Below are 288,358 nucleotides of genomic sequence, written 5' to 3'. Positions count from 1 at the left end.
GCCATTCTGGACTTGGACCTTTCCGCTCCTGCTTTTGTCCTCCTGGGTTATTCTCAGGCCCCAGGAGTTTCTGTGAGGGAGTCTCAGCACAGTTGGAAAGTGGTTTGGCGAATAGTTAGGAACTCACCACAGCCTGACTGTGCTCCCCTGGCTACGAGCTGGACCACCATTATGAATGCCCACTTGCCTCAGCTAAGATCTAGACTCCAGCACTGGACAACTGAAAGAAAAGAACTCTCTGGAAGAACTCTGGAATTGATTGACAGGACTGGTAACAAACAGTACTCTCCCCCCACCCCCCACCACCACTTCATCAAGCCCATCATTTAGCCCCTTTGCTTCATTTGTTTGGAGATGGCAGGCCGGGGGGGTGGGGGGGGAAGTCATGGCCCTCACGATGGAACTTACCCCAGTGTCCACCTGACCCTGCAGAGTTAAAATAAATTTGCTATAGGCTGAGGTGGCAGTCTTGTCGTGTGTGTCTCCCTAAGTGGAGGCAGTCTGCCAGACCCCCCGAAACACACAATGCTTTGGCTCCCACTCAAAAACACCAACACTCATTGCCGACAATGTCCCCACCTACCACCCGTCCCTACCCACCCCTTCCTGGAAAATGTGATGGAGGAGGGGTAGTGGGCCAACTCCAACACCACCTGGCCCTCAGCGGCAGACCTGGACGCTGGCCCGGAAGCAGCCCTGGCCCCGTGCACAGACAACTCCTTGGGGATGTGCATGGGGTGCCACATCCTTATTCTCACAGCTTTAGTTTCCTGTGAGGCTGTGGAATCACCTCTGTTGGTTTGGATCTCTCTGACCTTGGATGATATGGGAAACAGAGGCCAGTGGGTGAAATTGGGAGGTGAGCTGTGATATGTCACTATCCGGCTTAGGGTGGGACACTTTGTCCCCAAAGAGGGAGGGTGACTTCCCACCACACCCAGTCACAGTGCAGCCTGCAAGAGCCCGCCCCTTCTCCTCGTCTAACTCTAAAAATATATGCCACGTCCGATGGCCCAGTTGCCTTCAGAGGTAATCCAAACCTGGTCAAGGAGCTAACACTCAATTCTTTGTCTACTGCTTCAGGAAGTCTTAACTCCCTTTAGGATAGCTGGGTTTGGGAGACTTTTTTTGGCGGAGGGTGGGGGGTGAGTGGAAAGTATAAAAGCATACTTTCAGAGGTTTGCTCCCTAAACAGTGTTGTGCTGAAAACTCACAATGATTCCAGCAGCCGCTGACTGAAATCGTACACTCGCATTGATTTTCACTAATCCAGAAATCTTGTAAATACGATATGTTTCTCTCAAACATTTCAAACTGGAAGTGACTCTATCACATTTGCCTCGTCAGACAAAACACCCGGCAGCCTCAGCCAGATCCCAAAGGGAGAAGACTGTAAAATGAAATTTGGCTCACTCAACATGGTCCTTGAAGAGGCTAAACAAAACAATCACTAAAATAGTAGGAGAACCTGATCATAGGACAGATCTTCCTTCTTTCCTAGACTCAGCAGAGTAGCTGGATTTCCCACTCACACACAACCTGTCGGGGCCATTCAGAGTATTGAAGTGAATGAAACAAGAGAGATTCTATTTCCTCTCAAGTTTTCTCTAGGCGCCCTTTGTGGAGGGTCTTTTATGGGTCACTTGTCAAATTTCTCCTCAGCCCGGGGCTCCCTATTTGTCATTCCGTACCTGGGAATACTCCAGGCTTGAAAATTCTTGAGGCCTCAGTTTTTTTTTTTAAGTTCAGTTCCTCAGAGACATTTTTCCTGACTACCTTAGCTTAGCTTCTGTTGTTAACAATTTCCTCCTGTTCTTGTCACCATTAGAGCATTTACCACAAATGGCATTTTCATGTTTAATTATCTGATGATACATTTACTTCCTAAGCTATAAGCTTCATAAAAGTGGTGTCATAGGTTCAATTGTGTCCCCTCAAAAAAGACATCTTGAAGTTCTAACTCCCAGTACCCCAGAATGTGACCTTATTTGGAAATAGGGTTGTTGTTGATGTGATTAGTTATTAACTTATTGGGGTTCCTCCCTATGACTGGTGTCCTTTTATATAAAAAGAACAGACACAGAAACAGAGACACACAGGGAGAATGCTCTGTGAGGATGGAGACAGAGACTGGAGTCATCCGGTTGCAGGCCAAGGAATGCCCATGTGCTGGCAAACCACCGGAAGTTAGGAAAAGGCGAGGAAGGAGTCTCCCCTGTGGGTTTCTGAGCGAGGATGGCCCTGCCGACACCTTGGTTTCAGACTTACCAACTCCACAACCGTGAGAGAAAACGATTTTTGTTTTAAGCCACACAGTCCGTGTACTTTCTTACTGCAGCCCTAGGAAGCAAATATAAGGAGGGATGTTATCCATTTTGCTTCCTCTCTCTCCTCAGCACCTAGCCCAGTTTGAGCAAAGAGTAGATGCTCAATAAATGTTTGTTGAATCAACAAAGAGCAGCCTTGAAGTTTCACCTTTTTTAAAGAAAGAATTTCGGTCTGCTTGCTGACTGTGCTTGTGGTTAACCAGCAGGATCTTGTTTTACACTCTTTGGTAGGATGGTGTCAGGTGTTTTTGTTTTTTGTTGTTGTTGTTGTTGTTATTTAAGATTTATTATTTATTTGAGGGAGAGAGAGAGAGCGTTAGTGGGGAGAGGAGAGAGGAAGAGGGAGAAAGAAACACAAGCAGACTCCCCACTTGAGCGCAGAGCCCCATGCAGAGCTGGACCTCATGACCCTGAGATCCTGACCTGAGCCAAAATCAGGAGTTGGACGCTTAACCGACTGAGGCACACAGGTGCCCCAGGGTGGTATCTTTTTAAATAGAACAGCATCATAACTAGCAAAAGAAAGAACCGGCAAAATAAGGCTGTGCTACCTTTCCTCTGATAGCTCTCCAGGGCAGAGCACTGAAGTTCTGGAAGGAATCTGGCTAGATCTTAGAACTTTACCTGGAGGTTACCGTGTGTTAAACCTGTGCTTCATGAGGAAGTGGGCAGTGGGTGAATCTATTAGCAACACTTACTAGGGAAGCTGGAGGACTAGTCCCAGCTAGGTGTCCACGGTGGGAATATCACACGCGTCCTCGAGGACTCACCCTGCTCAGTGGTGTGAAGGTTGACAGGATTCACACAGAAATGACTCCCATACTGTGCAGAATCTATTCATTCTTCACAAATGGTCCCTGCCCTTGTTTGGCATAATTTAATATAAAATTAGTGGCATGGAACCATGGATGTTAGAACAACTACCCCTTCCTGATGGAGTCAGCCAGGAGCAATTTTGGTAGAGTGATAAGGGTAGAAACAAAATTTTAGTACGTTAAGAAAGTCCTTAGTAGGGTTAAATTATACTTTCAAGCAGTTTGGGTTAAAGGAAGAAGAAAGAGAGAGATGGTCTTTCTTCTGTCTTCCCATCTCAATTATCAGCATCTATCCTGTTGTTCAGACCAAAACCCTATGGGTTAGTTGGGATGTGTCTGCTGTCCTAATACATGACTCCGTTATCTCAGGGGCCTAACAGAACAAACATTTATTTCTTATTCATGTAAGAGTCCAGTGTACGTTGGCTGGTGAGGAAGTGTTGGGGGAGGGACTGCCCGTGTTCCACACAGCCATCTGGGACCCAGGCGCCATCCACCTGGCTCTGCCATCTTGCACCATGATACTCAAGATGTGGTCCCCAGGCTAGTGCTGGTTCATGAACTCTTCCCTACCATTTTGTGCCAAGATAATTATAGAACTGAGAGTGTTTAGAAATTACAGCAATTTGACAGAATAATTTCAGGTCCGTTGACTCTAATAATAAAAAAATAGAATTGGGCTTATATTTTGCTTTTTTAAAAATTTTCCAGTAATTATTTTTACTGTATTTTATAAAAGTAGCAGGCCACGGTAGATTAGAACTTAAAAGTAAAGATCCTCACCACAGATAGTTTGGGAGCCTCTCTTCTAGGGCCTCAGCCTCAGAGTCCTGGATCTCTGCGTAGGATTGGCAGAGAAAGGAGAAGGCTTGGGGAGGATTGTGTGGGAGGTCTGAGGCCTGGGAGGGGCAGATGCTATCTCTGACTAAATCCCATCAGCCTAGACTCAGTCCCACTGGGGCCCCACTTAACTGCAAGGGAGTCTGGGAAATGTAGTCTTGCTGTGTGCTCAGGAAGAAGAGGGAAGAGAGTTTGGTGAACTCATAGTACTTGCCATTCCCTAGGAGTCACCCTTGACTCGTTTCTTTCCCTTCTGACCTACATACAAATCCACTGGCTGTGACTGTCAGCTCTGCCTCCACGATACGGGCCCAATTTGTCCACATCTCTTTTTTTCCCCACTTCCGCTGGCCTACTCCCAGTCATTCAACTGGTCTACCTCCACTCTGCCCTCTACTTTTGCATTCCCACTACCTCTTCCTACAACCTTTCTCTGCACAATATCAGGGGTAAAATTTCCACTTATGAGCAAAATGATGATGTCTGGGATTTGCTTCAAATAATCCAGTGGGATAGGGAGGTTGCTGGGAACATAGATGCTATGTATGGATAATTGTGGGATCTGGGTGATGGGTACATGGAAATGCGTTATATTTTCTACTTTTGTATTTGCTTGAGATTTCTATAATAAGGTGTTTCTAAAAACAAACTTTTCACACATAAATGAGGTTATATCCAGGATGATTGCTTATTGTTGTGTAGTCGTATTTTGCCCCAGCATACTGGGCTACGGGACAGGCTGAAACTTGTAGGACATCATCTCTCAGGGACACCAGCATCCTCACAAAGGAGTCTCTGTAGCAAGTGGGGACCATGATCATGCCTTTCCTCTGTTTAACACCTACGGATGACATTCCAGTGTCATTGGTATATGGTAATTTTGTTTAAATGCCCCAACTTGACAAAATGGTCAGCAATCGGACGTCTGTAATCCTGTTGTTATTATCGTTATTATAGGCTGAATAATGGTCCCCAAATATGTTCCATCCGTATTTTTGCAACCTGTGAATGCTCCTTTACATGGCCAGGGGGACCCTGCTGGAGTGATTGAGTGAAGGATCTTGAGATGGGAGAGATTCTCCTGGATTGTCTGGTTTGGCCCAAAGTCACAAAGCTTCTTATAAGTGAGAGAGGCGAGGCCGACTCTGCAGGAGAGGCAGTCGGAGGAGATGAGATGCTGGTAGTAGAGAGTGGAGGGCCGTGACTGCTGGATTGGAAGATGGAGGAAGGGGCCATAAGCCCCTTAATGCCAGCAGCTTCCAGAAGCTGGAAAAGGCAAAGCAACAGGTTCTCTAGAGCCTGCAGGAGGAATGTAGCCCTGTGACACCTCGATTTTAGCCCAGTGAGATTTCATGTCACACTTCTGACCTACAGAACAGTAAGATAATATATTTGTGTTATTTTACACCACCAAATGTGTGGTAATCTGTTCTAGCAACAGCAAGAGGGGTTTCGTACAGTGATATTACTTAATATTCTCATGCTGTCAAATCCAGAAGTCAACCTGAGGCGGTGACACATTCCTTGCTATGGTCTGCAGACCAGGCCCCATCAGTCCTGCCCGTCTCTGCCCAGGCTCAGCACCCACCTTTTCCCTTTCACTCGCTTTGCTTCAGTCCCTTAAGCCTTCTTTCTCCCTTAAACTCCTTCGGGCCCTTGATTTGCCATTCCTTCCGCCCGAAATACCCTTCCCCCAACTCATCAGGGTCCACTTACCTAAACATTTGGGTTTTGGCATCAGTGTCACCTCAGAGATTTTCTCTGACTATCCCATCTATAGTAGCCCTTCCCACCCTTCTCCTTACCTCATAGCCCTTACTATTTTTTTTAAATAAGCTGCATTTTAAAGAACAATTTTAGATTTACAGTAAAACCCCAAAGGTCATACAGGAAGTTCCCATATGCTCCCACCTCTGCACCCAATATCCCCTATTACTAACATCTCACATTAGTGTGGAACATTTGTCATGAGCCAATATTTGTAATGAGCCAATATTGACACATTATGTGAACTAAACCATACTTTATTCAGATTTCTTTAGTTTTAGCCCAAAGTCTCAACCAGGATCCACAGTACCCACAGTACCCACAGTACCCACCCAGGGTACCACAGTATATACATTCAGTTTTCTCAGCTCTGATGATGTTCTTTTTTTCCTTGAAGATTTTATTTATTTATTTTTAGATAGAGAGTATGGGGAGGAGCAGAGGGAGAAGGAGAGAGAAAATACGGGGCTCGATCTCACAACCCCGAGATCATGACCTGAGCCAAGATCAGGAGTCGGACTGAGCCACCCAGGTGCCCCTGTGATAATGTTCTTGATGACCTTGACAGTTTTGAGGAGTACAGGTCAGGTATTTTATAGAATGTTTCTCAACTGTAATTTATCTGATGTTTTTCTCATGATTATACTGGGTTATGGGTTTGGGGGGGGAAGACTATAGAGGTAAATTACCATTTCCATCACATTATATCAGCAGTTTTTATTTATGATCTGGTTTGATTTGTGACTATTGGTGTTGACCTTGATCATCTGGTTGAGGGAGTATTAGTCAAGTTTTCCACTATAAAATTACTTTTTCCCCTCCATTTGATACTGTACTCTTTAGAAGGAAGTCGGTATGCACAACCCATATTTGAGGAGTGGGGCATTATACCCTTGCTACTTTTTGAGTTTGTTGCATTTATTGGTTTGATTATGTGTTTTGAACACTGTGTCTGGGCTAATCCACGGCCATTCTCAGCCTTCTTCTTATCTGCTGTTTGCAAGCAGATGCAAAGATGCCATATGCCTATTTTCCCAGTCACCATCCTGACAATGAAACAGAAGGAAGTCTGTCTTCTCATATATTTAGGAAGAGGCTTTTGCTTTCTTCGCCAAAGAGATAGACACTACTGTTCTATTGTTTCCTCCTTCTTTCTGTGCTGAAAGTGGAATTCTGGCACTGCTGTGGCCATCTTGTGACTACAAGTGACCTAATGCCAAAAAGTCAACATACTAAAGATACCAGAGCAGAAATACAGAAAAACTCTGGGTCCTCGATGGCAACTGATGCCAGCAATCACCTTCCTTTAGACTTTGTGTCATCAAGAAGAGTTGAAGCCATTGCGAGTGAAGTGTCCATCCTTGTAGTCGAAAACATTCTCACCTGGTAAGTTTTCTTGTCTTCTCCAAAAAATGAAGTTCTAGAAGGACAGAAACTTTGTCTTGTTCATCTCTGTTTCCAGTGGTTGACATAGAGAAGATACTCAGCAAGTTCTTGTTGTATGAATGAAGAGATGAATGACAATTTAAGGGAGAGGTGGGGTCTCAGGGAAGATTTTTTTAAGAGTTAAGGAGATTAGGGTATATCCGTAGGATAGTGAGAAGACACCAGAATAGAGAAAGAGATTGAAAGCATAAAGAAAAGAGGTAGGAGAGGAGGGAAGAGAAAAGATAATTCATGAAAGGTGTTCTCAGGGGATGGGATCCCATGGCCTGGTGGGGGTGTGTATTTGGATTTTAAAGGGGGAAACAATCAAATAGAGGCTCTTAATCTCCTCAGTCAGGATGATCTCAAGGATCAGCCAGGAAGCTATGGAGCTTCTCTCAGAAGAAAGCATGTAGTTACATATAACCATATTTTTACATGTAATCTCATGAGATTTGCAGACAATGCTCCCCTAATCATCCATGGCTCCTTAACTTTTAAATGTTAGGACTAATGCAATTAAAAACAAAATGGGAGAATTGATATCAGGTTACCAACTTTTAAATGTTCTAACTAAGGCCATTAAAAAAACAAAACAGTTATGGGCGCCTGGGTGGCTCAGTTGGTTAAGCAACTGCCTTCGGCTCAGGTCATGATCCTAGAGTACCAGGATTGAGTCCTGCATTGGGCTCCCAGCTCCATGGGGAGTCTGCTTCTCCCTCTGACCTTCTCTTCTCTCATGCTCTCTCTCACTGTCTCTCAATAAATAAATAAAATCTTTAAAGTTAAAAAAAATAAAATAAAACAGTTACTGTTTACAATCTCATCTTTTCATCACAGAATGTTTATGTTCATCTCAAAAAAGCAGGAAGGATCTAATCTCTTAAAAAGTACTATTATTTATATTGGATAAATTTAGTATCACAGATAACTCACTACATTGTCCTTCATAAAAGCACAGTGTAGATTTTAAAGTCAAACAATTTGAGTTCAGCTCTGTTCCTGACTTGCTGGGTAAGTAAGGAACTTGGGGGAAACTTCTAGACCTCACTAAGCCTTGGTTTCCATCACAGTGAAAAAGGAGAAAATAGAACCTAACTCATAAGATTGTTGTAAAGATTAAATAAAATAATGCCAGTTAACCAAATCCTAGCACCCACAGATAGCCAGTTAACTTATGAACATAAAAATGAATATGAACTTAAAGATGATCATAGATACATAGATATAGATACACAGCTAGAAACACACACAGTGCCATAAGCACACATACAAATAAGATGCTTCTGTATTTGTACTCTGCTTTCTCTCCCTGTTAACAATATATCCTTCTGGTCACTATGTATCCTTTTACAACATTATTTTGAGTGGTTACACTCTATAAAAATGGCACCTGGTTAGTGCAGTCTGTCCAGTGTCTGACTCTTTTTTTTTTTTCTTTTTAAAGATTTTATTTTGATTTATTTATTTGAGAGAGAAAGACAGTGACAAAGATAGCGAGAGAGAACACAGGTGGGGAGGAGTGGGAGAAGGAGGATCCTGATCTTGCTGAGCAGAGAGCCTGATGCGTTTCCATCCCAGGACCCTGGGGTCATGACCTAAGCCAAAGGCAGCCTATTAACTGACTGTCACAACCTGACACCCCCAGCGTCTGACTCCTGATATTGGTTCGGGTCATGATCTCAGGGCCCTGAGATAGAGCCCTACATGGGGTTCCAGGCTCAGCAGGATTTCTACTTGGGATTCTCTCTCCACTTCTGCCCATCCCCCTACTCATGTGAGCACGTGCACTCTCTCTTTCTAAATAAGGAAATAAAGCTTTTTTAAAAGTAGCATAGCGTCATTTATTTGCCTGATCTTCTCTTGTTTTTTGTTGAATTTATTTCCAGTTGTTTGTAATGATAAATCTGCACTGACCCTCTTTCTAACTAAAGTTTTCTTGTATCTATGATTATTTCATAGAAAAAAATTCTTAGATGAAGAAATGATGGGTCAAAAATAGATACAGTTTAAAAAACTAGACTCTTAACTATAGAGAACAAACTGATGGTTACCAGAGGGAAGGTGGGGGATGGGTGAAATAGGTGATGGGGATTAAGAGTACACTTACCATGAGCACTGAGTAATATGTAGAATTGTTGAATCACTATATTGTATACCTGAAACTAATATAACACTGTATGTTAACTATACTAGAATTCTAAAAAAAATCTAAAGAAAAAATGATACAGTTTATTTGCCTTTTATAAGGATTTATAAGGCACTTGACTTCTAGAAATATCATGCTAATTTTTATTTCTCCCAGCATGTATGAAACTGCCCATTTCTGAATTTCCTTATGTTACTATTTTGCTCTTCTAAATTTTTCCTTTTGTTTGGAGAAAAATGATATTTTTATTTATATTAATGTGATTACTAGTAAGATTAAGTTTTTTGAATGTATATTGGCTAATTATACTAATTACCTTGTGAATTTGCCACTTATATCTTCTATATGTTTTTAGAATATTTGCATTTTCTTATTGATTAGTAGGAGTTCTTTATATAATAAGGCTAATCATCTTTTGTCATTCAATTGTGTTGCCAAAGACTGCATCATTTGTATTTCTGAAACCTAAACAGAAGAAAGTATGATGAATGACTTTGACAGTTACCCAGGACTTTCAACTGGGAAGGGTAGCGTGGTGAAAAGTCAAGGGGTCGTGACATTTTGAAGTGGTGGTCATCAAGACCTTGAAATCCATGCTGGAGATGCAAATGAACCTGTTCAGAGGTGATGGCTGGGTGAGTTAGGAGGGATTACTCAAAGACCTACAGATGACCTTGGATGCTAACAACAATACCACAACAGCCAATACCTTGGGGTCGGATTATTTAAATAACTTTAGATCCACATATAGCTGTATGAGTTACACCCCTTCACCTTGAAAACAAGAGTAACTTTGCCATCTCCAGCTTTGCCATTGATTAATAAGAGCACAGGACTTTAGCCTTATTCTTAGTTTCTTAGTTCTCCAATCAGCAGTGTCTTCCTTTGGTAACAGTTCACATGGTATAGCATTCCTTATGATACCGTAAGCATATTGTATACAAAAAAAAAAAAAAGAGCACATTCTGTAATCATCATGACATTTTGCAGAACCAGATATGCTAAAAGCAGCCAAGTGCATACACTAGACCCTTAATAAGTATTTGTCAAATGGAATGAAATGAAACTTCTCAGAATATCACAGAGCTACAAAGTCTAATATAAAATAGCAAGACTTACTTTTAAAAACTTGTTTCGGGATGTACGTGAATGGAGTCAGTAATTGACTCTCCTTTTAGAATATGGCCAAAGAAATTATGGCATGCCTCACTTTTTTTTTTCTCCTTTCTTTCTTTTTTTAATCTTAGATTGGTAGACCAGACTCAGCTAGTTCTGAGCCATGCTCTTGGCTGGAGAGACTCCATTTTCTGCCCCGGTGGCAGGCTATGGTACTGAAAGTCTCTATGTTTCTTCAGTTCTATGAAGAAAAGCTCTTAAAGTTACCTGGGTATTTGCATAACACACATCGTCCTGGGTTTTGTTTGAGGGATTCTAAAGTAAATACATTTTTGGCTTTGAAACTTACATGGCACTAAACAATGGAATTTAGGGTTGGCTCAGGAGGCAGATTAGATGAGCTATTACAAATTCCTAAGTGTGCCCCAGGATTAGGGTCTAGCTCTTAGAGGCTCCAAGACTTTCCAATTAAAGCTAGGAATATTATCTTGAGTTTATGTTGTTTTCCATAGCTGCTGCTGCTCTCTGCCAAGCCTGAGTTCATGACAGATTTTTGCCTGTTCTCTAGCAAATAAGAGTAGACAACACTTATGTAGCCCCTTTCTCATATATTAAGGACCAGACACCATTTTTCACATTAACTCATTCCGTCCTGATAACAAACCTATGAAGTAGGTTGTATGAGGACAATGATAATTGCTATAAGAAATAAACCATAAAATGTTGTTGACTTAATCCAATAAATAATGATTTCTCATTGCATATAACTCATTTGCAGGTGTTTGGCAGAAAGTTTACGGATCCAGATTCCTTTCATTTTGTAGCTTTCCTATACCTTCAAGCCCCAAAGTCCTTCTCTTCTAACCAGCAAATGGAGAACAAAAAAGAGGATTTTCTTTTGGAGGTTTTTAATGGGTGAGGCAGTGCATGTCTGATCATGCCATTTGCCAGAACCCAGACACATGGCCTCATCTAACTGCAAATTACAAAGACGGTAATTTGTTAAAAATTACCGTCTATGGGGCACCTGGCTGGCTCAGTGGGGGGAGCATGCAAGTCTTGATCTCGGGGTTGTGAATTCGAGCCCCATCTTGGGTGTGGAGATTACTTAAAAATCTTTAAAAAATACATTCTAGATATATTTTCCAGATAAAAGAGAAGACGGTTTTAGTGAACACATAGGGTCTGCTATAGTACACCCTTTGGTTACCAAATAACCTTACTCAACTAACCCTTCTTCACATACAAACAACACACTCATTCCCTTCCCCAAAGAGACAACCCAGTGCCCCTTACAGTTACTGCATTTAGCTAACAATCCTGTATTTCTGAGTGATGTCTTGCCTTTTCCATCAGGATGGGGTGTTTTCCTCACTGTCCATTGACCTCTGAACTATCATTCATATCCAACATAAAATGGTGGGCAAGGGTGGGATAAAGTAACAGCTATGCCCATTTGGAAAGGGAAGGTGGAGACACACAGCAATGCTGATGCCTGACAATGGTGACGTCCCAGTGGGAAGGCATTGTGCTGTGACCCTGTCTTGGGATTTAGAAGTAAGTTCTTTGATTCATCCCTTCTTAATACAACCTGGATTTCCTCTCTGGGAGGAACGCCCTGTCTTTTGCTTTCTGTGGTCCTCTCTCCTCTCTAGAAGTTTCTTCCTTAACTGTTATCCTCCATGGCCACCTAGGAACCCAAGGGGTGGGTGTTGGTGAGCTGCAGAGGGCTTTTTTGAGGGCTGCAGAGCCTCTAAAGCCCATTTCCTGTTTGTGCAAATTTGGATACTCAAAGTTTAGTTCAAGATTCTAATAATCAGAGGCCTTTTAATCTAGGTGCATTTTTTTCCTTTGGGAGTAAAATTCCCTGAAAACTTAGAATGTGCTTGTCTTTGCTTCCCAGCAATCTCATGAGCAAAAACTCATATCCAGAGATTTTTCCTATACATACTTCTCAAGCTTCATTTGCTTATTTGCTTCCTCACTCGTGCTTCTCTCTCGAGTTGAGAGTGGCTGTCTTGAGACTGTCTGTAATAATAGTCATGGATGGGAATGTCACATCCTTCATCAAATCTTTGTTAGTAAGTCTGAATCAGAAGGGGCTTTTGTTGCTCAGGTATATTGTTTACTATTTGGGATGCAAAATGAATAGGCTTTTCTAACCCTTGAGAGCTAGTGTTTCTAGACCCTGTGGCCTCTTTTATGTCTGTTTGCAAACCAGCCAAGCTTTCCTGAACGCATCTCTTTCTTGTCATTCTTGCTAAGAGGAGAGTTGTGCAAGTGATTACTTCCTCAATTCTGTGCCCTAGGTGTCTCACTCACCTCACCCTAGTCCTTGACCTAGGAAAAGTCAACACATCCTATTACTCTGACTCTCTCCAACCACTTCCCCTGGGACTACAGGCTTAGTAGGCATAATGTCTGCCATTGAAGGCAACAGTTGTACCAGATGTTTGCCACTTCATGCAATAGGTTTCCTTCTTTCCAGCTTCTTAGATCCCTTTCTTCACTAATTACCACTCAACAGCTAAGCCAATGCTGTGTCATTTCAGGTTTTGGTTATAGCAGCAGTCTGGTTCTGGGTACCAGTTTTTGTATTGCTTGGCGTAACTCTAGATGCTCTACCAAACCCTGGAATCCCAGATTAAGGCAACAGTAGTTATTTCTTCTCACAGCCAAGCCAATGTAGGTACCTTCTATGTGGTGGATTTAGGGCTTACGGTACTCCACCACCTTGACTTCCGCCATACTCTGGGGCCATGGAGTCCTTCGTTTCCAGACAGTAAATCCGTGAAGACACAGAGGATCATCTATGGGAGGGTATTAATGGCCAGGCCTGGAGGTGGTACACATCAGTTCTGTCACATTCCATTGAGCAGAACTCAGTCATGTCTGTATCTAGTGCAAAGGAGCCTGAGGTTTATAACCTCGTCATGTGCTCAGGGACAATAGGGACCAGGCTTTGGTGAACACATGAGAGTCTCATTGATAAATATTTACACACACACCCCCAAAACCCTGAGCCGTAAACCAACAACTTCACTGTGTTTTCATAACATGTTGGTCTCAATAAGGTCAGAAAGTGTCCTTATGGAGGTCTAAGTGCTTGAGTACATCTGAGAGTGAGAGTAAGGACTTTGGGTTGTTTTTTGTTTTGTTTTGTTTTTAAGATTTTATTTATTTACTTGACAGGCAGACAGCGAGAGAGGGAACATAAGCAGTGGAGGAGGGAGAGGGAGAAGCAGGTTTCTCACTGAGCAGGGAGCCCAATGCAGGGCTTGATCCCAGGACCCTGGGATCATGACCTGAGCCAAACACAGACATCTAATGGCTGAGCCACCCAGGCGCCCCAGGACTTTGTTTTTAAATGTTGGGTTATGGCAACCATTTCCAACCATTTCCTAGGCACATTTTCTATATAGATAGAGTCAAACTTAGAATAAATTTGACATGTACTTCCTCCCTCCGATTTTTGTCTCTGTAGGTAACCCATGGATTATCTGGTGTCAGAGAGCTTGTGCTAGTGGGCCATAGGGAAATAGTGTCAGCATGGGGAGCATTTAGGGCTTTGTCAGAGTAAAGGGCTGGGCTCCCCTTTCTTCAAGAATGTTGACTGATGATGTTTTTCCCGAGAGCAGGGCTTAAGTGCATGTAGTTTTGGAGCGTGATCCCAACAAGTGCAATGAAAGAGGTGGGGGATGTAAGTCAGGGAAGAGAGAAAACCCAAGAAATAGGCTATTGTCAGGGGCAACGGGGACTCAGTCCCAGCGGAGATCTCCCGATAAACTATGTAGGACATGCTTCAGAATCGCCCCTCTGGAAGTCAAGGAGGCTGGGGCATTTTTCCGACAACGCCCATCCATGTTGGTTGAGGGTTGGCCCGGGAGCATGAATTACGGTCTCCCCTAGCTATGGGTGATATTTACAAGCAGCCTACCAAGCGCCTGTGACAGGCGGAGAGGAAGACCTCTGCAGACACATGGGAGGGGAAGCTATGAGCCTGGCCCAGGAGCTGTCCATTGCTCAGGAGCACCCGGGTGGACCTGAGAACACGGAGCACCTGCTGGGATGGGAGGAGGCCCAGGAAGCGAGAAACAAGGACTCACACGTAACACAGGCTCTCAAAATCCACCTAGCCGACCTCACAGGTTGTGCCTGTCCTCTGGGTGGAACTGAACTGTGCCTCCTCTGTGTATTAACTAGTATTCGCAGCCAGCACTGAGGCAGCATGCCCTGTGCCAGGAGCTGTACTAAGGGCTTGACAGAAATGATCTCACTGCGTATTCATTGACCATCTACATGTACCAGGGGAGAAGCAAGAGATGAATAAAACTTACTCTCTGTACTTAATTTAAACTCTGGCAAGAGGGATAAAGTGAACACAAAGACTTTATACAGTAGAGGATGTATTGGGGTCCAGAACAGTTACAAATAATTATGAGGTCTCTGGGGCATGAAGCTGATCTCTGGATGGTAGATCAGTTGCCCTTAAAAGAAGAAGGAATTTGAATCTATCCTTGAAGGGTGGGTAGGAGTTTAAAGCGTATTAGGGGAAGTGCATTTGTGGACAAAGTGACAGAGTATTTGGGAAGGTGGAGGGGAGGGGAACAAGACGGGCATTGCCAGGAGGTGGTCACAATATGATTGAACCTAGGAATGAGACAAATCTGTAAGCCAGATGTGATACCAAGGTTGGAGAAAGCCAGATCAAGCATTAAACTGGGGATAGAGAGTGTATCCAGTGGAAAGCAACAAGCATGTGGAAGAGAAGTTTTGGGGAGGAACGAGATATAGGGAGATGGAGGCAAATGATCCAGGAATAATACCTTGATTGCTAGGTGTCTGTAGCGATCCATTCAATCACTCAATATATACCCCTCATTCATTACTTTCATCCATTCAACAAATATTTATGGAACACTCACTATGTTCTAGCCACCCATTTATATAATGAAGACTCAGTAGAGTAGAAATCTATGACCTCACAGGTCAGACACAGACAGTACCATATTTTAAAAATAAAAAATAGTATGTCAGATAAGTGGCAGGGAGAAAACCAAGCAGGGAGGGGTGACAGGGAATACTACCTGGGAAAGAGGGCTGGTATTTTTTTTTTTTAAGACTTTATTTATTTATTTGACAGAGAGAGATCACAAGTAGGCAGAGAGGCAGGCAGAGAGAGAAAGAGAGGGAAGCAGGCTCCTGGCTGAGCAGAGAGCCCAATGCGGGACTTGGTCCCAGGACCCTGAGATCCTGACCTGAGCCGAAGGCAGCGACTTAACCCACCGAGCCACCCAGGTGCCCCAGAGGGCTGGTATTTTAAAGAGGGTAGTCAGGGATGGCCCCACTGAGAACAGGACGTATGAGCAAAAGAGCTGAGGTTGTAGGGGAGTGAGCCATGTGTCTACCTAGTAGAAGAATGCAATTACAAAGACCCCAGGCAGGAACAATGTCTCCCAGTCTGGAAACAGGAGAGAAGCTAGTCATGGCTTGAACAGAGTGAGTGAAGAGCACAATGGTTGGTGTGAGGTTCGAGAGGGGAAGGTAGACCAGATGGTGAAGGTCAGTGGTTTTCACTGGGGTGGCACTGTTCGATAGTATTTCTGAAATTCATGGAGCTGTATTTGTTCTGGTGTAGCTGTGGCTAAATAGTTCCATGTTAAAATACATATTTTATTGTGGATAACCTTCTTTAATTTTTGCTCTGTGTTTTAGATGGAGCATTATAAGATTTTCTTTTTAAAAAATGATGTGTGGAGGGTGGTGACGTTATCCTTAAATTCCATTTCTGGACTGCAAAGGATGTGTTACACAATATTTGCTACTCGAGGAGACTTTGAGTCAGACAGGGTCAAGAGCTTCTGAGGAAAGACCACAAAAGCCATTGTAAGGGCTGTGGACTTGACTCCAGAACAGAATGGTCTGAGGAGAGTTAAACAGAGAATGACCGTGATCAGACCTGAGATTAATCTAACAGCTCTCACTGGTTGCTGTGTGGAGAATAGAATGAAGGGTGTGAGAGGAGAGAACTCTCCTGGAGAGAACCAGGAAGCCAGTTAGAGGTTACCGCAGCGTCTTCGTCTGTCCGGGCTGCTGTAACAAAAATACTACTGACTGGGGGGCTTCTAAGTAACAGACATTGATTTCTTACTGTTCTGGAAGCTGGGAAGCCCATGATCATGGTGCTAGAGGACTTGGTGTCTGGTGAGAGCCCAGATGGCTGTCTTTTGGCTGTCACCTCATTTATAAGGAAGGGGCTCATTTATAAGGACACTAATCCCACTCATAGGGGTGGAGTCATCATAACATAATCACCTCCCAAAGGTCCCACCTCCTGATACCATCACACTGGGGATTAAGTTTCAAAATGAATTTTGGGGAGACACAAACATTCAGAGAATAGCATGAAGTAACAGAGCAGAAGGTGGTGGTGACTTGGATGGAGATGGTAGCATGGAGCGAGCGAGAAGTGGTCTGATTCTGGAATATGTTTTGAAGGCAGGACCTGTAGGCTTTTCTGACAAATTTGACGGTGGAGTACGAGAGAAAGAGAGGAATCAAGAATGACTCCAGGGGCACCTGGGTGGCTCAGTGGATTAAAGCCTCTGCCTTCAGCTCAGGTCATGGTCTCAGGGTCCTGGGATTGAGTCCTGCATCAGGCTCTCTGCTCAGCGGGGAGCCTGCTTCCCTCTCTCTCTCTCTGCCTGCCTCTCTGCCTACTTGTGATCTCTGTCTGTCAAATAAATAAATAAAAATCTTAAAAAAAAAATGACTCCACATTTTCTCCCTGAACAATGAAGGACAGTGGCATCATCAACTGAGATGAGAAGCCCATAGGAAGGTAGGTTTTGGGAGAACACCAGAATTTACAGGACACCAGCTATGTGCCCGGCACTATTTTAGACACCAGGAATTTTCACAGGCATGATGTGCCACATTGCATAAAGAAGTTCTTTGGAACAGAAGCTGAGGCCAGCAAGGACCAGGCTGGTCTGACATGCAGGATTCCAGTTAGACTGTATGTCCCCTGTGGTCAGAAGCATGGGCTGGCATCTCGATCACTTGGCCACCCACTTAATACATGTTTGGCAACTATCTGCTTAGTGAAAGATGATTCGTTGTCTCTAATTCCTGTAGCGATTCAAGTCAAAATGGAATAAAAGTCTACTCAATGTGAAACCGTTAAGTTTTAGACTCACTGTTCTGATTTTAGACAGGGGTTTTTTATAGCCCATTCTAAATCTTCTATGGCTGCAGCCTCTCTAGGTCAGACACACTGTGTTTTATCTCTGTATCCACAGGGCCGACCATCTAGGAGGTTTTTTTGAATGAAAATTTATGGAATGGAACATTTTATGTGTTTTTAAAGAATACATTTCATTAGGCATATTTTTATGATATAATTGCAGTATCCATTTGATATAATTACACTATCCATTTTGTTCAGTTCCCAAAGCTTTACTTTCCATTTTAGAATTATTGTATATATATTCTCTATTAATTATTATTTTTGTGACACTGTAATAGTCTATTGTACCTGGATAAACTATCATTCCGTTATTTATTTCTTCATTATTCAACATTTATGATTCTTTCAATCTGTCAAAATAATAAATAAGACCTCAATGAACATTTTCCTTAATGTAGCTTTTAATGTTCTTTAGGTTATTCCAGTAAGGTGTTAAGATTTCTTGATCGGCGGGCACCTGGGTGACTCAGTGGGTTAAACCTCTGCCTTCAGCTCAGGTCAAGATCTCAGGGTCCTGGGATTGAGCCCCGTATCAGGCTCTCTGCTCAGCAGGGAACCTGCTTCCTCCTCTCTCTCTGCCTGCCTCTCTGCCTACTTGTGATTTCTCTATCAAATAAATAAATAAAATTAAAAAAAAAAAAAGATTTCTTGATCGGGGCACCTGGGTGGCTCAGTGGTTTAAGGCCTCTGTCTTCAGCTCCAGTCATGATCCCAGGGTCCTGGGATCGAGCCCCGCATCGGGCTCTCTGCTCCACAAGGAGCCTGCTTCCTTCCACCCCCACCGCCTGCCTCTCTGCCTACGTGTGATCTCGGTTAAAAAAAAAAAAAAAAAAAATTTCTTGATCAAGGATTGTGGTAGACATCATTAACATTTACCAACATCTGCTGCTGCACTGCTTTTGGGCTTGCAGAAAACTTTCTGTCTTAGCCTTCTTGCCACTGGGTAGAGCCATGTGATGTGACTAGGTCTGGCCAAAGAAATGTGAGGGGAAGGAATAGGCAAACCTCACCTCTCCCAATCTGAGGTAGGTATGTTGAGTGAGCAAGAAGCCGGTATTTGTTATGGTAAATTGCTAGGATTCTAGAGTTAATTTGTCACCACAGCTAATCTCTTCTATCCTGACTAATACACAGACTTTGGATCTTATTATGGGTTAGGGTATAACCAGGAAAATTGCATGATCGTTGATACAGAGTAGATACTCAACAAATATCTCTTTAGTGATTCAGTGAGACTGGTTGCCGATAATACATGAAAATACCAATTTCATTGCTATCAGCAGTCACGGATTTATTATTTTATTGTTCTAGCCAATTTAATAGGCAAAAATCTTGCTGTGACCGACAGAAAATTGGCCAATGTCTTTGCTATTCAGAAGACTGCATATTTTTTCATCTGTTGTTAGTTAGCCATTTCCTTTTTTGTGTATTATTTGTTCAAACTATTTCATTCATCCACTGTAACTATTTATCAAAAGCCTTATTGTTTTCGATATTGGGGATATAGTGGTAAATGACCTCGTTATCATAGAACTTTAGTTCTAGCAGAGAAAAATGACATGTAAACAAATGCTTACATATTCTAGGTAGTGGCAAGAGCTATGAAAATCAAGGTCAGTGGCTTCAAGATAGACTAGGTATGTCTTCACACAGGGGGTCATGCAGCATCTTTCTGAGAACATCACTTTTGAAGAAAAGGAATGAGCTAAGAAGATATTGGGTGGAAAGATGTCTCAGGCTAAAGGAATAGCATGTACAATGGCTGAAGGCAGGGGCATACTTGATATTTTGGGGCCATAGCAAGAAGCCAGTCTGGCTGAAGCAGAATTAGCAGTGGGAGAGTAGTAGGAGATGAAATTGAAGTGGTAACAAGCTAGAATATGGAGGTCTCCTAGGCTACTGTTTCTGTCTTTTGACTTTTCTTTGGAGTGATATGGGAGCTACTGGGGGCTTTTGAGCTGCAGGCGGGGTGGGAGGGCGCGCGCGCGCACGCGCTTGTGTGTGTGTGTGTGTGTGTGTGTGTGTGTGAGATATGGCTTGCCATTTAAAAGGATTACTCTGGCTTCCCTGTAGATGAGATGATGGGGGAGCAAGCAGGGAACAAGTAGGAAGCTCTTGCAGTATTTTGATGGAAGACGAAGACAGCTTAGACCAGGGTGATGTCATGGATAAAGTAAGAAGGGATCAGATTCTTACTGTACTTTGTAGTGGCGCTAATAGTGTTTGATGATAGACTGGACACGGGGCTGACTCAGAGACACGAAGGAGTCAAGAATGATTCCAAGGTTTTTGACTTGACCAACCAGGAGAATATAGTTGCCGTTTATTCTCTTGCTTTATCGAACCATATTTGATATTTTTAGTGACTCCAGAAAGAGCCACGAGACATCAGAGGAGTAATGTGCTGGGGTGGACATAGTGCTGGCTTTCTGGATCCAGGGGTCATCTGATAGACTGGCAGCTTCCTGGTCTGAACGGGGTCCTGGCGGCAGGGCAGCGGGTCCTGCCTTCTTTGGCTCTCTTTGCCATCGCCTTTTCACTGCCAGAAACTTGGCCTCTGGTGTGACTGTCTCTAATGGCATCAAGGGTTTCCTTCTATGCAGGTGCATGAGCCATCAGTGCCAGAGGAGTTGAGGAAGCACAAGAAGGTGGTGCTCTAAGACCTAAGGGAGGACAAGAAGGTCCTCTGGGAAGAGGGCCAGGAGGTCCTGGTAGGTGATGTGGGCCAGGCTGGTGACAACCCCTGTGCCACCTTTGTCAAGACACTGGTGGCCTAGGACTGCCACTACATCCTCTCTGATGTGAACTAGGAGATAGAGGAGAGCAAGAAGGGGACCTTGGGTTTATCCCCGGGACCCCCCGAGTCTGCAGTCCTCAGAGCTGGATCATACATGCCAGCTCCTAGGATACCATCCAGAAGAAGCTGGTGGAGATCAAGCATGAATGACAAGCAAACTGTTGGGAAGGTTGGGGCCGGTACATCCTGGCAGAAAAGCTGGGGGCAGCACCCTTCCTCCCTGGAGGGGCAGCTTTTGTGAGCCCTGTCTAGCCCCCTGCCCGGAGCATCCAGCAGCCCCAGACCAGCCTGTCCAGATGGCACGCTACCCTGCTCTTGCTTGACCAGAGGGGCTGAGGACATTCCAACAGGTGGAGGACAATCTCTTCACTGCCGCTGACACAGCACCCAGCCCCGCCTCAGGAACCTTCTTCTTCCTTCCATCCCTGAAGGCTCTAGCCTCTAGCCTTCCTAAACCACTTTTGATCTGATTTCTCTTGGCTTAAAGCAGACCCAGGCACTGCAGTTTATGCGGGAGGTGAGGGGTGGGGGTGGGTCTGGATTTTTTCAGCAACAGTCCTGCTCCCCACTTGTTCTTCCTCATTCCCATACAGCCCACCTCTAACCACAGTAGTGACTCCGCTGTGTTTAGCTCGGGGTGTGAAGGGAATGTTATGGACAGGACCCCTCGCTGTCAGACTAGTTCCCCTCCCCCTTTCCCATGGTTGCAGCCATTTATGGAAGCAGGACAGTAAGAGAGCCTTTGGTTAAAACACACACACACACACACACACACACACACACACACACCCCAATTTTTTAAAAAAGTCTGCTTATAGCCATGGTCTTTGGTTCAGGGGTGGGCCTATGACCTTAGATGACTCCATCGGAGGCCCAGGACATACATTTAATAATTTAGGACAACTATTCCTTCCACTAGAAACGAACAAGGAAGCATGCTCCCTGAGGCTTCCGGGAGTCCTTGTGCTTTGAGAGGAAGCAGCCCTAGAATAAACCTGACATCCTAGAAAACACAGAAAAGAGATAAAAGAAAGCTGGGTTCTTTTGTGACATGTCTGAGTCACGATATCCAGCCTGACCTGAAATCCATCCAGAGGCCATTCAGTGACATAAGCTAATAAACTCGCTTTTCTTGTGTATGTAAGCTTGGGCTGTGTTTTCTGTTACTCGCCACCAGGCACATCCTAATTGACACAAGCAGCTTTCCCTGTAAATGCTGTCCACAACTCTCCGGCAGAATGTTCTCGCCACCTGGGATCTCAGAACACAGGAAACAGTCACCCCAGAAAATCTGCAAACCATTTGAGGTTTAGGATTGGAGAGTGACATCATGTTCTGGGAGAGGAAAGGCCACCGTCAGAGGGTGCATGGTCCAAACTCCTGGAGGAAGGGATCCCAGGAACTGTCAGAGCAGCAGATATCACCTGGCATCTGCTGGTCTCAGGTTCTCCCCCGGCAGAGAGGGCTGGGAGTTCCTGCTCAGACAGAGGGTCTCTGGCAACCTGCTTCTGAAATGAAATGGAAACTGATCCTGAGTGTGAAGTCTCCATGGATACCAACAGCCTGATTCAACATTTGTTGAATCCTTTACCAATCTGTGCTCCTCGCGAGACAGTTTAGGTTCGTGACGAATAGGGCGAGCTGTGGGGTCAAATGGCCTGGACCTCTAAACCCAGCGCTAGGGGACCCAGAAGGGCTCTCGGGGTGGAGGTCAGCCGGCAGCGACGGACCCCGAGACATCCCACTCTCAGTAAATCCTCTGCACAGGGTAGTCGCTTGAGATCTGAGAGGGCTGCTGTGTGGTAGACGTCCTGGAGCCTCTTCTGCCCTAATTGTCTTGATTGTCATCGAGTCTGAAAGGAATTCTGGTCTAATGACTAAGCGTCAGCGGTCCGCAGCCAGACGGCGAGAGTCTGATTCTCGGATCTGCCATCTGCCGACTGTGCCCGTTACTTAGCCTCTCTGTGCCTCAGTTTCCTCCTCTGGAAAACGGAGGTAATACAAATGTATCTCTTCGAGTTGCTTGGAGGATAAATGGGTTACTGCAGTAACTCTTAGAACAGTGCCCGGCACCGGTGAATATTAGCTATTAGAATGCCTGCAACTTGCTAATCAGTAATGGTACAGAGACACCAAAAGGAGTTGAAAGAGAAGAACGAGAAGAACGAGAAAGGCATACATGAAGCAGAGAGTTCTCTTGAATGTCCGGCCAAAAAGAGAATGGTCGGGGTGCCTTTCCACGAGGCTCCGTCTTTTCTTTCCAGCCAGAGTAGGGTTTCTGGACTGGAACCAATGAGACGGAAGAGGAAGCCCGGCCATCTCCTTCCTGCTGTTGTCAGCCTTCAGGACTCGAGGCCGGTGTGGCTTTTCTTTTTTTCTTTCTTCCTTTCTTTCTTTTTTTTTTTTTTAAAGATTTTATTTATTTATATGACAGAGAGAGAGAGTGAGAGAGGGAACACAGCAGGGGGAGTGGGAGAAGGAGAAGCAGACTTCCCGCTGAGCCGGGAGCCTGATGCGGGGCTCCATTCCAGGACCCTGGGATCGTGACCTGAGCTGAAGGCAGACGCCTAACGACTGAGCCACCCAGGAGCCCCTGGCTTTTCTTTTATGCTGCAGTAATCCTATTCCTAATATAATCACCATCCCTCACTTTCTGATTTTACTTGAAGTTGCCAGATCCCTTTCACAGCTCTCTATGTTCCTCTCCCAGTAGAGTCTATGGAATTCCCATTTCATAGATGAATGAAGAAGAATGAAGTGTGGGCTTGCCGTCCGGGGTCCATAATATTCAGAAACATGCAAACATCATGGATTCTTTGTTTTCCCTTCTTTATGTTTTTTATTTTCAAATGTCCTAGAGTTTAAAAATGTATTGCTGTCAGGGCTGGGGGGGGTGCCTGCTGGCTTAGTCAGTAGAGCATCTGACTCTTGATCTCAACTCAGGTCTTGATCTCAGGGTTGTGAGTTCAAGCCCTGCCCTGGGCTCCACACTGGGCGTGGAGCCTACTATATATATGTATGTGTATATATGGATTGCCTGGGTGGCTCAGTTGGCTAAACATCTGCCATCACCTCAGATCATGATCCCAGAGTCCTGGGATCAAGTCCCACATCGGGTCCCTGCTCAGTGGGGAACCTGCTTCTCCCTCTGCCTGCTGCCTGCCGCTCCCCCTGCTTGCTCAGTCTCTCTCTCTCTCTGACAAATATATAAGTAAAATCTTTTTTAAAAATGTAGTCCTGGGTAGCTGGAGGGCTTGGTCAGTAGAGAATGTGATTCTTGATCTCAGGGTCATGAGTTTGAGCCCTACATTGGCAAGGAGCCTACTTAAAAAATATGAAAAAAAAAAAAAACCTTAAAAAATGTATTGTTAATTTTCTCTTATGTTTTAATAATGGTGGTTAACACATTGAACAGCCTGTGCACCAGGGGCTGTTTTTAAGAACTTCAAATGTATTAAGTCATTTACTTCTCACAACAACCCAATTTGATAGCCACCAGTATTTTTCTCCTCTTACAGATGAAGTCACTGAGGCACTCTGACCTGCCATGATTAGGAAGCAATACTCTTAATTCCTATGCTAGTCTATGTGTTCGTAGTGGAATTTTAGTAACACCAGTAAAGCAAAAAAAAAAAAAAAAAAAAAAAAATTATAATGCCAATACTCAGATTTAACTGCGGTTAAGATTTGGTGTAAATTAATGACTCTAAATCGGGCAGGGGATGGAAGTGGAAGGGAACGGCATACATGGGGATGAACTGGGGAGCTTTTAAAATATGCATGTGCTTAAGGTATTGTACCCAAGAGGGAAGGGCAAGCATGAGGATTTGGGGGGAAAAAAAATTTAGGTATACTGATAAACGGCCTCTCCTTTCCTCTCCCATATTCCAATGGTTCCACTCCCGTCCCAGTTGGAAGCCACTGGTGTATCTTTCCAATCTTTTTTTCTATGCATAGCTTCAGGGGCACACATAAATATACACATAAATGACAAATCAGAAACCAATAAACGGTAGCAAAACAAAACAAAAAACTAAAAAGGCAAGCCGGAGATGCTAGCCTAGAGTATGCTGAAGTCCCTAACTGCCCTGGATTCGTGCTGAACCTCCGAGGTACATTAGTAAGACAAATCCAAGTTTCCAGGTTGGAAGCTGATGGCTCTCTCAGCATCAACAGTCCTTCCTGAGAGTGTGTTGTTCTGTGATTTGGCAGGTGGAAGCGGCCAAGTTATTCTCCGGCCCGGGTTCTCCCTGGGGCCTTGTACCCGGGGCCGAGTTGTGCTTTATAGTCTAGCAGACGAAGCTCCATGCCAGGGTGTTCATTGGACAACTGCCTGTGCTCAGATTACTAACCATTCAGGCCCGCACGAGTGCATGGGACAAATCCAGCAGGATGCGTGGTGTGTTCTGGAAGGAGCGAGGGCCTGAGCCATGGAAGGGAGAGCAAGAATGAGGTTCTTCCTGTCTCTGCTCCCTGTGACAGCCCATCATAGCACCTGCAACCCTACTCCCAGGTGCTGACTTCCTCTCCTGCCCCGGTCAGCGGGCTGTGTGCTACTTATGTGCAGGAAGCAGGTTTGGCGATTTTGTCTTTCTTCCTCTTTGTATCTTGCTTGCTCGGAACGGTGCCTGGAACAGAGGGAGCAGCAGCTTCTTGTCGGGATAAATAATGGGCATAACCGCAGCTAATGTCTAGAGGCTGCTCTGTGCCTCAGAGACAGGCTAAGCAGACAAAAGTTTCCTTTCCCACCTTCACAACAGCCTCTTAAGGGAGAGTCTAGATTCCATTATTCTCCCCATCGGAGAGCTGAGGAAATGGGACAGGGAGAGGGTGAATGACTTGCCCAAGGTCACACGGGAAAGCAGCTGTGGGAAGCTGAGCCCCAGTGTTCAGATTCATGATGCCTCCTCTGTGCTGCTTCTCTCATCCCCTCTCTCCTCCAGTTAAATGGCCACAGCGATCACCGTAAGATTTCACTTCATCGCACGACTCCCTGATTAGAAACCGTCGAGGCTGTCTACTGCTGTCCCAGTCAGCTTCTCGCTGCAGAGCCGTATCTGAGCCCAACCTGATTTACGAGCTGTGTGAGCCTGGCCATGTTGATCTCTCTCCGTTCATGCTCCTCGACCGCAAAGGGAGGACAGTGAGGATACCGACTTTGTACCACACCAAGGATGCTTAATCATCATTGACATGGGAATGGCTTAGAATGTGGATTTGGAGGTTTTTTCAATCAATGGAAAATATTTTCAGCTTCGTGGGTCATGCGGCCTCTCCCAGCCACTCTGCCACCAATGCGTGAACGCAGTCACAGACAACAGGGAATGGAATGAGTGCGTCCGGGGTCCAATACACACTTATTTATGGACACCGAAATGTGAACTTCCAGTAATTTTCATGTGGCATGAAATATTCTTCTTTCTATTTCCCCCCAACCATTTAAAAATGTAGGAACTTTTCTTAGCTCAGGAATGGTACAAATACAGGCACCAGGCTAGTTGTGACCCGAGGCTGTAGTTTGCCGACTCTCAGTTCAGGATATTGTCCAGTGCAGAAGAGCTTAATAAATCCAAGAGAAACGGTGTGAAGTAGGGAGACAAAGGAGGAGTTTGTACAGGGCTGAGGGCTTTGACTTGGTAGGGATGTGTGGATGGAAGGGACAGGCCAAATATAAGAGACTAAGCTGAGGAACAAACATCTCTGAGCATTGACGGTGGCTGGGCACCCCTTCCTGCAGATCCTACCATCCCATCCTCCCACTGACCCTGTACCTTCCTTCCTGTTTACAGAGGTGACTAATGAGCCTCAGAGAGGTTAAGTAACATGCTCAGAGTAGCAGAGCTTGTACATATTAGCATCAGAATCTGAACCTGGTTTTTATAGGATACCAATACTGCTTTTCCTACTGTATTATCATGCACTGAACACATAATGAGAACCTGTGATGTGTACTGTGCTGTGAACTGGGAACACAGCAGGGAACACAGTGGAGTCAAAGATTTAGCTCTGACCAAATGAAGGGTGGTCTAATAGGAGGTCAGTATCCAAATAAGCAATTAATCTCAGGGTGAAAACTCCCAGGCCGAGAACACATGGGAGAGGCTCAGAGTTGGAAGGTTCTAACCCACATTTGAGAAATCAGGGAAGGCGTCCTGCAGGAAGTAATGTCTAAATGAGGCTGCAGGTCAGCAAGGAGAAGACCCAGGAAAGCACCAAATAGAGAATTATAATACTACAGTACAGTGTCTTGCCTGCTTAAGTCTCCCATTGGTGCCCCCTACCCCTGAGAAATCTGGTTCTGAGATTTAGGGCCTTTGAAGGGCCAGTGGTCTTCCCCGGGGGGTCCCTGAGTCTTCTGGCCTTAGGTGTTCTCTGCCCTCATCTCTCCCTTCCTGAAATGCTACCTTCGTTTTGCCCCACAGCTCCCTGGAGATGAGACTCAGTTTTCTGTTTTCTGTTTTTCTCATTACTTCAAGTACTCTGTGAATTTGGTAAACCTGATTCAAGATTTTGGTGGAGGGAGGGGGTGCTACGGGGAGGGGTCACTTCTGGAGCCCAGGGTTTCCGCCCTCTCCTGGCCCCCCACTTCCTTTCTGGAGTTGCAAACAAAATCCTCCCTTTGTCTCGCTGGGAGCGTCCCACCCACCTCCGGCCCTGAGGATCTCGGTTTCTACTTGTAGCACTCCAGCAAAGTATTTTCTCAACAAACACAGCTCTACCTTCCTAACAGGAATTCCGATGAATAAAATGTTCTCCTCTTTACACATAAATTGTCTCATTTGCTCCGCCTAGCAAGCCTCCAGCATACTGCCATTGTCCCCATTGTACAGATGGGAAAACTCAGTAGCTAGCCCAAACGATAGTGTTGAGAGTTAAGGATTTGTCTGACTCCAAAATCTTTCTCAGACACTCGGTTTTGTTTTCTAATACCAGTCTGATTGGATCTGGAGAAGGCAGGGTATATTCATAGCTATATATTCATCAGGCTATATTCATAGCCAGATGCTGGGTCCATAAAGAACATTAATTTTGCCAGCGACACCGATGAAGGGTTATAGTGTTCGGTTTGGGGAGAGAACTGCGGCCCGGCTGCAGGGACCTCAGAACACTGGGGCCTGGGGCTCATTCCCCCCAGCCTGGCCTGAGAACATTCCTGAAAGTAGCAGTGTGGTTCCTTGATAACTAAGCAGACGCTGAGGAGACAGGGAGAAGAGGAAACAGGAAATGAGGAGAGAGGAAAGGAAGCTAAAGAGAGCCGGTTCTGTGTTCAACAAACAATTTTAGAATTAAAGTGAATCCTGCTATTGAAGCCAGAAACTCTAGAGAGGTTCACACGGGCCAAGGTTTTTGGCCAGCCCTTCAGAGAGTTTGGTTCCAAGCTGGGGAAATGAAGTTACTATGAAGCCAGAGTCTCAACATATGAATCAAAGCCTCCTTTTCAACATCCAGAAGAATCTGGGGACGGAGTCCCTAGGAGTTTCAGTGCTGCAGGCTTTGGACCCCGGCCATGTGTGGTTATGTGAGTGCGTGGCCCCGTGTGTGCCCAGAGGAAAGCTTGACGTGCAGCAGAGAACAGGGAGCCCCGCCTTCAGGAAGCCTTGAGCGAGGAGCAGCTAAAATGTGCTTCCTCTTCCCCTCTCTCTCCAGCCCTGAAGGTCACTGTGGGCTGACAAGCCCTTCCCCCACACCCTGTGACTGAGTTCAGCTCCCCTCACCCCACCCCTGCCCTCACAGGGGCCCTGGGCTGAATCTGAGAGGCGGTTCTTCACCCCCATCGCTCTCCTGGCTGGGCTCTCTCACCTTTGCACCTCTGCTCTCAAAGATGAAGGGAAACCAAATGCCATCATCACACTGGCAGACACCAGCTGGCCCCAGAGGTCTGCTTCTGTTTCAGGAGGGTAGGACAGGGGGTAGCTCTGGAAGTAGGAATTCCACCTCAGCATCCAAAGCAAAGATTGGTTAGAACAGTGTCGGGTCCACAGTACGTGCTGTACAGCTATTAGCTTTCGTGTTGTGTCCTCGCCCAGCTTCTGGGGGTGCTAGGGTGAGCAGTGAACGGAAGAAGGTGGGGGCTGACGGGGACTTGAAGGTTAAATATTTGAGAGGCAGATGGGGCCAGTGCATACACAAAGCCCACGAGAGGGAATTAGCAAGGTGTCTTTGTAGACAAGAAAGTGGGCCAGATGGGATGGAGAGATGCATTCCTATAAGTAGTGGAAACCCTTCAACAATCTTGGGGCCACATTATTTAGGGTCTTGACTGCCAGGCAAGGGTGTTTGAACTTAATCCTACAGGTAATGGGGAGCTGGATGATTTGGATTTTAACATCCACATTGTTTTGCTCTCCTAGACTAAGACTTGTTTGTTTTTTTTTTTTTTTAAATATTTTATTTATTTATTTGACAGAGATTACAAGTAGGCAGAGAGGCAGTCTCCCCGCTGAGCAGAGAGCCTGATGTGGGGCTCGATCCCAGGACCCTGGGATCATGACCTGAGCCAAAGGCAGAGGCTTTAACCCACTGAGCCACCCAGGCGCCCCCTAAGACTTGTTTTTTTTTAAAGAGTGAAACAATTTATTCTAAGATGCAGTTCCCTGTAGATCCAATTTTCTAAGACTTGTTTTTAATTGGGTTCCTACAAAGGTCAGAGGTGCAGAGTCGAGTTTGATGTAAAGTTGAACTCCTTCCTACCTTGCTTTTCGGTTCTCTGTCTTTCCTCTCTCCCTCCCCACTCCCTCCTGTCCTCTTCTCTCCTCCCTGCCCTCTTAGTTCCCCTCGGTGCATTCTACCAATTCTAAAACTCCGTGCATTGTATCTTTCTCATAGTTGGTAACTAATCCTGGGAATCTTCACATCAACTGGTGAGAAGTTTGGAAATGTGACAGGTTCTTTTTTTTTTTTTTTTTTCTTTTTAAAGTAGGATTAGGCAGCTAATTATACATTCCGCAGAGAAAGGAAAGTGTCTAATTTCTTGTCTCTGAGGTTGTCAGATCCCATCCTGTTCTACCAGAGACTTAATTTATCCTGTCACGCTTATCATGGGATAGTCCATATGAAGCTCTAACTTGAGTTATCTGTGAGTCTTTTTCTCCCCAATCCTAATAGACCAGTGCTTTTCAACCAGGGAACAGTTTGCTCCATGGGGGACCTTTGGAAATGTCTGGAGACATTTTTGGTTGTCATAACTTGGGTGGGGATGGAGGGTAATATGCTACTGGTATTTAGTGGGAGGAGAAAGATTGCTGCCAAACACCTACAATGCACAGGACCCCTCCCCCCCATACACACAACAAAGAATCATCTAGTTCAAAATGTTAGCAGTGCTGAAGCCTTTGATGGAGACAGGAAAGTGGAGTGAACTGAGTTAGTATCTGTGTAGATAGGAGAGGGTTGGTGCAAGATAACTGATCTGAGGAAAAGTTGCATGGGAAGCAACTATTCTGAGAAGGATTTGGCTTAGAAGACCAGACATTTTTAATATACTACTTATGAGCAAATACAATGTGCCTATTTTTACTAGCTCCCCCACGGAAATATCAAAATTTTAGTATATGGCCTTTCATGATAATTAGTCTACCAGACACTTGTCACTGGAAGTCACCATTTGTCAGGTGACTTGTGAAACGTGATGTCTTCATGGCTTCTGAAATGCTAGCCACGCGAGTAGCTATGGCTATGTTTGGCTTTATTTTGAAGGCCCGCATGGCTTTGACTTTAGAAACATAGGTAATAGTCTTGGAAGGGAACAGGTAGTGGACGGCCATTTTGGTGGCAAATACGTAGTGCTTCAGGCATTTTTATATCCAAGTGGTAAGCCATGAAACTTGACCCTCTTAGGAAGAAAGTGGTTGATCATTCACTGCATTTGAGGTATGGAGACTGATCCCAGTGGTTCGCGGGTCTATGATGTCTCTCACAGATCAGATGGTCTTAGTTCTCTCCACAGTAAGCTCTGCTCACCAGGCTTGGTCCTCAGCCCCGTTCTCTTCCCTGTCAGCACTCATTCGCTGGTGTCCTCATCCAGTCCCAAGGTATGTGTCCTCTTCACATGCCAGTGGCCCTTCATGCTCACAGGCAATCCCACTGCGTTGTCCTGCTTCCCTGATGGACCATTTCTCATCTTCCTTCTCCTCAAACTTCCACCATCCCTTTCCCCATCTCTGCCCAGATGACCTCGTTTCCTATTTCCCCAAGCAAACAGAAGCTCTGGGGAGAGACTTCTGTAGCTTCTGCCACATCCGTCAGCATCTGTGTCCTTTGCTCTTCTTTCCCTCCAGTCACGTGGTCCAACTCTAGGTTCTTCCCCTCTGCGTACTTGGACATCATTTGCCTTCTTTCTCCTGAATTTATACTTCCCCACCCTTGCTCATCTGGATCATTTCTATCCGTTTATGTACAACATATTCCATACTTAAAAAAGAAATCTTCCTTGACCCTGCATTACCCTCTAGTAATTGTCCCAGTTTCAGTTTCATTTAACAGCAAAAAGGTTGCCTCCCTAGCCTCATTCTCTCCAACTTGTCTCTCCTGAACCCTTTTTACTTACACTTTCATCCCATCAAACCAACAAAACCTGTTCTTGTCAGGTTCCCCACAACCTCTCTTTGGCCAAACTCAATGGTTAATTATCAGTCATTGAGACATGCAGTGTGACTCCCAGGACAGCTAGTGTGAGTGTTTCCTTAGCAGTGAAATGTCCTCAATCCAGGGAAGATTAAGAATTAATTACAGAAATGAAGTAAGTCAGATCCATAATATTGTTTTTAATGTTAAATTTGGAAATAATCTGCATGTATTCGATATTTTAACATTTGTAATGTGTAGTACTTGGAAAGTTTAAATGAATTAGGTATGTTGGAAGACAAGATGCTATATTCAGAGACTTTTATAAGAGGCTTATAAAACTAATTTATTATTGATTACAAAATTTTGAACTGGTTACACTACATTTATAAGTTTAATCTTATTGGTTTTACAAGAATGATTGAAATAGGATTTTTTTTTTCTTTTTTCCTTTTTTTTTAGTCAATGAATTCATACTTAGTTAATTAACATAGAGAGTGAAAGCCAAAACCTGGATTCTGGAGCCAAGCTTTATGGGTCACAAAGCAATTCAGCTATTATTAGCCATATGACCTTATGAGAATTACTCTCTGTACCTCAGTTTTCCTGTATTTAAGATAGTGATGAGAATAATATGATTTATCTGCTGGAATTTCTGTGAGAATTACAGGAGTTGATGATGTAAATTGTTTAGAACAGTTTCTGGACATGGTAAGGGCTGTGTTAGCTGTCATTGAAAAACAAATCACATATATTAAATTTATAAATGTATTTAAGAACCTTTAAAGTGTTTAGTGAACTAAATCTAAATGGAACAAACCCTTAATCAAAGCCTCCCATAAAATAAGTTGTTAAGATTTCCTTTGGAAATCACATAGTAAGATTTGTAAAAGTGACTGGAAGGAAGAAGTAAGATTCTAAATTTGTTACTCCAATAAATCAAATATGGCTTACAAAAATAGGTAGCCCCAAAGCATACCTTCCTCGTACAACAAAGTTGTCTTCTGGGGCATTTGAAAACTCACAAAGGCCAAACTAATTGCCTAAGAGCCTTGACATCTTGTGGTTGCTTCTGGGCCTTGGAAGCATCCTTGGAGCAGTCCCAGGGCTGTGAAGAGCCAAGCCTAGGGGAGTCTGCAGCAGCTCAAAGCAAAGCTGCCCAGCTGAGCCTGACCTCAATTAGCCATCTTCAACTGACCCACAGGTAAGTGAGTGAGTGTTTTGTACAATTAATGCATTTAATCCTTACCATAACCGTATAAAGCAGGTATCCATTCTTATTCAGGCAAGGAAACTGAGGCATTAGGAAGTTAAGTAACTTGCCCCAGGCCACATAGCTAATTAGTGGTCACACTGTGAGGGTTCAAATTCAACAAGTATGCCTCCGAGTCTCTGATTAGCTACCCTTTGATATTGTCTATTCTAGCGTAATCTATGACATTAAAAAAAAAAAAAATTGACAGTTGTAGACCACTACATTGATTTCATGACCCTGTGGTTTGAAAAAGCACCTCCAAGGAGTTATGCTGTGAAAGTAAGAACTAAAGGTCAAACTGTCCCTCAAGAATCTTAAAAACAAAATTTGCATAGTTGGGTTCTGTTCCTAGAGCTTGTCATCACTGCCGTCCCCCCTTCCTCCAAGAAAAAGTCCTCTGAACGTGCTCCTTTGTATCTTGGCAATGAGGAGCTCAGCAGATAGAATAACACTGGGCTAGACATTCTCTTCCCCTCACTCACCCACTTCCCCCCAACTCCCAGGTGCTGCAGAGTCAACAGGAATTCACCACTTCCTGATGAAAAAGAGGGACTGTCACCAGCATTCCAGGCAAAGGGAATGGCCGCCTCCTAGCGTGCTCTCGGGAGCTCTTTGAGCTGTGGCCTCGTGAAGAAGAAGAGTGTGGGTCTCAACAGAAGAATAAAGTTTGATCCAAGCACAGCAGGTTCTGAGGGGTCCAGACCACCCACTGGGGCAGGGCAGGGAGAACCTCTGACAGTTTTAGAACTTGACTGGAAATAGAGGCTGTAAACTTAGCATTAACAGTTCGAGACGGAAAGGGAACCAGTGAGGACTCTCATTCCATTGTGTATATAAAAGGCCTGCCATGCCCAACAGAACGGCTCCTTGATTTGTTTCTGACACACTTGAAAAAAGTATTTTTTCCAGTTTTATTGAGAAATAATCGATGTACTCACTGTATACATTTGAGGTGTGCAATGCGATGGCTTGATTTACGTACGTTGTGAAATGAGTACCGCAGTAGGTTTAGTCAGCATTCATCACCTCATGGAGATACAACAAAAATAAAGGAAAGAAACATCTCCCCTTGTGATGAAAACTGGTAGTGTCTAGTTTCTTCACAACATTTCTATACATCAGATGCTGTGGGGACTACAATCATGTTGTAGGCTACCTCCCTAGTCTTTCTTGATTTTGTAGCTGGAAGTTTGTACCTTTTGGCCACTTGCCTCCAATTGCCCCTCGTTCCACCCCTGCCTCTGGTCCCCATGGGTCTGACCTCTTCTTCTGATGAGTTTGGGGTTTTTTGTCTTTTAGATTCCACGTATAAGTGAGGCCATACGGTGTTTGTCTTTCTCTGACTCATTTCACCTAGCATAATGCCTTCACGGCCCATCCACAAGAAAAAAAATACTTACATAATTACAAGTTCCGTGTGAAAAGAAAATAGAAATACAATGTTCAAGTTTACATATATATGAGCCTCAGCTCAAAACTAGTATCAGAGTGTTGATTTAGGGAGAAAAAAGTTAAAAGAGGGTGACTGGAAGTATGTGGAAAAGGTGCTTTACGTAATCTTTCAACATTTCTCTTATACTCTGAACATTTTAAATGAAAGTAGTAAGAAAATAATAACCTCTGCCCCACTGAGTCTTACCTTCCAGGGGTTGTTTGCAGGGATTCTTTAAGGTGGCAGAGGATAATCTTGTTACAGTTGAGAGGTTGACAAAAGTTTCCACACTGTACGTGGTCTCCTTCTTTTTTTTACTTTTAAAAAGAAAAGCCCAGAAATATGTGTTAGATTTGTATAAAGGGGCAATGCCAAAAGAGTGGCCAGTTTGGCTTTATGATCCTGTGGAGGAAAATTCGTGACCCTACATACACACACACGCGTGCACACACACGTACATACATATCCTGAACCAGCAATGGGGCTTTGCTTTTCTTGCAAATAAATATTTTTTCTTTAAAAAATTTTGTTATGCAAAATAACACCTGTTCATTTGGGTGTTAACCATACCCTGAGTCTCTAACAGTATTAGTAACAGTAGGATAGTCTCATGCTGGTTCATGTCCTTTTCATCCCCCTCACAGTAACGTCTGGGCTATGACTTGGTTTTACACCAGGTGCGGTAAACTCCTCTAGAGAAAGAGCTGGTCAGGTGGTGGGGACCTTTCAGTTCCAACCTAGAGTCAGCCACTGACAAATTTTGGCCCTGGACAATCTTTTTTTAATCCCAGGATCTAATGTATAGATTAAAAATTATATTGTAGCTGCTTTTAAAAAAAGTAATAAGACTCCAAAGAGAATGAGTAAAGCACTCTGATTGCCAAGTCATCGATCTGCAATCCATTTTTACCAAGTAATCATACATATTCCACCCACTGAGGAAGACAGCACAGTGGAGATCCCCGAATGGGACTTGGGAGACACGAGATAACCCCCTTTTTTTTGAGTTTTGGAAATTTTTGTTTTGAAATTATTTCAAGCTTAAAGTTGCAGGAGGAATCAAATATCCTGTATGCTCTTCCTCCAGATCCCCCAACAATCACCTAAATGTTTTTGTCATTCCGTTATTGTGTGTGTGTGTGTGTATACACTATTTTTTTCTGAACCATTGGAGAGTAAGTTCAGACATGATGCTCATTTACTCCCAAATACTGTACTGTATATTTCCCAAGAACGAAGATGTTATCTTACAGTACAATTTTCATATTTGGAAGTTGAAACTAATATCATATTATTTTCCAATGCACCATCCTTATTGGAATTTCACCAGTTGTCCCAATAATTTACTTTGTAGCAAAAATAATTTGTTTTTCTCCTTCAGGATCCAGTCCAGGATGGCCAAGCACTTTCAGTTACCATGTTTCTTTAGTGTCCTTTAATCTGTAAGTGTTCCTCAGATTCTGTGTCATGGCCTTGACATTTTTTAAGAGTACTGACCAGTTACTTTGTAGAAGGTTCGTCAGTTCCCATTTGTCTGAGATTCCTCATGACTAGATTCAAGTAATGTATCTTTGGCAGGAATACCACAGAAGTAATACATTTCTTTTCACTGCCCATTAGGAGACAGGTCATGTCAGTTCCATACCCTGTGATATTAACTTTGATGCTGAAGATGGTGTCTGCCAAATTCCTCTATTGTAAAACAACTATTTTTCTTTTTGTAATTAATAAGTAATCTGTGGCAGACATTTCCTTATCAAACTTTTACTGATTGGGGCACCTGGGTGGCTCAGTGGGTTAAAGCCTCTGCCTTTGGCTCAGGTCATGGTTCCAGGGTCCTGGGATCGAGCCCCACATCAGGCTTTCTGCTCAGTGGGGAGCCTGCTTCCCTTTCTCTCTCTCTCTCTCTGCCTGCCTCTCTGCCTACTTGTCTGTTTGTCAAATAAATAAATAAAATCTAAAAAAAAAAAAGAACTTAAAAAAAAAACTTTTACTGATCAATTTTACAATCCAACTGATGATTCTATCTGAATTAATAACTATGACAGTTTCTAAATAATAATGATGGACAATAAAAATTATATATATTTAGAGTATACAACATCATGTGAGTTTTTCATTTAGGTTGGTTTATTTACTTTAGAGACAGAGAGAGAGAGTACGGGGAAGGGCAAAGAGAAAGGGAGACAAGCACACTCCCCCTAAGCAGGAGCCCAAGACGGGGCTTGATCCCAGCACCTGAGATCATTCATGAGTTAGATGTCCAACCAAGCCACCCAGATACCCCAACTTGATGTTTGATATACATAAGCATTATGAAATGATTTTTATAATCAGGCTAATTAACATATCTATCATCTCGTATTGTTACCATTTAGTGTGTGTGTATGTGTGTGAGCATTTGAGATCTACTCTCTTAACAGTTATATAATACATTATTATTAACTGTAGTCACCATGCTGTACACTGGGTCTCCAGAACTTATTCATTCATCATATAACTGAAAATTTGTGCCCTTTGACCAACATCTCCACTCCCCTCAACCCCCCAGCCCCTGGTAACCACTATTCTGTTCTCTGTGACTATGAGTTCAATTTTTTTTCTTTTTTTTTCTTTTTTCTTTCTTTTTCTTTTTTAAGATTGCACATAAAAGTGAAATCATGCAGTATTTATCTTTTGGTGTCTGCTTATTTCACTTAACATTATGTCCTCCAGGGTTATTCATATTGTTGCAAAAGAAAGTATTTCCTTCTTTTTCAAGGCTGAATAATATTCCACTGTATATAGATCTATATGTGTATATATACTCCACATTTTCTTTATCCATTCATCTGTCAATGGACACTTAGGTTGTTTCCATATCTTGACTATTATGAATGATGCTGTGATGAACATGGTAATGCAAATATATCTTCAAGATAGTGATTTTATTTCATTTGGATATATACCTAGAAGTAGATTGCTCGAGCATATGGTATTTCTCTCTAATCACTGACGATCAGATGAAAAGAGAATCCATAGAATGACAGAAAATATTTGCAAATTATATATCTGATATGGGTCAAGTATCTACAACGTATTAAAAAACTCTCAAAACTGAACAACATAAACAACCAATTACAAGATGGATTTGAATCAACCTTTCTCAAAAAGTTATACATGGGACACCTGGGTAGCTCAGTCATTAAGTGTCTGCCTTCGACTCAGGTCATGGTCCCCAGGTCCTGGGATCAAGTCCCACATCAGGCTCCTTGCTCAGCCAGGAGTCTGCTTCTCCCTCTGCCTGCTGTTCTCCCTGCTTGTATTTCTCTCTGACAAATAAATAACTAAAATCTTAAAAAAAAAAAAAAAGTTATACAAATGGCTAAAAGGTACACAACCTTGTTAGCTATCATGGAAACTCAAATTGGAACCTCAATGATTTCACACCACCATTACCACCACCAACAATAATAATAATAACAACAGATAATAAGTGTTGATAAGGATGTGGAGAAATTGAAACCTCCATATATTGGTTGCTGGTGGGACTATAAAATGTAGTCACTTTGGAAAAGAGTCTGGCAGTTCCTCAAAATGTTAAGCCTAGAGTTATCATACAATTCAGAAATTCTAATCCTAGGTGTTCATCTAAGAGAACTGAAGACATATATCCCCACATATACACAAATGTTACCAGCAACATTATTCATAATAACCAAGAAGTAGAAACAAACTACCTATTAATTGATAAATGGATAAAAAGAATGTACATCCATATAATAGAATATTATTCAGCTATAAAAAGGAATAAAGTAAAGACAGATACTACAACACAAATGAAACTTGAAAACATATGCCAGGTAAGAGAAGCCAGACACAGAAGGCCAGATGCTATATAATTCCCTTTCCATGAAATGCCCAGTGTAGGCAAATCTATAAAGATAGAAAGTAGGTTAGTGGTCGTTTAGGGCCGTGAGGCACATAGACAGCAAATGCTAATGGGCGCAATTTCTTTTCAGAGCAATGAATAGGTTTTAAAATTGATTGTGGTGCTGGTTGTACAGCTCTGTGAGTATACGAAAAACCATCCGATTGCACACTTGACATAGGTGAATTGTATCCTATGTGAATTGTATCTCAATAGAACTGTCATATACAAAGAAAGAGAAGAGAGAGAGAGGAGGGAGAGAAGGGAGGCATGAAAGGAGGAAGAAAAGGAAGGAGAGATAGAAGGAGGAAGAGAAGAAGGCAGGCAGGCTAAACCATGGATGGACTGCAGACGGGGCACGTAGGGGATGAGGTCACCGTGGCAGACAGTAGGTAGTAATGGAAGCAGAAGCAGTCATCATATTGTGGAAGGTCCCATAGGCCATAATATAGAGTCCGGCTTTTATTCTCATTGTAACAGGCAGCCATGGGAGGGTTTTAAGCAAAAGGGTAATATGATCTGATTATAAAAAATGACCCTGGCTCTTGTGTAGGGATTATGCATTGGGTTGGGTGGCAAGCCCGGATGTGGGGAACTCAAGTGGGAGGTTCTGTGTTACGGACTGGGTCACAGGAGTGGGGAATTACACACTCTCATGGCTGATTCCTCTGTCTACAACACGTAGACTTCATCCTTCTCTCCGCCTTTGGCCTATCCTCACTTCCTCCTCCACCCTCTCCAGCTTCTTTTCCAAGGAAAGGGAATATGATAAAATTAGCAAAGATCATCTCTGGATCTTCAGCCTATTCATTATGCTTGGTTTAGAAACGAGTTTTCTAGCCCATTCACCAGCTCCTTATGGAGCAAGAGAACAATACAAGGGCATGTAGACAATGGGATCATGGCTTTTCCCAGACAGGCTCAGAAGGGAGTTCATGGTCACTGTGTTCAATGTAATAGTGTGGCCAACTAGGGTTCTGAGGACAGAAATGCCAAAAATGAAAGAAGGTGTTTTCTTGATTTTCAAGTTACAGTTACACAGGAAGTATGAGTGCACATTCATGATGTTTAGAGAACTGCAAAGGATAAAAAAGAAATGCACAGCTCTCTCTCATCATCTCTTGGAGGTTAACCAGTAACACTCCTAATAGCACCCCAACCTGAGCGTCAGCTAGTCTGCAAGGGATGCCTGAGTTCCTGCTTCTGGCGGCTGATGAATGGTGTTGCCCGGAAGGTGGCATGTGACATAGTTCCTCTTCTTCTAAAACACCAATCAAGAAGTTCTCTTCTTACCAAAGTGGTGCAAACTCCGGGAAGGAAAATTCAGGTGTTATGGGTCCTGCAACTTACCAATTTTGGAGACCCTCTTTAAGGAGGAGTACAAGAATTTTAAGTACAAATCTAGGTATGAAATGAGGATTAACAAAATTTAAAATGTTGAACATACCACAAACACCACAAAATCCATTAAAATTGTAAATTTTTTTGTTGTTACTTGACCACCTGGGATACCTTGACAATATTATTTTTCCCCACAGTTTTGATTGAATACTCTTTTACCTCTCTGTATGACAACAGTGTTGTAAAATGGCTATCAATAGAGAAGAGGAAGATAATCCTGTCTTTTCCTTTTGCATGGTTTATTTTTTTTTCTTAATGTTCATGGTTTGAAAAAGTTCCTTCGCATTTCAGAATCTTTGGTTGGCAATGCTTCTCCTGCAATATCCTCTTACTCCTGTTCCAACAGTGTCTTTGAAACCAGCTACCACAGCAGCTGGTCCAACTTGGCCACGCCCTTGCCACTCCCATGCTCCTACCCGTCCCGGGGTAGCCATGAAACCTGGTCACAATAGCTTCTGAGCAGAGAGCAGAGTAGCATCTAGTTCAAACCCTTCTTCTAAGGATCCAAGATAGCATTGGAATGCTCCATGAGGCCCACGGGGGCCAGGTGGGACCTGGGTGCTGGGTGGATGCGAATATGGTTCAAGTGGCCAGCTAACCCTGTCTGAAACCCCAGCAGCACACCAGGATGAGGGGTGACCTCTAATCTGTGATCAGCTCTGTGCCCCCTATGTTGGGGGCTTGCAAGCTTAGAGGACAACCCTTGGAGCCTTAGCAGGGGCCTGACCAAATGAAGGTTCAGCTCCATTCATTTCTCAGTAAATCTGCTTCTCCAAGTCCCAGTTGTCACCAGGAGAAACAGCTGTGGCCACTGGAGAGGAGAATAATTACAACCTTGTCTGCAGCAAATAGAACCCAGATTAAATGGCTCCAGGGAGAGAGACAGAGGTCTGCAACTATGTGTAAACTTACATTGCCATCATTCAAGTCTCCTTTAGAAATCAGTTTACAGAAACAGGAGTGAGACAATAGTTCATAGAGTACCTGGCCCATGTGCTTGAGCAAAGATTGGAATTCATTCTTTCAAGGTAAGAAATAAACATTTTGGATCAGATGTTGTGGATAAGACCATGTGCAAAACGTACAGCTAGGTCAAGAGCAATCTAGAACTGTTCTCTTAGCCACATTTCTTTAGTGTTATCATGGGTCAGTCAGTGAAGAGGAACTAAGCATCATGGCAGTAGTGGAAATGTGTTCAGTGCTTACGTGCCAGTCACGATTCTAAGCACTTAAGCTGCGTGATTGCTTGTGGTCCTCAAGACATCCCAAAGATGTAGAAACAATTATTAACCTTTTTATACAAAAAGGGGTAACCTGGACACTTACAGGTTAAGCCTGATCATTCAGCTGGGCTCACAGAGCATGTATTCTTCACCACCTCACTAGAAGTCTCATTTCCATTCTTATTCTGTCTGTTAGTTCATTATATATAAAACCATAAAGCTCGTGGTATATAGTGCACATTGCAGTGTGGGGTCAGTTGGTTACAATCAGTTCTTTGGGGGTCTTCGTGGAGTTCCTAGTTAACCCATTTCAAGTATTGTGTGTGTGTGTGTGTGTGTTACATACATGTTTGTGTGTACACTGCCTATCTATGTATCCCAAACTGTTTATTTTTCACTGAATGGAAAAATACTTTAACTATTAACGTTAAGTTTCTGGTGCCCAAAGATTCAGGGTTAGGATACCAGTTTGGCTACTCTTACAAAAGTCAAAATAATAGTAGCTTAAACAAAATGTTTAATTTTTCTTGGACAGAAAAAATTCTGTCCTGTAACAGTCAAAGCGTAAATTGTCTAAGGCTAATGTGGTGGCTCCATCATGATGGAAATCTGAGTTTCTTCCATCCTGATTCTCCTTTCTCCTCATTGGAGGACTTCTATCTCATAGTTGAATATGGCTGCTCTGGGTCCTGCCATCACATCTGCATCCCAGCCTATAGAAAGGGCAGAAGGAAGATGTGAGGGTAATGTTATCCTTTCCCTTTAGGTCATGGACCAGAAATGGCACACATCACATCTGCCCAAATCACTTCTGCCCACATTTCATCAGTTGAGAATTATTCTTTACTTTAGGTGCAAGAGCTGCTGGAAAACATAGTCTTTATTGAAATAGTCAAGTGTCTGACTAAAACTCAGGGTCTGTATTATCAAAGGATAAAGGGAGGATTGGTTATTAGGATAGAGCCTGCAATCCTGCCACAGGGAAAAAAAGCCAGATCAACAAGACTTGGTGTAGAATTCTGCCTTGACTTATTTCTCACTGAGCGTATCACGTATCCACATCAGTGATTTTGCTAATTGTCTCTACCTTTTATGAACACAAGGAAGCTACTGGTTACTGGTGCCTCTAATGTGAACATTTGCAGTTTTGTTTTTTAGCAGAGAAGCTAAAAACTCAGTGGATAACGAAGTCAATCTATATTCCTGCTCCCACTTACGGTGTAAGCATAAGAAAGCTAAGTATATGCAGAAGAGAGCCCAAAGACACACGCTAACTGGGTGCTCCCACAGTCCATGACATGAGGCTTTAACGGACTGAATCCTTTTCTATCGGCAAGTTCATAAACTCACTTGAAAATGGAACGGACTCATTTCTGTACAATGCCAGAAACAGCAGGATCACATCTTCATTTCCAGCCCCCCACCTGCCACATTCAAACTCATATGTTTGGCTTCCACATTAACACAGTTGATACGTTCTGGATATAAAGAACACAGCCCTGGAGCAAACTGCAAGCTTGGGGCTACATCCTCCCCTTGTTTACTTGGATCTGAATGGCGGTTTGCATCATGTGGATTGTGAGTATTGGTGAGAATTTTTTTAGAGAGAATTTAGACTGTGAGTGTTGGTATCTGCCCTATAGAAGCCGGTGACTCCCGAGAACTGAGCCCCAAACATTGTGATCAATGCAAAGCCAGCTTGATGATCCGCAAGCATAATATCATTTATGTGTTCATGTCCAAGCTCAATGAGTAAAACACATGTTATGACATTACAGGCTGTGTCAAAATGACTCTAAAACCACCGGTCAATTTGACGATATAATCATTCAAAACCCATTAAATGGGTGGTTTAGGAAACCAGCTTACATGGGCCAAATAACCAAACAACAGAATCTGTCACCCGTCAGTGAATGAGCAGTGCCTAGTGAAGACACAGGCAAAAGGAATGGTGAAACTAGGGGGCTCAGGGAGGTGTCCGTACAGCCCCCCACCTGCGGTCAGGTCAATACTTAACCTATTTTTAGCAAACTTGAGTAATGAGAATTGAACTGTCTTCCTCTGAAGTCTGTTCCAGGGTCCAATTAGGAAATGCTTTAGTATTCACAGCCACCATTGTGCTGCAATCTCAGCCCATTTCCTATAATTTGCTCCTCCATGGAGATGGAAAACAGCTGGCCATTTTTCCCCTTGTGATAATCTTTCTTGTTCAAAACGGTGCACCCTCAGTTCTCTCTTTTCCATGTTAAAAAACCCAGACTCCTTTGCCTGTTTTCAGACCCCTCTTTTTATTTTCCAGCTATTGTTGTGGCTTTTCTATGGATTTCTCCATATCTCTTTTAAAAGGCACAGCCCTACGCTGAGTGGTTTAAAATGGCCTTGCTCTGTCTGAGGAACACGGAAGGATTGTCTCGATCTCAGTATCTTACAGTCCTGACCATAGGCTGTATGTAAATTTTAGTCCTCAAGGACTTTCAGGTCATTTCCGTGACCTGTAAGCCTCACTAATTTTTCCCCAATAAGGATTCTAGAAAACTACCTCTCCTGTTTGTCAAGGTGACTTAGGGCACGATCTCCCACCTCCAAAATGTGAATACAACCACTAAACTTGATGTCCTCTGTGACTAATAAACACACTCTAAATGAATTACTCCAGCTTCAGACAAAGATTGTTAATAGCCCCGAACTAGCACATTTTAGTCACCACTAAATATTTCTCTTCATGGGCTGCTTCAGAGCATGAACAACTCCACAAGGGCGGTTGGGTTCGCTTGGCTTATGGTCTAGATACTGTGGAAAAAGCGAGAAATACCTAGATTTGCGTCAGACTGGGGTTTCTTGATGTTAGCACTATTGATAGTTGGAGGTGGAAAATTCTTTATTCCAAGAGGCTGTCCTGCTCATTGTAGGATACTTAAGCCGCATCCTTGGATTCTACCCAGCAGATGCCAGTAGCGATCCCCTGCTCAATTAGGACAATCAAAAATGTCTCCAGGCATTGCCAAATGTCCCCTGGGGCATGGGGAAGGCAGAATCAACTCCAAGTTGAGAACCACTGTTCCAGATGTTTGACTTCCCTTTCCAGACAGAAAGCAAATTTGTTTGAGAAAATTTGCTCCCAACCAAGCCTCCTTATCTACTGCCCAGCATCCCGGGAACGGCAGGACTGAGCCCTCATCATGATACAGAGGAGTTTTTCTGTACTAGTTTCATCCTCTGGGATCAATATGATCACCCCACTTCTTAGATACAGAGTGGTTGAAGCGTGCACGCAGTAGCACATTGCCACCAAAAGGCTTATTGGAACCCGGATTAGCCAGGTTCCAGAGCCTCTGTTCTTCCCGCTACCTAGTTGAGCAGACAATCTGCAGTTCCCGGAGTCATCCTTTCCCTTTATACAAGACAGAGATTTCATCTTGCAAGAACACCAAAGTCTTCATTAAATAAAATCTACCACTGGTCTGGGGTAGCCAAGAAGGAAATCTGGGTGAAGAATCCCCTACCAGGGCTGACCTTGAAAAGACCTTGGTTTATTTTATTAGTGGAGATGGCAGTTCCCTTAAAAAGCTGGGTCACCTACCCCCACCCCCCTGCCCCGCCCACGCCCTCTTAAGAGTTTCACTTCCACCTGGGATGGCTCTGCTCAGCCCATCATACTCAGAGCCTCGTGGCCCTATCTGGTGGGGTGCCGTGGCTTGCTGGAGACTTCTTCACCAGTTTTCAGCATATTGACTTCCACTCACGTGAGATCTTATTCCCAAAGCACCTGCTCATGCGCGGTCACCATTGATTCCCGCTGCACCTGTAGGGAGCCTAAGCGGTCCAATTATCTGGGGGGGAAGAAAACAGAGGGATGGAGGCACTAGATCACGCAGCTGATATATGGCTGGGGAGGGCCTGTGAGTAGGGTTCAGCCTCCTGGCCTCACCTCCAGAGCTCGGACAAGGGGACACCTGTCTTGGTTAGATGGCCGTGGTGTTCCTTTTATAAAGTCTGTCCTTTCGTACTTGTTCACACTGCTGTTCTGTTTCAACATTTCTCCGAGACGGCTGGTTTCCTGGGCCCTCCCTCCTGCATATCCTAGGCTGAGGATGGGTTTTGCACTGGGTTGTCACACAAACCACTAATAATGGCATCGTTTCCCTCCTTCAATAGCCCTCCGTGGTTTTCCTTGAAGATGAATTTATTTCTTTATGCAGTCACTCCCAGGTCCAGGGAAACCTGTTTCAGCTGCATCCATGCAAATGGTCTCTCCTGCCCACCAGCAAGCCACCCCCTCACCCCGGGGTTCCCCCCCACCTCTGCAGCCACTAGAGATTTCCTTCCCCTTCTTTCTGGTGCATATCCGGCCCCGCCCCCCACTCAGTGCCAGCACCTCCCAGAGCCCCCCAGCCACTCCTCGCCCGCTCAGTCTCACCCATGCCTATCTCACTGCACTGAAGTGAGAATTGGATAAAACACTGCTTGTGGGCTATGTAGCCCTCGACACAAGAAGGGTATTATGACGAATTTAGTATATGATGTGAAAAGGGCATCCTGTTCGCTCAGACCCTTTGTCCCTCAGATTTCGTTCCCATTGGCTTTTTCTTGCCAAAACCCTGAGCTCGAAGAACTGCACCTTCCTGCAGCCTGTTTTCTTTATCTCGCTGATTTCTCTCCTTCCTTCCTTAGAACCCTGAATGTTATCATTCTGTAGTCATTTCCACCGAAGTTCCTGGGCATTCTCTTCCAAGATGGGAGAAATGCGGATAAGTTTAGGGTCTGAGCAAGACTCAAGGGAGAGGGAAAAGTTGAAGATACAGGAGACAGGCTTATTGAAAGAACGAGTCGCAGAGGGGCTAAGAGAAGAAAGATGGGGTCCCAGGAGTAGGAGAATGGACTGAGTTAGGAGGGACAGAAGTAAGACGGGTGGGTGTCTACATAGCCATGAAGGCATGGTAGGGAGAACATTTCAAGGTCTTAATTTTGTGCAGTAGGGGGCTTAGGGAAGTTGGATGTTGGGCAAAGTGCTGGCTGACTTAGCAGTGCTCAGTGTCCCCAGTATAGGGTGGAGAGGGGTTTTGGGTGGGTGAATGTTGGTGGTTTGGAGGGCAGGTGTTGGAAGAAAAAGTTATGAAGGAGCAGAGCACCCGAGGTCAACCTGGTAGCTGGTAGAAGGAATTAAAGCAGGAAGGAATTAAAGCAAAGAGGGTTAGTAGACTTTGAGTTCTCAGCAAGAGAGGTGAAAAGCTAAACATTTGTGGTCTGAAGCCTGGGGGTTAAAGATGGCTGACAGAAACACTTCGAGGTGATGACAAGGCCCAGAGGGTGATACGGAGCAGCGGAAGTGAGGGCCACCCCACACAACCGTGGGGCCATGCTCTGCTCCCATGACCTTGCTGGCATCGCATAAAATGGTGAAAACCTCACGCGTCCTGTCCCAGAAATGAGTTCTGATGACCAGAGCCAGGCCTTGCTTCAACCTGGCTCCACTAATCCTCCCAGCTATCAATTCCACCAGTTTACCTCTGCTTTGGTCTCTCTCCTCAGATGTCTTGCCTGTGTTTTACTCCACTTCCAGAAAAGGCTGTCACCATTCCCAACAACGATCCCACCTTTCCATCCTGATTTTCAGGTCCCCCTGAGGGATACCCCCCTCAAGGATCTTCCTTCTTTGACAGCACCCTGGGGCAGGCTGCTTTCACCCCACTGGCCTTGGCTTCAGGTGGGATAGGCCTCCTTGTTAATGAAATCACTCAGACCATGGCAGCCACCTGGGTGGACAGGAGGATTCTGAGGCAAACTCTCAGTGAATGTGGGGAGCTGATAGCATGTATTTTTTCCCCACCTTGGACTTAAATTCCTACTGGACTCAGGTGGGTAAATAAACAAGTGATGCCATCCAGTGTCCTCTGACAGAAATCAGTGGGGCCCAAGGCCACCTGGTGGACACGTGTTCCATCCATGTGGAGAGGAGGACTCCGCTCCTGAACCATTCCACACAGGAGTGTGGGTCCCGTGTTGCCAGAGCCTTCCATCATTCAAGAGAAGTCACAAACCTAGGTTTGTATGTAAAATCTCCTGGTTTTCAAATAGTGACATCTCATTCAAAAGAAAATTTTAAGTCCCTTTCTGGCCAAACCACCTCTGATGGTTGAACTTAGTTCAAGGCCTGCCAGTTTCCCTGGGTGACGCTGTGGATAGAGTGGAGGAGAACGAGGAGGAAGCTTGTTTCCAGCCTGGAAACCGGGGGGCCAGAGTGGGGCTGGGGTATGCCAAGGAAGGAGTTCCCCATGAAGAAAAGCATATTACCCCTCACTTGGACTCAAGAAACAGACTTGACAACAAATTTCAAGGTTTTGTTTTTCTCTCAGTGTTTTATTTCTTATTTTTAACCCTTCGGAAAAGGCTGTTAACCATGCACACCCCTTGGTTGGTGCCGTCTTGGGCGACTGAGAGGTGGACAAGAAAAGGAAGTGAGACTTCCCCGACTGGGCCCTCCTTTGGGGGTAGGTACACGACAGTAAGGGGACAGGAGGCTGGGAGAACCTGCTGGGCAGTGGCGGGTGAGCGAGCAGAGATGCCAGGCATGGCTGGGAGAGTGAGAAGAAGCAGCTAGAACCGGGACGGACCCCACTGAGAACCTCGGGAACTCCCCAGAGAGGAGGATTATCATCCCTGAAGTCGCTGGGCGCTGACCGATGGGAAGACATTCACCAGGTGCTGTGAGGTGGAAAGCGGATCCTAAGAAAATATTACAGAATGATTCATTTTGTGAGAAACAAATGAATATTTACAGGACTGTGTGTGCATGGAAAGAGGTGGGAAGAATTCATACAAAATAGTAAATGTGGCCGTTACTGGATGGAAGGACAGTGGGTGAGTGGGTAACGTTTGCACAATCCCAGGACTGCTTTCGCAGTGGGGGAGTCGTGGGCTAAGACGCAGCGGCTGCTACGTCTCTTCTAAGAGCCTCACACTTACTGAATCAGCCCTTGCTTCAGCCCTATGCACGTGGTACTATTGTTACCCCCCACTTTACTCTCGATGGGGAAAAGTAGGTGAGAGGGAGTTTAATAACTTGGCCCTAGGTCATGCAGTTAGTAAATGGCACAGCCCTTTCTGGAGTGGTCTTAAAAATGTTCTAATGTTTTTATAAAGAAAGAAATTATCCACACGCTCCAAAACTTATTTGAAAATCTGTGCCTTCACCTTCTTTTTTCCTTCCAGGTGGTAGTTAGGAGGTTCAAAATTTCTTACCTGATCCAAATCTAATACAAACCAAAAGTTTCCTCAGTGGAAGCGTCCAAGACAAGTACATCTGCTTTCTTCTTGGTGACTGATGGTGCAGACCCTGTTCTTAGTCTTCGCTTCTTTCCCATTCGTTTATTGGCTGACATTTTATTATGTGTATAAAATCAGTGTTTACCACTCTCCTCCTTTATTCTTCTGCTATTTGCCTCAATACATACTTAATTATGAAACAGAGTAGGTTAGGATCGAGCACCTTCCAAAACACTTATTTCATTCTCATACCGCCTTATCAGTTAGGTGCTCTGATGAGCCTAAAAGATGAAGATTATGGGGCACAGAGAGGTTAAGTCATTTTGTCAATACCACACAGCAAGTAAATGGTGGAGCCAGGATTCCAACTCCGGTCTGATTCCAAATTTTGTGCTTCTAGAGGTTACACTTGACTGCTACCTCTACTCATGGTTCATGAGTGTAGTAAGGGAATGAACAAGACTCCTTTGTCCTGCACCTCAGAGTATGTGTGGACATCCTTGAAACATAAGGCTGCCTGCTTTCCCTGCCTGGTTCTATTACTTTTGGCTAAAAACCATGGCAACCTGGAATAACCCAGGCCTCTTCAGCCCACATTCTTGGCATGTTTGCCAGGCCACTATGTCTCATTTATGCTGATTACATCATTGCCCTGGTCCTGAGCTGAGAAGTCAGAACCTCCTTCTCTTCACATTTATATATAAAACTTTTCATTCAGTCTGTCAACATGAGTTTTCCTTTTGCTTTCTTTTCCCTTTGCTCCCATTCTGGCTCTGTCCTAACTTCCCATGTCTCTTGTGGAGCTTAGTTTTCCTTGGGGCATGGAAAACCCGGGGCTGACTTTGACTCGAAACCGTCTCCTCACTTGGTCTGTGAAACTGCCCTTGAAGACACTCTTCCCCTTCTCTGGGACACAGAACCCTTCTCTCAGATCCCACTCCTCTAGGGGAATGAGAAACATTCTCCACTAAACCACTTTTACAACGAGGCACGTAGGGTCTGCACACAGCTCGTCCTTTCTGCTCAAAGATGTGAAGTTCCTCCTGGTGTGCTTGTTCTAATAAGACTGGTCTGCGTCATCGAGGCAACTATGGAATGGAAGGCAGATAATATTCTAGAGGAATACATGGAGATAACATGAAGGTGGGGGTTTAATCCATAGCCTTCCAGATCCGTTGAGTGATTGGACTGCCCCTTTTCCCCCCGCCCAAACCCCCTAAGTTTTCTTTTCCTCTTCCCTGGTAGGAAAGATATGCTTTTTAAAAAGGCTCCTTTGAATGGGCCAGGAGCCTTTCTTTCTAGCCACACTCTTTTAGATCCTAAAGACCCCATCCCTAAGCTGAGAACCACTGGCTGCCGTGGGAAGAGTCAGGATCAGGACACCGGAGCTGGACAGCTGGTTTTGCTGGCTGGCTGTGTGTTTGAGCAGTTAAACCCTCTGCGCCTGAATCTCTTTTTATGGGAAATGCTAGTGATAACCCAGACAGTGTTGCAAGGTGAAGTGGTTTAGTCAGCATCGATGGCGACACAGCTGTAAAGTCCTGTTATTCCATCAGGTTTCCGGTCTTGAAGGCCCACGCTGTAAGACCTTCAGACCTAAGGGGCGCCTGGGTGGCTCGGTGGGTTAGGCCTCTGCCTTCGGCTCGGGTCATGATCTCAGGGTCCTGGGATTGAGCCCCACATCAGGCTCTCTGCTCACCGGGGAGCCTGCTTCCCTTCCTCTCTCTGCCTGCCTCTCTGCCTACTTGTGATCTCTGTCTGTCAAATGAATAAATAAAATCTTAAAAAAAATAAAAATAAAAGGAGGAAGAGGAGGAAAGCTACAAGGTACAAGAAACCCTTTTCCTCTCAGGGAGGAAAATCTTTCCAAAAGTCCCCAGTAGAATTTACATTTTTCTCACAGCCCAGATTGGGGTTTCCGTGTTACCTCTAGCCCAGTTATGGATAAAGAAGTAAGGGGCTTCCATTAGGAATCATCCCTAGGACTGGGTGGATTGCAGCCCTCAGTGGCTGTTGGGTAGACAACTAATAGTATTAGCCACAACAAAGTAATCCAAATGTGGGTTTACAGAAAACAAGGACCTTGGGTTAAGTCAAAGCACACATTTTTCAAAGTAGATGTATGTTTTATTCATGAACTAAAAAATAAACAAATGTACAAAAAGATATACCGGGATATGCTAAGCAGAGAGTACATAGATCGTGTTAGCAGAGTGAGTCTGTCTCCTTCGAGCAAGTGAGACTTTTGAGTGGGTAAGACCTACTTAGATGGAGCCCATGGAGACAGGAAATGTGATAATTGGCAAAGAAGTTATTACGGAGATATCTTTAGGGAACAGAATTGCCATATCAACTGACAGGTCTCAAAGAAAAATGATCACTGTGGTCGAAGGCAATGGATGTCTGCCTGGTAACCATTTCTTTGAGGATCCGCCCTTCTCTCTTCCATGTGAGGCTCTGCTGTGCAACCAATCCCAAGACTCCAACATCACAGCCTCTAGGCTGGTCATGTGATCCTACTTGGGCCTCCCAAATTCTTTATCCTACACATGTCAACATAGAGCAGAAACATGGAGAGAAAAATGCAGCTGGAGTTAAGTCACTCATGGCAATACCTACCAAACAAGTACCGTGGTTCCTGATACTGGGCGTTCTATCTCCAGTCATTCCTAGGGCTTAATTTTTCAGCTCTTTCTACTCATTTTTTCACCCCACACATCTTTCTGAGCTCCTAGGTTCTGGAGATAGAGCTACAAATAGCAATAATAATGTCCCTGCCCTCATGGATCAAGCAGTCTAATGAGGAAGACCAACGACAAACAGGTAAACAAGATAACTTCACATTAGACAAGTGCTATTAAAGAAATAGGTAGGGTCGGGGCGCCTGGGTGGCTCAGTGGGTTAAGCCTCTGTCTTAGGCTCAGGTAATGATCTCAGGGTCCTGGGATCGAGTCCCACATCGGGCTCTCTGCTCGGCAGGGAGCCTGCTTCCTCCTCTCTCTGCCTACTTGTGATCTCTCTCTCTCTCTCTGTGTCAAATAAATAAATAAAAATCTTAAAAAAAAAAAAAAAGAAATAGGTAGGGTGATGTGGTGGAGACCAGCTGGGGAGGCTGCTTCAGACTCATGGTCAGGGAAGACGTTTCTGAGCTCGTTGGGATCCTCTCAATTATCCTATATCTTGCCTTATGCCGCCAATGTCAGTTTCTGTTGCTCACAACCGAATGCTCCTAGCAGACACTTGGAACAAAAGGAATTCATCAGATCCTATCATAGCCTGGAAACACCAGACTCTAGACCATGAGCTTTCTTATTCTGAATCCATATGCCCAGGCAATCGTTTGGTAACTAACTTTACTTACCAAGGAAAAAAAAAATCTAGCTAATATAATAAGATGCATGTTCCATTAATTTAGGGAGAAGATGTTCTGAAGAGCAGATGGGAGTTTTTTTTGCAACTGCATATTCATAAAGAAGCTTTCTGGTACAAATCTGAGTTGTCTGAGACTGCAGTATGAGTCAGTTCTCCCAGGGTCTGATCTCATCCCTAAACGGGATGATGGGTTCGGACAGAACTGAGAGGCCAGAGCTAGTACCTGGGCCATGCAGCAAGGTACCGCAGCCCATGAAGTCTGGCTCAGTGGGTCCGCACATCTTCTCCATCATCTTTAATATTGGGAGTAGTACATTTTGAAGTCATCTGGGCCTCATGGCATTATTGAGGGAACCTAGACCTGAAGAAATGAGGGCTGGCCAAAGGTCATCCAGCTAGTTAGTATTAGGGGCCTGGCAATGTCCCAGATGAGCAACTCTGGGCAGTCATGCCTCAGTGTTTACCTGGGTTATGAGCCAATATATTTTCAATTTGGAGCCCTGGCCATGATCCCCAGCTGCTACAATCCTGGGACAAAACATCTAAAGACAAAACATTTTTCATTCAATGCACAGTGACTCAAGACGTAGCATGTGGTGGGAGAGAGGACAATAAAAGTGGTTCTGAGCCAGATGTTGAAGAGCCTTGAATGTTGGGCTGTTGGATATGGACTTGCCCTTAGGAATAGGGCACCGCTGAAGATTTTTGAACAAGGGAAGTGATGTGGGAAGATGTATGTTTTGGAGAGTTGAGTCTGATGGAACGAGAAGGAACTGAATGTCCTGGGGAAGGATCAGGAGGTATGAAAACAGTTCAGGTTGTGAGAAATGATCAGGTCTTGAAGTAGGGCAAGGAGAACAGAGAGGAAGAATCACATTTAAAAAGTGTTGCAGTGATATCAAAAGGCCTTGGGGAGAAGGAGGAGAGGAAGAGATCTGATTTGGGGGTACCCAGGCAAGTGAGAAGGAGGGGCAGACAAGCCCTAGAGGAGGCGAGAAGGAGTTGTGGAGGTGATGATTTCATCCTAGCCTGCTTTATCCCTGGTGGCAATGAAGTGCTTCCCTAGATATCTAACTGGTGAGCTTACTAAACCACAATTTGTACAGTAGCCTCTGGTGCTACACACAGGGAGGAGATGCTGTTTCTCATAATCCCATGAGGACAAGTGCTAGAATGAAAGAAGTGGAACACAAGTGGTTTCAATAAAGCTCCATTGATTTAGAGGGGATAACTGGGGGAGAGCAGAGGAAGGAGGAAGGATTGGAGGAGGGTGCAGGTTCAAGCAAGCCAGAAATAGACACGGGCCCAGAGCAACGACACAGGAAGGAGGGGAGAAGATGTGAATGTGTAGAGGGAGAGCGGAAAGGTGGCAATGAGAGCCTGGAGTGTGGAAGGACTTCTCTGTTGAAGGGCTACGGGACACAACTCCTCTCCGAGTTTCTTTCCCTGGCTTTTCGAACTACTTGCCTTAGTTAGAGCTGTGCTTGAGAGTTTTAGAACAAGGAGGTGCCTGGATGGAAGCTGGGGGGAAGAGGGGGCATCTCAGGGCTCACTCGGTGCTCATTAATAGTCTTTTAAAAGACCACCTCTACCTTAAACAATTTTGTTGGGAAAACGTAGTCTATCCATAAGAGGTGCAGATATCAGACCTCCTCCTGGTCTTTTTCTTTATCGTCTTCCTCCTCACTTTCCTCTTGGTTTCCCAGGTCAGAAGGGCAGAACTTCCTGTCTGAATTTTAAAGCCTCTGTCGCCTTGATTTTGTTCCTGGCTCAGTGGAGATGAATTCCAAGTTGAAGACAAACAATTGTGCCTTGTGAACAGTCACCACGTGTTGAAAAGACCCCAAGTGCTTCTTTGCAAACCTGTCTCAGGGAAAATTCCCAGTGGGGGAGGGCAGGAGGGTCAAATCCATCCTGGAAGAAGGAACTCCAATTGCTCTGAGAATGTAGTTTTCTAAGTAAATTCATAAAAGTAAAAAATGCCTAAGAAGAAAAGGGAAGCAACATTGGTTGCAAAGAGAGAAACATTCCACGAAATAAAAACTCCCCGAGCTGCAATATTTCTTGATATTAGAAAAGTTGCTTACATACATCTGTGATCACTGCTGGCCAGAGTTGTGGTCTCTTCTGAATCATGAGAGGCTCAGCCGGAGGGCTTTCTGGGTAAACTGAGGTCCAGTGTTGTACGCTACTTGCCCATCTTGTGCCTCTGCTTCCAGTCTCCTGGTTCTCAAATTACTGCAGAAAAGCAGAGGTCCTGGATCTTGGGAAGGGAGAAAGAAGTCTCTTGAAATTCTATTCCCAGGACAGAGTCTGCCCCTGCTACTGTAAGGACCGACACTCCGCAAGGAACGTTCATTCAGTGTCGATTATGTTGAGACCAACCTTCTGGGTTCCTCTTGCCAAGTCTCTGCAGAAATTATTTTCCAGAAACGGATCCTCTTTTCTCCTTTGTTCCCGCTCAAAACAGACCCAAAATAACGAATATATCATCAACAATAAATATTTTGTGAGGGCCTATTGGGTGCCATCCAACTGTGCTAGGCACTGATGCAAAATTGTTTTTCAAAAACCAAAAGTGATTTAACATTAATTTTCCTCCAGCTATTTGAAGTCACTTAGAAATGTTGTCAATTCAAGGACAGATGTCACTGTCACAGGGAGGTATGTTCTTTTTGCTTTCTCAAGTAAAACTGTTTAAAGGATTCCTCTCCATGATATTACTTGGGGAGTCCTCTGTTAAAATATTTAGTTCATCCAGCAGATGTTTGAAGGGTACACTTTTATCAGGCACGAATCTAGATGCTGACTAATTCAGGGGTAAGTAAGAATAATTACAGTTAGCATATACTGAGTACTTTCTATGTACTCATTTTTTAAGCATTATGTTAAATTATGTTAAAGGTTTATACATATTCATTAATTTACTCCTAAAACACTATAATATAGATACTATTAATTTACTATAAAATATTCTATATTCTATATTAATATACATTTTCAATGAAGAAATAGTACATACTATATATGAATACACATTTTTTAAATGAGGCACAGAGAGGTTATGGTACTTGCCCCAAGTCACACAGCTGGCTAATGGAAGAGCTGGGATTTGAATCCAGCAATCTAGGTTCAGAGCCCTGGCTTTTAACCACTTAGAGAACACTTGCCCTCATGGGAAATTACATTGCTAGTAATTCAAGCATATGCTGGCATAGATTCCCTTGCAAGAACACAACAGCCTCTGAGGAGTCCACGCTCCAGACTGGGGCAACCAACAGAATAGAAAAAAAGAGCACCAGACTTTGAGTCACTCTGAAGATCTGGGCTTGAACCTTCAACAAATTATTTAACCTTCTGAAACTCAGTTTATATACGAGCTGACGTATGTGAATTTTTTTTGCAGACTCTGAAGCACTGTATATCGATAAGGGATTGAGTCATTAATTGCTTCTGTCTGTGAAGTTACCCCGTTATGCTGTCTATCAGCCTGCATGAGCTGCTGTGGTTTGGAGAATCACTACAAGGGGTTAGAATGGCAACGCCAAGCTGAGCTCCCATAGTTCTCCTTCATCCAAGTTTTAGCTGTGTGACTAGAACACCTTCTGCCCACATGCTAATGCTTTTCAACAGGAAGAGAAGTTAGGCTCAAATAAGCACAAAATTTTAAGATAATTACAGCTGAACTGTCAGGTTCACCCTAGTTGACACCCACCTTAGTAACAATGGTCCACATATCTATCAGTACAAAGGTTAGGACCTTTCTGGACAGTCTCCATGTGGGACTAGAAGCTGATTCTGTCAGTATTAACAGTATGACATTCACCATAGATGGTAGGACTAACCCTTGTCACCTGTCAATAAGGACTTAGAAGATAGAGACCTTTTAAAAAATCCATAAACCTTTATTCACAAACCTTTATAAACTAATCCTTGAACTCCGCTTTCTAGTTGTGTGCTTTGGACAAATTATATTACCTCCCTGAGCCTCAGCTTCCTCATCTGTGAAATGGGGAAATAATATTTTCATTGCAAAAATTGTTAGGAGGGTTTGTGATGACACTCATTGTACTAGCTCAGACTGCTATAACAAAATAGGATAGACTGAGTGGTTTAAGTTTCTCACAGTTCTGGAGGCTGGTAAGTCCAAGGTCAGGGTGCCAGTGGATTCGGTTTTTAGTGAGGATTCTCTTCCTGGCTTGCAAGATGCCTTCTTGCTGTGTCTTCACATGGCTCAGAGAGAGAGGCCAGAGCGGACAAGCTCTCTGGTGTTTCTTCCTATTAGGACATTAGTCTCATCATAAGGGACCACTCTCATGGCCTCATCTCAACCTAATTATCTCTGAGTCCCCATCTCCAAATACCATCATATTAGGGCTTCAGCATATGATTTTGGGGAGACACAACTCAGTCCATAGCATATGTAAAAAAAAAAACACAAAACTCACTATAGTGACTAATAGGATCTCAATAAATAATAAATATTTCCAGCACTGGGGGGGGGGGAGGGGAAACCAAGATTTTCCCCTTTCCCGAGACATCCCTAGTTAAATCTGGGCTGCCTCTGTTGGGTTCTTGCTGCAAGCATTTCATACCATGGTTTGTAGCACACAGCACAAGCATTTCCTGCACTTGCCTAATTCCTGAATATATGTTAGAGAGAAAAACACTTAAAGAGTTGGTTTAAATAATATTTTGACCAAACTAAACATAAAATTATATTTAAACTCCTATGCAACTATAAAACAAACTGAATTTTAAAAAACCAAAACTGCTGCATAAACTGTACTATTCAGAATAATAACATTAGTGTGTGAGATGGTGTTTGCATTAACCTAAACCCCTGACCATGAGGAGACACTGGCTCTGACCCTCTGGTGCCAGTTCTTTTGTGTGTGCCCCACCCCTCTTCTTCTTGTTTTTACGGTATTTCATGATGTCATTCAGCATTTACAGGCATCACTTATGAATCACTTAGGAATTAAGTCCACCCATGTTCCTTTCTCATTAGCCGAAGATAATTACAATGGTACCATTTTGTGCCAATATGACAGTGAATGCAAACACTGACTTGGGCACTGAAATCTCATAACAGTTTCTGCTTATGGGATAGGTGATCCAGGATAGGCTAATATTTACTTGTGAAGGCTATCACTGAAACGAATATACAAAATCACCAAATTTGATAATTATCTTGGCAAACTATTAGATTTATAAGCATCTATAGACCTTGGTTTAGGAACTGTGATCCTTAGGCCTGCAAACTTTGCCTTCAGACAGTCTGGGTTCAAATCCCACACTACCACATAGTACTTGTGAGCTCTTGAAGTTATTCATTTAGTCATTCAACAAACATACAGTCAGCACCTACTACATTCCAGGCATTTTTCCCCCCCTAGGCACTGGGGATATAACTGGATATAAGACAAACATAGTTACTGCCCATATGGAGCTTACATTCCAGATCTAGTGAGACAAAAATCCTTAGCCTCTTCCGTAAGGCTAAACGCTAGTATCTATAAGTAGGTATAACAGGTGGGTTTAACCAGAAGCTCGCTGGAGGACTAGATGAAATGATGCACGTTTAGAAAATGTGCTGGATTGTCTTGTTTGCCCTTCTAGTTTCTCTCTCCATTTTTCTCTCCCTACTCTGGGTTTCTGCTGGGCTTCGCTGTGAGGACTTTTTTTTTTTTTTTTTTTTTTTTGACAGACAGAGATCACAAGTAGGCAGAGAGCAGAGAGACAGGCAAAGAGATGGTGGGGGGAAGCAGGCTCATCGCTGAGCAGAGAGCCCGATGTGGGGCTCGATCCCAGGACTCTGGGATCATGTCCTGAGTCGAAGGCAGAGGCTTCAACCCACTGAGCCGCCCAAGCGCCCCAGTGAGGACGCTTACGGTAGAGGTCGGAGGGTGGGAGAATGGGGTGAGGGTCTTATTTCCCCAGTTCCTTGCTTGCCAGCTTCTGCCGGACAATAGCTGCTCACCTCCACTGATGGCCACGGCTCCTGCCATGTGACCCTCTCCTGGAGCTTCCGCCCTTCCTGAAACTGCTCCCTCCACACACCCCTTAGCTGGGAAGGGACCACTCCAGCTGACACTAGCCCCAGGTTGCCTCTTAGTCTCTGGTTGGTTTCTCTTAACCCTGCCTCATCTTTGTAAATCATCCCATTTCATTCCTCCCTAGTTATCCCAATGGAGGATGCCAGCAGTTTCCTGCTGGAACCCTGCTTCTGAATCATACATAAAGTATGAATCATACATAAAGTATGAATCTTATTTCACAAAGTTAAATGTGCAAGAAGAGCCATTTTGTTGAACGAAATCGACTTAGCATCCCATCTCGGGTTCCGTTGGGTTGGTAGGAAACACCGCGGCAATGCTCAGCTCTAGGGTCTCGCGAGAAGATGGAACTCCTGTCGCTTGGGCCTCCAGCTTCTCAGAGCTGCTGCTGGTTTCGTTCTGGTCCGATCCAGTCTGCTGGTCAGGCAGAGCACCGCACAGCAGTGTCTCCTCTACGGTCGCCGTTCACGTCTGGGACCCCTGTGCAGGTCTATGGCAGAGGGCAGGTGGACGTGCAGATTCCAGCCTCCTGGATGTGTCCTGGAGCAGTAAGGTACCCCCGGCAACGCGCACTCGCGGTAGATCACTCTCAGGCTCTCCCTGGCATGCGGGGCCACATCCTGCCCCACCTCATGCCAGCAGTGGCTTCTTTTCCCCACTCATGGTCCTAGGAGGCTCTTCAAGGACTGTTTGTCCTATGTGTCCCTTCCTCTGAACCTGACCCGCCGTCTTCACCGACCGGTTGCACCCGTCCCGGTGTACAGTGTGGACATGCGCAGAAGAGTCTCGGTGTGTGAATCCGCAGTCAGGGCTACTGCCCAGCACAGGCTCTAGAAAGACTAACCAGGGAGGACTCGTCAGACTGCATAGTACTTTTCTTGGTCTGCTGGGTCAGCCATCACAAAGTACCACAGGCTGGGTGGCTTAAGCAACAGAAATTTATTTTTTCACAGCTCTGGAGGCTGGAAGGCCAGGATCAAGGTCTGGCAGCCTTGGTTTCCTCTGGGGTCTCACTCCTTGGCTTGCAGATGGCCACCCCCTAGCTGCCCCTGCTCATGGTCTTTCTGTGTCTCCGGGTTCCTTTCCTCTTTTTGTGTGTCTGAATTTCCTGTTCTTATAAGGACATCAGTCTGATTGGATGAGGTCCCACTTATGGCCTCATTTTAACTTAATCACCCTTCAAAGGCCCTGTCTCCAAATACAGACATGCTGAGGTACTGAAGGTTAGGGCTTCAGCATGTGAATCGTAGGGGGCACTATTCAGCCCCTATCAGTAACACACTAACTTAGCGATAAATTATTCTGTATGAGGGAGAGAGTGCCTTTTTCTGGTAAGCACAAAGGCACCATAGGGATTAGTTGTGGTCCAGCTGGACATCCCTTAAAGCTCAGTGATTCCAGCGCTTCTGTGTTCTGCTTGTGGCAGAGAAGCTTTTTCAGGGGCTGGGAACCTAGGGCCTGGGTCCAGCCTCCCTAGAGACAGGGATAGCTGCTCCCCTCTGGGAATCTTACCAGTAGCCCAGCTCCAGGGAGTGGGGCTCTGTTTCCACCCCGAAAAAGGACTTTCTGACCTTTATCTTCTTTTCCTTCTGGGGGACTTGCCTCATTCTCCCTCTCTCCCACTTTTTCCTCTCTCCCCTCTTTCCTTCCAGGGGACCTAGCACAATCTCTTCCATAAGCTTAGCTTTCTTGCAAAGGACAAGCAGATATGTTGTCTTTAGTCAACTTTGGCTTTGGCTCTCTGCAACAGGATTCTCTCCTTATACCAGGGCCAATGGCCGTTTTCCTCTTGGATTTTGGGATAGGGAGGGAGGAAAAGCAATGAGAAAAAAAAAAACTACTTCTTCACAGATTAACCTGGCAGACATGGAAAGACTCTAGCACAAGTCCCAAAAGCCCAACAATGTGACCCATCATCATTATTAATGTAATTATTGCTCTCATCACAACCAAATATGAAACAGCAATAAGAGTCTATGGCCTGAGGGAAAAAAAAAAAACCATGACGCTGGTATCTTAAACAGCACTGTCCAATAGAACTTTCCACCACGATGGAAATGTTCTCAGTCTGTCCTATTCAGTAGGGTAGATATTAGCTATATATGGCTGTTGAGCACTTGAAATGTGGGTAACCCAAATTTAAGTTCGAATAGCATTGGAGCTAGCTGCTATCCTACAGGGCAGTGCAGATTTATGAGATTTTTATAGCAGCCAGCAATAGAGAACGTTCGAGTATTTCCATTCCAAATAACATAATGATTCCCACTTCATTTCCTAGCCATGCCCTGAGCTCTGTTGTGCCTCCCTACCCACTACAAAGACCAAGGCTGCACCCCTACAGTTTCTATAAGCAAATCAAAAAGCCAACAACAACATTTGGAAGCCTCAGGGGGATTTTTCCATGTTGAAACCTTGACATTCCCACTTCATTCTGCACAGTAGGAATGGTAGAGTGATGCCATCCTCTCGAGGCTGTGGTTTGCAGCAACCCCTTTCCCGAGTTTTATGTGGCATCTTAAAAAAGGGATATCAAAGTGGATTTCAAGTTAATTTTGATTCAGTGCATTGGGGCAGACTTTTGGGCCCCCTCTTGAGACCCCTCTAAGATGCTGTGAGGCACCACTCTCAGCCGGGCCTGGAAGCCATACATTCCACAGCCGGGGCCAGGCTGCCAAGGTCTGTGAAAGTCCTCTGAGCACAATTAGGATTTTTTACTAGATGCCTTAATGGTGTGCCCACTAGAAATGTGTACCTTGGCACCCTCGGGCCTCCCGGCTCCTGTCACTTTCTTACTGCAACTGGAATTGGCATCACAGCCCCTGGAAAATGGGCACCTCTCATCTTTACATTCTGCATGAATTGCCCCGTTCTGTGGAGGAGCAGGGCTCGCCTCAGACGCCTGCAGACATAACAGACAGGCTGCTTTTCCCGTGTCGGACTTTTCCCAGGGGCTGGAAAGGGGCCGAGAATCTCTCCTTGAGCCCCTGGAATTTTTCCTCTCCTCATTCTCTGCCCTTTCCAAATTATATAATTTCCTTGAAGCCACATGTTTTTAAAGTCTCTCCTTCATACACCTTTGTGAATATTCTCCAATGAAGTGTGCGTCTGTGTGTGTTTCAGAGATACACTTGGCAAATGCGTAGAGTTGAATGAAGTCTGATGGTGTGTCCCTGTGTGAAACATTTTTCTGACTCCCCGTCACTAATAGAATATAGTATGGGCTCATTCATCATAATAAATGAGGCCCTCTGTGATCTGCGTCCTACTTCTGTTGACAGCATGTCTCCCTCTGTTGTTATGTTTGCTCCAGCAAGACCAAGGGGCCTGTGTTCCCCAAATAAACCCTGCTGTTTCGCTCCTGCATTTATCTGCCTGTGCTGTTCCCTGACCCAGGACACCAGGGAATGGTCCTTCCCTGACACTCAGGCCAGGAGCCACCGGCTCCAGAAAGCTTTCTCCTGTCCCTTTCTCAGAGGGTTGCCCTTTCCCCCTTAACTGTTCGGCTGTCCTGTACCTTCCATGTTTCTGGGTTTCACTTGTCTCCTGTATCATATTTTATTTCCTTGCTCATAATTTCTCTGTTATTGAACTGGAGACTGTGGAGGGGCTAGATCTGCATCTTTCTCACATCAGCTTCCAGGACCAAAGATGGTACCCAGCTCATAAACGCCAGCCACGACCCATTGTTGAATTGAAATGAGTAGGAAAAGCATCTGATGTGAAGAGGTGGTATGTTTTTAATGCTCAAGTTTTTTTGTATCGACTTGAATTGACCTGTCTTTGGATTTAGTTATCACCTATGCATTTAAAAAAAAGATGTAAATTACCTAAGAAATACTTTATGCCAAAACTCAGCAAATGAAATGAAGTAGGGTACTTGCAAGGGAGAAAGGGAGGAAAGGAAGAAAAGTAACCCCACGTGGAAACATTTATTCAGGGTCTACTCCATGGGATCCGACTCTGAAAGACACGCCGGATCTAGAATCTCCACCTCATTTTGCTCATCCTGGTCAGGGTCCCCACCTCTCACCCAGACCTCTGAGCAGCTGCCTCTCACCTACACCAGCCCTGTTGTGGGCTTCATGTTTGTCTCCCCTAAAAAACCCACATTGAAGCCCTAACCCCCAGTGTGATGGTGTTTGGACATGGGGCCTTTGAGAGGTAATCAGGGTTAGATGAAGTCATGGGGGTGGATCCCTCGAGGTGGGATTAATGTCCTTATAAGAGGAGGCAGAGAGACCAGAGCTCGTGCTCTGTGTTGTCATGTGACAACATGCGACACATGTCACATGTCATGTGACAACTTGTGACATGACAAGATAGGTCTGCAAGCCAGGAAGGGGCCCACCAAGAACTGAATCTGCTGTCACCTAGATCTTGGACTTCCCAGCCTCCGGAACTGTAAGAATAAATGTCTGTTGTTTAAGACACTCAGTCTGTGGTATTTTGTGATAGCAGTCTGAGCTAAGACTCCCCTTATCCTCCATTTTCCAGCCAACAGCTGGAGTCTGCTTTGACCAACATGACAAATCAAGCCATTCTGCCTTAATCACCCATTCACACTTGAGTATAACCCACACTCCTTTCCCCAACCCATTGCCTTCTTTCAGCCCCTCCCAGGCTATGCCCGTGTGTGCTGCCCTCTAAATTCCTGAAGCCACTGGGATGGCTGGTCCTTCAAAGAAAGGCACGTTGTCACTGAGACCTTTTCTGACCACTGTGCCCTAAAGTCATTCACCGCCACTTTCCATCATGTTACCTGTTTCATTTTCTTTACAGTACTTTTCAAGACCTGATATACCTTCTTGTTCATGTACTTGCTCATTCCCTGTCTTCCCCAGCTACGCTCATGGGGACAGGAGCCTCACCTGTTTTGTTCACTGCTGTATTCCCAGCACCCAGAACAAAGCCCAGCCTGGGTGGTGCTCAGAATTGATTGGGTACTAAAAGACCAGTGTGGGCCTGGCGCAGTGCTAGATACTTCCACACACAGTATTTCGTGTAATCAGATCCAGAAGGGTTTCTTGCAGAAGTTCGCAGGGAATCGTCAATGATTTCCAGTTTTTTGACATACTTGGTGAGTTCATTCATAATTAGTTTCTTTGAAGTAGAAGTGAGTCAGAGAGTGTGACTTCATACCCAAGTCCATCCACATCAAAGTGTTTATGGATGAATGCAAGGGCAGCAAAATCAGTGCGACCCAGCAAGGAAGGCGCGGGCAGCTCCAGCCGAACGTGATGCCTGGGCAGAGGCAGCACCCCGCCAGACTCTGCGCCTGGCTCCCGACCGCTCTGGCTCCAGTCGCCATTAAACGGTGCTGATGTTTATCCACCTGGAAAGCAGGTTTCGTCCCACCTGCCCACCCTTTCAGTGCTGGAAAGAGGAACACAGTTTCTGAAACTGTGGGATTCTCAGAAGCCACGTTTAACATGAAGGTTAGGTGGTGAGAGCATGGTTATAAGGAACCATGGCATTTTCTTCAAGACTTAATATTGAATATCTAGATTTGAACCCAAATTCTAGTGCTTAGGAGCTCTGGGACTTTGGGGACTTAAGCTCATCTATTTTCTCTTCTCCTCTGGAAAAAGTAGTACTCGCTCTATGCACCTTGGAAGTTTGCTGGGAAGGTCAGAACGAGAATGGCTTCCGGTGGGAAAGCGTAGAACTATGAAGTGCCACCCATCGTGGTTTGTTCCTCTAATTGTTATCAAGATGTCCCTGTGGATCAGAGAATGACAGGATATTAGAAATTATTAATTCAAACTCTTTTACATGATATATGTGTGCAGGTGTGTTTATCTGCTTCGTGCATTATAGAAACAACATCGTTCGGGGGAGCCTGGGTGGCTCAGTCAGTTAGGTGTTGGACTCTTGATTTCAGCTCAGGTCATGATCTCAGCGGTTGTGAGCTCAAGCCCTGCACTGCACTGAGTCTCCTTGAGATTCTCTCTCCTTCTCCTCCATCTGCCACGCGCCCCCACCCCATGCACACACACACGCGCTCTCTCTTTCTCAAATAAATAAATATTTAAAAAAAATACAGTATGCTCTTTGTTGTTTCTTATGCCCTTGAGAATATTAATTATATGTTAAGCTCATAAAAGGATGAAGGACCAAATGAGTACTTTGGGAAAAAATGCTGTTGGAGTTTGGGTGGATGGCCTGGAGTTTGGTAATGGCCTCCTAACTGGCTTCCCTGCCCTTTGAGGTTCTGTCCTCCCGAAGATACCCCATGTAGTGTCTCCAACAAAAGGTTGTGTAAGAAAGTGGTTAGGGCATCTGGGTGGCAGTCAGTTAAGCATCTGCCTCTTGGTTTCAGCTCAGGTCGTGATCTCAGGGTCCTGGAATTACATCTTGAATCTGGTTCTGCACTCAGCAGGGAGTCTGCCTGGGATTCTCTCTCTCTCTGCCTCTCCCCCTGCTCACTCTCTCTCTCTGTCTCTAAAATAAATAAATAGGGGCTCCTGGGTGGCTCAGTCATTAAGCATCTGCCTTTGGCTCAGGTCATGATCCCATAGTCGTGGGATTGAGCCCCGCATCAGGCTCCCTGCTCTGCGCAAAGTCTGCTTCTCCCTCTCCCACTCCCTGCTTGAATTCCCTCTCTCGCTGTCTCTCTCTCTGTCAAATAAGAAAATAAAATCTTTTTTAAAAATAATAAAATAAATAAATAGATCTTAAGAAAAAAGAAATAAAGCAAGCAAAAAGAAAGAAAGAAAATGAAAGAAAGAAAGAAAGAAAGACAGACAAGTAGGTTAAAAACCCAGACTTCAGACCTAGACTGCTCAGGCTTATTTCCCAGCTGTGCTGCCCAATGAGCCAGTTATTTCAGCTCCCTATAAAGTTGGGAAAGTATCAATATCTTCCTTTCGAGGTTGTTTTGAAGATGAAACGAGGGAGTATATATAAAAATACTTAGCATCCTGTCTAGCACTTAATAAATATTTACTGGTATCATTAGGTTGCTCTTCTGACCCTATCACTGGCCTAATAAAAATTTTCTCATGGGATCTTTTTTCCTACCAAACAGAGTCCACAGCCCTCAGCAGGGTGTGATCTTACCCCATCTCTGCAGCCTGCAGCCTCTTCCGTTACTCCCCTTCACTCCAGCCAAACAAATGAGTGGCTCCCCGCGAAACTCTTTGGTCTTCACGCTTGACTCTGCTTCCTGGAGTTGGAGGTACCTCCCCTTTTCTCTGAATTCATAGAACCTCATCGCAGTCTCACAGCATCCCGTTCCAGGTTTCAAGCTCTCTTTAGCTTCCTCATAAATTCTGGCGTGGCAGGGATTGTGACTTCTTGACCTGTATTCTTTGCCCTTTGACCATACATTTTGCTAAATGTTTGTTGAATGAATGAACAGCCTGATGTGATCAGAGGTGGCGTCACAGAAGTGAGAATTCCCCTGAAGGGAGAACAGACTTAAATAATTATTATTATTTATTTTCTTTAAAGATTTATTTATTTGAAAGAGAGAGTGGGTGCACACAAGTGCAAGGGGGGACGGACAGAGGGCGAGGGAGGGAGAGAATCTCAAGCAGACTGCCCACTGATCATGGAGCATGACGCGGGGCTCGACCTCATGACCCTGAGATCATGACCTGAATAAAAACCAAGAGCCAGATGCTTGACCAACTTAACCACCTGGGTGTCCCCCCAAATTGTTACAATTTATTTTGATTGTAGGGTAGCGATTAAGAGCACACAACATGTAGCTAAGCCATGTAGGTTCGAATTCCAATTTTGACACTTACTATCTCAGCAGATGCCTTCATTTCTCTGTCCTTCAGTTTTCTTGTCCATTGGGTAAGGGTAGTAAAAATACTCCTTCATGGTGTTTTATCAGGAGGACTATCAGATGAACTTAGTGGCATCCTGCCACATAGTAAGTGCTCAGCAAACGATAGTATTATAACCATCGTCATTAAAAAAGGCTTCTTGTAAGAGGTCCAGGAATACAGTAAAAAGTGAGTTCCTCACTCCACCCCAGCAGTCTTACCCCACAGACTTAGCCACTGCTGTTGGCTTAGTGAATGTCCTTCCAGAGATTTTATGAACATAAAATATGTTTCGCAACAGAAAATCATACCACATGTACTGTTCTTCAAGTTGCTTTGTTTACACACCCACATATGTTTGTCTTTCTATGTCACTACATGTTGTTCCGCCTCTCTCCTTTTAACACCTGCCCAGCATATCTGTTCACGGATCTATGATAATTTTCTAATCAGTGTCACATTGGTGGTCCCTGAGACTTCCCCGGTTTCTCACCATGATAAACTCTGTGCAGCAGATATCTCAGAAGTGCAATTTTGTACACTTGTGATGTTGTAGCTGCAGGTTAAAGTTCTAGGTGTGACACTGTGACCCATAGAGAATATCCATACTGATGTGCCAGGCCCTCAGTTGCACACCGTAATCCTTGGTCCATCTCATGTCGTGGTCATCGGTCCTTGCATGGCCCTCTTGTATTTTGTGTCAATCCATGTTTACTAATAATAATGAAAACAACTGTCACATTCTAAAGATTCACAGTCATTTCTCCGTTGCTATCTGGGAAGAGAGTAGCAGTTACAATCAAAGGATTGGATTTAAGTAGGCAGAGAATAGTAGTCATTGCTGTTCTTTTTAGGCAAACAGTATGAATACTCTGGGTGGTAGGAATAAATAGGGCTCGTTGAGGGTCCAAGGCAAAGAGTGCAGTCTAATTGGAGAAGAAGGCTTCTTTACTAAAGCTGTGGGACAGAAAGTCAAATTAGAGGAGCAGAGCCAAGGAGCTGGGATATTGCACCAGGCCAAAGGATGAATCTTATAACACAAGAGGTATTTTACAAAGATTTACCTGGGGAAGGTAGTCAGGATAGACTTTCACTATTGTTGTTCACTGTTTAGTGTGCAAGGAGATTTTCACGCTAAAGATACCTGTATCAGTCACAAGAGATTAAGTTATGCTGCAGTAACAAATAATCCCCTAAATGGTGGCTTCCAACAACAGAAGTTTATTTCTCACTCATGCTACCTGTCCACTGGCGATTGGTTGGAAGGAGGGTGGTAATGGTGGTTCTGTTCTTCATGTATCAGAGTCATTAAAGGATGCAGGCAGTGAACAGCCACTGTCTCTAGTGTTGTTGGCTTCCAAGCCAGAGGGAAGAGAGGTTGGTAGGTCTTGCGTTGGCTCTTACATGCTTCAGCCTGGAAGTGACCCCCTTCACTGCCTTTCTCAGCTCGCTAACCAGAACTAGCCACTGGACCCCATTCCAATACCCCAGGGGGCCCAGAACTATAATCCCATCATTCATTCAGCAGGAAGACAGCTAAAAATAATTAACAAACATCACTACTAACCATCTCCTTTCCAGAATCTAAAATGTCATGATCACTAAAAGAGAAGGGCCAAGTGATTCTGTTGTATCTAATGTTGCTTCAAAATACTGGGCCAAAAACAAGGTTTGAATATTTTTGAATAGTCTTGTTCTACAGGTCAAATATTATTTTGAGAATGGCTTCAGATGAGGTGGAATAACATGAAAAATTTTTTGGAATATGTGAAACCTGTTCAAGAAAACTTTCATGGCACATCCATTCTCCTTCAGCTGGTATCTTTTCTTCTCAATCTTCTCTTCCTGGGTCCTTAGACCCTATCTGGGGCTTCTATGGGACACATTCATTCTCTAACAGATTCCCTGTTCAAGATGTTTCCAAGGGCAGAGTCAAGTTATAACAATGACCGTCCTCATAATGGCAGTAAACTCTTTAGTAGTACTTTCCACCTGCCGATGTTTTTCCAATGTTGCCTCATTTTTCTTCACACCAACCCTGATAGAATTTTCACTATTTCCTTTTTACAAATGAGGAAACCAGGGCACAAAAGGCTTACATAACTTGCTCCAAGGTCACCAAAGATGATAAGTCAGGCAGTGAACCTCCTAAAATGGGTAAGACAGCCAGGGCAGTTGGTAGGAGAACAACTCTAAAGTACTCCCCACTCCCAACCGCAAACCCCTAGCTACCATCATTTACCACAACAATCTCTGTATTTTAATAAAAACTTTTCATACTCCCCCACCCCTGGGCCATGTCACATTAATTTCCGCTAGTATTCAATCTGGAGAAATGGCACCTTGATGAACACTCATGGAGCCAAGCCAACAGTTCCTTTAATCGACTTGGTCTGAAAATCTTACATGAAAAATCAGTAATGCTGTCACCTCGCTTGAGGACCTGCTTTGTTTTTGCTAACTAATCTGCTTTCATGGTCATTCCTAATAATCCCTTGATGTTTGCTTCTTTCCAGTTTCTTTTTTTTTTAAATTCCGAATGCTTTTATAACTTCACCATGAAAAAGATCACCTTTTGTGGTACATTTCTTGCCCCCCCCCCAGATGGTGGTAGCCTTTGAAACACACACAAACATTCCTATACCTTTAATCTTTAAATCTACTTAATACTCATTTGACTTCAGGCTAATTCTTGTCAGTGTTGGTGCTCAATCTTGTCCTTCTGTAACAACTTTTATCTGAGACTTGTAGAACCCTTTATCAACATTAGGCCTCACAGCACATCTGTGAAGCAGGGAAGGGCAAGGGGGAAAATGCAAAGAGGAAAATATGTACGAGCCAGAAATCAGAAGTGACACTTCCATTCTATGTTTTCCATTGTCATCTTTCAGTGTGGACATGATCCAAGAACTTTTGCATTGAGGACTTACCTGGTGTCCCTGTACGCTTCCTTCTCTAGTTTCAAACCTCAGCTATTGGCACTTGCCCCCCCGGGCCCACTTCATGACCTTTGGTATCTTACATCTAGACTTAAAGGGAAGGATTTCCTTGGAGTCTGGAGCCACCCTACTATGCTTCTTCAAGTGAAGAGGAGAGTGGGGTTGTCCTCAGGATGGTCACACGGGAGGAAAGAGTGATGAGAAGGGATCCAGACCAGCCACTGGCTCAACCTGGTTCTGTTGACCTAATACCTTGACTCATCCCAAGTACAACCTCCACTTTCCAGTACTTACGGTGTGGCCTTGAAGACTCTGTTTTATCTGTAACTCACTCCATCTTAGGGAAGATGGGGCAGAGGTTGAGTATCTTTGTAGTCGGGGAACCTCTAGGTGTGTGTTTGATGAGCCCATGAGAAGGAGGGTGGCTTGTGTGTTGGAATTGACACTCTAGTGTAGCTAGAGAGATGAAAGGCTATGCAGACCCTCCTGGCTTGGGATCATGAGAACCTGGAAAACCAGGCAATTACCCAAGATCAAGATCAAGGCCAAGTTTTGGTCAGAGGCTAGGAATGCAGCACAGGGTAGAATCACCCAAATAGACCATTGGACCAGCTCTGTGGGAATAGTTCAAAGATGTTCAACATGCAAGAGTGATGTGGTTCCCTTGAGAAGGCCAGAGGTAACAAATACTTAGGAGAGCTTGGACAGAGGTGAGGCTTATCAATGATTTTTGAAAATCTTGAACTGGTTCCATTCAGCGTTTAACTGTAGGGCTTTTTCCTCCCACTGCCAAACCTTGCCAGGTGCCCAAGGGCCCCACCATCCTTTTTGGGGGCCTACAAGTGCCCTGAGATATTGTGTTTTGGGTTAGTCACATGGGGTAAGTCCAGCTGTGACATAGCCAAGTTGGGGCCACAGATGGCTGTTATTCTTGCTAAGCAATCAGTGAGCAACCCTCACTGGATGGCAGCAAGTCTAGCCCCTGGGCACTGGTGACGCAGAGGGTCCGTGTCAGTGATTACAGGTGATCTGCGGATGCTGCTTCTGCTCATGACCATGTGGACTCTTCAGATCTGGCCCTCTTGTCCTAGACTTCACCAGTTTTTTCTCTTCCTTCTGGCTCTCTCCAGTTCTTGAAGCTCAGGGAATAGGGCTGGTGAGGCATTTTGTTCTCACTCATGACATTGCTGCCAAATGTTTTGTCCTTTCTGTGGGTCTTTTCCATTTCCCTAATGGCATAGGCTTTTGAAACTCAAAAGTCAGGAAGAGTCTTTTCCCGGCTGTTTTCCATTGTAACATCCTTTCTCTGAGGCAGTCAGCGCAGAATTGCCCAACTGCTTCAAAGGGAGTTAGGGGCATGGGGGAAGCACCAAGGAGAGAAAGGAAATGTTGGGATTGAGGGAAAGCATTGGTTCATACAATACAAGGATGTCAAATATTTTTCTCCCACAAATGTAATCCCTTAGAGACTGATCTAAAGTTGGTTGTCTCACTTGGGTGGAAAAACTCTCTGGGGTCACTCATGGCAGACCTATTGGACTTCTGTATTTGAAACAGCAGTTGGGTACCCCAGGATGAGCACAGGGGGTAAGGATAGCTCTGACCAAACAGCCAAGGAGGTGGAGGGGTAGGCAGGTCTGAGGGCAGCAGCCACTCTGTGGGCCACCTTGGACCCACAGGAGGAGTCTGGAGAGTGCCTCCCTGACTGCCAATACCTCGTGCCGCAGAAGAGCCACAGACAGCCGTCAGCCCGAGCAGTGTTGCAAGAAGCTGGAAGCTCCATAAGACTGTGGGGGCAGAGCCTCTTTGAGCAGAGGCAGGGTCCTCTATTGAGGAAAACCAAGACCTCCGTAGAGCAGAATCAAATAGCTTTTTCTAGGTCTTGTGCTCCTGAGGAGAGTTAAGCCTGGATTGTTCCATGATTCCATCCAGTAACTGTCCAGGCTCTGTGTCTTACCTCCAAAGTGAAGTGCTGACATTGAAAGGGAGGGTCCTGCTGTCTAGGGAGTGCTGTGGTTTACGGGATGCCTATGTTTCATCTTTATCTATAGACACTAACACAACCAAGCCCTTCAAAGTAAAGTCATCTGAACTTGATTTTATATGAAATGAAGCATCTAGATGGACCTTGATTCTTGCCCCCATCGACTGAATCGGCTGAACTCGGTTAAATGGGAAATCCTGGGTCAACCATAGACACACTATGGTTCTTGAGGAACTGACTGACTACTTCTGAGTTCTGCATGGCCCATCTGTAACATATGCTCCCCGGCAGCTGTTAACGCGAGCTGTCCTGATTCACGTGAAACTCTGTGTGAAGACTTCAATTCTCTGAGTGTCTGTGCCAGCGATGCTATAGACACAGACACACACATACACACTCACGCTCGCCAAAGTCAACCAAAGTCCACAGCCCCAAAAGGCACTTTACAAAGGGGTGAATTAGAATATGAAACAAAGCTGAGATTCTCTGAGGCAGTTTATGGCAATCACCAATCCCAAAGCTCCGCATTTAAATTTGACTCATTTCCAATTTTGAAAGATGTCATTTGTGTAAATGCAGGACACATTTGCTTTAGGGTGAGCAGAAACGTCCCCAAGTCCTGGCGGTAGCGGATACATCTGAAAAATGGAATCAAATCAATTTTACTCCCAAGAGGGACAGGTAGAGGACTCCCATTTCCTGCCAAATCAGTTGGAAACAATGAGGAGAGAGAAAAAAAAAAATGGAGCCCTCCCTTCTCTTTCTGGCCTTAGACATGAACTCTTGATAAGATCCTGGAAAACAAGCAGCATTTTTTAACAGCCGTTTGCCCTCTTCAGCTGAGAAAACAGCACGAGCCAAAACTAGGAACTGGGGCCACCTCTATTGTGAATGTGGCCAGGCTGACTTATTGTGGCCAAACAGCAAATCACGAAATGACTGAGATAAGGAATATAATAACATTTTCACATGAACCTTACATTCTTACCTCTTCTATAGGAAAGGATATCCCTGCAGGAAGGAGGAAGGTGGGGCCCTGCCCATGTCCTACAGCGGTGCTGGAACTGCATTGTCCAGGCCTTTTGTAGGGACACAGGAAGAGGGTACGGAAGTTTCTACAGGAAAACAGAGAAAAGTTCAAACATAAACAGCATCCAAAAAAATTTACCAACAGTGAACTAGGTTTCCTCTTTGGGCCTTCCATGCTTCCATGCACCACTGGGCTGGCAGATTTTAATCTTGGGTTCTGTTCACCTTGGTAACCTCCAGCGTGTGTGATCGTGCTGTTTCCCTACTTAATAAGTTAAGAGGATGTGTTTTCTATGGCATTGGAGACAAAAAACAACCTCTTTCCAGAGACTGTATCCTGGCCTGGCTGGAGTCCGTTCTCTCTTTTCCATTTGTCATTTCTGGGGAGGGCACAGCTTCCCTGAAGTCCCGGGTGGGACAGGGCGGCTCCCTTTTAGGAGGCTTTGAACAAAAGCTGAAAGTGGCCAAATCTCTGCTTCCCACAGCAAGGCAAAGGGTTTGGGTTCGGCTCCCCCGGTTTGGCCAGAGATGTGCCTGGAGAAACTCACTCATGAGAAACTGGAGTGAGGGCTGGGATTCTCCCGTCCCCAGGCTTCTGCTCTCTTCTACCCCCCAGGCCTCAGAAGTCAGTAGGAGAATGTCTGCTGCCCACCCTGACTCCACACAGCTCTCTGGTTTTAGGACTGAGTTATGAAAACCACAGTTCTAATAGGGAGAAGTATTTCCACGGTTATATCTGAAAGAAAAAAGCCGAAGTGAAATAAGAGAGTGTCTTTGCAGGAATCTCCTCCCCCCTCTTCCTGGTCCTTATATAGGAACCAAAATGGCTCCCATGGCCTCAAGCTGCTGAGATGGGTGAATGATAGAGAAAAAGTTACCTGATCTCTGAGGAGAGGCTTGATAGAGTCTCTTCTGAAACGCAAGGAGTTGCCTTCCACTTTTCCCACTGATTGAAATGCCTTTAACTCTGGCTAGGAACTGTGGAAACCACTGCTAAACTGGTTTCGCCGGAGGCCTCCAGGCACTGAAAGGAGCATCAGTTAACTTTTCAGACGGGGCCAGGCACACCCTGAGGGAGTGAATGGTTACCGTGAATAGACCGACTTCCTAGACAGGCCATTATGGGAAATTAAAACACTCCTTACCCCTCGAAAAATAGCACTTAAGCCCAAGAATCTTTCACAGTCCAACAGAGGAGAGAGTTCTGAGTGGACTGCTCTAGCTTTTTAGGTGATATCTTTTTCTGAATTGCTTTTTCCAGAACAAATGGCTTCCATTATGTTCAGCCAGGGACCAATTCTTCACTTAAGTATGGAAAGCAAAATACTGCTTGTGCTCTGAATGTGTTCCTCACAATAGCGAGCTTTCTCAACAGTTGCCCCAGACGGGTGATTGAAGCGTGTTATATGAAAGCCCAGTTACAAGTGAGAGGGTGACCTTGACTTTTGAAATGAGCTGGAAACGCTGATTAAGATGTATTCAGGATGTTCTGCTGCATGTAAGGGATACCTGTCTTTTCAGAAAGCAGTGGAGAGAGAACTCATTCATGCAACACAAATTTATGGAACAACTGTTGCCTGCTTTTTTGTTGGTTCGTTCACACATCCCTTCGTTCATGTGTGTAGTCATTCACTTATATAATAAGGTGCCAAGGATTGGGTTGTATTTTAAGGACAATCAGCAGTGGTTTTCAGTACATTGCCCAGCAAGGCGTTGGTTCTTGGAGAACTTGCTGGACATTCTGTGGGAGGTCCTGCATCTCTGTGCCCGGTGTCAACCCTCCAGCTGCCGAGTGTGTTTCAGTGTTTTATTAACCACCACAGGTGTGCATGTCAGCCATAGAACAGGCCTGAATAGGGTGATATACTAAACATAGTTCCTTGTCTCTAGCAACCGACATCGCAAGGCCGGTTGCTCTAAATTGGGATCAGCTCCCAGCGAGACACGTTGCAAGAATCTCTTAGTCTCAAGCTGATCTAAAGGCCTCATAGGCTCCACTGAAGGAGCCTTAGTTCCCACTGAAGGGTAGCAGCAGGAGTGTGGAAAGGCCCTTCTGATCAAAGGCCGGTGTGCCATGGAGCTAGGACAAACGAGAATTGCGTTAAGGATGATGAACCCAGGGAGGGACTGGCCAGCTATCTGTCGGTGCTCTGTTTCCCACCTGGCCCAGTAGGGGTATAACTGCCTGCGGAATCAGGCCCACCAACTCCAAGACCAGCAGATGCCTGAGAAGGGGATGGGGGTTTGGGCGGGAGGGGGTCTCTAAAAAAACCCAGCTTGGCAGGACCACTCAGTTCCAAGTTTCCACCTCAATGCTGAGGACATTGTTCTCATTGGACATTGAGATTCTGTTTTGTTCTATCCCCGTCTACACTCCTGGACCTTGACTCCCTTCTTCTTCCCCACTCTGCCTTCCCAGAAATTGAATTCTGATCCATGATATCTGCCAGCCAAGTCCTGATTAGCAGACACCGCACCTGGGTCTCCCCTGGACTCTAATATTCTGTGCCTGCTTTCTTCTCCTTCCTTCCTTCAGCATTTGTGCATTCGTTGAATAAATAATTATTGAGTGCCAGTCATAGCCATGTACTCTGCAGGTGCTGGAGATATAGCAGTAACCAAGATGGACATGACCCTGCCCTCAGGGGGCTGTTAGTCTGCCCAGATGACAGAAAGGTGTCAAACTGTACTTGATTCACGTGAAAATTTCTTCTTACATAATCCTTTTAAAATGTGCTATATAGAAGCTGGTGTTCTAGATTGGTGAGATGTTAGTCTCCCCCCCCCCATTTTCTTTATTGTCCAAATTATAATGTGTTTCTATGCTTCTGTAATTTACAATAATAAATAAAATAGAGTTTTTATATATAGTTATAGATATAGATATAGTTATATATAACTACAAATCATAGGCCTTGAATAGCAAGCCCATCTGAATGAGACTAAGCCTTCCTGAGGGTATGGGGGATTCAAGGCACGACCTTCAGCTGGAGGAACAGTACCTAAATTAATACCAATGACAGCATTTATGGAGACAGGGCTGGCATGTTTCAGGCACTGCTAAATGCTTTCCATGGATTCTCTCATTTATCATAACAAGAGATAGTGACTAATATTATCCCTATCTTAAAGATAAGAAAACTAAGGCTCAAAGAGGTTAAATAACAGGTTTTAGGAAGACAGACCTTTTAATGGTTGAATCTGCAGCTTATGTGGTTCGGGGTACCTAAGTGCAGAGGTGATAAACAAGATATTTAACAATTGGTATGGAGCGGACGCTAACGGATCAGGACAGATGTCATGGAGCAGGGTCTGAGGGCCAGGGGTCACTGGGGGAGAGGCTGGGGTGGCTGGGCTAGCCCAGTCCTGGAGGGGGTCGGCGAGGAAAGCATCTGTTTGTGGATCGGTATGGTGGTATTTCATTCAGTATGTTGACATATGTTAACAACTCAGCCTACCGTACCTCTAAAGCCCTGCCCAGGTAAAATGGAAAGCTACTCACCAAAGTGCCCCCCTGCCCCGCAGCCCCCCACCATGGATCAGCTGAGTGACTGCTGTGTTCATCAGAAAATTGGAGAGTTACTAAGGGTCAGACTGACTTTTACAGCCTATTTTAAACTCCTGATGTGCTTTGAAGTATGCTGAGATAGTGAGTATAATTTTATACAAAGCTGTCTTAGGCTACTAAAAGCTTTCTTTCCTGTTTCTAGAGCATAATGCCCAAACTGGATATCTATGAGCTGAATTCCTCCTGCAGATGTGTTTTATTTAGCCCACACAATGACTTCTCAGTTTAAAGATCAAAAGCTAACATTTCTGAAGCACTAACTATAGACCAGGAGTTTATATATTTTACATGTATCAACTCACTTTATCTTCACATCAGACCTGCACGTTGGTACTATATGCCTGTCCTCATTTTACAGATGAGGAAACTAAGGCTCAGAGAGGTTGAGTAACTTGCCGCAAGTGGCACAGTTAATCAGTGGCAGAGGTGGAATTTGAACCCAAGCAGTCTGGCTCCACAATACAGGTTCTCGACCAGCTCTGCCTCTCTGGTATGCTTGAGTTATTGGTTGACATTTAAAAATCAAGAGAAGTAAGACAAAAACCCAGGTTTCCAGCTTGTCAGAAGGAAAGCTCAGAAGTTCTAATCACCTTGAGTTCACTCCCCTGGGGTAAAAGTTAGCTTCCCTTGCATGGGGATGTGCCCTTTGACTTCCCCCATCCTCACCTCCCAACACTGGGGCTGCCTGTCATTCGCCTTCTGTCATCGGGCTGGCAGTGTTCTTAGACACCCTCTTCACTCAGTGTACGGACCGGCCTGGCCCCCAGAGACATCTGTGCCCCCTCAAGTGAAGCCAGGTTGCATTTTTGCTGATAATAGGTACCCTAGGAAGTGCAGAAGTACAAGAGAGTCTCACTTCTCTTGTGAATTGTTACTAAGTACCAGAAAATTAAAGACGGACATTGAGAAGAGAAGCAAAGCAATAATGAACAAATTCAAAGGAGCTACTGGGAGAAAGCTTGCTGCAGCTGGGGAGAAACTCCTTGATCACCTGGGGCCCAGATCATGGAAGACCTAAAAAGGTTTACTTAAAAACAAAACCGAACAATCTTATTAAGCTAAATTCCCAACAGCCACAGTTTTCTGTAAGAGTCTGATATTGTACAAAAATATTACTGTAAACCAATCTGATTGTCTTTTAACAGCCACCTCCTGGAATTTTTACATTTAGATGCAAATCATCACATTCTAAGTGGTCCCGTTGGAGGATGGGGACTGTTTCCTGTGATGCCCCTGAAAGACACATTTTGGGACACCGTGTGGGGGCTCATCTTCAAAGCAGTTTATAAGCAGGTATATGGCAAATGTCAAGCTCATTGTTTTATATTCACATCTTGCTTTTTATCCAAACTGTAACACCCACCTTTCCACCATTATTCCAATGATATTCCTGTTACAAATAAAATCCATCAAAGGATGAATATTTGTTCATACTGAAAATAACTAGCAACAATCTTGGAAGACCATTCCATATGCATATTAGCAACAGTAACATCATTGAAATAAGAGTATCATCTCAGGTCACTTCCTTGAATGGGCCACTACTTACTTGAATCTGTTTTGCTGGTTTGCTTAAGGAATCTGGTAAGAGAAAAATAAGTATCTAATCCTGTTTTTATTATATGTGTACAAATAGAAAACACATATACTGAATAATTATTTCTGGGTAGTACAGTTATGCTTGATTTCTTATTTTCTTCACTAATACTCCACACAATTCAGTGCTTACCAACACTGTGTTAAATGCTAGAAACACAGGTAAAGATTGCTTTATAGTTTTTTATTACAAAGAGAATGTATCAACTTTGGTAATTTCCATTCTGAAAATGAACTATCTATATAGGCTGGATGAAGGCAAGGAGAAGGGGAAAGTTCTGTCTCCATAAACCAGTCTAACAAGGCAGCTAGTTCTCTAGGAAGCCACCTAGTTTGGGTTTGGAGATGCAGGCAAACGAAATGCCATGTGAAGGCAGTTGGCTGAATTGGAAAACAGTAAGAACTTGGGGGTAGAAAAATGAGAGGTTCCAGATCCACATGGGTCATGTGTGTGACTTCGAACAGTATGTTTAATCACTCTGACCTTAGGTTTCTTCTCCTAAAATAAAAGAATTGGACTAAATGATCTTGATGGTCCCTGACAATCTTGACATTTTATCATTATTATAAAGGTATAGCAATTGGCTTAAATCATGCAACTGGATCGATGTTACTTGCACACGTATGTATTAGTCACAAAGAGAACAGCACTGAGCAAGAGATTGTAGAGATAGATCTTCAGCAAAGATTCAGAGAAATTACTATAAGAAGATCTTCTTTGGGACACTGGATAGCTCAGTGCTTGAAGCGTCTGCCTTCCACCCAGGTCATGATCCCGGGGTCCTGGGATCCGGTCTCATGTCAGGCTCCCTGCTCATCAGAGAGCCTGCTTCTCCCTCTGCCTGCCGCTCCTGCCCGCTTGTGCTCTCTCTCTCTCTCTCTGACAAGTAAATAAGTAAAAATCTTAAAAAAAAAAAAAAAACTTTTTAAATTTATTTATTTGACAGAGATCCCAAGTAGGCAGAGAGGCAGGCAGAGAGAGAGGAGAAAGCAGGCTCTCCATGAAGCAGAGAGCCCGATGCGGGGCTTGATCCCAGGACCCTGGGATCATGACCTGAGCCAAAGGCAGAGGCTTTAACCCACTGAGCCACCCAGGCGCCCCAAAAAGTTCTTTTTTATTAAAAAAATTTTTTTAGAGATCATTTATTTATTGGACAGAGAGACAGTGAGAGCAGGAACACAAGCAGGGGGTGTGGGAGAGGGAAAGCCAGCCTCCTGCCAAGCAGGGAGCCCCATGCAGGGCCCGATCCCAGGACCCTGGGACCACGACCTGAAGGCAGGCACTTAACGACTGAGCTACCCAGGCACCCCCAAAAAGTTATTTTTTAATGACATTAAGTTGAGGTGCTTTCTGTTTCCTGAAAATCAGGTGGTCCTTGGCCATGAATGGATGGGTTCAGTGAGTGTGGACGCGAGTTAGGAGAAAGAGGCCACTGGTCAGCTGTGAGAGTCAGACTTGGTTTTTAAATCCGCAAAAAAGCAACCCTAACAGGCAAACTTTGTGGGAGAAAGGAAAAGTGTAAGGGGCGTGGCAGCCAGGGGAAGGTGGTCCATTTCCACAGCTTGCTTTCCATAGGGAGAGGCAACCCTGGATCACCGGCTTCATGTGGCACAAACCAAGCTTAATTAACAGGGATCGCGTCAGGGGTCATGGGGCCCCCGGGACTGTAAGGAAAGGGAAGACCCTGCTCTATTAGCAGGAGAGTGGAGGAAGAGAAAGACTCAGGTCCCTACTTCCTAAGCAAACGTCAGTGCAGTGGGGGTGCAGCTGCAGAACCGTCCTGGTGGCTGAGGGGGCGTCAGATCACAGGAGAGTGGGCTCTGCCTTCCGCCTGGGTATTAGAGGAAATTCTCTCTCTGGGCACCCCATAAACCACGGGGCAGCCACAGTGGAGTCGAAATGGTGGTGGGCGTGTTTCCACGGAGTGGGGCCTGAGACGGCTCCCCACTTCCTCTTGGCCTGTGGGTAATGTGTAGGGGAGATGGAAGTTCCTCAAGACATCCTCCCAACGCAGCTGAGAATGCCAGCTTGTGAGCCTGCCCCAGCGAGCCCGAGAGGCGGCCTTGCCATCAAGGGCTGGAGGCTGGAGCTGACCCCCATGTTGCGGACAGGCAGGCAGTGGTGGCCCGACGTGTCCTGATAGTACCCAAGGCCGGCAACCTTCAGTCTTGAATTAATTGACTGTTTGGGGGAAACAGATTGTTTTAACCTGGAAGAGGCTGTTAACTTTTCACTGGCACATTGACGGTCCCCTCCCCCCACCCACCACCATCGCCAGGAGTGGCAGCAAATGAGACCTCTTACAGAAATAAAAGAATTTAGCAAATCACTAAAAAAAAAAAAAAAAAACACACACACACACCCTGAGCCATGGTGTATATGTTTCTGCCCTGGGAGAATATGTCATTATCATTAAGGTGAATCCTTTTTTTTTTTTTTAAAGATTTTATTTTATTTATTTGACAGAGATCACAAGTAGGCAGAGAGGCAGGCAGTGAGAGAGGGGGAAGCAGGCTCCCTGCTGAGCATCAATCCCAGGACCCTGAGATCATGACCTGAGCCGAAGGCAGAGGCTTTAACCACTGAGCCACCCAGGCACCCTCATTAAGGTGAATCCTATGAAGAAAAAGTCCCTAATGCTTTGAATGCATCTAATCGGGGTCTCTACCCCAGACTGGCGGGTGACCCTCAGGAACGGGCTCTAGAAGGAAGTGATATTAGAGCTGGGCCCTGATGGAGAAGTTAGGTCAGCAGGGGAGAGCAGCGGGTCTGCAGGAGGAAGGTGGGCTGGCGCACGGTGGGAGGGTGCATGGCAGCAGGGGAGGAAGTAGGCAGGGCCCACGGCCCCTGGGCACCTTGCTCCTCTCAACGGCTTGGCGAATTCACTTCAACTCAGTTTAAGGAATGTGAGACCCTTCTCTGTTTGCTGGGGGGAAAGAACAATAGTAACCCTTGTGAGCCGTCTGGGCAATAGCGAAGCGCTCACAGAGTCTGAGAGTAAATCAAGGTAGGCACAAGCAGGCCTAGGTCAATGGCGTGGGGGTCTGCGGGTAAGGCGGCAGGTAGGGGCCGAGACCACGGCTGCCGCCCACACCTGCTGGATCCTGCAGTCGTCTCAGCTTTCAGGCATTCCGTGCCCTGCCAGTCTCTCCACACCTCTGAAGGGCTGGCGCCAAAGCAGAGCTTTCCTTCTTGCGGGGCTGAGCCAGAAGGCAAGGGGCCGAGGAGACATTGAGAGACAAGAGGATGTGGGCTGTTGGCCAACTCTGGGTATTTCTCGCCCACAGCACATGGGTTTCTCCTGGGCATGCTGTGCCCTCGCTGAGCCCCCTCCTGGCTGCTTGAGGGTTCCGAATGGTAGTGAGAGCTGACAGAATGGAGCCAGGTGCCTCTGGGAGCCTTTCTCTCCCTTTCCGAAGGCTGCATCTGCTCTCTGCCCCCAGTGAACTTGCCCGGACTGTTGCAGCAATCCTGGAAATGGTCTTTTGGCTCGTCCTCCACCCTCCATGCATTCTTTCTAGAGAGCTGTTGTTACAGAGTAAATCAGATTTGGTCTCTCCTGTGTGTAATAACTCCTTATTTTGCTTTTAATAAAATCAAAAGCCCCTCCCTGCCTGCGGGATTCCACGTGCCTGGCCACTGCCGTCTTGCTGCACCTGTTCATTCTGCCCGATGCGCTCTGCGTTCTTTTCCATTTCTCAGACATGCCCCGTGTTTTCCCCGCATCAGGTTTGTTACCCTTCCTGTTCCCCTCCTAGAATTCTTTCTGGAACTTTGTCCCTGTTCCTTCTATCGGGCCTGCTAAAATGGCACCCAACCCTCTGACCGTCTATCTCATCATCTGTTTTATTCCTTTTGTAGCACCTATCAGTCTGATATTTTCCTGTTTATGTATTTGCGTGTTAATCGTCCATGTCCTTCATTAGAATTTACATTTCTTGAGGGTAGGGTTTTGCCTTGAATCCTGCCTGGCACACAGAAGGACCTCTGTTAGTACTCATTCAATCAGGAATGAATGATCCTTTGACCAAGGATGGACCCAGGTAGTGAAATGACTCTGGACCACAAACATTTTCATTAACTGGTCGTGGAGGGTATTCGTGGATAAAAGGCAACTAAAATGTGTGTGTGGAGGGGGGCTGCCTGCAGAGAGATGGTTTGCCTACAGTCTTATGACTGAGATGGGCCCACTCAGCTAACTCCAGCAGAAATGCTAGAAGACTCACTGTGGTCTCATTCAAAAGCACAGCTTTCAACCGCGGAATTGAAAAAGTTTCCCAGATCCAAACTGAATTCGGTAGCTCAATAAATGATATCTGGGGATTTTCTGCTGTGCAAACCCCAGGACAGTTATTGATGAACAAGACCGGGTCCCTGCCTTTAGGGAGCACAGGGTGTAGCCCAGGCCGACCCAGACAAAGCTGATTATTCTAAAAGACCGTAGGTGGGGGAGGGGGAGGGCGGGGCGGGAAAAGAGAATTGCTGAGGTCAGAGGACAAAGTGACCGGCTCCACCAGAAGGTGCAGCGGAAAAAGACTTTCCAAGACTTTCCGGAGGAGCTGGCTGTTCCCTGTGCCCTGAAGGTGAACAGCGTTGATAGCTGGCTGGAAATGCAAGGGTTGATGGAGGCAGAAAGAAAAACAAGGGGGTGTGAATGGCCATGGCCAGATTCTGGATGTGTGGATCACAACATCCTGCGGGGAGCTGGGAATGTGATGTGACTGGAGATCAGGTTTGGGAACCCGAGGCAGATGCTGAAGCCACACAGCACAGGAGAGCTCCCGGGGAAGCATATGGAACCAGAAGGGAAGAAGGCAAGATCCAAAGCCTGGTGGAACGGGGGGGATGCCTGAAGCAGGACTGGGGAGTTCACCAACGGACAGAGAGGAGAGAAAGAGCTAAGAGGACAAACCCGCAGAGAATGCCAGGGTTTAAAGGGCTTGTGTTAGAAAAGGAACTGGCGAAGGAGTAGTCACAGAAATAAGAACTAGAATCTGGAGAGTTTCGATTTCCAGAAACCAAGGGAAGCAAGACGTACCTTTCAGAGGACTCAGCCTTGGGACCCTGAGATCAGGACCCGAGCCAAAAACAAGAGTCAGATGCTTAACCGAGGGAGCCACCCAGGCACAAACACCCCCCACACCCCCCACCACCTCCCCTCTCCTCCCTTCCCCCACCTGACTATCCCCCCCACCTCCTTCTTTACCACACCCACCCTGCAGGCCACTGCTTAATTCAGTGCCTATCCAATCTCCCCAGACAAGGAGGTCCCAGAGGGCAAGAGGTGTTTTTGACTTGTTTACTGCAATTATGTTCTACACCTAGACCTGGTGTCCTCACCCAACAGAATGAACATGTGGATAAATGACTGAATACGTATTTTCAGGTGAAAGGCTGTAAATAAGACCTTGGATTTGGCAATTGGACACAAAGGTGACATTTAAGAGAGCAGTTTTATGAATGGGGTAGCAGTAATACCTGTGTCACGTGATGGTTATGAGAATTGATGAGCTCCTACGTGTCAGTGCTGAGCCAGTGCCTGGATGTAGTTAAAGCTCAATAAATATTGAATGATGGTGATCATTCCCTCAGCCTTCATTTTCAGAAGCTGTTCTGGGGAACCAAGTCTTGATAGTCCCATTGTGTCTAACAGACTGGTTTTCTACCTTTCCAAGATATTCTAGAGACATACTGCTTTAAAAACTGTAACTACAAAGTGCTATTTCATTAAATGACTGTAACAGAGCCCAACGAAATGAGAGCTTTTGCTGTCAAATCTACCTGTGGCTTGGGGGCCCGACAGGCTCCCAAAGGACCAGAAGATGGACTGGGATCTCCTTTTCTCTTAAGGAGATGCACGGCATGAATGCAGCTGTAGCCTTGGAAAAGGACTGTTTCTGCATCTGCCACGGGACTGGTCTGCAAATCTGAAGCAGGAAGGCTGAGAAGTGGGGTGCTTCTGAAGACTGGCCCTGTTAGCAAGTGTGGATAAAGAAGATTAGGCTGCAGATGGAAGAGGTTATTTTTTTAATTAACATATAATGTATTATTTGTTTCAGGGGTTCAGGTCTGTGATTCATCAGTCTTACACAGTTCACAGCATTCACCATAGCACATACCCTCCCCAGGGTCGATCACCCCGCCACCCCATCCCTCCGACCGTCCTTCCCTCCAACAAGCCTCAGTTTGTTTCGTGAGACCAAGAGTCTCTTAAGATTTGTATCCCTCTCTGGTTTTGTCTTGTTTCATTTTTCCTCCCTTCCCCTATGATCTGTCTTATTTCTAAAATTCCTCAAATCAGTGAGATCATATGATAATTGTCCCTCTCTGATTGACTTATTTCACTTAGCTTAATACCCTCCAGTTCTATCCTACTTGTTGTAAATGGCAGGAGTTTGTTTTTTCCTGTTGGCTGTATAGAATTCCATTGTATATATATACCACCTCTTCTTTATCCATTCATCTGTTGATGGACATCTAGGCTCTGTCCATAGTTTGGCTATTGTGGACATTGCTGCTATAAACATTCGGGTGCATGTGCCCCTTCAGATCACTACATTTGTATCTTTGGGGTAAATACACAGTAGTGTGATTGCTGGGTCATAGGGTAGCTCTGTTTTCAACTTTTTGAGGGACCTCCAAACTGTTTTCCAGAGTGGCTGCACCAGCTTGCATTCCCGCCAACAGTGTAGGAGGGTTCCCCTTTCTCCCCATCCTCGCCAACACCTGTTGTTTCCTAACTTGTTAATTTTAGCCATTCTGACTGGTGTGTGGTGGTATCTCACTATGGTTTTGACTTGCATTTCTCTGATGCCGAGTGATATGGAGCACTTTTTCATGTGTCTGTTGGCCATTTGGATGTCTTCTTTGAAGAAATGTCTGTTCAAGTCTTCTGCCCATTTCTTTTTTTTTTTTTTAAGATTTTATTTATTTATTTGACAGAGAGAAAGAGATCACAAGTAGGCAGAGAGGCAGGAGATCACAAGTAGGCAGAGAGGCAGGCAGAGAGAGAAGAGAGGAAGCAGGCTCCCTGCTGAGCAGAGAGCCCGATGTGGGGCTCGATCCCAGGATGCCAGATTCATGACCTGAGCCGAAAGCAGCATTCTGCCCATTTCTTGATTGGATTATTTGTTCTTTGGGTGCTGAATTTAATAAGTTCTTTATAGATTTTGGATACTAGCCCTTTATCTGATATGTCATTTGCAAATATCTTCTCCCATTCTGTCAGTTGTCTTGGTTTTGTTGACTGTTTCCTTTGTTGTGCAAAAGCTTTTTGATCTTGATGCAGTTCATTTTTGCCCTTGCTTCCCTTGCCTTTGGCTGTGTTTCTAGGAAGAAGTTGCTGCGGCTGAGGGGGAAGAGGTTGCTGCCTGTGTTCTCATCAAGGATTTTGATGCATTCCTGTTTCACATTTAGGTCTTTCAGCCATTTTGAGTCTATTTTTGTGCATGGTGTTAGGAAATGGTCCAGTTTCATTCTTCTGCATGGGGCTGTCCAACTTGCCCAGCAGCATTTGTTGAAGAGACTGTCTTTTTTCCACTGGACATTTTTTCCTGCTCTGTCGATTAGTTGACCATCGAATCCATTTCTGTGCCATTGATCTGTGTCTGTTTTTGTGCCAGTACCACACTGTCTTGTTGATGACAACTTTGTACTAGAGCTTGAAGCCTGAAACTGTGATGCTACCAGCTTTGCTTTTCTTTCTCGACAGTCCTCTGGCAATTCGGGGTCTTCTCTGATTCCATATAAATTTTAGGATTATTTGTTCCATTTCTTTGAAAAAAAATTGATGGTATTTTGCTACGGATTGTGTTAATGTGTAGATTGCTCTAGGTAGCATAGACATTTTCACAATATTTGTTCTTCCAATGGAAGAGGTACTTGGAGGCATGGAACACTGGACAGAGACGCAGGTCCCCATCCCGCATGTGACACTAACTCTCTGAACTTGACCAAGTCACTGCACCTGTGTGTGTGTGATGAGAGCCCCATGTGAGCCGCGAGGCTTCTGCAGTACATTGTTGGCAGACACGGCCACAGTTTCTTCCACCCCTACGTGTTTGTCCCCCTTGCGATGTAAGTTCGCTCCTCCTATCAGGAGGTAGCTCTGTCTCCTCTCCTCCCCTTGATGCTGGACTCATGCTGTGACTTGCTCTGAATAACAGAAGGGAGCACAAGGGACACTGTGGTTGGGTGGTTGGGTTAGAGCCTTGAGAGGCCGGCACAAGCAGCGGGCATGGAGTTAGGCTGTCCAACCCCAGTTAAGTCGCCGGATGAACACGGTCCCGAGAGCAATCATCCCAGGCAAGAGCACAGGGGAACTGCTCGGCTAAGTCCCACCCAAACCGCCGACCCACACAACTGTGAGCAAGTAAAATGCTGTTGCTTTCATCAACTAAGTGGTGCTTTGTTACATAAGACCAGAGAGCTGATACAGCTGCTTTTAGAGCTGACATTCTAGAAACTAACTTGATGGCTCTGAAAAAGCAATCGGGCTGTATGACCTTTTAGCTGTATGTTAGGTTGTGCTGTTCAGAACTCAAAGAAAGGTTAAGTGACTCTTGTTTCCTCCCCGGCTCCCCATACCCTTGACCCTGAGGGCCTTCTCTGTGTGGCACCGTTGCATATAGACCTACGGGAGCTTAAACTCTTTGCCACCTTCCCACCCTATTAGGACTTGGCTTGGAAGACACTGAGCAAGACAGGAAGTGGCTTGGTGACTCAGTGGTCCTTCCTTCTGAGTCACCGAGTCATCAGTTCCCCCTCTCTGTGGTTCCATTCATTCACTCAGTCAGTGCCTTGTGAGTGGCTGCCTTGTGCCGGGCCCTGTCTGGGAAGGAGGCCCCGAGGGAAGGGCTGGCGGCCGAGTGGACCTGAGTGGGTGCGCATCAGGAGGCATCCACTCGTCACTCCCTCCTCAGCTGCTTCTCTGTGGCATCTCGTGCAAGTACTTGTCTGGGCTTCCACGCGAGTGCCCCTGTCCTAAAGGCACAAGGTCGGGGAATTTTTAAGTCCAATTAATTCTGAACTTTTCTTTATTATACGTATGAAGAAACTAAGGCATAAGGAGTTAAGGATTGGGGTAGCTTGTGGTAAAATTAGGTAGTATTCCAACCTCTTAGCTTAAAATCCAACGGTCTTTTTATTGCATGGAAAGGCCCCCTACAGGCCCACACTCTCCTTCCTAACGATTCCTGAGTTCCCCAGCTTTGTGTTTCAGGCATAAAACTAGTTTCCTCCTCCCGCTCAAGATTCAGACATTATCTGAGGGATGTTTTCTCAGATAAAATGTAGCCATCAATGATAATGGTAATAATGACAACAACATCATAAATTCAAAAAGTGCTTATTGAGTACCTATTATGTGCCAGGCATTGCCTCTGTTTGGGGGATACAGTGAATAAAACAAGGACTCTGCCTCTGGGGAATTTATGTTCTTGAGGGAGGCTGGGCAGATAAATACTTCAGGAAGCAAATAAGGGAATTTAGGGCTGGTTTTACGAAAACAAGAGGGGAAATGTGATAGAGGTGACTGGACTTAGGGGTGTAGGGCCACAAAAGGGCTCCTTGACCTGATGACCTTTGAGCTGAAATCTGATTGATGAGGAACCAATAATTCTTCAGGAAATGAAAAGAACAAAGGCCCTGAGGTAAACTTAACTTATCTGAGAGCAAAGAGGAGGCATATGGTCTCTTGGAGGGAGTGATGAGGGACAGAGGGAGACAAAGGCCAGATCAGGTGGGGCCTGTAGGCCACCATATGCAGAGCTGGGAACCCACACGCCTGGGTGGGCACATGGGAGTGTTCTAAGTGATATGATACAGTTTATATTTTCAAGATCAATCAAAAAATCAGTCTGGCTGCCTGGATGCAGAATGGATATTGAGAGTCAAGAGTGAGATTAGGAGAGGTGGTTCATCGAATGCTCAGTATGTGTGGGGTACATAGTATATTTTAGCTCTAATCCTCCCAGTGCTTCAAAGTAGGTCTTATTACACCCATTCTATAAAAGAAGAAACAGAGACTGAAAGGAATAAAGGAACTTGCCCAGGACGTGGAACCAAATTTGAACCCAGGACCATTTGACTCCATGGTGGGCGCCCTCCCCATGTAATATGTGGCCTCACGAAGCTGGTCAGCGTACGTCTGCGCTAATAAATTTCTCTGATTATCATTGTCTTTTGTAAGTGTGAAATTTTAGAGCTGGGAGCTATATATGAGAAGTCCCTTGGAGGCAGGAATCCTGTTTTCCTCATTTTGCCATTTAGTGGAGGCACAGCCCCTGGCATATAAGAGACACTAATCCTATCTGATGAATGAATGAATGAGTTCTAGCCATGAGAAGTTTGTTGAACCACTCCCACCTCAGGCCCACTATTTTCAAGACAGGATGCTAAGTGTCTTCCCCAAAATCACAAGACAGGGCTGGAAGGAAAGCCTAGGCTGTTGAATCCTTGAATCCTCAGCTCTCTCCACCAAACCACGCTGCCTCCAGTTTATCTGTTTAGGACAAATTTCTTGGTTGAATCTACCATTTTAGCTTGGTAAATCTTCAAGGTCAGGCACGGTGTCTGTTTTGCACCATGTCACATTGGGAGCGTGTGGCGCCTCCAGGGAGGTTTGACCTGCGGCTTGGAAGTGAGATTTCTCTTGGGAAATTAAACTAAATAAATTAACTCTACATGGGAAGAAAATGGACATCTTCAAGGTCTAGAACAGCTGCTTGACTAGAGTTTAATGTCTGAAGAAAGAATGTTCAGTCCAAACAGTGTGGTCAAGAACGGAGCAAAAAGAGAAAGGCCATCTTTGGCCTGACTGTCCACGAGAATGTAGAGTTGGAAGAATGTATTTGGGAAATGGGTGTTTTCTGGTTACCAGAGAGCACCCTCTATGAGAAGATATTCACTTCATGTTGCCTTTATTGTGGATCACCAAGCAACAAATTCTCAAGTGTTAATTTGGCTTTCTGGTTACCGAGGGGGTCCCCTGGGAGGAGAGACAAGCATTTCAGTCGCTCTGAGAAAGGAATGTTGTCTATTATAAGTGCATTCACTTGCAGATATACCAAGAAAATTGTGTCACCAAAAATCTGGTTTCCCTATGGGTGGAGCCTCTCAATGTTGAGAAAGGCAAAGACCATGAATATTTTTTGAGGTTCTGGGTATATTACAAATTGAACAAATGCTAAAAGATAGTTATAAAACTTATGGTGTATTTTAATTCTTTCCCTTCAACCAGTTGTTGGCTTTTTCAAAGAAAACACAATGCAGTAATATTGTGCTAGCAAGATATAAATTAGGGATCCACAAAAATATTAGTGCACTTTAAGCAGTGTAGTTGGAGAATAGGATGGAAATTTAAGGATGTGTGATGAATGCCTTCTATCGATTTTGTCGGGCTGTCTCTGTAACTGCATAAATAAGACAATTTGGTGAATATATCAGAGGCCCAAGACCAAAGGGCCATGCTCAGAAGTATAGGCCTACTTTCTCCACTTACCAGCTCAGCTCAGGCTCAGACTATCACCAAGGAGATGCCCTCCATGACCACTAGCAAAATCAGCCTTTAACCTGGTGAACCCCTGGCCATGTCATGCACCACCCCCTTAAAATATTACATGTCCCCCCATGACGAGGATAGTACTGTGCAACGTACACAAGTAGGTGCTCCTCGAGCAACTTGCTGACTGACCAGCTCATAAGCAGTGATAAACCAAGCTAGGGCGTTCAAAAATACCCTTTAAGTATTGCATTTGGGAAAGATACCTTCATGACAGGAGTGGGAAGGTGCTTGGGGAGACAGAAGACAATGTGAAAGCACAAGGAGACATTAGAAGAATGTTGCCAGAGATTCACGCTCACCCAGCCACATAGTTTCCCTTGGCCTGATAGCCAGTTCTCCTAGTTGCCCTCTCTGGCCTCTGTGAGCCTGCCTTCCCATGCTCTGTCCCACCAGCACTTCTCAATTTTCAGCTTTCCGATCTGTGTGTCTCATACCACTCATGTGTCATAAAATCAAATTGGTGGGCGACAACCAACATTTGCTAAACAAAGAGGATAGAAAATAACAGAAGATATAATACAGGAAATGTTTTTTTAAAAGCTGAAAAAAATTGTTTTCTGAAACCTGTTTTAAGTCCATGTATGTGTGCTTTGGGTTCAGATGTAAACTTAATTTCCTACTATAGGTTGGAGTGAACATTTTCGATCCGTGGCTCTAAATGGCAGGTGAAAATCCAACCGCCTTTCCCCGACTGGATTCTGTGCATGGGCTTCCGAAGCAGAATTGCTTTGAATTACTGAGATGGGAGGTGAGCTAAGGCTAAGAACCATGCAGGACCTTCACTGCATGTCGGGGTCTTAACCACTTTCTGTTCCAGTGCGCTCGGTTCACTGTTTACCAGGGGAAGGGGCTGAATCTAGGGAAGGTGGGAAGACAAGTTAGTGGGAGAACCTGCACTTCCAGTGGTTTCTCTGCCTCTCCTTCCTGGGCTCCTTTTCTTTAGGTGCTGTGGTCCTCTGTGGTAACACAGTGAAGGTTAGTGGAAAGGATTTAGATTTTTGCCAGAAAATCTGGATTTTAATTACAGTCCATCGTTTACCCTGTGACCTTGAACTAGATCATTGACTATCTCTACTCCTCAGGTGGTATCAACTATAACACAGGATTCATGCTATTAGGGGTCAGTTGAATTCATCGATTCAGTGGTACTTTCTGGACTGAAGCATTGTATACATTTTATAATAATAATTTTTCCTCCTGGAGTATCCATGGCATTTAGTCAACAAACGTGTTGCTCTGGGGCCGGCTGAAGGGGGATGGATGTAATACTATCAAGTCTCACCCCTTGTGAATAGTATTTACTGACATTTTCCAGGGAGAAGGTGCGATTCCCCTTCATTTCACTCTAGCATCGGTCCTCAGAACCCTCACAGGGCCCTACAGAGGTTGGTTAATTTAAAGTCAGTTCAGTAGCATGACATCACCCAGCTTCCTTTACCTTCAGACCACGGTGCCTGCTTCTGGACAGCAGCCTGCAGAATGGCGTTTTTCTTCTCCATCTTTGGGTTACATTCATAGCTTTGTCAACTTTTGGGGACACATGAGGCCCCGTGACCAAAGGTGCCTCATTTATGACCTGGTTTAACTTCTGCCTGCTCCGGTGGGAATCACCCTTGCAAACACAGTATTCTCCATTTACCGCTCAGACTTCCAAGAGTGGTGTCGTGTATGAGCTGGCTGGGTGAACCCCCAGCCCCATAAATAACACCTCTGTTCCCTGTCCCATTTCAGAACCAACTCAGAGAGACCCTGGAGCCAGGTGGATGGAGATCCAAATGACAGCCTTGCCACTGACAAAAGCTAACCTGGAGGATGGACCTTCCATGAACAGGCACAAGCTGGCTAGATGTTGCTCATTCCCAGATTAAACTTACCTCCCTGGACCAAGCTGGAAAAGCCTGGACTAAGCTGCAGGCCTTCCCCGGCGTGAAGAACAGAGACTCTATGTTCTTGGGACAAGCGGGATCCAAAGAGGAGGAAGGAAGGAGCTGGGCCAAGTGTTCCCGTGTTTCTCCTACACTTGCCAATCAGACACCGTCCCTCTGTCTTTCCTACTGGAGATCCTTCCAGACAGAAACATGAGGGAATCAGGGTGTCCCCTGAGTCTTAGGAGCATGTTTTCTCATGTTCTTTATTCTCTGGCTTCCTTGTTCAGGGTCTTCCTCATGACGGCACGGAGTACCAGGTTCAATGCCAATGTGGGGAAGGAGCCTTCTCATCTCTCTGCTGGACCCCAATGGGTGGAAGTACTTGGTTTCAGAATATCCTGAAGTTTCACGTGAAACGATTTCATTCATTCTGATTTGGCATCCGAAGTCTCGCTGGGCTCCAGCCTTGCTAGACCAAGCCTATCCACCCATGCACATAGGCCCTCGAGAAGGGATTGGATCATTGTACTTGGCCCAGGAGCTTCTACATGCTCTGAAGACTCCTACTCTATTATTGTCTCTGGCAAGCCTACTTGTGGCCCCCAGCCTTCCTTGACTGCTCTCAAATTACTATTCTCTTTTCAGTTTCAGGAATTTTTAAAAGGTGATAATGAACCTCTTAGCTTTTTCTACCATTAAAGAGTTAGTTTTGAAACCCCCTGAATAGCTGCTTACCTATCTTGGCCATTACTGCCCAGCATGATGTCCTACCCCCCTACCCGCTCCCCCCCCCCCGGGGTTACAGGGAGGGGCTCCTGGGCCTCCTCTGACTGTCTGATGCTGCCTAAGAAGGCCTGCAGCTTCCTACCAAGTCTTGTGCAACACATCAGATCAAAACAAGAGATAAAATACCCTATTTTCTCCATCAACACATTTAAAATCCAAAGCAGTTGTTTACTCAGGAACTCTGGGCATCACTGAAAAAGAAAAGGCCCAAGATCATTTGTATCTTTCCGGACATCACATCTCTATTACGCAGGAAGTGATGTTGACCAGCAGCTGGTCAGGACAGTGTCTTGCTGTATTCATCCTGGAAATTATGGCAGTGACTCACAGTTCATGGAGTTGTGACATCCTAATGCCATGTTTTATTCTCCCCTCCCCTCTACGGGTACAATGGAAATTTGGGGTGAGTATGGAAGGTACAGGGTTAATGAATTTCAATTAGTTGTGGTTTTTTTTTTCCCCCCTAAGGATTTTATTTACGTATTTGACAGAGATCACAAGTAGGCAGAGAGGCAGGGAGAGAGAGAGGAGGAGGAAGCAGGCTCCCCGCTGAGCAGGGAGCCCGATGCCGGGCTCGATCCCAGGACCCTGGAATCATGACCCGAGCCGAATGCAGAGGCTTTAACCCACCGAGCCACCCAGGCACCCCTCGATCAAATTTAAGATTTAAATTTAATTTAAAATTTAAAAAATCTGAAGCTTAGAATCTGTTCTAATGCCCTCCCAAAGTCACCGATTGTTTTCCCTCCTGGTGATGGTTCACATCTCAGTGAGTACTATCCAACATCACAAAATTTTATGGTATATCATTCCTTTTATTATCAGTAAATTGGGTGATCCAACCAAAAAATTATTGATGAATTGATTGATTCAACAACAACAACAATTTAGCATGTTTTGACAGCATTGGTGATCTAGAGGTGGAATGTGGGGGAACAGTCATATAAATAATGCTAAGCCATAAAGGTCAAACACTGTGCTCTGGGGGTTTAGGAGAAATGGCCCGTGTACATAATCTGGTGGGTTTTGGAAGACTTCTCAGAGGAGGTAGGGTTTGAGCTGACTGCAAAGGATGAGGAAGACATTTACAGGAGTTTCATGGGGAGAGAGGTGGCCTGGGTGGAGAAACATGGATCCTAGGCTCAACCTCAGAGTCTCAGGAGAGCAGGGAGCCTGATGTGGGGCTCGATCCCAGGACCTTGGGATCATGACCTGAGCCGAAGGCAGACACTTAACCAACTGGGCCACCCCCCCATGTTTTTGACAGCTTAAAAATGTAAATTCTTATGATTCATGATAGCCAAGAGGCAGAAGTGACCCTAATGTCCATCAACAGATAATGGTTTTCTAAAAAGTGGTATCTACATACAATGGAATATTATTCAGCCTTGAAAAGGAAGGGAATCCTGTCACGTGATACAAATGGCTGAACCTTGAAGACATTATGCTGAGGGAAATAACCCAGTCACAAAAATAAATACCATATGACTCCATTTACTTAAGTATCTAAAGTAGTCAAATGCATAGAAATAGAATGTAGAATGATGGTTGCCAGGGTCTAGGACAAGAGTGAGTAAGAGGCTGTGTTTAATGGATCTACAGTTTCAGTTTTGCAAGATGAAAAAGTTTTAGAGACTGGTTACCTAACAATGAGAACACACTGAACACTATCACATTGTGTACTTGGAAATGATTAAGATGGCACAGGAAGACCAAGGAGGAGGCTATTGCAATGATCCATGACAGAGACAAGGGTGACTTGGATTTCCATGTTAACAGCGCAACTGGTAAGAAGTGATCAAATTTTTTAAAAATATGTTGAAGATAGAGCTAGCAGAATTTGTGGATGGGTCACACAGACATTCTGAAGGAAAGAAAGAGGAGAATCAAGGAGAGTTACAAGGGTTTTGGCTGGGACACATGGGTAAATAGAATTGCGACTTACTAAGATAAGAAAGTCTACAAGAAGAGCAGATTTGGGGGAGGTTTGAGATGATTTTAGGACATGTTACTTTAGAAATGCTTATCAGAAAAGCAATTAGTGACATAAAATAGGCAGTGGATTTATAGGGATGAAGTTAATGAGAGGGGTCCAAGCTTAAGTTATATATTTGAGAGACAGCAACAAGAAGAATGTGCTTAAAATCATAAGACTGGATAAACTTACCAAAGAAGAGCATATAGACCAAGAAAAGGCAACTCATTGCTGCTTCCTAAAGTCCTCCCCCAAGGGGGAGTCAGGGAAATGGGGAAGGAGGACACAAAAACACCAGGAAGCAGTGGTCAGAGAGAGAGCATGGAAACCAGGTAGGTATGTGTGCTGTTCTAATGGCAAGTCGATAAAGTATTTCCAGGCTGCTGTCGGCTTAAGGAAGATGAGGACTGAGAACCAGCTATTGGCTTAACAACACAGGTCACTGAGATGTGGATAGGGTAGTGGGTTCAGGAGAGAATTAGAAGGGAGCACATATGGCAGCATGCTTAAACCTCCCTTTCAGAGAGGAGAAATCAAAATAGAGAAGTATCCTGAGGGGGAATGAGATCAAGGTATTTTGTTTTGTTTTTTTCACATTGGAAAAAAACATGTTGGCATGCTGATGGGAACAATCCAGTACGGGATAGAAACCAACAATGTGGAAGTGGGAAAAGAGTACTGGGGCGATGACTTGGAGTAGATGGAGGCCATACAATGTGGTAGACAAGTGAAGGGGTCCGCTCTAGGTAGAAGTCTGGGAAGTTAATCCAAGGGAAGGGAGCATACATGACTACAAATGCAGGTAGGCAGGTAGGTGGGATCACTTGGGACTTTTCTTCTGATTGTTTTGGGTTTTTTTCAGTGAAATGGGATGCAAGGTCATCAGCAGGTGTAGGATGGGATTAGAAGTATTGGTTGAAGGAGCAGAGAAAGCATTAAATACTTGGGAGAGTGGAAGAGTGACTGAATAAAAACTTGTAGCGTTGAATAGTTACTGGGTAGGTTACACTAATGTATAAACATTCATGATCCTTTCCTCCTAGCTCCTCCTTACCATGCATTACAGTTCCCATCCCGTTGATGTTACCCTTGGCCCAATGACTTTCTTTGACCAATGAAACAGATGAGTGGAAGTGGCAGGTACCACTTCAGAAGGGAAAGAAAGAAAGAGTAAGATGGTAAATGTTATGTTGTTGTTGCTGTTTTAACCACAATTAAAAACTTTTAAAAGAAGTCAATTCTTCTTCACTTGAAAGTCATACAGAAACAGGCAGCAGACCCCATGGACTATAATTTGCCAAGCTCTTGCCAGTGGGTGGCCAGTCTGAGTGCAAAAAAGATGGTCCAAATCAGTGCTTCTCAAATGTCTCCGCTGAAAGACCTCTAACAACAGAAAAGGAGGAATGTAGACTCCCACATGGGTCTGCCTACAGGTCTATAAAATTTTTTTAAGTACTCTTTCAGATGAAGTTCATGAACGTCTTTGAATCTTAGTCTATAACACATGTTGTTTTAATGTAACATTGGCATTCACTGCAAAAATCTGTGAAAACTGATGCTCATGCAAGCTCAAAGAAGGTGAGTGACCTAGTCAAGTCATAAAGCTAGAACGATTCAGGTATGGGACTGGATCCCAAAATTCCTGATTGGAAATGTATGCTTTACACCTGAACAAGCTGTCTTCCCATCAGGCTTTGGCTCTCCATTCCCAACTCCTAGCCATATTTCTCCATAATTGATGCAGTCTTCAAAGTAGTGATGGCAAAGCACTTTTGGGTTTCTTCCAAAATTTATCAATTCATGTTTAATACCATCAGGTCAGAAGTCTTATATATGTTTGTTCTGCTATATTCTAGACTATTTTAATTGATATTTTCTAAAACTCGTTTTCATCTCTTGCCCTAATTATGCTTCCTCATCCATTTTTTTTTAACTTTTCATAGCATCCCATTCTGTTATACATTGTGAAATGTTAAATTATGAAGGACCTGACAGATTTGCTATTTTTGTATATCCAGCATCCATTTTTTCTTGTGGTAGATTGTATTATTTGTTCAGAATTCTCCTTTCCCTCCCTGTCCTTCCCCCCCAGTCCTTCCCCCAAAGTCTGACTTCAGACTTGGTCATATGACTTGCTTTCCCCAATGGACTGTGAGTCAAAATAAGGGTGTGAGAATCCTAAGCAGAGGTTTTAAGAGGCCTCATGTGTCTCTACTCACCTCTCTCCAGCTCCTGCCTTCCTAGAGAACCACAGGTCTCAAGTCAAATCTATTCCTTCAGTCCAGGTCCCAGAATGAAAAGATTTGTGAAACAGACCAGAACCCAGACAACCCAGATCCGTTTGTTGTAAGTCACTGAGTCTTGGAGCTGTTTGTTACATTGCATTATCCCAGCAAAAGCTGACTAATACATCCCTTCTCCTGGAGCTAGGGCTTCTATTTTCTTCTAGAGACCCAGCCCTTCTCCGCTTTTTATCATAGGGTTTGGTTGGGCTGGCCTTCCTCCACTGGGCCCCAGCACCCTCTCACACACCATGCTGCTAACTCCCATCTCTGTTGAGATATCAGCTCTTCTTATCAAAGCTAAGAGAGCCTAACACTCTCTTGGCCAGTGGAAATGAATGAGCCTGGGCCTTGTTACCTGCTCAAAAGGGCTCCTAAAGAAATATTACAACCCGTGCAGTCTTAATTCCTGTTTTACAACAAAAACATAGAAGACTATGGATAGGGGCACCTGGGTGGCTCAGTGGGTTAAAGCCTCTGCCTTTGGCTCAGGTCGTGATCCCGGGGTCCTGGGATCGAGCCCCACATCGGGCTCTCTGCTCGGCGGGGAGCCTGCTTCTTCCTCTCTCTCTGCCTGCCTCTCTGCCTACTTGTGATCTCTGTCTGTCAAATAAATAAATAAAATCTTTTAAAAAAAAAAAGAAAGAAAGAAGACTGTGGATCATACAATACTAAATGCCACACCTCTTGGCTACTTTTTGATCATGGGCAGGAAGGCATGGGGAAAAAGATAGCAGTTGTTATGGACTTAAAGTCTGTGGGTCCCAAACATGAACGCTGAAGTCCTAACCCCCATTGTGACAGTATTCGGGGGTGGGGCTTTGGGAGTTCATCAGGTTTAGATGAAGTTATGAGGGTGACGCTCCTATGTGGGATTAGTGTCCCTATCAGAGGGTTTGCTTCCTCCCTCTCTACCCACACGTGTGTACTGAGAAAAGGCCATATGGGAACACAGCAAGAGGGGGCCATGCTAGGAAGAGGGCTCTCACCAAGCACCAAATCTGCAGGCACCTTGATCTTGGACTTCCCCTCATGCTATGGGAAATAAAGGTGTGTTATTCAAGCCATCCAATTTATGACATTTGTTCTAGCGTTCCCAGCGAAGATAGTGGTTTTCCCTTAGAATGCAAAGGACAGATGCTGGAGACACCTAAAAGTAAAAGTTACTCCCTGTGCCAGGAGGAAGAGCAGAGTCAGCTCTGAATTACTCACTCACATGGAGAACTAGGAGCAGTGGTGTGGACAGTCTCAAACACCAGGAAAACTTAAGAAGCTTTCATTTGACCAGAGAAACCCGAGGGCTGCCCATAATGTTTCAGGAGTGTTTTGAACAGGGGCGTGTTTCCTCAAAACAATCAAACTGCCTGATGAAAACACTTACACCTTTTCTCTCATATATACTTTTCAAAATAAAGAAACATGGTATTCTGAATTGTATATGTGAATTTTTTTTTTTTCCTCCCTGAGAAGGCTAATAAAACAAGTTTATATTCTTCTGGTCCACAGATCACTGGATCACATGGGGACACAAAGTCAGCTCTCCTGAGTTACAAGGGAAGCCAGTGAGGGATTACAAGGATAATCCCTAAAGTGTAAAATTAGCTGTAGAAAATCAGGGGTTGATAAACAGCTCTCTTCCCCATACTTTCTGCTCTTTTTCTTGCCCCCACCTCTCATACCTCATGGCTTCCCACCCTTCTCAGACATTTGGCAGGCCTCGTCCTACCTTTTAGTGAACTATCCATACCAGCCAGGAAGCAAATGCTCCGAAATGGACTGTCCTATGACTCAGGTGCTCTGACGGCACTTATGGGTGGAGACCTGATACAAACTTGAGTAAAATACAATGCATGCCCTTTAGAAACGCACAGTTTAGTAGACGTGAGAAATTCGTGAACAAATAATCTTTAGAGAAGATTGTAAAAATAAAAAACAAAGTTGGGGGTGGGGTTGCCTGGGTGGCTTGGTCCGTTAAGCCTTCTGCTCAGGTCATGATCCCAGGCTCCTGGGATGAAGCCCCAGGTCTGGGCTCTCTTCTGGGGGCGAGAAGGGGGGAAAGGAGAGTCTGCTTCTCCCTTTCCCTCTCCCTCTGCCTGCCGCTCTCCCTGCTGTGCTCTCTCACTGTGTCAAATAAATTAATAAAAAAAAATCTTAAAAAAAGAAAAAAGGGTGGAATCTGACTTGATTGGTTTGGGTTGTGTATAGAGACCCCAGGTGATTCTAAACAGTAAACCCGGCCTGAGAACTGCCCCAGATCTACGTCATCACATGTTCTGGCAGGCGAGGCCCAGGCAACCAGTATTTTAACAAGCTTCCCACGTGATGCTGGCGCACACGCAAGTTTGAGAACCACGGTGGGCACGCTAGGGAGTGGAGGCACAGAAATGGAGGGTTTCGGAAGGTGAGCTGTTGGGATTGGAGCGCAGGGGTGGGGGTGAGGGGCCCTTCCAAAGTCCCCCCTCCGCCTCAGGGCAATGGACAAGCTCTCCAGCGAGAGGCTGGCCTGAGCCATCTCCGAGGGATGTTGGGCTGTGTAGACCTGCCTTGCGACCACAGAGCCTCCTTCTGAAGCCTCAGTCGCTCAGACTGGTGGTGGCTGCTCATATTCCTCTGGAGCTCTTAGGCAGGAAAGGTTGGGCCTGTGGTAGGCCATAGTGAATGGCTAGAAAGGTCTCTTCCTGGCGAATCCCGGCTTCCAGTTTATGGCTCCTCATACTTTTCCCCAAAGTGGGCCCCCTACTCTGAGCTCTGGCCTTTTTTTTTTTTTTTTAAAATCCCAGACAGGAACTGTGTCCATCCCCAGGCAGAAACCGTGCCTCCTTTCCAACATCTCCTAAGCAGTCACGTCCCCACCCACGACAAAAGCAGCCCTGTGCCTAGAGCCACCGAACGCTGCACCCCACTCCCCACTCCCCGCGCCCCACTGTCCCACAACTCAGCCATTCCAGCTAACAGAAAACAGCCAGGCCAGCGGCCTCCCCGCTTGGGGCCTTTCCGCCCAGGCCAACTGGGCAAGTCACGACCCCACTGTGGTGCCGGGCGCAGGGACCCCAAGGGCAGAGGAGGGCTCCCTCGGTTCTCCGCAGCCCGGGGTCGCCAGCCGCGCCCCGGGTCGGGGCGGGAGGGGGGGTGGGCACTTCTCTGGGTTTCTGGCCGAGCAGTACCCCCCGCCTTGGGGAGGGGCTGCGGCCGCCCGGAGTCGCAGAGGGTCCCGAGGCTCCTCCCCTGGGGTGGCCGAGCAGGAAGCGGGGCGCGCGGCGGGCGGGGGCGCGGCGCTGTGCGGGGCGAGCGCGCGGGGCGCAGGCGGCGGAGTATGCGCGGGCCTCGGCGGCCAGCCCCGGCGTACAGCCGCGGCCGGGGCGCGCGGCGCGGGGCGGAAAAGCCTGTTTACACAGACTGCACACCGCCTGGGGAATAATGCAGTAAAGGAAGTGAGCCGGCTCGGCCTGACTGCTCCAACTTCCTGCTCTCACACACACACCAGAGGGGAAAAAAAAAAAAAAAAAAGAGGAGCGAGAGAAAGAAAAAAAAAAGGGGGAAAAATCAGGATCTCATTACAAGAGCAACAGACCGTCTGCAGACGCCTGTCAGCATGGAAAGTCGGGGGCTTTCGCCCGGTTCCTCCTAGAAATTCCCCCGAAGAAGGATCTTGAAAGCTCCCCCACATCTGGGTAGGTAGCAAGCAGGGTTTCTGCCTGTTGCTCGGACAGTTGCAAAGTTTCGTCGGGGTGCTTTTTCTTTCTTTTCTTTGGTTTGGTGGGGGTGGGGCTGGTGGGCGCCGCGGGGTGGGCTGCGGCCCTGGGGAGGGGGCGCCGCCGGGATGCTTCCGCGCCGCCCGCCCTGCCGGAGCTCCGCGCCGCGTCCGACCCTGCGCCGGCGGCACCCTGCCCTGGGGCTGCGCTGCACCTCGGAGGAGGGGGCGCGGGGGGGGGGGTTGGTAGGGACGGTGGGACTTCGGGTCCCCGGGAGGGACGGCGACGGGGCAGACTGCGTGCCTGGAGGCTGGACGGCCGCCGACCTTCCAGCAGGGGCTGGGACTCCCCAGGGGTGGCAGTGGGCACCGATGCTCGGATTCGGGGAGAGGACGAGGGTGGAGGGGGAAGCAGAGGGCGTGGGGAGCGAAGACGCGGGGCTGGGGGCCACGTCCCTTCTGGTTCGGCAGGTGACCCCCCCCCCCAACAACCGGCCCGGGTCATCGCCCCCAGGCGCAAGCCCAGGTGGATCTTTAAAAGCCAGCGGAGTCCTTACTGGACACGGTTTTGGCGAAGGACCGGGCAGCAGACGGTCTTGGAGCCCCCCGCTCTAGGAGGGGGCGCTTCAGCTGGCAACTGAACGTTGGCCTGTAACGCTACTGTAACTTTTGGGAGGAGGAATTAAAATTTTGGAGAGGTAAACGAGACAAGTAAGAGGTCTCGGTTTTTTATTTTTTTCTGAACCGAATCATCCTGAGGACAAGCTGCGTTTAGGTGGTGGGTGGGGGTGGGAGTAAGAAATGTTATTTCAGAAACTGCAAAAGGGGCTTTTTAGAAAAAAAAAAAAAAAACGAGTGTCGGGAGAGTTTCTGGCTTGTCTGGAAACGGCAAGACTAATTGCCATGCGCTTCCGCTTTGAAACTGGCAGCAGACAGCATCTTGAAAATGACTCACTAGAGGAGCTCACAAAGAAACTGGTTTGCTCCTCAGGTTTATGTATTTGTGCCTTTTACAGTTTCCTTTGTAGTGTTCGAGGGGTCCCCCGCCCCTTCCCCGCCGCCCCCTCCTACCCTCCGGCTTTTGGAAGCCCCTGGCCAGTCTTTAACTACCCCCAGCACCCCAGCCGGAGGGGGGCTGGGGGAGGCTGAGTTGTTGTTGGAGTTGGCTGGGGAGAGGGTTACAGGGATTCTGCTGCTGCAGGGGGAAAAAGTTCCCTGAATTTTCCACTGGCTGCTGCAGGAAGAGAGAGCCCCTTTAGTCACTGCTAAGTAATGTCTGCATACACACCAACTAATCTCATTAGGAGTTTCCGCTGCTCCGTACAGGAGGGGTTTTGTGCAGCCACTGTCAGCTGGGGGAGTACTGTGCTGCAGAAGGGGACAAATTAGGGCTTTATTTACTTAGAGGTGCAGCTGCCTGACAACCTTTTTCAGGGCAGTATCTTGAAAACTTTGAAGTCGCTTGGGCCCTTTTGGATTTTGGACTTTCAGGTTTTTCTTTCCAAGTTGTCTGTAGGGTGTCTGTGTAGGGGGTGCGCGCGTGCGCGCGCGTGTGTGTGTGTGTGTGTGTGTGTGTGTGAAGTTTCTAAGGCCCCAGCAGCTCAAACACCCCCATCTTCTCTCATCTGAGCTTGTGTCTTTGTTGGAAGAGGTCTAGGGAGCTGGGGGAGCCACAGGAGGTGAGAACCTCAAGTGTGTTCCAGGCATCTATTAATGAGCTCAAATCGATTTCTGAGCCTTACTGCTTTATTGCCAAACAAAATGCCCTCTGATCTCTTTCCGTTTTTCTCTGTCTGTGGCACACATTTATTTGGGATAGGTCAGTTATGAGTTTCAATTTATGGGGATTATAAAATTACAAATTGTGTTAGGAGGTCATGTGGGTCAGACAGTGAAGAAGACTGTCCATAAGTGTTTTTAGAGTTTCCAGTAATGATCCTGCCTGCAAAAACCCCTGATGGTCTTTCTATGCCAAATATAGCAAAGGCATTATGGCCTTAAGGCCTTGTGCGTCCCCCCTCCTTTTAAACTTTTAAATGTTGGAAATGTGTAGAGTTGCTTAAAAGGGTAAAGAATTTTAAGGAACCTGCCTGGAACTGGGGGGTTCCCTTTACTGACAAGGACATGCTGCTTGAGGACGGTACTCTTGAAGGGTTTTGAGGTATTGGTATTTCTCTTCTCGTGGCAAAGCATGTCCTAAAAACAGCCCAAGGAGGGTGTGAGTCAGTGGATGTGAGTACAGGATGTCCCTAACACAGTGCCGGGCACAGCAGTAGATGCTCAATAAATTGTTGCGTTGAAAGCTGTGAGTAGGACCACAACACTTAAAACAAATAGATGAGAAAAACACTTTCCAGATTGCAGGAGAGGCCCCTTTCAGTGAACTACAAACCAGCCTGGATAAACAGACTTTTGGGAGTAATTTTGTCCCCCAGGTGACATTTGGCAATATCTGGAGACATTTTGGTTTCATAACCAAAGAGGGTCCTCTTGGCATCTAGTCAGTAGAGAGTTAGGCATGCAAGCTACCCATCCAGCAAGCAGCAGCCCCGCCCCCAAGAATTTTCCAGCCCTAAATGTCAGTAGTGCCCTCTGTGAGAAGGTCTTATTTACATTAACAATGATGGTGACTCTTTTGCCTGCATCCATTCAATGAATAGGACATTTACAAGTTGTCAGTTGCACTTTTCTGTCACATATGTACCACTGTGCATGAATTTTCTCACTCTCACTCTCTTTTTGGTCAGTAATATGCCATAGAATGACATTGAAATAATGAATTGTGATGGTTTACCTTTTTGGGCTGAATTAGACCATCTCTGAACCTCATTTACTTGGTACTGATGCTTTTCAGACCAGATGACAATAGCCCAGATAGGAGAGAGCAGTGATTTTTTTTTTCAACCCTAGTTGAATTTTGAAATTTCCTAAAACATTTATTAAAGATGTCTTCTTCTTATTATTAAAAAAAATTAATAATTTAAAACTGCTAATATACAGTAAATGTAACTCTGAGATCGTATTTTGAAATTTATATTTGTAATAACTTTTTGGAACTTGAATCTTTTCCTGAAATCGGTTTTAAAGTCCTTCCAGTCAGAGCATTTAAATTAAAATATTCCTTTCTTAGCTGTCAGATACTGGGTTTTGTATGTTCTGTGCTACCCAGTTATGTTTGTACACCTCTCTGATTCAAAACACCAGTGTGGTTGCAAAATATTACCTAATGACAAACCCAACACTAAAAAAAAAATTATCCAAGAATGTGACTTCCTGGAGTAGAGTCCCTTTTTGGGGGTGGGGGGTGGGTGCTGATGGTGAATTACTGCTTATGAATTAATGACTTTGCTCCTTCCCAGTCCTAGAGAGTGATCCTGCCACCTTCATGTGCCCCAGAACTGGGGTTTCTCATTAAACTTTAAAAGCAATGCGTTCTCTGTCTCTTTTGGCTGTACCTGGGCTGCAGGCAGCCGGCTTCTGCCCCTTCCTAGGGCCTACACACACACACACACATTGCACACACACACACACATACACACCGGGCACATGGGTCATTTGAATGAAAGACCCCAAGATTTTTCCATATGTTTCAAGCAAGAGCTTTTTATGTCCTGGTTATCCGTAATTCCCTTTGTCTTTGTATGTTGATTTATAACATATTTGAGATTGCACTAGCATGATAATATTTTCTAAAGGTTAGGTAGGTTTTTTTCTGTTTTGAAAAAATATTAATGTGAATTATGTTAGGAAGATTCAGAAAACCATGAAGAAAAATATAAACATCTCCCATAATCCCACTGTTAACATTTTGGTGTATATTTTTTCAGTCTCCTACAATATGTGTGTGTACACACACAAATACACATATGCACACATAAAACTTTTCATTGGAGTCACACTGTACTTTGTTTTGTAACTTATTTTTACTTAACATGCCATTTTATACATTTTCATAACTGGTACCAAGACCAAAAGTACTGCACATAGAACTTGCATTTATTGATCTAATAAATGTGTTGTCTCAACCGTGGATTGACATACTTTTTTACATGGATTTGTTCAATGTTTTTGTCTCTGTGGCTCCAAGTAATGTTCTAAGAATGCTGACCTCTTAGAAGACTGAATTCATATGTGCTGTGAAATTTGGGATTTTGATGAGTTTCTGTATGATTTAAGAATGAGTCATGATTTGCAGCCGAATATCAAGATGTAGTAACAGGAAGTCCAGAGCTCTACACATCAAAATAGAATGTTAGATGATGAGAAAGAGAAGCTAGGTTAAACCGAAAATGGACCTTGAACTTTATAAGGTGGGAGGAAGGTGCCTCTTGTACATTGTGACAATTCTGAGTTATTACTGTTTCATTTTATATCCAGAGAGTTTCCAAACTTTGAAACTGAGGTTTTCAATGGCTTTTCAGCTCAGGGTGACTATTGCCCATGGCCAGTTTGAATTAAGATCATCCAACGTTTTGGTTGAAACTGTGGCAGAGAGACGATGGTTTTGTGGCACAGAACTCTGGTTTTGCCACTTAAAGTGGCAGCCCCAGTAAATGGAATTGTGTGTGTGTGTGTGTGTGTGTGTGTGTGTGTAAAACCTTCTGTTAATGAATCCTAAAGGCCTTCAAAAACGGTAGATCATTCAGTCTTTTAAGTAATTGCAGAAATTCGACTCCTACCTATAACCAAAGAAAAATGGCCTTTCATCTATTACCGGAAACTTAATGTATGTGTCAGCAGTTTCAAAATAAACCTTGAATTGGTCATTTCAATAAACTGTAATTTGGTTTGAATTGCCACTAGGAATTATTAACTCATCGATTATGTGTTTTAATTTGCATTTCCTGGAAAGCAATTATTAAATTATTCTAAGAATTAAATGGGATTATTTTATAATTTATCTTTGAGACTTATTTTTATATTTTTAAAGAAATTAAGATGATGGTTTTACTAATATATTCTAATTTCAGTTGGACTAAAATTAATTTACTCACCTGCTCTAGAAAGAGGCTCTAAAGTACATGGTATCATAAGTATTTCTAAGCTACCATATCTAAGAATAATTCCTAATTTTCCATGTGTAAATATGGAAATAATGAGGTAGGTATAAAACACACTTATCTAATGCCTTCTTTTAGACTGAGGTCAGGAATCCTTTACTCAAAGAAATAGAACAGGGAATCTGAGACCCTGATGTCTTTTATTTTTTTTAATTGAGGTATAATTTCATACATGGAAATGGACAGATCCTTGATGTTTTTGTATATACCCATGGAATCCCCACCCCTTGCCTCCAAATAGAGAATATTTCCATCACCTGAAACATTCCCTAGCTATTTCTTTTTACTATGGTAATTTCACGAGTCTACCATGTAGGTTATTAAACCTCAGAACACTTTGATAAAATACTGCAGTATTTTTATTTAATCTGCTTGATTGAAAACAAATCATTAGAATGTGGGGATTTCCTCAGCAATACCATAGGAGGAAAAATCCCTTCTACATTATTTAATACCGCATAAGTTAACCAAAAGTAATGTGTGTGCTACGGGAACGAGCAGATTCCCTTAAAACCAGTCGTGTTGCGGGGCTATCTCTGAATCTCCCTGGTTGGTGAAGTGATTGAAGTGTAGAGGTTGGGATAATCCCTTCCAAGTCAAGTTCTTTTGTCTGCTTTTGTAGAGTAAGGAACTTGAATTCCAAGAGTTGTGAAAACATGATGTTAATTTTTGCTCTCCTCCCCAGCCAGCCAACTTCCACGCATACACAGCGATTTAGGCGAAGTATTTTGTGGTGGGAAAAGGGGTTCCCCATAAATTTCCCCTTCAATCCCATTCTGGCCCCTTGTAGAATAAGGAACCCTCGAGGGAAGGTTGCTTTTCGCTGCTATGCTGCATTTCCTCCTTTTAGTAAGGTTTGCGACAAGCATCACTCATTTCTGATGGCCTGGTCACCTCTTTCTTGGGAACACCAGTGACTCTGGACTGGATGCTGAGTAGGCCAAGATAAGATTGTGATCACCAGGTTCAGTCCCTGCTCCTTCTTTCCTATAGTCTTTGAAAAGGCTCTCCGTCCTCCACTGCTGTGTCTGAGGGGTCCCTCATTCCCTCTGGCCGTCTTTAGTCCCTTGTCTCCCCACAGGCTGGAGTGGTCCTGAAAACACAGGTCTGACCGTGCCACACATCCGCCTCAAATCTCCCAGTGGCTTCGGCCAGGGTAGAGACCCAAATCCTTCATGTAGGCAGTACGCCAGCCACCCTGGCTTTTCGTCCATTCCTCACAGGTGTCCTGTGCCCTTTGGCTACTGGGCCTTTCGAGATGCTGTTCTTTCTCCTGGGAATTCCCTTCCCCACCCCCACCCCACTCCCATCTATCCCCCATCTATCCCGCTCTCTCTACTTTGCTACTCTGTGGCCATCTTCCAAGGCTCCGCTTTTGCCGGGCCCCCAGGCTGGCGCTTTCACTGTCATCCAGCCATCTGCCCCCGCCTTCAGAGAGCCCTTGCCGTATTTACTAACAGGTTTCCTCAGTACCCTCTGCAAATTCTCCCTCTCCAGATTCTCACTATCCAAACACAGGTACTAAACACTTTGAGATCTCAATTTCTGGAGATAGGGCTGGTGTCCCTCATTGTTCCTTATTACTCATTATCCCAAACTCAGGAACGAAAGAGGGTTGATAGCCCCGCCTCCCTTGTTATCCAGAGCCTCTGCCAAACCCTTGAATCCTTTAGACTTGGAGAGTGAGGGAGGTACCTGCCCACTGATGCGTCATGATGCGTTTCACGTCTGTCTCGGCCCTCAGTCTGGAACCTCCCTCTGGGCCTGCTCTGTTTTTTCCATCCTCGTAATTATCCCAGCACGTTGTCCAGTACTTGGCATTCATTGAATTATAAACCATCTGAAGGGGGAAAGCTTGCCGTTGGACTTGATAAAGGTCTTTATTGCCATGCATAAATCCAACCCTTTGCTAGACAGTAAATTACTTGGATTAATAAGAGGCCTATCTCTTGGTGAAATCATGAAGACAGCCAGGAAGAGCCTGTACAGAGGATATGTCATTTTCCAGAGTTTTTGTCCGGACTTGCAAGAACCGTAGATGAACAGAAACGAGTTTGTTAATATCTGAGAGGACAAATGTCAGCCTTCCTGTTGCTACCAGTCTTGTACTGGAAATGGTTGGTTAACAGTTAAATAATTCATAGGTCAGTGCAGCTTGAAAGGATCTTGATGTAAAATTTTTTCCGTGTTAAAACCCATCATTCTACAGCAACGATCGTTGGTCTTTCATCAAGGTGTCGACTGACCAAGTTTTGGTCATTCCTTTGGGCTGCGTTCCATAATATTTGCAGTTAAAAATCCTTCCTCGCTTATACTAAAACCTGTATGTAGCATTTGTCTGTAACTTCTTGTAATTAATGATGTTTCTGATTGATTTCGAGAATAAGGAGAGACTCTGTGTATTTGAAAGGATGAATGACTAATACCTCCGCTGTTTTTGGTGAAGGAGGGCTGGGTCCGCTGTGCCTTTCAGCTGGGTTTTGCCAAAGAGGAGTTTGTTGATAGTCAGACCTTGACTTACCAGAATGTATGATTAAGCAGATTTCTCTCCCTGCATTTCGCTGTCAGGAGAGAGAGATAAAAACCCAATAGCAAAACAAGCCCCAGAATTTATTCCAGGATGTGCTCAGGAATTCTCTGTAAGAATTAAACAGCAAGGATTCTCTTACACTGTCTGCATCTGTAAGTTCTCATCATCCTCAGAATAATGATCCTAAGGCCCAGAAAGATCAGAATGCTCGATTATGTGAGAAAAGGGGTATATGGTCAGACAGTTTCCTAACACAGTTAAGAAGAGCACTTTTCTGGTTAATACTCAGTGAGCTGGAAACGTTCTCTCCCCACTCCCTCCTTATTGGATTTTGGACAGTTTTCCTTTAGAAGCTAAGATACAAAAGCCATGGTGGTTGGAGTTCCTTTGAAAGTGAAGAAGATAAGCATTGACAGGGGAGTGTGTGTGTATGTATATGTATGTGTGTGTCTCCGCATACGTAGGCGATAAGAGAAATGCCTGAGTTGAAGAGAGTGGGACAGTATGATCTCACTTTTTGTTCCTCCTACATCCAGAGCCGCTGTTTTCACAGAGGATTCAAGTCCTAAGAGAAAGGATGGGAGCATAAGGGAACATTTGCTAAACTTCTCACCCAAAAGAACCACTATTTCACTGTGAGAACTCAGAAAACTTGGATTTTTAAAAAATACAATTTATAAGAGAGGAGAAAGTAGAGATTCCTAATTTCAGCAAGTCCCATTAAGAACATACAAGAAGGGAGCAAACCTTTTAGTATTATTGCAAGAGCATATCTGGACACCGGACCTCCATGTTCTTGTATGGTTTTGCATTTTGAAATCTTCTGGAATCTAGAATCCATGAGCGTTGGTAGAGATGTTATTTCTGCTAATGTCTCTGCCTGTTTTCCAAGACCTAGAAACCGATCACATAGACCAGAAGGTGTTGGGTGGTAGAACATTAATATTTATTTTTATTTCATTTTTTCTTTTTAATTAGCAATAATCACGCCTCGGATAAACCTCATTGGCTACGATACTGCCACTGCGCAAAGCTTCATTTTTTCTTTTTAAAAAGTATTTTAGAACAAACATCTCCAGATTCTCCAAGTGACTTTCTGAGCTCAGGACTGGAACTAATTAAACCCCAGGCAGAGACCTGTTGTCACATCCATGCTGAGGCCCTAGTGGAGGGCAGGAATGCCTGTTGATGGGCCAAACCCATCTTTGATAGTCGAGGCCAAAACGTCATTCAGTCAGCCCCTCGATGTTCCTGTGACCTTTGCTTAATTGACTGCTTTGGATGCCTTAGTGCTGATTCTCAGTTCTGCATTTATGATACTTGGATAAACTGAGCAACTTTGAAGAGTGCTAAAAATTCTTAAAGTGAATGTCTTTTATTACAAATGTGTATGCTCTTGGAAGAGGCCCGGAATCCAACAAATGTCCTGGGGACACTGGGGTTCTCCAAAGCTCAGAGTTCCTGCTCTTAGATAAGAGCTCTTGGCCTGCTTTGATTTAAATCAGAGCTGAACCACAGTAACAGCGTCCTCTGCCAGCCTTTGCCACATCCTTTGCTTTTTTTTTTTTTTTCCCTCTTAACCTAAATATTAAACCTAATTTGTCTTTAAGACCTTGACATAGAAGATCATACGTGCTCTAGATAATGAAAATGTAAAAAGGGTGACTTTCTTTAGCAAGGGGGACAAGATCTCTAAAGCAGGATCCAGCTGTTATTTATTTTTTTTACAGTTAATATAATGTTGTGGAACAGTTATTGGAAGAGGAGAGTATCATGTTGTATGTGGCATTTCAGGAAAGGGCCGAGCCACGTTAGTGGATGGCAGATTCCCGAATGGGAAGTGAGGGCCATGAGGACGCTTTGGGGTGCATATTGGCTGTTTGATGCCGATGCACCACAGCCAGTCTTTTCCATCAGATGCCGTTGTAGGCGTCTCGAAGGATGTGGGTGTGCACGTTAGCCAGACACAATGAAGAAACCATCGGTCTCCCACTTATGACTGTGTTCATGTTCTTTGGTTCATTTACTCAGTGCATGTGGGGGAGGTTTAGTAAATAGGTTTGAAATACAAGGCATTGGGAGGGTTTTGAAGTTATTTTCTATTTTTGCAATTCTAATTCTTAGAAATAACAATACTTACCATGAACACCAAGATATTTTTAAATGTGCTCCCCTTACTATAGTGGGTCAACAAGTCAGGCTTGATTTTTCAGTAGACATTCAGTGGAAAATGAGATGCCTTTGTGTGCCCTGTTACCCTTATGCCATTGTATTTTTGTCTCATGTTAAAAAGAACTCTGTGAGAAGTTGTTGACGTTTAGTAGAACCCCTGCATTTGGTACCATGAGGCACAAAAATGTGAGAGAGACAATAAAGCCATAAAAGGGCTAGTCTACCTTCATGACTGGAGACGCAGCTAAAATCCCCCACAGGTGTCCACCACATGAGCAGGTGATGACATTTGGAAGACAGCAGCGTCACTGTTTTTTTATAGTTCCCTTGGAAAGTGGGTATATTATCATACCAGATTATGTAAAAATGTTGATGCCTCCCATTTGCATTTCCTAAACCGTGACAGAGTTTTGCTGAGAAGAGCACGGAAGGAAGGAAGGCGTGTGTGCTGAAGTGCCCACAGAACATAGAAGCCCCTAGAAGCATCTAGAAGCCCAGAGGAGTCCATTTCCTTGCTTAGCTAGCTTTCCGTGCGAGGTGGCAGTACTGGGTAGAGCCAGACCCAAACACGAGCTTGTGTCCATATAAGTCCGCGGAATCTGGACCTTTCCAGGAGCCACCACATTTTGACATGTTAAATTTTAGGAAAAGGAAAAGCTTTATCGTATTATGAGCCATTTGTAAATGATCTGCTCAGAAAGCTGTATTATAAAGTTTTAACACTGCTCATATACTCCTGAAGAATGTCAGGGTCAGCTCACGAGCATCCTTTTCTCTTGTATTCTTTTTGAAAGATTCTAAAGTGGTTTCTGTAGATTTACCTCAAGAGAGAAAGCTAACTTTGCCAGGAGTGCCGACGTTGGGGCCAGTTTTCTTCGGGGACTTAACCATCCAGACATGATAGAAAAAATGAGGCTTTATTATTTGAAGTTCTATAGAAGAGACAAGAGAAGTCTCTCTGGGAAGACCATGACTTCTCTCCCTCTCTGGGCGGCTACTAGGGCCGTGAAGGAAAGCCGGAGGGAGAAAGTCAAGGGCTCCTAAGATTAGTAGCCTGATGGGCCCTGCATGCATGAGAAGCAGCCACTGGTGGCGAGAGATGTGTTCTAATGCCAGTAAATGAGGTAGAGAGACTGAGCCACGCATGGGCAGCCTGGGGGACCCGCGGTGGCTTTGGTAGGATGTGGTCACACCGGAGAGAGATTTGGAGGACCCGGACATCTGGGCCAGGAGGAAAGGCTCTGCATCTTTCCCCGGGGTGGCACTGGAGAGGTAGGGTTGTGGTGCAGATGTTGGAGGCGGCTCAGACCGGGGGCAGGGGGAAGGGGGGCAGCCGGGGAAGGGGGGCAGCCAGGGAAGGTGCACAGATGGTTACCTTTCTGACAGGAAGTGCCCAAAGCTGCAGCGGAGCTGGGAGGCTGAGCACAGCTGTGCACATTTCCCGGTCGCCGGGGTCCCTTGGGAATCCTTCAGCGAGGAAGAGATGGTGTCGCAGCCCACACCTGACCCTGCCTGGGCCTCCTTCCTCCCCCACCCTGGCGTCCGCCCCGTGTGTGTGTGTGTGTGTGTGTGTGTGTGTGTGTGTGTGTTCGCGCACGCGCATGTTTGTTTGTGTGTTTGTGCGCGCGCATGTATGACAGAGACGGGGGATGGTGTCGGTGAGGCTGTGGGTGGCTGGGTGGGTGGCATCTGGGGGACTGGCCCGAGGAAGAAGGGCACCAGGATTAAGCGGAATGTGCGGCTGGTTACCACTGATGGAGAAGCGCAGTGTCCAGATTTTTAATTAGAAGAGCGAAGATGTGAATTTTCTTTGACGAAACCTATTTTATCTTGCATTTTTTTTTTTTTTCTAACGTTTCCACTGGGTGGTGCTGCGGGAATTCCTACCTTTTGCCTTGGATCTACCCTTCCCAGAAAGACGCCTCTGAAGCATAATAGGAGGAAGTCCTGATTTAGAAAGATTTTACAGTTTCAACACAATGGAAGGGTCTGGAGGATGCTCTGACAGGAAATGTTGGAGTTTCTGGATGTGGAAAATCCACCATCATTCTGTATCATGCACAAGTTTTCTTACTATGCCGCGGATAGACTTTTTGGCTTTCACCAACTTATTATTTAGCAGAGAAGAGCTTTCAGGTTTATCTGAAAGATTATGGTTTCGTTCTAGTGGAGGCAGTTTTTAAGATTTCCTTTATTTTTGATTTTCGTAAAACTATCATCACAAAGTGAGCAAACAAACATTTCCTGATGTTAAGACAACCGTAGATTTAAAAAATCTCTCTGGGAAGGTTTGATTTGAAGCTGAAGGCATCATTCCATTCCTGTTTTAAAGAGTATTTGTGCAGGGCACTGACCAAAAGGGTAACTTGGATTTTTATTTTCCAAGTAATCATACGGAGTCTTTTGGTCTGAGGGCGCTCGTGTGCGGATGGGGAGAGGGTTCGCCTAATCCCTGTTTTACAGATAAAGAAGTTGGAACAGGGAGAAGTTGACTTCCCTGCCCGAGATCATGCAACTCTTTAGGGCCACGGCTGCGATGGAATTTATGTTCCGATGTCCAGATTTTCCCCTTACGCATAGGATCAGGTTTTAAAAATAGGAATAGTATAGAAGATTAGGTAAAAGGTTTTTCATTCCAAGTTCTATGAGATAGAAGAATCAAGGGGAGTATGGGAGGGAAAAAACATACCCACTGGGACTTAGGGAGCTCATTCGATGGAAGTTCACATATAAGAACTGTTAGCAAGATTTTTAAGTAAGTTGTACTGTATGCAAGGCAGCATTTTGTTTTCATGTGCTTGTCATGGTCCTCCACAAAAATCCCAAACATTGCTTCCTTAGAACCTGAAACAGGGCTTCCCCGGAGGCGTCTGTTTTTAAAGGAACAGTTCTGAGTTCCTGCCAGGTGCCAGGTGCCGTGCTAGGTACTGTCACGTGGTTTTAGTGGGGTTCCCAGTGTGTCCCTATTCGCAGGTGAAGTGTTGCCTGTGATTCCTTCTATGGTTAGGAGAGATGCATGCAGGTTTGGGACTGTGTCTCCGGAGCCAGGCTAGATCCCTCGCATTTCTTTTCTTGCCTTCCATCCTCTTGTTCTGCTGTGTGTGCCCACACTGAGCAGGATGGTCTCTCCTGCTGAAGGGGGCCTAAGTGACAGAAGGGACCACTTCTCATGTCTAGTCTTCATAATCAAGAGCTACCCTCGATTATTTAGTGAAGGATGAAACTGGAGTGTGTCTAAACCAACATACAGATCTTCTTGAAAAGGGAGATTGGTTTAAAAAAATGATGGTGGCATGGGTTCACAGTTTCTTTCTTAAAACGGAGCCAGTTGGGATTCCTGGAGTCACAGATGAGGCAAAGTGAGAAATGAACGAAGAAATTCCCTGATCTGATTCGTAGTGGGAAAGTTCCATCTCCCACTGAGGTAAAACGAGGCTTCTCTCTTAGCAGCAGTGAGGTGTGCATGTGGGAAATGAAGCCACCGCTGGAGGAGCTCTGTGTGGTGATCAAGGACCTGGTGGTTGGAGCCAGATGACCCTGGACAGGAGTCTCTGTTTGTCTGCCTTACTCCTGTGGCCATGAGCATCTTATTCTACCTCTTGAAATCATGACTTCCCGGTAGAGCATTAAATTTAGATGTGTGTGAAGCACTGAGCACAATGCCTGGTACATAAGAAATGCTCATCAAGTGTTTGCATTAAAAAAATCTCCTGCTTAAAGAAGTAACAGATTTGGGGGGCCGGTATTAGCCCTCTTCTTGAGAATTCCATGGACTCTCTGTACTGCTAGTCAGGGAGGATATACCTAACATTTCCTTTAGAATAGAGCTCTTAATTTGAGATTTATAAATTTAGTGTTTTACAAATCCTGTTGAAATTATATGTATTTTGTATGAGTTTACCTTCCCCGCCTCTAGAGAACTTCAGATTCTCAAAAGAGTCCATGGACCGAATACTGGAAGAAGATACTTCCCTGGGGATGTGTGTGTGTGTTTGTGAGAGAGAGAGAGAGAGAGTGAGTGTGTATGTGTGTGTGTGTCTAGACTCTGCATGTGATTATATGCTTTAAGTTGACTCTATGAGACTGTGGGTGTTTGGCTGTTTTGGGCCCATAAAAACAGTGTCATATAGTTCAACCTAATGGTGATAATTGTTAAGAAATACAGTTGGAAAGAGCGTCATAACGAAAGAGATTATAATGAGGTGTGAGTATAGCTTCTTTTCATACGTTATTTATCAAAAGCTCACATGATAAACTTTGTCAGGGAGCCTCGGACCACTGCTCATCCAATTTATCTAAAATAACTTCTGTGGACAGTACTATAAAATAGTCTTGATTTTCCACTGGGGATTCATTGATAGCCTTATCACAGCTAATGAATCATTTTTCTAGCTCCATATGCTTTTGATCCAAATGGCTACTGTTGAAGGAGAATTTGCTTTGTATTTTTTCCCCTATTGAATTCATAGGGTTAATTACTCTGGGGAGGAAACAAAAGTCTCAGTGAGTTTTCTTGGGCAAGAAGAATGGCAGCGTTCTTCCAGAAAGCAGAGTCCGACTGTCGTGTTGAGGGTTAAAACCAAGCTGACACACAAAGCAAAATGAAACCAGAGCTGCAATTACAAAGTGGGACAGATGTAGGAGGCCAGGTTTCCTGTGGCCCATTTTCCAGTTTCCTGCCTGCAACCTGCCCAAGAGGAAGCTGAATGTTACCGAGTCTGAGAACTGAAGGGGGACGTGCTTCGGGCCAGAATTAAGATAGGCACACAGAACGCGGGCAACAAAAACAATGGCAAAGAAAGCGAATGCTTGGGTTTTAGTCCAAAAAGGTCTGTCTGTTTCAAGAAAAGACATTGTCGGTAAAGCCTGTGGTTCCCTGCGAGACTCTGTGGAGGGGGCCCTGGGGACGGGCCCGGGTTGTTGGAACCTCTGAGTTTTATAGTCCTATGCCTCTTTCAAGATGCTCTTTAAGTACGGTGGGTTACCTGCAAAGATTTTTCCCTGCAGTGCCCGGGATTTCTAAATCTGCTTCCTGGGCATGTTGATAAATGAGGGAGGTGGATGTGGTTAACCGAGTGGCTATAATGAACTACAGCCTCATTTTGGGAAGGCTGGGTGACCAGTTGGCTGCTTTGATCTAGCAGGCTTGTGTTCCTTTAACTGCCCAATAAAATTGTGTGTGATGTTTTCAAAGAAGAGATTAAATGGTGATGTGTATGGTTAAGACTGCAGAGCACACTGTGTGTGTGTGTGTCTACCTGACGAGCCATGTGGAGAGAGGCAGGGCTCCTGTAGTCAGAAGACACTGGAGAAGTGGACAAGCCCATCTTTCTCCGGAGGTAAAAAAGAGAATAATAAAATTATTCTATGTGTGGGCTACTAGCATATTCTGGAAGAGTCTCTGAAGTCACATGTTACAGTCCCCACCTTAAGAGTAGAGACATTGAGGTTCAAAGAAACTTAGATTCACTGCATACCTTTTTTTTTAGTACAACACAAACTTTATTTCTTAACCATTTTTGAGTATACAGTGTAGTTGTGTTAACTATATGCACAGTGTTTTACAGTAGACCTCTAGAACATTTTTTTTTAATCTTTCAGAAGTAACTGAAACTTCAGTCCCATTAAACAACTCCCTTTTTTCCTTCCCCCAGGCCTCCCTCTACCCCCTCAGCTACCATTCTCCTTTCTAAGAGTTTAACTACTCTAGATACCTCAAAAGTAGAATCATCACTGCATACATTTTTATAGAATGCCTGTTGTCTGCCGGTGCCATGTTGGAATTGCCGGGTGACCCTCGTGTGAGGATGGCTAACACTAAAAAGCTCCACTGGTGGGAGCCTCGTGGAACGCTCCGTAGAAGGCACAGATGAAAACAACAGTAGGCCTTGTTGAAGGCTCATAACGGACAGGGCACTGGGCTGAGCTTTTCCCCATACACCCTCTCATTGAAATGGACTTGCCTCTTGGAGGTACAGAGAAATAGGTCTGTGCTTTTAGGCAGTCAATTATTTATGAACCTTCTGGATTGATTACCGTTTCTTCTTCAAGCCCAGAAAGGACAAACTCTGTACCAGGAACATTAGGAAATTTGGGGATGTTGCCAAGTTAGGGAACACAGAGGTGCCCAGGTGAGGCAGCCTAGAGGGAAAATAGGCCCTTTTCCATCTCAGTGCAGGTGTATCTGAAAACGGGGAGAGGGGGTGAGACAGGGCAGGGTTGTTTAGTAATGGGGTGGGAAGTGGCATGGACATACAGATGTGGGAGGAAGTAGAATGGTTCAAACACGCTTTCCCAGCCGGAGTTAATGTAGCCATCCATTTAAATCTTTTCCAAAGGAAATTTACCCATAGAGAAGTCACCGATGAACCAATGGAGTTGCTTCTAATGTAACCGGAGACAATAGTTTCCTGGGTCTTCTTTACAGTGTCTCCCCCGCCACCCCCTGACAGTCTCTTTCCTCAGAGAGAAGAGTTATTTGTAAAACCGTACTTGCAGAACATTGCTAACTTATTATAAACGGTAAATAAGTAGACCGAGCAATGGCTAATTTCCTTCTCTCTGTTTATCCTGCCCTTTAAACATGGACACTCTGTAGCTATTCACAGAATGAATGAGAATATAAACATTTGTTAATAAATAAAAAGAGCTTTAAGGGACTTGAACTTGGCCTCACAGATTGGCTTTTTATTTATTTATTTATTTTTTTACATGTAGTGGTTGATGATAATGAAAATATCTTTTGAAAATAAATTTAAGTAATTTAAGTAGGGGCACCTGGGTGGCTCAGTCAGTTAAGCATATGCCTTTGGCTTAGGTCACGATCTGGGGGTCCTGGGATGGAGCCCTGCGGGGAGCCTGCTTCTCCCTCTCCCTCTGCTATTCCCCCTGCTTGTGCTCTCTCTCTCTCACTCTCTGTCAAATAAATAAAATCTTTTAAAAAATAGAATCTTTATTCCAGCTCATAAAAATAGTAAAAAAGGGGGCGCCTGGGTGGCTCAGTGGGTTAAAGCCGCTGCCTTCGGCTCAGGTCATGATCCCAGCGTCCTGGGATCGAGCCCCGGGGCTCTCTGCTCAGCAGGGAGCCTGCTTCCTGCTTTCTCCCTTCTCTCTCTGCCTGCCTCTCTGCCTACTTGTGATCTGTCTGTCAAATAAATAAATAAAATCTTAAAAAAAAATAGTAAAAAAGACTTCAAGTGTGGGCTGCATAGTTACAAATGCTGTCCTTACTTACTTAATGCTTTAAAGGTACTCGGTGCTGAGTTAACTGCCGATCTCAAATAATACAAATTGTTGTTTTCCAATTCCTTGACTTAGGTACGTAAGCTTTGTTTTATATAATGAAACGGTTTCTGCCTTTTCTCTTGGACATTGATAATATAATGGTATACAAACACTTAGTAGGTGCTGCTCTGGGCAGAGGAGTGGAAATTAAGAGAATTTATAACATTAACAGTGTTAACATTCAGCCTCCTTTCTCTAACCATTCAAGTTTTAGCAAGCGAAAAGACATACTTATGGAGCACCTGCTTTGTTTGCTTCGTACACAGAAGTTTTTCTCCTCCTTGAGTCCATTAATTTCTGACTAAAATTGTGGTTTGTGTATTGTTTTTTTTTTTAACGTCGGCCAGTTTCTTTAGTTCCCACAATATGTAAGCTTTAGAAAATCAAATAATTCTGTCCCCTCAACTCCCATCTTAGTGTAACTTTAAAAATGAAACCAGGAACATGCAAAGAGAAGTGTTAGGTTGCCATCAATAGAAAGAAGAACAAGTAAGTTGGTATTTCGACTTCTAAGAATGGCAGCAAAAACCACCTCCTTTGCATAGAGAGTCTGGGCAGCCGCATCTCGCAGCCAGATGTCTGGCGCCACCTTGTGGCAGACAGATAGAAGGCCCACTTCCGAGAGGAGGGAAAGCAGCTTCTGGGAGTAAAGAGCCACTGTGAAGAGATTTCCCCAGGGGCACGTCTAGGTTTTGTGGGACTTGAAGCTTAAGTATTTTGAAGAGACTGTCTTTGAACCACCTCTTTCAAGTTAGAAATACAAAATTACCAGGACCCCTAGCAAAGAGTGGGTCTCTGAGATTCACTTACACTATAGGGTTCACTGTGAGTTGGCCTCAGGGCGCAGATTCAGGGGGCCCAGGCAGTGCTGGCAGTGGTGGGTAGAAGCGAGGCTTCTGTCAGCTGCTGCAGGCTTGGTGGAATGGAAGGGAGCACAGAACCCCTGCTCCTGGGTGACTTCTGTTCTTCAGGCTCCAAGTGGGGGGGGGGTGCGGAAGTTGCCTCTGGGTAAATTGCAGGTGTATTTCCTTCCAGCCCCCCAGACCAATTCTTGCTTTAGCCTTTGCTGATGCTTCCAGGCCTGCTGTGGGGGACTTCTGCTTCTCTCCTCTCACCCCTTTAAAATTTTACCCACCCACCCTCCCTCCCTCTGGAAAGCCTTCTCCAAAGAGCCTAATCCTGATTCTCGGGCATGTTCCCTGCAGTGTTACAGAGCAGGTAAGGGCATAGGCTGTGGCATGAGCTAACTGCAGTTTTATTTATTCATTCACTCATGAGACAAATGTTTGGTGGGTGTCCAGGGTGACCTGTCACTGATCTAAACTGAGGATAGGTCAGTAAGCAAAACAAAGGTCCGTACTCACTGAGTCAGCATTTGGGACCAGTACTTCTCAAGCCATCAGTGGAAAGGGACTACTTTTTAAAAATTTCTGAGAAACTGTGGACTGATAATTTTGGAACATACAAGAAAAATAAAGAACAAAGATACCAAAATAGCAGCCCGATTTTTAATGGTAGACTTTACGGCATGAAATGACATTTCAATAAATAGAATAAGTGTAATGAGGAAAAATTACAAAAAACTGCATAGTCACTGAAAGTGCATGCAAAGGCAATTAATATGGATCATTATTAATACTGGAAACTTTTTGCTATGTAGTAATTTAAACCAAATAAAAAGTTTGCAAGTGAGCTAGAGAGTCCCTGTATTAAATGCCTATAAGCACACTTTGAACACACACCATATTTGTTAGCACTGAACTTTGCATGGAGTAAGAGTTTGGTTCTTGCTCATTAATGAATTCAATCTAGGTTGGATACAATAATGCTACTTGCAGATGATGTATCTAAACTATTCTTGTGTTTTTTTTTCAATTATATTGGAGAGAAGCCAGTCTCACAGAGCTATGTTGACAGCACTAGAAAAGAGATTTTGCAACCCCGTTTCCACAAACTCGGGATATTAATTTTTTTTTAACATTCATCTAAAAGCAAATATTGCATTTACAGTAACTCCTTGGTTAGTTGCCAGTTCCCATAATTTTTCCTATAAAGTTATAGTTATATTTAAATCTTTTAATGAAATCAGTGAATTCTAGATTTTTGTATACTTTTGGGTTACATTTGAAAAACCTTGAATATCAAACATGTTACTGTGGTCCTACTTCACAATTCTGACTAGTGTCTAGTTTGTGCCAGTAAGATGAACCCACATGGATCACATATGGGGTATAGTGATAATGCCAAATGGCAGTAGAAGTCTCCATACACTTATTCTTGGTTTCTGTACTCCTGTCATGGGCCGGTGACCAACAGTTAGCACTGGTGTGTTGAACACATACTGGATAGACTGTTCTAGGGCCCCTGTTCTTCCATGGCTGGTCCTCTATTTGCTCATCTACAAAGTGGGAACAGAAAATGTATTTAACTCCTGGAGGTGTTGTATGAATTAAATGAGATAATACAGGGAAAGGGCTTGATGGAGGGTGACGGGTTAATAAAAGTACAGGCTGTGTACACAGAAGGCAAAGATAAGGCTCTTAGGATTAGAAAATATAGATGAGTGAATGAATGAATGAATGAATGATTAACTCTGTGAGGCAGACCGTGAGAAATGCTGAAAAGATTTGTGGCATGAGTGTGTGTGCACCCATGTGTACGTGTGTGTGTGTGTGTGTGTACGTGTATGTTGCTTTCATGTGGGAGGAGCCGGGTGGCCTTCCGGTCTTCTTAGCCCTTCATGCCTATTGTTTGAGGCACCTGGTTTGGCATCAGGATGATTGCTGCGTTTTACTGGTCTCCCCCTGTTGGTGAGTGCAGGTCTTTCCCTGCCCTGGGGAGGGAACAGCTGTCTCTTTTTTTGTGCAGGGTGTTCATTGGACCCCCAGGGGCCAAAGGAAGTGTTCGGGGAGTGGGGGAGGTACTGGGGGCCAGTGCCCTTGACTGGAGGGAGGGATGTGGAGAGGCTGAACCTGGGGCATTGCCATGCGGTCCGGTGGCTCTCAAGGAGGCAGAGGAGGGCAGCGGGGCTGGTGACCGTGATTGCTGCGTCCAGTATGTTGCACCCTTCTCTGTGCGGCTCCATCTGGATTAGAGAATAAATCAAGGATACTATTTGCAGTCTTTAAAAACAAAAGAGTTGAAGACACAGAATGGGACTGGAAGGTAAGGCACAGTCTGCTTAGGTGTCTCTCTCTGGGACCAGAAGACAAGCCCTAAGGGTGGCCAGCTCTGCCCCCTCCTCTCCGCATCTGCTGCCTGGACGGGCCTGGGGAAACTACCTGTGTGGGCTCTCGGACTAGCGGTCATAAGCATGTTGTCACAGATGTCCCTTAGAATGTCACTTTAGAACACTTCTCTTTTTCTGATCCAGTAGCTTTCATCTGTGTGACTCTCTGCCCTGCCCCCTCCAGGAGCATGAGAAGTGGGGTGGAATTAGCCCCAGGGGAGGTGTGGGCAACCATGGGCTCATAGCAGCTGGGAGGCCTCTGGCCAAGTGTCCAGAACCAGTGTTTCTTAAGCCGGAGTCAGCAAATATGTGTGCAGGGATCTGAGTTTTCTCAGAATTAAAAAAAATATATTTTTGTCCTTTCATTTTTTTTTTAAAAATTTTTTTTTAAGATTTTATTTATTTGCCAGAGAGAGAGAGAGATAGAACACACAAGCAAGCAGAGAGGCAGGCAGAGGCAGCGAGAGAAGCAGGCTCCCTGCTCAGTAAGGAACCCGATGCGGGACTCGATCCCAGAACCCAGGGATCATGACCTGAGCCGAAGGCAGCGGCTTAACCAACTGGGCCACCCAGGCGTCCCTGTCCTTTCATTTTTGATGATAGTCTAAAAAACCATATAAGCATATAAACTGTCCCCAAAAAGCTGAAGATTCTCCTTGGATTCCAGTGACTTCACTGGGGTCATTGCCTAATGAACAAAAAAACCAAGGTGATACAATATCTAAATGACACCTTTGAGCTACGTGAAAGCTAAACGACCTCACAACACGCTCTATGAAGAGGTTTCCTTGTTGCTTAAAAAATAATAGTAAACATTTCAATAACACCAGGTAGCAGGTGTAGGTCAAGGGCATGATGAGTAATTCGAGTGATCCTTACAACAGCCTTGTAAAAGAGAGATTTTTATTATCACCATCCCCATTCTACTTAAGATTGTGAGGCACAGAAAGGTTAAGAAATTTAGGCAAAGTCCCACAGCCAGACAGGACTGGTACTTGAATTGGAAAGCAGAGGGGCTGGCTCCCGAGTCTGCTCTTACCCCCCTGTAACCTTCCAGACAAAGTGGCTCACTCCCTCACCGCTGCAGGTTGTAGGGAATAATTGTGCTTCCGTGAAACACTGCACCCTCTGGGTGATGTGGTTCTGATTTTCGGGAAGCTAATTTACAACTCTGTTAATTATAGATAAGTGACAGCAAAGTAGCTATTGTCTATAGATATGCAAATTCTATTCTGTCTTTCTCTCTGAGCGCTCAGTTGACTTCTCTCCCACCCTCAGGTTTGCCGGCTGTGTGCATTCATTTCCGTGTTTCTGATCTACAAATGTTTCTGTCGTTTGGATATTTTTAAACTTGTTACAAGGTCTGCCTAGTTCCCTCCTTGATTAGTGAGTAAAATAAAATCTTTACCATGTCTTCATTTTTTAATCTATATGAGAGCAATGATGTTACTCATTTTGAAAATTAAAAAAAAAAAAAGATTTTCTTTATTGACGGAGAGAGAGTGAGAGAGCACAAGCAGGGGGAGTGGGAGTGGGAGAGGGAGAAGCAGACTCCTTGCTGATGCACGACTCAGACTGGATCCCAGGACCCTGGGATCATGAGCTGAGCTGGAGGCAAATGCCTAACTGACTGAGCCACACAGGTACCCCCAGAATTGTTTTAACAAAGGAATTTCTCAACCCATAGCTTCTTAGTAAGGTTCTCTGTGATCTTCTGCTCAAGCCCGCCCCACCCCCCGCCCAGGTGCCCACCCCCTTAACCTGCTCTGGCTGTGTTTTCCTGTAGAGCTGTTCTCCCGACACTATAGTCAATATTCCGATGTTGTTGTTTACGGCCTGTCTTCTCCCGCTGGGATGTGAGCTGCATGAGGACAGAGGTCTTCGTCTCTTCTGTTCACTGATCCCTCCCAAATACCCAGATGGTGTTTGGCATAATGTGAACGCTCAAAAAAAAAATATATATATATATATATATTTTGAAAGAGGTGGGGAGAGAATTGAATCTTTATAGGGTATAGTGGTATAAACACATCTTACTCAAAAGGGCTTCATTGGCTCAGTCATTGCCATAACCTTGCTGTGAATTTGGGACATCTTTCAGCAAAACATCATCTGTCACATGTAAAATTAATCAGTAGTTTGAATGGGACACGGGAGGCATCTGCTTTGTAAACGTTGTTTTATCATTATGTAAGAATCATAAACCTTAAGGAGCTTATGTCCAGTATTTATATTGAAGGGAGAATATAGTAAGAGTTTTAATGAAAATCATCTGTCAACACAGGGAACCTGTTTTTTCCCCCTTGCTCCTTTAAAAGGAAGTATGTGTGTTATTCAAATTGGACAAACTGTTTTAAATATCTAAGGAAACTTCCGTGTGTGGAGAGATCTGGGCTGTAAATTACAAAGGGAGAGAAGAGCTGGGACAACCAGCGGGTGGCTTTGTTCTGGAGGTGGGTCTGGCCGGGCCGGGACTGTCCTCTTTGAGGGGAAGCCAGAGGAAGGCCAAGTGCCTGATGCTGGGGGGCAGCTCTTCTTGTAAGATCAGAAGTGGACTGATCTCCTAAATATTGAAGTGCAGAGTTTGATTTTTGCATAAAGAATGGCGTGACGAGACCAGACAAAACTGTGTACGTTCAAAATCAGGTCTGGGCAGGGGAAGGGGAAAGAGAAGCATTTTCTAATGAGCAAAAATTTGATTTGGGGAATATTTTTAAAAGATCTGTAGCAATTTCTTTCATGTGTTCTGCATATTTTAAGCAGGGGATTGTGGGGACTCCGCTGCAGGAGGTTAGCTGAGGAAATATTTTAACTGAAAGCAGGTCTCTGTTTGCATAATAATATATCAAACGTAAACTTCAGGTATCAACACTTTCTTGAACTTTTTGCTTATTAAGAGCTAGAGTATGCTCTCTGGATTGCCCACGTTCCTTAGGATGGCAGCCAGAGAAATTGGGCTTTATTGTACCTGCATTTTAAGACCGAGTGCTTTATTAAAGATTCTAGGTGTCAAAGAATAAGAAAAGAATTAATTTTAAAGCTTTTCTCTGGTGATAGAAGTACTCATTTGGATGAACTTGCGAATATGTTCAGTGTTGGTCGTTGCTGGAAGGGCACGCTTCCCAGTCATGGACACTTTTCCAGTGTCCCAGAGGGGGGCAGAATTTGTCGCAGGCAGAGGTGATAGATTGTGAGCATAATTGTATGTGGAAACAACTGTGTAAATGTTGATTAAATGTATTTAATCGTAATTAAAATAAATTAGGATTGGAACTAAAAGCAGTACAGCGAGTGCCCTTGAATGGAGAGAACCATCGCAGGGATGTCAGCTGGGAGCCTCCGTCCCCCATTGCCCACATAGGCTCTTGTTTTAACGTGTTTTAATCACCTGGGTGATGAGCGCCCAGAGGGCTGGGAGGGTCTGGAGCCACGCAGGCCCCCCTGTATCCCAGAATTACCTCTGCCCAGGGTAGAAGGGGGCAACCTGTTCGTAGGTGTGATTATAAACTCCCAGGGACGGGTTTCTGAGTCGCGTGTGGCTGGGATTTCCAACAATACAGATGTGTGTGCTCTACAGTCATCGAAACTGGAAGACCAGTGAGGACAAAGGAGTGGCCAGCAGAGCTGGAGAATGCGAGAATGAGGACCCCAGCACCCAGCTCGCTGTGCTTTAAGCAAGAGTGGCTTGATGCCAAGGTCCCCTCCTATAGAGTGGTGGCAGTCACACTTCTTTTTTTTTTTTTTTTAATTTTTTTATTTTAATAAACATATAATGTATTTTTATCCCCAGGGGTACAGGTCTGTGAATCGTCTGGTTTACACATTTCACAGCACTCATCATAGCACATACCCTCCCCAATGTCCATTTCCCCACCACCCTCTCCCGTCCCCCTTCCCCCCCGCAACCCTCAGTCTGTTTCTTGAGATTGAGTCTTTTATGGTTTGTCTCCCTCCCAATCCCATCTTTTCATTTTTTCTTTTCCTACCTCCCCCCAAACCCCCCCACCTTGCATCTCCACTTCCTCATATCAAAGAGATCATATGATAGTTATATTTCTCCGATTGACTTATTTCGCTAAGCATGATACCCTCTAGTTCCATCCACGTCGTCGCAAATGGCAAGATTTCATGTCTTTTGATGGCTGCATAGTATTCCATTGTGTGTATATACCACATCTTCTTTATCCATTCATCTGTTGATGGACATCTAGGCGCTTTCCACAGTTTGGCTATTGTGGACATTGCTGCTATAAACATTCGGGTGCACGTGCCCCTTCGGAGCACCACGTTTGTATCTTTAGGATATATACCCAGGAGTGCAATTGCTGGGTCGTAAGGTAGCTCTATTTTCAGTTTTTTGAGGAACCTCCACACTGTTTTCCAGAGTGGTTGCACCAGCTTGCATTCCCACCAACAGTGTAGGAGGGTTCCCCTCTCTCCGCATCCTCGCCAGCATCTGTCATTTCTTGACTTGTTAATTTTAGCCATTCTGACTGGTGTGAGGTGGTATCTCATTGTGGTTTTGATTTGTATTTCCCTGATGCCGAGTGATGTGGAGCATTTTTTCATGTGTCTGTTGGCCATCTGGATGTCTTCCTTGCAGAAATGTCTGTTCATGTCCTCTGCCCATTTCTTGACTGGATTATTTGTTCTTTGGGTATTGAGTTTGATAAGCTCTTTATAGATTTTGGATACGAGCCCTTTATCTGATATGTCGTTTGTAAATATCTTCTCCCATTCTGTCAGTTGTCTTTTGGTTTTGTTAACTGTTTCCTTTGCTGTGCAAAAGCTTTTGATCTTGATGAAATCCCAATAGTTCATTTTTGCCCTTGCTTCTGTTGCCTTTGGCGATGTTCCTAGGAAGAAGTTGCTGCGGTGGAGGTCAAAGAGGTTGCTGCCTGCATTCTCCTCAAGGATTTTGATAGATTCCTTTCGCACATTGAGGTCCTTCATCCACTTTGAGTCTATTTTCGTGTGTGGTGTAAGGAAATAGTCCAGTTTCATTTTTCTGCATGTGGCTGTCCAATTTTCCCAGCACCATTTGTTGAAGAGGCTGTCTTTTTTCCATTGGATATTCTTTCCTGCTTTGTCGAAGATTAGTTGACCATAGAGTTGAGGGTCTATTTCTGGGCTCTCTATTCTGTTCCATTGGTCTATATGTCTGTTTTTGTGCCAGTACCATACTGTCTTGATGATGACAGCTTTGTAATAGAGCTTGAAGTCTGGAATTGTGATACCACCGACTTTGGCTTTCTTTTTCAATATTCCTTTGGCTATTCGAGGTCTTTTCTGGTTCCATATAAATTTTAGGATTATTTGTTCTATTTCTTTAAAAAAAATGGATGGGATTTTGATAGGGATTGCATTAAATGTGTAGATTGCTTTAGGTAAAATAGACATTTTCACAATATTTGTTCTTCCAATCCATGAGCATGGAATATTTTTCCATTTCTTTGTGTCTTCCTCAATTTCTTTCATGAGTACTTTATAGTTTTCTGAGTATAGATTCTTTGCCTCTTTGGTTAGATTTATTCCTAGGTATCTTATGGTTTTGGGTACGATTGTAAATGGGACTGACTCCTCAATTTCTCTTTCTTCTGTCTTGTTGTTAGTGTAAAGAAATGCGACTGATTTCTGTGCATTGACTTTATATCCTGACACTTTACTGAATTCCTGTATAAGTTCTAGCAGTTTTGGAGTGGAGCCTTTTGGGTTTTCCACATATAGTATCATATCATCTGCAAAGAGTGATAGTTTGACTTCTTCTTTGCCGATTTGGATGCCTTTAATTTCTTTTTGTTGTCTGATTGCTGAGGCTAGGACTTCTAGTACTATGTTGAACAGCAGTGGTGATAACGGACATCCCTGCCGTGTTCCTGACCTTAGCGGAAAAGCTTTCAGTTTTTCTCCATTGAGAATGATATTTGCGGTGGGTTTTTCATAGATGGCTTTGATAATATTGAGGTATGTGCCTTCTATCCCTACACTTTGAAGAGTTTTAATCAGGAAGGGATGCTGCACTTTGTCAAATGCTTTTTCAGCATCTATTGAGAGTATCATATGGTTCTTACTCTTTCTTTTATTAATGTATTGTATCACATTGATGGATTTGCGGATGTTGAACCAACCTTGCAGCCCTGTAATAAATCCCACTTGGTCGTGGTGAATAATCCTTTTAATGTACTGTTGGATCCTATTGGCCAGTATTTTGGTGAGAATTTTCGCATCTGTGTTCATCAAGGATATTGGTCTGTAATTCTCTTTTTTGGTGGGATCCTTGTCTGGTTTTGGGATCAAGGTGATGCTGGCCTCATAGAATGAGTTTGGAAGTTTTCCTTCCATTTCTATTTTTTGGAACAGTTTCAGGAGAATAGGAATTAATTCTTCTTTAAATGTTTTGTAGAATTCCCCTGGGAAGCCGTCTGGTCCTGGACTTTTGTTTGTTTGGAGATTTTTGATGACTGTTTCAATCTCCTTACTGGTTATGGGTCTGTTCAGGTTATCTATTTCTTCCTGGTTCAGTTGTGGTAGTTTATACATCTCTAGAAATGTATCCATTTCTTCCAGGTTGTCAAATTTGTTGCCATAGAGTTGCTCGTAGTATGTTCTTATAATTGTTTGTATTTCTTTGGTGTTGGTTGTGATCTCTCCTCTTTCATTCATGATTTTATTTATTTGCGTCCTTTCTCTTTTCTTTTTGATAAGTCTGGCCAGGGGCTTATCAATCTTATTAATTCTTTCAAAGAACCAGCTCCTAGTTTTGTTGATTTGTTCTATTGTTTTTTTAGTTTCTATTTCATTGATTTCTGCTCTGATCTTTATGATTTCTCTTCTCCTGCTGGGTTTAGGCTTTCTTTGTTGTTCTCTCTCCAGCTCCTTTAGGTGTAGGGTTAGGTTGTGTATTTGAGACCTTTCTTGTTTCTTGAGAAAGGCTTGCACTGCTATATATTTTCCTCTCAGGACTGCCTTTGTTGTGTCCCACAGATTTTGAACTGTTGTGTTTTCATTATCATTTGTTTCCATGAATTTTTTCAATTCTTCTTTAATTTCCTGGTTGACCCATTCATTTTTTAGAAGGATGCTGTTTAGTCTCCATGTATTTGCGTTCTTTCCAAATTTCCTCTTGTGATTGAGTTCGAGCTTCAGAGCATTGTGGTCTGAAAATATGCAGGGAATGATCTCGATCTTTTGGTACCGATTGAGACCTGATTTATGACCCAGGATGTGGTCTATTCTGGAGAATGTTCCATGTGCACTAGAGAAGAATGTATATTCTGTTGCTTTGGGATGGAATGTTCTGAATATATCTGTGATGTCCATCTGGTCCAGTGTGTCATTTAAGGCCTTTATTTCCTTGTTGATCTTTTGCTTAGATGATCTGTCCATTTCAGTGAGGGGAGTGTTAAAGTCCCCTGCTATTATTGTATTACTGTTGATGTATTTCTTTGATTTTGTTATTAATTGGTTTATATAGTTGGCTGCTCCCATGTTAGGGGCATAGATATTTAAGATTGTTAGATCTTCTTGTTGGACAGACCCTTTGAGTATGATATAGTGTCCTTCCTCATCTCTTATTATAGTCTTTGGCTTAAAATCTAATTGATCTGATATAAGGATTGCCACCCCAGCTTTCTTCTGATGTCCATTAGCATGGTACATTGTTTTCCACCCCCTCACTTTAAATCTGGAGGTGTCTTCGGGTCTAAAATGAGTTTCTTGTAGGCAGCATATGGATGGGTTTTGTTTTTTTATCCATTCTGATACCCTGTGTCTTTTGATTGGGGCATTGAGCCCATTAACATTCAGGGTAACTATTGAGAGATATGAAGGCAGTCACACTTCTAAGGAATCCTCCAGTCCTCAGAGGTCGCCTGACTGTGACACCTCAGTGTGGGAGAGCTCGGGGGGGGGGGTGCGGGGGGGGGTGCGGTGGGAAGGGAAGGTTCCAAGGCCCACCCTGCTGGTCTCCAAGCACGTGGCAGGGGTAGCTCTGTGAAGTCCGGTTCACAGCTCTGTGCCTTCCCTTGGCCCATTTCCTCTACTCCAGAAATCCAGGGGCCCCTGATGTGGGGCCCCACCCCCACCACTTGCTCCTCTACTCTTGTTTATCTCCCTCTTTTCTTTCCTTCTTCTACCTTTCTCTAAGGCCCTGGTGGCCCCTTGGCCAGCTGTTGGCCCTTGCAATAAGATTTGGTCAGCCAACCCCCCCCCCCCCCGGCACCGTGCAGCGTGTTTTTTTTTCATGTCTAGACGCACCTCACGATTGTGAATGCGACCCTGCAGTGTGAAGATGATGGCACTCCTTGGAAGAGAGAAGTTTTTGAAGCAGAGACATTGGACGTTGTCATAGTCAACTTTGGCTGCCATGGTGCCACCTGACAAATGGCCCCACGCGTCCTTGGTGCACCATGGCACTTCTGTTTCCTGCAATGTGCATCAGGGATGCTGCCTTAGCCTGTGGTTCATGGGCCCGGGCTCCAGGCTTTGGGCTGAGTTCATGTTGGCTCCATGTGTCTCATTTCGGGGCAGTAGCCTCACAGCAGTGACAGGAGCATGAGAGGAAAAGTGCAAACATGTGGCGCTTCTTAGACCTTGGCTCAGAATCAGCATGGTCATGCCTTCCAGTGAACATTGCATTGGCCAGATGGAGTCATACGGTCAAGGCCAAATTTCGGTGGGGTGGGAGAAAGAACTGCACCCGCCCTCGTGCACGGGTGTGTGGTCACTTCAATAGGAGAAGGGGCGGAAGATGGGGAACGTTTCATCCTCCTAACTTATGCCCAGAGAACATGGTTCCCATACTGAGGTTGGGGTCCCATGCATGGGGGTTTCAGGCAGCACCAGAGGCTTTAGGAGTCCTGGTTGGTAGAAGCAGTCAGTGTAAATACATTCAAATACACAGGTAGGTTTCCTTTGTCCCATCTGGAACATGTTGGTTTGAGTCCATTAACATGCAGGTGGCTGACCGCCTTCCTCCCTGGTGCCTGAGCCAGAGGCCCAGCCGCCCCTGCCCTCCAGACTTCCAGACCCACAGGCAGCCTTCAAGCATCTGCTTGAAGTTCCAAGATATTTTAAAGCTTACTGTCTGAAGTGTTTGGCCAAAAGAATACCAAAAAATTTGAGACGCCTGTTCGCAATTCTTAGTGCCAATGATGAGAAGCAAGCCTGTGGCTTATCCACAAATAATCAGGAGGGTGGGTCATATTGGGAACCCGGGCCAGCCGCTGCCACACATCACGACAGTTGTGCTTATGAGACTCTTGAGATGCAGGGGCGGTTTTGATCTAACAGTGACATGATTTACTGTCTCACAGACCGAGTGGCCATGGTGGTGAAGATTCATTTCTGGAAAGACTATCTCCTTTAAAAAGCCATAAATAAAATGCCTTATGGGTTTTTGGAGATCATTCCTAATCTGCTTTCCTTGAACTGAAAAGCCCATGGTTGCTTAGAGAAAAAAAATAAATGTGTTCTTTTGGCTAAACATGTGAAAAGGAAGAAAGAAGTGAGTGCTTGTTGGATGGTGACTCGTCCGTCCCCATGTGGGAGACAAGTAACTTGTCCACCTGAAGCCTGCCCCTTTAAGAAGATGCGGGGGAGGTGTTGTGGAATTGACACAACCAGTGGCCCAAAGGGGTCCTGGAAGGAAGTTATCCTGGCTACCAGGTGTCCTGGACTCATGCCCCTTGCTCAGTACCCCTCGGCTTCGGCATCTCCTTGTTGCTCTCCTTGTGGGGGACCCTAGTGCTCTCTGGTTCGGTCCCCACCCCCAGCTTGCATTTGAAACTTTCTCCAGCTGGAAGCCAATTTTCCACCCTCTGCTCATCCCTGGCTTCCTCAACCCGGCACCCCTCAACTCACCCCCCACTCAGCCCAGATTGAAAGCCGGGGCACTCGGTGTGTCCAGCTGTGACAGGGGACCCGAGGTACAGCTTTTGAGACCAGCCCAACCACCTCTTTCCTCATGCAATGAAAGTTTTCTTCCCCCTTCGTGGAGAGGATTTATTTTTATTTTTTAAATCTTATTTCCATTCCGTGATAGTTAACCTGCAGTGTTCGTTTCATGTGTACGACACAGTGACTCAGCAGGTGCGGATGTCACTCCGTGCTTGTCATGATGAATTGCCCCCCTTAATCCTGGTCACTTACCACTTTAACAACCGTGGATATAATAAGTGCATTAGTATTAGTAGTAGAATCAGTACCCGTTGCCATGAAAGTCCTCAAATGTCTGAAGATAAGGAACGACGCGGGGGAGAGGGGAAAAAATTTCTTCAGGAAAGTTCCCTCACAACTGGGTCATCACAGGTAAGTAGGAGTTTACCAGGCTCCAAGGCTAGGGAACAGCATTTTAGACAGAAGGAAAAGCCCTTACAAAGTCCACACCAGAGTCAAAGGAAAAGAGTATTTTCTAATCCTGTCATACATAGCTGGGAAAAACGCTTTTCCCATCGGAGCGGGTGTGGCCATGGGTTTGATCTGTAACAGGACAAACATCTGGTGAAGCGAAGGGCTCTCCACGTGGCGGTGGTGACCCTTCAGTTCACAGAGCTTTGTCCATTGGGCCCCTGAGACATGTGGCACCGCGCTCCGTTTCGAAGTCCGGGGAGGACGCCGAGCAGCCCGCAGAGACCCTTCCCTGGGCAGCGCGGCATGTAGTCACGCTGACGGGTAGAGCCCAGCCCCCACTCGTCATGGGGTCCAGATTCACAGCAGATCACGGGCTCCGAGACTGACCAACAAAGCAGTCAAGGGTCTGGGCGGGAACAGGCCCTGGTGTTAAGAGGGGACTCTCTGGAATGGGGACTCATCGTGCAAGGGCGAGCTCGTGAATCGCTTTCACGTTCCTCCCGATGCCACCCGGTGGCTGGAGGGGACGCGTGTCGTGACTACAGGGTTCGCAGGACTTCCTGGTATTTCTGAATCGAGGCTGTTTACAAAAATGCCTCCAGAAGGCTCCAGAGTCCGAGTGGCCTGTGGGGTCGACGCCCAAGCGGTGTTTGGTTGGGTTCCCTGCGGGAGGGAGGGCCGGAGCCCCGAGGCGCCCGGCCGAGGCCTCCGCGCCGCCGTCCGCCGTCCGCCGTCCGGGGGGCACCGGCGCTGACGGCTCCGCCCGCCTTCTCCCCGCAGGTATGGAGAGTGCGATCACGCTGTGGCAGTTCCTGTTGCAGCTGCTGCTGGACCAGAAACACGAGCATCTGATCTGCTGGACCTCCAACGATGGTGAATTCAAGCTCCTCAAGGCAGAAGAAGTGGCCAAACTGTGGGGCCTCCGGAAGAACAAAACGAACATGAACTACGATAAGCTGAGCAGAGCCCTTCGATACTACTATGACAAGGTAAACCCTCGAGCCTCGCGTGCGTGGAGCGCCGCCTGCACCTTTCCCGGGTGAAAGCAGATAGTCGTGGACCATGAAGCAAATGAGAAACGTCAAATGGAGGCAATTTATGCAGGCTTTTCTGGTGGAAGGGAAAGCTGTGCCATAGGGATTTTTTTTTTTTTTTTTTTCCCCTAGAAGCTCTTTGTTCCTATGGGTCAAATTTTGTTCGGTCTACATTTTCCCTTAGAGGTTGCTGCATACATTTGCTCACAGCAGAAATTAGTCGTCGGGAGGTTCTCAGGCCTCCCTTATTGTCAGTTGCTTGAGTGACAGAACGAATGTTAAGATCTAGAAAGTCTGCGCATCCCGACCGGTCTGCCGTTCACTCAGATGGGTCCTTCCTGGGATGTTGGTAGCTTGGGCAAGTTATTTAGCAGCTCAGGGCCTCAGTGTCCTCATTTATACGAGGGGGATCATACTAGTGCCATCTTGGGATTGTTATGAAGATAAACACGTTCAATGCTTAGAACGATGCTCGCTACCACCCCGGGCTTTGCACCTTTGGGAAATTTCCCTAATTAAAAGGAAAGCCATTTTCCTTTTTAAGTCACAGAGAGGAGACAGAGCACTTTGTTAAGTGGTGACACAGCCCAGTTGCCAAGCAAGGACAGTTGGGGTGAGTTCTAATGCATTTCTGGAAAAGCAGTTAATGTGGCTGCGAGGGCAAAATTATTGCTCTTCAGAGGTAATCATTTCAGGCCTGTAATTTTGGCCCTCTCTGTGAGGATCTGTTGGTGCTGTATATTTAGCCCCACAGACACAAAGACTTAAGAGTCCTAATAAGGGTAAGCTTTTGTTCTGGATTTGCCGTTCGTCTTGAAAGGTGAATTAAAAGCTGATTTAAATATTAGTTCCTGATCTATATTTAGTGCCTGCCTTTTGCCAACCTCTTTGGAATTCAAGACAGAAGGATTACACATTTCAGGAAGTGGAGACATCATTAATTATAAAGTGTTCCTTTATATGATCGTAATTACATATGATTATGTCATTGAAATGTTAAAGGTGCTTTCCTTTAATGTAGCAATTAATTAGTCCTGGCTTAATGCAGAGTCCTACGAAGAAGTAAAAGCATTTCTTGCAAATTGCACCGTCTGAAAGACTCGCAGATGGTTTATTGTTTTGCATTTTTCCCCAGGTTCTAAGTTACACAATGGGAATGTGGGGGAGGGGGAGCCCTCTGAAGGAAAACAGTCGTCTTGCCTGTTGGCAGGGTGCCTAAAAGCCTGGCTTTGAGACTAGAAAAATGTCATTGTTTTAATTCAAGACATCAAAGATTAGGGGCCCTGTCTCAGTACCTGCGACTCTCCTTGTGGCCCAGGCACCGGGGCTAAGGATGCTGGGTCTTCAGCATGAAGGGAGACGGTGGGCTGAAGGGACTCCTCCAAAGGCCGGTAGAGCCATTCCTATGGAGACGACACCTGCTCTCCCTTGGGCAGACTTTCTGACTTTCTGGGGAGAGCAGGTTCAGGGCCTTTAGTCGCCCAGCACGCTTTGGTACCTTCTGTGTCTAAGGCCTGGAGCTGTGGGGGCACTTCCCGCCCCTCGCCTCATTTAAACTCAGCAGCCCCGGTTGCTGGACCCGCAGCCTCTCCAGGAAGCAGTAGCCTCAGACTTGAACCTGACTTGTCTGCCTGCATTCCTGGCCACAAGGCAAACACCCTACCTTCTGGGCCATTCATTTTCTTTGCCTCCTGAACACCCGAGTTTCGAGGAGGCAATCACGTTGCACGGAGGTGATTTTCGTTTCTTACTGAGCCCTGCATTACCGCACGGCCCTGCTACCATTGGGTCCGGGGTCCGAGTGGCCGCTGTGACCTCCTTGCCCTCTTGTCCCTTTCTTCTCCCATCGGTGCTGAGCCTGAGGTTTGGCCACGTGACCTGTGAGCAGCCAGCTTGTGTGAACAGTGAGGGCAGGAGCAGCTCTTGTCCAGCGAGTCACACAGGCGTGGCCACCACGGGAGGACACTTTATGTCCTTCCTTCCACGTGTACATAGTACCCAGGTTTGTACATGGTACACTCACATGTACACAAGACACACGCATGGACACATGATATGTGTGTGCTACACGCATGTACACATTGCACATGTGCGTGCACTACACACAGGTGTGCCATGCACATGTGCATGCATGCAATGTACATGCATGCAGTGTGCATGCATGTGCACACAATATATGTGTGTGCACAACACATATGTGCAGCCAATATATGTGTGCATGCCCAATGTACCTGTGCATGTATGCAGTGCACATGCTAATATGCATATGTGCACACAGCACATGTCCACATGAATACGGTATCCATGCAAGTATATATAATATACATGCGTGTGTGTGTGTGGTACACACATGTACACACTATATAGGCATGTACACAGTACACATGTGTGTGTACGGGCATTTGAATCTTTCTCATGAAATGCCCTGAAATGATGAGTAAGTGTGATCATTAGATTCCTGATACAGCTTAAAATACAAAGGGAGGAAAGAAGAGGGGGCAGAGAATGAAGGAGAGGAGAGGAAGGCGGGGGAGGGAGAGGGAAAGGGGAGAAATGCAAAGGTTACAAAAATTATAGTAGATTTTACATTTCGTGATGAACACTTTTTAAAAAGATTTCATTATTTTAGAGAGAGCCCGCATGCGAGCAGGGGGAGGGGCAGGGGGAGAGGGAGAGAGAGAGTCTCAAGCAGACTCCCTGCTGAGCGCGGAGCCCAATGAGGGGCTCTGTCCCACGAGCCTGAGAGCATGACCTTGGCTGAAATCGTGGGTCAGATGCTCGACCGACTGAACCACCCAGGTGCCCCCATGCTTAACACTTTTCTCAACCTTGCCCGTGTTACTCTGTGACTAGGTGTATACATTGAACCGTAAGAAATTGCCATCATCTGACCATTTTGACCCCACAAAAATGGCAGTCTCACACGGTTTGGTTTCTAACCCGAGAGGCGGAATGGAGGAGGGTCTGTGAATGGGAAGCTCCTGGCCACGTGCTCCTCCTTGTGTCCCATTGTGCTCTGTAGGCATTCGTCATGGTTCCCCGCTCTCAGTGTGACCCTCTCTGCCTTTCAGCGTCCTCCCCAGCCCCCTCCTCCATTCTCCAGTCCTGTCCATCCATCCAGAGTCCGCTGTACAGGTGGCCTAAGGTTGGTGACTCCCCAGCCTTTTGGCTGCATTCTTCTCTCCCTTTGGCTTTCCTGTCCATTGCTAGCCTGCGTCTCTCCACTGTTGGCTCAGACTGCCCCTCCCTTGGTGTGTCCTGATAGGGAAGCTTTCCTGCAAGCATGAGAATGTCATTATTTTTTGTTGTTGTTGTTGTAGGTTATATTTTTAGCTCATTCCAGAATATTAGACATGGACAGAGGGAAAAAAAAGTGGAAAATGTGTGCAGTACTTTGTAGAAGGCGTCAGAGCGAATGATATATGGGCTAATTGTATCTGTTTGGGGCTGAGACACTTTAATCGTCATTCCTCAAGAACCTTCCCCCCTCCCCATCCCCTCTGCAGCCCCCCACCATCCATCACTATAGCAAGGTGGTTCACAGCATGGACTTTGGGCTAGACTGCTGGGTGTAAATCCAGCTCCGTGACTGTGAGTGCTTTGCCTGATTCCCCTTGGTTTCAGCTTCCTTCCTAAAATGGGTCTGATAGTAGAGCCTGTACCGTGGTGGGGCGTGGGGGTGCAGGTCAGCTGAGTTCACACACAGTCGGTTCTGAGAATCGTGCTCAAAATACAGTAGGTGCTACCAAGCGTTAGCCAGAGAAATGATCCTCATCGCTAATTTGAAAAATTCAGACAACTGCAAAGAAGAAAGTTTGGACCTGTGTACCACCTTCCTACGTGAGCACACCCAGAGGTCGGATGAGGTCAGATCCTGGGCGACTGAAGATGGATGACTATGGTTTCTTTACCCAACTGCCTATCTTTGTATATGGAAGCCCTTCTGAAATTCAGTGACTAAGATGCTTTACTATTTCAATGATGCTTCCTTGTGCCTCTGAGGAACACCCTTCTCTGAGCACCCCCAGTTGGAGCAGCCAGCAGGAGCTTTGCATTCAGCGCTCTCTGGGCTGGAGTGGACACTCGGCTTCTGAGCGTCAGTTTCCCCATGGGTAAGGGAGCTTCGTAGCAGCACCTTCCCTCAGCGGGTGGTGTGAGGATTCAGTGTGAGCTCGTGTGCAAGGTACTCAGCACAGTGTCAGGCACCTGCTAAGTACACACCCCCAGCGCTCGTCCCCCCGTTATCTGGGCTGATGAAACTCCCTGCACTGCCTGACAGTAGCCTGTTAATATAGCACAAAACTGGATTAGTGTCCTGGACGGTTGTAACCACCAAGTGTGTGGCTTAGAACAACAGAAATGTATTGTCTCACAGACGTGGAGCCCAGAAGTCCAAGATCAGTGTCAGCAGGGCCGTACTCCCTCTGAGACTCTGGGTGGATCCTTCCTTGCCTCTTCCTAGCCTCTGGTGGGGGCCGTAGGTCCTTGTGTCCCTTGGGCAGCCCCCGCATCACTCCGGTTTCTGCCTGGCTTGTCACGTGATGTTATTCCTGTGTGTTTCTCTCCGAATTTCCCTCTTCTAAGGACACCAGTCCTACTGGATTAGGACCACTCTCATGACCTCCTCTTAGCTCAGTTAGGTCTGCAAAACCCTATTTCTAAAGATCCCGTTCAGAGGTACAAGGTGCAGGGAGGGGGCGGCAGGATTCAGCATCTCTGTTTGGGGGACATACTTCATTTGTCATATGTTTCATATATATTTCACATATATTTCAGACACTGCCAGACTTTCATTCACATTTTCAAAGTTGTGATCAATGCCACACATTCTGAAGGAAAACGGTGTGACCGGGACAGCAGCTAGACTCAACAACAGGTGTGAAGCTAGAGTCTATGATAGGTGTGTCATGGAGGGCCTGTCACATACCCAGCACTGGAGCACTGACGCAAAGATGAAGGAGTCCCCTTCTGCGCTGGAGGAGCAAATGACTCTAATAGGGGACTTGGAGCCCATCCTGGTTTAGCTGTGGCCATGATAGGAGACCTCTGGTGTTCCTCCCTCTGTCTGCGTGTCTGGGGATTGCCCGTCACACACGCCATCAGGGAAGGCTGGGGGGTCAGGGGTTTGCAGCTAAGCACTGACAAGGACCTGCTGCCCCCACTTATAGCTTTTGAAGAGGCTGCTGGGCAAACCCAGGTAGAATTCCAAGGAAGGAGTGATGCCCAGGTTAGGACGCAGCCCGTTGTATTCCTCGGGCATGGACCGAAGGCGCTCGGTCAGCTTGGAAATGTGCAGGTGGAGGAAGGAGGCTGCGTCCAAGCCCATGAGCCCAAAAAACAGCTAGTTCTTGCCTGCTCAGTTCAAGACCTCCCCAACCCACTCGTTTCCCATAGTCTCACTCTGTGTCCTGGGACGTGGCTTTGTTCGTTGTAGTTCTGATGGTTGGAATTTGGGGGGGGGGGGGATGGTTTGATTTTTTATCTCTCTTAGAGTGAAATGGAGTCTTCTAGAGGTCCTTCTACAACCTCTACAATGTCTCTCAGAGATTGGCTTTGTGAACGAGATTAATGACTCTTTCACTCGTTAACAACCCAGACCTCGTTCTTAAACCTCTCTTGGTGGAGTGGAGAGGAGAGAGAGGTCAAAGCCCAGAGCGTGCCCACACCCATGGGCCCAAGCTTGAGAGGCATGACGTGCTGCGGCTGTCCCCCCTCTTCGGTAGCTTCTGGGAGGTTTTTAGTTCTCCATCCCTCTCGAGAAGATATTCTTTCCCTCTTTCTTTCACCTGTGCTTTTTTTCTTCCCAGGTTCAGCCCTACCTTTAAAAACACAGCTGCTGCCCTCAGCTGGCTGTGCGGTGGCTGGGGAAACAGACCTGCGCGGGCAGTTATAGCAGAGTGCTAGCCTGGCCATGATGCCAGCATCTTCCAGGGCAGCGGCGGGAAGTAAAGGCAGAGGGGAGGACCCCGGAGGTCAGGACACCTGCCCAGGCCTGGAGCAATGAGATCGGGTTTATCAGGCTGGACCATGTTGGGGAGGGATGCACTGACGAAGGGAACAACATGTGCATGAGGCCGGGAGTTTGACTTTTGGCTTCCCAGGGGAGTCCCAGGGTTCTCCAGGGAACAAGGGGGACAGGGGGTGGGAAGAGTGAGTGGGGCACGGAGTATGCAGCGCGTTATGTGGAACGGTTGGAACTTCATGGCGACGGCTGGAAGTGGAAGAGTGCTGTGGGCAGATTTGCATTTTAGAAAGAAACCTCTTTATCTCCCCATGCTCTTCTTGGCATTGATGGTGTCCCGCTTCACCCCCTGTCCCCCCAAGCCCCGATCTTTTTGGCCAGGTTAGCACATACTGACTTCTCGGGGCTGGCTGAGTCGGCCCCGAGTTGGCCCTGTGGCCCCTTCAGGTCAGGGCGTGCGTGCCCCTCCCAGGATCTGCCCGCCGGTGGGGCTGCACGGCTGGCTTGCGTGGCCGGCTGCAGGGCCGGCTTGCACTCGGGGCAGCTGACTTCCCGGAGGAGGCTCCCGCCGCAGGCTCTCGGAGCTAGCCGCAGGAGATCTGGAAGCTGACGCAATCCCTCGTCCTTTTTCTGTCCAACGGAGCTTTTGTCCTTGTTGTTGTTGGCGGTGAGCATTCCTCCCAGGGGGAGGCCGCGAGCTCTGCCAGCTCCCTTCTCATCAGGAGATTGCAACGGCGATATGATGAAAAACCCTCCGGTCTCCACAGCAACATCCCAGCTTATCCTCACCGTGTCCCGAATGGTCTCTGCTTAATTGGAAGAGGTTCAGGGGAGAACAGTCAAGACAGAGTCTCTGGCAGCATATTCCTGGAAGTAGACCGCGTCACCTTCTCAGCTTAATTGGATAATTTATTTTAAATTGGGTGTGCAATCACGACAGGAAAATGTTCGTGTTAATAATACATATCTGAGATCGCCTGCCTGTGCCAAGAAGCCTGGCCCTGGCAGAGTTCTCTAATTCCCCAAAATAAATTTTATGAAGATAAAATGATGTACTACTGTCTGTCAGAGTGGAGAAAGAACAAAAGTCCAGCAAGCGTTTGCATCCTGGAACTTTCTGGAAGGCTTCTGTTGGTGGTGAAATTCCACAGACGACCCGTCTCTCCTGGGCTCTGTTCAGGAGTGTTTTGTACATCAAAGCTGCCCCCTGTGCCCAGCTCTGGCTCTGAGTGTTAGGGGTCTGGCGTTTTTGTTAGGTGTCTTTTTTGTCCCCTTCCTGTCACGTCAGCTGCTTAGATGGTTTGAAGTACAACAGATGGCAACTACACTTTTGCTTGGGGGCTGAGGGGATAACCAGGGCCTTTCTGGAAGCTTTTGGTCCTGGAAGCTACCCAGCGAGGGAGGGGGATTGGGGAGCTGATGGCCTCGGGAAGGTTTTCTAGTCTGGTCACACTGCTCTGGGAATGAGCGGCTGACCTGAGGGGGCCAGGAGGTTGGCATGGTGGTGGTGGTGGGGCACTGCGTGGTGGGTGGGGGGAGCTGTTTTGCACATGTCTCCAAGCTAGCTTCGTGGTGGCACTCCGTGTTCCCCCAAATAGGGCAGTTGCTAAGAAACACCCGGAGTCTTGGGAGTACCTTCAACACTGTGCTGATGGGGCTGCTGGGCTTGGTGTTTGGCTGCCAATGCTCCAGCCGCCTAGCCAAATCCACTTACGTCAGGCTGTTGCCCAAGCCCACACTGGTCTGCCGGCATGAGTGTTCCTGCTTCTGGACAGCTTCTAGCTGCAGGAAAATTCAGTGGTTGTGTAGACAAACTGACAGAACCCCTAACATTCACATCATACCGCCTACTACCCACCCACCGGCCCAGCTGCTCCTCTGGGTCTCCCACCCCCACCCCACACCTCCTGCCTGTGCTCTGACAACGGTTTACCTCAGCTCCTACCCCCGGTTTGTGACATACGGAGAGGAAGCGCACTTGTACGGAGGATGTGTGTTAAGCCAGCACCGTGCTAGATATTTTTACATTTATGGACTCCTCTTCTAACATGTGAAATGCCTGTTGTCACAGTTGGTAATGGGCCCATTTTAGAGGTAGGATGCTGAGTTTCAGAGAGGTTAAGTGATAGATCCAAGATGAAACCGCTGGTAGGCGGCAGAGCTGTCTGTCTACGACGCTTGAGCCCAAGGTCCGTGCTCAGCATCATGAAGCCAGACGATCACACAGCTATAGAGCCTCGGGCCCAGACCTGAACCCCGCATTCCTGAGATTGCTGATGATCGCCCAAGGGCAGGCCGAGAGGGGAGACCAACCCCTGTTTGTTCAAAATGACAATGGGGAAAAGGCTGGCAGCGTTCTGAGCCAGCTGAAAGCAGGAGGCTTGGCGGCCCCAGGACCCTCCCCCCACCCACTTCCTAGATGTAAGCCAGATCCAAGCATGGCCCTCCTCTGCCCGTGTGCCTGCCCGGCATCCTGCAGCCTCCTGGAAAGACTCCAGACCCCCTTACCATCTGGCCCCTAACTGACTGCCTCTCCTGCACCACCCCAGCCTGCCACCCTCTCTGGGCCTCTACTCAGACTTCTTCCTTCCCCGGGCTCTCCCTTGGCCTTTTCTGCCTGGTCCACTCCAGCTGCTCTCCACACCCTCTCTGCTTCTCCTCCACCTGATGTCTGCACTCGGCATTACCTTCACTCTCTTCCAACATCCTTGTGCCTATCTTGCCAATCGTGTGCTGGTTTTCCTTACCAAGTCCAGTTCTGTGCAGCATCTGGCATGCAGTGGTGCCAAATGAATGCAGGATGAGCGTGAAACAAGCAAGCGGGCTTCCCTGTAGCACAGAAAGAAGTCTGTCATCTCGGGGTGTTGGCACCGCACAGGAGCTGAGAAACCTGCCTGCCTGCCCGTCCTTTAGCAAGTGAGGACCCAAGTGGGCAGGTGGATGTTCAGGAGTGTCGGTGGCCAAGCCAGGGTGAGAACATGCTCCCAGACCACCTGCAGCTCCCTGCCCTTCCCGCTGGAGGTGGCTGCTCGAAGTCATTGTTGGCAGCTCCCTGCCCAGCCAAGCACATGCTGGGGGACCAGTTTTACATTTTGTTGTGTTAACACTCCAGAGGACTTTAATAAAAATACCCTTGAGTGCTGAAAGTGAGCCAGCAGGGAGACAGCAGTCTCAGTCCAGGAGAAGCAGCCCCGAGCCCAGAGAGGGCAGAAAAATGCTCCTCATGTCCAGTCCGAGGTTGGGCATCCTGCCAGGCTTCTCTAGTTTGCAGGCCTTCGAGCGAGCACGGGGCTCAGGCAGCAAGGCTGAGCAGCCCTCCCATGTCAGGCTGGCCGAATTTGGAGAGACGGTTCACGCTGCTGTCTAGCCATGCCAGGGAAGAAAGAAATCTCAACCCAAACCACAATGGAACCTCCCCCACAAGTCAGCCAATTCTAAGACCAAGTTGGACCTCTTTACGGGCGGCACGTTATTCTTAGAAGTTGAGAGTGGGCTGTGGATGTGTGTGTGTGTGTGCACGCGTGCGTGTGAGCTGGTGTGCGCGCTCCAGGCTTAAGCTTCAGACGGAGGACCGCTCAGGCTCCACCTGTCTCGGTGCGTGCAGTAGTGCAGCTGCCCACGGGCAGGCCATGCCCTCGGGAAAGGCCGTGCCCCCTGCCCTGCTGGACAGAGTCTTGGGGGGACAGTCTGTTTCCTAGGGCTGCCTTAACAAAGGATCGCAAACTTGGTGGCTCAAAACAACAGAAGAGTATTCTCTCAAAGTTCTGGAGGCCTGAAGTCCAAAATCAAGGTGTCCACTAGGCCGTGCACACTCCCTTCAAGGGCTCTCGGGGAGGATGCGTCCTGGCCTTTGCCAGCTTCTGGTGGCCCTGGCCATCCTCACCGTCCCTCGGCTGTGGCTCAAGGCTTAGTCTCTGCGTCTGTCCCTCTCCTCCTTCTGTACCTTCCTCCCTGGGTGTCTTCCGGAGCCTTTCCTCTTGCCGTAAGGGCACTAGGTGTTGACTTTAGTGTTGACCCTAACTCCCTGATGGTTCTGTCCCAACATCCTTCTCTGGTGACATGGGCAAAGATGTCGTTTCTAAATAAAGTCATATTCTGAGCTTTCGGGTGGGAATGAATTTGTGGGGGCGGGGAGGTGGGTACCATACAACTAACTCAATGCTGACGGGAAAGACGGGCCCGGGGAGAGGCAGCTCGGGTTGCTGGGTTGCAGTCCTCTCAGGCTGCTCCTCAGGGTGGCAGGTGTGAGGTGAGGCTGCCCGCAACAGGTCCGTGGCAGAGCTCAGTACGGCCCCAACAGTCAGATGCTTCCAGGAGGGACCCCGATTCACTTCCTCTTCTGTTCCTCAGAGCTTAGCCAGGAGCCTTCCGTATGAAAGTGTCTGAAACGCTGCCGAAAGAATGCTTGCTTGTTATAGAGGAGGAGCTTGGAGCATGACTCCTACAGTGAGGACTTGTTCTAACTTTGGAGAGAGGACAGTCAGGTTTTGTGTCCGGAAAGGGTGAGTCAGCCAGTGGTCTGGACGGGAACCCAAAACGAGGAGCTGAAGCCGGGGTGTTGGCTGGGAACCAGTGGCCTCGAGACTCGTCTCTGCTACTTACTCGTTGGTGAACTAAGCCTGATGCCCTGGGCCCCTCATCTGTAAAATGGGTATCAAAGTGTTGTAGGGATTGCCTCATGTAAGGCATAAGCCTTCAGGAAACTATACAGTGAGGTACCCATATAAAGAATTTAGGCAATTTGAGGGGCGCCTGGCTGGCTCGGCTGGTGGAACATGCAACTCTCGATCTCAGGGTTATAAGTTCAAGCCCCACATTGGGTGTAGAGATTACTTAAAATAGAATCTGTTATTTTTTTTCCCCAAGATTATTCATTTATTTATTTGACAAAGAGAGACACAGTGAGAGAGGGAACACAAGCAGGGGGAGTGGGAGAGGGAGAAGCAGGCTCCCCGCTGAGCAGGGAGCCTGATGTGGGGCTCAATTCCAGAACCCTGGGATCATGACCCAAGCCAAAGGCAGACGCTTAATGACAGAGGCACCCAGGCGCCCTTAAAAATAAAATCTTTTTAAAAAAAGGAACTTAGATTATTTGAAGGCCGACTACAGTGAAAGGACAGTGTGGTATCGTGGGGTTGCTGTACAGTTAGATCATTGCTTGCCAAGTGGCATTGTACTAGGTGAGAGGTCATGTTTGGAGGACCTGTATGAGTGAGGCACTGACATATTGATTTTTTAGAAAAAAAGATGCTGTGCAGTATTGTTCTGCTCTTAGAGATGAGCAAACGGAGGCTTCTAGAAGTTCAGTACCTTTTCCAAGGTCAGAGGAAGTAGACAAACTGGGATTCGGACCCAGGTCGGTTCACCCAGTGCTGGTTCTACTTAGCGTCTGGCCCATCAAGGCTCAGAGAGGCTGGCCGGCGCTCCCGGTGCTGTCCGCGCTCCCCTCCGAGCACTCCTCCAGTCAGGCTGTGGATGTGGAGGCCCGCTGCCTCTTGTTTTCCCATCAGCTTTGTCTCCTGAATGTCACCCACTTCAAGGTGGGCTTTTGCTGTCCCGTCTGCTGAAGTGGAACCGCCGGGTCCCTGGGGCCTCACACAGGGTCTCCAGCAGCGTGGCACCGCGCCCCCCCCCGGGAGTGGAGAAGCGCTTCTATTTCCAGCAGAGGAACAGACTTTAGGGAAAGTGGGTCTTCCTCACGAGGAGCTGGAAATGACTGTTCCCGAGCACCCACCTTGCTTCCCTGACACAAAGCTGGTTTCCCAGGCGCTCTGCGGTTACCCCACGATTACTCTGGAATACTGACTTGAACAGCAGCCTCTGAGCCAACGGCAGCTGCTTTCTGGGAGAGGGTGCGGCCGTGGGATAAAAAAGGCTCCCGTCTTGGCACTCCTTAGAATTGGTTTAAGCTTCAGCTCCACCAGCGACAAGCCGCAGGGTCTCGGGCTAGTAAGCTTTTCAGAGCCTGCTGCTTTCTTGGGCGGGAAGAATGCTTATTTTGACAATTAATACATACGGAATGCATGCTATTCACTGTGAAAAAGCAGAGGAGCGAAAAAGAAATACTACACTTTTACCTCTTTTGAGGTTTATTTTTTCTTCCTGTATTCCGTGTATGTAGTTGTTTCATTAAGACAACGGACACGTAAGTGCTGCTTTTTTTCAGCTAATGTGCATTGAAAGGCACATGGAAGGGAAATGTTAACACTGTTTTGTCCTCTACAACAGCTCGGTGGTTTTCCACTCTAAGGCCTCCTGTTATCTAACCCACCATTGTGGGATCGGAAATTGGGTCTCACCTTCCTTCCCATCAATAGCCTTGACTTCTTCATCTCTAAAATGGGATCCCAGCACCCATCTTGCCAGGTGGCTGTGCGAGTTTGGTCCGTGGTCAGCGCGCATCAGTGTTTGCTTCTTTCCCGGGCCCTTTCTGGCCACAGGTTCCTTTCAAGTAGGATCTCTACTGTGGTGAGATGAACATCCTCAGACTCAATCCATCTCTCTTGCCCTGCCCCGAGATCCTGCGTACGGGCGCTCAGGGTCAGCATCTCACATGGCCCTCCCCTTGAGGTGCAGCAACGGCAGACCTTGCAGAGCTGGGCTGCTCCCTCCTGCCTGGGCAGTATGTTTCCTGCTCTAAGCAGTGGAGAGCAGTGGAGCTCAGAGGGGTGTCTGCTTAGTGTCCTTACCGCTTGCCAGGCTGGATGTGCTGCCTTTCTGCTGAAGCTGCCATGGCCTTTGGAACGGGACCCTTGCATTTCACATCTGCTGTCCCCAGGGCTGGCCCTCTCCCCACCGCACCCGAACCCTGAATTAATTGGAGTGTGTGAGATTTCCTTCACAGTGCATGTCAAGGGCTGGCCACGCTAGGCATGGTATACGGTAAGCCTTGTGTCTATTTTTTGTCTGAACCCAACTAAATAAAACATCATGTTTCCCCCCATTGATTGAGATATATAAACCAGATATAATTCTGTCTGCCATACGCCCCAGTGTGGTACCCAGGACTGTGGACAGAGTGAGGGGGATATGCACAGCCTTCTAGGAGGTTTAATTTTTACTGTTTGTTTGCCACTGGAGTGGATAGGAAGTGGATTTTATGTTTTGTTTTTGCTTACATGGGAGGACAAAAATACTAATACTGAGAGCTGCTATGTATTGGGGGTTATCACGTGTGGCTGTAGCAGGTGTTCTGCTGTAAGCTTTATATGGATTATCTTATTCAATCCCATGAAGCAGATGGTAGATCAGTCCCCATTTTATAGATGGGGAAACTGAGGCAGTTGACTCTCTAGAACCACTCCTTATAATCCCACTGGCAGCCTTTGTGACAGAGCCAAGTGGGTATTTACGAAGGATCTAGGACTCTCTCCTCTGCAGCCCCTGCTGCTATGAGATTAGGAAGAGATCGGGCTGTTAGGAAGAATGTCCTACACCACCTTTCCTGCTGTGTTCAGGAGCCGCCGACATCTCTCCGTTTTGAGAACAAGATAGGAGAGTTGCAGAATCAGAGGGCAGGCGTCCTGCGGTTCCTGGAAACCCTCCCATGTTGGGGAGGCAAGGGCATGGTAGCCATGCTGATGGGGATCCCATAACTAGTCTGGGTCCTCCTGGGGCCACGAGCAGCCTGGGGAGAAGCGACAGCTGTGTTGAGAAGTCTGAGCACTGGCAAGTCCGGTGCATGACCTTAGATCAAAATCGGGGCGCCAGGGCAGAGCCGACACAGACTGCTCGTATTTGCCATGGATGTGGATACGTGCAATCCAAGTTTATTCAGCTCTCACAGGAGGTATGGGGTTGTAAGGTTTTGCTTATGGCCCTTACCATATGTCTGGGAGTTTTCAGTCTGAAAATGCCAACAAGAAAGCACATACACTTATACACATGGGACACATTTTTCGTGGAGCTTGAACCAGCCTGGGGATCAGCCACAGAAAATTGTCTCTCTCATGGGGTAAAGCCTCCGGGTTCCTGCCTGGGTCAATTCTCTTTATAGTGAGAGCCATTCACTCAACAAACATGTAGTTAATTTAATATTATCCTTCATAACATCAAAATTAAGAAGGTAAATTGAATTCCTCGAGCATCTCTTCATTACCTAGCACTACATATAATTTTTTTTCAAGATCACAATACAGTAGACCCATTTCTAATTTATCCACCGTACAGCATTATTTACACAGGCCCCTTCTTTCTCTTCAATGCGAGGAGAAGGCAGAGTTGAGTGTCTGTTTACATATTTCAACACACTTACAGGCACCTCTGTTTTTACCAGTATGCCTGGAACCTACCTGTCAGGGCAACAGGGAAGGGAGGGAAATAGAAAACTGACTTGTTCTCTATGTTTTCCATAGAAAACATAGAGAACATAGCGGGAAGTAACTAAGGGAGACTCTCCCTGGTCCCTCCGTTGCCAGAGGTGGCTGGTGAATCAGGAAGGGTTGCTCTGCCCAAGATGGCCGCCATGGTCCTGCCCCCAACAGGCTGCTTGCCTTTGAAGCTCCTGCCATCTCAAGACACCAACTCGGACATGGCCGTGGTGGGAGCAGCTTCTGCTGTCACCTGGAACTTCCACGGGGGGTGTATGGGGTGGATGTTGTGTTTCCCCTCCTGAAGTTGGTCATCCTTGCTGCCTGTGACCTCACACGGGATGTAGGGTCAGGAATCCAGTCTGGTTGTGGAAACACACTGAATGGGAAATGATGAACAGGGAGGCTGGTCCCACATGTGTAAAGGGAAGTAGATGTGTGCAACTGTTGGTCTAAAACCATGCTGGAGAAGTCACTCTGCTCAGCTGGACACAGACAGCATTTGTCAGGTTACCAGGCAACTGTAGGCAACACATACTTGTGGGTCCGGGAGGAAGGGGTGAGAAAACCGACTTTCTGTAAATACTCACATCACTTTTCATAATAAGAGCCTGTCCCCAAGCGCTCTTTTGTCCTGGGCGGTCTCAGCCCAAGTCTTGTATCCCCTTACATTGTGGCCAAGGGCTCTGGAATCAGACTGCCTGTGTACTAGCTTGTGAACATAGGTAATTTATACTCTCTGAGCCTCAGTTTGCCCATCTCTAAGATGGGGATCCTAATAGTTCCAGTCTCTCAGAGGATTAAATGAGTTAACGGTGGTCAAGTTCTTTGTACCTGGCCTGACAGGTAATAGGTGCTCAGCAAGTACTATCTATTAGTCCCCTATGCTGTGAGTTTTCTCAGCAGACTCCTCGTGGGGCACACTCTTCTTTTTTTTTTTTTTTTCTTTTCTTTTCTTCTCTTCTCTCTCTCTTTTTTTGGTTTTGTTTTGACCGGACTTTTTATTTAGTATTCTGTAGTTGCTTAACGTACACTTAAATGTTCTTGGGATTGGGGGAGGGGAAAAGGGAGGTTCTTATAGATTCCCAAGGAAATGTCAGAAAGGCAAAATTTGGCCTGCTTTATCCGTTTGTTTTTGGGGGTTTACTGGGTGACTAGCACTTTCCTTACATAAGCATCTGATCTCAGGTTTTTCATACTGAGAACCTTGAGATTTCCGTTTGAAGACCCTCTGAAATCCTGAGAGCAGCATACCCTGACCTCCCTCTAACAGCCAGCTTGTTTGTATAGGCGGAAGGATTCTCCTCTCCATTTTATTTATTATTATTATTATTTTTAAAGGTTTTATTTATTTATTTGACAGACAGATCACAAGTAGGCAGAGAGGCAGGCAGAGAGAGAGAGAGGAGGAAGCAGGTTCCCTGCTGAGCAGAGAGCCCAATGCGGGGCTCGATCCCAGGACCCCGGGATCATGATCTGAGCTGAAGGCAGAGGCTTTAACCCACTGAGCCACCCAGGTGCCCCTCACCTCTCCATTTTAGATGGCTAGATGTTTGCTTTGCCTCATTAACTGGGAAAAATCAGATATAGGATGTGGCCTTTGGGGACACTTTTAACTTGAAAAATTACATTGGTACACAAGTCAAGTCTCAACACATTTAACATTTGCTTATTGAAAGCATTGTCATAAAGTCAAATAAGATTAAACAGGTTTTACTTTTTCTTGCGGGGCAAACTCTTCAGAGACCACAGAGAGATCTTCAAACGTGCATGCCACCCCATGCACACCCCAGGGTCTGCCCGTGGAGGGCAAGGGGCTGTCCTTTTGGCTCAGACAGCGGGGCTACAGTGGCCTGACCTCCTTCCTGCACCCTCCACACCCCTTCATGCCCAGATTGTCCGGTAGCCAGATCCACTCCGTCTTTCCTGCTGGAATAGACCAGCAAGGCCCACACTGGTTCTTTCCAAAGGTTCTTCCTCCTTCTGGTCAGCTCCATCCCCGCCACTGTAACCTTTTCCTCAAAAGCTCCGGTGGCGTCCTGGTAGCTCCCCCCACCCCAGAGGCAGCAGCTGCCGCGGGCCCCTCTTGCGACGGCTGAATTCAGTGTCCTTTGTGAGGCTCCTTTTTTATCTTCAGAGTAGGGTTATCACCATCACCATCCAGCCATAGAAGATTCCCACCATCTTCCATTTAACCATGTAAATGTTTGGATGGACCTCGAGAGCATTATGCTAAATGGAATAAGAGAAAGACAAATACTGAATTATCTCGCTTATGCGTGGAATCTAAAAAAGCAGAACTCCTAGAGACAGAGAGTAGAGTGGTTACCGGCAGTGGTCACGGGTGGCTGACGGGTGGGGAAATGAGCAGTTGTTGGTCAAAGGTATAAATTTCCAGTCACAGAATGAGTAAGTTATGGAGACCTAAGGTATGGATGGTGAGTGCAGTTAACAAGACTGTATTACCTACTTATAAGCTGCCAAGAGAGGAGAGTTAAATGCTGTCACCACCACAACAAAATGGTAATTATGTGAGTGGTGGATGTGTTAACTAACCTAATCGTGGTAAGCATTTTGCAATGATATACATGCATCAGATCTTCATATTGTACATCTTAAACTTCACAATGTTGTACGTCAGTTACATCTCAGTAAAGCTGGGGGGAAAAGATTCTTCATGTTCTTTAAAAAAAAAAAGAAACCGCTTCCTTGATATATGATTCGCATACCATCCAGTGGACCCATTGAAAGCATACAGTTCAGTGGCTTTGAGTATATCTATAGAGTTGTGCGTCCAAAACCACAGTAAACCTTAGGACATTTTCACTATCCCTCCCAAACCCATACTTTTTAGTGTGACCCCTCAATTCTTCCATGTCACCCCCAAATCTTAGGAAATGACTCTTTTGTCTCTTTAGGTTTGTCTATTCTAGACGTTTGATAGAAATGGAATCATCACATAGGCGGCCTTTCTTTCACATAATGCATTCATGGTGCATGTGTCTGTACTAATTTCCTTTTTATGGCTGGAAAATGTTCTATAGTCTGAATACACATTTTGTTTATCCATTTGTCAGTTGATAGTCATGTGGGTTGTTCCTTTTTTTTTTTTTCTTCACAGATTTTATTTATTTATTTGAGAGAGAGAGAGAGAGAGAAAGATAGGGTGGGGGGTGGGGAGGAGCAGAGGGAGAGGGAGAAGGAGACTCTGTACTGAGCACAGAGCCCAGTGCAGGGCTCAGTCCCAGGACCCTAAGATCATGACCTTGATTTCATGAGCTGAAATCAAGAGCCGCAGGTCAACCGACTGAGCCCCCCACAGATGCTCCTTCTTTGTTCTTTTTAATACATCAAAGCCCTGCTCTTTGAGACTACCTTCCAGTCCCCAGCCATTTTCAGGAGAGGCCTTTTTGTTATTTTTAATCACAGCCCCAAATGACTCCTTGGTTTGCTTATGCATATAATCCCCACTCAGATGTTACGTTCTGAATACCCATAATAAAGCTAAAGGTTAAAATTAAAGGTTTAAAAAAATTTTTTTTACAAGAACATGCCTGAAGAAATGATTCAGACCATACAGTTTCTCTTTTTTTCTGTGTAATTATTTGGGCTTTAATGACTCAGTCAGTTTAGATGGATGTTGGAACTGGCTGAGGACAACATAAAGTTTTCACCTAGGGAGAAAAATATTAACGAAAACCAGAAATATCTTAGAATCGTAGCAGCAGAACACTCCAGGCAAGTGTCTTTTCTTCTTACTGAGAACCCAGTCTGGGTCAGGTGGCACCCTTATTTAACCCTATCCTGCCGGGAGCGGACTTCACCTAGGCATGTTGTGTACCCATGCCTGGTGGGGAGCCCACCGAGACGCTGCCAGCGAGGCCCGGGTGGAACTTCTAAGTTTCCCGAATTTCTTGGAAGGTGTGTAAATGGTGTTCAGCTTTGCTAGTGTTGAGTGTGCAGTTGAGGTCAGATGGGGTAAATGGCATTCAGGTGGTTAAATTTGCAGTCCCAGCACCAGGCTGCCAGGCACTGGGACTGTTAGGCCTCGAATCTAAGAATCTAACGTGCTCAGGGGATGGGAGCCTCCTGTGGGCTGGTGCTGAGCGGAGGTTCGCCAAGATTTGCGTTACTGGGATTTCCGGTGCTGAATAGGGACATTGTGTGTCCCTCCCTTCGCTGCCTGCCCTGAGGGATTCCTGCTCAGAAATCCCAGTGGCATAGTAAATATGCCCTCCCCTCCGGATGGCTGGATAAATTCACTCCTGGGATTTGATATCTGTTTAAGGACGAAAACTGCAAAACAGCATGCTTTAATGTAACAAGAGGGAAGGCAAAAACATAATCTACTTATGTTTATATACCAAACGATGATCACAAAAGGAACATCAAATTTAATTAAATTTTGTCTCTGTGGTATATTTGACAGTTGCTGAGAGAGGAGATCCTAAAAGTACTCATCACAAGGAAAAAAAATATTACACTCTGTGTGTTGATCATGTTCACTAGACTTGGTGATCACCTAGAAGTAATACAATGTTACCTGTCCATGCCATCTCCATTTTGAAAATTTCACCTCTACTAAGAGGTTCCTTGACTCTCCCCACCGAAATTTTTGTGGAAATGTGAAAAAGCTCAGGCTCCAGAATGAGAAGATCGTGGTGGTTTTTGGACGGATTACTCCCCATTTCTGAGCTTGTGTCATAAGATGACACCTTCTACCCTCCAGAAGGATGAGGTATGAGAACAGATCAGAGAGCTTGTGCACAAATCCCATATATAGTAGGTGTCAACAGGAGTTACTGCTTCTAAAGTAGTTCTCCCCCAAATGATTTTTTTTTTAACACCCTCACTCAATACCCAGGTTTTAGAAGGAGCAGTTTGCAAGGAAACATTCTGGGTCTTTTCCCCACAGGATGGCGCTGCTAGCTCTTTGTGCTTGAGGGAGACCATCTTGGTCTCCATGGAACATCTTGCACCCTACAAACCTTTGATAGATATTTGCTGATGTTCCCACGTAATAAACCGCAAGAACAGTAGAGAGCCTTTCCGACGAAGTCTGTTCTCCCAAAGGGGTGTGAACATTTCTGGCGTGATTATTGGTTTTCATTTACATCCTAATGTTTGAGGACTCGGAGCCATAAACTGAAGAGCCAGTAGAAGATACTAGCAACTTAAAATACTGTAGGAGTGATGTAAATATCAAAGTAGACAATTTGTTTTTCCTCCAGGGGCTTTCTTGGCAGAAAATTGAAAAGAAAAAAAATGGCTACATGATTTAAGAAAACATTGTGGTGGCTGGTGATAATAACTTACATTTCTATAATGTGTTCCAGCTTACAGAAGGCTTTCCTATTATTATTTCATTGAATTCTCACAAGTCCCAGAGGTAGGTAAGACAATACCGCATTATGGCGAAGGAAACGCTGCTTCGACCACTTACCTACCATGTGGCTCATGTGGGTTATTTAAGCGCTGTAAGCTTATCTTCTTGAGTTTTTAAAATGGGAGTCCAATCATTTAGTTTTTGGGTAATAACACCTTCTGTTTAGGATTTCCGTACAGATGCTTATGAGATGGTGCATGGACATTGCTGGCCACATAGTAAGTCCTTAGCAAATGGGGACGGCTAGGGCATTATTAGGTAGAATAACGCTTACTTCACAGATGAGGAAACTAAAAACGGCCATCACTGTGCCAAAGCTCACACCGTTTGTAACCACAGAACTGGAAAGCAGATTGAATTCTGCTGCCTCCAGCCTGAGTCCCTTTTCCGCAGCACCGTAGCCAAGACGCGTCCATCAGGAGGCATGTTCCATGCTGCTGCCAGCCAAATTCCCCCTGCCAACGCACGTCTTCCTCCGTTTCTCTGGTGCACTGATCTTGTCACTGTCCCTTCTTGTGTTCACAGAACATCATCAAAAAGGTGATTGGGCAGAAGTTTGTGTACAAGTTTGTGTCTTTCCCGGAGATATTGAAAATGGACCCTCACGCGGTGGAGATCAGCCGGGAGAGCCTTTTGCTGCAGGACAGTGAGTGCAAGGCCCCCGCCGAGGGCCGAGAGGCACACAGACACGGCTTGTCGGCCCTCAAAAGCGCCAGCCGCAACGAATACATCCACTCAGGCCTGTACTCGTCCTTCACCATTAATTCCCTGCAGAACCCACCAGAATCCTTCAAGGCCATCAAGACAGAGAAGCTGGAGGAGCAGCCAGAAGACAGCCCTCCCGTGGAAGAAGTCAGGACTGTCATCAGGTTTGTGACCAATAAAAGCGACAAGCACGCCAGCAGGCCTGTGGTGCCCCTGCCCTCCACATCTGAGGCCTTCCTGGCCTCGTCGGCCTCAGCCAAGGTCTCCTCTTTAATGTTGCCAAATGCCGCCAGCATTTCGTCTGCTTCACCCTCCTCGTCTCGGTCCCCATCCCTGTCCCCCAGCTCGCCCCTCCCTTCTGAACACAGAAGCCTCTTCCTGGAGGCCGCCTGCCATGACTCCGATTCCCTAGAGCCCTTGAACCTGTCATCGGGCTCCAAGACCAGGTCTCCATCTCTTCCCCCAAAGGCCAAAAAACCCAAAGGCTTGGAAATCTCCGCGCCCCCGCTGGTGCTCTCCGGCACTGACATCGGCTCCATCGCCCTCAACAGCCCAGCTCTCCCCTCGGGATCCCTCACCCCAGCCTTCTTCACCGCACAGGTAAGAGCCCGTCCCCGTGCTGGGGCTGCATCAGACTCGGTGGCAGAGTGGAAAGGGAGAAAGCAACCAAGGCAGCTTCCTTCGGCCCTTTAAAAGATCATCTTAGGGCCCATAGACCAAAGTCACGGTGTGAGTGTAAAGGGCAGTTACTTCTCCATCCCCAGACCAAGGTGTCCACAAGAGAAGAGGTTTGGGATATTGGTTACAGTGGGATGCTTCCCTGGTTTCTTGCTTTCAGTGGCTGAAGGTGTGATCGTATTATGGAACATCACCCGGGCCTTCCAAGCAGATCCAGATAATATCTTCCTAGGGAAAGTCGAGCAGACCGAGTGACATTTCAGAAGGCATTTGGGCTTTATGAGATCTTTTTTTGTTTTTTGTTTTTTTTAAGGGAGAGAAAGGAGGGTGGAGGAGCAGAGAGAGAGAATCTTAACCAGGCTCCACGCTCAGTGCAGAGCCCGACGTGGGGCTCGATCTCACAACCCTGAGATCATGGCCTGAGCCTAAGTCAAGAGTCGGACACTTAGCTGACTGAGCTGTCCAGGCGCCCCTGAGCTTCATGAAATTTCTATGACGGGGTCCTCTCTGGAGGGGGGGCATGTGATAAGTAGCCATTTGCTGTTACTGAGAAGATAGATATTAAGTGATGCTGCTGTTGTGTTCGTCTGGGTGGATCTGCATTGTCCCAAACGTCAGGGCCACACTGAGCAGTGAGGAAGAATCTTCAGCAAAAGCAGTGCTATTCTGAGAAAACCCATCATTAACTCCTCTACGAGAAGGCAGTCTTTTCCTTTAAATATCATATGCACCTGCTCTTTCTTGTCCGGCTGGCGTTCGCAGGGCAAAGGCAGAGCCGGGGTTGGTAAAGTCTATTTCTGCTTCCTCTGGAAAACTGGACACACTTTGGTGGCAGAAGTGAAGCACATTGGTTTTGGTGTCACAGACCAGCTTTGGTTCCTGGCTACACTGCTGGGGAGCCCTGAGACGGTGGGCACTTGCTCTCTGCTGTTTCCACATCTGTGAAATGGATAATTGGGAGGACTGGATGGGATAACGGCCATGGTCCAAGAGAGCTATAGCTGGTAGGTATCCTCCCGGGACCGTGAGGCCGGTGGGAGCTCCCTCACCTGCCCCTGTGCTCGTTGCCGTCACTGTCCTTGCCGTAGCCGTCAGAAGGGGCAGCAGTGTCACAGGGGTTCACGTTTGCCAGTTGCTGTTCCAGACACTTCGCACGCACCACTCCAGTCATTCTTCGTGGCTGGCCCATGAAGTGGATACTCTTCTGTCCCATTTTTCCAGCTGAGGTAAATGAGGCACTGAGGTAAAGTAACTCATCCAAGGTCACACAGCTAGCAGGTCGGAGGAGCAAATTTGAACCTGGTTATCCTGCTCCAGAATCCATGCTCTTAAATAAAATGTTCTTGGCGTGCCCACTGGGAAAACCTCCAGTTGTCCCTGAGCGTAACCATCCGTGGAGTCTGCCAAACGGCCGAAAGCAGCTCTTGGCCACTCTCCTCTCCATGGCTTCTCCCAAACTGATTGTGTCCCAAGGATTTTGTGTCTGCCCCAGCTTGTGAGCTAGTGCTACTGAGCGGCCACCATGGAGGGGAGGGCTCAGGGCTCAGTTACTGGTCAGAATGAGCATATGTGCTATTGGTCAGGCATTTTCTGATCAAACAAAACCGTCCAGGGACTAGGAGCTGCTGAGTGAGTGGCTTAGAAACAGCAGTTCCTGAAGTAGCTCAGAGAAGTAACTTGAGAAGTTGGGGGGGGGGGCAGGTAGGCACGATCTGTGGATCTCCTCCCCTGGCCTCCTTTGTGTTCACAGCTGTAAGGTTTAGAAAGATCTCGAGCCAGACCGAGGCCAATTCAGATTTCCGTATCTGCTTTCTCTGTGAGCCTGCATCACCACCTCCGAACAGATGGCCAGTCCTGTTGTCTCAGGAAAGCTGCTCAGGCTGGCCTTGGGGTTTTGGATCTGGACACAGTGAATTTAGGGTGGCTCTGCCCAGTGGGACTGAGGAAGGTATGGCTGGGCCGAGGGGAGGAGCGTACCTTGACGTGAGGCAGGGATAGAATGTGGATGTGAACAAGGGGATGCTCAACTCAGGACTGGGAGACAGGACCTACTAGAAAAGCCTAAAACAGGAGCGGGGAAAGCACTGGAAAGCCAGATGCTTTAAGAGAGGACTTGTGCCTTGGGCAGATGAGAGTGAATGAGAGTGAAGCCAAACTGCAAGGGTAGGACCTTGCTTGTGAGCTGGTGCCAGGGAGTCTAAGAAAGGGGACCAGGGCTTCCTGAGGAGAGAGAGGGCAAGGGCAGGGGTCTGGTGCCATGACAGGAGAGTAGATGTAAGGCTGAGAGTGCCTTTGGATCAAGCTGAGGGGCTGGGGTGGCTACAAGGTAGTGCTAAGTGGAGTCAGAGGAGTTAAGGGTTGGCTTTGGGAGATGGTGTAATCCCAGGACTTGAATTCCCTCACCGTCTAGCAGGTCGGCTCTGTACCCAGTCCAGCCAAGGATGGCCACAGGGAGGGAGAGAGCAGAGAAAGGGCAGGACTCAGGTGGGATATTCATTCACCCAGGTGGTTTCTCTGAGATCGGACAGGACAGTCACACCTGCCTGGGCTTGACAATCCTCCAGCTCTTTAAGGTGGGCCTAGAAATCAATGTAGGATTTGGATTCTCAGATTCGCTCCCCCAGGAGCTGCTTTGAGTGGCTCAGAAACTAAGTCTTGAGGGCGCCTGGGTGGCTCAGTGGGTTAAGTTCTCTGCCTTCAGCTCAGGTCATGATTTCAGGGTCCTGGGATTGAGCCTTGCATCCAGCTCTCTGCTCAGCAGGGAGCCTGCCCCCCCCCACCCGTCTGCCTACTTGTGATGTTAAATAAATAAAATCTCAAACAAAAAAAGAAAGAAAGAAAGAAAGAAACTAAGCCTTGAGCCATGGTTCATCCTCAGGGTCAGTCTGAGGCAAGGTCACCTCCAGCAGCCCGTCTCATCCTAAAGAGTGAGCCCATTTCCCTGCAATCCCCCCAGGGGAGGAGTGAAAGCCTTCCCTTTACTTCCAGGTCAATTCTGGGGGTTTCCTCTCCTGAAGGAGACTTGGGGCTTTTCTCCCACAGGCAGCAGTGATGTCTCATTCTCACAGTTCACTGGTTTCCCTCCTACCTTAGCATTTTCGACTGCAGAAATTACTTTACTCTGTGGGGTGTGCTGTGTGCAACATGACACTGTTTGCATGTAAACATTTTGTTACCGGCGGGACTGTCCTGTCAACTTGTCTTAACAGTTGGCTTTAGAAGAAATGAAAGGTGTGCTCTAATAACTTGATACCCTGAAAATGAAGTTCCCAGGGATATAGTTTATCTCAAGAACTGTTTGTATTTTATCTTATCCGAGAATAATTCCCAGTTATTTTTGGATAGAAATATGGCAGAAGGAAGGGTAGGATTAAGAGAGTCTTGGCATGAACAGGGTCATGTGGTTACTTTTCCCTTCGAGGATCATATTAAACCACCTACCTTGCATAGGCCCAAATTCAGATTTGAAATGTCATCTATGGTGTACATGAAAAAATGTTCGTCGTTCTGCCACTCGCCCAAAACCATAATCTCCATTCCCATCGAAAATACTTGTGGTGCATTTGCTGGGATCTATACAGTGCAGCTGAGATTACTCTTGATTTTTTAAGGATCCAAGATTACAAATATAGACAGACATGATGATCATCCAGACTCCCGTCAAGCATGGACTATGAGGAACTGAGGGCAGAGAATACAAAAGCCAGCTGTGTACGGAGAAGTGACGTAGTTGGAGCTCAGCCAGAGGTCATATTGGACTGTTGGTAGAAAAGCAAGGATGTTATCTCTCATGGCATGAGCTGTAGACATTGAGATGAGGGAGGAGCCAGGATGTGAAACCCTCATGATTCCTAGCCAGGCACCATGGAAGCCTAAAGAGTGCCAGTTAGAACTTCCGATTCTCTGTATCTTCTGCACCTTGGTGTCCTCTGTCCCTCTTCCTTCCATTTGCCTCTTTTGTTCATTGTCTCCCTCCTCATCTCAGCAATGTAGTTAGTTCAGAATTAGCGGTTGGCGCATTGCTTTTCCCTTCATTCATGCCAAGGCCTCTGTTAATCTCATGTGTGATGTTTAAGATGCTGAACTTGGATATGTGCGGGCATTGGGGCATGAACTCACCATCAGAGTCTGAGCATGCATGCCCCAGGCTGTTTTATTAGCGGCAGCCTTGAATGGCACTAATTGAGTAGAGACAGCTGGCAGAGGACCGGAATGCGAGAACCTCCTTTCATTTACTGGTAGATGTAACAACTTTGGGCCAAAATCATCAGGCGGGAATTTGGAGTAAAATGGATGTGTTCTGTGAGAAGCTCTGCTCTGGAGTGGGCTCTCATCTTATTGTCTCCTAGGCCATTATCACAAGAGGATAAAAGTTTGTTTTTTCCCTTTATCTCACTCTCTACAACACTTTTCCAGCTTAGCGTCCAGCTTTCTCTATACCGACCCTACAGGAGAGAGGTTGTCCTTTTAGAAGCTCTTTGCAGTGAACGATGTTGCTGGTCGAGTTCCATGTGACTTGACGTTCCAGCTGAAGTTTCTTCCTTCCCTGGGCTCTGACTGCCCAAGATAAAGGAACTGTGGTAGAGCCCTCCCGCTTTCCACCTTGGCTCCTCTCTCATCTCTATCTGTTGCCATCATGGTCCCACTGTCTGCTCTCCAGCTCTGCTCCTATTCCTTTTTCCCCTCCTACCACTGACGACACCTACTTTAGACTCTTAGGGAGTTCTGATCCCCCTTTCATTAAGATCAGTAGAGTCAGTGCTATTCAGACTTATTTGTGATTGAACTTCTCTTTTAAAGTCTTCAAAATTGATGTTTTTATTGAATTTGGGCAACTCCAGGAGTCTCCAGAAGTAGTTACCTTATTTGGCTGAGGATTTGTTTTTAACCCCAGAATGGCACTGTCATGGATTCTGTTGGCATCCATGAGAGACTAAGATTTGTGATGTCTGTTGGTACAACAAAATGTTAAATGGACACCCTGATTTCCTCTCTTTTATTTTCTAAAGCCCGAAAGACTTACCAAAGTCTTGGTACCTCAAATTATCAAATCAAATAATCTGCAAATAGTTCTTGTTGGGAGATAACTGGTAAACACCTACCATTTGCTAGTGATCGGGGTGTACAGAGGCGAGCAAGACAGACAGTTGCTGCTCTCCTGAGCTTATAGCTTGCTGTCCAATAGGTGAAGAATATGGGGCAATATAACTTAGGGTGATGTGAAATGACAGAGGTCTCTGAAAACTGGCTGAGGAACTTTAAACTTGTTTTGATAGGAAATTACCAGCTTGCTGGGGTTTTAACTCAAGAGATACAGTAATTCCTTTTACACTCTTTCAGCAAATAATTATCAAGCACTATTTGCAGATCACTGACAGGATACCAGAAGTCATACGGTGCCTATTTTTAAGACCTTCTGACCTAGCCAAGATAAGGCATACAGAGATAACAGCACGTGGCAAGAGTCAGATACTCAGTGCAGAGAAGCACCATTAGGAACAGAAGAGGGAAAGATCATTTAGTTCAATTCAGCATATAGGAACTGAGCACCTATCGCATATAGCTGTTGTGTTTGGAGCTGGGGATACGAATGTCAGTTAGATAGTCCCTGATTGTAAATAGCTCATGACTTGCCTTAAATGGTTTAATATAATGCCCCAAATCAGTACAAAAGAAATACTAAGGAAGAAGGTATTAATGCTGCTGGGGATGGGGAAGAATGTCGACAGGGCTTCATGGGAGACGTGTTCACACTTGGGCAGGGTGTTGAAGGATCAGTAGCAGTCATCTGGCATGTAAGAGGGGAGGACATTGTAGGCAGAGGAGCAGCCGCCAAGCCATAAAGATGTGAACTAGCTTACTATGTAGGGGCAGTACAATAGTTTAATAAGGGATGGAGGGATAAATTTCAAAGGTGAAAGACGCGGTGGGAAATGGGGCACGAGTGACATAGAGTTGTGTTTTAGAAATCATCCTGATGATGTAGATTGGGGTGGGGTGAGGCTGGACCCAGTAAGGATACTATGATAATATTCCAGATGAAAGACAAGGAGGATCTAGATCTAAGGCTGTGACCGTGGGATGGGGCCACAGGAGAGAGATCTGAGAGAGACATAAGGAATTGTCCATAGGATTTGGTGACTAATCAGGTGTGAAGGTTGTAGGGGAGAGCCAGGAATTGAGTATGAGGAGCATGGGAGGAAGAATCAGCTTATGGTGAAAGGTTGGTTATAAGTTCATTTTGGGCTGAGAAGCCTGTAGGACATAAAGGAGCAAATATCCAGCTACAGCTGGAGCTAAGGAGTTTGAGCCTGGAGATAAGTTAGGGAGTCACCATCATGTATCATGTAAGGGGTGCTTAAAATCATGGAAATGGATGAGATCACCCATGGAATGGGTCTAGCACGGGGAAGTGTGGGTTACATAGTCGGGGGAGTTCTGGAACGAGTGCTGAAGAACTAGTGGGTTGGAATTCTGTAGTGTTCAGGACACATCAAGCCAAGTAGGAGGGTTCATCTACAGAAATTAAGGAGCCTATGAAACTAGGTTGTGGGGAAACCTAGAATTGTGGCTAAGGAATTTTTTTCCCCTGAAACTGGAAGAATTTCAAATAGCATCTTAGGGTGACTGATTTGGTGGCGGTGCTCAGAATAGATAGAAAGAGGGACCAGAGGTACAGGGGCTGGTTTAGGAAGCATTTACTGAATGTCATCTCTAAGCTGATAGGGCCTTGAATGCAGCAGGAATGGAAATGGGCGGCAAAAATCAGAGTCAGTTCAAAGAAGGATCCACAGGTCATCCTCAGAGGTTGTAGCAAGTGGGAGGTCATTTTGCATCTCAGTGACAAGGATGCTGGATTGTAGATAGGGCTGTAAGTCCACGGATCATTTCTTGTTTTATCATTGTATCTCTGGCACCTGATACATTATCATGCAGTCTATTTCTTGAGTGGATAAATGGCTGGTATTGTTGATAGAAATGGAGGAGTCCTAAGAAACACTAGACTTGGAAAGAATGTGAGGCGTTCAGTTTGAACATGGGCATTCCAGTGGACATGTCCAACAGGTCACATGTGAGAGGATATACCTAGAGCTACAGATCGCTTCAGCTCATCAAGTATTTAGAAACCGGGTACTATAGGAGGAATAAAGATGAGCATGCTACCTTAAAGGCTACAGAAAGAAGTATAAGAAGGATATGCAAATTACCATAATATGACACAGAAATTGTTAAGGGAAAAAGGGGTTATAAAGTGTTACAAAGATTCAGGAAAAAGAACTGTCACCTGATGGAGGGAAAAGCAGAAAAGTCTCCTTTGAGGAGGTGGAGTTTTGATGGGCAGAGGGAAGCAGGGGTAGGAAAGAGGAAGAGGTCTGAGGGCATGGTCCAGGCAGAGGGCCATGAACCAGGGCACAAAGGTGGGGGATGTCTGGGTAATGCCAGCTCACCAGGTTTAGCTTGAATGTGCAGGCTTTGTAGCAGAGTGTATTATGTGGAGGAAGAACTGAGTTGAGGAGGATGAAAATAAGATCCTGGTTAGATGGTCTTTCTCCTTGAACATCAATGCCCTTTGCCTCAGGTCCTAGGGCATCTCCTTCCCTGCAGCTGGTGGGATCAGGAACTCCCTGTCTGCCATTCAAAAGAGCCCATTTGCTAAAGTATTTTTTGGTGAAGGAAGAGGAAGCATGCGTTTTGCTGTGGCTTCTTTCTTTAGTGTCTAGCCCTCAGGCCCAGCCCACCTTGATTCCAGGAGCTTGTGGAAAGAGGCTCTAAAAACTCACACTGTATTGGAGATTACCAAGGGTGAGCATTAATAGGAACATTCCTTAAAAGAGCAACCAAATAATTTTTTCTTTACAGCCACAGGATCTTCAGGGAGAATAGGGGTTGGGGTGGGGAGAAGAGCGAATGAAGTCATTTCACAATATTTATTTGCATATGTTATAAAAGATATTCCAAAAGATTAAACATGGGAAACAGAAGACTACTATATTCTGAGTACGTCCTGTATCCCTTTGAAACAGATGTGCAAACATCTCACATCCAGACCTGGGTACACATTTTAGACTAAAATAAAACTTCATGTATTGCTCAAAGGATTAAAACGGAGTGGATGTGTATTTATGGCCATGAATAAGTGAAAGGTAGGTATTGTAGTCTAGAAGACTTACTGTCTCTTAAGAGCTTTGGGACCTTCATTGGTAGGTAAACTGGAGGCCCTGAACACACTAGTTTTTGAATGTTAACGAGGCATAATGTGGCTGGAATTTCGTTCCAGAGTAACAAGCAAATGTTAGTTCTCAGATGACCTGAGTTTCTGGACTTGAGCCTAATATGACTGAGAGGAGCCTTGAAAGTACTGGCTGACTTGACTGGTTTCAGAACCCTGAGTACTTTTATACATACATTGAGAACTTCTCCCATGAACAGATGAAATTCATTGAATAAGTATGTTGGGTACACTTGTGATCAACACTTCTGAGCATTTGTTATGTGCCAGGCACATATTAAGAGCTTTATGCACATCATCTTATTTCATTTTCCCAGCAGTCGTTAAGGTAGGCATTTTTTTCCTCCCCATTTTATAGATTTGGAAACCAAGGCATAGAGTGGTTACCTAGGTGGTAAGTAGTGGTTCTGAGGTTGGAACCCTGGCAGAGCCCATGCTGAAGCATTCAGTCTTAATCACCAGATCAGATGGCCCGGCATATTTGTAAAACTGCCTTGGATTAGAAGTGGGAAGCTTATCTAAAACATGTATTTATTCTAGTAACCTCATAGGTTATTCCATGTGTAGGAAATGCTGTGGAACCAAAGACTCAACATGGTATAAATTAGTTTACCTTCCAGCAGCGTCACAGTTTGAGAACCTTTGGATGTTTGTCTCTGCGGAACAGAAGAGACCTTTCAACTTAGGTTTATGCCAGATATTCTCGATAATTAACGAAGCTGCTGGGGCCAATTCTAGGAAAAAATAACACTTTAGCATCCAGAGTGATGTAATTGGCAATGCTGGCGCCTTTGCTGTGGTGCTTCTTACACAGAGCACCTTACTGACATCACAAAACCACTGAGGGGCTCCTTCTAGGCAGCAAAGGTGCAAAACCACCATGGGCTAGGGAATTTGCCTCAGCTGAGAATAAAAGCCATGCAGACATACCAGCTGGGGCGAGTTGTTTCTTCTGTCCTCCAGATCGCTTGCAGGCCAGGACTCCTGCTGTGTGTGTGCAAGCAAATGCAGTCCTTGGCACTCTCCTGGGAAACCCAGAGTTTTGGCTTTACACCCAATCTAACAAGAAAGAATTTTTTTCCTCCTCCAAACCATTGCCAGGGAGATGAATTCTCATCAGCCTCATATCCGGAGTGGAATCTTTGGAAAACCCAGTTCAGAATTTTTGCAGAAGCTGCTACAGGGTATTTTAACAACAGGTCCTAAAATCTTAAAGGGCCGTTGATACCCATGAAAGTGAAGCTCAAGAGGCCCTTTAAAATGTGTTTAATGGATGGCCACTGTAGGAAAATAAGAAAATATAGATAAAAAAAAAAAGGCCCCCTCATGGAATCCCATTTTGTACACTAAATCATCTTTAACGTGGGAAGGGAAATAAATTGAAGGAACCGTCTGGATGAATACTGCTATAAACTTGAGTTTTACAGTGTTCAGAGTGTTTAGGGAAGGTAACTTGCCCATACTTTTCTCCTTTATAAAATTGCTAATACCATCGGAACTGAAGAAAATTAAATCGTGCGCAGTCTTGCAGAAATTACATAGTTGACAGATTTTCCTAAGATGGGAAGGCTTTTTTCTTGGTTCGTGGCTAGTGTACCTAGGCGCACTGCTGATTATGGCCAGAATCAGGTGATACCTTTATCAAAATCTGTGTATGTGTTTTCTTTCCCAGACACCAAATGGATTGCTTCTGACCCCGAGTCCTCTGCTATCCAGCATACATTTCTGGAGCAGCCTTAGTCCAGTTGCTCCACTGAGTCCCGCCCGGTTGCAAGGGCCAAACACGCTTTTCCAGGTGAGCATTTAGAAATGAATGTTTAAACATCCAGCTTCTAAAGGGTGTGTTTCCCAATAAATACTGTAAAGGTAACACAGTCCTAGCTTCCCTTTGGATAAAATGTTAAGTTTCCAAGGGGAGTTAATGGTGCTGTCAAACCCAGCCTTCAGAGGCAGAGATTTTCACCGAGGCAGAAATGGCGTATTCATGTCAGATATCGCAAATGGAACCATTAATTCTGAAAGGGTTTGAATATCTTCATTGACCATGAAAACTGGAAATTTATCAAGGAAAAGGGACAACTTTAAAAAATGAAGCAAATATACTGACATCACTTGAATTGAGAAAAACAGTGAAGAATGTCTGTATACTGTAATAGAAGAGTTATCTGTATGATTCTATGAATCATAATCAAGTTCTCCTTGTTCCATAACAAGAAAGGAGCGTCCAGGGCATTTGGTTAAAAACAAAGTCTTAGCTGCTTTATCTTGCACAACTCCTGTTACTGGGTAGGCGCATTTATTATTCATTCCCCCACTAGAATCTTGCAGTAGCATTGCTTGCGACTGTGTGGTAATCAGTATTTCTCCCTTGAGACTCAAAGACTGTTCCTCACAGATAAAGATGTTACTAAGAGAATAGAAAGGGTCCTAGGGACGGGAGTGAAGCAAAACTGGGGTAAGTGAAAACCCCCTCTAACTCTAGCCTGTTTCATCCACCCTGTATCCCATGCCTGCCTGTCCCCCCACCGTTTGGCTCACCCAAGCTAGATGTAGTTCTTTTGTTCCTGTTGCATTTAGCACCGACCACTTTGTATTACAATGGCCTAGTCACCTGGCAATCTCCCCTGCTAGACTGTGGGCCCTCAAGAGGCCAGAACTGCATCTTGTTTCTTGTTTACCGAGGCACCGTGTCTGGCCACATTGCTTGGCACACAAATGATGCTTAGTAATTATCACTGACTAAATGAGTGGATACCTAAGAATTCACCAAGGAATTGGGCACGTGGCTGGCTCAGTTGGTAGAGAACATGACTCTTGATCATAGGGTTGTGAGTTTGAACCCCACATTCGGTGTAGAGGTTACTTTGAAAAAAAAAACAAAAACAAAAGAAAAAGAATAAGTTAAGAAATATTTAAGAACCTGAGTGTTAAAAAGATCAGATCTCTGTGCATTTTTGAGCACGGGTCATTTTGCTTATCAAGGTTAGTACTGAGCCCCTCTGTGCCAGGAGCTATACATGCTGGGATTTAGGGTCTCAGAAGAAGGTGGAGCTAAAGAGGTTTTGATTGCTATCTTGCTTCTCTGGTTTCCGTACGGTTGAGGCAGAGTTGTCAGGATGTGACTGTATATCCCTAGGTAATCAGGCTTCTCTTTTGGCCCATCTTCTCAGCACAAGAAAGTTGAGCTATGGTCATACACAGCCAACATGTTGATTCTTAGCCCTTTTAACTCCAGCAGAGAAACAAGAACTAGAGTGAGCAAATGTAGTACTAGGAAAAAAGTTTTAGGTTAGTAAACTTTTGGTGGAGAACTGAAAGACCTTATTTCCTCAAAGTATTCAGAATGGAGCTGCAGTATTCTAGTATTAGAGCTCCTAAGGAGAGCCAAAGGAAGGAGTTGTTTGGTGCCATGTGTACGGTAAGCTCCAAGGGTACATGGACTGCAATCTTACTTTAATCCTACAATCCATGAAAGCCTCTATAGGGTTCACTAGATATTTGTGAATAATGAATGGAATCTCACTTCCATCCTTACTGAGAATTCTGCCACCGACTGGTACAGGGCTTGGTGATCTCCCAAGGAAGCCAGGGAGAACTTTTGTTTGGGAGTTCTTTGGGATCCTTTGCCCTGGATACTAAACCTTTCCCATCCCATCACTCCTCACAGTAACAGTGGTTCATGTCCATAGGGTTTCTACACATTAGCAGGGTATTTGGAGCTCCAGGTCTTGGACCCACATACACACCCTTTTCTCTTCAGTCACCACTGCAGACCAGTGGCTCTCAAAGGTAACATGCAACAGTATCCTCTTGGATAGTGTGTTAAAAGATTTTGCTGGGCCCCAACCTCAGAGTTTCTGATTTAGAAGGTGTGGGACAGGGCCTGATTATAACATTTTTGCAAGACCCTAGTGATGCTGCTGCTCTAGGAATTCACTTTGAGAACCACAGGAGACCAGTGGTTCCTAATTTATAACTAGAATTCTGCAGAAGAAATTGCTGCATTGAAAGGCCACCTACTCAGAATTTTAATTTCACAAAATGTACCTGTCCTACCAGAGCCATTCAAAAACAACCAAAAAAACACCACAAATGGGAGGTAGGAATGGGGAAAACAATCATGTTTAGAGGATTGTTGGCAGGGCCTTGTGCCCTCTTTCTGTGATTGGGGTCCATAAAACCAAGGAAAAACAACTTTGTACCTTTTAAAATATTACTCTTCCCATGATGAAAGCAGTTGTGATAAAAGTTGAAAATAGCAGTTTTGAAAATAGTAAATAAAACATGGTAAGAGGAATATTCAAAATTCAGATTATCAGCAGTGCCCCTTTTGAACTATTTTTCTTTAAAAAATAAACCTTCCGTATATACTAGACATGGAGGAAGGCTGCAATAAGTTTTAAATTATGCTGGCAAATTTCCTGTTGTGAGGCTTGGAAAGTAGATCAGAATCTTTACTCAGGGTAAGAGTTGACAGAGCTGAGGAGATTTTACACAGAAGGTCCACTGATGTAATTATTGTGGCAACTTACAGCAGATATTGAAGAATTTAAGGGAAGGGGAGAGAAGATATTAGTGCCTTTCTGGAAGAGGTATATTTAAAAATAAAACGAGATTGGTCTGAACAGTTTGGCATTTTGAGCTTATTTACAGGGTGTCTGTTCCACTTCTGAAACAGATTTTCATCAAATCTGGCATAGGTACAGATAATATCTTGAAAATAAGGCAGGATTAAAAAAAAAAATTACTTGACAGAGAGCCAGAGAGCGTAAGTGGGGTGAATGGCAGAGGGAGAGGGATAGCAGGCTCCCCCCTGAACAGGGAGCTCGCTGTGGGGCTCAATCCCAGGACCCTGGGATCATGACCTGAGCTGAAGGCAGATACCCAACCAACCGAGCCACCCAGGCACCCCCAGAATTAAGTTTTCAATTGAGAATGTTTTCTCAATGTTTAAATTCAACAGATCTAACCCAGAAAATATTTGCAATGCATTGTTATTACGGACTGTAGGGGGATATATATATATCATAAATATATATATATATTTATAATCTATATCTATCTCTATATATTATAATAGATATATTAAAAAATATTATAGGAACCCAACCGGGAGTAACCTTCTAGCTGGGGACTAGAAAGCGGCTCCATGGAAGAAGTGGCACCTAAACTGGGAAAAAGGATAGGATTTTGGCAGAGAGAAAAGCACCTTCTAGATAATCTACATGATTTGGATATGCAAGAACATTGTCCAGGAAGGGACTGGGTGACTGGAAAAGCAGCTGTGGGCCTTGAATGGTATGCTCAGGATTTTCCACCTTAGTCTCTCGATAACAATGGAAGGTTTTCTAAGATGGAGATAAAAGAACAGATCTTACTATACTACTTTTTAAAAAAATTTATTTGAGGGAGAAGCAGTCTTCCCGCTGAGCAAGAAGCCTGACATGGGACTCGATCCCAGGACTCTGGGATCTGAACAAAAAGCACCCACTTAACGGAGCCACCCAGGCACCCCTAAAATCTCTTAGAAAGATATTGCTGATACAAGCATGGAGGAAGGACTGAAGAAAAAGCAAAAAGTGTAAGGTGCAGGAAGATATGAGGAATATTTATACTACTGCAAATACTGAGGGAAAAATCATCTTTTAGAATAGTAGAAATACGAATATATTTAGAAGACATTCCAGAGGTAAAATTGAGAGAAAGACTTTCAGTTGGGTTTGAGGAGTAGGAGACAAAGTGAAAATTAGGACGAGGCAAAGATTACTTATGTGATTAAAAGACTGGAAATGCTATAAGTAAGCAGTTAACATTTATTGAGGGCTAGGGTATGTTAAATGTTGTTCAAAGCACTTTTCATGGCTTCTGATTTAATACAGTTGATCCCTGAACAATGTGGGGGTTGGGGTGCTGACCCCCTCCTCACTGTTGAAAATCCATGTATAACTTTTGACTTTTCAAAAACTTAACAGTTGACTGTAACACATATTTTCCATGTTATATGTATTATTATGCTGTATTCTTATAATAAAGTAAGCTAGGGGAAAGAAACTTGTAAGGAAAATATATTTACAGTACTATACTGTGTTTACTGAAAAAAAAAAATCTGCAAACCTCTGTTGCTCAAGAGTCAACTGTACTCCCAACAGTTCTTTCTAAAAAGATAAGGAAACAAAAAAGCCCAGAGTTGTTGCTCAGTTGACCCAAGACCTCACGTTAGTAAGTGGCAGAGCCCTGACTGAAGTTTTAGGGTCGTGGTCATATCACCGCTCTCACCAACTTAAGAGTGAATGCAGAATAGCAGGTTTTTGGTGAAGACACATTGATGGGGATGTCTAACTGACAGCAGGAAAGTATTGTTGAGGCCAGCACAGGAGAAAGGAAGGCTGAGAACAAGTTTGGGGTAAATGTTGCAACTTAAGCTAGTGGAGGTAGGGAGTCAATAAAGATGAAAGAGGCCAGAAGAGACAGGCAAGAGAAACTACAACTGAGTGTATAGAAATAAAGAGCAGAGGGTAGAAATCAGTAACATACTTTTTAAAACAGGAAGATTAACAAAATGAAAAGCTGCTTCTTTTGAAAACTCCAATAAGATGGACAAAAAACGAGAAAAGATTGCAAATAAGCTAAGAGAATGAAGATTCAAAACCTGCTCTTCATCCTGTGTTCACTCTTAAGTCAATGGGAATAGTAGTTAAGAGCAGGGATCTTAATAGAGTATGAACTATATGCAAATAGATTTGATAATCCAATTGAAATGGATAAAATTCTACAAACAACTAAAATTCCAAAGTGTCAGAAAAGAAACAAAAACCTTGAATATGCCAATAACCATTAGAGAAACTGAAAAGAGTATTTAAAGAGCACACTCACACCAAGCCCTGCCAAAAATAAGTTGGCCAGTTTGGTACAAAAAGCACAGGATCTTTTAAGTTTAAAACTTGGCTTTACTGCTTATTAGTCTTTAACCAATCAGAACTTATTTGAGCTGTGTTTTCTCTTCTGTCAAATGGGGATAACCAAACTTACTTTACAGGTTCCTAGATACCAACTGAAATGACAATCACTGATAAACTGTAAGGTATGAGACATAACAGTTATTGAAATAGTTTGAAAATTGAAATATATTCTGTATTTATTGTATTTCTAACTTGTGCTAGGCTCTGCAGTTTTTTAGTGTTGACATTTAATAGTAAGTTATCTAGACTAAATAAAAATAAAGCTGGAAGATACCCCTGGAGATCATTTTGGCACAGGTCATTCTGGACAGCAAAAATCTAGCTGTGAACAGTTATGTATTAAAAAGAGGCCTTTAATTATTCTTATTCAGTTGGGGGTACAGTGGTGGTATTTCCTTTAGACCGGAAGGTTACCAAAGCATATACTTTTATCCCATTTATCATCTTAGTTACCAACAATACAGAAATTAACTTTATTCTTTGTTTTGTCACTTAAGGGTGATCTATTAAGTTTGATATTATCATTGTAATTAAAAAAATACTTTCTCAGCTTCAATATATTCTTGCTTTCTAAATCTTTTAAGCTAAAACATTCCAAATTTTTAACAGTTACTGAGAAGCATCATTATAGTACTCTGGAAAAACAATGGCCATTTTCAAAATAGAGTATTAGAAGTTTTACATGTGAATCAGCAGTCAGTCTGTGGTTTTCAAAATTACTTTAAAGCAAAAAACAAAACAAAAAAAACAAAAAACAGAATTACTTTAAAGCAAATCAGCATTCTAAGTAGCTTGGAACCTTTTAAAAGGAGTATTAGAACATGCTTTAGCACCGTATGTACATTTTTTTTCTAGTGGACTAGGCATATAAAATAGGGACATTTTCCTGGGCCTTATCTCCTGTTTGCTATATGTAACTTGATCTCATTCTGTACGATAATTTGCAACCCGTCCGTCCCAGGGGTGATCCACTATGGTCTGTCTAGGAATGTAAAGAATTCAAGTTTGTCCCAATGGATCTGTAATAATTATTTTAAACATCTTCTGTCCCCTACAGTTTCCAACACTGCTTAATGGCCACATGCCAGTGCCAATCCCCAGTCTGGATAGAGCTGCTTCTCCAGTACTGCTTTCTTCGAATTCTCAGAAATCCTGATGACATCTGGCCAGTTAAAGACTTATTAACTGATGAAACAAATTTGTCCCCATGGGCTAGTTTACCTGTGTCATGAGAAGGACATTGTGAAACCGGCTGTTAATTTGGTTTGCACTTTTCATAACATGGATGGTCTAGATTTATGTTAGCATTTTTAAAACTTTTTTTTTATATTCAAGTATATATGAAGATCTGTTTGGCATTAAGTGATTTTTATGTTTTTGTTTTTATATCCTCTTAGCTCTTAAGTGTTGAACACTGTTGACAGTGAAGAACTTTTCTTAATGGTTTTCAGTGTAACTAATAAGGATGTGAAGCTTTCTTTCTAATTTCCGCATATGCTGTACTATGCTTATAGACACTATAACCAGCTGTGCCTTCCTTTGCATTTAGTTTTATGTAAATGATTTATATATTTTTTAGTATTAAGAAAAAATGTTTGAAAGACAAAAATTAGTATCAAACAGCTCTCTAGTAGAATCATTTTTCACAAGTAGGCAAAATGAAAGCATATTCATATTTTTCTTTTTCGCTTTCAATTGTATAAGAATTGCCTTAGAACCTCTTTTGAACTGAAGTTCAATAAATGTCCGATTTCATGTTTTTATAAAAGAAACTAAGCCATATTTAGAAAATAAACATTCATAAAAGAAAATGTTTTAAAGTGCATTTTTTGAAAAAAATGAACTTTGAAAGGTTAGCCACCTAGCTGTTTACAATCTTTTAAGCTCCTCCCAAACAAAAACCTGAGATGGAAATCTACATCAAATTCATTCTAGCCATGCCCCTGGGGTATCTCCTATGTAAGCATATTCTTACTTCAAAAAATTAGCTGTGGTTCTCCCAGTTTTCCATAGAGAATCACACCCCTGATACATTTCTCGTATCGTTATGAGTTAGGGTTTCTCTAAACCCCTGGAACTATAATTAACATTTAAACATCCCATGCTTAGGAAGAGGCTTACAAACTGGTTGATGAACCTAACAATTCTGTAATATCAGGTGTCTTTAGGTGTATAAAGCATAGCCTTGTTTGTGGAGATGGAGAGGTAGGATACACTGTTTTATGTATCACTAAGTTTATGGTGAGAATGAAGGAAACTGAATAGAAGAAATATGTAACTCTTTAGGAACCTCATTGTGGAACTGAACTACTAACTGGAGCACTCAGCAGTAAATTCTTTTGTGTAGTGTAGAGCAGTGAGAACAGAAACATCAGCAGATGCCACTCTTAAGGCATTGTTTTGTACATGAAGTAGGAAAGTTCTAATGTGAAAAGAACTGGAAAGTGCCCACTGCTTTCAAGATCATCATCCTTAACTCTAAGTAACAAACCAGTTTGAAATGTGGCTGAATAACGGATTCCACAGTAGGTATTAAAAGATTATGGATAAAAAATAAAGTTTGTAAAAACAAATATTCCTTGACTTTTCAAAGAATCTAAAACTTTGTTATAATGCTTAAAAACTTGAGATTTTCCATTGGAATTAAGTGTCTCTGTGTATGGGGATGTACAAATCTCTAATACACACTTTTAGATATAAAGGTAATTCCAAAATCCACAGATACTACTGTCACATCCTCATAAGCTGAGGATAATTCTGTACTAAAATAGAAGAGCTGGTCCAGGGAACTGATATTTACCAAACATGAAATGTTAAAGGTAGAGGGGGCCTTTGAGAATGCTTCTTACCATGGTTTCCAGATAAGGCAATTACACAGGAGCAACAGGGAGTTGCCTAAGGTCACACAGCTCATTAAAGGTAGAACAATGATTAGTGCTCAGTCCAGTTCTGTTTCCTATGCCTAACTGTAAGTAACTACTAGCCCAAATATTTATGTTAGGTAGAAAAAACAAAGATAGAATATTTTTAAAAATTTGTCAGATAAAAGAAATGTACTCCAAATGTTAAGATTCTTAAAGAGAAACCAAAGGAAGTTAATCAATGTACAAAAATCACAACCGAAAATATTTTTAAATGTACATGCTGACTGGAAATATTCAAAAGATTATAAATCTGATTCTTGTATTTCCTTCCTTGAAATACTATGATTAACATACATTCTAGCCCCATTTATTAGAAAAAGAAAATGCCATGATTTTTATGGATCAAAAAACTATGACACAAATATAGAACTGGAGGTATTGAAGTATAACTCTTAAAGCGCTGCTTCATTCTGTGTGTGTGTGTGTAACAGGTTTCAAAGGACATATTAACTTTTTCCTTTTTATATGTCTACTTCATCAGTGTTAAACTGAGATAGCTAAGGTTTTATAGAACTATAACCTAAACGTTCTCTTTGTACACATCTTTTCTATGACTGCATTATCTTCTTCATTCACTTTCATATATGTATCAATTTTACTTTTATATTATTTTTGTTCAATAAATACTTTGTGATAAAAGGTGTGAGGAGGCAAGTGGGTTGGTTTACTTCCATTTACTTGGGATAATCCAAATTTTACTTTTCTGTATGGTTCAAGTTGGAAAGTAAGTCATCTAGCCTTAAATATGATACATCAAAACATGTTATTATATATATATGTACATTTTAAAGAGATATTTAAGGAAACAAACAGAATTACTGAGGTTGACTTAGGGAAGGGGGTGGGGGGGGGACTGGTTTGAAAAGTGGTCCTCTGATCTTTTAAGTCTTAAGGTCTACCAATCATTTTATATTGAAAAGAGGTAGGTAAGGAGGAAGAAAAGAAATTATCATTTATTCTTTTAGCTGCAACTAACATCATATTCAGTGGTGAAAGACTGAAAATGTTTTCCCTAACTTAAAGAGCATATTGCCAATCCTACTTCAACATGGGACTGAAAGTCCTAACCAAAGTAATCAGGCAAGAAAAATAAAAGAAATTCAAATTATAAAGGAAGTAAAGCTATCTCTATTCATATATGGCATGGTCTTATATGTAGAAAACTTTAAAGAATCCACAAAAAAGTTAATAAAGTCAGCAAAATTGTAGGATACAAAATCAGCACAAAAATCGTTTCTATTTCTACACATTAGCAAATGAAAAACTCAAATAATAATTCCACCTAGAATAACATCAAAAGGAATAAAATAAGAATGAATCTAATCAAGGAGGCATAAGACTTGTAACTACAAAACATTGCTAAAAAAAAAAATTAAAGCTATCCTGAATTCATGGACTGGAAATCCCAATAGTCACAAGGGATCTACAGATTCAATGCAATTCCTATCACAATCCTAATGGCATATTTTCTAAGAAATAAGACAACCCCATCCTAAAATTTAAATGGAATTTCAAGGGACCCTGAATAGCCAAAACAATCCTGAAAAAGAACAAAGTTGGAAGACTCACTTTTTGATTTCAAAACTTAGAAAGCTACAAGTAATCAAAACATTGTGGTAGTGACAGAACGACAGTTGTAGACCAATAAAACAGAATCGAGAGCCCCAAAATAAACTCTCACATTTATAGCCAACTGATATGCAACAAGGGTGCCAAGACCATTTAAGGGGAAAAGGGCAGTCTTTTTACAAATAGTGCTGGGAAAACTAGACATTCACATGCAGAAGAATGAAGTTAGATCCTTACTTTACACCACATACAAAAATTAACTCAAGATTGATCAAAGCCCTAAATGTAAGCATTAAAACTATAAAACTCTTAGAACAGCACAAAATATTCATGACCTTAAATTTGGCAGTTTCTTAAATATGCCACCAAGACCAGAAGTTAAAAAAAAAAAAAAAAAAAAGATGTTGGATGTCATTAAAATGAGCAACTTTATGTATTAAAAGGACACCATCAAGAAAGTAAAAGACAACCCACAGAATAGAAAAAAGTAACTGCAAGTCATATACCTCATACGCATCTAATATCTAGAATATATAAAGAGGAGCACCTTGGTGGCTCAGTCAGTTAAGCATCTGACTCTTGATTTCAGCTAAGGTCATGTCACGGTCATAAGATTGAGCCTCTCATGGGGATCTGCGCTCAGCGGGCTTGGGATTCTCTCCCTATCTGCCCTTCCCCCACCCCACTCCTGCATGCCTCTCTAAAAGGAATCTTAATGAAAAAGTAGAATATGTAAAGAACTACAGCTTAAACTCAGCAACAACAATTTAAAAATGGGGAAAGGACTTGAATAGACACTTCTCCAAACTAGATATACAAATGGCCATTAAGCACATTAAAAGATATTCAATAAACTACTCACTAGGGAAATGCAAATCAAAACCACAAAGAGATACCATGTCATATGTATTATAATGAATATAATTTTTTTAAAAAAGGAAAATAAGTGTTGGCAAGGATGAGAAATTAGAACTCTCATACTTTACTACTGGGAATGTAAAATGGTGCAGTTGCCATGGATCATCATTTGACGGTTCCTCAAAAAGGTAAACATAGAATTACTAAATGACTCAACAATTCAACTCCTCAAAGAATTGAAAACAAGGACCCAAACAGATGCTTGTACACCCATGTTCATGGCAGCATTATTTGCAAAAGCCAAAAAAACTCATGTGAAATCAACAGATAAATGTTTAAATGAAATATACACTTGATGAGTATTATTCAGCCATGAAAATAAGTAAAATTCTGATACATGCTACAACATATATGAAACTTGAAAACATCCTTCTAAGTGAATGAAAAAAGCCAGACACCCAATGATGATTATGGTAAGACTCTATTTACATGAAATATCTACAATAGGCAAATTCAGACACAAGAAATAGAGGCATACCAGGGGTACCTGGCTGGCTCAGTTGGGAGGGGATGCGACTCTTGATCTCAGGGCTGTGATTCCAAGCCCCATGTTGGGCACAGAGATATACTGAAGTAAATAAATCAAAATAAAACTTAAAAGAAAAATTACAGGCCTACCTTGGAGATACTGCTGGTTTGGTTCCAGACCATTGCAATAAAGCAAATACAATAAAGTGAGTCAAATGAATTTTTTGGTTTCCCAGTGCATATAAAAATTATATTGATACTACACTGCAGTCTTGTAAGTGTGCAATTATTTCTAAAAAAAAAAATACATACTTTTGTTAAAACACTTTATTGTTAAAAAAATGCTAACCGATCTGAACTTTCAGTGTGTCCTTTTGATGCTGAAGGGTCTTGCCTTGATGTTGATAGCTGCTGACTGATCAGGCTGATAGCTGCTGAAGGCTGGAGTGGCTGTGGCAACTTCTTAAAATAAGACAATGAAATCTGAGGAAAGGATGGAAGAGTCTTTTCATGCTGTTATTTGATAGCAATTTACTCGCAGAACTTCATTCAAAATTGGAGTCATCTTAAACCTCGATACTGCTTTATCAACTAAGTTTATTTATGTGATAGTCTAAATCCTTTGCTGTCATTTCAACAATCTTCATAGCATTTTCACCAGGAGTAGATTCCACCTCAAGAGACCACTTTGCTCATCCATAAGAGGCAACTTCTTGATCATTAAAGTTTTATCATGAAATTGCAGCAATTCAGTCACATCTTCCAGCCCCACTTATAATTCTAGTTCTAGTTCTCTTGCTATACACCACATCTGCAATTACTTCTGCTGAAGTCTCGGAATCAGCTTCTTCCGAACTCCTGTTAATGTTGATATTTTGACCTCTTCCCACGAAACCTCCATGTTCTTAATGGCACCTAGAATGGTGAATCCTTTCCAGAAGGTTTTCATTTTACTTTGCCCAGATCCATCAGAGGAATCACTACTATGGCAGCTATAGCTTTACAAGATGTATTTCTTTTTTTTTTTTTTAAAGATTTTATTTATTTATTTGACAGACAGATCACAAGTAGGCAGAGAGGCAGGCAGAGAGAGAAGGGAGGAAGCAGGCTCCCTGCTGAGCAGAGAGCCCGATGCGGGGCTCGATCCCAGGACGCTGGGATCATGACCTGAGCCGAAGGCAGCGGCTCCAACCCACTGAGCCACCCAGGTGCCCCACAAGATGTATTTCTTAAAGAGTAAGACTTTAAAGTCAAAACTTCTCCTTGATCTATGGGCTCTAGAGCAGATGTTGTGTTAGCAGGCATGAAAACAAGATTAATTTTGGCTGTCCATCTCCATTAGTGCTCCTGGGTGATCAGGTGCATTGTCAGTGACCACTAATATTTTGCAAACCTTTTCCCCTGAACAGTAGGCTTAAAATATTCAGTAAATCATGCTATAAAGAGATTTGCTGTCATCCAGGCTTTGTTGTTTCATCGACAGAGCACAGGGAGAGCAGATTTAGCATAATTCTTAAGGGTTTTCAGTATGGTCAATGAGCACTGGCTTCAACTTATGGTCATCAGCTGCATTAGTCTCTGATAAGTCAGTCAGTCTTTTTTTTTTTTTTTTTTAAGATTTACTTATTTCATAGAGAGCGGGGTAGGGGGAGAGAGAGAGACATAGGGAGAGAGGGAGAGAAGTAGACTTCACCAAGTGTGGAGACCAGTGCAGGGTTTGATCCCACAACCCTGAGACCATGATCTGAACCAAAAATCAAGAGTCAGATGCTCAACCGAGCCATCTGGGAATCCCATTCAATCTTTTGAAACTTGGAAGCCAGGAACTGACCTCTCCTTTCTAGCTATGAGAGACCCTGATGGCATCTTCTTCCAAGAGAAAGCTATTTTGCCTACATTGAAAATCTGTTTAATGTAGCCACTTTCATTAATTATCTTAGCTAGATCTTCTGGATAACTTGCTGCTTCATCTTGCTCTTTTATGTTATGCAGACATCTTCTTTCCTTTAACCTCAGGAACCAACCTCTCTTAGCTTCAAACTTTTCTTCTGCAGCCTTCACACAACTGGAGAGAGAGAGGGCTTTGCTCTGGATTAGGTTTTGGCTTAAGGGCGTTTATAGTTGATTTGACCTACCCACACCAGTAAAACTTACTCCATATCAACAATAAGGCTGTTTCACTTTATCATTTATGTGTTCACTGGAGTAGCTCTTTCAATTTCCTTCAAGAACTGTTCCTTTGCATTCACAGCATGGCTACCTGGAGCAAGAGGCCTACCTTTCAGCCTATGTTGGCTTTTGACATGCCTTCCTGACTAAGCTTAAATTATTTCTAGCTTTAATTTAAACACAGAAATGTGTGACTCTTCCTTTCACTTGAACAATTACAGGCCACTTTAACTTTAGGGTTATTAATTGGCCTAATTTTAGTATTACATCTCAGGGAATAGAGAGGCCTGAGGAGAGGGAGAGAGATGGGGGAATAGCCTGTTGGTGTAACAGTCAGATAAAACATTTATCAATTAAGCTCACTGTCTTGCATGGGTGCGATCTGTGGCACCGCTAAAACAATTACACTGGTAATATAAAGGATCATTAATCACAAACCACCATAATAAATATAATAATAATAGAATCTTAAGTACTACGAGAATTGCCAAAATGTGACACAGAGACAGAAAGTGAGCAAATGCAGTTGGAAAAATGGTGCCGGCAGGGTTGCCACAAACCTTCAATTTATTAAAAAATGCAGTATCTGCAAAGCACAATAAAGTGCGGCACAGTAAAATGAATTATGCCTACACATTAGAGGTTACCAGGGGCTGTGGGGAGGGGGAAATGAGGGAGGATTTCTTAATGGGTATAGCATTTGTTTGGAGATGAAAAATTCTGGACAAAGATAATGGTAATTGCTATACAAAACTCTAATGCCACTAAACTGAATACTTACAATGGGTAAAAATGGCAAATTAAAACAAAACAAAACCGTAAAAACAGAAGCATACAAAAAACAACTTCATGAATTTTCCTGGATCCAAAAGATAGATTATTATAACATGTTAACAAGTAGTATTCCAAGTATAATAAAGTATCAGATAGAATGGAACCACTTCTATACACCTAGAGTGACATAGTCAATGTGTGTTAACAACATCACTTGGAAGGAAAACAAAAAAGGTATCCTCTCTTACCTTTCAAACCATGTCAGTTTAAGATGAATCATAAGTGTTCAAGGTTCAAAATTTCTGAGATTCAATTCTCTTCACTGCAAAGTTTTCAGGATCTGAATGGTGGTGCTCAAGTATCAAAAAAAAATCAAATTCCTTAATAAAATGAAGAACCATCCCTAGGACTTCCTAGGAAGAAGAATTTTATATAACTACTGGATGTATTTCTTCACCTTTTATATGTAAGAATATCAAACTTACGGATAACTATATGAAATTTGTAAAATATCATTTATATAACCTATGAAATGAAAAATCTCACAGCTTTATAATTGAGTACTATCCTATAAATTTATGGTAAAGATTACTAAATGAATAGCCAGCACAAATATAAATTAAATATCGAAACTGGCACAGTGAGACTTCATGATCTTAAAAATGAAACCATAAAGGAAAATGATCCCATTCTGTATAGCCTTCTTCCCCCAGAAAGAACTGTGACTCAACAAAACCACATTTAACAACATGAAGATCTTGTTATAAATTTCAAAACAAAATGGAGGAATTTCCACATAATATTTATAACCTTCAAAGTACAATATTAATACATGTCTGTCAGTTAGAAATAACAGCAGTTTGTTAGGCTACAGGGTTTAACATAAAACCAATTTACAAATGTGAAAAGCAGTAGTGGTCTAATATTCACCATTACACATGAATTTGTTTCTTCCAGAAAATTTTTTTAAAAATTAAAATTTCTGTATCATGAAATATTAAAATAACACCCAAACATGCCACAATCACTATTCACAAATAAAGTTAAAATGAAATATACAAAAGTTCACTTAATACTGTTAAATAGCAATAAACTACAAGATTTCCTGAACAGAAATGGTAGGACCCCTGAATGTTTTACAGTGAATATCAGGAAAAAAAAATTAAGTTATGATTATTTTCATGATATATAAGCCAAAAATTTACATGACCATTTCAAAATATACCAATTAAGATTTGTAGTTTGTAAGATGCACTAAATTAACAAATGTCCTTAAAAGTTAACACAAATGCTTAAAACACTTACCAACACCAAGGTGTGTTTATGATGTTCAAAGAGATGCATAATTGAAACTGTAATATTTACTATCTCTGATAAACACATTAATACCTACAATGCTTTAAACAATCCTCTAAGTTCTCGTTTCTCTCATTTGTATTTATCATGGCTCATTTCAAAGACATATTACAGCTTTTAGCTGATTCCAAGTGAATGTTATTAAAACATACAAATACACACAGAGCACCCCCCCAAAGGAAATAAATGGCTCCCCCAAAAAGTATCAACTCTTCTAATAAAAGAATCGTATTTAAGATGAAAACAAGACCTCACATATTTCACTGGACTTGTATGGTTTAGTTTTAACTAAATTAAAGCACAATGTAAAATAGGTAAGTGTATTAGTATACACATATCCAATAATATGCAGTAAATATATCTAAAATGAGGATAGGTAAAAATAAATAATTTCGGTGCTTTAATTTACTGGTATCTAATGTGAGATCCCCAGAAAGTCAGGTATTCACTTGCTTGAATCAACTTCTGCATCACATGCTTTCCTAAACATAATGTGCTCATCAATTTCTTAGCTACTCTACTTGCGGATGTTCAATAAAAAATTATATAGCATGAACTTAGAGTGTTCAAGATGGCTCACTTATTTTACTGTTAAGCAAAGCTAAATTTACATTCCAGGAAACACTGCAGTTTAATTTTAAAAACAAACAAGAAATGCAGCAGTAAAACAATTTGTGAGGAGAAACAGATGCATTCACATCTAATAAAGCCACTGCAACTTCTTCAGGCATTTAACTGTTGTGTTAAATAAACAGACAGTAGTTATTTAGCAGCAATGATTCCGCAATAAATAATGCACTGTGTTTCTCAGTCCTGCACAAAAATTGCAGCTACAGTTACATCAACAGCTGTAACCTACTGGCTCTAATGGCAGAGAAGACCTTAAAACCAACTGTACAAAAAAATTGTCACACTGTGACAACAAATATAAAAACAATCTGTAGGTCTGAAATAAAAAGACTCCACTGTGAAGAGGACAGTGTAGACAAACGGAGATTCCAAGTCCACCAAAAGAAATAATTGCCTTCAGATCTGAGTCCTTGATTGATAAGAAAGGCTGAGGGCTGGGCTTGAAATCATTTTATCAGACTTAAAAGAGCATGCTCTGTCTTCTGTTCTTCCCATGTCCTAAAATATAAAGTCATTTTATGAGGCAGTTCAAGGTTCAGTTTTATCCCACATACAGTATTTGGTGACTCTAGGAAGCTAATGTTCCCACCAGCAAAACTAATGTTCCACGATAAGAGTGATCAGCACTGTCTTAAATGACCCTTTTGTTGATGGGGTCAGTCTACAGCTTCTATGCTTCGAAGTGATGAACCTGAAGACTAGGGAAGCACAAGATGTGTCTTCTGCCTCAGGTACCAGGGATGGCGTGTGAAGTGATCAAGCCAGGCCACTTGTAAAAGGTCTTTGTGCCATCTGCAGCTTTCAGGATCCCTGACTTGACTGAGTCAGATTTCTCTCTGAAGAATTACTGAGCTGCCCACATCATACAGAAAAGTGAGTACGTGCAATGCTAAACATACAGTTGTGGAATGCACTGTACATTAATTTTTACATCAATAATTTTACTGATCAATTTATAAACCAAAAACTTGGTTCCACGCAAAATTTCATGATCGACACGTGAAATGGTTTATGACAAACACACCTGTCTCTGGATAAGAAGAATTTCGAAAACCCGGGTCCTTTTGCAACTGAATCTCTTTCAAACTGAATATTGATACACCTAAAATGCATAGACAAAAACTATCAGGTGAAGGTCTAACATTATTAAAACAAATATAACCCAACTACACAAAGAATGTTTAAAAATGTACATTGATTCAACATGAAACATTTATTATACATTTATAAGGTTACGGCACTCCTGAACTATTTTCCCCTTTGTGCCAAACTTTTGAGAAGAAAACCAAACAAAATAATCTCCCTTCAGAACATTTTCCCTCCAACTCTGTAGGTCTGAAATAAAAAGACCTGTCAATTATGCTTCTAATATGTTTCTTCTTAAATATGTAGATACAGAGAATATACGCTGTCTCTTTATAGGACTTACTGGGGTTGGGAGACCTAATCAAAAGGTATTTCTTGATTTTTACTCTCTCTGTCCTTTATCTGTCTCCCTATAATGGCATGAAGGTATCAGGGCCTCAACATAATGACAGATTTTCAGAAAAAAACAACAGGAGGGTTCCATACAACCATAACTGCCTACCTCAAACTATGAATCTGGGTACTAAGTAATGAAATGTAAATACCATCTTAAAAAACACTTGTAATTCATCTTTCTCATTTCCATCTCTGCCAGAGAGGTAATCTTTCAAAATATCCATATAATTTCTAAGTGAGAAATCTTAAGGATTCTTGATTCCAATTAGCTAAACTCAATGAATCAATATTCTTTAGTTATAAATCAGAATGGGAAATTAATGAAAGCTTTTGGAATCTCACTTCCTAAATATCCTAACTCCCCATTTACTTTACTCGGTTTTAAAGTAAAATGCTGGAGTAATCTTTGAAAAGGAGGTTATGAGTAAAATGAAGCAGTTAACCCAGGCATAAGAAATCAGCTCTTTTAGTGACTGACAATATACTCACCACTGTCATGAGGATAGTAAAGTCAGAGTGACCATAGCAAAGAAAAATCATCTTTATATCTTCAAAAGAAAATCTACTTTCACAAGAAAACAATTTTATGTTTTGGCTATGCTTCATTACTCTTTGCCTGAAACCATTTTTAGAAACTGAATCAAAGCAATCTAGAATGGGCCTAATGACAATGTCTATCATCAGATGGCATTTTCCAATTTAAGTCCAGTAAGATTAATAACCCATGCCTAAGTACTAATGATTTCTTACAGAGTAGTGGCAATGTGCTCAGTGTTAAAAGAAACAAATTAAGGGGGTGCCTGAGTGGCTCAGTTAGTTGGGTGTCTGACTCTTGGTTTCAGCTCGGGTCAAGTTCTCACGGGTTGTGGGGTCAAGCCCCACTCCAGCCCCACATTGGGCTCCAAGCTCAGTAGGCAGTCTGCTTTAAGACTCCCTTTCCCCCTTACTCGCAGGGGCACGTTCTCACTCACTCACTCTCTCTAAATTAAATAAGTCTAAAAAAAAAAAAAAGAAAGAAAGAAACAAATGAAGATATATGCAAATAAGACACTTCCTTCAAGGAATTCTGATCTGTTTACAAAAAGACTAAAATTTTATGCTTAAAAACCAACAACAATCTCTTCCACCCCTAATCCACCACAGTCTCCAACACTGAACAAATGAAAATGAGGGGGCAAGGGGACTTTAGAATTTCTCTTACTTTCAGGTAAAGTATGTATTCTTGGTCCCAGACTTCGAAAGTATACATGTTTCATGGCCTCTTCTGCTGAAACCCTTTTCTTAGATTCGTACTGTGAAAAAGCAAAGAACTGCTTCGTTAATGTTTTCTCTACACATATGAGGGGAGGCAGATTAGCATTTAGAACTATAATGACTGCTTTTTCAGAATCAATTTGGAGTACACCAGACACACACTAATGTGAGTTGTTACTGAGATTATGTAGTAAAGACTGTATCTCAGTTCCAAATTTCCAAGATGAAGTCGGATCTTCACTAAAAATTTAGATTACCTGTATTTTCTGAAGTGATAAAAAAAATTAAAATATCTCACCTTTGGTGTTCCTTTTCCTCATGAACACCAAAGGATCATTAGAAATATATCTAATACTTTTATGACATATTATTAAATTACCTATTAGATACCCATTTCCCTTTTTTCTTTGATGAGATAATCTAGATTTGTTTAAGGTGTCCATGCTTCTAAATCCAGCAGATCAATCGTGAATCATGACTGTTTTAAATTTAGGCTAACTATGCTAATCTTGCTCCCCAATTCCCAGTCTCTCTTACAATTAATGTTCTGGCCAATGAGACTTAGGAAGAAGCTTTGCAGGGGTTCTGGAAAAGCCTGTGCTTTCCAGATACAAATGGACTATAATGGCTGACACCCTTATCCTCTCTTCTTACTGCTTTGAACAGAAGATATGAATGGTATTTGTACGTCCAGCAGCCTATAAGGCTGTAAGTATAAAGAAAAGAGAAAGAACATAAGATAATATGAATTGCAGAGAACATGGCCTTGACATAGCTGATCAATGCCAGGAGGGGACTACCTCAGACTGTTCTAGGTCACAATGAGAGACCCATACACATTAAGAGAAGCCATCATTTATTATTATTATAATTTTACTTAAGCATATGCCTTAAGCATGCCAGATACTACCATAAATAATCTTATTTAATGGTCATGACAAATACTTATTATTGACCCCATTCTATGGATGCAGAGAAACTGAGGCTTAGTGATTACAAAGTAAGATGTAACTTACCTGAAGAAACTTTGTTATTAACTCGATTCCCTCAGAGTCTAATCTAGAAACAACAAAAAACAAGTGGCAATTTATTCTTTTATCTTAGCCAATAGCAACTCTTCAAATAAAACTATTTTCCAAGGTTTTAATCTGCTAACTTCAAGTGCTCAGAAACAGCCACTCTTACTACTTTCAAACTGACTCAAATCTGTTTTATCCTTAGAAGACTTATCTTCCCACTTGTTTCTTAAAAACTGGGCTTCAACTCAAATTTTCAATAATGAAGAACAAATTATATAATTAAAATAATTTTTAAAAATCACCATCTGTCTCAAAATAACCCCTATTATCACAAAAGCTTAAGTTAAGTGTATCATTTTCATAGTGTTCCACTACAGGCAAGATACAAAAGCATCATTTTCTTACTGTATAGGTGAAAACAAAGAGACAAGTGACTCCAAATGTATCACTGTGGTTCACAATAAACACAGATGACTCATTCAGTACATTTTTATAGGGTAGTCTACTGAGAACTGGGTACTAGAACCTATAAAGTTCAATTTAAATATGCCACAATGACATCATAAAACTTAATTAAAAATTAGGGCTACAAAATCAATGAGGTAGTCAATAAAGATAAATAATTATAGTGATAAAATCCATTTAATAAGTAGTAGAGGGCTTAGGGACTATTTTTAGGGACTCTTGATCAGAAATCACAGGTTCTATTTTGCATGCCTTTCACTGGAAAAAAGCACAATTATGAATAAAGAAATATTTCCCAAGTGCTCTTAGTGGGTACTGTGGATGCTGTGGCCTAGACATTCTCCAGACTCTTTTAATTCTTTGTAGTTTGCCATCTGACAAATATCCAGAGCTCCTTGGACATAGACAAACTAGGGGCTAAGGTCATCGAGAATCTGCTTTAAAGAACAGCTTCAACTTTCTGCACTGGACACTACAATAGCAAGCATCATATAAATGACAAAAATAGGATTTATGCTACTTAGAAGAGATACGCACAAAAAGCCCTGCACATAGTGTTATTCTTCCTAAGAAAGTCTACTTAGAATGTTATTAGTTGCTATAGTAACAATAAGAACATCAATTCACATAAATACTTGAAAAATATTTTTGGTATCAGAACTGTTTTTTCTACTCTCTCTAGCTTGAGAATAAATGGAACTAGAGCCAAGTGTGTTACATCATGAGCAATGTGAATGGCTTTTGATTAAGACAGAGATTGACCTTATTTGGTATGTATGACCTTATTTGGGTGTACTCTATTTTTTTTAAGGGATCATGAAAAAACACAGTCAAAGGGGTTAGTTATTCTTTGTTAATTATTGAAAATATAGTAATTCTATAAGTAGAAATGTTCTGACTAAAATTTTAATGGGGGTTTTAAATGGATCTGGGGGTAGATTTGGAAAACTTTAATGAAATGGCCAACATTAAGGATATGAGGGGTCAGAGAGTTTACATCCCTCAAATACAAATCATGTCATTAACACTGGCCAAATACTGATGGGTTATCTTGGGTCAGAGTCAAGATTTCACTTCTAACACTTAGGTTTTTTAAGAAAATAGAGAGTAATTCTGTAGGAAGCAAAACAAAAATTTCATCATGGTGTTCGTGGTACTGAATACGGCATTAACCAATGTCTTCTTTCTGACAAAGCAAACAATCTACATAAACTCTAGAATTCTAATATGGATGTTCTATATTCATTTTATTTATAGCTCAATTCTGTGAGTTATGTACCCTGGTCTCTGAATTATAAAAATCTGACAAAAGGAAGAAATTCATTTAAATTAGATCCCAAAATATTTAAGAACTCTGTATGTGTATTATATATTTTTCCTGAATCCTTACTGTGGCTAATGCTTCAAGAAACTGGAAAGAATCATGTGGGGTTTCCCCCTTTAACTTAAAGAAAAAGAAAAAAATACCTGGGTGCATGGTTAATTAGAGGCTGTGGTTTGTATTTTGGAAAGTTGTAGTTCTTGAACTCATCATTTGAAGAAACACCTGGCCAAGTTTCCTGAGATGGTGTTCCTGAATTTTTAAAAAAAAAAATTTCTATTTGTAAATATATAAAAATTTATATGTACACAAATATATATAATAAGGAGAACTAAGAAAGTATCTTAAAGAACAATTTACATTTAGTAGCTGATTTGACTATTTCAACTGAAAGCAAAATGACAGTAAACACTTATTGACTTTTTTGGGGACTATGCAATGATGCCATAAAAATGATGATGCCTAATTGATACCTAAACTAGAAATACTTCCTAATAATAAGCTAAAGATAAATTTTATAGTATTTCTCTTCTCTGTTCTTGCATACAATTTTTAATGCAAAGGCAGAACTTAGTAAATGAAAAGGAGAAGTTACACAGAAGCCTCTATAATTATGCTGATTATAAGTCTTTTCTTCGTTATCAGTTTGTTTTTTTTTTTAAAGATTTTATTTTTAAGCAGTCTCTACACCCACCATGGGGCTCAAACTCACAACCCAGAGATTAAGAGTCCCATGCTCCACTGACGGAGACAGCCAGGTGCCTCAACTAATTATAATTCTTGCGACAGCTATCCTAGTCTCAGTACCAAATTTTTAAAAATTTTTTTAAATATATAGTCTTATCTAGCTAGTCACAAATGCAGGAACAAATTACTGGGAAAATATTTCTATTACCTAGCAGTCGGAAAATCAAGTGCAGTTCATCTTCCACTGTTGAGCCTGGAAACAGAGGTCTTCCAGAAGCCATTTCAAAGAAAATGCAACCAACACCCCTTTAAGAGATATCATAAAAAAAAAAAAATAAGCAATCCATTTACATATTATGAAGAAAATTATCTTTTCCTTAAGATTGCCTCTGGAGATGGACAATTTTGTATTAGCCAGCTAGAAAACCTCCTACAGAGAGATTTTTTTCAGCTCGAACTAAGCTAATTTGTTAATATGCAGCCTATTTGTCTCAACTTCTATATTGCTTTATCCATTCCTCCATTTCCCCTCCTCTGTCCTGCCTTAAAATGTCCAGCTCTCTTCTGCATGACCCTTGAAGAAAAACATCGCTAATAGTGATTTAATGCCTATTATACCTTAGGTAGTAGGTAACAGGAATAGGGAGAATCCTATGATTCAAGATACCTCTATGCAGGAGCAGAGACAGAACATTCAGGTGGCAGGATGGTGAGTATGTACGTGTGTGAGAGAAGGGAAAAAAAAAATGGATGGGGATTCAGTGGATGAACACTATCTTCTAGAATTCATGTCAATACCTTTAATACACAGTCCCTTCTGTTAAAGGACTCACAATCTAACCACTGTATGTAAAATTTTACATATTAAAATGGTATACAAAAAGTTACGATGATGGAGCCACTATGTAAAAACAGTATGGCTGTCCTTCAAAATAATTTAAAATAGAATTACTATATGATCCAGCAATTCTACTCCTAAGTAAATACCCAAAAGACCTGAAAAAGTCTCAAAGACATATTTGTCACTCATGTTCATAGCAGCGTTACTCATAATAGCCAAAAGACAGAAACAGCCCGTATGTCCACCGACAAATGGATAAACAAAATGTAGCATTCATGTTATCATGATTATTCAGTCTTAAAGTCAAATATCTCTACAACATGGATGAAACTTGAAGACAATCATGTTATGTGAAATAAACCAGTCACAAAAGGACAAATGCTGTATCATTTTTCTCCTATGAGGAGCTTAGAAATGTCAAATTCACAGAGACAGAAAGTAGAACGGTGGTTGCCCGTGGCTGGAGGGAGGAGGAAATGGGGAGTTGTCTAATGGGTATGGAGTCTCAGTTTCGCAAGATGAAAAAATTTCTGGAGTGTATGTAAGGTTGCACAACAATGTGGGTGTACTTAATGCCAAAGAACTGTACAACTAAAATGGGTTAAGATGGTAAATTTTATGTTATGTATATTTTACCACAATTTAAAAAATAAGTTTAAGATGTTATATAAAATTATATATAATTGTTCAATGTTAGACAACATAAGGAAGCATATGACTTATCATTGCATTAGTCAATAAATGCAACCACATTTCAGAGCAAGGGATTTGTCATTGGATGCTAGGTCGTATTCAGGAAGGATTTATGAAAAGCTGCGTTTTTAAGGTTCCCAGGCACAGAGATGCACAGCAGGCATTCCAGATGGGTGGACTGGTATGAATGTTAAGTGCAAAGGTGGGAAAGCCCAGGTTATTTCTGAGGGAATATTCATATAGATGAACAGTCTAATGTAAGTTGAAAAAGATAGTTTAGAGACGTCTTATGGCAATCATTAAGTATCAGATCGATGAATTATACCTTACTCTATAGGTAATAAATGGGGAGGCAGCAAAGGTATTTGAGTAAAGAAATGTCATGATCAGAGTGGGATATGAGGAAGACAGTTATAATATTTTATTATTCTTAGATCAATTTAAAGCCAAGTAGATTTTTATGAATATTAAATGGTAAGAATAGTTTTATTTTAAACTACAATGTACTAAACATTCTTCTAAATGCTTTATATGTATTAGCTCATTTGGTCTTAACATTATCCACAGAACAGCCTTTTAAAGTAGTTATTGTTATTATTCCCATTTCCTTAAATGAAGAAACTGAGGCAAGTCCAGTAATTTGAGTAAGATTATTATATAGTTGTAAGTGGTAGAACTGGTAAACCTAGGTAATATTACTCATGTGTCAAAACTTTTAATTATTGCTTATATTGTCACTCTTTAAAGTAGTATCTCCTTAAAAATCAAATATCTATTAGCATGCCCTATGTTAATGGCTACATTCTTTCAAATGGCAATAACATCTGCATGTATTTACCACATGTCAATCTGTGTTGAGTACTCTGAGGAACCGAGAAGCACATCAGGTGGCCGGTACCACAGTGTGACGACTTCATTGGAGTAGGTCTTTGTGGGAACTGACTTGGCTCTGGCTAGCCCTTCATAGGGAAAAGAAAATAATTTAAAAATGTCTATAATGGACTTCCCAACCCATATCTTTACCATGACTTCAGTCAAAAGGATGTTTGAGACAGCTACTGTCTAGTTTCCTAAAGTTTAAAAAATCAGTTTTATGAATTTTTTCCGAATGTGCATGGTTTTGTGTAAGCAAATCCTTATGTAATTAAATAGTAACAATTCCACAATCAGAGACTATTTTTATTTTTATGCATGTGAGTGTACCTGGGTTCATCTAAACTTAAGATACTTGCCTTCTATGAATCATGGTGCCAAAATTATTTCCAAGTGGAACTTAAATTAATGCCAAATAGGCCAATGAGACAGAGATAAAGAGTTTTACTTCTTATACCTATAGGCTTCTGTTACCTTTTTTTAACCTGATTCCAACTTTCACTTGTTATACCAATTTTAGTTTTCTTAGACTAAATTACACTGCTATTGTGTACTTTAAGTTATATTTAAGGATAATTTTAAATAAAACGGACCACACTGCGTTTGGGTAACTGATGAAAACCATGTGCCATTCCTTTGCCAATTTAAAATGGAATTCACTAATTATCCAGAAATAAAGGCAAGAGTTACAACTTCATCTCTTGAGCCACTAGTGTGAGAGTTGTTTTTACTATCTTTAAGCCTCCAAATTCTGATCACCTGAAGAAGTTACTATGAAAGATACCTGAATATAAATTTATTCTAACATATAGTTTATTTCAAATAACAAGGTATAATTCATTTTTAGGCCGTGATTTTTTATGTATAACTTTTAATATTTGATTAAAATATTAAATAAGAAAAATGTCATTAAAGAATAATTTATTACTTTACTAAACTGGATAAAGGCACTCAAAACCAGAAATTTAAATAGTTAGGCAGCACTCATACTATTTTTGTTTAGTATAACAGCTAAAGGGTGTAACTGGAACAATGCTGACACTATCTTATTTAATTACAAGTCTTACTCTACCAACCCAACTTGGTAAAGTAAGTTCAACAAATTATTTTCCTACCAGCTTTGGTAGCAAGATGTGGACAGCTTTCTAATATCTCTTCCTGATATTAACAGTGGGTTATGTGGGAACAAAAGACAGGGCCACAAGTTTGCTTATTCTATAACAAATAAGCATAGCATCAAAGCAACTACAAGTTAGTTTCCGTAGTACCTTACTCTCTTGTTCCTGAGAGAGTCTGAACTAGGGTCTTTGTTCAAACAGACTCCTGGTTCACAATTAGAATTTCAGTACTGATATGAAATGAAATAATCTCTTCCAAACCAAATTAATTGTGATACAGTATATTTACAGAAGCCATTTTCTATTATTAATGAAAATGTTTGTCTATATTAGTACTTCCCTAGATCTGAATTTCATCAATCACAGGAAAAAGGATAATATTTTCATGGAGATCAAGAGCAATTTACAATAAAATACTCAAAGTTATATGACCCTCCATTACTTGCGGTCCTGAAGTATATTTACTATGTAACCAATAAAAAATAAATAACTAAAAGCAGAGTTGAAACTAATTGTACCATCTCATGGAATAATCAGAATTTCTTGGTGGCCTGTAAAAGAGAAAATTTGCTTGGCTTGCTTTGTTAGAAGCAAAATTTAAAGCACTCATAGCATTCCCTCCAAAAAGTAAATTTTTGCATTTCTAACACCGCTATTCATTTTAGGATTAAGGAATAAGTAGCAGTAGTAAATGCAGCTCAGCAAACAAAACAAAACAAAACAAAACAGAAAAAACACAGAATGAAATAAAGAAAATAAAAATTACAAGGAAAGTAACATCATCTGTGCTCAAAAGACTATATAATATACATGAACATATGCAAATTATGCTACTTTATAGCATACTTTCAAACAAACAGTAAAGTTAAATGGGTAAAAGTTGGGAATTTCCTGAACAAATTCACCACTTAGTGAATTCTTAATGTTATTAACCAAGCAATACTTGAAACACTTATATTTTCAAATGTAATGCAATATTCCATAAGTAAAACTACTATTATCACTTACGAAAAAGGATTAAGTACTAGTTGTGAAGACTGCACTGGCTTTTTAAGGCCATGTTCTATTACAGTACTGAACCTCTCAAAATGTGGAATATTAAAAAAAACAAAAAACAAAATTACTATACAGTTTCTTCAATATAAAAAAAATATTACTTCCTAGAAGCAAAAAGAACATGTAATCTCATTAAAATTGGGTTACCTAAAAAGACAGATAAACAGCATTAATTAATTAATAAGCATATAAATACAAAGTCTTGGCGACAAGCATATTAAAGAAACAACATTTCAGTAGTGGCATTTACACTCTTTAGTCCCAGGACCCCTTTTATTAATATATAAAATTATTGAGGACCCAAACAGCTTTCATTTAAAATCACCACTTATTATATATTGACATGAATTTTTATGAAAAATATTTTTTCTAAAGGAAAATAAAAATTAGTACAAATGGTCTTATTCATATTTTTGCAGTCTATTTTAAAAGAAGACTCTTGCTGTGAAGTGTGTAAACCTGGCGATTCACAGACCTATACCCCTGGGGATAAAAATACATTATATGTTTATAAAAAAATAAAAATAAAAAAAAATAAAAGAAGACTCTTATATTCTCACAACTGCTTTTGCATTCAAACTGTTGTGATATGCTGCCTTGACTGAATTATATGAAGAGAAGCAGATCTCACACACATCACACAGGCATGAAGCTGAGGAAGAGCATTTAAACAGCCTTTTCTGAAAACTGCATATTCTTCTTTGACACTACACCAGTTTTAATTCCTTAAAGATTATATGGCAACTGAAATTATATTAGTAAACTTCTCATACTCTTGTTTCATTAAAATTCATTGGTCTATCTTGCACTTTAAGTGGATCTTTTACCCAAGCATGATTCTATAATATCATGTAAGTACTAGTCACTTGGGAAATATTGATTCCCTATGTTATACAGATATTCCAAATGCTTACAGATTTCTAAACATATCAAAAAAACCATATTTGTTAGTACCACCACTGATCTCACTAGTAAACTCTTCAAGTATGGGGAAAATACTGAGCTCAAAGGGGCAGATTCAAATTTCCAAAATCTGATTTTTGCTTGAAAACTCAAACCTTCCTATTGGCAAGAAATACTTTCAGTTGTTTTCCTTGAAGTGACAGGCTCACTTCCTTTCCAAGAAAACGTGTACCAAATATACCTAAGTCTGAGACCCCACAGTTTGTCCATCAGTCATTTTTGTCAAGTAAAAATAATGTTCCTTTAAAAAAAAAAAAAAGGTTAGTTCAGTTTGCACTCACACAAGCACTATTCCTTGAGATAACCATAGTATTACCATGTATAGTAGATGGGTTTTATGTATACTTCTCATTTCATCACAAAAAATACTAAAAAGACATGTACTTAAAGACGGAAATTTAATAAACTTAATGAGTTTTACTGCTTCATCAAATACCATTTTATATGTAACTGACACTTTTTTCCTCCAAGTGTATACAATGGTGAAGAACACAATGACTACTAAGTACAATTTGGTGCCACTGTCTTAATTTATACTAACGTACCTACCAGTAGCTTTACCCCTTAATGCTTTTGGACCATCACTGCAAATATTAACACAGTGAAAAAGTCAAGTAAACACTTAGTATAATTTTGGCAATATATACCTTTGGAGATGCCCTGAAGGGGTGTCAGGATGCTTAGGGGTCTAAAGACCATACTTGGGAACCAGTGCCTTCTGGCATCATGAACATAACTCACCCACCAAAGTTTTATCAAACATCTTATTCAGTGGCCTACAGAATTTCCAAACCACATAAAAGCAATCACATGGTGTCAACAGTTGTTCTTATAAATGTAACCACCTGGAACTATTTATAAATATCTCATACATCCATACCAAAATCTGCTAGCTTTAATTCTCCTTTTTCATTAATGAGTAGATTCTGTGGTTTCAAGTCTCGGTGTAATACCTTTCTTCTGTGGCAATATGCCAAACCACGTAGAATTTGGTATAAAAACAGCTACAGAAACAAATGAATAGAAATTAGTCTTACAAGTAATAAGATACACTTTGGTAAGCATGTTATGGTAAACAAAAAACAACTGGCCTAGAATAGTCAAAGAAAAAAACCTGCATCCTTAAGTACAAAGCCTTTCCTTATATACGTTTTATATATATATATATATATATATATATATATATATATATATATATATATATATATATATAGGTTTCCTTATATAGGTCCAAATTTTACAATTTATATATTATTCTATTTGAAGCATCTGTTTTTCTAGTCTGACAATTTCTACAAAAATAAATACTGAAAATAAAGTGAAATGAAACTTTGTATAATAATAGTCCATTTGTTATAGAAAATGATTTAAAATAAATATATCCTCATAAGCTTATAGGCCTACTAAGGCTTACAATTTATGATATTCTGGCAAAACAACTAACCAACACCCCCCCACCCCCCCACCAAAAAAACCTGATCTGGGACAGTGTTGTTAAAATAAGGCATTGGAACTGGTGGTTTTATAAAGATTCTGAGGTGTCAAAGAGAATGGTGCTGCATAGCTCTGGCAAATTACGTGCTATAAAAATAACCTAAACCAGCTTCTATCACCCACCCTCTGGGTACTTTACTTTCTGCACCTCCTACACAGCCTTCAAAATCTGCTATGATTCAGAAAAGGGAATTAGCACTGTAGAGCTCTGAATGACTCTCTGAAAAAAGCAATTCCTATAAAGCTAATGGTAGACTTTTTTTTTGGTAGAAAAAGGGATGTGGAACACAGAAGGTCTTCGATTCTATGGAGTTGACAACAAAGAGCTTCAAGTACAGAGGATTCAAGAATGTATCTCCAGTTTACTTGTAGGTGAAAAATAGAGCATTAGGACATTAATAAGCCAAGGCAGGAAGCTGAACAACAGGCCTGAAGAAATTCTAAGCAGCAGTTTCCACACACTACATATTTGTATGTTTTGAAAACTCTTAAAATTACTATTTCTATATATTCCTGTTACTTTCTATGTTTGAAAAATATAAGGGCTATTTAAAATGACACACTAAAACACACCTTTACATTGTGCATACTCATGATGTTTCCACAGTCGTCCATGTACTGTTTTAGGTCTTTATCCTGAAAAAAATACAGTACTTTACTATGTGATACATACTTCTCAGAAGGCACGGCTGATTTACTCAATACTATTTAATTTTTAAAAGCGTTTTTTCCTTTGAGTAAAGATATTGAATGCACAACACATAATTAATTAAATATCAATAACTCAACAGCTATGCCCTGGAGCTGTTAACTCAATTTCCTATGTCTTATTATTGTAAAAGTACATACTGAATTTTCATTAAATGCTTACCAGATACTCAAAGACCAGAGTCAAAGATTTATCTGTATGAACAATGTCATGTAAGGTTACTATATTTGCATGTTTTAGATCCTTTAATAGTGAAACTGCAAAAAAAAAAAAAAAAAAAAAAAAAGTCAATTAGTCTGTGGTAGCCATACTATAAAAATCTGAAGTTTAACACATGAACTGAGTTTAAGATTCTCTTTTTTTTTTTCCTTAAAGATTATTTATTTATTTATTTGACAGACAGAGATCACAAGCAGGCAGAGAGGCAGGCAGAGAGAGAGAGGCGGAAGCAGGCTCCCCGCTGAGCAGAGAGCCCAATGCGGGGCTCGATCCCAGGACCCTGAGATCATGACCTGAGCCGAAGGCAGAGGCTTTAACCCACTGAGCCACCCAGGTGCCCCTAAGATTCTCTTAAGTGTAAAATAAAACTTCACCAGTGGGATCTATAGTATAAATTATGCTATCTATAGTACAGTACAAATTTTAATAGAATCATTTTTTTTCCTTTCATTTTATGGCTTTGGGTTTATTTTTAATACTTCAAACTGTTCCCAATGTTACAACAATATTCTCCATAATATCTTCTTCTGTTTTTTCCTCAAAAGTAACTTATTGAGACATATAAGATTAATTTAGATGTAGTTTAGGATACCATTTTTTCCCTCCAAACTGCTCATGAGTTGCTTCAAGCCATTTTCTGGATAATCTAGCTTTAAAAAAAAAAAAATGGTATCCTGGTATTTACGTTCTATGTATATTAATTTATAGTTTCCTTCCCCCATAGATAATACATAACATTTCCCAATGTCAAATATTTATCCAGGACAATAATTTTTAATGACTTCATAGTATCTCACTATATGATAATAATTAATACTGTTAAATATTTTGACTTTAAATATTAGCTTTTTAAATGTCTAAATATATCTCCCAGTTATCTATCTCTGAGCTCTTTCTACTTACAAAAAAATGAACTCTTGTTATGCAGCTTTGGTTTTAAAACATTCTATATAAACTCTTTTATTCATTTTGCTCACAAAGATCAAATTTTACCTTCTCTTATAGCTGTGCAGGGTGCACCTTCTTCATGTTCCAACCGGATCTCTTTTAATGCCACCAAATTCTCTGTCAATTTACTTCTTCCTTTATATACTGTCGCATATGTACCCTATAAAATATATTTTTGAAAGACACATCAAAATATCCTGAGTCCATCTATAGCATCTATACAATAAAGAGCCCTAACTAAATTCCTAATTTGTAATCATATGTTAAAGTACATTTTGCAAGGAAAACTTTACAACGTTTTGTCTTGGTTTTCTTATAGCTAAGAGGACTTTCAGTACCATATGCAGAGCTTTCATATTCTTAGAACCCTATGTAGTGCCTCAAGGTATGAAAACCTAGAGAGAATATCTGATTAACAACTGGATCAGTAGCTTTAGAATCAAAGGTACTTTACCCTGCAGTGGTATGTGGACTTTGAGGCAACTAATTGAGCATATTAACTGAAAACTGAAAATGTAACTGATATAATGTTAAATTAGAAAAATTTAATCAGTTCTCAGACTTTTCAGAATTTGCGTATATTCACTCTCCTTTAAAGAACAAATATATTCAAATATATTCTACAGGAGATTTCTTCTATTATTGCCAAGATAGCCCACAAATTCTCTCAAGCTTCCCTATTAGCTAATTCCATTATCTTCTGCCTGGCCCTTTCTCACCTTGGGAGGAAGACCACTTCGAAATTAGTCAGGACTAGTATCAAGTTCAAGAAAACCAAGGTCTTCTTAGCCAAAAATTTCCTTAACTTTCAATAAGATGTGTCTTCAACTTTAGAGATAAAGTTTTGATTTCTCACAGGTTTGAACTCATTTAATTTTCCATATGACAGCACAGACAACAGACTACCAGGAGGCTAACAGACAGATGCCTATTTTGTTACCAAGAAAGCACAGTATTTTTTGCTTCAATAAAAGATTACAAACTAAAAAAAAAAAAAAAAAAAAAAAAAATACTCATTTCCTTTCAAATTGATGCCATAATTTCAAAAATTGAAGGTTTTCTTCCTTCTAACATTCTGTGGCCTTTTATAGACAACAGTGCTTACATTTTTCCCCCTAGGTTGTCAAAATCTGTAGACTAATTGTGAACTTTGGATAATGAACAAGAAAAAAAAAGGTGTTATATATTATTGAAATAAATATTTGCTTACCTCTCCAAGCTTTTCCAATTTGATATAGGTTTCCATTTTTCCAAACCCAATTTCTGACTGAAAGCAAACAATTATAAATTTAGTATTCTTAATATTTCTATCTGTCTCTTCCTCAATTTTTAAAAAAATATTATCCTTTTTCTTTTTAAAAGAGTGCACTTTATTTTTATTATTTCTTCTAAGGTAAGCTCCACACCAAACATGGGGCTTGAACTCATGACCCCAAGATCAATAGTCACATGATCTACCAACTCAGCCAATCAGGCACCCCCCTTCCTCAACTTCTGAAACTTTCCTGATCTAGAGTGTCTTGAAATAGAAAAATCTGATTATAATTAAATTGTTGAACATATGTCAAGTTTTAAAATACATCCAATGTTGGAACATTCAAAGGTTCTAAAACATCAAAGTTCACAATTAAAACTGCCAAATCATCTTTTTATATAGATTGGTTAACATTCTGCTAAGAAAAAAATGTTTTCATTTAAGGCCCTGAGATTTTAAGAAACCACAGGCATTTTAAGATACTAAAGAATTTTATAAAAGACAACTACATGATTTCCTTTTTAGCAAAACTGCAAAGTAAGTAATTTTCCTACATATTTTCCTTCACTAACCTTCGACTTCCCTAGGAAAGCCTGCAAACAACAAAATACTACTTGTTTCAGGTTTTCTAACCAAAATGCAAAGAAAAAGACAAGTGCAAGTCACACTCCATTATGGATCAGGAAACTAATGCAGTAGTAGTAATTCTAAATCTGACACCCTACCCTTTCTCAAAAAGTCCTTAAAAATAAGTTTGTAAAACCACTGCTTTTAAACCTTGAGCTTGTTTGCCTCATTTCTGTATGAAGTCAATAAACGAAGTAGATGGAATACACCCAAATATGTAATGGAAACTTAGTATTTAAAAACTAAAAACAAAAAGCCTCAACAAAAAAATTTAAGGAAAAAGAAAAACTACAGAGATGAAAACTTAGGGACTGAGAGAGCAGCAACAGATAAATTAAGAATTTTCTTAAAATTGCTTTCTCTTACTCCTTTGTAGGTCCTAGAAAAGGCAATAGTCTATTAAAGATTCACTTCTCAATGAGAATGGTGCTCATGCCCTTAAACAAATAGCCAGTGAAAGGAAACAATGTTTTTTTAATACACAATCTCAGCTCTCAAAGTTGTATAAATAACACTGGGTCCTTAAATACTATGTTTTAGTCCAATTCTAAAGGTTCAAATATGCAATTTTTCCACAGGTGTTGAATAAAATAAAAACAGTACTTGACAATTTGACTTAACATCACTTACCATGTTAGTAGGGTAAATTGCCCAAAGTTGAAAGGCCAAAAATAGCACAGGGCCCCCAAATAAGCTGTTATCTTTTTAAATTAAATTTTGTTTTTAGTAAAGCATAACTGACACATTTTTTATCCTTTTGTTACAATGATTTATATCATGTCAAAAGCCATGAGGAAAACTGTATGTCTAATAGTACTTAATTCAATTTTGCTAAACTAATAAAAACTTCAGTCACTTCAGATGGTATTAATGGATGACTGCAAAACTTTTTGCCCTCTCAAATTCTTCTCGCTATGTGGTATTTTTAAGCAATTTTATTTTTAAAAAATGAGATTTTGGAACTGTCACACACCATCCACCCATGTACACTGTCTTATATGTGACTGAGAGATACTAAGTCCTTGCTTTCTATTATCAGTAACTGCAGAATAATAAAGTAAAACTACAATAGGTAACACTTTCCAAATACAAATGGAGTTTTTTAACTTTAACAGGGAAAATGTGGCAAATAGCCCACTATCTCGTATATGAGAGCCTGATCCTGAATAGTCTTTTAGTGTTTTATCTATTGCCTATTTAGCTAGGATCACAAACAACTACTTCGAAAAAAAGCTAATTGCTAGGGTCACATAAACTATGGTAGAATGTGTTTATTTTCTTAGACCTATCTCTAGAATTCATGAAACTCACAAATATGGAACTACTGCACTTCTGCCTTGAATTTTAAGTCTTGTGTCCTATCTTAAATGAAGGGGAAAAAACTGTATTGATAATAAATGGAAACTAGTATAAACAAAACAATGAATGACCCTGAGAAAAATAAAAATATCTTATAATAATAAGAACCACAAAGAAAAGTATAACTGCAAGCTAGAAACTTTTTCTTAACAGGAGTTGGGAAATTTTTTTGTTCACTCTTTTATCTTAGGTAAATAAATATTAGCACTCCTTTAAAACATTAAATACACTTTGGTCCAATGGTCTAGTGGCTATGACAAAAATGCTGATATTTGCCTTAAAGAGCATGTAAGTGTACTACAAATTCACTGTAAAGATAAAAATGTTATAGAGATTACTGTATCAAATGAAGTATATAAGGAATAAACTAAGGGATAATCAAATATTGACATAACAAAGTCATTCTTCAGAGAATGACAGTGAGATCATTAAAATATTCTGAAAGTTTGTTTTTTAAAAAGGTAAATACTCTAATTATAAAGTTGAATTTAAATTTGAATAATCAATCTATAAGATAAAGAGCATTACTGAATTTCATCATGCAGGCAGGCAGGGAATTCTGACAAAAGGTACAGTTACACTAGTGAATTCTGCCAGAATAAAGTGTAACCACCTCATTTAATAATTTCCAGCCTTAAGGCTTTAATAATTACATGTCAATATTACTTACTGAATCTTTAAATGGAATTTTTAGAAAATTTTGCTTGCATTTTTATCTGCTGAACATGACAAGATTAACAATAGATATAATGACTAGCTTGTTGACATGCTCTCCTACAGAAATTATTCAGAGGACAGAGGACAAAGCTCATTTATTCAACATTTAGCAAGTACAATGTTAGGTACTGGGGAGACAGTGAAGACGACAGAAATGATTCCAGCTTTCCTGAGTTCACAATCTAGACTGAGTTCCACCATTAGGTTACTTTACAATAGTTTAAAAGTTTTATAAAAACAGAAATAGCTAAAGGAATCAAACAGTAAGTTTTATATTTTATTTTTTAAAGATTTATTTATTTTAGAGAAAAAGAGACAGAGAGAGTGCCACCACAAGCTGGGGTAGGGGCAAAGTGAGAGGGAGAGAATCTCAAACAGACTCCCTGCTGAGCACAGACCCAGCTTGGAGCTTAATCCCAAACTCTGAGATCATGACATGAGATGAAATTAAGAGTTAGATGCTTAACTAACTGAGCAACCCAGAAGCCCTAACTTTATATATACTAATAAAATATAAAAATCTCCTTAGTTCTACTTTCCAAACAAATGAAGATAATTTTTTGTTATTTCATTGCTCCAAGAGAATAGCTGGCTTTTTTGGCCAGCTAATCAAATTCCTGTTCAGGTAACTCTTATAGCATAAGCACATGAAAACTTTTTAAAAATCCAAAATAAATTATAATTTATATAGCCTTTTTATAATTAAATATAACGTGTAAGTAGTATTGAGCATTATGGGAAATTTCCAGATTACTCTGGCTCTGCCAACATAATCACCATATCACAGCTGTAAAGATTTTTTTTTCAAGTTTTTATTTAAATTCTGGTTAACATATAGTGTAATATATTTAGAATTAGAATTTAGTGATTAATCACTTACATGTAAGTGTAATATATTTAGAATTAGAATTTAGTGATTAATCACTTACATGTAACACCCAGTACTCATGACAAAAGTGCTTTCTTTAAGAGGTATTAACATGCTAGCAATATAGTCTGAGCTTAAAAACAAATGAAGTATGTGCAAAAGTTCTACAGATGCCATCCTAAAAGTGAATGCATACATAAGAAACACAGGGGACAAAGGGAGATTTTTTTCAAACATCCATTTCTCTCCTTGTGAGAATTATGGAACTACTGTTACTGACAGAAATGTCCGGGGCAGAAAAGAGATTGAGAACCTTTATTCTACTTGCTAATTTTGTCTTCCAAAAATTACTGTTACCATCAGTATGGTACTACTATCTTAATTCTGTTCATAATATACCAAAGGTACATGAAATTGTGAATGGACTCTGAGTCTCACTTCCACGCTCCATGATATATTTACTATTTCTAAGAGACATCAGGACTTGATACACTACTTTTTCACCTACTCTTACAAATAAGAAAGAACTATATATGATATATATTGCTCAAGCCATAAATGAGGAATCCAAATCATTGCTAGGAAGAGCAGATTCTGTGAATGTGTAAAACCTATAATTTCAATATAATGAGGCATATTTTCATATGTAGACTTTCAATGTACTAGAGCTGCACTTAACAGTTTCACAAAAATTCCACTGAGCATGCCATCATTCTTTTTTTTTTTTTTAAAGATTTTATTTATTTATTTGACAGAGAGAGATCACAAGTAGGCAGAGAGGCAGACAGAGAGAGAGAGAGGAGAAAGCAGGCTCCCTGCTAAGCAGAGAGCCCAACATGGGGCTCGATCCCAGGACCCTGGGATCATGACCTGAGCCGAAGGCAGAGGCTTTAATCCACTGAGCCACCCAGGCACCCCAGCATGCCATCACTCTAAGTGAATCAATGCTCTAATGAATCTTGACTACTGGCATGTGGGCTTTCCACTCACTAATCTAACGTGTAACTAAATATGTTAAGAGTTAGAACAGCTCACTTCTACTCAACCATAAATGAATATTAAACAGCACTTCACCAATCCAATACACAAGATAAAAAAAACTAAACGTAATGTGGTGTCCTAGATGGGATCCTGGGACATAAAAAGGACATTAGTGGAAAACTAGGGAAATAATTAAGTGTGGAATAGCAGTAACATAGAAAATGCTATTTCCTTAGTTGCGACACACTAAACTAAAATGTTAGTAACAGTAGTACCTGGGTATATGTATGGGAACTCTTTATATTATCTTTTAAATTCTTCTATAAATCTAACACTCTTCTAAAATGAAAAGTGTATTTAAATAAAAATGGGAAGAATTCAGTCAAGAGAGGGAAACTGAACATATATGAGTATACAAGGATGACAAAAATATTCTAAATCATCCTGAGGAGAAGGGATAGGAAGAAAGACAGTTCCTCAAAATTAAAGGAAGGAAAGAGGGTGCCCGGGTGGCTCAGTTGGTTAAGTATCTGCCTTTGGCTCAGGTCACAATTCTGGCATCCTAGGATCTAGTCCTGCATCTGGCTCCCTGCCCTGTGGGGAGCCTGTTTCTTCCTATGACTCGCTTTCTCTCATGAATAGATAAATAAAATCTTAAAAAAAAAAAAAGGAGGAAAGAGCAGAATGTGTATAAGTGGAGACAGATTTGCAAGTTTGTTATTCAAAAAAATGAGGGCGGTTTCTGGTTAATGGATTCTCTCTTCTTTATCACACAGGACATCTGTGTAGAGTGAGAGGGGAAGGATTAACCAGAGAAAGACAACATAGGGTAGCCAAGCAATACTGAAGGTTCATTTTAGGCTGCTGCTACTGCTAATGATGATCATACACTTATGATCATCTAATCATAATAGATTACACAATTAGCCCTACTAGAGGTCTCTTTTCATCAGAAATTGTGATTTGTTTCTTAATTGCTATTCAAAGGATTTATATTATTTTTCCTACTCTACTGGTTATATATTGCTATTAAATATGCAAAAATATAAAGTTTTATACTTCTAGAAAGACAAGGTTAAAATTTTATATTTTATCTTGAAAATATATTTTATTTTTTTAGATAAAGAGTATATTATCCAGGGGTGCCTGGGTGGCTCAGTCAGTAAGGCATCTGACTCTTAATTTTGGCTGAGGTCAGGGTGTCTGGGTGGTTCAGTGGGTTAAGGCCTCTGCCTTCGGCTCGGGTCATGATCCCATCAAGCCCCGCATTGGGTTCTCTGCTCAGCAGGGAGCCTGCTTCCCTTCCTCTCTCTGCCTGCCTCTCTGCCTACTTGTGTTCTCTGTCAAATAAATAAAAAATCTTTAAAAAAATTTTTTTTTTGGCTGAGGTCATGATCTCAGAGTTGTGGCATCATGCCCTGCACTGGGCTCCGTGCTCAGCACAGAGTTTGCTTGAGATTCTCTCCCTCTCCCTCTGTTCCTCCCCCCACTTATGCACACTCTCTAAAATAAATAAATTTTGCAATAAAAGGACTGTATTATCCATGGAAACATGCTCTAACACAGGTGAAGAATGTATTTCTTCTCCCATCCCCTTTCCATCCATTCCTTAACCCTTTCCCTTCATACAAAAACGTAGCAAAGAATAATTTCCTAATATACTTCAAAAGAAACCACATGGTTTAGTTTAGCAAGGTAGACAAATAATGAAAAGGGTGCATTAGTAGAAACCAAAACACAACTGGCATAATTAATCTGAAATCTATAAACCACTTTGGATCAAAAACCAAGGAAGATGAGTAGGAATACTCAACCACAATAAAAACTCCATCACTTAACATTCATTAGAGGGCACTGTTTTCCTTAATTTCATGTAGACTGGAAAAGACAGCTCATAAAGGACAGCTTTAAAAATTATGTGGTAATTAAATCATACCTTTAGTCCCAATGTGAACATTCAATAACTCCAAAATTGGTTCCCAAGTACTAATCTTTGATAAAAATTGATAGCCAAAGAACACTTTCAAATGGGTAATCAAATGGCAAACTACTTAAAAAAAAATGTCTCAGGCAGTGATACAAAACTATGGTGATCATAAACCTACACACCAAAATCCAGTTGGCACCATATATACTTTTACTTTATTATACAATGATGAATGTCAAGTAACAATGTGCTCATGTGAGACACAGCATAAGGTAATTTTATTCTTTAGAATATGTAACCAAACACAAGTTTTTGGTGGATAAAAACATCCCATGATATAATATGTAAAAAGAAAAATAGCAACTGCTAGCAATCCAGGAATCCTCACCAACTGCTCCTCCTTCAGACACAAAGTTCAGCTGACTACCAAAGGTCCTGCCTATTTTATCTCTATGGTCTGAGGATCTGGGTTCTACTTCCCATTTCCACATGACTGCCGCATCATCCCGAATTTTGAATAAATTCCCAATCTATCTCCCTGCCTCTAGTCTTTCTGTCCTTCTACTTCATTTACACTTTTCCTGAAGCCACTGTTATGAAACAAAAATGTGATTATGTCAGCCCTTGTTTAAATCAATACCTCTGAGGTCCATCACATGGGATGAATGAAGTTCAGACTCGTGCTTGGCCTGACAGCCAAAGCTTTTTACAGTTTGGATTTATTCTATTCTTTCAAGCCCTATTCTTTAATCTTATTCCACATTTACCCTTCATATCAGTTATAATTTCCCCAACATACCTACATTCATATCGTGGGTATTAGTACATCAAGTTTCCTCTGCTTAGAACACCCTTCTACCCGTTATCAACCTGACAAGTTCCTACCCATCCTTCTAGAGCCAGCTCAAGCACTTTCTCCTCTGTAAGCACGTGATATGCAAAGTCATTTTACTTACTTTCTCTTCTGTTGTTCCACAGCACTTTAATATGCACGCATTCTATAGGACTATAACCATCCAAAAGAGATCCTTACATATAAAATCACCTGAACTTATGTCAAAGGTGACACTGCAACAGGGAAAGCTGACCTTTCAATCAGTGATGCTTAATGCAATTGCAAAGGTCAACAGCCACATGCTAGGAGAAGATATCTGCAAGACATACAACTCACAGTTTCTTTATACAGAATGTATAAAGAATTTCCATAGATCAATGAGAAAAAGGCAGAAAAACCAGAAGAAAAGAGATGACAGACTTCAGCAATTAAATCACGAAAGATGGTACATCTAAATGGCCACTAAATATTAAAAAGGTGTTCAGCCGAGGGACGCCTAGGTGGCTCAGTCGATTAAGCCACTGCCTTTGGCTCAGGTCATGATCCCAGGATCCTGGGATCGAGTCCTGCATCAGGCTCCTTGCTCAGCGGGGAGCCTGCTTCTCTCTCTGCCTCTTCCTGTCACTCTGCCCACCTGCTTGTGTGCTCTCTCTCTGACAAATAAATAAAATCTTTTAAAAAAATAAATAAAAAGGTATTCAGCTTAGTCATCATAAAAATGCAAATAAAACCACAATAAGGTAACACTACACACTCACCAGAAAAGCTAAAACTTTTTTTTTAAAAAAAGACAATATCAAAAATTGGCTAAGGAGAATTAACAGAACTGTCAAATAATGATGTGAGTGTAAACTGGTATGACCACTCTGGAAACTCTTTTGACAGTGTTTAGGAAAGCTGAACATATGCACACAATCTGATCCAAGAGTTCCACTCCAAGGTATGTACTCAACAAAAATGCTTACATATATTAACCAAAATACATGTACAAGAATGATGATAGAATCACTATTTGGTAATAGCCAAAAACTAAAAACAGCCCAAATATTTAAGTGTCCATCAACAGGAGACTGAATAAAGTATAGTATACAATGGAATACCATGCAATCATAAGAACAAATGAACTATAACTATATGCAACAAACTAGAAGAAACATGAGCATAACATTCAGCAAGAGGCCAGCCCAAAAAAAGGAATACGTAGTCTATTCTTCCATGTATATTGTATAATATAAACTTGAATATACATTTTTATATATTTGTATAAAACGTATTTTAATAATTTATATATCCAAAAATAATTTATATAGCCAATTAAAGTTCAAAAGTTTAAATATGAATAATCAGATGTAACAAAAGCATCTTTTAAATAAGAATGTGAATGTATATGAAGATTTTAAAAAGTCTTGAGATATTAAAATATTCTATAAGCATTATATGAACAAAATTATATAACAAAACAATGGAAAACATAGGCAGAGGCTTTAAACCACTGAGCCACCCAGGCGTCCCTTAGATTTGGGTAATTTTCTTTTATTGATTTGGGTACTGGTTACAAGGTATCTTAACTTTGCAAAAATACACTGAGCTATACAATTATGGTTTATGTACTTTTCTGTATTCCTAGTATATATTTATATATTTAGTACTTATTCTTTACTTCTAGCATATATCAATAAAATTTTTCCAAAAACTAAAATAGGCTATAGCTTATATTCCAATATATATTTTTAAACCCTTAAGAACTGGAAAGCAATAAAATCCAAAAAGGAATGTAATAAAATTTAGTTATTCAAAAAGTAAATATAAAAATTAATGTAAAATGTTTACACCCAGAAAAATCAAACGAACAGATTTGACAGCATAGATATAGGAGACTGAAAACTTACTAAAGAAGCTCTACGAGACCTTCGGCTCATTGGTTGATCAAATGGTGGACTGTTTATCTGCAATTTTTCAAGATATCCATCAGGTATTCTGATATCTGCAGGCAGTGATAACCGCTTATTTAAATCCTTTAAGAAAAAAAAAGGAGAAAGAAGGTATTTGTAGGTAATCACAAATAGAAGAGACAAGAGCATTTCACTTTTGAATTCATGGGCTACTATATTATTTATTAATGATAAGTAATATAAGTTTTATTATAGTTTCAAAGTTATCCATGTTGACTTTATATAATATCTGAATGTAAATGTATTTACTGTAAGCAAAAGTATAAAACATAGTTCTACAGAAATGGTACTCTGCAACCCAGTTATTTCTCAGTCCTTCCACTTATTATACCATGTAGGAAGATGCAAAGACTACCACAAAATGTGACCATTTTAATAACTAACCAAGCAGATAATGTAAGGTTTTGTATACAACACAGTGAGACAACTGAAATCTTTTATTATTGCTGTATCAATGGAAAGAAGTAAAAAGCAACAAAAATCTCAACTAAACAACCTAACTTTACACCTAAAGAAGCCAGAAAAGAACAATGTCCAAACTTAGTAGAAGGAAATGATAAAGATTACAGTAGAAATAAATGAAATAGGGGTGTCTGGGTGGCTCAGTGGGTTAAAGCCTCTCTGCCTTCGGCTCAGGTCATGTTCTCAGGGTCCTGGGATTGAGCCCCGCATCAGGCTCTCTGCTCGGCATTTCTATTCTGTTCTATTTACTTATAAAATGTGAACTTGGGAGAAACTTAAAAGGGAATCTTGCATGTATTGTCACACGAAGAAACATAAATCCTATAAAACATAAATCCCTATTACCTATAATATAACCAAACTATAAAACAAATCTGAGATATATAGGAACTATGTAAATGTTTACTGAGAGATATATGACTCAAGTACAGAAGACTAAATAATGAAAAGATAATTGTTCTCCCATATTAATTTTACATTTTAGATAATCCCAAACAAATCACAATAACATTATTAGAACAAAATATTTAAAATCTATCTAGAAGCATACACAGAAAGTAATATCTAAAACATTGTAAGTAAGAATACATATGTGCATGCAAGATGTGGAGGATGTTAAGAAAGAAGTCTTTTCTGCTATAATAATATACGAAAGTAAGAAAATCATCAAGAGACTGTCACCTTTGGGGCAAAATATAAGTACAGCTCAATGGAAGAATGAGAAAGTTCAGATAAAAATCCTAATAATAAAAAAACTTTTAAACCTATGATTAAAATTATATTTATATATCTGATAAATGTATTCTATTATGACATAATTTATAGTGATATGAACAGATATCAAGTTGATCTCAAGAGCTGAAAATATTAATTTATCATTTAGAAAGCTGATACTGTTTTTACTGCTCTTTATCTGATTTAGAAGCAATCTTTTATCAATGAAAATGCAATCAACCAATAGGACAGATACCCCAAGCACTGTAATCTCAACTCAAAAGCACCAAAAAAAATTAATAATATTCTTAATTCAAAACAAGCTCAACTGTTTTGGAGAAAACTATTTTAATCTATAATATATACTGAAATAACATTCATAATTTTGATATTAAGGTTATACATGAGGTATTAATTCTTGTATGTTCTATAGAAATTAGTAGGTATAACAATCCATAAAGGAAAGGATACCTATATTTATAATATAATGCAAAAAAAAAAAGCTGGTGCTTATTTTATGTATACATTTTAAAATCTGAAATATTTATAAAATATTAAGTATCCAGATGAACCTCAAAAATAAAATTAAAATCCTATTTTCCGAAAAGAAAAAAAAAAAAAACCACTTTGCTGGGGCGCCTGGGTGGCTCAGAGGGTTAAATCTCTGCCTTCAGCTCAGGTCATGATCTCGGGGTCTTGGGATCCAGCCTGACATTGGGCTCTCTGCTCAGCAGGGAGCCTGCTTCCTCCTCTCTCTCTGCTTACTTGTGATCTCTGTCTGTCAAATAAATAAATAAAATCTAAAAAAAAAAAAAAAAACCCACTTTGCTTAAAGTATCATTCTGAATTTCCAGTATTTTTGAAGATTCACATTTCCCTTACAGAGACCCTACATGTGTTTTGCAGATTGTTAAATACAATTAATAAATACTTGCCCTGGGATAGTAGATAATTAGAAGAAAGGAAATATTCACAAGACTCTTCTTTACTAACACAAAGAAACAATTTTCTTACACTATCATGTGCCTTCATATTTACTATTTGATGTATATGTGTATTCATACACACAAACACACATACACAGGCATATGGTTACCTCCATTGAGATCCGTCTATGTATACGATTTCTAAGACAAACGCCCGTAGGTGACTGTACTTCATCAGATGATGTTCCAGAAGCTTGGTCACTCTCACCATCTGATCCCATTTTTAGATTTTCATGAACAATATCTGTATCACAAAATGAAACATCATTTATCTTCAAGAGAGGCATTATTCCTTACTATATCACATAATTTATTATCACTACAAATAAGATATAGACAGCCAACACATAAAATCATAACAAAATTTTTACATTCTGGTTGCTCTGTGTAGCTAATAGATCCAAATGTAACTCAGATGTCTTGAAACATTAGTTAGAAACATTTCACACTCAGATTATGAAAAACTATGCAAACAATTAACATCCAAGTTATTATCAAGAGCTGAATAATAAAATTACAGACTGGAAATACCACAAGGATTATTTAGTCAGTTCTCTCATTTTCCAGATCCTGGAACTGAGACTTTGAAAGGTTAAATGATTTTTCAAAGGTTACACAGCCTAGAGGCAGAGCTAAAATAGAAACCTGGTCTTCTGCCTTTTATTTAGCTTAGTATTTTTTCTGTAAAATAATGTGCCACTGGGTCTACAGCCAAATGATCTACTTCTTTGAATATGCTTAAAAAAAAAAAAAAGTTTTCAAAGTCACTAATGCAGCTTCCCCTCTCCACAGTGTTAAAAATTTTTAAAAATCTTAAAAATTTAAAAATTATTTTCTAAATATTTAACTACAGGAATAAGTTTGTGACCACCAAAAATCTGTTTGGAGGAAAAAAATACATTTTAATTACAATACAAAGTGGTGTCATTCTTTTATTATTATTATTAAAGATAAAAGTTAAATGGGAGTAGAGAGGAGGAAGATTAATTCCATCTGGTAATATTAAAAACAAACTTATATACTTGTATATACCTGCTCCGTATTTGCATTTGTCAATCATCCTGTAATTCATCTAGCAAGAGTTGCACACCAGAAACAAATGCTAGATATCAAACACATCTCTCACCACAGTTCTCTTTATACAATTATTCATCCTCCAAAAAGTATCATATTGTTTCATGCTAGAGTGCTTTGACACAACACACTTTCCCCCCCTCCTTTATCCATAAGAGATGACTTTCCCCAATTTACCAATTTGGTGAACTCATACTTATTTTTCAAAACTATGTTCATTTGTCATCACTCAGTGAAATCCTTTCTACTCTCAGACACAGATGACTATTGTGTCCACACTTACCACATCCACTGCACTGAAGTGCATTTTTTGGTTTCAGATGATTTTGTACCAAGTTATGAGATCCTTGGGGGCAAGATTTAGCTTATTCACTTTATATTCCCCAAACTGAACAAAGTTCCTGGTGTTTAGAAGGTGCTCAACAAATAATCCAATAAACTGAATATTAACTAAAAATCAAAGAATGCACTAGATAACTGTACTTCTTCTTTCAATGAAATGTTATATGAAATACCAGTATGTAAAACAAAATAGTATTTTACAGTTACAAATTTGTATTTTTAACGAATATTTGCTTTATGAAAATGAGAACTGTTTAACAGAAAACTGAACTCAAGGATCTTAACAAATCAGTCTTAAAATTCCTATTTTTTTTGTCTTCATAACCATTTTTTTTTTTTTTTGAGAGAGAGAGTGCATGTGCATGAGTTGGGGGGGTGGGGCGGGCAGAGGGAGAGGGAGAACCTTAGGCTGATTCCACACCCACTGCAGAGCCCAACAGGGGGGCTCGATCTTGCAACCCTGAGATCATGACCTGAGCTGATATCAAGTCAGATGCTTACCCTACTGAGCCACCCAGGCACTCCTTGATAACCCATTATTGAGAAAATTCTTACACTGATAAGCAGTTGCAAATATGATAGTTTATAATAGACTGATATGTAATTTAAGAATATACTCCAATTACGTAAAGATCTCTGGAGAAATTTTACATGAAGATTTGAACAAAAAAATTAACTTAGCAACAAAATGTAATGGTAACTGATTCCTAATTTGATGGTATACAACACATATGAATCCAAGTATTCTTTTCTGTCACACTTTTAAAATGTTAAAGATAATTTAACCATGCCTTCTATTTCTGGGAGAATCTGAAACCTTCCTTCCTCAAGGAAATGTTGAGTAAAATGTAATAATATTTTAAAATGTATAGCTGAGTTTGCAAGAATTTGTGCATAATACCAAGGAAGAAAAGACAAAGAGAACTGAGAGTCAAAAGCTGTTATGTATAGGATTGACTCTGTTATTCTCTCAGGGAGGGGTCGTAGATCTTGGTTAGAAGGTGTCCGGGTTTAGCTGCCATACTGGGATAAAGTGGGGGGAAGTGTCAGATGTCCAAGGTGCAAGTGAGAGTTTCCTAAAGAAAGGCATGAGACTCTCAAAGTACTAAAAGGGTAGACTTAAATCTGTTCTATTGCAAAAGGACTACAAAGGAGCATATGAACCTCAGACTACGAATAAATACTTGAGTACCACCTGTCTCAACCAAGAAATTGTTCATGTCATTAATGAACAAGTATAATTCCAACATGAGTATCAGTATTTTCATTTCCATTAATAAGAGAAAAGTGAAACAATGAAGGCTTATGTCAAAATTTCACTCAATTTGTCACTGGTGTGAGCAACTTCTTTGCTGAATCAGGTAATAGTTTTTGAGTACTGAAAGAATATTTACTTCTCAGATGGCTCAATTTTGTGCCATTCACAACTGTAAAAGCTACAGAAACAACAAACACTTTCAATATTACTTTCTTAAATTCAGAACCAAAATCAGCAAATATGACCTATTTTTATATAGTTCCTAAGCTAAAAATATTTTCTATATCATTAAAGAGTTATTTTAAAAAGAAGAATATGCAACAGAGACCATATGTGGCCCACAAAACCTGAAAAATTTTACAATCTGGACCTTTGCAGAAAAGTATGCCAATCTAGACAACATAACAAGAAATCAAGTCCTGATCTGAAGTATTATCCAATTTCCATAAGGTAAACACTCCCTTCATGGCCAACTTCAAGCTACAACATGACCACCACTGAGTATGGAGTCGGGAAGAAATGTATAAACCATTACATAAAATTCTGACTATTACAGATACAACAGAAATAACCCCAAAAGTAGAGGTATTAGTGAATTGTAGTAAAATAATTTGGAAATAGTGACATTTAAGGATTCATTACTTTTGTTTTTAATTAGTTTACTTAATTACAGGTTTTTAATGTTTAAATTTTAATAATGGCTATATTTAACAACCGGCTTGCAAAATTCCTGATAATTTAACAATCATCCCTCATGAACCACTATGAGCTAACTCCAGCACACCATTCCACAGGATTAAACCTATAGGACTACATACATTTCTCAATAGGTGAAACCCCACTATAAAAAAAAGCTCATATTCCCCAAATTAACAAAACACATGAGGAAATAACCTGCCATAGCAAAGGAAGCAGATAAAGCAAGGAGTAAAATAAAAACCTCAGAAACTTCAGTAAATGTCAGGAGACTATAAAACCATTATTTTAAAATGATTTTAAAAATCAAAACGTGATAGTAAGATGCTATCAAAAAAGACCAGAGAGATAAACAGAAATTTGCAGGTATGCATTTTTCCTAAATACTTAGAATGGAATAGTGACATAAGAATAGCAACTCAGGGGACAATTATGTATATGAATCATTGCACTGGGCTACTGTATGGTGATAATCTGAAGTTACTATGGTATGACCCTAAATTAAACACCATCTTGAGATGCCATTCATCTTGAAATCTGGCATCCATCTCTTAGGGGTTTTGTTTTCTTCCTGATGGATGGGTTTTCAAATATTACTCCTCTGTAGTGCCAATACTAGTACCTTTCTATAGCCTTCCATCTTTCTGCTATCTTTGTTATTTTCAGCTTGATCTTTATTTTACAAAAAGAAAAAAAATCAGATAATGAAGGCTGGATGACTTCCATACAACCGTAACAATAGCGGGGTGCCTGGGTGGCTCAGACGTTTAAACGTCTCCTTTCAGCTCAGGTCATGATCCCAGGGTTCTGGGATCAAGCTCTGCACTGGGTTCCCTGCCCAGCGGGAAGCCTGCTTCTCCCTCTCCACTCCCCCCTGCTTGTGTTCCTTCTCTCACTGTGTCTCTGTCAAATAAACAAATAAAATCTTTAAATAACAACAATAAAAAAACAATAGCTACATACAGTACATGACCTACAGTCAGAAACTTAAAAAAAAAAAAAAAAAAGACCATTAAATTACCTAATCTGCTTCCATTTCTGGGCATTGCCATGAAGGATCCAAGGCTTCCTCCAATAACGCTATGTGGTCTCCGCAATGGGGGCTTCTTGAAGGACCCTGTGTACTGGTGGAGGAAGGAATGCATACTGTGAGAGGTTGGAGGCCTGCCATTCTTCACAATAGGCTCTGTGGTTCACAGTATCCAAAATCATTCCATTAACAGCCCAAGATCCAGGATCACATGAGAAGGATTGAGAAAGCAAAACAGAAAACAAAAGGTTTATGAGATCAGTAACATTTAAGAATTCTCTCGCTATCTATACAAAGAACCAGAATTAAAATAATTTCCATGAAAAAAATACTTAGAGAAAATGCTTTAATATTTGAAATTGGTTTAATCACTTAAGTATCCACTTCTTTTATAACCAAAATTGGTTAGCATTCACAAAACTAACACAGCCCATAGATTTAATCCATTTGCTTATTTTAATATATCCCAAGCTTGTTTCCAAACTACCCCCACATTTACTAACTGCCTCATATATGCCTTATATATACATATATATACAGAATATTAAGACATAGTCCTGACCTAAAGGCATTTATATCCTTCCCTTCTAGACATTCAAAAGGTATGTCAGTTAACAGATAAACACAGAAGTACTTAAGCACGTATCAATATAGAGGTTCTGAAATTTATTACCCAAAATGTGGGACTTTTAATATAAAGTATTTTTTTTAAGAAATCACAGACTTATAAACAAGCAGAAACATTTACAAAATATATAATACTTAAAAGTTATTTAATTATAAATGGGAGAAATCCTGTTTTGTAATGCTTATAAGGAATTTCATGATTGCTTTCCACCTCTAAAGAAGAGCTCTAATATAGATTAAAGACATGATGAAGTCTTCTATGACAAATAATTAGCCTTTTGTATTATAATTATGTTTTACTGGTAGTAGCTAAGGAATTTTAAAAGGAACTAGGCTTCTCGGAATATTTGTTCTCTTCTAAAATGGAGCCAGCTCTTCTGTTGTAGCTGATCATCAGGAGTAGGAATATCTCCTGATATGGTATTTCCCCTACCTGTAAAGCTTTATCAGACACCAAGAACAAAAAGACGAAGTGGCCTGTACCTCTACTGATAATGGCTGCATAAAAGAAGATGGGAAGAAGAGGATGGAGCCAAAGCGTCTTCAGGGCTCAGACAGAGCCCAAATTATCTAATTTGTGTAGAATACCAGACTGGAAAAAAGAAAAATACCTAACTTGTAATAGATAACATCTGTCCAAAGCATCCCATGGCTTATACATTCCTTGGCAGTTGCTGGCTGCTCAAGGATGTGGGGGATCTTAACTTAAGCCTAGTAAAATAACCAATGATTTAATAATGAATGGGGAAGGGGCATCTGAAACAAGTGCAAAATTAAATATTCAGTGTAGGATACAAGCTAGAATATGTAAGAAAAAAATTTTCTCTTTCTAGGTTATAGTATTTCATATCTGGAATCATAATAAAATATAGAAGTAATCTGTCTATAGACATATTTTAGTTGCTCTGTACAGTTATCCTGGGGATTAGAGCTTTACAGTCTTAAGGAATATAGGAGGAAAAAAAAGGAGAGCATAAAAACATTCAATTATTAAGAGGACATTTATTTATTGTATGCCTACCATTCCAGGTCCTGAGCATTAACAAGTGAACAAAACAAGCAAGCTACTACTCTCTGAGATTATAAGATCTTATGGAGGGGAAACAAGAAAGAAACTAATGAATAATAAAAACATCAGATATGATAGGTAATATACAAAAGAGATGATAGAAAACAAAGGAGTAGCTATTTTACACTGGATACTGAGTAGAGTTCTCTCTGTAGAAGTATTTTTGACAGAGATAGAAATGCAAGAAAGAGCCAATCTTGGGAAGATAGGTGATGGTGAGTTAAAAGACACTCCAGAAGATAAAGCTACTGCAAAAGTCGACATGTGGCAGGAGTTTGACTTCCTAGATCCTCAAACTTAAGCATGTTTCAGTATCACCCTCAGAGACTTGTTAAAATACAAGACTGCTGGGCTCTACCCCCACACCTCCTGACTCAGTATATCTGACACAGAATCCAAAAATATGCATCTCTAACAAATTCCCAGGTGACGCTGATGTTGCTGGTCCAGGGATCAAACTCTGAAAACACTGTGTTAGAGGGACACAGAAAAGACAAGTGTAGCTGTACTACATATATTTAGTGAGGTCAGAGAGAGAAGCATGTTTGTATGTAACCATAAAAGTTCAAATTTTATTCTGAAATTGGAATCAGTTATGGTAGCTTTGAAACAGGCAGTAATATGATCTCATTCATGTTTTAAAAACATCATTCTGAGAGGTCAGGGATGGTGGGATGTAAGAGGTGGTATAACTATAAAGAGATACCGCGAAAGGGATCTCTTTCTGATAATGGAATACTTCCTTATCCTGACTGCAGTGACAGTTATACAAATCTACACTTGATAAAATGACAAAACTATACTCACATTTATTCCAGTATTAATTTCATGGGTTTGATAATGGTCTACAGTTAAGAAAGATGTAACTAAGGGAGGGAACTGAGAGAAGGGCACAAGGAACCTCTCGGGACCACATCTGCAACTTACTTTGAATCAATAATTATTTAAAAATTTTTAAAAATTTTAAACATCACTCTTGCTGCTGTTGGAGAACAGATGAGAGGGAATCAACAGAGGGGAAACGGAAGGAAGAGACTAGTATAGTCTGGCCTGGCCTAGAATGGAGAGAAGTAGGCAAATTTAGGATATATTATAAAGATAGAACCAAACGGCTAGCAGACATGACTGCAAAATTACTTTCATACATACTCTCCCATCCAGCTTTTAGTGAGGACCTATATTAAAAAACATCTATCTAAAGAAAAATTTTAAAGCTGCAATAGCTGGAAACATGTTATCAAGCATATAAATGGCTATCATTAATAGTTTTAAAAAATTATTTATATAGTAAATACAAAGGAAACTAGAATGGCAGAAAAGGGGAGAAGGGGGAAACAGAACAGTGAAGGAAAGAGAAAAATCAAGGATAATTACTGATTTTTTAGTTTTAAGTGGTTTAGGTTAAGTGAAGGAAGTTGGAAAAGAAGCAGACTGGGGGGGAAGGAAATCAAGAATTCTGGTTTGGTAGTATTAAGTTTGACTCTTATTAAACACCTATGTGGAGAAGTCAACTAATACCTGGATATGAATCTAGAGATCCAGACAAAAGTCCTGACTAGAAGTACAGATTTAAAGTAGTCAGTATACACATATTATCAGAAATCATGGGACTGAACAACGTCAGCCCAAGGAGAGTGTATGGAAAGGAGAAGGGGCCCATGAATCATAAAATATCCCAACATTTCAAGAGTATGACAGCAATGAACTGGGCAATTCATGAAGATAATATGTTGCATTTTAAAAAATGGAAATTTTTAAGACATCATGCCAAGTGAAAAAAGTCAGACACAAAAAGACAAATATTGTATGATTCCACTTATATGAGGTAACTTGAACAGGCAAATTCACAGAGACAGAAAGGAGAATGTTGTTACCAGGGACTGAGGGAAGGGGAGAACAGAGAGCTATTATTTAATGGGTATAGAGTTTCAGTTTGGAGTGATGAAAAAGTTCTGGGGATAGATGGTGGAGATGTGATGGTTGCATAACAATGTGAATGTACTTAATGCTACTAAAACCACAAACTTCAAAATGGTTAAAATAGTAAATTACACATTATGTATAATTTAACATAATTTTTTAAAGTAATGGTAATCTATATGAAAAACGGCAGATCTTTCTTATTCTACAAAGTAGTTAGTTCAAAGTAAGACTTCCCAATGATTTTTTAACATCATAACATGTCAATCACTATGATTTTATGCATCTTATTCATTTGGATCTTCTGATTATGTGAACTACTCTGAGCAGGAACATACAATTTAGTAGCCCATCCTGTACTCTTCGTCATTCCCTACTCCTCATCCTGCTCTTATAAACACTATTAATATCAGATCCTAATCAGACCCTACACATATCCATAGTCTGTGCTTTCAACCTCATCCTCTCATGGACCTTTGCTATTTGTAGGAGTTAGGCATTACTTAGAATGTATATGTCATCCACTATTGTAAAAAACTGTCACTGCTATCATGTATCAGATCAGAAGAAAGGAAACAACCTGGGAGAACAACAAAGTTTCATAATATCCATCAACTAGGCTTGTTGACTCTAAACAACGTAATAAACTGACCCAGTGCACAGACTGAGTAATAAAGAAAAGAAACTGGACTATCTGGAAAACTACATTTCAAGCTTTGTTTGCCCTTTAAGGTTTCTTCAGATTCTAAATAATCATGAGAAGCGGCATTCTGTTAAGTTTTATTATACTTCCTAATAACATTAAGATGCAGTTTTCTTAGTTGAAGAATTTCAGTTGTCAAAAAAAAATTTTTTTTATTGTAGCTGCAGTAGAAAGCCCCAAATAGTATATATAAAATGAAACACTTTTTTTTTAGTGTAACTGTGATTTATTTTCCCATCTCATATTTAAATTGTCACCTACTGGGGCACCTGGGTGGCTCAGTGGGTTAAGGCCTCTGCTTTCGGCTCAGGTCATGATCCCAGGGTCCTGGGATCGAGCCCCACGTTGGGCTCTCTGCTCAGCAGGGAGCCTGTTTCCCCCTCTCTCTCTCTGCCGGCCTCTCTGCCTACTCGTGATCTCTGTCAAATAAATAAATAAAATCTTTAAAAAATAAATAAATAAATAAATAGTCACCTATTCCCCTCATCAAATTCAGTAATTTTAATATATCTTCTCATCAGAGTAAGGTTAACTACTTAGATAAGATCCTGAAATACCTTAACTTTCTATGGTATGTCTAAAATACCATTAAGACATTCACTGGGGGTGGCTGGGTGGCTCAGTCAGGTTAGGCATCCTACTCTTGATTTTAGTTCAGGTCATGATCTCAGAGCAATGAGATTGAACCCCACAGATTCTCTCTTTCTCTCCTTCTGCCACTCCCCCCACCCTCTCTTAAAAACAAACAAACAAAAAACAAAACAAAAAAAGCCCACAGCGCTTAATAAAAATACCAAGAATTCAAAGGGGGTTTGATTGAAGGAGAATTAAGGATTTTGCTCCTGGTACAAAAAGTAAGACATAAAACTGTCTTTTGAGTTTTGACCCAAATGCAAGATGTGTCCCCCTCCTACATGTAAGTTATATCCAAATTATTATTTTTTAAATTTTCTACTGAACTCATCTATTTCTCCTCTCCCTTATTACAACTAGCCAGACTGACTTGAGTAAATAATGATCCTCTGAGAAAAGAGATAAACTGAGGCTTGAGTAAGATAACTTACTTACTCAGAGTCATACAACTAATGAGGGTATAAGTGTGTTAGTGTATCCCAAATTCTAATCCATGACTTCTAATTTAAAGTCTAGAGCCCTTTACATTGTATCTTTCCCTCTCTCACAACAAAGACATCTACATTCAGCAGAAGTGGGTAGGGGTATTCATTCATGTTTTCACCCACAGCCACAAATTTCTAACAGAAGAATTTCAGATACAGCCAAGAAAGGCTTGCCAGAGAATGTGTATTTCATGACATACTGGCAGTCATTCCTATAACTCCTTCCTTGTTATTATTAGGACATCCCTAGGGTTATTTCAGTTTTGAATATGCAGCCTTGTTCTGTAAATTTCATCAGGATTTTACATTTTAATCCACTCAATCAAGAAGCTCTTTTCATTTTATATCAATATCTGTGTACTACTACAGAACTGCTAACCATGTGAAATGTTGTATGCCGATCTACTATTAAGTGTGCTAAATATTATGGATTAGACCCTGCAGTAAATATAAAATAAGGAGAGTAGGATTCACTCATGTCATGAACCTTGTCATCTATGGTCCACATGCATATACAATGTTAAAAAGCTATGATGAAGTCTCAAACAGGAATTTCACAAACTTACACCTTTATGCTATATTAACTTAGGTTAACTTAAAAATAGTTATTTAACAACCAGGATAATATTATAGAAATTATTCTTATTTAAGAGACAATAAAAAATAGATAAACCGGATAGGAGAATCCATAAGGGTTAGAGAGTAGGTACAGTAACACTCCTGGAGTAAAAATGAAACACTCCAATAAGTAAGTAAGCAAAAGTCACAGTGTTCTGTTTCCTAAGTGAACCAGAGAACAAGACAAAGAAACAAACAAAAGGAGCTATAAGGATCGGAAAAGTAAATTCACATTTAATTTATATAATAATTAAAAGGGGGAAGCATCTCTCCTTCCCTCCCCTCCCCAGCCCCCAAATACTTACCATTATCCTTGCTACTGTTTTCTTCAATAGTCATTTGTTCTGCCAATTCAGACAATGATTCATCAATAGTCTGGCTTCCTCGAAGAGTGAGGGATAGCCTTCTCTTAAATTTTTTCATCCTATCAACTAAATGTGACTTGAAATATCCTAAAAGAACAGAACAGAATGAAAACAAAGTATTTTAAAGCTTAAATATTTTAAAGCTTAAGAAAAATGTCATTCTGAGTTTACTGAGAATCTTCCAACCAGGAATATAAAAAGGAATTCTCATGCCCACCATCACCACAAAATCCAACCCCGTCAAGATCTAGTCACTTTGATTAATGCTATATTTATGCCATATCACCAGTAGAGCAGGGGATTTACAAAACTAAATTAAAATGCAGGTTTGCAGCATCACAACCGAATTTAGAAGGATTAGAAATTTTCCTAAAATGTGTTTTTTTAAAACCAATATAGTTAAAATATCAATACTATTTTGATGCGTAGGTCCCATCATTATAAATGTCAACCATCACATTGGAAGCAGTGTTATCTTTATATATAAATGGGGGAATAGGAGAAGTGAAGGGGGCTGGAGAGAGAATAAAGAATGATGTTTGACACTTTATTAAATAGCTCCAACAGGAATTTTCTTTTTTAAGTTCTTATTTAACCAATATATTGCATTTTTGTTTCCCCACCCACCTTGGTCAGCTGTTAGGAACCTCTCTTCCTGTTATCTTAACAATGCCAAGTTTTAGAAGGAAGAATGAAAGCCAAATTCATAGCACTAAATGCATACCCAGTACTATATACACTTTCATAGCACTTAATTCATTTAGTCTTCTTAACTCTGAAGAGTAGACTATCTATAGCAGCTACAATATCCAATTTTCACAAATAAACTAATAACTTCAAAAAAGTTCCCTGGCTGAAGTCAAGTGGACAATAAATAATAGAGCTGAGATTTAAAACTAGGATTATCTTTTCCTCCACAATTTAACCTCTCTGAAATTAGGATATAAAATATAATTGAAAAAAAAAAAAAAGACAGCCTCTTTTTTTCTTAGTGGTACATACAGCAATGGTACGATTCATAGTAGAGTCTCAAATAAAATCAAACAAGGGATCTGATGCCAAAACAAACTCCTCAGTAATCTACTTGCAACTTCTTTTCTAATTCACTATTTCTTACTTGGCATAAGGAACTTTACCATATTACAAACATAATATAACCATTAGCCCAACTAAAAGTATGAGCCTTTTAACTCCCCTATACTAAATACATGTTTTACCATCTAGCTCTGGGCATCTACTTCGAATCTCTAAGTATTTTGCTTACTTTCTCACTCTAAGGTCTACAGAAGTAGCTAAATATGCTGAACAAGTGAACTCTACATAGGGTGTTATATGAATAAATTTTATTGGCTCTAAGGCTGAGGGGAGGGTACTGAGTAGAAATTTGTAAGTGACAATATTATATTTTACCAACTATTTTTTACATACTTATTAAAAAAATTCATAACAAAAATATAAAAAAACCACACACACTAAAATAGCAATAGTGTAGTGTAACTACACTCTAATGAGGACTCTTTTTATCCTTAAGCACTAACACAACTGCTATTTTTTGGTGAGATACTGAAAAACCCCTCTTCCTTAGAAAAGGACAAATCCATGGTACTGAGTATGATATACTAAGTTATCTTCCAGTTGACTAATTCTCTTTTTAGCTGTCTCTAATCAAGTTAAAACCATCTACAGTTACTATATTTTTTGGTTCTAGAATTTCTATTTGATTCTTTCCTATAGGTTCCTGTTCTCTAGTTACATTCTCCACCTTGCTATCTATTTTTGTGGATAGATTTTCATACTCTAAAGCTCTTGTCTGTAATGTGGAGTCTGTATAACCTATTTCTATTGTTGACTTATCTCTGTTGGTCTTGTGTATGCCTAGTAATTTTTAATTGAATGTTACACACTGTATGTAATGATTGCATGATAATATGTATGAAAAAGTATAGAGGCTCTAGATTATGTTACCTTCTTCCAGAGATTATTTAATTTTTTTCTAACAAGCAGTCAGAGTAGAAGCAGATCACCTTAATCCAATCAAGGACTGAGCTGGCATGAGACTGGGTTTCAAACACCATTAATATTGGTCTACCTCTGATTTGTTCCCACTTAGTGTGCCCCCTTCAAAGGATTCCAGCTACAACCCTAGGGCTAGAACAACAACAACAAAAAACTATTGAAAGCTCCACTCAACTTCCTCAGTTGCTTTTTGTTTATCTCTTCTACAAAGTTCAGCTTTCATTGTCTTCCCCAAAATAACTTAGTTAGAAAACACCTCAAGGGCGCCTGGGTGGCTCAGTGGGTTAGGGCCTCTGCCTTCGGCTTGGGTCGTGGTCTCGGGGTCTGGGATCAAGCCCGCGTCAGCTCTCTGCTCGGCGGGGAGCCTGCTTCCTCCTCTCTCTGTCTGCCTCTCTGCCTGCTTGTGATCTGTCTGTCAAATAAATAAATAAATAAATAAATCTTTAAAAAAAGAAAAAAAAAGAAAACACCTCAAGAGGGAAACCAGCACTGAATCTTAACTCCTCAAGGTGTGACTAACTTCAAAGCTTGACAATGCCTTCAAACTCATTTTTCCCCTACATGTCAAATAGTTCTCTGCAGGGTATGTAATATAATACAAGTTGCTCTATAACAGGCAAAAATGGAAGTGCAGGTGTGGATTAAAAGAGATAATATATTTGTGGCACCACCATACTGTTTTGATTATTACAGCTTTGTAGTAGATCTTTACATCTGTAATTGTGTTACCTCCAGCACTGTCCTTCTTTCTCAAGACAGCTATTGCTATTAAGGGTCTTTTGTGGTTCCATACAAATTTTACAATTTTTTTTAATCCTTTAACAAAATGGTGATGGCATTTGGATAGGCATTGCACTGAATCCGTAGACTACTCTGGGTAGTATGGATATTTTAACAATAGTAATTCTTCTAATCGATGAGTATGGAATATCTTTCTATTTATTTGTGCTGTTGTCAATGTCTTTCATCAATGTCTTATGATTTTCTGAGAACAAGGTTTTCACTTCCTCGGTTAAGTTTAACCCCAGGTATTTTATTCTTTTTGGTGTATAGTATATTACTTACAACAGCCAAGATCTGAAAGCAGCCTAAGTGTCCATCAACAGATGAATGGATAAAGAGGATGTGGTGTGGAATATTACACAGCCATAAAAAAGGAAGCAATCTTTCCATTTGCAAGAACAATGGATAGACTTAGAGGGTATAATGGTAAGTGAAATTAGTCAGAAAAAGATAAATGCTGTTTAACTTCACTCATATGTAGAATCTAAAAAAACAAATGCATAAACAAACAAAAAGCAGAATCAGACCTACAAAAACAGGGAACAAAAATGGATGGTTAGGGGCTCCTGGGTGGCTCAGTGGGTTAAGTCTCTGCCTTCGGCTCAGGTCATGGTCTCAGGGTCCTGGGATTGAGCCCCGCATCGGGTTCTCTGCTCAGCAGGGAGCCTGCTTCCTCCCTCTCTCTGCCTGCCTCTCTGTCTGCTTCTGATCTCTGTCAAAATAATAAATAAAATCTTAAAAAAAAAAAAATGGATGGTTACCAGAGGGAGTGGGGGCAGTGTGTGCAAAATGGGTGAAGGAAAGAAGATGATACAGATTTCTAGTCATGGAATAAGGTTGTATGGTGACAGATGGTAGCTATACTTGTGGTGAGCATAACATATTAGAGAGATACTGAATCACTATGTTGTACATGTGAACCTAATACTGTGTGTCAACTATACTCCAATTAAATTTTTAATAAAAAATAAAATAGATAATATATGTATATCACCAAGCAAGGTGAATTTATAGGAGGCAGTCGGTAAAATGTTAAGAGTCGATTCCAACTAAGAAAACTGTTACTGTAGGGCTGTCCTACATGCTAGATTCTTTACTTCTCAGTCAGCCCTTACACAGTTCTACCTTGTTAATAATTCATGCCACTTGTTTAAAACATATTAGATATTTAACATAAATTGAACTATGGTCAATCTCATCTACCCTTTTGTTACTGTAAGAATTTATACTAGAGACACTTTCCTTTGTAAGGATCCAGATCACCCTGCGTAGTAAAGAAGTACTCTATAAGCTTGGTGCAGAATTGGGGGCAAAGGAACTCAAACTTTGCGCCTTCCAAAGAAAAGACTTAACTGTGATTGACTCCTGAGAAATAACTTCGAACCCCTGGAATATCCTGCCTGGTAAGTCTCTTTGTTTGCCTAAGATCTTGGGCCACACCAGGCAATTCATGTTAACAATGTAAATTATGGTAAATGTCTGCTTTTGTTATGCCTGGGGTTTGAGTCACATTATCAGATGGACCTTGGAGGAGAAGTATAAGGGAAGCTGGTGGAGACAGGGTAGCTAAGATAGTCATATGGGTACTTCCATGCTTCTGTAATTCATCCCCAGTGAATATCCAGGACACCAAGACTCGGGTAAGCTTCCCCAGTAGACAACACCTTGCACATGCTGTCATAGAAGGTAGCTGGAAAAAGGAAGCAGTTTCCATATAACTCTACTAGGAAAGGATAACTAAAAACTTGCACTGGTTTCTCTTGCACTCCACCCTACACACGCTTTTCCCTTTGCTGATTTTAATCTGTATCTTTTCACTGTAATAAATCACAATCATGAGTTTTTTCCCTCTGCTTTTGTCTGATTTCTGTGTCCTTCTAGCAAATCACCAAGCCTAAGGATGGTCTTAGGAACCCCCAACACACACTCCTTCAAGAAATCTGTATGCCCAAACAAAAACTCTTAAGAGCTGATAGCTAACAACTACCAAGTTTTCAACTCCAATATTCTCAAACATAGTGGCATAATCACCGACATCTATTGAACTATACAGACATCACCACTTTTGAATCTTGCACATCATGTCTAAAAGTTTGTGCCTCTTGTTTCAGATGACAAATAAGGACTGAACAACAAACTACAACAGAAATGGTATTACAGAATTAATTCACATAATACAGTAACATCCCATTCTGACCATTTGAGAAGTGGTCAATTCAAACTGTCTTATACTATAAATGTAAAATACAAACTGGATTTTTCAAGATGCAGTATTAAAAAAAAAAAAAAAAAAGAATTCAGGGAAGCCTGCGTGGCTTTGTCGTTTAAGCATCTGCCTCAGGATCCTAAGGTCCTGAGACTGAGTTCTGCATCAGGCTCTTTGCTCAGTGGAGAGCCTGCTTCTCCTTCTGCCTGCTGCTCCCTCTGCTCGTGCTCTCTCTTTCCCTCTCTGACAAATAAATAAAATATTTTTTAAAAATTTGTTTCTAAATACTCAGTATTTTAGAAGAACGTAAAAATAACTCATTAATTGTTGTATAGATAACATTAAAAAATCCCAGACATATCTGGTTATGTAAAATTAACTCTTTTTAAAAAATATTTTTAAATTAAGTATGGAATCCACATATTTCTATTGGACAATGCTGGTATAGAGCACTTAATTGATCTTGGTAGTTCTAAGTGGGTACAAGGTAAAAAAGGAGTCACATAACTTTTAATCTTTTCTTCATAAAATGCATTTGAACAATATATCAAGGGACATTCTGTTTTTATAACTCAGAATATTTTCTATCAAAATAATTCTGGTCTATAAAATAACTTTATTGTCTATCCTATCAGCAATAAGAAAAGTCATTCCCAGGGGCGCCTGGGTGGCTCAGTGGGTTAAAGCCTCTGCCTTCGGCTCGATCGAGCCCCGGACTCTCTGCTCGGCAGGGAGCCTGCTTCCTCCTTTCTCTCTCTCTGCCTGCCTCTCTGCCTACTTGTGATCTGTCAAATAAATAAATAAAATCTTTAAAAAAAAAAAAAAAGTCATTCCCAGTTGATATTAGCAAGAGAAAAAAACACTAATTTATAAAGCTAAATCCTACTACAAAATTTTCAAAAACCACATCCTCAAATGCAGATCCTTTTTTTAATCAGCCACGGTGTAACTGTAACATTTTAACTGAATCAAAATGATCAGTAAAGACAGAAGTTAAAGAAGTTAAAGAATTTCATTGTCACAGTCTAGATCATTATTAGAGAAAAAATACTCCCAAATTAAATAGATTCCTCGACATTTCTAACTACCTTTAAGTAGAATTACACATGTCAACATTTCTCCTCATTAGGTGAGGACAAAAACACATAAAATGCTATAATAAAAACACCCTTTAAGAAGTAACAATTATTGGGATGCCTGGGTGGCTCAGTCGATTGGGTGCCTGCCTTCAGGTCAGGTCATGATCCCAGGGTCCTGGGATCAAGCCCGGAATTGGGCTCCCTGATCAACGGGGAGTCTGCTTCTCCCTCTGCCTGCTCTGCCTGCTGCTCCCCCTACTTATGCTGTCTGGCAAATAAAAATAAAATCTATTAAAAAAAAATTAATGGGATGCCTGGGTGGCTCAGTTGGTTAAGCCGCTGCCCTCAGCTCAGGTGATGATCCCAGGGTCCTGGGATTGAGTTCCGCATCGGGCTCCTTGCTCGGCAGGGAGCCTGCTTCTCTCTCTCCCTTGCCTGCCACTCTGCCTACTTGTGCTCTTTCTCTCTCTCTCTCTCTCTCTCTCCCTCTCTCTCTCACAGACACAAATAAATAAATAAAATCTTTAAAAAAAATTTAAGAATTAACAATTGTTTACATTACCTTTATGGTTGATTAATTTTACTGTAGTGTAATAAAGCAGCACTGAGTTACTGACTTCCTGAAATCTAAAATATTTTACCTAGTTTAGTAAAAACTTTTACTTGGGATTGCTGAGATCTTAACCTATCTTAATATTCCTGAAAATGATAGTATAAACAATGTGATTTATGGTAAATGCCTAAATTTTTAGTTTAATATTTAATTCATGCCATTGAAAAAGCTATTTTCACCTTAAAAGTAAAGGTACCGTAATTTAAAATAAACCCTAAACAAAAACTCCACAACTGTTTTGATATTTTAAAGACTTAACTACATAGTAAACCATTATAAATTCTCAAATTTCAGCATGTTAATCTTCAGAGAACTTTTTCCTGACTCTGACCCTCTCTATTCCTTTATTGCTTTTTTTTTTACTCACTGCACTTATCATGTATACACATGTACACATATATACTCCATATATATATATACACACACATATATATATCCCCAAATACGTATATATGTATATATGTGTGTATACAATGCAAAATGTTTATGCTTTTGTAGCTTTCAAAAATATCTCAAGCTTTTTGTTGTAGCTAGATCAAATTAAAAAGGTAAAAGGGCAATAAATGATACTCAGAATGAGAGCATGTAACATGCTTTATACATAGATGTATATATACAGCTGAAAAAGCTTAATATCACTTTCCAACTACAAGTGCTTAAAAAAAACCTTCCTTTATCACCTGGGGCTAAACTGGACCTGGGACTGTCTGCTGTCAAATTAAGAAAAATTTTTCATGGTTTTTTGGTTTTTGTTTATTGTGGAAATGTAACCATTCTGTTTACTTACAGAATACAGAAAACCATTCGGGAATGCCAACTCAGTTTTGTCCTAAGAATGGGAAACACACACATACACACTTTTTCTTTTTTAAAGACAACAGCTAGATAGCTGTAAACATTCCCAAACTAGATCCTCTACTATGCATATTTACCTGCAAAAATGGTGTCAGATTGTGGCTCTTTTGGCATTTGTGGTAAGTTCTTCAGATGTAAATTTACCTTCTAATTCAACCTTCTCTAATATTAAAGGATTTAAGAGAGTTGCAATTATCTGCTTAATGTCTTTGAGATATTCTCAAAATAATTTCTTGTTAAAACTACAGAAAATTTTGAGGAGAAAGCTGAAGATTGTTTATAAAATGCCTAAATTACTTTTCTTTAGGTAAGGAAGCAAAATTTACATGCAAAATACTTGGAGCATTTAAAGTTTGGATTAAAATCCAATCTTTCCCCCTCTCTCTGCCTGCCTCTCTTCCTACTTGTGATCTCTGTTAAATAAATAAATCTTTAAAATAAAATAAAATCCAATCTTAAAAAGGCAGATCAAAGTTCAAAAGTATCAAGTAGAGTAGCATGACTTCACAATAAAGACAGTTTTATTTCTTTATAACTTTTCTGTAGGGACTATGGCTTTAAATTAAACTTGTTGTAAATGAGGTAAATTCATTAAGTGGTTTATAAGCAAATTTTTTTATTATTTTTCCCTCAACAATCATAATGAACATCTAATGCTTTCTAGGAATGTAAGCTAACCACTTAGTGAGGAATAACTAACATTTAAAAATTAAGTTTTTCCAGTAGAGACACAAATTTCTTATTTACATAAAACAAAGTTAACTATACAAAACACAGAGCACTGAAATAAAAGTTCCATAATGCTTCCCCCCAAACACTTAAATATCTTAATCCTTTATGTGTTAAAATCTGACGATAATTCTTTTCTTTTCCTTTTATAGTATGAATAATCACACACACAAACCAGAAAAAAGAAACCTACGAAGGATATTCCTCTATTCATAAACACTACATTAGAAAGCCAATATAAAACCGCTGAGGCACCTGAGATGAATAGTAGGAAGCTATGAGGATTGGTCCCTCCACCCAAAACAACCAGTAAACTGGAAAAAAACAAACAGAATTAACTATTTCAAAACTCTGGAGCCTGACTGGCCACTCAAAACAACCATGAGTATTTGCTAAAAGGGACACAGGCTGCTAGGAGAATCCCCATGTGTGAACCAGCTAACACTGCCCTTTCCTCAGCCCTGTCCTGCATTCCTGGAGCAGCTGGTTGGTGCCGGGGCAGGCAATGGGGAACCCTGATATAAAAAAACTGGGGGTTACACATTTTGATAAGTCTGGCAGATCAAAGACTGACATAATGCAGACACTTCCCTTTCTTAAGGCCCTTGCAGGCTGCAGGGGCTTCCCACAACAACATCTACTGGAAGATTTAGAGACAGCAACATTTTTTTGTTGTTTGAGCCAGATACTAAAGAAAATCTTTATCAGGGCATTAGCTAACTACAAAAGTAATGGAAAAGAAACTTCAGTGACCACACACCACTAAGAATACATATATGCAAAAATAGTTTGGGAAAGTCACAAACAGATGGCAGCAGCCTCAACAACAAACACATACCTGTGCAGTCAGAGAATCTAGCTTCTGGAGTTACTACATTGTAATACAATGTCCAGGTTTCAACAAAAAATTACAATGCATACAAACAAACAAAAAAATATGGCTCACTCACATGAAAAAAAGCATCTGACAGAAACCATTCCTGAAGAAGTCCAGAATTTGGAATTAGTAGCCAAAGACATTAAATCAAGTGTCCTAAATATGCTCAAAGGGCTAAAGGAAACCCAATGACAAAAAAATAAAATAAAGGAAATAAGGAAAACAATGTATGGGAAAAATGAGAAAATCAATTTAGAGACACAAATTATAAAAAGAACCAAACAGGGGTGCCCAGGTGGCTCAGTCAATTAAATATCTGTCTTCAGCTCAGGTCATGATTCCAGGGTCCTGGGACTGAACTCTGCATCAGGATCCCTGCAAGCCTGCTTCTCCCTCTGTTAATTGTGATTCCCAAGTAACCATTAAGAAGTTAACTAAAAAGTATTACAGAAGAAGAAAAAGGGGACTCCGAAAAGTATACTATAAGAAAATCAACTGTGTAAAAAAGGGCAATAACAGAGGAACTGAGGAACAAAAAACAAGTCATATATAGAAAGTAACTAAATCAAAACAGCAAATCCTTATTAGTAATTGCTTTAAATGTGAATGGATTAACTTCTTCAACTGAAAGGCAGAGATTGGCATAATTTTAAAAATATCATTTATCTACATATTGTCTATAGAAAACTTAGATACAAAGACACAGAGATTGAAAATAAAGGAGTAAGGTATTCCACGCAACAGTTAACTAAAAGAGCTAGAATTACTATATTTTTGTCAAACAAAACAGACTACGTAGGAAAAAAAGGTTACTGGAGACAAAAGGGCACTCTATATTAATAAAAGGTTACTATGTAACAATTATAAACATATACGTACCTAACAATAAAACCTGAAAATATATTAAGTAAAAAGTAACAGAACTGAAAAAAGAAACAGATGGTTCTACAATAATAGTAATTGGAGATTTCAATATCCCATTTTCAACACCGGACAGAAGAACCAGACATAAGATCAACAAAGAAATAAAAGACCTGAACAACAAAGATACCTACTGTACTAGACCTAACTGATATATATAGAATGTTCCACCTAACAACAGAAGACTACACATTCTTCTCAAATACAAACAGAACATTCTCCATGACAGACATTAGTAAGACCACAAAATAAGTCTTAATACATTTTAAAAGATTCAAATCATGCAAAGTATGTTTTCTGATCACAATAAAATGAAACTGGAAATCAGTAACAGAAAACAAAACAAAACAAAACAGAAAACACTGGAGAGGCACCTGGGTGGCTCAGTCAGTTGAGTACTGACTCTTGGTTTCAGCTTAAGTCATGATCTTGGGGTCATGGGATCAAGGGAAACGGAGGATCCCCACTGAGCTGGGAGCACAATGCAGGGCTTGATCCAGGACCCTGGGTTCATGATCTGAGCTAAAGGCAGATGCTTAACCCACTGAGCCACCCAAGAGCCCAAATTCTACCAAATATCTAAAGAAAAATTAATAAGAAACCTTCTTAAACTATTCCAAAAAACTAAAGAGGGGAGCCTGGGTGGCTCAGCTGACTAAGCATCTACCTTTGGCTCAGGTCATGCATGATCTTGGGGTCCTGGGATTGAGCCCTTCATCAAGGCTCCCTGTTCAGTGGGCAGTCTGCATCTTCCTCTCCCTCTGCCTCTCCCCCTGCTTGTGTGTGTGAAAGTGCTCTCTCTCAAATAAATCTTTAAAAACAAAATAAAACAAAAACTAAAGAGAAGAGATCACTCCAAATTCATTTCATGAGGCCAGCACTACCTTAATACCAAAGCCAGAAAAAGACACTACAAGAAAATTACAGGATACTACTTATAAAATACTAAAACTAAAATACTAAAATAGTAATACTAAATACTAGAACTGTTAGTATCCTTTACGAATTGCAGAGTAAAAATCTCTAACAAAATACTAAGAAACCAAATTCAACAACATACTGAAAGGATCACACTTATAATCAAATGGGATTTATCCCCAGAAGGCAAGGGAAGTTTGATATGAGAAAATAATCAATGTAATAACACCACACTAACAGAATAAAGGACAGAAACCACATGAACATCAACTAATGCAGAAAAAGCATTTAACAAAATCCAAAACCCTTTAATGATAAAACACTCCATGAAGTGGGAATAGCAGGCAACTGCCGCAGTATGATTAAGGCCATATACGAAAACAGCTAACATTATATTCAATAGTAAAAAAATTGGAAACTTTTCTCCTAAGATCAGGAACAAAAGAGACAAGGATGCCTATTTTCACCACTCCTATTCAACACAGCTGGAAGTTCTGCCAGAGCAATTAGGCAAGAAATAGAAATAAACAGCATCATAATTGAAAGGAGAGACATAAAAACATTTCTATTCACAGATGACAGAATCTTATATGCGGAAAACCCTAAAGAATCCACATATAAAAACCTGTGTGAGCTACTAAATGAATTCAGCAACACTGAAGAATGTAAAATAAACGCACAAAAATCAGTTGTATTTTTATAAATTTACATGAACAAATGAAAAGGACATTTACATGGCATAAAAAACAATGAAATACTTAGGAATAACTTTAAACAAGGAATAACTTTAAACAATGAAACACAAGACTTGTACACTGAGAACTACAAAATGATGCTTTAACAAAGAAGACCTAAATAAATGCAAAGATATCCTATATTCATGTACTGGAAAATTTAATATTAAGATGACAATATTACCCAAATGATTCTATAGGTTCAATACAATCCCTATCAAAATCCCAACAGTGTTTTTTACAGAAATAGAAAAACACATCGGTCACCTGGGTGGCTCAAGTCATGATCCCGGGATTCTGGGATCCAGCTCCACAAGGACTCAGTGGAGAGCATGCTTCTTCCTCTCCCTCTGCACTCCCCCCACCCCACTTGTGTGTGTTCTCTCTCTCTCACTCTATCTCAAATAAATAAAAACCTTAAAAAAAAAAAAAAAGTGGGACGCCTGGGGCTCCGTCATTAAGCATCTGCCTTCGGCTCAGGTCATGATCCCAGGGTCCTGGGACTGAGCCTCGCATCAGGATCCCCGCTCAGCGGGAGACCTGTTTCTCCCTCTCCCTCTCCCACTCCTCCTGATTGTGTTCCCTCTCTCACTGTGTCTCTGTCTCTGTCAAATAAATAAATCTTAAAAAAAAAGAAAAAAAAACCACATTCTAAAATTTATATAGAATTCCAAGGAACCTTGAATACCCAAAACAATCTGGAAGTAAAAGAATGAAGTTGAAGGACTCATATTTCTTGATTCCAAAACTTACTACAAAACCACAATAATCAAAACATGGTACAGGCACAAGGAGAGACATAAATATAAATGGAACAGAACTGAGCCCAGAAATAAACCTTCATCTCTATGATCAACTGATTTTCAACAAGGTTACCCAGACCATTCAGTGGGGAAAAGACAGCGTTTTCAAAAATGTTGCTGGGGTGAGGGGAAAAGTGATGCTGGGAAGGGGTGCCTGGGTGGGTGGCTTGATTGGTTAAGCATCAGACTCTTGATTTCAGCTCAGGTCATGATCTAACAAAGGCTGTGAGGGGTGGGTGGGTGGGTGTGTATATGTGTGTGTGTTCATTCATAGATCAAAGGCCTAAATCTAAGAGCTAAAACTATAAAACTCTCAGAAGCAAGCATGGAAGAAATATTCATGGTGTTGGATTTAAAAATCATTTCTTAAATATGACACCAAAAGCACAGGAACAAAAAATGAAAAACAAATCAGACTTCATTAGAATTAAAAGCTTCTAAGACGCATCTAGGGATAGCATCAAGAAAGTGAAGAAACAATGTGCAGAATGGAAGAAAATATGTGCAAATCATATCTCTGGGTTAGAATTTAATATCCAGGGCCCCTGGATGGCTCTGTTAAGCGACTGCCTTCAGCTCAGACCATGATCCCAGGGTCCTAGGATTGACCCTCCATGGGGAGCCTGCTTCTCCTTCTCCTTCTGCTGCTCTGCCTGCTTGTGTTCTCTTTCTCTGTCAAATAAATAAATAAAATCTTAAAAAAAAAAAAAAAGAACTCCTACAACTCAGTAACAACAAACAACAAACATAATTAAAATATGGGCAAAGGACTTGAATAGACATTGCACCAAAGAAGCTTTACAAATGGCCAGTGAGTGCATGAAAAGAGGCTCAGCGTTACTACTCATTAAAGAAATGCAAATGAAAACCACAATGAGATATCACTTCATACTTATGAGGATGGCTACTATAAAACCAAAACCGAAAATAACAACTGTTGTTCAAAAAAATAAAGAGAGAAAGCAAATAACAAATGTTCATGCGGATGTGGACAAATTAAACACTGGTGCATTGCTGGCGGGAACATAACATATGCAGCCACTATGGAAAACCATCTAGGGATTCCTCAAAAAGCTAAACTCAGAATAACCTTTCGACCCAGCAATTCCACTCCTAGGTACAGACCAAAAAGAAGTGAAAACAGGGACTCAGACACTTGTATACCTGTATAGTCATAGCAGATTTAATCATAATAAACAAAAGGTAAAAACATTAAGTGTCCATTAACAGAGGAATGGATAAAATGTAAAAGATGCACAGACAGAAGAAAATACATTTCTGCAATAAAAAGAAGTTCTGACACATGCTACATGAATGAACCTCGAAAACATTATGCTAAATGAAGACAAACACAAAAAGAACAAATATTATATTATTCTACTTATGAAATATCTGGAATAGGCAAATTCACAGAGACAGTAGAACAGAGGTTACCAAGGGAAAGAAGGTGAGAGCAATGAGGAGTTGTTACCCAATGGCTGAAGGTTTTGTTTGGGATGATGAAAATGTTTTGGAAATAGACAGCAGTGATGGTTTCTCAACATTCTGAATGTATTTAATCCCAATTGTACAATTTTATTTGTCTATATATTCTACCATAATAAAACTTTTTTTATTGTGTCAGCACACATTTAATATCGGTTTTTCATCAAGACTAAATACGGCCAATACCTTATTTTAGTAAAATTTTATTAAAAGAACTGGCTAAATAATTTCAATGTGAACTGTCAACCAATACCAATTATCTAGAACACAACAGAGTAAATCCTTGGATTACTACTTATAGTTAGGACGCAGAAACTCATGAAAGACTATCATTGCTCCCACCTCCTCAACAGTAAGAACAAGCCAGAGAGACTATAAAGTCATAGTTTTTTTTTAAAAATTCAGAGAACTGAGATGCAAAGAAGCATAAGTGAACAAAATTCCTGCAGGAACAAGCCTGTGGCTGCGGTCATGGTGAAAATAAGAGTGAACCTACTACAAAAGGGGAAAATCAGCCCAATGTTTAACAGATTTTTAAGGGGAGCATAAGGACTGGCAAGACAGATTTAGCAGACACATTCCCAATGCAAATCTGCACTTTTTCAAAAAGGTTGCTGGAGGGGAGGAGGGTCAGGGGAACTGGGTAACTGGGTAATGGATAGTAAGGAGGTCACAGGACATAATGAGCACTAGGTATTATATAAGACTGATGGAATTACTGAACTCTACCTCTGAAACCAGTAATACATTATGCATGTTAATTAATTGAATTTAAATTTTTTAAAAGAGCAGAGAAAAAAGGATGCTTTCCAACTACTAGAGCTGCAAGAGGGGAATGGGGAGGTAGGGCCCCAAAATGCTGGGACCAGGGCTGCAAAGCTAAAAGAAAAATGTCCCCAAGGGGCATAGGGCCTTCACGAAGTGCAAGGCCACACTCACTACAGGATGCCTTGAGGGTATTAGGTAAATGCTTTCTCCAAAAGAGAGAAAAGCCAGGGTGGGGCTAAAGAGAAAAGAAAACGTCTCAGTTTCTCAAAATCCCAGCAGCTGGGCTGTGAAACAGAGAGATCTCTTACAGTTTTATAAACTGTTGGCTGGGCGCATGAAGAGATTTCTTGAGTCTCACAAGTGCTCACATCCCAAGACATAATGAAGGGAAAGTCTTGATTCTGCACTAAGAACATCTGATACCAGTGGTGTACTAAGTAAAACTAAAGCTGTAACAGAGTCAGGACCCAAATTAGGCTGTTTTCCTAATAATAGTGTATTTCAACTCTTCTCCTTCAACTACGTCATGGATATCTATATATGTAAATGAACAAAGCTATACATCATTTTAAATGACGTACCATGCAGTAGAAATGTTTTATACTACCTTTTTCATCACACAGAATATTAAGACATATACCTAAGGATAAGATTTAAGAAAATTAACATACTTTACTGCTTCATCAAAAACCTTAAGTGAGGGGCGCCTGGGTGGCTCAGTGGGTTAAAGCCTCTGCCTTCGGCTCAGGTCATGATCCCAGGGTCCTGGGATCGAGCCCCGCATCAGGCTCTCTGCTCAGCAGGGAGCCTGCTTCCCTTCCTCTCTCTCTGCCTGCCTCTCTGCCTGCTTGTGATCTCTGTCAAATAAATAAATAAAATCTTAAAAAAAAAACCAACACCTTAAGTGAAATTGTTTTCTTCCCCACAAATGCATATAGGGGAAGAATGCCCCTGCTATGACCTGAAATAAGGAACCAGTAGTAGTATACACCAATGCATATGTACCATCAGAGCAAATGTCCGTAGTTTTTAAAAAGTCAAATGTTCTAATATTATAAAAATTAAGTTTTGATCTTGCAGGTTCCCTGAAATGGTTTCAGGATCGTGGATCGCACTGTGAGATCTGCCAGGTTAGTTTCCCAAACTTGATTCCAATTAACTTATCTTAGCAAAATGAACATTAGTAATTAAATAAGGTTAATGATCAGCTATTAATAATAGAAATCCTATAATCCACATTACCAAGTGCTGAGCACAGGAAGAAGAAGAGCAAGTTTAGGAGAGAGAAAATGAATTCAGGATTGAACCTACTGGAACAAATTTAATGAATTAATGAATTTAATGAATCTAGAACTCAGAAAAAAGTCAGTTTAAAGTATAGGTCTGAGAGATATTTATAAAACTGATTAAAGCCAGGAAGAATACAGGTGATAAGAGGGAGGGTCAGAAATACGAGGAATGCCTATAATTAGTGAGTGGATAAAGGGGAAGTCATCAATGCACTTCCAAAAATAATGAAACAGACACAAATTATAACAAATGAAATCATGTTAGAGACCATCAGGGTCAACCAAGTCATTTTTCTGGTTAAGGAAACAGACCCTGAAGAGGCTCAAAAATATGATTTAGCCAAGTCTCTGAAAGAGAGAGCATCAGGCCTTAAAAAGCCACTTTAGGGATCCCAATTCAATTTTCTTTCCATAGTACCAAATTCCAGGGTTTGGGAGCAATTCTTTCCTATTCTAGCTAGAGAATTAAAGCCTAGCATCAGGGACAGAAATCAAGGAAAAAATAACATGTACTTCCACTTCCTCTAAACCCTGTTCCTCTTAATAGTCTTATCCCACAATCAATGCATCACCCAAACCTGTAGGGTCTTCCTTCAAAATATATTCAGAGTCTGACCACTTCTTACCACCTAAACTGCTAAAATCTTAATCCAACCCTGATCATCTCTTTGCCTAGAATATTTAGAGTATCCTACATCTGGTCTTCCTGCTTCCACCCCACCACCTTTTCCCCTTCCTGGGCCACCGACCGCTGTGTATTTTCTATGCAGCAGCCAGAGAAAACAGACTAATAACATCATCCCTCTTCTTCAAAAGCATCCATTCAAAATTGGCACTTTACTCAGTAATTAACCCTGAAGTCCTCAAATGGCTTACTAGGCCTTATATGATCTGTCTGCCGTTCTCCTTTTTTAATCTCATCTGCTGCTATTCTGCACACACCTACCCTGTTCTAGCAGCACATCAGTCTCTTTGCTGATGCTACTTTTGTAATTGCTCTTCCCTGGTGTGTAATGCACTTCTCCCAGATAGTCTCATTTCCTTCTGGGTTCTACTCACACAGCACCTCCCTGATCACCCTGTATAGAAGTGACAACTCCGTACCCAGGTTACACACCCTACCCCCTTCCTTGTTTTAATTTCCTCTGTAGCCTGCCTGGCTTGACATTCTAAATACTGGTTTTATTGCTCATTCCCTCCACTAGAATTTAATCACCTTGAGAGCAAGGACTTAATGTTTTGTTCATTATTATATTTAGTATAAAACCCAGCATTTAGTATAAAACCTGCCACTCAACAGGCACCAAACCTCTTGAATGAAAGAATGAAAGCAAATAATAGAGATCAGTAATCTTTTATAAACTAGGATCTTTCTATTTAAACTCAATCTATTAACCGGCAAAGTTTTAGATCACTGTCCCATTCTGATGGCTCTGCTTAGGTTTTCACTTTATGTTAAAAAGTTTTTATTTATTCATTCAACAAACATTAACACAGAGGCCCTATCATGTCCCAGGCAATATGAGGCACCGAAAGCAGAAAGATAAATAACATGAACTCTGCCCACAAGAAACTTAATCTTAAAGAGGTGTTATATCATTTCCAGAACAATAAAGTTGTAGTACTGCAAATGAGGGTTAACTGCTAGTTAATATACTGTACGCTGTTAAAACTGTCACAAAAGGCAAACAATTCATTTAACAAAGAAAATACTCAAAATGTACTTTTCGTGAAAACCGCTTTACCAATTTGACAACTTACATAAAATCTGACTGGCTAAAAAGATGAAGACATTTAGTTCACTACATTGGAACATGCAATGATCTCCCCCTTATTCATCTTTAATCATTATCCCTTGGGTTCAGTAGCATCTTAGACAAAACCTAAACCAGTCACCAAGAAACCTCTAACAGGCTTATTAATGTTGCATCTCAATACATTCACTGGCATAAATAATCCTCAAATCCTTCTGGCTTTTCACTATTAGTTTTTTTTTAGTTATTTTCTTTAAATGTGTATTTTTGCTGGGGTGCCTGGGAGACTCAGTCAATTACAACTCTGCCCAGGGTCCTGGCATCTAGCCCTGTGCAGGTCTCCCCGCTTCTCCCTCTCCCTTTGCCCCTCTCCCACCTCGTGCTCTGCGCATGCATGCGTGTGCATGCACGTGTTCTCTCTTCCTCTCTCAAATAAATTCTTTGGAAAAAAGAAAAACAAAAAGAAATGGAAAGACATTCCATGCTCAGGGATTGGAAGAACAAATACTGTTAAAATGCATATGCTACCCGAAGTAATGTACATATTTAATGCAATCCCTATCAAAATACCAACAGCATTTTTCACAAAATAATAATCCTCTCCCTCTCAAATAAATAACATTTTTTAAAAAATGCTTAAACACATATTTTTACTTACATTGTTGGGCAATACATTGAAATTCAAAATATTAAATTCTGATTTTAAAAAAATCGCTCAAAATGTGGATATCTTCATCACAAATAACAATAAATTGATCCGCAGATGATAAATGCCCACAGAAAGGGCATTTGTTTGAAACAGCTGTTCAGTTTCAGTGAACTGAGAAAGTCATCTATTAGAAATGTCATATGATGTTTTTGATAATAATGGTCTTACTCACAGCAGAACCAAGAGAGCAATTGTAATCATTTGAGGTAGTGCCTCATTTTGATACACAAGTGGTTATATACAAAAAGGGAAAAGGCCACCAAGAAAGCAGCAAAGATTTGAAAACAAAATGGTATCTGAAAAATATAAGACTTCATTAATTTTTATTTATTCTTTTGTAAATGGATCAAATTCTTTATTATTTACTTCAGTTAAATAAATTTTTACCAAATTCTCCATGATTAAATAAAAAGCTTTAAATTAAATTATAAAACCAGGGGTTCCCTGAAAGATGCAACCTCTTTTCCTTTTTTTTTTTTTTCAATTTTAGTTTCTTAAATTTTAAGTAGGCTCCATGGCCAACATGAAGTTTGAACTCACAACCCAGAGATCAAGAGGTGATGGCGCTACCAACTGAGCCAGCCAGGTACCCCTACAAACTGTTTTTAAAACACTTGTTCTGCCAATTACCTCCTACACCCTTGAAAATCCATCATCATCTTTGATAGCTAGTGAAAAACCACTATCGTAAAACAAACAAACAAACAAACAAACTTAAACTTCCCCACTGTAATTCAAAAACAAAGAAAGCAATTCCAATTATCATTCTATGTCTCAGTTAAGTGATGAGAGCGCCTAATAATGAATTTGCATGTAAGTCCTGTATTTCTCAAAGCAGAAATATAGAAAGGATAAAGCAGACTGATTATCCTGGACTCTAAATTACTTAGTCCCTTAGAAACTAGTACTTCTAAACAATAGAGAAAGCACTGGGAATTTACAGATTTGTGTTATTTCTGACCTATCTTCCGTCTAGAGTAAACCAGTTTATTTGGTTGAGTCAATTAGTGAGGGCACCTGAGTGGCTCAGTGGGTTTCAGCCTCTGCCTTCAGCCCAGGTCGTAATCTCAAGGTCCTAGTATCAAGCCCCACATGGGGCTCTCTGCTCAGCAGGCAACCTGCTTCCCTCTCTCTCTCCACCTGCCTCTCTGCCTACTTGTGATCTCTCTCTGTCAAATAAACAAGTAAAATCTAAAAAACAAAACAAAACAAGTCAACCAGTGATAATATTTTAGGACAACAGTTTCAAAGTCCTTCTTAAGGAAGGTAAAGTAGTTTATATAAAAATGTTTCCCAAGTATTAGAGAAAATAAACAGTATCCCTAAAAGCTTTATTTCTTTTTTTTAAAAATATTTTTCTCTTTATTAATTGATCAGTTAAGGTCTCTCATCACTTAGTAAAATTACTCTCAGATGAAGACATGCACGTGTATTTAAAACTGGAGGTTAAAACCTTAATCCTTAAAACCTTAAAAGCTTTATTTCTAATAACAGAAAATACTAGCACTAAAACTAATGAAACAAAACTAATCTAGGCACTTTTCAATTACAAGATTAGACAAAGTAACTACATTTATACTCCTGATTCATAAACTCAAAGATCATTCTTTACAATTTCCATTCCCTCAAATGCCATATTAAACTGGATCATCAAGTCAAACTGTGTTACTTTAAATCCCTCACAGTTCCCAATCCCATCCCCCTCTATCTCCACTGCTAAGCCTTAGTTTAAACCATAATAATTTATTATCTAAATTATTACAAGGCTCATAAATAGCTTCCCTGGTTCTTTCAAAAGATTGATAAAATAGGTAAACAAACTTTTAGCAATCCTGGTCAAGAAAAAAAAATTAATGATTATAACAATGGTGGAAATTAATTAGGTACCCTTTCATAAAGTTAAATATTGCATACCCTATGAGTCTGCAATTCCTCTAGCGGCATATGAGAGAAATTTTAACACATGTTTAACAGAAATATGAGTAGATGCTCACAACAACATGTCTCTAACAGCATAATACTAGAATCAACCCAAATGTCTATAGTAAGGAAAATGGATCAATTATGATTAAATTTGCAGAATGGAATATTATATACAGTGGTAAAAATGAATTACAACTACATGCAACAAGAATGAGTATTAGTAACACGATATCTATTAAAAAAAATCCAGACTACATTTTAGCATATTATTTTTATAAAAACAAAATTAAGAAAAAAGGTATTGTTGAGGTAAACGTATCTATAATAAAACTTTTATAAAATGTAAGAGACTGAAATACAAAGCTCAGAATGATACCTACCATTTAGGAAGAGTCAAGGAGAGCACGCAGGAAAACTGAAGTTACTGGCAATGCTTGAGAAGTTGGATTCACAGATATTTGTTATTTTTCTTAAGTATAAATATACTATACTCTATGTAAGATCATGCACAAATCAGTAAGAATAATGTGTCAAGAGCCAAGAATTATGATTAACAATTCCGTGCAAATTGATGGGAAAATGTTAATTAAGTTTAGGGGGAAAAATCAGGACTGAAAGGCATAATTACAGATTGAGTGGATTAAAAATCTTTAGAGAATAAGTGAAATGTCTTAATAATAAAAGGAACACAAGGCTAGAGTCAAAAAGGTTGATTTTTTCCCCCCAGTTCTGCCACTAAGTAACTGAGTAATCTCAGGCTAGTCACTTAACTCACTTAACAGATAGCCTTCCAAAATAGACTATGCTCAGATGGATTTATTTTCTTAAACAAATGGCCTATATTTAATGTTATCAGGCATGAAATCTGTCACTTCTGAAGGACTTACCATTCCATTTTGGGCTTCCCTTCTTTTCCTAGCCTACCAATGTTATCTAATACCTGTCACTACACAGGTGCCCACAAATATAAATAATCACCCCAGCAGATTCTCTTCATAACTTCCACTGATATTACAACCATTTACACTGAACTTCAAAGATATATCCTGGGACAACAGTTTATATCTGACATGTGTTTGCTCAATAAATGTTCCTACCAAAAAAAAGTTGCATTGATTAACACCAATTATATAAGTCAGGTTTGAGTGGGTTAGGCTACAATAAGAAAAACCAACAAAGCCTGGTGGCTTAAAATAACTAAGATTTTATTCTTTTGTGCTATATGCTCATTGAGAGTTTACTGGAGTTCTCCAAGTCTTCAGAGATCTAGGCTAAAGTAGTAGGCACCAGGGGAAGGAGACAGTATGGCAAAGTATATACTAACTCTTAGAGCTTCCATCTAGGAGTATCACACACTACTTTCACCCATGCTTCATCGGCTAAATCAAGTCACACAGTCATGCCGAACTTTAATTTGGCAGGAACATCTACCAAATTCCCAAGAGGAGAGTAAAAATATATTTGAACAATTTTAACAATTTGGAAACATCAAATGAAATGTTAACATACTACGATGTATTAAAAATTCAAGAATACAAAGAAATAATCAACATACTCCGTTTTGAAAAGATTTATCATATGTAAACTGGACAACCTAGAAAATATAGTTAATCCCTAGAAACATATAAACTACGAAACTAAAACAAAAAGAAATATAAAATCTGAACAGACTAATTCCCAGCAAAGAAACTGGATCAGTAATTAAAAAACTCCCGGGGCACCTAGGTGGCTCAGTGGGTTAAAACTCTGCCTTCAGGAGCACCTGGGTGGCTCAGTGGGTTGAAGCCTCTGCCTTCGGCTCAGGTCATGATCCCAGGGTCCTGGTATCGAGCCCCACATGGGGCTCTCTGCTAGCAAGGAGCCTGCTTCCCTTCCTCTCTGCCTACTTGTGATCTCTGTCTGTCAAATAAATAAATAAATAATCTTAAAAAAAAAAACAAAAAACAAAAAAAACTCTGCCTTCGGCTCAAGTCATGATCTCAGGGTCCTATGACTGAGCCTTGCATGGGGCTCTCTGCTCAGCAAGGAGCCTGCTCTCCCACCCACTGCCTGCCTCTCTGCCTACTTGTGATCTCTGTCAAATAAATAAATAAAATCTTTTAAAAAAATAGTAATAATTTAAAAACTCCCAACAAACACCTGATGGCTTCACAGGCAAATTCTATTAAACACTTAAAGAACAGTATGCCTAGTCTTCTCACACTATTCCAAAAAACAGAAGAGGAAGGAATAGAAAATTCGTTCTATAAGGCCAGCATTACCGTGATACCAAAGCCAGATAAACACACCACCACAAAAACTGCAAGCCAAAATCCAGATGAACAAAGATGCAAAAATCCTCAACAAAATATTAGCAAACCAGATCCAACATTACAAAAACATTCCCCACAATCAAGTAGGATTTACTCCTGGGTTGTAAAAGCGGTTCAATCTTCACAAATCAATGTGACACATCGCATCAATATGAGAAAGAAGGGGTGCCTGGCTGGTTCAGTCGGTGGAGGGTACAACTCTTGATAAGTTCCAGCCCCATGTTGGCTGTATACATTAATTTTCAAAAAATCTTAGGGGCACGTGAGTGGCTCAGTCAGTTAAGCATCTGCCTTTGGCTCAGGTCCCAATGCTGGGATCCAAGCCAGCATCAGGCTCCCTGCTCAGTGGGGAGTCTGTTTCTACCTCCCCGTTTCTGTGCGTGCTCTCTCTCTCCCTTGTTCTAAAATAAATATTTAAAAAATAAATAAAATCTTAAAGAGAAAGGATAAGAGACATATATCATTTCAACAGATGCAGAAAAAGCATTTGACAAAGTGTAACACCCATTCATGATAAAAACCCTCAAAAAAGTAGTTTCAGAGGGAACATAACTCAACATTATAAAGGCCTCATATGAAAAACCTACAGCTAAGATCATCCTAAATGGGGAAAAAACAGAGCTTTTTCCTCTATAGGCAGGAATGAGACAGGGATGCCCACTCTCATCACTTTTATTCAACACAGTACTGGAAGTCATAGCTACAGCAATCGGCAACAAAAAGAAATAAAAGGCATCCAAATAGGTAAGGAAGAAGCAAAACTTTCACTATCTGTAGATGACAAGATACCGTACAAAGAGAACCCTGAAGACCCCACCAAAAAACTGCTCGAACTAATAAATTCAGTAAAGCTAGCAGGACACAAAACTAATGTACAGAAATCTGTTGCATTTCTACACATTAATAATGAAGCAACAGAAAGAGAAATCAAAAAAACACTTGGGGCATGTGGGTGGTTCAGTCAGTTAAGCGTCCAACTCTTGACTTTAGCTCATGTCATGATCTCAGGGTCCTCAGATCAAGCCCCACATTGTACTATGAAAACTATAAAATACATGAAAGAAATTGACAACACTGGGGTACCTGAGGTGCTTAGTTGGTTAAGCATCTGCCTTCAGTTCAGGTTAAGATCGTGGGGTTCTAGGATTGTGTCAGGCTCCCTGCTCAGCAGGGAGTCTACTTATCCCTCTCCCATTGCCCCTCACCACTCTCTCTTGCTCTCTCTCTCTCTCTCAAATAAATTCTTTGGCACAAAGAAAAGGAAAAAAAAAAAAAGAAGTGGAAAGACATTCCATGCTCAGGGATTGGAAGAACAAACATTGTTAAAATGCGTATGCTACCCAAAGTAACGTACATACCAGCAGTGTTTTTCACATAACTAGAACAAATAATCCTAAAATTTGTATGGAACCACAAAAGACCCTGAATAGCTAAAGCGATCTTAAAAAAAGAAATGCAAAACCAGAAGCATCATAATTCCAGACTTCAAGTTATACTACAAAGCTGTAGTAATCCAAAAAGTACGGTACTGGCACAAAAATAGACACATAGATCAAAAGAACAGAATAGGAAGCCCAGAAATAAACCCACAATTTTATGGTCAATTAATCTTCACCAAAGCAGGTTAAGAATATGCAATGAGAAAAAGTCTTTTCAAATGGTTTTGGGAAAACTGGACAGCTATATGAAAAAGAATAAAATTGGACCACTTTCTTACGCCATACACAAAAATACACTCAAAATGGAGTAAGGACCTAAATGTGAAATTTGAGACCATAAAAATCCTAGAAGAGAGCACAGAAAGTAATTTTTTCTGACACTGGTCATGGCAATCTCCTTTTAGATATGTCTCCTGAGGCAAGGGAAATAAAAGAAAAAACAAACTATTGAAACTACATTAAAAAAAAAAATCTCTGCAAAGGAAAAGAAATGACCAATAAAACTAAAAGGCAACCTACCTACTCAATGGGAGAAGATATCTGCAAATGACATGTCCGGTACATGGTTAGTATCCAAAATATATAAAGAACTGATACAGCTCAACACCCCCAAAACCAATAATGCAATTAAAAATGGGCAGAAGACATGAACAGACATTTCTGCAAAGACACAAAGATGGCCAACAGACACATGTAAGACACATGAAAAGATGCTCAACATCACACATCATCAGGGAAATGAAAAATCAAAACCACAATGGAAATCATGTCAAACATGTCAGAATGGCTAAAATCAAATACAAGAAACAAGTGTAAGCAAGGATATGGAGAAAAAGGAACCCCTGTGCACTGCTGGTGGGAATGCAAACTGCTGCAGACACTGAGGAAGACAGTGTAGGGGTTTCCCAAAAAAATTAAAAATAGAACTGCCCTACTTAGTTGCTTAAGTGTCCAACTCTTGATCATGGCTCAGGTCTTATCTCGGGGTCATGAGTTTGAGCCCCACATCGGGCTCTACACTGGGCATGGAGCCTACTTAAAATAAAAAAAAAAGAACTGCCTTATGATACAGTAATCATGCTACTGGGTATTTACCCAAAGAATACAAAAAAACACTAATTCAAAAGGATATATGCACCCTCATGTTTATTCCAGCACTATTTACAACAGTTGACCTATGGAAGCAGCCCAGGTGTCCACTAACAGATGAATATAGTGTGTGTGTGTGTGTGTGTGTGTGTGTGTGTAATGGAATATTACTCAGCCATAAAAAAAGAATGAAATCTTGCCATTTGCAATAGCATGCATGGTGCTAGAGAGTATAATGCTAAGCAAACTAACCTAGTCAGGGAAGAATAAATACAATGTGATTTCACTCATATGTGGAACTTAAGAAACAAAGGAGAAAAGTAAAAGAGAGACATATACACACACACACACACCCCAAAACAGACTCTTAACAAATAGATGGTTACCAGAACGGAGGTAGGTAGGGGATTAGTAAAACAGGAGAAGGGGATTAGGAGTGTACTTGTTTTGATGAGCACTAAGTAATGTGCAGAACTGTTGGATCACTATATTGTACACTTGAAACAAATAGAGCACTGTACATTAACGACACTGGAACAAAAAGATTTAACAACATAAAAACTCAAAAAAGCAAATAAAGAAATGGCCAAGTGATCAAATACCCATCAAAATTCTTAAAGATAAAGCAAAAAAAAAATCCACACCCCTCAACAAGTATAAAGAAATTTCAGGGAAATATTTACTTTTTTCCCCAAAATCTCAGTAATGTAAACCAAGATATTCAAATTATCCAGTTAGCTCATCAAAAGATCCTCTACTACAAATAAGAAGTGGGAATAGAAAGATGTTCCCAAATCTTTCATTTTGGAAAACAGTAACTACAGATTTAAATTGTTTAATATAAACTGAGGGGGAGGGAGCCTATACTAAAGAGTATAACAACAGGAATGACATGGGTGCCAATAAGGTGTTACCATGATGGAGTTAAGGGTCTGGAACTAGGATATTTGTAGGTCAGGGTGACCCTACTAAATACTGAAGAGAAAGTGTATTGCAATCAAAATAACTCGAAGACTTATAAACCTTCTGGGTGGTCCTGTATCAAGCATTAATAATGCACTAATAACTAAAGTACAGTGAAGTACAGGGTTCACTCCATGAGCACAATGAAGGTGGAAGAGAAAGGCAAGTTTAAGTGAGACATGACAGATAACCTGCGAAGTATCATGATAAATGGATCTGGATTCTTCCCTAGAACAGAACTGTATAAGAGTTGGTGAAAATGTAGTGAGATAAAGCACAATCAATCTCACGAACAACTGAACCAGAAAAACTGAACCAGAAAACCCAAATCAAGCCTTAGGTATGTGACTTTTTTGAAGAGTATTAAATAACCTTTGATACCATATTAACATCTGGCTTACATATCTCAGGATCAGAGGACTTTCAGATGCCCAAAATAATCAAAGTAAGATCCTCCCCCTTCATCCGATAATTTTTGTCATGACTTCTGCCCTTTACAACCATATTTACAAGTATGTTAATTAATTAAAATATTTATTGAACATCTAGTTTATACAAATCCTGTGTTAGGAACTAAGGACAAAGAAACAAAACATACTATCATGGGCCACTATCATGGGCCACAAGTTGAGAAATACAGAAAAGCAGGCAATGACAATGAAGTGTAATAATGACATATTCTCAAGCAGCTCTGGGACCACAGATAAGGAAGGACATCTGACAGAATACAGAAAAGAAAGAAAGGCCCAGCACATTACAGAGGTCCAATAATGACTAAATGAAGAATGGCCTAAATGTGATCTCCAGGACCTTGGTTTGCAAAGGTCTATTATTTTGACCAGCCTATTTTAGTCAGGTATCAGTCAAAAGGCAAAAATCTCACCAGTAACTGTAATGGAGTTTAGAGTAAGTTGTTAACCATGAACTGAAGAACTTTTGGAAAGGCAAAAAAGGGACTCATATAATTACAAAGAAAGTAATTACAAGAAGCAGCTAGGACCCCCAGAGCTGAGGGAAACAAAAGTGACTGGAATTACTGGAACTCAAAGGTTTGGAGAAACCACATAAAACCGAAGCCCAGATCTCTAAAAATAAAGCACTTCTCGAAGAACACAAAGAACCAAGAACTTGAGGAGGGTCCCGGCAAAACGGGGACACAAATCTCTGAGAGGGAGCAAAAGGCTAGTTGATGTTATCTAGGAGGAATGTTATGAGGGTTTTATGAGTGCGGAATAGTGCAAAATGGAGTGATCTGCCACTCCTTTTCTTACCAGGGTGATGTCCCGCTGCTGTGAAGATAATATTGATAAGAAATAAACATAAAGGAGCAAATCCCTTGCCCCTCCTCTTGCTTTCCTATTTCCCATCCTCCTACTGGCAGAATTTAATAGGGAATCAGACGGTAAGCAAGAAATATAGTTTGTAGGGTCTCAGCTCCTACACCACAAAAAAAAAAAAAAAATTAGAAGGATGAGTCTGAAGCCGATAAAAAATACCTTAAAAGCCACCATCACCTATACAATTTCTCCTCTCTATATACTTAAGGTAATATTCTTTAAATATTTAGAATTATTAAACTCTTGTTAAATTCAGCAATTTGATTTTTCTCATGACTTCTGAGGAAATTATATAAAATAGTCCATACTAAAATAAAGGTAACTATTTTAGAACTCCAAACTTTAAAAGAACAACCCATGCTATACTCCATAAATTAGGCAATGCACAGATCTTCAAATTAAAATCAGAACCTCAAGAGCTAGAACAATCTTAAGGCTCAAATTTCGTGTGCATATGAAAACTTTAAAACTCACATATTCAAAAATCATCACAAGATTAATGCAGATTAATGAAAGGCCTGACCTACTAAAATTTTAGATGAGCGCTATTTTACTACTTTGAAATATAAGTGGCTTTTTCTTTTAGACCAAATCTTTTCCTAGTGAATAATTTTAATATTTTTATTGCATGAAATATTCTGAATCTTCCTCTGGAATAGCTGACTTAAGAATACATAATTTCAAGCATACCGTGTTTCACCAAATTTAAGATGCCATCAACTATAGAACACAGCATTACTGCATAAATCACAAAAGGGGAAAAAATGCTGTAAGTTAAACTATGACTTCGTGGATTCTTTCATGGACTTTTAAGAATCCCTGAAAGAACTCCACCACATTAATCTAATCTATAATTTAATGTACTGGGGCATGCAGGTGGCTCAGTTGGTTAAGCATCTGCCTTTGACTCAAGTCATAATCCTGGGGTCCCGGGATGAGCCCCGAGTTGGGCTCCCTGCTCAGAGGGGAATCTGCTTCTCCTTCTCCCCAGCCCTCCAATCATGCCCTCTCTCTAGTAATAAATAAAATAGTTTTTAAAATATAATCTAATGTACTGATAAGGGGTTTTATCTCAGAATATTATTTTAATGACCTTATTGCCAATTTCTCTTATACCAGTTTTTAGAGTGCATATTAAGTATTTTGGCTTCTTAAACTTTTATTTTGATTTCCCTTGTAGTTTTATCTTTTTGTTCACTCAACAAATAGCACAAATATTAACCTTAGTTCATTTCTGTTCATTTCCAACTGGTGGGCTAAATAATTTCATTCAATATTTACAGGGCTGAGGCAGGAGATGGGAGAGGATGGAGAAGAATGGATATAAGGGGGTGCCTGGGTGGCTCAGTGGGTTAAGCCTCTGCCTTCGGCTCAGGTCACGATCCCAGGGTCCTGGGATCGAGCGCTGCATCGGGCTCTCTGCTTCGCAGGGAGCCTGCTCCCTTCCACCCCTGCCTCTCTGCCTACTTGTGATCTCTGTCAAATAAATAAAATCTTAAAAAAAAGAAAAAAAGAAAAAAAGAATGGATATAAGGTTTTTTGGGGGTAGTCACAAATGTTCTAAAATTAAATTATGGTGATGACTGTACAAATATAAGTATATTAAAAAATCCCTGACTTAAACATTTTAAGGGGGTTAAGTTTTACACAAATATTTCAACAATGCTGTTAAAATTATATTTATGATAAATTCTGCTTTCTTACATCAAAATAGTTAAAGAAAATATTTAGAGAATACTCCTGAAATAATTGTAAGTAAATATATTAGAAGACTCTCTAGTTCAGGTGCCAGCAAACTTTATCTTCAATTACTCAACAGCAAATATTTTAGGCTTTATAGGTCACATTACACAACCTTTAAAAATATAAAGCCAGGGGCGCCTGGGTGGCTCAGTGGGTTGGGGCCTCTGCCTTCGGCTTGGGTCATGGTCTCAGGGTCCTGGGATCGGGCCCCGCATCGGGCTCTCTGCTCGGCGGAGAGCCTTCTTCCCTTCCTGCCTCTCTGCCTACTTGTGATCTGTCAAATGAATAAATAAAATCTTTAAAAAAAAAATATATATATATATATACACACACACACATATATATAATGTTATTATATATTAGTTCCAGAGCTACAGCTTGCTGATCCCTGCTCTAACCACATACTACTTTTGGGGGGGAGGGGCATTTTTTTTTTCCCCCAGAAAGCAAGTAGTCAAATATAGCCCATAGTGATGACAATATTAATGAGGAGACACTAAAAACAACAGCAGTTTTAGTCTTTGAGAAATTCATTTCAATTCTCATGTACTGCGGCTGTACATGAGGAGACTAAGAAAAATTATTTCCACACTACAAATGTTCTGTTTTCTCAGCATCCAAGGTACAACAATGGAAGAAGCCAGACTTTAGACATGTATCATTTATAACTTATGCACTGTTCACCTCCAAAAGATTTGAGGGGACAAAGACTCACAGATATATACCCTATACACCTAAGCAAAATCCACATTATTTTCAGTTTTGCAAGGAAATATATAGGTCATCAATTTGTATTACTCTTAGAACTCCCAGGACAGACTTCTTCAACTGGAGTTCCAAAGAAACCTAGGGTTCCATGAAGCACTACTTATTCAAGAGATCATGACTTAGGGGCACCTGGGTGGCTCAGTGGGTTAAAGCCTCTGCCTTTGGCTCAGGTCATGATCCCAGGGTCCTGGGATCGAGCCCCGCATTGGGCTCTCTGCTCAGCAGGGAGCCTGCTTCCCCCTCTCTCTCTGTCTGCCTCTCTGCCTACTTGTGATCTCTGTCTGTCAAATAAATAAATTTTAAAAAAAAGTGTTCTGTAACTACATGCTACAATTTAAAAAAAAGATCATGACTTAAAAAATAAACTTTTTTTTTTTAAACTCTGTACACTTTTCAAAGAGAGGTCACAGTGCTGCAAGGTGATCAAGCAGCTCCATTAGCAGCTTTCTGTCAGTTCAAGGTAGTACATTCATTAGAAATTCCACAGAAATGGAGTCATGTAAGAGTATTTACTCTTACGTACGTGACTTCTTTACTCGGCATAATGATTCTGAGATTAGTCCATGTTGTTGTGTGCATCCAGTTTCTTGCTGTTGCTTAAAAGTATTCCACTGTAAGGACGTAACACATTCTTCATTAGCCTGTTAATGAACACTTGCTTTCAGTTTCTGAATATTGTGATTAAAGTTCTTATGAACATTCTTGTACAACTCTGTTTTACTGGGTCATCATAGTAGATGTCTGTTTAACTGTCTAAGGAATGGCCAGTATTCCAAAGTGGCTGTACAAGTTTTATATTCCTACCAGCAATGTATATGTTCTAGTTACTCCACATCATATAAAAACTGGTATAGTCTTTTTAAATTCTAGCCATCCGGATGCATCTGTCATTTTAATTTGTATTATCCTAGAGACTAATGATGTTGACCACCTCTTTAATGGGTTTATGATCCATTCAAATAACTTCTTCAAATCTTTTGTCCACTTTAAACAGAGCTGTCTTAAGACTTATGTTTAAGTCCTTTGTCCAACATATCTATTACAAATATATTTTTCTGTTCTGTGGTTTGCCTTTTGTTCTCCTTTGTTCCTTCTATTTTATGGTTGGTTCTCTCTGCATCCTAAAATTTTTGGTACCAGGATATTATGGATTTTTCTATATTTTGTATCTTCAAGTTTCATATTTTTAGCATTACAATTTAAGACCATTAACCATTTTCAATTATTTTTTGTATTTGGTGTGAGGTAAAGGTCACTATTTATTTCTCTATAGATTTTCTCAGAGAGGTCTGTGAGAGAGGTCTATTAAATCCACAACAATAATAATGGACTTGTCTGATTTTCCTTTTGGCTAAATTTTGCTTTACATATTTTGAAGCTATGTAATTAGGTGTATACAAATTAGAACTATTCTATCTTCCTAATGAATTGACCCTTTTAATCTCCAATAATGTCTCTTGGCTAAAGACACTGTATCTACTATTAGTATAGTCACACAAGCCATTTCTTAGGTAACATCTGCATGGTACATTGTTTCCCATATTTTTACTCTGAACCTGTTTATGCTTTGTAAGCAGCACATGGTTGGGTTTTGCCTTTCTGATTCAACCTGATACTCTGATACCTGATATATTTAGTCCATTTGCATTTAATTACTGATGTAGTTAAGTCCATCATCTTTGTACTTATTTTCTATTCATCCCCTTGTTCTGTCCTTTGATCTTCCTTTTCTATTAATCAAATATTTATCATTCTATTTTATGCACTCTATAGGTTTATCTTTTAGCATCATTCTTTCAGTGGTTACTGTAAAAGATTAAAAAATGCATCTTTATTTTGTATTTTAAATTAGTACTTTTACCATGTCCCATACAAATGAGAGATTCTTTTTTTCTTTAAGTTTATTTATTTATTTGAGAGAGAGAGAGAGAGATCACAAGTAGGCAGAGAGGTAGACAGAGAGAGAGGGGGGAAGCAGGCTCCCCGCTGAGCAGAGAGCCTGATGTGGGGCTCGATCCCAGGACCCTGAGATCATGACCTGAGCCAAAGGCCGAGGGTTAACCCCTTAACCCACTGAGCCACCCAGGCGCCCCCAAATGAGAGATTCTTATAATTCTATTTACTTCCTCCTTTTGCTATTGCTGTCATATAATTACTTTGACATGTTCTATTGTTTTCCAATATAACATTTCCAATGGAACACTGGAGATTGTTAAAACTACTGGTTTAAGCAATTAACAGCCCTGCCCACCATATTTAGCTATTCCAGTACTCTTCATTCCGTCATGCTTCTGAGAATTTTTTTTTTTTTTTAGACAGTGTATTTCCTTAGTATTTCCTGAAGTGTGGGTATGTCACTGATGCCTTCTCTCAGCTTTTGTTTATCCAAGAATATATTTATTTCATTTCTGGTTTTGAAGGATATTTTCACTGAGTACAGAATCACTGGTTATCAATTTTTCTGTCAGCGCTGTAAAGGTGTCATTCCACTGTCTTCTGAGTTACACCGTTAAAAAATCACCTTTGAAGATTCTTATTTCTCGGGGCGCCTGGGTGGCTCACTGGGCTAAAGCCTCTGCCTTCAGCTCGGGTCATGATCCCAGGGTCCTGGGATCGAGCCCCACGTCGGGCTCTCTGCTCAGCGGGGAGCCTGCTTCCTCCTCTCTCTCTCTGCCTACTCGTGATCTCTGTCTAATAAATAAATAAAATCTTTATAAAAAAAAAGATTCTTATTTCTCTGTAACTAACATGTCTTTTTCCCCTTCTGTTTTTAAGATTATTCTGTTTCTATGTGGTCTTTAGCACTGTGATCTGGAACTAAGTGCTGAGGGAAACATAGCAATAGCAGGCAGACATAGTACTACAAACTCCTACTACTAAGTTGTTAACTACTAAATAAATAGAATTATTAATTATTTCTTTTGGCTTAGTGGTGTCATGAAAAAGTTTCTAAAACACTAAAGGTAAATGTTTATTATTTATCCTGTGTTGGGTTCACTGAGCTTCCTCCATCAGTGGTCTTAACAGTTTCGAAAAATAGCCATTATTTCTTCAGATATTGTTTCTGCCCCTTTCCCCTATCCATTTCATCAATGTCTTAATCTGCTTGGCTGCTGTAACAAAATACCACAGACTACACAACTTATAAACAGAAGTTTATTTCTCACAATCTGGAAGCTAAAAGTCTGAGATCAAGGAGCTTTTGATCTTGGTTCTCTTCTGTACTATAGACTTAGTGCTAGGGAGCTTTCTGAGGATCTCTTTTATATAAGCATTAATTCCACACATGAAGGCTCCACCTTCATGACCTCAGCACCTTCCTAACACTTCACATTCTAATACCATCACACTGGGCATTAGGATTTCAACATGAAATCTGGGGTAACAAACATTCAGACCACAACACTTAGGGACTCCAGTTATACATATGTTAATCACCTGGTTATGCTACACTTGTTTTTTATGTTGCTCTGTTTCTTTCCATTTTGTTTCCTTAGTGCTTTAAACATATCCTTGCAATAACCCTCTCAGTGGGTACTAGAAAGAAACACAGCAAGTATTTTATGAAAGCACCTCAGTATGCTTGGTCTACACTACTACTTAAATGGGGAAAAGAAAATATTTTCCTCTATGTTTCACAAATAAACCAAAAACTTCCTTGAAAAAAAAAATTAAGTTTAGCAAATTACTCCTCCCTTTTAGGGAAAATGCTAGAAATTCAGTTCTACCTTCAGTCTCATCCATGAAAGCTATTAAATATGTTCAAGAACTTAGGAGGTCATCACAAACAGGAGATAGAACAAGGTATACAGGAAGGTACTTAATTTGCAAAAAACATCACTTGGTTATGATAAAATCTTTTTCAGACACCAAACCTTTGTCTTTTTGCCTCAAATACTTTGTCAGTTTAATAATCCTCTGAATGTCTATACATTGTATTAATATTTATTATGTATTTATCCATAAAAATTTTAAAGCTTTAAAATTATCCCTAAATATATGTAAATGAAATTACTTTTCCACTATGTACCTGGCCCTATGGAGTTTATAAACAGTCTTCACATCTTATTTGAATCTTAAAATGATTCTAGTAGGTAAAAAGGTGTAATTATTTACCATTCCTGTTATACAAATGAGAAAACAAAAGCTCAAAAGTTAAGTGGGTCACCAAAGAGTCCTTAAGCTACTAAGTAAATCCTGATAAAACAGAAATTTAAAACCTACGTGCTCCTACCATTAATCTGCTCACAAATAAATTGGCCCATGTGCGGATAAAGGTGAAACACAAACTGCCTTTCCTTGTAATTTTTGTAATATTCTTAAGTAAAATTAAGTCAAAGCATGCATGATCATCTTTTTCAAAAGAAAAGCCACACTTTAAAGCAATTTTAGCAATATCAAAGTATCTGTCAGTCGCCAAATTTCATTTAGTTACAGCAAAATGTGCTTATTAGTAAATTATTTCCTAATGATGGTATTTTAATTGACAATTTTTAAAAGTATTTTTAGAACTAGGTTTATACAAAGTAGATAATACTATAAATATTACCTTTGCAGGCAACTTGTAAACATGCCTCTTTCCTCCTTCAGTAGGTCTCTGAACATTTCTCCTTGGGCAGACTCATAAATACAAATTCCAGACTCAATATCACAAATGGTTTGGAACAATTTTCAACTATTCCTTCCTTGAATCCTGGTTTTATTTCAACACTTCTGAGAGGAGGTTTCCAAAGTAAAGGACAAAAAACCTCCAGCAAAACTTCCACTGCCATCCAGCCTTTCTAGATCAGCCTGTGTGTGTGTGTGTGTGTGTGTGTGTGTGTGTGTTTTGTTTGTTTGTTTTTAAAGACTATTAATACAGTTCAAATCAGCATGCCAGGTTCATTTCAGCTTCTTCACTGCCAGACCTGGAGGATAGGACTGCTTTAGTTTCCCTGCCTTCTCTTTATCTGTGATGACCAATGTATAAAGGTATCTCCTATATCAAACTTTAAACTTCACATTATCTTTATTTTTCTTGAACTTGACAGATTTGGCATCCTTTAGCCTGGCTGTGAGAAGAAAGTCCTTGATTTATTCCATTTTGTGAGGCATGGCTAAGAGGGGTGCAGAGGAGTGCACAGCTTCCACCACCCAAAAGACCTACCCAGTGTATATTTACAATTATCAATAAACTCTTTTTTGAGAACAGTACTGTCAAGTGTTAGACATTCCACCAGAGAAACAGGCCACACTCTTCTACTGTATGAACACAGATGTTATCTTCCTACATAACAAGTTATTTCTGTGATTACATTTATAGACAGTATAACCCAGTCCCTCAAATACGGGTAAGAAAAATAAATATCCATATGAAAAGTCCCTTAGTTCTAAGCATAATAAACCACAGCCACTAATATATTACAATAACATTACATATTATATAATATCTGTTGTTCTACTGTACTGCAACAGATAGGACAAACAAGACATGAAGAAAATAAAAATCACCTCTGAAAAATAAGTGGAATTATAAGCTGCTATTTAAATTCAACTATTCAGGGGCATCTGGGTAGCTCAGTCAGTTAACTGTCTGCCTTTGGCTCAAGGCACGATCTCAGAGTCCTGGGATCAAGCCCCATGTAGGGGGCTCCCTGCTCAGCAAGGAGTCTGCTTCTTCCTCTCCCTCTGCGACTCTCCCCTGCTTGTGCTCTATCTCTATTGCTCACTCTCTCTCAAATAAATAAAATCTTTAAAAAAAAAATTTTTAATTCAACTATCCAAAAAAAAAAGTCAGTTAATGGTAACTCGTACTTGTTTAAAGTAACTGGCTATGGCCAAGAGCCATAATTTGATCCTTACGTTAGTCAATTAACTTTGCACTACCAGGAAAATCCCCTATCTATAACTCTGGACACTCAAAAATGGTAAATATATATCAGTGGTCTTATGAAGATTTAGCCAAGATGATAGGTGGTTTAATGCCATCAATCATCAGGAAGGTATACAGCTACAAAGGCTGTGACGTTGTGTGGAAATCTGGGTCCTGCTGTTTTTTTCTAAGTAGGAAGATACTTAAGTCAACAAAATTATAATACTTATAAAACATCTCAATACATTTTATTACTTTCTTATTTCTTTTTTTCCTCTCATTTCATGACATTTTTAATGACTGCTGCTCTTCCTCCTTCTTTTGTTCCAACTCAATACATCTTCCAAGAATCAAGCACAGAGACTTCTATCATGGTGGTTGGTAGTTCCTTTTGTATCAGGCAGACTTACAAAGTAAAACAGTTCTCAATTCTGTAGTTAATTCTTTCAATAAATGTTCCATGCTCACATTGTAAGCACTTGAATTTCTTACTAACAGTCAAAGTAAGAAATTTGGGAACTGTATTTAATGTACGAGAGTAAATTCAGGGTTATTTTTATAATAATGTCATTCCCAAAATGAATAGGATAGTAAGTGGCTTTGTAGTTTAGGAGTTAGAAACTGCTCACAATTGGGGTGCCTGGGCAGTTGGTTATGCATCTGACTCTTGGTTTTGGCTCAGGTCATGATTCCAGGGTCCTGGGATCAGGCCACCTGCTGGGCTCTGCAATCAGCATGGAGTCTGCTTGTTCTTCTCCCTCTCCTCCTCCCCCTTGCTCTCTTTCTCAAATAAATAAAATCTTTTTAAAAAATTGCTCACAATTCTCAGTCCCTCTTATCTATCCAGTAACTTAGTTTTCCATATATAAAATTATCTATTCTGTCATGTGCATTATAGCAGAAACAAAGTTGAAATCTCTAGAAAATAAAGCTCAATAAAACCTGGTTGGAATATGTGGAGAATAATGGAAGGCCTAGATTTACCAAGAGCAATGATCTGAAAATGTGTCTATCAAGAAACAATGATCTGCTATCTAACACAGACAAGAGTTGTCATACTCGTGGTATACTTTTTTTTGGAAAAGGGTGAGTTTGCAGGCACAGTATCCAATCTATTTCACCTATGCTGCATCTATAGGAATGGCTTAGAAAGATTTCAATAGGAAAAAAAATAAGTAGAGGAGGAGAGGGATTATTTCTCTGTTCAATGAAGAACAGTAGGTTAAGACTATTGTTTCTTTTATTCTGAATCCATCTGTATAAAGGGTAAAGAAAATCAAAAGGTCACAATCTTTAGATGTGGCTATATGTTCCCATGCAATTTTGTGGTTAGAAGTTAGGAAGTGACTAGAATTGTTCCCTGTTTCAAAGGTAGGAAATGAGAGGTTATCCTGAGGTCAGGATCTTCTAATGTGGCTCTTGATCTAAATTGTGTTAACTTGCCCTGCTCCAGGATGAAAGCAGTTATGACCAGATCAATGGGCTCTGCATCTGGTTAGTCAGCTGCTCCAGAGTAGGCAGCCAGCAAAACAGCTTTGGGGCCCTCTCTGGGCACTGTGTCCCTCCTAAGATCTGGGTATAGGCCAATCCTGTTGCCCACTAATTCTTAAAAGATATTTTCAGATCCCCAAGATAAGAAGTAAAATAAACGTAAGTAGAAAATACCCTTTTAATTTTCCAAGTAAGCTGTAACTGAAGTGTTCCACACTTCCATCTAACATTCACTAGAAAATGAATTATTTTTTTAAATTTATTTATTTGACAGAAAGAGAGAGAGAGATCACAAATAGGCAGAGAGACAGGCAGAGAGAGTGGGGAGGAGGCAGGGTCCCTGCTGAGCAGAGAGCTGGATGCGGAACTCGATCCCAGGACCCTGAGATCATGACCTAAGCCGAAGGCAGAGGCTTAACCCACTGAGCCACCCAGGTGCCCCCAAAATGAAATATTTTAACAACTCTGTATGAAACCATTATACTGGCTCAACTATCTGCCTTAGAAAAATCAACTGATTCCTTGGAAGAGGAATTTTAAAAGGAGGCCACTGTTTTTGTTTTTTTAAAGAGGGGTAAACAATGCTAAAAAGGAGAAGAGGGTCCCAAAACCTAGGGACAAAATACTACAAAATATTCTTAAAGGAAATGGCTTGAATACAAAGTTTTGTAACTGTTGCTATAACCACAAGGGATCCCAACTACGAAATCCAGTACCACGGAATATTTTTTACCAAGTTATCAAGTCTTTCCAAAGTTTTCACAGAAATGACTCTACTTATGCATTAGTATTTCATTGGTTTAGGTAATATTTGATTAAATTATGTAATTACAATAACAAAGCTGGAATATAACTGTTAAGAACATAAGCTCAAACTAAAGAAAAGCCTACTACCTACGAGTTAGTATTAAACAAGTCATAGCCATCAATCAGTAGTCTTACAGAAGGAATGAAGGCCAAATTAGTCAGATCTTCTACTACATACCCTCACTTGCTTTCTTAAATGCTATACACAAAGGTCTCTACAAGCATGCAACCATCTATGACATCCAAAACACTTTATGTTAATAAATTTCTTAACTGCAGTACAGGATGATTTGAACTTTCCTTTCTAAATGGAGTGTTGATGAACTATAATAAAATTTCCATGCAATTTTAAGTAACATTCTTAACCTAGCAAAGAAATAAACAAATAAAATGGAAGAACTAAACTCAGTATTATAGTTAAATGAGAATTTTGTCACATAATCTTTTTCTATTATTTTATCACTGGATGTCTGTACCTCTAAATTCCCTTCACCTATTTTGCCTATCCATACAACTCTCCTCCCCTCTGGCAACCACTAATTTGTTCTCTGTTTATGAATCTGTTTCTGGTTTTCATGTGTTTGTTATTTTTTAGACTTCACATATAAGTGAAATAATATGATACTTGCCTTTCTCTGTCTTATTTCACTTAGTGTAATAATACCTTCTAGATCCATCCACGTTGTCATGAATGGCAAGTTTCATTCTTTTTTAAGGATGAGGAATATTCCATTGTATATCTATATAGATAGACAGATATATGCCACATCTTCCATAACTGTTCACTTATCAATGGACACTTAGGTTGCTTCAAATATCTTGAATGTTGTAAATAATTCTCCATAAACAAAGGAGTGCATATATCTTTTTGAATTAATGTCCAATCTTGTTAGCCTAACTCTGTGAATGTGATATCTTCTTAAAAAAATAAAGCTAAATTCCATGTGAAAAACTTTCCCAGGATGCCTGGGTAACTCAGTTGGTTAAGCTGCCTGCTCTTGACTCTGGCTCAGGTCATGACTTTAGTGTCCTGGGACTGAGCCCCACATTAGGCTTCACACTCAGCAAGAGTCTGCCTGATGATTCTCTCTTTCCCTCGGCCCTTCCCCTCACTCTCTAAAATAAATCTTTTAAAAAAAAAAAAAAAAAGAAAGGAAAGAAAAGGACTTTTCCTATTTACTCTTACAACAACTAAATGTCTGAAATATGTAGGTGTCTGCTAAGATTTGTTGATTATTTTACATACAAATTAAAAATAAATATTTACTATAGGATTTGATCTAATTCTTAAAAATCTGTTTTTTTCATGATTTGGGACAAGGTTTATAGTGAGTTTCCAGGCACTTGAATACATGTTTATTTATATGACCACTTTATTAACAGCAGGCTAAAATTTTTATTAAAATCCAAGTCATTAGGTATGTAAACAACCAATAGGAAAGAAAACCTAATGGTACACTAAGGCTCTCCATAACTCATGAATAGTAAGTATAGTAAAATGGGTCTGAATTCATTATTACTGAACTCCAGAATGTATTTTACTCTAATTAACTTTACTCAAATATTGGGGGGGGGGGGCAGGGAGAGAGAAATCATCATGAAACTACAGTGAGTAAGAATGTTAATAGATTAAAAAGAGCCTAAAGCATTAAAATTCTTCTCAATGAGTTCAAAATAGACCGTCCTTTGCAGTTTCAACTGCTTCCAAATATATGGATTCTTTTGACATGAGAAAACAAAAAGGTCTTTTTTGACGCTCAATTTGATTTTTATGAAATTAAAAAGTGGCAGCATAAGTCTCTTGTTTTAAGCATATCACTTCAATTAAGGTGTTCCCTGGAACTCTAATGCGTATTTACCCTCTGTGTACACATTTCATTAGCATTAGTATCTATCCCTCTGACATCCTCAGTGAGACAAAAGCGCAGAGAATGGTTTCTATTCTTTTTTCTATTCTTCCTGTATACAAGAGATTAAATTTGATTTTCACTGATGCTTCAAAAGACTTAGGTCTCACTAATTAACACCCTAGAATGCAGTAATATTTATAGCTTATTATAAAATCCGACACTGGTTTTTACATGAAATTTATTAAGCACTAACTTGAGACAGATTTATTTGAGCAAATCTCTTAATATTAAAATATGAGCAACCTCTTGTTTTATAAAGTTAACCAGGCAATTCACAAGTTTATGTCCCTATATACTAGCAACCATATCCTTCAAAAATGATTACAAATGTACATAGAATGACTAGTACCAGTGATATCAATGATTTTTTTTCCTCAAATGAGGTTTAAGTTTATGTACTTCCCTACCCACTAGTTTCTCTAGCAACACCATGTAAGGTGTCTGTCATGAATTTAAGGGGGGGAAAAGTACTTTAAAAAAATCATTAATGTGAATTTAGGTAAAATACATTTTAACTGGGTGCCTGGGTGGCTCAGTGGGTTAAGCCTCTGCTTTCAGCTCAGGTCATGATCTCAGGGTCCTGGGATCGAGTCCCCCATTGGGCTCTCTGCTCAGCAGGGAGCCTGCTTCCCTCTCTCTCTCTCTCTGCCTGCCTCTCTGCCTACTTGTGATCTCTCTCTGTCAAAAATATAAATAAATAAAAATCTTTTAAAAAAATAAAAAAATACATTTTAACTGCTGAAAGATCTGTTCTTTTATCAATTTTCTCCTCTTACATAAGTCATAGTAAAATGTGCTATAACAATAACAAGGGAATAAAAAAAGATAAAATTAACCTTCCACATTATATAATTTTTCAGCAATCATTTAAAATATAAGATCTCTATAAAACTACTAGAAGTCAATATAATCAAGGAAATGTCTTTTCCCCTTTTTATGTAATAAACTAGTGAACAGAACAATCTCCCAATCTGTTCTAGTTCTCTACTTACTTTTAACCATCACAGTAACTCTATAAAATTATTTAAATTATACTCACTTTACATATCTAAAGAAACACAGTCACTGATGAGCTAAAAATTCACTGTTACAGCTAATAAGCAGAAGCACAAGTGGGAACCCAAACAGTAAAATGCCCTACCCAAGTCCATGTTTTCACTGCTATATAACATCACCCATTTAGCACATATATTCACTTAATAAATAAAAGCCTGGCTGCTTAATAGTTTTTCTTCTAGGAGTTACCAAAATCAGTAATTGAGAAATATGGCACAATGTAATTCTTTTTCCTTTCCTTTTTCTACTTCTCTACCTACAGAATTAGATATTCCTTACACTATGCTCTCGTAATCATATACATATATATGTATATATGTGTATATATGTGTATATATGTATATGTATATATGTACATATATGTATATATGTATATATCATATACATATATATATCACATATATATGTATATATGGACATATTATATAATGTATCTTTTATATAGCATCTTCCTACCTAATAGGTTTAAGCACACAATTGTAAACACTTTCAGAGAAGGAAGGACATTTTGCTATGTGTTTTGAAATCCCATTCATTTCCTAGTGAAGGGCCTAGCTTCAATAAGGCCCAAGTACTGGACGGAAGAACAGAATAGAGGGCAGTGAGAGGTGGGAAAAAAGTCTCTCTCTAGAATAACTTACAAACAAAGGAGATCCACATCTTACTGAGTTTAAAATATTTTGCATATTTAATCAAATAGTCCAAAATGTATGCAACAAAATTGGAACATTTTCCAATAAAATTGGAAAAACTGTTTTTCACTAACCTCTAACAACATTAAGATTTTATTAACAACTGAATATAACTCTTTTCTTTTTTGATCCCCATGAAAGACATGAGTTGATATTGCTCTGCCATTTTACAAATGAGGAAACTGACTAAAAAATTTTAACAAATTTACCTGAGATCACATAACTTTCAAGTCTGACCATTTCCAATTGATAGTGTCCAAGTGACATTAAAAAGGAGGGAGGGGTAAAAAAGAACCAAAGCCTAGAGCTCTGAGGCTATTCGAAGTAGAAGATACCCAGGAACAGATTTCAAATTGGAATTTGCTGAGTTACTGGAGCTTAACAAAAATTGCCCCTAAGAGTATCCAACTGAGAGAGGAAGGTCAAGTGCGGGATTAGGATCCAATTTCATTTTGATCTAAAGCAGAAGTTCTCAAAGTGTAGTCTGCGTAATCTTTACAAGGGGGTTGCATCTTGAGATCAAAATTATTTTTACAATGATTCTAAGACGTTATTTGCCCTTTTCACTTTTATCTCAAGGATACAGTGGAGTTTTCTGAAAAACACTGCAATAGACTGAAAGGCAAAAGTAGATGTGACAATCCAGCTGTTTTCTATTAAGCTAGACATGAAAGAGGTTTACAAACATGTAAAACAATGCTAATATTCTTGCCATGTTTTTAGTTATTTTTCATTTAAAATATGCGCTGTGATATATTAATTTGTAATGTTTCTCAAGTAAATTAACATTAAAGAACATAAGGTCCAGGAACCAAAAAGGCTGAAAAGCTGCTACTCTAGATGGAGAATGGAAGATGGTGGCGCAGTATGAAGACCCTGGGCTCACCCTTTCCCATGAATACAACCACGTAACTATCAAATCATCCAAAATACCCTGGAAGCTGACCCAAAGACTAGCAGAACAAACTCCACAGCTAAAAGCAGAGAAGAGGCCACACAGAAGAATGTAGGAAGTGCTGAGACACGGTTTGGGAGAGAAACAGATCTTGGCCACTGAGGTGGGAAGAGAAGCAAAGTTGCAGAGAAAGGTGAGTGAAAGAGCCCAGCACCCAGGGGAGCACACAAGGAAAATCAATCCCCCAACAAGTGGCTTGGAAAACAAGAACAGCCAAATATTCTGGGTTCCCCCAACTAACAGGGTTAATGCCTGGAATTTTAATGGTCAGCAGGCTTGGCTGGGACAGACCTCCAGGGCATGGTCTTGCTCTTGAAGAGAATGCAGGCAAACAACCCATGAACACACAGCATGGAAACAGTAATCTCAAGAGCTCCTGGGGCATTCAGTGGGAGTTTAATTGCTCATCCTGGAGCATGTCACAGAGAGGCAGCCTTCGTGGAGAGGCTATATTTACCTCCGCCACACTTCAGTATAAGCAAAGGTCCCCTGAGGCTATCAGTGCAGTGCCACCACTGGCTACCTAACCTGCTTATACCAAGCCCTGCCCTCTGGTGCTCCAATGGAAACACCCTTTCCAGTCTCACGTGCCTCACTCAGTCCCAGCAAGGTGGGCGCCTTTCCCAACAAGACCAGCCCAAATTCTTGCCCACACCCAGTCTCTCAACCCAAGAATTTTGTGGCGCCTCAGTTCTGGCGGCAGTGGCAACAAGTCTCATTTCACAAGCAGACCAGAGCACACCTAGTTAAAACTCACCACATTCAAGTAAGAGACAAAACACTGCCCACAGCAGGCTAGGAAAGCTTCCACACACAACTGACCTGAAGGATAGAGTAGCCAGAACACAACAGCAGAGTGCATACAACACACACTGGAGGTACTCTCTAAAGTGCCAGGCCCTGGGGAATAGGGGACACTACACAGCAGGACATTACAGAACCTCTTTTCATAAGGCCATTAACTTTAAAAACAGGAGACCTAAGCTGACTTTCCTAACACATAGAGATAGGCACAAAGACTTGGACAAAAATGAGAAGACAGAAAAAACTCCCAAATGAAAGAACAGGAAAAGGCCATGGCCAGAGAGCTAATCAAAACAGATAAAAGTACAACACCTAATGCAGAATTTCAAACAATGATCGTAATGATACTCACTGAAGGGGCGCCTGCATGGCTCAGTCAGTTAAGTGTCTGCTTTTCGCACAGGTCATGATCCCAGGGTACCAGGACAGAGCCCTCCATTGGGCTCCCTGCTCAGTGGGGAGCCTGCTTCTCCCTCTCCCTCTGTTGCTGCTCTGCCTACTTGTGCTCTCTGTCAAATAAATAAAATCTTTAAAAAAAAAACAAAAACAAAAAACTCCCTGAACTTAAGGAAAAAGTAGAGGACATGAGTAAGACCCTTAACAGAGAGAAGAGATAAGGAATAACAGAGAAGAAATAAAGGGCTCAATAAACAAAATAAGAAACACTTGATGGAATGAACAGCAGGCTGGAAGAAGCAGAAGAATGAATTACTGACTGAGAAGGCAGAGTAATGGAAAGTAATCAAGCTGAACAAGAGAGAGAAAAAAGAATTACACAAAGTGAGAACAAAGGGAACACAGTGGCTTTATCAGATGTAATACCATTCAAATTACAGGAGTCCAAGAAGGAGAGAGAGAAAAGGGGACAGACGATACATCTGGATAATAACTAAAAACTTCCCTTATCTGAGAAAGGAAACAAATATATGAGGCACAGAGAACTTCCACCAAAATTAATAAAAGCAGATTCATACCAAGACATATTGTAGTTAAACTGACAAAATATAGTGAGAAAGAAAATTTTAAAAGCAGAAAGACAAAAGGAGACAGTAACTTAAAAGGGAAAACGCACAAGGTAGCAGGACATTTTTCAGCAGAAACATTCCAAGCCAAAAGGCCTGCCATGATACATTCAAAAGGCTGAATGGGAAAATCTAGAAGACTACCCAGCAAGGCTATCAATCAAAATAGGAGATAAAGAGCTTTCCAGACCAAAAACAAACAAACAAAACAAAACAAAACAAACAAACAAACTAAAGGAGTTCATGACCACCAAACAAGCCCAGCAAGAAACACTAAAGGGGACTGAGTGGGAAGGAGAGACCAGAATTGACAGTATAAAGGTAGGAAACACAAAAGCAGTAAAAATGAATACTTCTGTAAAAAAAACAAAATCAGTCAAGAAACTCACAAAATAAGAGTATGTAAAATATAACAAAATATACCTAAAATGTGGGGAGAAGAGGAATAAAAAATGGGTTCAAACTTAAATGACCATCAACTTAATACAGATTGCTATATGCAGAAGTTACAAACAAATCTGATGGTAACCATATATCCAAAACCACTAATTAATAAATATGCAAAGAATAAAGAGAAAGAAATCCAAATATGTCATTAAAGTAAATCAGCAAACCATGAAAGAGGGAAAAACAAGAGATTCGTAGAAAATCTTCAGAAAAAAACACAAAACAATAAAATGACAATAAATACATATCTATCAATAATCTGAATGTTATTGGACTAAAATGCTATCAAAAAACACAGGGTGGGGTGCCTGGGTGGCTCAGTGGATTAAAGCCTCTGCCTTCTGCTCAGGTCATGATCCCAGGGTCCTACGATCGAGCCCCACATCGGGCTCTCTGCTCTGCAGGGAGTCTGCTTCCTCCTCTCTCTCTCTCTGCCTGCCTCCCTGCCTCTCTGCCTACTTGTGATCTCTGTCAAATAAATAAAATCTTAAAAACAAAACAAAACAAAAAATATCCCGGGTGACCTGGCGATTCACAGACCTGTACCCCTGGGGCTAATAATACATTATATGTTTATAAAAAAAATTTTTTTTTAATTATAAAAAAAAGGAAAAAAACCACAAGGTGACAGAACGGACTAAAAAACAAAACAAGACTCATCTTAAAAATGAGGCTCATTTTAGACCTAAAGACATCAGCAGATTGAAAGTGAGGGGACAATGAAACATTTATCAAATGGATGTCAAAATAAAGCTGCAGTAGCAATACTTATATCTGACAAAACGGAATTTAAAACAAAGACTAACAAAAGACAAAGGGCATTATATAATATAATAATAAAGTAGACGATCCAACAAGATATAAGAATTGTAAATATTTATTTTTTTAAAGATTTTTTTTTTATTATTTATTTGAGAGAGAGAGAGAATGAGAGATAGAACAAGAAGAGAGAGGTCAGCAGGAGAAGCAGACTCCCTACTGAGCAGGGAACCTGATGTGGGGCTCAATCCTAGGACTCCAGGATCATGACCTGAGCCAAAGGCAGTTGCTTAACCAACTGAGCCACCCAGGCACCCAAGAATTGTAAATATTTATGCACCCAACATGAGAGCACCCAAATACATAAAACGGTTTAACCAACACAAAGGAACTAATTGATAATGATCCAACAATGCAGGGGACTTTGGGGGTGCCTGGGTGGCTCAGTCATTAAGCATCTGCCTTTGGCTCAGATCATGATCCCAAGATCCCGGGATCAAGCCCCACATCAGGCTCCTTGTTCGGCAGGAGGCCTGTTTCTCCCTCTCCCACTCCCCCTGCTTGTGTTCCCTCTCTTGCTGTGTCTCTGTCAAATAAATAAAATCTTAAAAAAAAAGAAAAAAAAGAATACTTTTGTTATAATAATGTAGGGGACTTCAAGAGCCCACTCATATCAATAGACAGATCATCTAAACAGAACACCAACAAGAAAACAATGGGTTTGAATGACACACTGGACCAGATGGATTTAACAGATACATTCAGAACATTGCATCCTAAAACAGTAGACTACACATTCTTTTCAAGTGCACATAAAACATTCTCCAGAATAGATCACATATTGGCCCACGAAACGAGTCTCAACATATGCAGAACATCAAAGTCATACCATGCATCTTTTCTGACCACAAGGCTCTGAAACTAGAAGTCAACCACAGGAAAAGAATCTGGAAAGAGTACAAATACATGGAAAAAAAACATGCTACTAAGCAATGAGTGGGTCAACCAGAAAATAAAAGAAATAAAGAAGTACAAGGGGACAAATGAAAATGAGAACAAAATGGTCCAAAATCTTTGGGATGCAGCAAAAGCAGTTCTAAGAGAGAAGTTTATAGCAATACAGACCTACCTCAAGAAGCAAGAAAAATCTCAAACAACTTAATTTTTCACCTAACAGAGCTAGAAAAAGAACCAACCAAAACCCAGCAGTACAAAGGAAATAAACAAGATTAGAGCAGAAATAAATAGAATAGAAACTAAAAAAAAAAAAGATGAAATCAGGAACTGCTTCTTTGAAAAAAAAAAAAAATCAATGTAACTGATAAACCTCTAAACAGATTTATGGAGGAAAGAAAAGGAGGAATGACTCCAATAAATAAAATCACAAATGAGAGAGAAGAAACAACCAACACCACAGAAATATAATTACAAGGGAATTATTAAAAAAAAACAAAACAAAACAAAACTACATGCCAACATACTGGACAACCTAGAGAAGATAGGTAATTCATAAAAACATATAAACTACCAAAACTTAAACAAGAAGAAATACAAAATCTGAACAGACCAATTCTCAGCAAAGAAATTGAAACAATAATCAAAAAAACCTCCCAACAAACAAAAGTCCAACGCCAGATGGCTTCACAGGCAAATTCTATTAAACATTTAAAGAAGAGTATGCCTAGTCTTCTCACACTATTCCAAAAAATAGAACATTATATGTTAATTTAAAAATTAAAAATTATTAGAAGAAGAAAAAGGAAAAAAAGGAAGCTGAAAATACCAGGCACTTATTATCACAGCCATGCCTTCCCTATCTAGAGAATGGTTATAGGTTCCATTCCTGGCTGGTGGGATCTAAAAAGTCTGCAGCTGGAAGTCTAAGAAGGCTTCCTCTTGTTAATAAAAGGCTTCGTCTTGTTAATAAAATGGAAGACATGGGGGAAAAAAAAATAAAGGAAGGAACAGAAAATTGATTCTAAGAGGCCAGCATTACTGTGATACCAAAACCAGATAAAGACACCACTGCAAAAGAGAACTACAGGCCAAAATCCCAGATGAACTCAGATGCAAAAATCCTCAACAAAATACTAGCAAGCCAGATCCAACAATACCTTATAAAAATCATTCCCCACAATCAAGTGGGCTTTATTCCTGGGTTGTAAAGGTGGTTCAAACTCCACAACTTATCAATGTGACACATCACATCAATATGAGAAAGAAGGGTGCCTGGCTGGTTCAGTAGGTGAAGTGTGCAACTCATCTTGATAAGTTTGAGCCCCGTATCAGGTATATACATTACTTAAAAATAAAATATTAAAAAAAAAAAAAAGAGAGGGGCGCCTGGGTGGCTCAGTGGGTTAAAGCCTCTGCCTTCAGCTCGGGTCATGATCCCAGGGTGCTGGGATCGAGCCCCGCATCAGGCTCTCTGCTCAGCAGGGAGCCTGCTTCCTCCTCTCTCTCTCTGTCTGCCTCTCTGCCTACTTGTGATCTCTGTCTGTCAAATAAATAAAAATTAAAAAAAAAAAAAAGAGAAAGGATAAGAACTATATATCATTTCAACAGATGCAGAAAAAACATTTAACAAAGTACAACACCCATTCATGATAAAAAAAAAACAAACAAACAACTCTCAACAAAATAGTTTTAGAGGAAACATAATTCAACATTATAAAGGCCTCATATGCAAAACCCACAACTAAGATCAACCTAAATGGGGAAAAAACACTGAGAGCCTCTTCCTCTACAGTCAGGAGTAAGACAGGGATGTCTACTCCCATCACTTGGATTCAACACAGTACTGGAATTCCTAGCCACATCAATCAGACAACAAAGAGAAATAAAAGGCTTCCAAATAAGTAAAGAAGAAGCAAAACTTTCACTATTTGCGGATGACATGATACCATATAAGGAGAATGCTGAAGACCCCACCAAAAAACTGCTAGAACTGATAAATTAAGTAAAGCTCCAGGATACAAAACAAATGTACAGAAATCTGTTGCATTTCTATACATTAATAATGAAGCAACAGAAAGAGAAATCAAGAAAACAATCTCATTTACAACTGTACCAAAAATACTAAGATACCTAGGAATAAACCCAACCAAAAAGGTGAAAGACCTGTACTCTCAAAACTTTTATAGTTTTATACACTGATGAAAGAAACTGAAGTTGATACAAAGAAATGCAAAGACATTCCATGCTCAAGGACTGGAAGAACAAACATCATTAAAATGTCTATACTACCCAAAGTAATCTCCACATTTAATGCAAACCCTATCAAAATACCAACAGTGTTTTTTCACAGAAGTAGAACAAATAATTCTAAAATTTGTATGGAACCACAAAAGACCAAATAGCCAAACAATCTTGAAAAAGAAAAGCAAAGCTGGAGGTATCACAATTCTGGACTTGAAGTCCTATTCAAACCTGCCGTAATCAAAACAGTACGGTACTGGCACAAAAATGGACACATAGATCAACAGAACAGCACAGAAAACCCAGAAATGAACCCACAATTATATGGTCAACTAATCCTGACAAAGCAGGAAAGAATATCCAACGGGAAAAAGTCTCTTCAACAAATGATGTTGGGGAAAACCAAACAGCAACATGCAAAAGAAAGCAACAGGCCCACTTTCTTGCACCACACACAAAAATAAATTCAAAATGGATTAAAGGCCTAAATATGAGACCTGAAACCATAAAAATCCTAGAAAAGAACACAGGCAATAACTTCTTCAACACAGGCCAAGGCAACATTTTTCTAGATATGTCTCCTGAGACAAGGGAAATAAAAGCAAAGATAAACTATTGGGACTACATGAATTAAAAAGCTTCTGCACAGCAAAGGAAACACTCAGCAAAACCAAAGGTAACCTATGATATGGGAGAAGATATTTGCAAATGACATATACAATAAAGGGTGAATATCCAAACTACATGAAGAACTTAAAAAGCTTGACACCCAAAACCCAAAAAATCCAATTAGAAAATGGGCAGAAGATGCCTGGGTGGCCCAGTCAGTTGAGCATCTGACTTGGTTTTAGCTCAGGTCCTGATCTCACCAGTCATGGGATCCAGCCCCGTGTCCAGCTCCATGCTCAGTGGGAGTCTGCTTAAGTATTCTCTCCCTCTGCCCCATCCCCTGTGCATGTGCTCTCTCTAGAATAAATCTTAAAAGAGAGAGAGAAAGAAGGGGCAGAAGAAATAAACAAACATTTCTCCAAAGAAGACATTACAGATGGTCTACAGACTCATGAAAAGATGTTCATCATCACTACCATCAGAGAACCTACAATGAGATATCACCTCCCACCTGTCAGAATAGCTAAAATCAACACAAGAAACAATGTGTTGGCCAGGATGTGGAGAAAAAGGAAACCTCCGCCCTGTTGATGGGGATGCAAACTGATGCAGCCACTGTGGAAAACAATACAAAGATTCCTCAAAAAGTTAAAAATAGAACTACCCTATGACCCAGGAATTGCACTACTGGGTATTTACCCAAAGAACACAAAAATACTAAATCAAAGGGATACATGCACCTGTATGTTTACAGCAGCATTATTAACAATAGCCAAATTATGGAAGAAGCTCAAGTATCCACTAACAGATATATGTATAAAGAAGTGATATACATATATGTACACATATATAATGGAATATATATTTATAATGGATCCATATATATATACTGGAATATTACTCAGCCATAAAAAAGAATGAAATCTTGCCAATTGCAAAAAGATGAATGGGGCTAGAGAGTATAATGCCTAGTCAAACAAGTCAGCCAGATAAAAATATATTTCACTCACATGGGGAATTTAAGAAAGAAAACAAATCAGCAAAGGGAAAAAAAGAAAGACAAAGCAAGAAACAGACTCAATTACAGAGAACAAACTGATGGTCACCAGAGGGGAAAGAGGTGGAGGGATGGGTTAAATAGATGAAGCAGAATAAGAAGTGCACTTATGGTGATGAGCACTGGGAGGTATATGGAATTGCTGAATCAGTATATTGTACACCTGAAATTAATATAACACTGTATGTTAACTACCTGGAATTTAAGTAAAACCTTAAAAACCCCAAAACATAAATAAATAAATAAAACACACCTGGATTAAAATAGGAAAAAAAAAAAAGCTGCTGCTCTAAGGACATTTTCTACCAATCCTCAAATCTAAAATCTGGTCTTCTAAACTGATTTACTCACTAGAATTAAGTGGGTTATATAAATGTAAAGTTTCTGGGTTTCACCATATTATAAACTCCTTAAGGACAGAAATATTTTTTTTAAATCTTTGTGTGCCCCCCCTCCCTACCCCCATCCTATCACTCCTTATCCCCCCAAAACTGGTTATATCAAACAAGATTATTTCTCACTGCATCTTTCTAAATTAATGCTATACTTTACCCTTAAGCATATTTAAGGATTCTACAGTCCCACGTCACCTCAAAATGAACTGTTCAGGAAAGTGAAAAGATCAGACTTTACCACATGGAGATACATGATGACCCCACTAATATAAATATATCCTGTGAGGCTCAGCTAGTCATTCACTTTTTTAAACACCTCCTAACTCCAACAGTAAGAAATTTAAAAAGGATTACGGGACCTTGTTTTAATATAAAGAGACAAAAATATTTAGATATTTAAAAGGTCATATTCATATAGGTACAATAAGAATGAAACTTTAATTCCCTTCAAAAATAGCTAATTAATTCTATTCACATGATACATTTTTCAACTACCACAAAATAATTATGTATTGTCTTCTATAGATTTTCAAAGCTCAAATCTCACAAAATCTCCCACTTTGTAAAATATTCATAGGTTCACTGAGAATGTTCTTAGCCATGCCCAGCATAAGGTAAATATGAATTTACTCTTAATGTTTTAAAAAAAAAAAAAAAAGGCATGTAGGCAACTTCTAAGTTTTCTCACCAAAACATATCTGAACTGAGTGTGCTATTCTGTCACTGATGACACAATGACAGTTTATCACATTTTTAAAAAACTAGCTCTTTATTAAAGCTTTTATAAGACAAATCCTACTAGACAGTGACCAACTTTCCTTGCCAACAGAGGAAGATCTGGCAAGATGTTAAAAATGCCAAGACTCCAACTTTTTGGTAGTTTTTGTTTCTATGAAGTGCTAAATTAGACTAAGATGAACTGCAGAGAAAAGAGGGCAAAATGTGCATACCCATTAAGAATAATGACTTTTTAAAAAAAGATTTCCTATGAGGATAGAGAAAAATACTTAAAAAAATACAGTAATGTCTGCATTAGCCAGAATTCTGTTAAACAGGATACTGTTCAAAAAACAATAACAAGGGGCGCCTGGGTGGCTCAGTGGGTTAAAGCCTCTGTCTTCGGCACAGGTCATGATCCCAGGGTCCTGGGATGGAGCCCCACATCAGCTCTCTGCTTGGCGAGGAGCCTGCTTCCTCCTCTCTCTGCCTGCCTCTCTGCCTACTCATTATCTCTGTCAAATAAATAAATAAAATCTTTAAAAACAAAAACAACAAAAAACAGGATACTGTTCTTCAACCTGAACAGCTCCCTTAAAAGGAATTAAAGAGATTATAGTTAATAAAAGATTCTAGTTAATCAAAGATGAGTATATGGGCCTAGATCCTTTCTTCTTTGCTTCACTATTACTTAATACCTGTTCAATTTTGTTCCTCAAAAGCTGAAAGGTAACATATTTCTATATTTAATTAACATCTGGTGAAATGAGAATTACATACAACCGCAGCACTGGTTGACCAAGGGTTTACGGCATACAGGAAGCCCATTTGGTTCAGCAAAAATTGAGACTAAGCCTAACTCCATTCAAATCCTGACTCCTTCTTATAAACACTGGGGAAAGTTAGAAGTATGACACTGAGAAATCCAACCTTAGTTATTACCTCTTTGGAGAAGAAAATAAACTACCTCAAAAAGGTGAGAGAGATAAATCAGAATGCATGGACTATGCCTAGCATAATGTAGGCATTCAACAAATGTTACTTCTTCCACTATTCATTCCCAAAGTATTAACACCAAATATATGTACTATCAATAAAATCGCAGGCTATACACCACTGACCTTTCCTCACAGTCAAAATGAGAGATTAACTTTTACCGGGTAACGTGGGAACAAGTTAGCAAAATTATTTCTAAGAAAATATTCTCAATTTCAAATAACTACCCTGTAAACAGGATTTCCCATTAGGCAATTCTTATGTAAAGAATGTCATGATAAACTGACTAGTGTGAACAGTCTGTATTTTGTACAAACACAGAACTACCAAGTGAAAATTCATCACTAGGTCAATAGGTCTTTCTCCACCTAGACATGTAGGGTCTTTGTGTTCTGACCCCGCTAGTTTTCAGCCACATCTCCAGAAATCACATTACTATATGCTGGTTTTCTTCCAACCTCTCCAGCCACTCTGTTACAGGTTCGCACACGCATGTGTGCGCACACACACACACACACACCCCCCACATATAACTATTAGGCACTAGAACTTTTAAAGCCAGTCTTTTTCTTCTCACTCTATACTTCCTCATCAGGCAAACTTATCTAGGTACATAGATTCAATATAAATAGGAACTTCCAAATTTCTATCTCTGATCCTTTTATAGCTCTTTTCTTAGTTGCAGAATCCTGTATCCTTCTGCCATTCAGGTATCTCAGACACCTTAATTATCAAAGTTAGGCCTCATTCTTTAGGGGAAATCATTCAATGTCAAACCTCTCACCAAGAAAATATACTGAGTAGCTGTTCCTAAGAATCATACTTTTTATAATTACATTTTCAAGTTTATTGTAGTTCTGAATGGGCAGTGAGAACTGAAACCATCTAAACTCAGACTTTACAGTCTACATTAACATCACTATTCAGTTGTCCTGGACAACGTGATTTTACTATTCCAGGAAACTCTTGTCCAGGCAGATAAGAGTTGCAAATAACTTCATTGTTCATTTCAGGAACTTCCCCAAAACCCCATATAAACCAAGAGCAGACTATTCAACTTTTTAATAAATAGCAGCAAATGATTGTTCACTTTCCAAGATACTTCAAAAATCTCACCTCAAAACCCTTACTTTGCTGTATCAATCCTAAATTATTACATCATGATCCCAATTCTGATCAATCAGCTCCCACACTGAAATAGCTGTCTTAAAGACTCCAAATCCTCAATAAATACCCCAACTTTGCTCTCCCTTCATACTTTGCTATTCTTTTTATTCACACACCCTTCCCTTGCCCTAGCAGATCCTACCAACTCCGTCTGTAAAGGTAGTTCTCTCCTTTATGCAATAAACTCATCAGGTAGTTTCTGGTGCTATTTTCAAAGTCAACATTCCACAGCACTACCGGAGTTTCCCAAATATCTGAAAATGCAGTTCAGCAATACTAGTTTCATCACAAGTAATGTGAGGAAAATATGAATACCTTTATAAAAGGGCATAAGAATGGGACGCCTGGGTGGCTCAGTTGGTTAAGCAGCTGCCTTCGGCTCAGGTCATGATCCCAGGGTGCTGGGATCAAGTCCCACATCAGGCTCCTTGCTCGGCAGGGAGCCTGCTTCTCTCGCTGCCTCTGCCTGCCTCTCTGCCTGCTTGTGTGTACTCTCTCTTTCTGTGGCAAATAAAAAAAAAAAAATCTTTAAAAGGACATAAGAAATTATCATCCTACATTAGGCAGCATCTGCTGACACTACTGGTTCCATTTTCTTAATGAGTTAAAAGAGGTATTTGGCCCACAAATAAAATTTCTAAATAATACCAAATAAAGAGATTACTATCAGAGCAGCCACAAAACAGTAAGAAGTTCTGAGGACAATAGAAGGTAAATCACAGACAGGTTTAATAACTGAAGCAGAAATCTTAGGAGAAACAGGATGGGGAATAAACTGAACATGAATAATTGACAACACTAATAATCAGTAGAAAAAAAACCTGCTAAATTTACTAAAATTTAACAGTAAAAAGAAACTTTAAAGGAATTTTCATTACTGTAAAATTATTTTTAAACCATGATATGGAATTAAGACACAATGAAATGCTTAATACATTTTCCACAGAGTTGAGACTTTTTAATCCACCAAGAGTAAAATGTATAAGCATTTCTTTTACTATAAATCATTTAAAGCACCTATAAGCCCACAAGGATGCTTACACAGGAGTAATCTGAAAGAAAGTTAAGCATTCAGAATGCCTCAATGCTTGGGAGGAACTGAAGGATTCAAGTATTAAGATCTAAATGTAAAAACGGAATCCACAAGTACTGGAAGAAAAACATAACGCTTTTATAATCTTGGAGTGGTCAAGATTTTTCTAACTATGTTTCAAAGCCCAGGAATACTAAAGAAAACTAAGGAAAACTTTTGCATAAGAAACACCGTAAAAAATGAAAAAATGTGTTTTTGCAACCCATATAACAATAAGGGCTAATCCCTCTATAGAGAACTCCTGAAACCAAGAAGAAAAGGGCCCAAACCTAAAGAACGTGAGAGTTCACAGAAGGGAGAAAAAAGTAAAATGTCCATTAAACATACAAGGTAAGACTCAACATAATTCATAATGAGAGAAATACAAAAGTCTCAGTTATACCAGTTCTAATCTATCAAATGGGCTAAATTCCAAAAGTCTGACAACACATTCAGCTGGTGAGGGCTTGGGAAAACAAGCCTCTCAAACATTTAGGTACATAATGGCAATATGGCTATACCTAACAGAATTGCAGAAGCATCTATCTTTTTTAGAAAGATAGTTTTAAATTTACAGGAAAATTGCAAAGATAGTACACACAGTTCCTCTACACCAAACACCTAGATTGTGCGATTAAGATCTTATATTACTGTGGTAATAACTGTCACAATTAATGAGCCAAAACTGATGCATTATGATCCATTCTATTTAGATTTTCCTTTATTGTATTGTCATGTCTTAAGCTCCTCTTGGCTGTGACAGTTTCTCAGACTTCCCCTGTTTCAGATGACCTTGACAGTTCTAAGAAGTACTGTTCAGATATTTTGTAGAATATCCCTTGATTAGAACTTACCTCATGTTTTTCTCATGATTAGACTGGGATTATGTTTTTTTGGGGAAGACCACATTAGAAGTCAAGTGCATTTGCCACCACATCATATTATCAACATGATTTATTACTGTTGATGTTAAATGTTAGTCTATTCAGGCTGCTATAACAAAATACCTTAAACAGGGTGGCTCAGAAGCAACAGAAATTTATTTTTCACAGTTCTGGAGGCTGGGAAGTCCAAGATCAAGGCCCCTGCAGAGTCAGTATCTGGTAAGAGCCCACTTCCTCGTTCACAGATTGCCATCTCCTCACTGAGTCCTCACATGGCAGAAAAGGTGAGGTGTGAGGTACCTCTGGGGTCTCTTATAAGGGCATTAAATCCATGACATCTTGATGTAACCACCTCCCACAGGCCCCACCTCCAAACACCATCCCATTAGGGACCAGGTTTCAACATATGAATTATGAGGGGATACATTTGGTTTATAGTATTAATACTGTATGTTTAAGTATTTAACCTTGGTGACACAGCTGAGGTCATGTTTGTCAGGTTCTTCCCCATGTCAAGTTACTCTTTTCCATATTTTTCTACTCCTTAAGAGTCTTGTTATACCTCTTTGAAGGCTGAGTAGCTACATAAATTATGTAGAGTTCCTCTGCACAGGAGATCTGTCTATTCCTTCCCAGTTATTTATTTACATCAGTATTGGGGATTTATGGATATTATTTTATAATTGAATTACAATCCAATTTTAAAATTCTATTTTATTTTGTTCCTCAAATCATTCTATTATTAGCCCTTGGGAGTTCTTTGAGTTGGTTCCTGTGTGCCCTTCACATACCTATTTATTCTATGCATTGTTTCTGTCAGAATACTTCCTAACTTTTCAGCATTATTAAACATTTATTTCCTGTCCCAGTCCTAGAATCAGCCATTTTTCCAGAGTTCTGGCTCCTTTTATGGGAGTTTCTAATACCGTTAGTATTAGAAACCAAGATCTGGGTACTAGCTGTGCTCATTGCTACTGGAGTGTCATTTTCTTCTAGGCCTCCCAGCCACAGAACAAGGAAACGTGTACAGATGTATTTATCGCTTGATTAATCCTTGTTCTTAGGATCTAAATCATTTATTTACTTATGTAAGTACAAAATGTGGTATGTATATTATTCATTTGCTATTGTAATGGCAAAAGATAAGAAAGAACCTAAGTGTCTATAAAGGACTGTGACTTAACTACCATATATCCACAGAAGTAAAATTCAGCTATTAAAAATAAAAGAAGATAGAGGCTCCTGGGTGGCTCAGTGAGTTAAGCCTCTGCCTTCGGCTCAGGTCATGATCTCAGCGACCTGGGATCGAGACCCATATTGGGCTCCCTGCTTGGCAGGAAGCCTGCTTCTCCCTCTCCCACTCCCCTTGCTTGTATTCTGTCTCTCGCTGTGTTTCTGTCAAATAAATAAATAAAATCTTTAATAGATAAATAAATAAATAAATAAAGGAAGATCTTTAAGTAGACACTGAAAAAAAATCTCCAAAATAAAATATACACGTATCTGTTTATATTTGCAAAAAACACGCTGGAAGGCTAAACAGGATACAAAAGGAAATGTCTACCTATAAAAGGTATGGGAGGAAAGAGAGGCTGGAGAAAGCAAAAGGGAAAACAAGACTTCTTTGTCTCTCTCTACATGGTTTTAAGTTTATCATATCACCTATTCAGAAAAATTAGGTTTGACTTTTTAAAAAATATTCAGTGCCTACAGAAGTGGAAGGATTTGAAGAGTTCAAATTAAGAAAGGAATGGGGCAGAGAGATAATCATTTGTGAAGAGTAAATACAATGAGAAAAGGTACCTCCCACTTGGGAACAATTATGTATCAAAAATTCTTTGATGCATTAGTAAAATGGAAGTACAGCTGACCCATGAACAATGCAGGGGTTAGGGGCACTGACCCCTGTGTGACCCAACACCTGTATTTAATTTTTGACTCCCCGAAAACTTAACTACTAATAGCCTGCATTTGCTGGAAGTCTTACCAATAACAAAAAGACTCAATTAACACACATTTTATATACTCTCTCTCTATATATACATATATATAATACGCTGTATTCTTACAAAAAAGGAAGCTAGAAAAAAAAGTGTTACTGAAAAAATCTTAAGAGAATCAAATAAGTACAGTACTGTACCTTATGCCCACCAAAAAATAGGTGTGTAAGTGGATTGGTGCAGTCAGATCTGTGAGGTTCAAGATCAGCTGTAAAGTCAAATTTAGTTGACTTTAAAGTACTGAAACACTGCAGCTGCTAAAATTAGCCTATTCTCTGTACCTGCATATAACTTAACTGAATTACTGTTAAATGGATAGTGTTACATGGTTACCTATAGTAGCACAGAGGTAAGGTCTAAAGAACTAAATAATCATTTGTAGAGGCACAATTAATATTTGTATCCTTCACTAGTATGCTAACATTTATAGTTAAACAAAAGGATTATTTCAAGTTCATTGTCATAAACTTACTATTTTTATCTATTTCCCTGACAAAATGGTAAAACCAATTTCTAACACTGGAAGATAAAAATGGCTGGCTTGCAAATACACATTTCTAAATGCTCCTAAGAGACAGTAATTTTCATGTCTCTGAAATGAACCAGACCAGAAAAAAAAATAAAATAAAAAAGGTTCAAATAGCTCCTTTTAGCATTCCCAAAGTAGGAAAGCAATCCCTTGAAGCTGCTTCTGAAAGACCAACGTATCACAAAAGGTTGTCCGTTCAACATCCAGAAGTAGCTCATTTGTAGCTGTTCAGGAAACTTTCCCAATGACTTCAATGTAGAAAAGAGTACATTCTGCCTAAAAACTGTTCAATAGCTCAGTTCTATAGACGAGTAAAATCCAAGCTTCTTACTGGTATAGCTGCATTTTTTATCTAATCTACCACAGCCTCTACATGCAACCTTTATTTCTCTATTTCTACTACATGCAAATACTTAATAGGCTGGAGGAGAATAATAATTATTTTAAAAGAATGTAAAATCTTTTTTCATACTTCCTTTTTATATACTGCTTTTATCCTAGGAAGGGCTAAAGCTAATTAAATTTAGCATCCCCTCCTCCAAGAAATCTACCTAATATCATTGGCTGAATGTCATTCCTCCCTTCTCTTCAGGACAACTGTTGGGATGCCTGGGTGGCTCAGTCAATTAAGTGTTCGACTCCTGATTTAAGCTCAGGTCATGGTCTCAGGGTTGTGAGACTGAGCCTCGAACTGGGTTCTGTGCTCAGCAGGGAGTCTGTTTGAGATTCTCCCTCCTTCTCCCTCGTGCACCCTCTCAAATAAATAAATTATAAATCTTTAAAAGAAAAAAAAGGACAACTGTTAAGTCCATCTTTGGTGACAGCATGAATAAATGGATAAAATCATAGGTTACCTAATTTTTACTGAGATGCTCTTTACATGGTAGAACCTGGATAATGAGGATATGGAAGTCTACCCTGATTCCTGATGCAACTCTTACAGATGTACTGACATATCTAGGATTGAAGTTTTATAGTTGGAGACCAGCTTGAAAGAAAAAAATGGAGACACCTATTCTACATCTTTTTTGCCTGCTGTTTAAAAATAAGTAAAAGTAGAATAAAAGTAGATATAGAATAACAAAATTATTTAGAGGAAAAACTGTTTTGCCATACCAGATATTAAGATATATAACATAGCAGTGATAAATAAAATAAGCTGAAGCTAGAATAAGAACATATGGACAACCAAAACAAATTATCTCAAATTAAGAAAAAAAAAAGTATACATAGCAATATGATATTAAAAAAAAAAGATGGTATCACAAAATAATGAAAAATGAAGCTGTCAAAATTCAGGGAATGGCAATCATTACCTCCTAAGCAACATGAGTGGAGATTACAGAAGGAAAAAAAAAAATTAAGCAATCAAAGAAATCCGAACACAAGCAGTAACATCTTTCTACAAATTATCTAAAGCAACTATTTTAGAGTAGACATGGCACATTACTAGTGGCACTGCCACAACAAGCATTACCTGAAAAGGTTCACAGGTTTGATGTGAGAATTTCACTTCTGAATATCTAGCTACCCTAAGGAAATGTAAAATGAGGGTGAAAGGATGATGTGGTCACATGCTACAGCCTGTCCCAGCACAATTTAAAATAATGAAAAATGAAAAGTAGTATGTTAATTACCAACCACTATGAAACAGTTAAACTTTTGATAGATTGCTATAACCACCAAAAATGATAGCCATAAGAATTATTTGGGAACTTAAAAAAAACTTTTAAAAAGGATCTTAAAAAAAAATATTAAACTCTACATATGAAAAAAGACAAAGGGAATATCTGAAGATGATAACCACTGCAGGGAATTAAGATTATGCCCTATTTTCTACATTATTATATTCTTATATTTAACAAATAATTTTCAAAAACATAGTAATTGAGGGGCGCCTGGGTGGCTCAGTCAGTTAAGCATCTGCCTTCAGCTCAGATCATGAACCCAGGGTCCTGGGATGGAGCTCCATGTTAGGCTCCCTGCTCAGTGGGGATCTGCTTTCCCCTTTCCCTCTACCCTGCCCCTGCTTGTGCTCTCTTGTCTCTCCCTCTCTCACAAATAAAATCCAGATAGAAAGCAGTAACACACTCAAGTTGTTAAAGTAATTAAATAAGAAGGCCTTTAGACTAAAGTGGGTCCAATGCGTTGCTACCCTAGGTAAGCAAACCAAAACCTAAGCCAGAGTCACTGCACAAGAATCTGAGAAAACGAAACTTAAGAACAACCAATCACAAACAGCCCTCTAGGCTTTCCAAATAAGACAACTGCTTAAACTATCACCAATCAAATAATTCCCTTTCTCTGTCTTCTCTATAAAAACCTCCCCCCTTTACCACCTACCCTAGGTGGACAGGTAAAACCCTGTGGCTTGATGCTCCATGATTCAGTCAATGTATATGCTCATTAAACTCTGAAAAATTTTAACATGCCTCAGTTTACCTTTTAACAAAACTAAAACAAAGAGATACTCACTAAAAAGATAAAATATAAATAAAACAATTGGAAGGTAAGACTTTTATACATAAAGAAACCCCCCAAAACATGATAAAACTACAAAATTCAAAAAAGAATAAAAAGAGAAAAAATAAGATGCAATGAAGTAAAGTTTTAATCACTTTGCCTACTTTAATTTATATACAAGTGGTTGCTCCCTTTAACACTGTGCCAAACCTTGAAAAAACAGTGTTTCTAAACACTGCCTTTAACATTTTAAAACCAAGCTCAGAGATTCCACTTCTGGGACAGAGCTTCAGATTTTACAACACACACACACACACACACACACACAGAGCAGCATCTAGTCGTTTTTTGTTTATTTTTTTAAATCACAAGAGTGCTTCTGAAGTTCAAGTTAAGAACATAAGATAATAAAAACCTAAACATAAGATAATAAACCCCCAAAACAATAAATAGTATATACCCAAGTGGACTTCATCACAAAAAATAAAATGCAAAACCATTTTCTTTGTTTGATGGATAAGCTATATGACCAGTTATTCTATTTTGACTTCAGAATACCTGAGTCACACATAAAGGTCATCAACAAGGAAAGCAAATACTGTCTAGACTGTTAAGATGTCAAACAAGCAGAATAGCATAGGTTTGAAGAAGGGACACAGGGCAAATAGTTACAAGAAAAATTTGGTTGGTCCTAAGAAAAAGCTCATTAATGTGCTTATCAGGAAGATTATAACAGCATTATTCCTAATGGGCATTAGATAAGAAACAACAATGAATATCTTACATTATTTGGTCCAGTAGTCTACAGTATCCTCCCCACAATGTACCTAAAGCATGCAACACACTCTGATTAGTAACACTGATTCTCAAATTAGGTGGGAGAAGGCAGGTGTATGAGAAAATCCAGGAGGTACATATAGTTTTAAAAGTCAAAGAGATGATTTTGATTCAACTGTCCTTGTGAATCACTTATTTAATCTGAAGGAATCAACTTGAAGGGACAGATCAGCAAAACATATCTCGTACCATTACCAATAATTCTTCCTATTATATCAAAGAGTAATATTAAAAAAATTGCTACTTGGGAGTGCTAACTGCAAGGTTCTTTGCTAAGTGCTTTATACATATCATTTAATTCCCACAACCCCATGAAGAAGGTTCTGCCACTTCCCAATTTTATAGAAGAAACTGACCCTTAAGAGTTTAAGTAACTAGCTCAAGATCACATGGTTATTAGTTACAATGGAAGTAGTTTCTTTATGGAAAAAAAAAAAAAAAGAACACATATAACCAATTCTAACTTTATATGATAAAAATGAGAGTTCAGATTTTTTCCAAAAATTCTACATAAAATAAAAAATGTGTCAACCATTTTATAGTTTCTTGGGAAGAAAAGGGATTACAAGAGAACAGAAATGTAAATAATAATATCTGGAGAAAGAAGGGGAAAAACCTATGCTCAAGAATTTATGGACAGGGGCACCTGTTCAGGAGAGTATGCAACTCTTGGCCTCAGGCCCTACTGTGGGTATTAGAGCTTACTTTAAAAAATTTTTTTAATTAAAAAAAGATTTATGAGCAAAAAAACTACTGCAAAAGAGGTATGACTCCACTGTTACTAAAATGATAAAATGTCAGTATATAAATCATGATCATGAAAATGTAGTGGATATAAAATGTTTTAATGTTTTAAGACCACATAATAAGTTGAAAAATACAAAAAGCACAGTCTTACAAATTATTAAAAATTCATTTTTAAATGTCACATCTCAAGACATCATCAAGCCTTAATCTCTGATTTCTAAAATAAATCTAGTTCTTACAATAAAACAACTATAACAGAGGTATAATTTTTAAGTAGACCATAAAGCAGTTTTTTAAATTACAGTAATCCCAGTGAAAAAATTTCTGGCCAACTGTATACATAAACTATTAGGGTAATAGAGATGACAGTAAATGCACTGTTCTATCCTTCTGAGTGCAATTTTGTACTTTACTTCAGTAAATGCATTTAACTCTAGTACTATACACAGCTAAAGAGCTCAATTTCATTAACTTTATCAGCTAAACCAAATTTTATTTGATATTGACCAGTTTTCAGATCTTTTGAAATAGGCATTTTATTTAAATACTGTAATTTTATATTTCCAATTTGTCCAAGATAACAAGTTAGTACAATTTACATGAAATTAAAAAGGCCCAGTAATGAGAAGTTACTGTCCCTCTAAGTTGGCCTACAAACTGCTTCCAGATTGCTCAAACACAAATACCACCTACATGTAACAATACTCAAAACTTTTGATGACTTTTTATTTTCTCCTGTATCAGAACTGATTCTCGATTCTCTATTCTTTCAACATGATGACTAATCTGACATTAATTTACCAGTTCGGAATCCCATCACTTCCTCATCCAATTACGCAATACCTAATTTGAAGGGAATCCCAACAAAGTATGGTCCCTTTGGAGCACAAAGCCAACCAGAAAGAAGAGGGATTTCTAAATAATTAATTACAAACAATGTGTTAAGTACTATGATAAACATAAATGCTACAGCAGAATCATAACTCCACCAGAGTAGATCAAAGATGACTTCCAAAAAAAAAAAAAAAAAAGATGACTTCAAAGGAAGTGACATTTGTCCTCAAAAATGAGAATTTCTCTCAAGTGTCCCAGCACTATAACACCAATATACCAGTTTCCCCACCTTTATCTCCTAGCACAGACCATAAATGCTAGTATAACATAGGCAAGTGCACTTCAGACATGGATACATGGATGGACAGACAGAAGGAAGGAAAGGAAGGATAAAAAGACATATACATATAAATGTAAAAAATAATGAGTAGGGGGCCTGGGTGGCTCAGCGGGTTAAAGCCTCTGCCTTCAGCTCAGGTCATGATCCCAGGGTCCTGGGATTGAGCCCCGCATCGGGCTCTCTGCTCAACGGGGAGCCTGCTTCCCCCTCTCTCTCTGCCTGCCTCTCTGTCTACTTGGGATCTCTGTCTGACTTGTGATCTGTCTGTGAAATAAATAAATAAATAAAATCTTAAAAAAAAAAAATGAGTAACTGCTAGATTAAAATGGGCAAAATTAGACATCATAATTCAAATAAAGCATTCCAAAACCCAACATATGAAAGTAACAACAGGAAAAGATAAATCTAAAAGATATTTAGGAAATAAAATCAACAAAATTTGGTGTGACTAAGGGGAGGAGAGAATAGAAAAAATAATCTGCCAAAGGTTTTGGCTTTAATGACTAGGCTCATGGTGGTGCATTAGTGTTGGCTGAGAATAGAGGCATGGGTTAAAAAAAAGTTCAGTTCTGGTAAAGGAGCACTAAGAGGCAATATCTGGGAGGTAGCTAGGAAGGAAGAGATCTGGATTAGAAGTAAAGATGTGGAAATCCTCAACATATAGGTAGTAAGAAAAAAAGCACTAAATATAGATAAGATTGCCCAGGAAACATGTAAAACATGAGAACAGGGCCAAGAACAGAACATTAAATTAGTGTTGCTGGTATTTCACATGTTACAATACTACCTCACAATACCACCTCATTGTATACCATATACAACAACTAGCACAATGCCTAGGACACAAAAAATGCTTTAAAATACTGATTATATATACTGCTGAATTGAAAAAACAAAATGTATGACATAAAATGAAATCATGAAGGATAATTTCTTAAAAATATTTCAATAAAGGGTGCCTGCTCAGGGAAATACAAATCAAAACCACAATGAGATACCACCTCACACCAGTGAGAATGGCTAAAATTAACAAGTCAGGAAATGACAGATGCTGGCGAGGATGCAGAGAAAGGGGAACCCTACTACACTGTTGGTGGAAATGCAAGCTGGTACAACCACTCTGGAAAACAGCATGGAGGTTCCTCAAAAAGTTGAAAATAGAGCTACCCTATGACCCAGTAATTGCACTACTGGGTATTTACCCTAAAGATACAAATGTAGTGATCCGAAGCAGCACATGCATGTTTATAGCAGCAATGTCCACAATAGCCAAACTATGGAAAGAACCTAGATGTCCATCAACAGATGAATGGATAAAGAAGATGTGGCATATATATACAATGGAAAACTATGCATCAAAAGAAATGAAATCTTGCTATTTGCAATGACATGGATGGAACTAGAGGGTATGATGCTTAGCGAGGTAAGTCAATCAGAGAAAGACAATTATCATATGATCTCACTGATATGAGGAAGTTGAGAGGCAATGTGGAGGCCTGGGGGCGGGGGGGGGGGAGGGTAGGAAAGGAATAAGTGGAACAAGATGGGACCAGGAGGGAGACAAACCACAAGAGACTCTTAATCTCACAAAACAAACTGAGGGTTGGGGTGGGGGGGTTAGGGAGAGGGTGGTTGGGTTATGGACATTGGGGAAAGTACATGCTATGGTGAGTGCTGTTAAGTGTGTAAACCTGGCAATTCACAGACCTGTACCCCAGTGGCTAATAATACATTACATGTTAATAAAAATATTAAAAAGTTAAAAATAAATAAATAAATAAAGGGTGCCTGGGTGGCTCAATCTGTTAAGCGATGGACTCTTGATTTCAAACCAGGTTGTGATCTCAGGGTGGTGGGATGGAGCCCCACGTGGGACTTCTGGGGCTCTGTGATGAGCATGGAGCCTGCCTGGGATTCTCCCTCTCCCTCAGCACCACCCTCCTCAACCTCTCCCCCTCCTCACTCTCCCAAAAAAAATTTTTTTTCATTAAGACTGGCTCAAGGGGCTAAAGTCTATTCAAGGAATCCAAAATTTTTCAAAAATCAATGAAAGGCTTCCTTCCCACCAGAAATAGCAGTACAATAAAACATCAAAATCTGGAATTATGGTGGCACCTGGGTCACTCAGTCGTTAAGCGTATGCCTTCAGCTCAGGTCATGATCCCAGGGTCCTGGGATCAAGCCCCATGTTGAGATCCCTGCTCAGCAGGAACCCTGCTTCTCTCTCTCCCACTCCCCCTGCTTGTATGCCCCTCTTGTTGTATCTCTCTCTACCAGATAAATAAATAAAACCTTTTAAAAAAATAGATTAATTAAAATCTGGAATTATGAAGAAGATTTATTTTAAACATAATACTTAAAAGTACGTATTAGTTTTTTAATATTAGATAAAGGATAATGCCTCTAAATTTGGAGTAATAAGAGCTTCAACATTGTTACCTGATTTTTCATAAATATTAATTTTTACCAACCTATAACATTAACTTGCACTATTAACAAATATTAACCATCAATTATAAGAACAGAAGGACTAAATATATGTTTGAAAAGACCTAAGTGAGTTAGTAACTAAACTAGAATATAGTGAAATTATTCTTGGGTCCTTATCCCACTGTTCACAAACATGCATATAAAATTTAGAGTATTATTGAAAGTATTTACACGAACAAGTGCATAAAAAGAAACAAGGATATGGTATTTTAAGGCTGACAAGGGACACAAGGATGGATCAGTTGGTATAGAATATGTGACTCTTAATCTCATGGTTGTTGAGTTCCAGCTCCATGTTGGGTATAGAGCTTACACTAAATAAGCTAAAGAAACAGAGCACCTGGGTGGCTCAGTGGGTTAAGCCTCTGCCTTCAGCTCAGGTCATGATCTCAGGGCCCTGGGACTGAGCCCCACAACAGGCTCTCTGCTCAGCAGGGAGCCTGCTTCCCCCTCTCTCTCTGCCTGCCTCTCTGCCTACTTGTGATCTCTGTCAAATAAATAAATAAAATCTTAAAAAAAAAAAAAGCTGACAATTAACTTTTATGACAACAAAACAAAGCAAATCTTTTTTTTTTTCCACTTTAACAGACTAACAAACAATACCAAAACCAAAAACCAATAGGTAATTATACGTGTACACATATAGACAGAAATTTTATCTACCTTAAGACAAAATTCTTACCTAATATTGAAGCAACCTATGCAGCATGCATCTGGACTATCTTTTTTATGGCATATGCGTAATGCAAACTAATTTTAACATATGTAAAATCAAAACCAGTAAGTAAACATAAAAGTAAAAATGAGTAAATATGCAATATAATTATTTTGCTTTTCAGTACCTATATTCATTTTACTTTGTGCTCAACTGATAAATCCATGATTAAAAATAAATCTACATTTTCAATATCATTTTAGTACCTTTAATTCATTTTGAGCTATAAATATGTCCCCTTATGCATTTTGTTTAGATCAATTTTTTTGTGTATAGTGAAATTCAATGGAATTTAAATCTAGTTTTGATAAGCTTTTTAATTTGCCACTTTTTAGTTCTTGCTACAGTAGACACTTAACATGAACTTTTTAACATCACATCCCCATGGAAACATTGTAATAAAGCGGTCTGAACACTGGAACTGGAACCTCAGCTTCACCATAGAGGTAGAACCTAAGAGACAATTAATCTAATGCATCTGTGTCTTTATTTGAAAAACAGGCACAATACTCATATAGGATGGGTTTACTATGGGGATTTAACAAATTAACACCTGGCATGGTACCTAGCAAAAGAAGTTTAATTTCTTTCATATGTTTATATCAAAAAAATAATTTTAAAAGGAGACTTTGGGGAGCAAGATAATTTTCATTCATCCCAATATGCCATGGATTTGTAAATCTACCCCCTCACACACAGTATTATTATGTTACTGCAGAATGTTATTTATAGGAGGCACCCCCCCCCCCCACTAGAGTTATTGGTAGGTTATTTATTGGTTTTCCAAGTTGGCCAACAGAGAGGAAACAGGCCAGGAAAGGTAAGCCACACTCAGATATATTCAATACGATTTCCTGGCCCCTGGCAATTACTCTTTCCAGGTCAAATTTTGCAGATATTAAAGACTGTCAACTAAAAAGGCTGGGAACAAAATAATGACAAAAAATCCACTAATGACAGTAAGAATTCTTGGCTTAATATTGTAAATATCTCACAAAATTTTTTTTAAAAGTTCCCCTCCCCACCCCCCCAGTTCCGAGAAACTGCCAAGACAGTAGGTTGAATACCAGTCAACAATACCAAGTTTCCTATTTGGGCAATTTTTTTAACCTCACAAATACTATATAAAGTGTAATTTTAAAGGCCATAAACCTATTATTTTATCTGTCATTTAAAACACAAAATGCCATAATCGATTTATAAAGTGCACTTTAAATAAGTTTCCCATTTAAAAATTTAAGGAAAAATTACACATTTAAAATTCAAAGAACCTAAAACTAGTCTTTCTTCACATTATATAAAGGAGACAATTTTTAAAATAGATAAAATACTCCAATGAATATTTTTATAAACTGAATTTAACATATAATGTCCTTTTTCTACAACACAGCAACACATTCGCTAAGTAATTATCCTCCATGGAAGTATAAAAGCTATTAAAAAAAAAAAAAGGTGCCATGACATGATACTGCAATTTTTTATAAAGATTAGAGAACAGTAATAAAGATCAAAATGTAATGTCTTATAAATATTCAGCACTATTAGACAATAACCAAGAAAACACCAGGGGAAAAATTTTGTGTTCACAGATAATTTTCCTAATATTAAAGGAAATCATCTTCACTTCTGAACATCTTTCTCAGTTGCCATTACAGTTTCTACTATTCACAAGAGTTGCAGTTGTTTAGTATTATTTCATGAATAAAGAGAAAGGAGAAAAATATTGCTGAAAATAAGAGGAAAAACAAAAGCCTCAACAGAGTAAATTATTTTATATGCCATCTCTTTCCTCCATAATCACAGGACTGGAGCAATATCTGAAAACTATATACATTAAGATCTGTTTAGTCAACAACTATTCTGCACTACAGAAAATAAAATTTATTTTTTCTATTTTTTGTAAAACCAATGACTTATTAGAACAAGATTACCAGTGTACAAAGGTACCACCATATATTGGATCACTACCATACATTGAATCAATTATTCCAACTTCATCTTTCCTGACTATCTTTCTCCCTTCAGGTAACCAGAGGACATCTAACAACCTGCACATTTCAAATAACTAACACCTGCAAGAGACTTTATTAGCTTCAAGGATGAAAATAAATTATTTTATAGAAGTTTCTTCTAGTAACAGGAAAATTAGGTTATTAACAAGGCTTCATATTTCATAATTTTTTTTCTGATTGCAAAATGAAAGTAAAAATTTAGAAAATACAGAACCGTATTTTTATTCATCCACAGATCTCACCATCCAGAAATCTTCGGTAAATTTCTGGACTTCCTTCCAAGAATGAAACTTCAATAATCTAATTAAATACTAATAAATATGTAGGGAAAAAAACAATGTACCTTGTTCATTCTGGCCATTTGGTAACTTATATAAAACACTGATTACTAATGATATGACCTGTTAATTCCACAAAGATATCTGAGAAGTGGTGAGGGTCATGGAGGGAGTCCCACAATTCGGAGACTTGTCCCTAGACTAAAATCCCTTTCACAATCTTTACAGCATCAACATTTTTAATGGCAGCAAGATATGACGGTTCTTAGAATGGTATCAATGGTAACTTCGCTATACCAAACAGGCTGTACTTTTCATTTCTTTCCATTCATAATTCAATGTCTATTTTCAGGGTAAGAAATAATTTTAAAATAGCTTAAATTCAAAGACTCAACTATTTTCCTTGAAGTCCAGCATTCAAACTTTAGTATTTCTGGCCTATGAGACAGTTCACCAGATAAAAGAATAACATTTTTATATTCCAAAATTCTGTCATAAAAAGCCTATTCCTCAAATATAGCCACATTTTTTCTTTTGTTACAAATACTGTTTATGGAAGTATGCAGATGTTAGAATTACAAAGACTGATATGACTTCATTAACAACAACAAAAAACCAATGATACTACTGCTAGCCAATTTTTTTCTTAAAATTTGAGACTGAACCTTATTTCTAGCTTCAGCGGAGGCTTTTGTTGACTCAAGGCATCAAAGATCTGAAAATCCCATTCATTTTCTGCTGCTCAGTGGTTAACAAAACAAGGCTAAAATACAGTAACTCGTATTTGTTACTTTGACCTTACACAAGCGCCTTTTAAAAGAAATCCCGCAACAAAGACTCAAGAAAGAATCCGCAAAGTTTGAGGAAAGAATTGTCTGTAAGTCAAGCATTTCCTGATAAGTGACAGAAGGTCTGGCTGCCAGGAACACACTGCTGACCCTAGGAAGAGCCAAAACTCGAAACAAAATTTGCCACTTTCGTTACCTAGAAAAATTGGCTAAGAGGTGATAAAGCATAACCAACGACGTGTCTTTAGTGGACGAATCAATACAAAGAAGGAGCGCCACGGATTTCAGCTTTGCTTTTGCCATTTTTGAAGAAAAGCTAATTGTTAGTGGCCATGTGACACTGTAAGATCCCAGAAAGGAAAGGGTGGGAGGAAGAGAGAGGAGTTCAAGGCAGTTCAGGGTCAGAACAAGCTCAGGCATCCTGTCATTAGCAAACGTTCCCCCAAGCTGAAGGCAAAATACCGCTTACCCGAAAAGGAGTGGGTGAAAAGTAGGGGGGAGAATGAAGGGAAAACCACAAGGGAGTCAATGTGGCAGTGAGGGGGTGACAGGAGGCAGGGAATCTGGAGCTATCCAGCTGAGTTGGGGAGCAAAGGCGTTGGGCACAAAAATGCTGAGAAAAGCAACTGCAACGGAGACGACAATACTTGGCAGGTCCCCATCTTCCTCCTCCCCATCGGTTCTTTGGGTTTCCCACACTCCCTCCACCTCAAGCCCTTGACCAACACTCAGGGGTGTGACCCGCCAGCGGGAGGCTGCGGTGATCTTTGTCTCGGCCGGCTCCCCACGCGAGGGCTCCTCCTCCTCCGCGCTCGCCACCCGCTCACACTCCCGGTGTCTCCAAGGAGCTGGACGCGCCGCGGCCGCCACCGCCTCCTCGCCCACCTCCCGCGGACTCGCGCCCTTCCTTCCCCTCAGCAGCCCGCGCCTGCGGCTCCTCCCCCCGCCGAGGGGAATCTTTGTGTCTCGGGGGACTTTCTGCCTCTTCCCTCCCGGGCCTCGCGGGGAGACCGGCCTCCCCCGGAGACCAAATGGGTAGCACGCACTGGGGGTGGCGGCGACTGCAGGCGCCTCCCGCGAAGGAGCCCGTCGGATACCCCACCCCACCCCACCCCCGGAAATGCCTCGGCGACCCGGGTTCGCGCTGGACCAGAGGGGCGACAGGCGCTCGCGAGCTCCCCTGGCCGCGCCTCCCTCTCTCAACTTCCCAGCCGGGCCTGAGCCTCCGGCGCCCGCCCCAGCCCTGCGTCCCATGCACCCTCCCGCCCCCTTGGCTCAGGGTCCGCCGGACAGCAGGAAAAGCCCCGCGCGGTCGCCAGCCGCCAACTCACCAGCAAGTGCGGGGGCCGCGTCGCGAGGCGAGGCGCTAAGGGTGAGCGGCTCCGCCGACGCCCGCGGCGACCGGATGCAGGTCCGGGTCCCAGCGGCTGGCGGACCCAAGGCGCCTCCGAGGCGCAGGCCTCCGCAGCCGCCTTCCGGCTCTCGCCTAGGGTCCGGAGCCTTCGGGAGGGGCCGCGGGTCCCTCACGCGTTGCCAAGCCCCCCGGACAACATGGCTCCCGGGCCGCCGAGCCGCGCGGGCAGCCCACTAATCCCCTTGGAGGAGCCCGGGCGGGAGCGCGGCTGGCAGGGAGGTGCCGACGCCCGGCTGAGGCGGCCCGCCCGGACTAGGGCTCCTTCTTCGCTGCGGCCGGACCGTGAGGAGCTCAGGAGACTGCGGGCGGCCGCTTTCGTTCTCTGCGTGTGCGTCGTCTTCTCACTCGGCGGCTGCGGATTGACGCCTCCGCCTGTTCCCCGGAGGAGAGCGAGCGAGCGAGCGAGAAAAAAGACTTATATTGAAACGATCCAACCAGCAGCAGCTGAGAAAAGCGACCCGCCGCGGGAGCTTCCCCCACCCCCGCCTGAGCAGCTCGCCGCGGGCAGCGCGACCCCTGCTGGCGGCGGCAGTGGGGCGGAGCTGGCGGTCCAGGGGCGGGGCCTAGAGGGCGGGGCGGGGTATCCCCGGGAAACCCCCCGCCCCGAGGTGGGGGCCTCGTTCTCGCCTTCCTGGCTTGTGGGGCGGCGGGAGGGAGGTGAGAGGGGTGAATTAGTTAGGTACTGCCACTCCACAGCAAGAAATTACCTGGGTAATTCCGCTCCTTCATCCTTCTCCCACCCCCCAACTAAACAAAAACTCTTGCTTAAATTATCCAATTATGTAATTCAGACACCAATGCCGCAGTTCTCTACCGGTTTTTTAGACAGTTGATGTCAGAGGGTCCGCACCTGATCATGTTGTTTGCAACTTTCCTCTTTTGTTAGGGGTGGTTGGATGGGTAGCTGTGCAGCAGTCATTCATGTACGCAGCATTTATTCATTTAATTTCTTTACATTGTGCTCTTGGCAATACAATAGGTCCTCAAAGAATGGAAGAGTCTAGCTGGGATGAAAGATTCTCAGTAGCAGTTATAATAAAATTCTGAGCTTCATGAGAAAGGAAATACAAGGTGCTATAGGAGAACAGAGAGGAACTACTGTTACCCTTGGTTAGGTTTTATTTTCTTGGGGGGAGGAGGCACCAAGAGGTTGGCCCAGTTTCTGTAAATATTTTTTACTTTGTTCTTTCCCAGAGGCTAAAAGCTGGTTCAGGAATGAACAGCAGAGTGAAAGTGAAGACAAACTAAAGTAATACTGACCCATTTTTTTCCACTAATAAGGATAAAAGCAGAAACTAAAAACAAACAAACCCCTAGAGGGAGATAATGAGAGGATAGAAAAGACAAGAATGGGGACCGGATGTGGACAACCTAAACAAGAAAAAATTTTAAACCACATAAAAATCTGCTAAAGTGAGATATAAATATTTTTCCATTTCAACACTCAGCAATAGACTTTGTAAGTTTTTAATGCAATTTCAAATCACATTATGTCCTAAGGACGCCTGATAATTATCTTCTTGGATTCCTGGATGAATCCTTTCCCTC

The 288,358-nt window shown here is 41.4% G+C and overlaps 2 protein-coding genes and 1 pseudogene across 5 annotated transcripts; 1 reads left to right on the top strand and 2 right to left on the bottom strand.

The window, feature by feature from the left end:
* Nucleotides 1-96,659: 96,659 nt before the first annotated feature.
* On the top strand, nucleotides 96,660-169,140 carry ELK3 (ETS transcription factor ELK3). 2 transcript variants are annotated; one of them, XM_080810767.1, is made up of 5 exons: nucleotides 96,660-96,730; nucleotides 129,426-129,634; nucleotides 149,862-150,641; nucleotides 160,622-160,744; nucleotides 166,966-169,140. In XM_080810767.1, exons 2-5 carry the CDS (start codon nucleotides 129,428-129,430, stop codon nucleotides 167,062-167,064), a joined length of 1,209 nt encoding a protein of 402 aa, XP_080666893.1. In that variant the 5' UTR covers nucleotides 96,660-96,730; nucleotides 129,426-129,427; the 3' UTR covers nucleotides 167,065-169,140. The 2 variants fall into 2 exon arrangements, with proteins under 2 accessions (XP_080666893.1, XP_080666892.1); XM_080810766.1 differs by lacking the exon at nucleotides 96,660-96,730 and adding an exon at nucleotides 97,593-98,000.
* Nucleotides 169,141-173,401: 4,261 nt separating this feature from the next.
* Nucleotides 173,402-287,322, bottom strand: CDK17 (cyclin dependent kinase 17). 2 transcript variants are annotated; one of them, XM_080810765.1, is made up of 17 exons: nucleotides 286,728-287,322; nucleotides 215,302-215,448; nucleotides 208,933-209,097; nucleotides 204,652-204,785; nucleotides 202,317-202,442; nucleotides 193,069-193,125; nucleotides 191,904-192,018; nucleotides 190,854-190,948; nucleotides 190,556-190,618; nucleotides 189,369-189,492; nucleotides 185,317-185,437; nucleotides 183,153-183,250; nucleotides 182,404-182,509; nucleotides 180,469-180,511; nucleotides 179,400-179,490; nucleotides 177,741-177,818; nucleotides 173,402-175,143 (listed from the first exon to the last, which is right to left on the bottom strand). In XM_080810765.1, the coding sequence occupies exons 2-17, from the start codon at nucleotides 215,417-215,419 to the stop codon at nucleotides 175,112-175,114; spliced, it is 1,566 nt and encodes a 521-aa protein (XP_080666891.1). In that variant the 5' UTR covers nucleotides 215,420-215,448; nucleotides 286,728-287,322; the 3' UTR covers nucleotides 173,402-175,111. The 2 variants fall into 2 exon arrangements, with proteins under 2 accessions (XP_080666891.1, XP_080666890.1); XM_080810764.1 differs by lacking the exon at nucleotides 173,402-175,143 and adding an exon at nucleotides 175,474-177,214 and having other exon boundaries at nucleotides 286,728-287,298.
* LOC308347368 (large ribosomal subunit protein eL38-like) lies at nucleotides 250,356-250,568 on the bottom strand (annotated as a pseudogene). The gene has a single exon. The product of its transcript is annotated as a large ribosomal subunit protein eL38-like (transcript).
* Nucleotides 287,323-288,358: the final 1,036 nt, after the last annotated feature.

Source organism: Martes martes, assembly GCF_963455335.1.
Source record: "Martes martes genome assembly, chromosome: 8".
Taxonomy (NCBI): Eukaryota; Metazoa; Chordata; class Mammalia; order Carnivora; family Mustelidae; genus Martes; species Martes martes.
This window is presented reverse-complemented; position numbering and strand designations above follow the sequence as displayed.

Excerpts from the sequence above, each read along its gene's own strand:
- ELK3 (XM_080810767.1), top strand. The coding sequence starts at position 129,428 with ATGGAGAGTGCGATCACGCTGTGGCAGTTCCTGTTGCAGCTGCTGCTG. Across the intron at positions 150,642-160,621 it reads CAGCCTTCTTCACCGCACAG|ACACCAAATGGATTGCTTCT; the intron begins GTAAGAGCCCGT and ends TTTCTTTCCCAG. Across the intron at positions 160,745-166,965 it reads GGCCAAACACGCTTTTCCAG|TTTCCAACACTGCTTAATGG; the intron begins GTGAGCATTTAG and ends TGTCCCCTACAG.
- CDK17 (XM_080810764.1), bottom strand. The coding sequence starts at position 215,419 with ATGAAAAAATTTAAGAGAAGGCTATCCCTCACTCTTCGAGGAAGCCAG. Across the intron at positions 192,019-193,068 it reads AATTGGAAAAGCTTGGAGAG|GGTACATATGCGACAGTATA; the intron begins GTAAGCAAATAT and ends TATATTTTATAG. Across the intron at positions 177,819-179,399 it reads AATACATACTTTACCTGAAA|GTGTATCAATATTCAGTTTG; the intron begins GTAAGAGAAATT and ends TATGCATTTTAG.